We start from the raw sequence: 288,358 nt of genomic DNA, 5'->3' as shown, positions 1-288,358 counted from the left end.
TGTCCATATTTCTTGTATGAGGAGCGCTCATGAAAAAATGGATCCGAATTATTATTATTTTTTTATTCACGTGATTTAAATGGTTTAATTTAAATTATGTAAACAGCTGTTAAGGATTGTTTTTAAAGGTGGTTAACAGATCTGTTTGTTTACTAGTTTAAATTAGGTAAAAGGCTGTTAAGCATTGTTTTTAAAGTAGGTTAACAGATCTGTTTGTTTACTTTCACCTTTCCTTTTCATTATATTTAATAATTCTTTTCAGGATAATGTCTCTTTAGCATCATTGCCAGAATTCCTATCTCCATCCCAGTGCCAGTGAAGAACTCAACAAGTAATGCTCAATCAAAGAGTCAACTTACTTTGGGAGGAAACGGATTTTGGGAGGAAATGGACATATTGATAGATTCCTCTGCTTTGAACTGCTTGCAGAACTTGCCTGGACTATGTAACTATCGTTTGGTGCAGCGAATTGTGGTAATGGTGGCATATCTTTGCTGATGGTGTCACCAGTGATGCAATTTTTCCCAAGGAGCCGTCAATTGGCTTGGTGTCGTGGCATTTCTGTATCCTCCTCCCTTCTGCTAGTGATGGTCTAAAATTTGGGGGCCAATGGCTTATGCTGGACCGGTAGTCAGTGACGGGTATGATCCAATTGCAGTGGTATCAACCTAAGACAGGAGGCTGACGCCTAAAGGTCAGTTTTCCGATGACGGGTAAGAACCATATGTTGAATTGGACAACCTACCAGGCACGGTCCATAAGCCACATTAACCTCACTCCCCCACTGGCACCAAGGCCAAATTTGGGGGCCAACAGAGGTGAGGCAAAGAACCTCACCCCCCCACTGGTGCATAGACCTATCCACAACTATGGCTGTATGCTGGACTGGTAGTCAGTGATGGGTATGATTCAATTGCAGTGGTATCAACCTAAGACAGGAGGCTGACGCCTAAAGGTCAGTTTTTCCCATGACGGGTAAGAACCATATGTTGAATTGGACAACCTACCAGGCACGGTCCTTAAGCCACATTGCTTGTTGTTTAATTAATCAGAAGGGGGGAGATGCTGGGAGCCATTAGCCAAGTAAGTATGACAATTTCCTTGCCAGCGTACCCCATGTTGCAGTGACATTGAATGTACTTAACCTTGCTCAAGGACCAAGGCAGATTAGGGTGTTCCCGGTTTTAAGATAATCTTGTTTAGGGCGTTCCCAGTTTAGGTTCCAGGTTTAAGGTTTAAGATTATTCCTGCTGGGAATAGGGCGTATCCTGCTGCCTGAGTTCCCCTTGAGTTCTCACGGGATTCAGACAGTATATTTTGGAGATAGAAGCCCAGTGGAGGTGGATTTGGGCAGAGAACGTGGATTTGGGCAGAGAACGTGGATTTCCCCAGAACGTGATTGTAGACGGCTGGTGTGAGTTCGGGAATAAAGAGTTGCTGTTTGAATCTACAAGCTGTGTGGTGGCTCGTGATTGTGTGCCCAGCCAGACTGCGGCATTTGTGCCCAGCCAGACTGCGGCATCGCTCTGTTTTGTTGGGTCAGACCTGGGCCAGTTGCTTGAGCCCCCTACCACGCTCTCCTTGATGCCCCTTCTTCCGGCCACCGGCCACAGGGTGCTCTTTCCTTTTCCCTACTCCACCCTTTCCTCCCCTTCCCAATAAGTATTGGCTCAGTCAATGGGCTAGCTTTTGTGCAGTAGTGATATCATTACTGACCAAGAGTTTAAAGATTAAATGGAAGTTACATACTTCCTGTTGCCTTCAGAATTCTGGTATAGTTTAAAGGATGTGCAGGACTTTATGTCTTAATTGGATAAGCTATTTTAGGAAACTCACTTACGTGGTGATGAACTTCTCCGTATTACATTTTTGAGGATTAAACCCACTCCTACTAGAAGGACTGGATTCTCTCCTTATAAGATAATGTACTTGAGGCTCACCTCTTATTAGGGGATCATTGGGCGAGTTAAGAGAGATAGGAGAATTAACCCTTACACAACAGCTTTAATCCTTAGAGAAAAATATGGTTAGAGAATGTATGCCTCTAAGTTGACCCAAGCGCACATTTCTTTAAGCATGGAGATTGAGCCTGGGTCAAATAACGGAATATTCAAACACCTAAACTTTTTTGTAAGAGTTCTTTGTTATTTTATCCACCCCAACTGCAGCAAAGTTTGCTGAAATAGGTCTCTGGATTTACTACAGCAGACTCGAGCCTGCAGCTGGGGACTGGGTGTGCACTCCAGATTCTGCTATGTCTTTGAAGCTGACCATCCCAAAGAAAAAGGAGCACCATAGAAGCTTGAGGATCAGAAGGACAACAGCCCTGCCTCAGTAACTCCGGAAGCTGACTAGTCTACGCATGGCCGAAGCTTGAGGAGACTACAGCCTTGTTTCAGCTATACAGGAGAGACTTGCTGATCAATGCATGGTGAAAGATAAACTTCCCACCAGAACTAATGAACTCTTTCAACCTCTAGGATACTTCTTATAATATAATGCGTCACAACCCCTTGCTTCTAGATATATACCTAGTTCTCTGTTTGGTTTTTGCTACTGGTTGGATAACAAATAAAAAATTTTCATTTATCCTTTTTTTTCTTGCTTATATACATTTTCTAGGACTTGTTTGGTGTTACTAGTTTGGCTTTGTTAATTCATGCTGCTTAACCTATGCTAACCAAAATGTTAGTCTATTATTTAGTTTGGTTTCCTTTGATAACCGTAAGGAGTTCTGTCCTATCCCTATTTCAACCATGGAGATCATGTGAACCATATGTCAGGACAAGCCAGTATAACTAAGAGGTGGTAAAACATATATTTAGGTCCTGTCCTGCCAGAGGAATGCTATAGATGGATGACTGTTTGGAAACACAAAAGATGTCCATTGGGAAGAAACTTGATTCAGGAGGTCACCAATCTTGGGGTGAAGATAAATGGCCCACCCAGAGGATTATTTTCACTTATTGTCCCACTACCTGGGCACAAAATAGCAGTTGGAGTTATACAACCCCTATTTACATGTTAAGCAGAATTATTCACTAACAATCTGTACTAGAAATTATTATTAATCAGACTGCCAGAGCCTTTGACCTCTTAGCCACATAATAGCCTGGATGCAAGTGGCTAACTATCCAAACCACTTGGCATTAGATTACCTAGTGGCTGAGGAAAGATAAATATGTGGAGAGTTCAACAGCTCAGTTTGTTGCATCCAAATGGATGACAATAGACAAACAGGTAAGAATATAGCCAACAACATATGAGAACTAGTATATATGCTAGTTCATACCTAGAAGGGCATTAAAGTTTGAGTCCCAAACACACTTTTAGGAGATGATTGTCAACTCTTGGTAGATTTAAAAGCTTAACTGGTGTAGTGGATATTTTGTTGTTAACCTGTTTATTGCTCTCATATTTGGCTACACTGTGCATGAAAACTATTGGGTCCACTATAGAAGCTACTATTGAAAGGATGACAACAACTAAGGTTGTGACATTGTATAAGGCTTTAAGCTAAGATAATGGTAATGATGCTCTTAAACTTAAAGGCTTAAATTATGGGGAGCATCATTAAAGGGGGAATTGAAGTGGCAACCCCTATCTCCACAGAAAATTGTTAACTGGTCTTCTCCAGAAATCTTCACCATGGCTGATTTTAGAAGTGTCAGCAAAAGAGTCTCTGCAAAAGAGTTCAATTTAGATAAACTTCCTATTTTCGTATTGCTCTGTTTTAGTTTGCCACTGGCCAAGAAGATACTATCCCTCCAGGTGCTGGACACCCCCTTACTAGTTTTTCACAAACATATCCAGTATAGTAGTTTTGAGAAATATGCAAACAACGTCTGGCCTTGAGCTGTGGATTCACAGAGATGTCTAAATTTTTAAGATAATTTACTAACTGGGCTCCATGTTAACAACTGGCAGGGGGAGGAAAGAAAGTGGAGAAGAAGCTCTCCCCTTCTCAGGTATTGTCCTTGAAGGGTTAACTTTCCCAAACAGGGAAAGAAAAAGCTGCTTTTATGTGAATTTTTGCAGACTGTGAACTTCTGAGCCCCTCCCCTTACATGCTGTGTATAAAACTCTGAAACTCCTTGAATTCGGGGTTCAGGATATTAATTGATTACAGCAAAAGCTGTGCCCTCTGAGCCTGGTTGCAGCCAAATAAAACTGTTTTCTGCTATCTTCTATGCCTTGCCTCGTTTATCCCTACAACAGTACTGTGATGTCCTGGAATTGCCTGGACCCTCCCCTCCCCCTGCTTCTCCCTAGCCAGGGCTCCTCAAATAGGTTCTGGCTCCCCACCAACTACCCCCCCCCAATTCCGAACTGAAGGTATCCTCTCATAGTGCCCTCCTTTGGTCCGGGTCTCTATCTGAGGTTCTATTCACCTGGGGAAGAGGAGTGGAATTGGCTGGCCTCTGCACCCTGAAGGCTCCCTATGGGAAACAGCCCTGCCCCTCGCATGGGCCTCCTTTGCCGCCCAAGCCCTGAGATGTGGCAGTGGACGTTGTCCTTGTGCTGACCTTGGCCTGAACAATCCCTACCCTTCCTTCCCCTGCCCTCTAGCCTTGCATGCTGCCCCTACCCCAACCCAGCCCTCCTAACCCTGACCCTTCACGCTCCAATCTCTGGGCCTGGCCACTCACCTGAGCCCCTGAACGCATTCCTGGTGTTTCCTGGCTTCGCATGGTGTCTCTTGGAGTTGGGTCTGACCAGGGATCCCTTTCCTTGAGCCCCCTAGTGCCGCTGGCCGGCTGGCTGGGCAAAATAAGCGGAGGGGGGTGAAGAATAACTTGTGTACGTTGATACAGCAGGAGTAGGAGCCGTTTATTGCAGGACAGGAGCAGTATTTATACATTCCACACAGCTTATCTAATTAGCATAAACTAGATACATCAGTCAACCAATAAGGAATCTCCACACTTAATGGCTCGCTTTTGTTACTTCTCAAACCACTCCCTCTGGCATTTTGCCAGGCACCATCCAGACTTGTTTACGAACTCTAACATTCCCCTGGCAAAATGCCAGGTGTTATTTTGTCTTGTTTACAGACTCTAACACCCCAGATCACTCCCGTCCTCGCCCTTTTGCTGACATCTGTCTGCTCATCCTAGCAGGGTTCCAGGTGCAGTACCAACGCCCGTTTTTCTCCTTCCCCTAGCACTTTCCCCTGGAGCTCTGGTCTCCTGCTCTTTGGGTTTCTAATCCTCTTTTTGTCGAGTGGGTCCCTTGCCTGGGCTAGTACTTCAGTCCTGGTTCTTGTCCCTCTCTTCACCATTCGCAATCCCAAGCCATGCCCTCCCATCGTCGTCCTCCTGGCACTTAAACCTTGGCAGGTCTGCTTGGCACTGCCCCTGGCACTTGATTCTCATTTGAGCCAGGGTTCCATATGGGAAACACAGCCCTACTCCTTCACCTGGGCACCTTGCTCTCCCTGGGCCCTTAGTCCTGCACCCAGAACCCTGACACCTGGCAGTGGCACTGGCACTCGAGTCTGCCTCCCTCCTGCTGGATCCCTGATCCCAACCCTAACCCAACTGGCACCTCCTTTCACCCTCTTCCTGGCCCCCTTCTCTTTCCAGGCCCCATTTGCCTGGTTATTGGTTCTGGATTCTCATTGGAGAAAGGGTGCCTTATGGGAAACAGAGCCCTGCCTTAGCCCCTTGCTCTCTCTGGGCCCTTGGTACTGCACCCGGAATCCTGACACCTGGCAGTGACCCTAGGCCTGGATGCTGCTTCTCCCCTACCAGATTCCCAGATTCCCTCCATGGTTTTAGCCCTTGTTCCCTCCTGACCTGCGGGAGAGATGGGGAGAGCATGCCCCCACCAGGACAAGCCAAGAAAGGAGAGGGCCGACTCACTGCCCACATCCAGCCCTCCCTCGCTGGAGGACAATCAGATGCATCAGGGAGACCAGTCAAAGCAGGAGCTCGTTTACTGAGAAAACACACACAAAGCTAATATAATGTACAGGATCCAATCAGGATAAAGGTCAGCAGGGTGGGGAGAGTTCACCTGTAGACTCATCCTACAGGCAGTAATGGGTGACATGAGCTGTCCACGAGGGCAGAAGGATTCTGAGCCTATCCTAGAGGTGGTCCGATTTTTCATCACAACCCACGGTAATGCCTTCTGGCTGATCACCAGGCGCCACCCTAGCCATGTGGGCCCCAAGAGCGGGAAGTGGGTAGCAGCCAGCAAGTTAGTTTTCTTCTTTTCTGACACAACATGTCCCACATGTTACATCATGCCCTACATGTGTCCACTGTCCTGAGCCCCTTGCCCCAGCACCCGCCCTTGGTTCTCCATTCCTTGGCCTGGTTCCTCATTTGAGCCTCTGGTGACCCTTGTTGCCCAGGGTGTCCCTGGGCATTGACTGCCGGTTCCTTGCTTGGGGCCGCTTCCCTGTTCCCCTTGGTTTCACTGCACTGCAGACCACTAGTGCTGCCCCCCTGCCCGGCCCCAGCCTCTTCTGCTCTTCCATGGCATGGGCCCTCATCTAGGTCCCTGGCCTGGGCTCTTTACTGGGGTCCTGGCCCTCACCCCACTAGCACCCATCCTCTGACCCTTCCTGCTGTGCCCTCCTTTGGCCCTTCTGTTGTCCCTGTCCCTTTCAGGGCCCCTTTCTGCTGGGAGCCATTAGCCAAGTAGGTATGACAATTTCCTTGCCAGCGTACCCCATGTTGCTTAGTGGAAGGACTCGTGGAAATAGGACATTTTGCAGTGACATTGCATGTAGGTGACCTTGCTCAAGGACCAGGGCGGATCCGGATTTAGGGTGTTCCCGGTTTAGGATAATCGGGTTTAGGGCGTTCCAGGTTTAGGGCGTTCCAGGTTTAAGGTTATTCCTGCTGGGAATAGGGCGTATCCTGCTGCCTGAGTTCCCCTTGAGTTCTCACGGGATTCAGACAGTATTTTTGGGGAGACAGAAGCCCAGTGGAGGTGGATTTGGGCAGAGAATGTGGATTTCCCCAGAACGTGATTGTAGGCGGCTGGTGTGAGTTCGGGAATAAAGAGTTGCTGTTTGAATCTACAAGCTGTGTGGTGGCTCGTGATTTGTGCCCAGCCAGACTGCGGCATTTGGCAGCTCGTACGGGGAACCTCTGAAGCTTGGAGGTAAGTGAAATTGCTCGTCCCTGAGGAAGAGCAAAAGAATGGGTGACCATTTCAAAAAAAAACAGTGTGTTCTTGTTTTGATTTATCTTGTTTTTGTTTCAAGCTGCCTATCCCTAGAAATTTCTCAGGCAAACTGGAAAAAATGGTTGACTAAAGGTTTGAAGTTTGTCGGCCCTGAGGAAGAGAAAATTGATACAACGATTTTTTATTCCGTTTTTGTTTCATTCAGTTTCGGTTTTGTTTTGTGTTATCTTATTGGGTTGCGTTATCTTTATAGTAGATTAGAAATTAGTAAAAAACAAACCGAAAAGATGTTAAGTAAATTGTTAGAGGTTCAGACCATGGAGAAAGACATTTTAGATCAAGCAAAAGAGAAGGTCTTTCGAGCTAGTCAGACAGAGGAAGAAAATTTAAAGGAAAAGGGGTTGTTAGGAAAAAGGCCACAACAGGAGGCTGTTACTAACTCCGTTTTATCACAAGAGGGCGTAATTCAACCAACAGCCCCACCGATGGAGACAGCTGAGTGGCCCTCAAACCCCGTAGTTGATAAATGGGATCCTGAGACAGGACCTCAAAGATTAGCATGCCCTGTACTTGAACAGGTAGGAGGGCAGTGAATTCACCGTGCTTTAGATTTTAAAACAGTGAAGCAGTTAAAGGAGGCTGTAACAACCTATGGTCCCCAAGCTCCCTTCACGGTAAGCATGGTCGAGTCCATTACTAACTTGGACATGACGCCAGCAGATTGGGCTAGCATGTGTAAATCTGTACTAAATGGAGGACAATATTTGTTATGGAAGGTTGCCAATGAGGAATTTTGCACGGAGACAGCTAGGCAAAATGCAGCAGCCGGTTACCCTCAAAGAAATCTAGATATGTTGTTAGGAAAAGGACCTTATGAGGGTCAATGGCAACAAATTGAATATGATCCTGCTATATATGCACAAATTGCTGCAGACACAGTTAGGGCATGGAAGACTTTACAAGGACATGGAGATTTACAAGGTCAGCTATCTAAGGTAATACAGAGAGCTAATGAACCTTACGCTGACTTTGTAGATAGGCTAATTCAAACAGCTGCCAAAATTTTGGGGGATACAGAACAAGCAATGCCATTAATAAAACAACTGGCTTATGACCAAGCAAATCGTTGCTGCAGAGAGGTTATTAGACCATGGAGACATGAAGATTTAAACACATATATTAAATTATGTAGAGATATTAATGAACAAGGGCAAGTCTTGGCAGCTGCAGTACAACAGGCTTTAGATGCCAGGCCAAAAACATGCTATGATTGTGAACAAACAGGACATTTTAAAAGGAATTGCCCCATAGGAGGAGGGTTTAACAAAAGTAGGTATCAAAGAAATAGAATACCGGGTATTTGCCCACGATGCCGTAGAGGGAGACATTGGGCTAATGAATGCCGTTCTCAAAGCACCATAGAGGGTACTCCCTTATCAAAAAACGGACAAAGACCAGGTATTTATCCACGATATCGTGGAGAAAGGCATCAGGCTCCATTGCCAAAAAATGGACAGGGGGCCCAATGCTCCGGGGCCCACAACCACAAATATACGGGGCAGTGGAGGAACCCAGCAACACCATCAGGGTAGTGCCCAGGACACATTGTCCATTAAATCCCTCATGAGACAAACCCGAGGGAGCGCAGGGTTGGACATCTGCGCCTCTGCCAGAGCAGTATTAACTCCAGAGATGGGAGTTCAAATCATTCCCACAGGAGTAAAAGGACCTCTTCCCCAAGGAACAGTAGGCTTATTATTGGGATGTAGTTCATCTACATTAAAAGGACTTATGATAAGTCCTGGGGTAATTGATCCCAATTATGTAGGTGAAATAAAAATTATAGCTAGTTCTCCAAGAGGTATATCAGTAATTTCACCTGGAGATAGAATAGCACAGTTGTTAATAATACCCAGCCTACATAATAAATTTCCTAGTCATAGTGTAGAAAGAGGTTCCAGGGGATTAGGCTCCACAGGTGTAGATTGGGCTATGTTGTCTTTAAATTTAGATTCTCGCCCAATGCTAAAACTAAATATTCAAGGTCATGAGTTTAATGGGCTACTGGACACAGGAGCTGACCTTAGCATCATATCTCGTCAAGAATGGCCAAAACATTGGCAATTACAACAAGCCACTCAAACACTTCGAGACCTAGGAGTGGCGACTAATCCCCATAAAAGTTCTATGATATTAGATTGGAAGGATCCTGAAGGATGTGAAGGAACTATACAGCCATATGTATTGGATCATCTTCCTATAAATTTATGGGGATGAGATGTCCTAGATCAATTAGGTTTGACATTAACAAATAACATCAATCCTAATGCGCCCACTACTAGGGCTAGACAAGGCTTTAGGAAAGAAAAAAGATTAGGAAAACAAGGGCAGGGTATAACAGCACCAATACAAATAGATCAAGGAACAGACAGACATGGGTTGGATTTTCAGAAAGGGCCACTGAGACAATCAAAATTACTTGGAAATCAGAAAGACCAGTGTGGGTTCCTCAGTGGCCCCTGAGTAAAGAAAAGATACAAGTAGCCCATGATCTGGTCAAACAACAATTAGTGGAAGGACATATACAACCTTCCATATCTCCCCATAATACTCCCATTTTGTCATCAAAAAGAAATCTGGTAAATGGAGATTATTGCAAGATTTAAGAGCCATTAGTAATGAGATGGTTATTATGGGACCTGCTCAATCAGGGATTCCTCAATTGTCTGCTTTGCCAAAAACCTGGCATGTTTTAGCTATAGATATTAAAGATTGTTTTTTTTTTTCGATTCCAATTCATCCCGAGGATAGTCCACGTTTTGCATTTACTATCCCTGCATTAAATCATGAAGGTCCTGATCAGAGATATGAATGGAAAGTACTCCCTCAAGGGATGGCTAACAGTCCAACTATGTGTCAAATATATGTTAACAAAGCAATCCAGCCACTTAGAAATCAAAATCCTGAACTACAAATATTTCACTATATGGATGATGTATTATTGGCACATAAAGATAAAAACATATTGCTGGAATGTTATACCACACTTACAAACTTATTAAAAAATTATAATCTAGAGATAGCAATAGATAAAGTACAATTAAATTTTCCAATTAATTATTTAGGAGTTCTATTATCCTCAACCATGGTCGTCCACCAAAAATTCAAATACGAGTAGATCAACTCAAATCACTTAACGACTTTCAAAAGTTATTGGGAGACATAAATTGGATAAGGCCTTATCTAGGTATACCAACAGGAGAGTTGGGACCTTTATTTGATATTCTAAAAGGTCCATCAGATCCAAATTCACCCCACATGTTAACTCCTAAAGCAAGAAAGGCATTAAAAATTATTGAAACATATATGGAAAATATACATTTGGATAGAATTGATATAAGTTTGCCTTTATTATTTATTGTACTACCAACAAAAAATATTCCTACAGGAGTATTTTGGCAAGAAGGTCCATTATTGTGGATACATTTATCTTATTCTCCTAACACTATTCTTACTAGGTATCCTGAGGCTGTAGGACAATTAATACTCAAAGGAATAAAAGCAGCGAAGGGAGTGTTTGGAATTTCTCCCAATAAAATTATTACCCCATATACTATGGATCAAATTGATGAGTTAGCTAATGAGTTAAATACTTGGGCAATAATCATGTGTAAATCTAATGTTTCATTTGATAATCATTTACCATCTAATCCTTTGTTGTCTTTTTGGTCTAAGCATCCTGTAGTTTTTCCTAAAATGACAAGAAAAACACCTATCATGAATGCTCCAAATATATTCACTGATGGGTCAAATAATGGTACAGCAGCAGTAGTTACCCCTGATCAAACTTTTACATTTTTAGTACCCAAACAATCAGCTCAAAAGGTAGAGCTTAATGCAGTTTTACAAGCTTTTGTGATGTTTAAAGATTCTGTATTTAATTTATTTTCTGATAGTCAGTATGTAGTTAATGCTATAGTATCTCTTGAAGATGCTGGTAGGATTTCCCCTTCTTCTACTGTTTTCTCTTTGTTTTCCACTATACAAAGTCTAATCTGGGACAGAAAAGATCCATTCTTTATAGGACATATTAGGGCACATACAGGATTGCCTGGAGCCCTTAGTTTAGGCAATGATTTAGCAGATAAAACTACACATGACATACATATTTTCTCTACATTTGAAGAAGCTACAAATTTTCATAAAAGGTTTCATGTTAATGCTAACACTTTACAAAAGCATTTTAAAATAACTAAGAAACAAGCCAGACATATAATAAAACAATGTCAAAATTGTGTGACATTTTTACCACAAGTTAATCTTGGAGTCAATCCTAGAGGACTGATACCTAACCATATTTGGCAGATGGACATCACACACTTGCCAGAATTTGGAAAATTAAAATATTTGCATGTTACAGTGGATACTTCTTCTGGATTTTTGATGGGCTCCCTTCATGCCGGAGAAAAAACTAAAGATGTTATAGCTCATTGCTTACAAAATTTTGCCACTGTGGGCGTTCCTAAACAGTTAAAAACCGATAATGGTCCTGGCTATACCTCTACCTCTTTTAAACAATTTTGCTCATCATTTGGTATTACTCATATAACAGGAATCCCATACAATCCACAGGGACAAGGCATAGTTAAAAGAGCTCATCAAACTATTAAAACATACTTATTAAAGCAAAAAGAGGGAATTGGAAGGGGATATATATCCCCCAAAGATAAACTTAAAATAACGCTTTTTACTCTAAACTTTTAAAATTTGGATTCATCAGGACTTAGTGCTGCAGAAAGACACATGTATCCAGAAAATGTACATAAGCCTAAAGTACTTTGGAAAGATATTCTAACAGGACAATGGAAAGGTCCTGACCCAGTGATTGTCTGGAGTCGGGGGTCTGTTTGTGTTTTTCCACAGGGAGAACAGCAGCCGATTTGGATTCCAGAGAGATTAACTAAAACAATTTCTACAGATCGAAAAGAAGATGATTTGACTCAAATCCATAACAGCTGATATCCAGAGCTCCAGCTTGGCTATTCTTACATCTGCCACAGTGATTAACCAGGATGCTTTTTTCAATAGCTATTTTATTATTGCATTTTCCCACATCATAAAGTTCTATTTTATTTTTTGAGCTCATACAAACCTAGGTTAATGTTTTTCTGATCAGTTTTATTTTTTGACTGTGGAGTTTTTAAACATTGCAATGGAGATTTCACCCAGGTAAAGCTACAAGGCCTTTACTATTTTCTTATGTGTTGTACGTTTGTGTGCACATTTGTGTTTTTTGTTGTATGTCTGTATGTGCGTATGTCTATATTTCTTATATGAGGAGCGCTCATGAAAAAATGGATCCAAATTATTATTATTTTTTTTATTCACGTGATTTAAATGGTTTAATTTAAATTAGGTAAACAGTTGTTAAGGATTGTTATTAAAGTAGGTTAACAGATCTGTTTGTTTACTTTCACCTTTCCTCTTCATTATATTTAATAATTCTTTTCAGGATAATGTCTTTTTAGCATCATTGCCAGAATTCCTATCTTCATCCCAGTGCCAATGAAGACAAAGATAAAACCAAACTACAGCTTCTATGATAGCTATCACAGTAAACTGTATAAACTGATGCATCAATAAATATAACTCAACAAGTAATACTCAATCAAGGAGTCAACTTACTTTGGGAGGAAACGGATTTTGGGAGGAAATGGACATATTGATAGATACCTCTGCTTGAACTGCTTACAGAACTTGCCTGGACTATGTAACTATCGTTTGGTGCAGTGAATTGTGGTAGTGCTGACATATCTTTGCTGGTGGTGTCACCAGTGATGCAATTTTTCCCAAGGAGCCGTCAATTGGCTTGGTGTCGTGGCATTTCTGTATCCTCCTCCCTTCTGCTAGTGATGGTCTAAACTTTGGGGGCCAATGGCTATATGCTGGACCAGTAGTCAGTGACGGGTATGATCCAATTGCAGTGGTATCAACCTAAGACAGGAGGCTGATGCCTAAAGGTCAGTTTTCCGATGACGGGTAAGAACCATATGTTGAATTGGACAACCTACCAGGCACGGTCCTTAAGCCACATTAACCTCACTACCCCACTGGCACCAAGGCCAAATTTGGGGGCCAACAGAGGTGAGGCAAAGAACCTCACCCCCCCCACTGGTGCATAGACCTATCCACAAGTATGGCTGTATGCTGGACCAGTAGTCAGTGACGGGTATGATCCAATTGCAGTGGTATCAACCTAAGACAGGAGGCTGACGCCTAAAGGTCAGTTTTTCCGATGACGGGTAAGAACCATATGTTGAATTGGACAACCTACCAGGCACGGTCCTTAAGCCACATTGCTTGTTGTTTAATTAATCAGAAGAGGGGAGATGCTGGGAGCCATTAGCCAAGTAGGTATGACAATTTCCTTGCCAGCGTACCCCATGTTGCTTAGTGGAAGGACTCGTGGAAATAGGACATTTTGCAGTGACATTGCATGTAGGTGACCTTGCTCAAGGACCAGGGCGGATCCGGATTTAGGGTGTTCCCGGTTTAGGATAATCGGGTTTAGGGCGTTCCAGGTTTAGGGCATTCCAGGTTTAAGGTTATTCCTGCTGGGAATAGGGCGTATCCTGCTGCCTGAGTTCCCCTTGAGTTCTCACGGGATTCAGACAGTATTTTTGGGGAGACAGAAGCCCAGTGGAGGTGGATTTGGGCAGAGAACGTGGATTTCCCCAGAACGTGATTGTAGGCGGCTGGTGTGAGTTCGGGAATAAAGAGTTGCTGTTTGAATCTACAAGCTGTGTGGTGGCTCGTGATTTGTGCCCAGCCAGACTGCGGCACCTTTCCTCATCCCTTTCCCAGGATACTCACCCAGGCCAGGGGAGTGGACCTGGTCTCTTGGCCCTTCTGGCTCCCTAGGGGAAAATGTAGCCCTGCCCCTTGCCTGAGCCCTTTGGCTTCCCTCAGCCTGGGCCCTGCTCCCCCACCCCGGGTACCCTGCAGTGGACCTGGGGCTTGAGCCTGCCTCTCCCTGCACCACACACTCCCCTCTCTCCCCTCCTTCCCATCCCCAGGCCTGCTGGGTTCCTGGCATGTGGCTCTCCATGCCTGGGCCTGGATCTTTGCTTCACCCCCCAGCCGCTCTTCTCCACGACCTAGTCTCTGTCCCTTGATTCCTGGCAACCTCACATGGGTCCCCTCCTGTGCCTCCCCTCTGTTGCCCTTATGCTGTGGTATGGTGGCACTACCTAGAGCCTCTTCTCCCCCTGATTCTCCCTAGCCTGGATTCCTCCAATGGGTCCTGGATCCCCACCTACCCAGACAACCCTGCCCCAGCTTCCAGAGCAGGGTTTCCCCCCCACACAATGCCCTCCTTTGGCCCTCCTTGGGTCCTGGTTCCTCTCTTAGGATCTACTCACCTGGGGCAGAGGAGTGTAATCGGCTGGCCTCTGCACCCTGAAGGCTCCCTATGGGAAACACAGCCCTGCCCCTCACCTGGGCACCCTTGGCTGCAGGAACCCTGACACCTGGCAGTGGACCTGGGCGCTGTGCTGACCTTGGCCTGCGGGATCCCCTCCCTTCCCTCCCCTGCCCTCTTGCCTTGTGTGATGCCCCTACCCCAAGCCAGCCCTCACGAACCCTGACCTCTGGGCTCCAGTCCCCAGGCCTGGCTCCTCAGCTGGCCCGCTGACCTCGTTCCTCCAATCGCGTGGTCACCTGGCATTGTGTGGCTTCTGGTGGCATGTTGTGGCGTTGTTCCATGTAGTTTAGGACATGGGGGCCCCTTGATTGGGCCCCCTACCGTGCTCTCCTCGGTGCCCCTTGCACCGGCTGCCACCTACTCTTTCCTCGGCCTCACGTCACCCCTTCCTTCCTCCCCTTCCCACTTTCCCCTTGCACTCTCTCCCTGCTCCTTGGGTCCCTCATCATTCTAGGTCGGGTGGTTACCTAGCCTGGGCTTCTTGTTGGGATTCTGACTCTCACCCATGTGTGTACTCACCGTGACCCCACGTTGAGCTCTCCTGTCACCTCCTCCTGGCCCCCGTCCCTTGCCAGGTCCCCTTTGCCAGGTCCCTGGCCCAGGAGTCTCCTCTAGGCCAGCGCACCTTATGGGAAACAGAGCCCTGCCCCTCACCTGGGCCCCTTGCTCTCCCTGAGCCCTTGGTCCTGCAACTGGAACCCTGACACCTGGCAGTGGCCCTGGGCCTGGAGCCTGTCTCCCCCTTGCCAGATCCCCAGCCTTCCCTCCCTAGCCCTGTCCACTGTCCTGAGACCCCTGCCCCAATTCCCAACCCTTGGCTCTCGGTTCCCAGGCCTGGCTCCTCACTTGAGCCTCTCGTGCCCCTTGTTGCCCAGAGTGTCCGTGGGCATTGACTGTGGTCCCCTTGCTTCGGGTGCATCCCTGCGCCCCTTGGTTTCCCTGCACTGCAGTCCACTAGTGCCGTCCACTTGCCTGGCCCCGCCCTCCTCTGCTCTCTTCTTGCATGGGCCCTCCTCTAGGTCCCTAGCCTGGGCTCCTTGCTGGGGTTCTGGTTCCCATCCCATCAGGACCCGTCCTCACGCCCTACCCGTTGTGCCCACCTTGGGCCCTCCTGGAGACTCTGTCCCTGCCAGGCCCCGTTTCCCGATGCCTTTCTCAGGATGCTCACAGGGCCAGCGGAGTGGACCTGGCCTCTTGGCCCTCCTGGCTCCCTAGGGGAAAACGTAGCCCTGCCCCTTGCCTGGGCCCTTTGATCTCCCTCAGCTGGGACCCTGCTCCCCCACCCCGGACACCCTGCAGTGGACCTGGGCCTTGAGCCTGCCTCTCCCTGGGCAACCTGCTCCCCTCTCTTCTCTCCCTCCCTCCCCAGGCCTTCCAGGGCCCTGGCACTTGGCTCTCCATTCCTGGACCTGGCTCCTTGCTTGAGCCCCTGGCTGCCCTTCTCCAGGACTCTGTCTGTGTCCCTGTCCCTTGATTCCAGGCCCCTCAGTTGTGCCCCTTCTGTGCCTCCCCTCTGTTCTCCTTGTGCTGTGGTATCCTGGTACTGCTGGGACCCTTGTTCTCTCTGATTCTCCTTAGCCTGGGCTCTTTCAATGGGTCCAGGCTCTCCTCTCACCAAGCCACCCCCGCTCCCGCTTCTGCACATAGGGTTTCCCCACACAGTGCTGGATTTTGACCCTCCTTGGGTCCCCATCCCTCTCTGAGGATCTACTCACCTGTGGCAGAGGGGTGGAATTCGCTGGCTTCTGCCCCCTGAAAGCTCCCTATGGGAAACACAGCCCTACCCCTAGCCTCCTTCGCTGCCTGAAACCTGACACCTGTCAGTGGACCTAGGCCTTGAGCTTCCTCCCCCTGCGTGACTTGCTCCCCTGTTTCCCCTTTCTCCTCTCCCCAGCCCTGCCTGGGGTCTGGCACTTGGCTCTCCATTCCTGGCTTTCTTTAAGGTGAGAACATTTCCTCTGAAGTGCCCTTCTATCATGTTGTTCTGCCTCATCTCAGACTTGAGCAATGGAGTCATCTGACCATGGACTGAGACCTCTGCAACCATGAGCTCAAAATGAGCCCAAATAAACTTTTCCTCACCTAAGATATTCTTATCGGGTATTTTGGCCACATTGGTGAAAAACTGACTAGCACAACTTTATATATGCTTTGAGAGTGCACTCTTCCAGGAATTTGAGATCTAAGAAAGGGGTAAATAAAAATGGGAGTTCATAACCCACTTGAATCAAAGTGTGAAATATGATATATCAAGAACTATGTAATGTTTTGAACAACCAACAATAAAAAATTTTAAAAAAAGAAAGGGGTAGAAATATTTTTGCTTCAGTGGTGGAGGACAGAAGGATATCAATAAAGAAAAAGAAGTAACTAATACAAATAGTAAAGTGATGAATAAAAGGCATGTGGTATTATACAAGTGCATAATAAGGGTTGTTAGTCTATTATGGAGGGAAGGAAAGACATCCCTGAACAAATTGTGATTCAGCTGAAATTTGCTGACATAGTCAGAGTAAGCTAAATAAAGTAAAGATGGATTTCTAGAATGAGGAGGCAATATGTGCTAACTTTCTGTGGATATCATTTGAGAAACTGAATAGCATTCAGAGGATTAGAGAGCAACAAGTGGGAGAGAGGAAAGGCTGACAATGTAGGCTGGGCCTCATAGAGAACAGTTAAGAATGGCAATCATCATTTAAGAACCATGGAGAACTTTTAACCAGACAATAGTAATTAGATAATTTTGGCTGCAGTGAGGAAAATGAATAAAGACAAGGAAATATGAATCAACAGCAAGAGAGAGAATGCACCTATAACAATACAGTTGAGAGGTGATGGTAATTTTGCCAGACATAGTGGTGTTGAAGATGGAAAGAAATAGACATTATTCAGAAATACTTAGGAGATAATATAACAAAAATATACAAGAGCATAAACATATCTGGTCAGAATTTGGACAGAATGGTTTGTTTTTTCTAGTGAAAGATATCATAGAAGCATCATTAAATGTGTACTTCCACACTGAATAGAAGTTTTTCAGGTGGAAGCAAGGGAATGTTATAGAGAATGACAAAAAACACAAGAATAAGGCACATTTAAAGTTACCCCTATAGTGGTCAGCACCCAAAGACAGTTTTAAAGCACAAAAATAACTTGATAAATATTTGTTTTTAGAAAATAAAAAAAAATAACAGAGATGAGGGGGATAGACATAAGGGAATTAGAAAGTTAAGGCAGAAAGACATTTAAGAGGCAACTGTAAAACCCCAGGTGAGAGAGAATGTGATCCAAAGTCAAGGACATTGTTATGGTTTAGATGATGTATTCTCCGAATGCTCATGTATGACACAATGCAAGTAAGGTTAGAGGTGAAATGATTGGATTGTAGAAGCTTTAACATGATCAGTGCATTATTCCATGGATAGGGATTAACTGGTTGTAAGTATAGTTAGGTAAATTGGCTGGAGGAGGTGGGTCACTGGGGGCATGCCTTTGGGGTTTATATGTTTTCATGGTGAGGGGAGCTCTCTCTGTTTCCTGGTTCCATGTCCTGAGCCGCTTTCTTCCACCATATCTTTCCACCATGATATTCTGCCTCATCTCAGGCCCAGTGCAAGGAACTTGGCCATTGGTAGACTGAGATCTTTGAAACCACAAGACCACAAATAAACTTTTCCTTCTCTAATTGTTCTTACCAAGTCTTTTAGTCACATCATAGAAAAAGCCAACTAAAACAGTCACTATGGTAACAAATCCTCAAATAATTTAGAGGTAGAATTGGCTAGACTTACTGATCAACTGAAGCTATACAAGGATGCAAAGTTAGACAGAATCATAAGGGCATACATGAATAAGGTTTTTAGAGAAAATGTCCAAGTGAATGATGATCCTTTTATTTAACATAAATCACAAGAGAAGGTATAGAAATTAATACAAAGTGCAAAAAAAAAAATAGAAATTAATACAAAGTGCAATTTCAGGCTCTAATAATTTTCAAATTTCAGGTGTACATTGAGGATATTCTAAAGATACAGGTAAAATTGCAACAGAAATCAAGTATAGAGGTAAATATTTTGCAACATCTCCAAAGAGTTTCAACTCTCAACATGGGACAATATGCATAAAATGGGTGGACCTAGCAGTACAGAATGGTTGGACTAAGCGTTAGGTCATACAAGAAGTATCTATGTAATTAAGATATCTGATAGATAGTGTGGCTTTGGATTTTTTTCTTTTTTTATTCTTTTTAAATCTTTTTTGCTTATGCCTCCTCCCATGTACTCTGAGCCCCTTCCAGCTCTCTGGGAACTGAGGATATGTTTTGAGTGTGTGGCTGGGAATGGTATAGTGCAAACTTTCCTTAGTCTCCTCTTGATTTTGGGTTCCTGATTCTTCTGATGTATTTCACTTGACACACTATTTCATTATCCCTCTAGTGCCACCCATCCTTGTCAAGAAATGACAAGTAATTTCAAGTATTAGCAATGAAAAAAGTTTATAGACTAAACTTACAGTAGCTACTCATTGCTGAAAGTATTCAGTTACTAGGAAGATGTTAAGGAAATGGTTGTCATTGTTCATTGTAAATACAAAGAATCTTTTGTGATCAAAGTAGTTGGGCAAATAAAAATGATAACATGGTATGATAACTGGGAAACTTTATGAAGAGGAATGGCTAATCAATTTGTGGTTACTTTATTAGGAAATGCTTCATTTTATCTAGTACATCAACACTTTAGTAAGTCTACTATACCTACAAATTCATTGTGTCAGCTTTCTTTGGGAAAATTTGGAGGAAAAAAGTCCATCTTCCACATCTAGGATGATAGTATTCTGTTAGGGATGGATGGTGAAATAATATATAGTGTGAACTGTACCAGAAGGAGTAGTAGGAACTCAAAATCAGAGGTCAACTAGGAAAGGTTAAGCTACCCTATTCCTGCCTCCCTGCCTCATGCAAAACAAATTCTCTGTTTCCAGAGAGATGGTGAAGAATATTGATCAGATCAGGTTCAAGAAAAGAAAAACAGAAAATTCCAAGGAGAAATTATTGTATCAAATATCTTTGCTATACCTTTATGTGTTCTTTTAAAAGTTAAACAATAGCAGATATAATATTTATTTTGGCATAGAATCTACCTTAAGTAAGATAAAACTCAGAGTTTCAAGATAATTTAGTTCTTAGGGTGAAATTTTAAGTTACGCTTCCAGGTCTCCAGGAGACTTAGGTTGTCTTTCCCATGCTTTTGATTTTGCCTTTTCAGTATGCAAAACTACCAAAAGAAAAGATAGAAGATGCAGTGATATTATAAAATCTCCCACAACATATATAAAATAAATAGAACACTGAAGATAGAGTTTCCTATAATTTACATTTAAAGAATGATTTCTCCACTACAGAATGAGAGTAAATTTTTACCTCACACATATCAGATCCACACTAATCTCCATGATATATAAAGAACTCAAAAAACTTAACACCAAAAAGACAAATAACTCAATCAATAAATGGGCTAAGGAACTGAACAGACACTTCTCAGAAGAAGATATACAATCAATCAACAAATATATGAAAAAATGTCCATCATCTTTAGCAATTAGAGAGATGCAAATCAAACTACTCTAAGATTTCATCTCACTCCAGTCAGAATAGCCATTATTAAGAATACAAGTAACAATAAATGTTGGTGAGGATGTGGGGGAAAAGGCATACTGATACGTTGCTGGTGGGACTGCAAATTGGTGCAATCAATCTGGAAAGCAGTAGGGAGATTCTTCAGAAAACTTGGAATGAAACCACTCTTTGACCCAGCTATGCCACTCCTCATTCTATACCCAAAGAACTTTAAAAAAGCATTCTATAGTGATGCATCTACATCAATTACATAGATAATTATAGCAGCACAATTCACAATAGCTAAACTGTAGAACCAATCTAGATGCCCTTCAATAGATAAATGGATAAAGAAACTGAGGCATACATACACAATGGAATATTACTCAGCATTAAAAGAGAATAAAATCATGATATTTGCAGGTAAATGGTTGGAGTTGAAGAATATTGTTCTAAGTGAAGTAAGCCAATGCCAAAACACCAAAGGCTGAATGTTTTCTCTGATAAATGGATGCTAATCCATAATGGGGGTAGTGAGTGGAGCATGGGAGGAATGGAGAAACTTTGGAAAGGGCAAAAGGGACATGGGAGTAGGAAAGATGGTGAAATAAGACAGATGTCATTACCTCTTGGTACACAAATGGTGTGACTCTACTTTTTGTACAACCAGAGAAATGAAAACTTGTGGTCCATTTGTGTAATATGAATCAAAATGCATTTTGTTGTCATGTATAAATAATTAGAACAAATAAATATTTTTTTAAAAAAAATTAAAATAAAATTTAAAAATACAATGACTTTTCCAGAGTTGCTTAAAAATAAACTTTTTTTTTTCCTGAAAGACTGGGAAAGAATCTTGAAAGTCAAGCCACAAAAAAAAATGAGTAAGAGTGCTCCACAGTTTTATGCTGTTGGTGGAATAGTAAGTTAGTATAATTGATATTGGAAATCAGTATGGAGTTTCCTCAAAAGACTAGGCATGGAATCATCATATGACCCAGATTTTACCCTGAAGAATTAAAGTCATCATACTACAGTGATACATGCATGTCCATGTTTATAGCAGCAGAATTCACAATAGTCAAACTATGGAAGAAGTCTACTTCCATCAGCAGATGAATGGATAAATAAAATATAGTACATATACACAATGGAGTTTTATTCGGCCATAAAGATAAGTGAAATCATGTCATTTGTGGGAAAATGGATCTTTGTGACTATTATGTTAAGCCAAATAAGTGAAACTCAGAAGGTCAAAGATTCTATGTTTTCTCTCATATCTGAAAACTAGAAAGGAAAAAGGAAAATAAAGTGTGTAAGTGTGTGCCTGTGTGTGTGTGTGTGTGTGTGTGTGTGTGTATGTGTGTGGAAGGGATGTCTTGAAAACTGAAGAGAGATCAGTAGAGAAAAAGGATCAGGGTTAGGAAGCGGTAAATGTTGGGGAGTAATATTGGACAAATTATATGTTATATTGTGTGCATGTATAAATATATAACAACAAATCTCACCATTATGTACAAGCATAATGCACCAATGAAAAACATGGAAAGTGAAAAAAATCAAAATAAAAAGAGAGAGAGAGAGTTTATATTGCATAGGAGGCCATGGTCAAGAAGTGTCAATCAAACTTGGGTTAATGATCAATAAGAACTATAACATTGACTATAGTTTGGCAAACTGGAGATCACTAGTGGTTTTTATAAGAGGAATTTTTATGGAATCATTGCATTGGGCAGTTGTTTAGGTTGTATATGGAATTTTGTTAATAAAGCAAAAAATGTGGATTACTTTCTTGAGAAGTTTAGCAGTGATGAAGGAAAGAAGAATAGGTAGCCACAGAGAGATAAGAACAAACCAAAAATCCTTCCTTGAATGGCAGAATCCTAGATTCATAGACCAGGGAAGAAAGCACAAATGCAAGGTGAGCAGAATATTGTGGCACAAGTGGCATGGTTGTCAACCAAATGGTGGAAATAGGGAAGGGTGGTCCTGGCCAGGAAAAATATCACACATCTATGCATTCAGAGAGAAGTAGCAAGTAGTAAATGAGGTAAATGGTGAGGCTATGAAGCCTCTGTCTTCTAAAGGAATTTAGACATCAGTCTATCTGCTGAGGGCTGGAGGCACAGTTTGAACTCAGGCACCAACAAATAATACAAGTTTCTTATATAAATGAAAAGAGAGTACAATGGTTAACTTTATGTGTTAAGTTGACTGTGGTAAATGATACCCAGAGAACTGGTAAAACATTTTTCCTGGTGTATCTTTAAGAGTATTTCTTTAAAAGCTTGGCATTTGAATCAGCACACTGATGAAAGAAGATCCACTCTCACCTATGTGGGCAGCATCTTCCAATCCATTGAAGCCCCAAATAGTACAAAAAGAAAAGAAGTGAAATTTACTCTGTTTAACCTACAACACCTATTTTCTTCTGCTCTCAATGTCAGATTCTTTGGCCTTTGAACTCCAAAACTTATGCTAATGGTTCCCCAGGTTCTCAGGCCTTCTGCCTCAAACTGGAAATTGCACCATCTGCTCCACTGGTTCTTGGGTCTTCAGACTGAATTACACTGCAGCTTCCCTGGTTTTCCAGCTTGTCCATGACATATCAAGGAAAGCTTGGGCCCCCACAACTTAATGTGCCAATTCTAACCAAAAAAAAACATCCCCTCATACATCTGTATATATATATCATATTAATTTTGCCTCTCTAGAGAACACTAATAAAGGGCATCAACTAGAGGGAAGTAAAGGAATCAGAGAGCACATTTTAAGTGCATTAAATGCCACTAAATAACTTCAAAATGGCTACAATTTATGTTAAGTGAATTTTATGTCAGGCTATGAGTAAAAATGAGAGAATCAAAGCATGTGATCAGGTTAGCGTGAGAACAGGAATGAAGAAAAGTTGGGATGCTCAACGACAATAAGCATGTGGTATGGTTCTGTTTTGACTTTACTGACATGAAAGAATATTAAGACTGAAATATGAGTTTATCATCAAAATGAGACATGGAGAAAAAGCAGTATTGCAGGCAAAAATATAAAATGCACAAAAGAAAAAAAAATGTAGTTGGATACCAGCCTTTTATGTCAGGGGGAATAAAACAGGTCTGTTAAATGTAAATAATTATATTTTCTTTCTTTGTGACTGAATGGGGTTCATTTTAGTTATTTAAAAGGATGTCAAAGTAATGACAAAACACTCCTTTTATAAGAGTATTTGAAAAATAATGACATGTCCAGGCTGATATAAAAGTTGAGGATTTCCTTTGAGACAATTCTGGCATGATTTGTGGATGTGGGATGTTCTGCGGTAATATGAGTCATATGTTTTGCCTTGGACATGAAATTCCAAGAATAAGAAGAAAAAGAGGATGCATCTTTGCTTGTCAGTATCTTTCTTAACAGAGTAATATGTCTTTAGAGTGCAATGCCTTTTACTCTAAATCATCCTATTGTGGTCTTAAGTATGGATGGGTCATTCTTATTTCTTCACAGACAGAACACAAACATAGAAGCCTTCAAAGTTTTCCTTATCTCCTGCTAATGCTCTGGTATAAGCACTCATCTCCAAAACAATTAATTTTCAAGATTTTTTTCTAGACAAGGTGATAATAAAGCATAGTATAGTTGATCTCGGTATGCTAAAAATGTGCTTACTAAAACTCACATGCCTCATTCTTTTTTACTTTCTTCCACTGATTTTCACTGGTCCCTAATGACTTAAATGAACAAATATTTCCAAGTATTTTGTGCAGTCGTTGGTATTTTAGGAGGCAGAGGGATTATCCAGAGCAAGTGTAGATTTTCAAAGAGTAATAGTAACACTTAAATGTTTGCAACATAGACGGTGAAGAAGTAAAGCAAATACATGCCAATACAATTTATTTCACTTAGTCAACAAATATGTGTTGCTTACTGAATGACAGCATTGGGGGCCAGATAATGCTCATCCTTTCATAAAAATATCCTAATCTATGTGGGTAGACATATTGAAAGTAAACAGCATATATGAAATTATATACAAATGTATTTAAGTGCAACAAAGGAGAATGGGTGAATTGATTTAGGAAATCTGAATAAAGGTAGATAAGGCTGTCTTAGTGGCATGGAAAACATGATAAGCAAAAACTAAACAATGAAAATAAATGGACTAAATGGCACCATAAAAGGGCCACAGAATAGCTATCCTGAGAAGTTAGAGATGATAGATTGGAATAGTAAGTAGGGAAAATGTTATGAAGGACCTTGGAAATCCTTCAGATAGTTTGAATATAAAACAAAGCAATTAATGGCCAGCAAAGTAGTCTGCTTTTAAAAGGGGCTTAACCACAGAATTCATCCATTTTATCTATAATGAGGATTTACTTTTTGTCCTATGACTAAAGCTTTTTTTAAGTAATGGAAAAAAGTAGGAGTTAGGAAAAACAATTGAGGACATGTTGAAGTATCTCAATTTGTTCCTAATTACCATGGGTTTTCTGTATATACTAAACTGTAAGCCTACATGGAGAGAAGGTAGATGCAAAGTGCTACTTGAAAATCTAAAACATTTATTTGTCAAGATTCTCTAGAAACATACCAAAAGAAAGTAAGATAAAAAGATAAGATAGATTGTAGATTAGTGGATGAAGTATAGGGATGGATAGATAGATGAATGCATAGATCAGAGGATTTGAGAAATTGACTCACATGATGATGTAGGCTAGAAAGTCTCACTGTAGGCTATCTATAGGCTGGACGGCCAACCAGGAAGGATACTGAAAACCTAGGGTGTCACTGGTGCAGTTCCTGGAGTCTGAAGGCCAGAAACCTAAAGTTTTGTTATTGAAGGGCGGGAGAAGGGTATTCCAGCTCTAGAAGACAGCAAGTAAATTTGCCTTTCTTCTGTCTTTTTGTTCTATCTGGTCCTTCACACAATTGGATGATATCCACACATAGTGTGACGGCAAATTGTCCTTACTCAGTCCACTGATTCTAAAGGCATTCTCTTCTGGAAATATCCTCACAGACAAACTCAGAAATCCTACTTTTCACCAGTTTTTTGGGTGTCTCTTATTGTGGTTGTGTTGACACCTAAAACATTACAGTCATAAAAACAAAAATGAAAGGTATCTGTTCATTTTAACAAACTGGTACAATTCAAAGTATTTTAAGTTTCTATTCTCATCTCTAACATATAGATATTATTTATCTTATTATTCAATTAATAGAGACAAGTATTTCTCAAACATTAAGTGTCACTGAGTAGTCCCTGAATACAGAGTAATAGAGAATCACTACAATAATAGTGAAGTATATATTCTTTCCTGACTTTATTGTACATGATCATGAGACTACTTTTGTAGGTCTAATGACCTGACACCTTCCAGTTTCTATTCAAATTAATTAAAAACAATAATAAAAATAGATAAAAGATACTTTCAGAAATATCACTTAATTAAACTTGATTTTTTTCTTATTCTATATTTGAGTTATTTAATATATCCCATTCTGTTTTATTCCAAAGAGGACTTATATTTGTTCTTAATAAGAGGGATTAAAATTAAAAAAAAAACAGAATAATGCATTGTACAATAGTTGCCTATAATTTACTAGATTATGGTATAGATTTTTATTTGAATAAATATATGGTCTACAGAGGAAGGCCAACTTGAAAATATAAATTAACATGGTACTTTCCTAAACCACACAATTAGCTATCTGAAAATGAAATAAAATAACCTCAATATATTAATGTTCTAAAGTAATTATTTCAGGAAAAAATGAAGAATTTTTAATGCTTTTGAAGGAAGTACATCTAAATGAATTATGATAGCTAATTATTTCCTAGGTTACATCTCTTCCTCCTCACATAATTTACAAGCAAGTCAGGATCTATTTCTTTTGTTAAATGACCTATTAGAAATGCTAGTTAGCCATGGGTAATTTCTAATACTTCTCCTTCCTTCGTACTATCTCATATATAAGATTAACATAATCCATAGATCAGTTTATCAAGCCAAAAAACATTTTAAGAAAAAACCTGGGATATAATGACTGCATAGTATGTATAAAGATGCCTCCCTATCTAAGTGTCTGTTGATTTGTTCTATATTGTTCCTTTCAAAATCAAAAGTACCCAAAGCCCAGTTTCAGAAAATATTCTGTTATTGATTTAATTAAGGTTCCCCAGAATTCATGTGGCGAAGTCCTTACCTCTAGTACCTCCAAATATGACCTCATCTGGAGAGGAATAATGACCTTTATTTGAGGAATAAGTGGATGAATCAACATTAGGAAATCTGTTCGTATAAGTTAAGTTAGTATATTTTAAGCTGTAAAGCTATACAATATTGATAAGAAATTTAAAATAAATTGATGTTCTACTTTAAAAACAAAAAGGAAATTTCTACTTAATGGTGAAATACTAAAATTAATCCCAATAATTAATAAGACAAGAATAAGACAATGATGACTGTTTTTAAGCAATAACATTTTAGAAGCCATGCCAATAAAAGTAAGAAAAAAATGAGGTATAGTGTGCAAAGAAGGACAATTACTATAATTTTTAATAATGGTAAAAATAGTAGGAAGCCAAAGAAACTAAAAATATTCCAGATGCTTAATATTTATGATACATAAATAACTCCTAAATTTTTTTTCTTTTTTTTAATTGGTTGTTCAAAACATTACAAAGCTCTTGACATATCATATTTCATACATTAGATTCAAGTTGGTTATGAACTCCCAATTTTACCCCAAATACAGATTGCAGAATCACATCGGTTACACATCCACATTTTTACATAATGCCCTATTAGTAACTGTTGTATTCTGCTACCTTTCCTATCCTCTACTATCTCCCCTCCCCTCCCCTCCCATCTTCTCTCTCTACCCCATCTACTGTAATTCATTTCTCTCCTTGTTTATTTTCCCATTCCCCTCACAACCTCTTATATGTAATTTTGTATAACCATGCAGGTCTCCCTCCATTACCATGCAATTTCCCTTTTCTCTCCCTTTCCCTCCCACCTCATGTATCTGTTTAATGTTAATCTTTTCTTCCTGCTCTTCCTCCCTGCTTTGTTCTTAGTTGCTCTCATTATATCAAAGAAGACATTTGGTATTTGTTTTTTAGGGATTGGCTAGCTTCACTAAGCATAATCTGCTCTAGTGCCATCCATTTCCCTGCAAATTCCATGATTTTGTCATTTTTTAGTGCTGCGTAATACTCCATGGTGTATAAATGCCACATTTTTTAATCCATTCATCTATTGAAGGGCATCTGGGTTGGTTCCACAGTCTAGCAATTGTGAATTGTGCTGCTATGAACATCGATGTAGCAGTATCCCTGTAGTACGCTCTTTTAAGGTCTTCAGGGAATAGTCCGAGAAGGGCAATAGCTGGGTCAAATGGTGGTTCCATTCCCAGCTTTCCCAGGAATCTCCATACTGCTTTCCAAATTGGCCGCACCAGTTTGCAGTCCCACCAGCAATGTACAAGAGTACCCTTTTCCCCACATCCTCTCCAGCACTTGTTGTTGTTTGACTTCATAATGGCTGCCAATCTTACTGGAGTGAGATGGTATCTTAGGGTGGTTTTGATTTGCATTTCTCTGACTGCTAGAGATGGTGAGCATTTTTTCATGTACTTGTTGATTGATTGTATGTCCTCCTCTGAGAAGTGTCTGTTCAGGTCTTTGGCCCATTTGTTGATTGGGTTATTTGTTTTCTTATTGTTTAATTTTTTGAGTTCTTTGTATACTCTGGATATTAGGGCTCTATCTGAAGTGTGAGGAGTAAAAATTTGTTCCCATGATGTAGGCTCCCTATTTACCTCTCTTATTGTTTCTCTTGCTGAGAAAAAACTTTTCAGTTTAAGTAAGTCCCATTTGTTGATTCTTGTTATTAACTTTTGTGCTATGGGTGTCCTATTAAGGAATTTGGAGCCCGACCCCAACATATGTAGATCGGAACCAACTTTTTCTTCTATCAGACGCAGAGTCTCTGATTTGATATCTAGCTCCTTGATCCACTTTGATAACTCCTAAATTTTGACAAGAAAGTCTGTTAGTCGACTTTTCATTGCTGTGATCAAAATACCTGACAAGAACAATTTGGAGGAGGAAAAATTTATTTTGGTCTCAGGCTTTCAGAGTTCCAGTACATGGTTTACCAACTTTATTGCTCTCAGCCCAAGTTGAGGCAGAACATCATGACAGAAAGATGTGGTGGGGAGCACTGCTCCACTCATGGCAGATAGGAATTGGGGGTAGAGAGGTATAGGTAAGATGAACACCTGCAGGTCAAGCACCTAGTGACCTCTCTTCTCCAGTCATGACCCATCTATCTACAGTTACCACCCAGATAATCCATTCAACCTAGGAGGGACTGGTTAGTTTATAGCTCTCATAATCTAATAATTCCTAAACTGAATATTCCTGCATTAATATGGGAGCTTTGGCAATGGAGATAACTTATGCAAACCATAACAGAAAGATCAGCCAAATGTACCATAAGCAACCCATTCTTTTGAAAAAACAATTTAAAATTCCAAAACATACATTCAAAGTTGCTCAATCTCATTGGACATCAGTCAAATGAAAATAAAAGCAATAAGATATCCCATTTTTATCCCCAGATTGAAAAAAATTTAAATATTAATAAAAGGTCTGGAGATGTAGCTCAGTAGCCTAGCATATACAACAGTATATCTTGAATTTGTGTGTATCATGCGATTTTTTAAATATTAGATGTATTCTTCTATTAGTCTCAGCCAGTTGACTTATATAGTAGATACCACATTCCTCATAAATCCCATGGAACTAGATACTTAACATTTCAGATAATACCTTTTAAAAACGATGTTTTTGTTCTCTTTAAAATCTCCTCCCTTTCTGTTTCTTTGCTTCCTAGCTTCCATGGGGTGATCAACTTTGTTCCACTATATACTGTCTACCATGATTTTCTACCTCATAAAGCCCAAAAGTAGCGCAGTCAACTAACCGTGGACTGAAACCCCTGAAACTGTGAGCCCAAATAAATCTTTCCTCATTATACTCCTCTTTATCTCAGGTATCTTTTCACAGTAATAAAAACCTGATTAACATATCTATCAAAATATACAAAGAATCATAGAATATACTTTGGCCTTCTGGGTTGGTTCATTGGGGATAGAACCCAGAGGCACTCGAACACTGAGCCACATTCCCAGCCCTTTTTTGTATTTTATTTAAAGACAGGGTGTCACTGAGTTGCTTAGGCCCTCATTAAGTTGTTGAGGCTGGCTTTGAACTCGAAATCCTCTGGCCTCAGCCTCCCAAGCCACCTGGGATTACAGGAGTGCACCACCACGCCCAGTCATGAGCACTTTTTAATATAGCCAAATGCATACTTGTGTTTTGTTCAGTCACGAAGCCCAAATGCCCAGAACTGTAGTGTTTGCCTTATTGTATGTGATTCACAAATAATTGTTGAATAGATTAGTATTGCCTTCCCAATACCTCCACAGTTATTGCAACTACAAGGTTATCTAAATGGGAGAACTGGGATAATTATGAAGCAAGCAAGAATTTAAAACTAACGATTAAACTGAGTTTTCTTCATTGCATATCCAAAAAGTTCAGCCCAAGGAAAGGAAGGTAATGAGAAGTGTTCTCACAAGTCTCCACACATTGAAGTTTGGTTGAATGGTCCCTAACATCATCCCACATAGTTCTTCATGGTCCTATCACCAGAAAGAGTCCATATCATTATGCAAGTAATTTTTCAATATATACCAACTGTCTAATCCCCTCTTTGCATTTGCTTCTTGAAAATCCAAAACTGATGCATCAAAGAGGAAATGGGTTGCTCTGCATCAATCAAGGAGGTCACACGGAGATGATTTCTCTGTATTATAATCTGGTTCCAGGAGAAGAAGAAGGAGAGTGCATGGAGTAAAGAGATATCCATAGAAGATCAATCTGTGGTTTGTAACTCTAGTTTTTCATGAGAATCTTCAGATTTACTTATCTGTGATGGGTTCAGTGAATCTAATAAGAAGCCTGGGTTGAGATCTACTGACTTAATGACAAAACCCCTTGAAAGGGAGGGTTAGTTATTTGTGCTTTACACACAATTGGATAGCAAAGGAGAATTCTGATTTAAAAAATGTGCAGTAAGTTGAGTGAGGGAGATAATCCAAAAGCATTGTGGGAATGGTTGGAAAGAGAAGACTTGAATGCTGAAAAACTACTAGTTTGAAAACTAGTAGAAATTAACTTTGTCTTTTTGGACCTAATTTAAACAACACCTCATCAAGCTTCTTTTTGGAATTCATTTTATCCTCCCCAGAATTTCCTGTAAATGTTTATTTCTCTCTCACAGCTCTTATCAAACTCAGGCTCATATTTGGATTACATATCTGTATTGCCTACTGTTGCCTAGACTTTGATATAGTAACAGTTGGACTGGAACATTTTCTGCATTGTTCTCCAAGATTAGTATCTAGCTCAGAGATGTAATTACATAAGTGAGAATCAGTGTCAGCATCTGCACAATTTAATTAAACAATATCACATTTCTTTTCTATATCATTAAATGATAATATTATCAATGGATTTAATAACAATTATATAGAGTTGGATATAGAATTAGTACTATCCAAAAATTGTTGGATTTGTTGGAATTGTTCACTTCAACAATACCATTTACTAACTGCTGGGAAAACTTGTAAAAAATATAGAAACAGAGTAAAGTTTCAAATTTGGGGCCTGGACTCTTGAGCCAGACATCCTGGCTTTGAATCTCAGTTATACAACTTGAGAGTACACATACAAGGCAAGCTAAGACCATGGTTGTTCATCCACTGTGCCACTCTGTACATGCTGAGTTGGCTCAAGAAGGCACACATAATTGGATGCTTTATCATCAGCTCCAGTCTTCAATATGACTTTATTTAAATTAAATTTTTTATATTTATTGTTTGGGAACTTCCAGATAATAATATAAGATTCTTCCTCTGACGGTTGGCGCACTCTTCCATGTCTTCAAGTAAATGTGAGGAAGGATCTGATGTACCAAGTGGTTTTCCCAACTGAGGACAATGGAAACCTCAGCTATGGAATAAGAGTTCAGATCCCATGGTTTGAAAATTTAGCAGGAAAGATAACTTAGTGGCATTGGCACTAGTAAATTTAAAATTTTATTATACTATTTCTTTTCCATGGAAGTAGGATTATCTTTGGAGAGGGTTTTTTTTGTGGCAAATAGGTTGGTAAGTTCACAGGATATTATTGTTATCTACAAGATAAGCGAGATGCTACAAAATGGCAAGTCCAAAACAGTGAAGAAGTGAACTATGGCTCAGAAAATTCTGCTCAGTCTCATTCATCTGCTACTTGTTCCAAATCTCCCTATGTTCGGTTCCATTTATTTCTGAAAGTCTTAACTTCACATTTTGTTTTAAAATTTCCCACTATGATTTGACTTAGTAATATCTAGTTCTGCATTGTTTATAATAATAGCATCAAAAAAACTTCATAGGATCCTGGCCCAGGTAACTGCCCTTTAGGTTTATACACTGAAAACATGAACATAAGACAGCCAGAGGCTAGCAGAACCTCCATTTATCACTGGATGAGCCCTTAAGCACTGCCTCTTCTATAGGAGAAGATTCAATTTTCAAAAGTTTTCAGAAAGTTTGAAGCAGGTAACCTATGTTAAAGATCACAATCCTTGGGCTGGAGTTATGGTTCAGCGGTAGAATGCTTGCCTAGCGTGTGTGAACAAAATAAAGATCCAAATAAAATAACACCAACTTTGTTAAAAAAAGAGATCATGGTCCTTTATTTCTTAATAAGGAACAACCTATTCTTATATAGGGGCAATGAACAAAAGTTTTATTGCTTCAGTTTTGTAGGTCAAACTGACAAAAGCTGCTTTGTAACTTCAAAGAACAAAAACTTATACATTTCTGAGGGCTGACTTGGGTATTGTCATTTCCTATTCATTAGGGTTTAGCCCTTCAGAACTTCTACTATCTTTTCATAGAGTAGGTGCTTGCTAAATATTTGTTTCTGAGTGAACTAGCATCCCTAGAGAATAGGTCTAGAAGATGGTCCTCTGTTCCAGTTTTACATTAACAGAATATGAGAAATCTAATACAAAATTATTTCAAACACTATAGTCTTCTTCTATATGGGTTCAGCTCCTAGTGACCACAGAGCAGGTCAAGAATTAAGGAAATTCTTTTTGTGGAAAAAAAAAAGAAACAAAACAAAATAAACTTTTTTACACACACAAAAAGTTCTCTCTCTAGTAACACACCAGTTCCATAATCATAAAGGGAAAAGATGATTGGAAATACTTTGGAGAATTGAGCATGGAATTATAATTTCAGATGAGAACTGAAGTGAAAGACTCTCTTCTCACCTATTAACCATTGCTTTTACTGATCCACTATCCTGGCAAACAGTAAGTTCTAAGACTCTGTAACAGTACGTTTTCTGGGGCTGGGGTTGTAGCTCAGTGGTAGAATGCTTGCCTAGCATGTGTGAGGCACTGGGTTCAATTCTCAGCACTGCTGCATGTAAATATATATATATATATATATGTAATATATATATACACACACATACACACACACACACATCGTGGGTTTTCCACTACACAAAACTGAAATTGCACCTTGTATCCATCCCAGTTGACTGCCAAGAAATCACTTTTTTCTACCAAGTATTTAAAAGTGTAAATTTATATTTCTTGGCAATGATCATGATCAATGATCAAATAAAAGATTCTTAGTTGAAGTAGAGCCTCCCTATCTCTAGCCATATGTGAATGCATCTCAAAATAGATGAAATTTGTAAACATTTCTTTGGATCTCCTATGAACATCATTGTATGCAGGAAGTTTTCTGCTTCTGATGTGAAGCAGATATTGAAATTAATCCCTGTAGTTGTACTTGTATGAGCCTTATGAAATGAGAAGCAGAGAACTCTACCAGAGAGGAAATACATTTTTTACTTTCTTCTGCTCTTTTTTCTTTTTCTCATATTTCCCTCAGTTTTTACCCTTCCTTGCTTTTTTATACTAATATAATTATCAATAGTCACTTGTCAATATATCCATCACACATAGTATACAGTGCTAATAGGGAGAAAAAATTCTCCCAGTAAGATCTTGTATAATTTCTGTGATGTCAGACACCCATTGTTACTTTTGCTTTTCTTTCCTTTCTGAGCTCCACAACTAATCATCACTATTCATCAAATATTTGAACTTTACCTGTCATTCAACTAAAGATCTACTGTGCTTCATGAAAAGTTGGATGTATAATGTATAATTTTGTTTTGTTCAAAGAATTTTAGAATAAAGATATTCTTCATGCATATTTTAAAAAATGTACATCAATTTATTATTTTAGGTGATGTAAAATAGTGAAAAACAATTTATTTTCTAAAATGTCAATGAAACATCTGATATACATCCAACACGAATAATAGGTTCAGGAGTGAAAAAAAATTGTTTCTTGAAATGCATTCCCACCAAGTATGTGGCAATCTTACCTTTCCTTCTTTAATTACAAAGATACGATATTTACTATATTGTTCTGTGGTTATCCTTTTGTTAAAAATATGTCCTAGCTTTCATAGGTTTTTTTCCCCTCAACAATCACACTTAAACAAATTATTATGGTAATGAAGAGTTGACCTGAAGAGAAACTATAAATTTCTACATGTATTTATTCTCCTTTTCAAGACTAAATATTTCTGTCTTTTCTAATCTAGAGCTTGTATAACTTATTCAGCCAAATTTAAGGAATGTACCTACCCATCCCAGATTTGCACACCAATTCCAATGTAATCTAATGTGTCATCTTCAGAACCCAGTCCCCAAGAAGGAAGATTCATGTGCTGCTCTCATGAAAATTTGTCCCTCTTGATTTTCAAATCCGTAGATTCTGGTTCAAATGTGAATCCAGGTAAGAGAAAGATGAAGCCACAGCTTCCCCTGAGAAATTATTTTAGAATAAAGTTTGAAGACTTTCCATTTGATTCACACTCAATAAGCCACTATCCCTTCCCTCTTCTTCAAGAAAAAGAAACAAAAAAATATAGTAGCTGCCTATTGTGAATGGTATTTAATCACATGTGTTTTGTTTGAGTTTACTGCTTTGCCTTCTGAGAAAAATGGATATTTAAACACTAGTTCAATGATGATAAAATTGACTTTTACTCTTACAAAAAGTGAAGCAATGTCATGTGTAGCAAAAAATTAAAATTTAAAATTTTTGTCTCATTATTTAATTTCTAGACAGCAACAGAAGAATTTTGTAATGTGACTTACATCACAACAGAATTATTCTTGAAAAAAAGACCTTTTAAAAATTCCAAAAAGGTCAAAGTACCACAAAATAATCAAAAGACTGCACATCATAGATAAAACACGCCAGTTGTTATAGAGACTTAAGTATAATTATACTTGGAAAAGAGATACATTATCAGCAAAGAAAAGATGTTTTAAGAATTCTTCATGTTTTCCAAATTGATGGACATGAGTGAGCTCTAATATCATTATGTTTAGAAATGGCTTCATCCAGATCCAATTCTACACCATTGATTTTCACTTCCATGCAGCCATTATAAAAGGCGTTCACTGGTGTGGCATTGAAAGGTACATCTGTAAAAACAGAATATTCAGCTATTAGTCCAAGACTTTCTATATCTTATTTGCTTACAGTTAGAATAACTATTCATACTTTCCATTTTCAACTAAATTCTAATCCTAAAGGAGAAATTAATAATGATTTTACATGATAATATATATTATTTCATATATATATATATATATATATATATATATAATTACATTTGACATGGAATTCAGCATATCATGAGTTCCTACAATTTTATAAACACAATTAGTTCCATCCAAATATCCAATCTTTTTTACATACCATGATAATCCTTTTTTAAAATTATTGTTGTGACAAAAATAGAATTCTAGCCAGGCACAGTGGTGCATGCTTTTAATCCCAATGTCTTAGGAGGCTGAGGCAGGAGGATCTTAAGTTCAAGGCCAGTCTCAGCAACTCAGTGAGACACTGTCTCAAAATAAAATTTAAAAGAGAGCTGGGGATGTGGCTTAGTGGTTATGTATCCCTGGGTTCAATTGCAGGTACAAAATATGAAAAATAAAAAATAATGCAGATTTTTATATTTTCCAAAGAACTAGTTTCTTAAGCATACAAAAGCAGGTCATAATAGAAGATTCACTTTCATGTAATAATGATATTGTTTTAAGCAGTTTTACTAATTTCTCAATGCATAGTTTAGGTTCACCTCAGGGCCTTTGTATACTTCATTATCTCCATCAAACTAAATACTTAATACTCAAGTAACACCCATGGATTCCCAAGAACTTTAAAAGCATTTCACTCTTTGTTTCCTCTTTTATTTGTCATGTCTTCTTCATGAATTTTAAATATCACTGTGGATATTCAGTATCTCTTATACTTCTTTCTCAATATCTTTCACCAAAAAATTCAAATTTTCTACCTATAATTTGCCATAGTGCATAAAATCCATGCTTTTCTATACATCCACAGGATATTTTAAGAATCCCTTTCAAATCTGGCTCAACATCATTGATTATTCTCTATTTAAAAAAAAACCTCTTACCCCTATAGTACATATAATTATTCTGCACCAATTACAAATAAAACATTATTTTAAAAAATCCTCAGAATTATCATTTTCCACTGAATTTAAATTAACATTCAATTTAATGTCTATTTTGTATATCAATAATTTAGCCATCTCATAGTTTATACTCTTAATATCTTCATTTTCAGTTTTCCTCAATTTTTCTTGTTTCTTTCTTTCAATACTTAATCATTGAAGTGAGTCCTTAGTGTTATTGCAAAGACACTGAAATTGTAGTATTTTTACATCTTTTAAATTTCTTGTTTGTTCAATTTCTTAAAATTATATTCAGCTACTTTGTGAATAAGAGTGCAGGTAGTTTCCTATATAGAATTCATTCATATTATCTGCAATTATGCTTCCTAACAATTAACCATGTTAATTAAACTACATCTAGCTAACTATGGTGGTTAATCTAGATTGTCAATCTGATTAGATTGAGAGATATGTAGAATCAAGAGACATCTAGATGTGCTTCTGAGGATATTTTCAGTACGATTGGCATGTAGGACAGCAAACTGAAGTGGAGAACCCACCCTGAAATAGGTTGGGGGCCAGGTGAAACAAAAGACAAAAGGAAGCCTCAGCAGATGCAAACTGGATTCTTTTTCAGTGGGTGCATCTGTTGCTGTTGTCATCACCCCAGGACATTGGACTCCAGCTCCTTCACTCTTCCAACATGAACTCTCACCAGTGATTCTTCAGGGAGTCTCTAAATTGGGGCTACAATTTTGTCCTTACTGTTCTGAGAATTCAGCTCTTTGGAGTGTGCAGCTACTGGTTCCTCTGGTTCTTCAGAGTGCAGATGGCCATTGTGGGTCTATCCAACTTATGACTATGTAAGCCAATCTAATAAATCCCCTTTTATAATCACATGTACACATATTCTTTTGGTTCTATTCCTCTAGAGAACCCTAATACAATCTTTCTTCCTTCCTGCCTTCCTTCCTTAGAAAACCCTAATACAATCTATCTTTCTTTCTTCCTCCCTCCCTTTCTTCCTTCCTTCCCACCTACCTGTCTGCCTACCTACCTACCTATAAGTTTTGGAGCTCATTTACTTCTGTTCCTTAAAACCTCAGATAAAATTTCATATATGCAAAATTAAGACCCTGAACATGTAAAGCAGTACAAAGAAGGTTACTAGAAGTTCAGACATCAAACTCAGAATTTTCCCATGAAAATAATCTGCAAATAGTACTGAAAAATGCTTCTAAAGAAAGCACCTCTTTTTATCATTTAAAGTAAAACATTAGTACTAATTTTGTTTTTTCTCATATTAAGTCAAAATAAACCCGTTTTTCCAGTTTTGCTAAATGGAGTCACTACCATGCAACTGTTCATTTCAGAAACCTAAGTTATTCTTATACCTGTCTTTCAATCATTCAATCCAATTAATTTTATTTCTTGCTTAAATCTCTATTCACTGTATGCTATCCCCCACTGACATCACTATAGCCCATCAGCTTCCTCAGCTTCCCAATCTGTAAAATAGGGAAACTAGTTCCCACCTCATTGACTATTTTGAAAATTAAGTAAGTCAATACATTTGAAGCACTCTGAACAGTATTTAGAGTGGTTTTTTTTGCACCAGTAAATAGTAGTGTGGTTACTTCTGCAATAATTACTGCTTCTTCATCTGGACTACTCAATAGCCTCCAACTCATCTCAGTTGTAGGCACTTTTGCCTCCCATTTATTCATCTAAAGAGAAATTTTTAAGTCACAATACTGATATATCCCTTCCTTGTCTAAAACATTTTAATGATTCTAATGCATTATATATAAGACCCTGAATAAAGTATGCACAAGCCTTCTACCTGTCTGCCCAGTTCATAGCCTCATCCTGCAATACGATCTCCCTTGCTCAATATGCAATACTTATACAGATCTGTGTATTTCTCAAGATATTAACACCTTCCCACTTTGCCCACACATGGATCCTCATCCCTATCATCTGGATAAATTCATTTAATCCTTCAAATATTCCATTTACATTCAGTGAGTCTCTTATTCAGAGACACTGTTCCTTAATTTCATAACCAAATCAAGACCTCATTTTCAAACTCTAAAAGAAACCCATACTTTTTCTTCAGAGAAGGGATCACAATTTTAATTATATTGGTATGTTCTCAATCAGTTGTTTAATGTCTGTTTCTGCCACTAGATTGCAAAAGCCTTAATATATATTTGTTTTTACTTTATTCCCAGTACCTGGGATACATGTTCTTAATAAATAATGGATAGGGGCTGGGGATGTGGCTCAAGCGGTAGCACGCTCGCCTGGCATGCGTGCGGCCCGGGTTCGATCCTCAGCACCACATACAGACAAAGATGTTGTGTCCGCCAAATACTAAAAAATAAATATTAAAATTCTCTCTCTCTCTCTCTCCCTCTTTCTCCCTCTTTCTCACTCTTTCTTTAAAAAAAAATAAATAATGGATAAATGATGGAAAAACTAAGTATGAGTGAATAAATGTTAGATAAACAATAAATAGAAGAATAATTATTGAACTTACAACACTATTATGTGGATGAAATGAAATGATATATCGTTTCTAGCTATAATAGTCAAATGGAGTAAAAAAATTGTTGAAACTGAAACTGTTCACCATTAAAAAATAATCAAACAAAAATGTATCAATAAAACATTGGTACAAGCAGCCAGGAGAAGAATATTGAATACTGGAATTTTGCTGTCCCTCCCAATGCTTTTTTACTAAAATTCTATACTTAATGTAGCATCAGCTGAAATAAAAATAGAATTTTTAAAACTGACAAAAAAGTAATCAGATACCTGGAATACCACCCACGTAAGTAGCCACTGTTCCTTTCATTGCTTTGTCCAGGATGGCAAGTTGACTTTTAAAGTCTGGAGAGTAGATGATATATGTTTCAAGTGGAGTCCACACCTCCAAATTGTTTCTATTGACTTTGAAATCCAGGCGAGATTGTTGACTAGAACATAGATTTACAGCGTCTATTCGAGATACCACCACATTTTCAATAGATACTATAATATCCTGAAGAACAGAGAAGACACAATATAAGCAAGTACTAATAGTAATGCCACTTATGAGGCTTTTGAGTTTTGAAATTCAAAAACTGAATTTCAGTGGTTAAAAAATAATGTATTCTAAATTTAAGTGAAAATTATTATTATAATAATCATGATTTAAAAATATATATATTAACTTTACAAAATTCAGGCTTAGCTAAGTTGTAAATATACACTAGCTTCTGAAAATTCCACAAACTAACAGAATTGTTTCTACCAATGAAAGGAATCTAAAGTAGTATTTTAAGCAATATCTTTGTGAGCCTTTCTAACTTAAAAACACACATATGAAAAAGAATGAGTTGAAGAGACTAGGAAAATTTTAAGTGCTTTTGTAAGTACATAACAGCAAAACAAAGGGTTGTTTGTGTCATACAAGAAATTATAGATCTGCATGTAAAGTAAGTAAAAAGGCCCTAAGAAGTACATACCCACAGGTAACCTGCAGGAAGTTTCAGAGTACTGACTAGAAGAACTAGAAGATTCTCCAAAAAAGAAATGTATGCATTTTGCTATAAACTTTTCTGTTGCTATAACCAAATCACTCAACTTGTGGAGAGTGATCTATGCAGGTAGCTTAGAGTGGGACAAAAGAAATATAAAAAGTAGGAGAGAGAAAATAAAACTGAAGGAAGACAAATGTTCTCAAGCTTTCCAAGTAGTAAAAGATAAGCCTGAAATGTTTCTTTAGGAAATATTTATTTTAGGTAAAAAATTCTATACTTCACAAATACAGGTCCTTTGAAGAAATCTGTTACAAAAGTCTGTGTTTCAAATGTCCATATCGTTAAATTCATTAAAAGAGACTTTCACTTGAGATAATGCTCCTTATGTGACAGGATAAATAAAAAAAAGGGAATAAAGACGGGGAACATAGGTGAAAACTAATAGAGAGAAGAGAGGAATCCAGAGGGAAGGAAGAAGGGAGCATGGGGGAATGCTAGGGAACAAAAACTACCAAATTAGGCTATGTCCATTACTAATATATGACATAATTATATACATATACATAATAATTATATGCATAATTATATATAATTATAGTGCACTCATTGAAATAATCATAATACTATAAGAGAGTTCATAGAATAGAACAAGTGAGTCAAGGAGGCCAGGAAGAGGAGAGGAGAGGGAAAGGGAAGGTATTAGGAAATAAGTTTGATCAAATTATGTTATGTACATGTATGAATATGGTACAATGAATCCCACAAATATGTATAATTATAATGCACCAATTAAAAATTTTAAAAAAGTAATAATGCTTCAAAATCATTAATGATATGTATAATACTCTTATGAAATATTGCACATAAATCTTGAGAAGGAGGAACCATGGAGACCAATTCAGAATAAAATAAATATAAAAGAAATGGCATGCATTAACATCCTCCATTGCATAAATGTAGTGCTAAAGAATTCTATTTTGTTTACAAAAACAAATAAAGAAGCAAATAAAAAACTAAAACCCTAATGTTCTTTGTAGGCTAGACATTAAAAAAAAAAATCCCAACAAGAACGCTTCAGCTTGCTTAATTTAACCACCAGAAATGCCCTCCAAATCATCTTTCCAGTTGCAACAGAACCACCTTTTTTTCCATTGCTGTAGCATTATTGAATTATGTGTCTTTTTCAAAAGCTACTAATAACATTCAAACCAATTTTATCATAAACGTAAGTTGCCTGCTGAAATTTGTTGGAATCAACAGTGTATGGCACACAGACAGAACTATTAGCCTCTAATAGAAGCTTGAATAGTATAGATCTTCTTCTAACTTTCATGTTTCCTTGTATCCAAGACTTTCCTTTTCTTCCTCCTGATTTCAGATAAGAATTGACAGCAAGTAGTCAAGTGAACCTGTCTTAGTTTTCTCTCATCTTTTCTAATTTACTCATGCGAGAAAAGATTCAGAGTGCAAGAAAGCACAAATCATCATAATTATGCATTGAATATCTAAGAGTGGATTGTTATCAGACTCATTTCTATTTTATTAGTATAGGATAATTCCCACATGCTTCAAGGATTCTGAATAAAGATGGATCTGTACATACTCTGTGATGGCTCTAATCAGCCCATGAGTCTGCCTAATCTTAGCTATAGACATAACAGGCTTTTGAGTCTCCCCTTCTCTTACTTCTCATTTGAGATCTGAGAAATAAGCCAACAAAGAGTGATTATACCAATCACTTTATATGTCATTTAATCTTCAAAATAGCCCTTCAACATAAATATCATTATATTCATTTAAAAGCACACAGACAAAAACAAGGCTCATACTGGTTTAGAGTAAAGTTACCTGAGAATTTCCAGAGCTGGAGTCCACTAAGGACAAGGCAAAGGGCACTGTGTTATCAGAAACTAAGGCAAGCATGACACCAGTGCCTGTGGATGGGCGGATATTCAAGGTCACATTCACTTGCCAGTCTTCAGCATTGGTTATGTTATCTGCTTAAAACAATGAAACAGAAGCCAGATCAATGTACTCCTAAAGTGCACCAGAGAAAATCTATTATAAAATTATTAATATTCAAGGATGGTTTGTGTAATACTACAGGTATAATTTCCTTTCTCAATGAACTATCTAAAATAGGTAAAATAAAAGTTTTTTTAAACACAGATCAGAAACACACCAGTGGAGCCCCATTTTTCTATTTGTCCTAGAAGAAAATCCAGATTGTGGTGTTAAGATCTTTTATGAGTTTTCCCTACTGACTCCTTAGCAGCTCTTCCTTCTTTCTTGCATATTCACCAATGTTCAAATTTCAGAGTGGTCATGTTTTAAAGTGCACATTTAGAAGGATGTTCTGAAGATGCATTGGAATATTTCTGCCAGAAAACTTGGGTCTAGCTGCCATAATCACCAATAGTCCTCCTTCTAGAACACTGGAAAGGACAAATATGACTCTACACACATGGGGGAGGTACATGGTTTGATAGAGAAATACTGTGAAATCAAAAGTTAATGAAATTAGAAGAGAAACTCCTGTTCTCTGATTCCTCTGTTATCATACTTCATCATTTTTTCTTAATTACCAGGTTAATTGTTCATCAGAGTGAAGGGCAAGCTCCAGGAGGTACATAGCTCTATAATTACTTTGTTTTCCAGAGTAGAATATCAATAAATATTTGTTGAGTTAATATGTTTCCAAAGTACAGTAACAATTACATAAGGACAGTTCAGTCAATAACAGGCCACACATAGAATGATGGTCCCATAAAATTATATCAGCTGATGATATAGTAGCCAGTACAGTTTGTGTAAATACATTCTACAATGTTCACACGATGACAAAAGCACATAATAATGCACTTCACAGAAGATATCCCAGCCATTAAGCTCCAGAAATAGCAACCTTAACTAACATTGAGAACTGCAGTTGAATTGCTAAAACAAATTACTTAGTGCCCTTGAAAGGGGGTGAATATGAACAGAAAAATAATTTTCCTTTGTCAAGATGTTCTCCCATTTAGCCACATGCAATGCCACTGTATTTAATGAAATAATCTTATAATTATAAGGCCACTGTATTTAATGAAATAATCTTATAATTTCCATCCAGAAGAGAATACATATATAATTATCATGAAATAAGTAAAATTCAGCAAGGGATAGTAATAACAAACTCAAAATAAAATTAATATTGAAATACACAAAATTTATAATGTAAAATTAAATATTAATTATAAAGTAGGTACTTTCCAAGTTATCCATGAAATAACTAATTTTTTATAAAGGTAATTTTTTTCAGGTATGCCATAACTCTTATTTTCATTTGCTTATCAGGATCCCCCCCCCCCCCATATTCATTCATCAACCCATTCAAAACATTTTTTGAAAATTTTGTACATGCAAAACAAAGCTAAAGTTAAAGGCATTGTCTCAATTTACATTAGGAAAACAAATCATTGGTAAATATTTTTAAGTTACAAATAAACACTCAGATTATATTTTTTAAACAGTGATATTAAGATATTACCTTACTTAATTTATAGTGCAAAGGGATAGTAGCTATAATAATAAACCCTTAACAAAGAAAAAGACAATCAAAAAAATAAAATGTACAAATAGTAATAAACATGGAGAAATATTCATCATCAGTACAAATTAGAAAAACAATATTTAAAATAACACAAAAAAATCATTTTTTGAACGGTTAGATTGGAACAGATTCCAAGTAAAAACTTTCTCCTTATTTTGGTAAACATATTAATTAATATAAAGATTTTTGGAAGAGAATGTAATTAAACCTATGATAATTATATATTTGCATGACCTTTGATGATGATATCTAAGATGCTTTCCTACAGAATTAACCACATAAAGATTATAGGATGTATGCTCATGGATGTTCACAGAAGTTTTATTTGTAAAGGTAAATATGAGTCAGTCTGGGAAACCAACATGCTCCATTTAGGCTATAGAAACTTGAAAGGGCACTATTCCCACTTCAATAATAACAAAAAACAAATTATCTGTATGATCACATTTTTTCTTGAACTAACAAAAAGTTGAAGTTGCAGAGCAACCAAATAATCAAAACATAAAGAAAGATGCATCCAAGGAGAGATGAGAACAAATTCTTACCCAGAAAGACACTGGATACCACACAATTGGGTAAGAATAATTTAAAAAGTTGCAAAATAATAAAGTACATGCATGGAATGATGTGAGAGAATGGAAATTCTAAGAACTGCAGACAAAAGGAAAATTGATACCCCATCCTTAGACTCTTTTCCATGGACCTTACTGGGTCCTCAAAAAAAAGGGGGGGGGCAGGGAAAGAAGCTAAAGAAAGCCTTCCCCTAGCACAACCTTGAGATCAATGTTAACTTCAGGAAAGGTACAAAATCACAATCTAGAGCTTTCTATGTTTCCTCTACACAGGAAGAGTTTTAAAGCACTGGGGAAAAGGAAAAAAAAAAATATTGTCATTAGAATACATATAAAGACCCATAGCACCTACAGATTAGGGAAAAACAAACCAAGGAAACCTACCATGGATATGGAACAGGAAAACATTTTAAGTACTAACCATTAGACACTTATCTTACTGGTAGGGGAAGCAATGAAAAGTCCATACCACTGACACCCTAGGATATAAAGATAATTAAAACTGAATCTGTTTCAGAACAATAGACAATATTCCACTGACTTCCAAGCCCTTTAAACCATGTTAACAAATTTCAAGAAACAAGTACGAACATTCTGCTGGTGGTGAGCAAGACCATGAAGAGATATTTCTTGAAACATATAATAAAGCAAATATCTAAAATTGAGTCACTACTATGAAAAACTTAATAACTGGTCAGTCATGAAAATATTTTTAGCAACCTACCCCCTACCTTTTGCAGAAGCTCAATTGTATTAGCACATTTTCTGTTGCTATTAAAAAATACCTGAAGATAGTTTGTTGGGTACACAGTTTTAGAGGTTGAAAATCCAAATAGGATGATGCCAGCATTGGTGAGGGCTTCAATGCAAATGACATCAAGGAAGCAGAGTGTGTGAGAAGGGGCAAAAGCTCATGAGAAGATATGAGCCCAGAGAAGTGGAGGGCCAGTTTTCCTCTTTTGTTAAAAACCATTCCTTGAGAACTAACTCATCTGATTCTACTCATCACTAGATTCAATCTCTCCATAAAGGGCTTTCAAAAGAAGAGGTGTGCTCATTTCTAGATATATGTAGCATTTACCTCAGTCTCTACAGTGCTCTGTAAAATGCCCACCTTATCTATGCTAAAAAACTACATAATACACCAAGACATGGGAAATGCAACAGTCAATCAAGAGACACAATAGTAAACATGCCAGACTCAGCTATGACATAGATGTTGAAACTATTAGGGAATTTTAAATAATTGTGGTGAATGTGTTGAAAGTTTGGGTGGACAAGCTAGACAATGTGTATGGACAGATTGACAATTTCAGTATTTTAAGGAATTATCAAATGGAAATGTTAGAAATGAAGATGAATCCCTTTGATTAACTAATTGAAGACTCAAAACAACAGAAAAATCTGAACTTTAAGATACATCAATCAAATCTACCCAAAATTAATCAGGGTATATGCCAATAAACTGTAAATAATAATATAAGCATATTCAACTGCCTTTATATATGTATTAATATTCCAGAAAATTAAGTATATAACAGTACAAATAAGTCTATGCCTGACACATAGTACTCAAGAAAGTTTACTGAATAAATTATGGTTGTCTGTCAATGAATAAATTTAGTTACCAATGAGAAAAGAGAAATAAAATGAAAAATCACTTACTATAGTCTATGTTAAATTGAGCAACTCCAGAACCAGGATAGTAGGAACCCTTCTCCACAGTGACAAAGCAATGTTTATTTTGTTTTTCTTGAATGATCTCCTTTACTCCTAAAGCTCCTTGATTCATCAAATTCCAGCCTCTTATACATCCATCTAGACGAGGGTTAATCTAACAAATCAAAATACAGGTCAGAAGTACATTTTAAATTAAAGTCAGACATAAATATATTGATTCAAGGTATAGGTTTCATTTAGATGAAAAACTTTTTCTTGATTTTTAAAGTATTTTAAATATTTTGAATTTAATCTCAATTTTTCTTTTTGAGACATTTTTCACATGAATAGTCTTTGGACCAAATATGTTTTTTTTAAAAAAAAAATTTTTTAATAGCTGAGTATGGACTATTATGATGTTAATAGAGAATTGACATTTGAGGATTTTAAAAAATCTACTTCTCCATGAGTAATTCTGGGGACTTATATGGGCAAAAAAACCCCCCACAACAATCTAAAAACACACCAATCGTTTTCTTATTTCCTTATTCCCTTAATTTCAAGAGTCACTAATATTATTTTTTTCATATTCAATTCAAGTTGTCACACTTAGTTTATTTAATAAAATAACTTCTGTTGACTTTTGGGGAAACAAATCTTCAAACCTATTATAGACAAAAGGAATTCATCCATGGTAAATGACATAAGTTTGGATTATTACCGGTTTAATGAGTGCATTTTCTACTTTCCGAGGTAATCCTGCAAAGTATATTTTGGTTTCCCGAAATCCATTTGTAGGTTTAAAAAGGGACCCTGGCTTATTTATATTCATCACAGCTTCTTTAGCTATTTTAATACTGATGCTGTGTTCTAATTCTTCCACAGACACCTACAATTAAAAACAAAAAAATCATTAAACAAGCAAGCATTGCTACATGTCATTTGAAATACTAGACTTAAAATCTTATTATTCCAAAAAAAATTTTAAGTACTTATTTTAATGTAATTATTAATTTGTTCCAATCCATTTGGAAAGTCGAATCATGATTAATATGACAAAATGTGTTTTAAAGTAATAGTACTTGATCAAAAATTAAATGTACATCTTATTTTCAAGTTAAAAAAATCAATATTACTAAGTTTAAACATTCAGTTATAATATATATTGTTAAAACTAATATGTCATAAAATTAAATTTTTAAAATAAAAGCAAGCCACTGTATTTTAGGAAAATTTTGAATGTTCTCATTTTGCAATTTTAGGATAGTACACATTGAAACAACAATGCAAATAATTTCTTTTTTTCCCCACATCTTCATACATGTATTTTGTATAATGATGAGGGTCTCCTTCCACCATCCATGCTATAGACTAAGAGAGCATACACACACACACACACACACACACACACATACACACACACATACACTAAGAGAATCATTTTTCCAGTAGTGTGTTCAAAACACCCAACATACTTTTTCTCCAAAATTCAGAGGTGACTAAAGTTATAAGAAAGCACATACATAAAATTAAAATGAGATTTTATAATTTTGAAAGTACTTGGGTTTTAAGAAATGGTTGGAAGTGACAGTAAACAATAAAAAATTCTCTTAGGAAGATAATTTGAAGAACAATGATGCAGTTGTCTCATGTAAAACTGTTTAACATTCAGGATGTAAACTGTTCACTTGCTAATCAATAACAGAAGCCAACTGATAGACGTATTAAACACCACTACAGGAAGAGAAATACTACTCTCAAAAGTAAAACTAATTTAGTAACATTACATGCTTAAAGTTGGTCAATATTCTGTCCTTAATATGTCCAAACAGCAGCATTTTCCTCTAATGACTATTCCCTTCTTCAAAGAAGTGCTTGACTCAGGTCCTCAGCCTTTAGGACCTGAGTTTCCTTTCCTTCTCCTACATTCTTGCCATTCCTTCTCAGTCCCCCTGGCTGGATCCCCTTCCTCTTAACTTCTAGTAAAAAGCTCTAGGCTTGAGTCCCCAGACCTTTTCCATCTAATCATGCAAGTAATTTAAATGAGATTCTATGGGACCCAGTCTACAACATTTGGAAAATTTGGGGGATGAGGAGAACTTTTACTTGTCACAACAAGTAGGAGACAAGCTGGCATTACAAGGTTCTAGGCACTATGCAATATACAGAATAATTATGCAAATTAAGTAACAAAATACCCAGAATCTTGTAAATCTTCTGAACATCTCCATTAAATATTCATGTAGGGAATCCTAATGTTTATTATTATCTGAACTAAACACATTTGTTGCAACATGTTAACATTCTTTTTTTAAAGAATGCAATAATCCTGTCAACCAACAATAGTAATGTTTTTTTTTATTTAGATCTTTATCAAGTTTCTCACCATTTTGGAAAATTAGTATTACTGATAACAAAACCATCTATGCACTTATGGTATTCAAGTTGGTAACATAATACCCCAGTATAAATCTTCATTTGTAGCTTTCACACTATTCTATGTATAGAAGCAAGCTTTGAAAACTATTAGCTGTATTTCAGTAGTTACAAAATGTGGCATTTATACACAATGGAGTATTACTCTGCACTAAAAAATGACAAAATCATGGAATTTGCAGGGAAATGGATGGCATTAGAGCAGATTATGCTAAGTGAAGCTAGCCAATCCCTGAAAAACAAATGCCAAATGTCTTCTTTGATATAAGGAGAACAACTAAGAACAGAGCAGGGAGGAAGAGCATGAGAATAAGATTAACATTAAACAGGGACGAGAGGTGGGAGGGAAAGGGAGAGAGAAGGGAAATTGCATGGAAATGGAAGGGACCCTCATTGTTATACAAAATTACATATAAGAGGAAGTGAGGGGAAAGGGAAAAAAAAACAAGGGGGAGAAATGAATTACAGTAGATGGGGTAGAGAGAGAAGATGGGAGGGGAGGGGGGGGTGGATAGTAGAGAATAGGAAAGGCAGCAGAACACATCAGACACTAGTATGGCAATATGTAAAACAGTGGATGTGTAACGGATGTGATTCTGCAATCTGTATACGGGGTAAAAATGGGAGTTCATAACCCACTTGAATCAAATGTATGAAATATAATATGTCAAGAATTATGTAATGTTTTGAACAACCAATAATAAAAATTTAAAAATAAAAAATAAATAAATAAATAAAAACATAAAGATCCCCTTTAAAAAAAAAATCCAGTTGATTAAAGAGATGATCTCAATTATAAAAATAAAGGCCATTCTGGAGATTATATTAAAATGATATCTTTAGGTACTCTGCTTGTATCCACTATTGTATACTGTTTGAACAAATTGATTACATATCTATAAGTTTTTATTTAAGTTGAATTAACTTTTTGATTTTTGTTACAGTGTATTTCTCTTATTTTAAAAATTATCTGTGGCAATTAAGGGTAGCTATTCTTGATTAGTGGTGTCTATGCATAAACTGTTATGCCTGTTAACATAACAGGAGAGACACCACTGTTCACCCAATGACAGCCACTAAAAAGACTAAAAATCAGGTAGTTCAAACAAGTAACTGAAACAATTTTAGTTAGAGGAAACCTTAAGTATATTAAGTGAAAATATAATTTTCAATACATCCTGTTCCAAGGATGTATAGAGTGTAGAAAATAACTCATGTAACACATTTTTTTGCTATCACTATAAATACAAATTATGATTTCATTCAGACTGCATCAAAGTGGAAAGTCTGTAAAACCTACCATATTCCATATACCATTATTAATAATATTGCCTCCAGTTGTGACTTTGGCTGTGTGCTCATTCTTAAATTGGATTTCAATCTTTCCATCACGAAGTGCAATCAGGAGCCAAGCTGAGTGATCGAGAGATTCTGCAAACAGTATCACACCTTCTGCATCATATGTCCGGAAATCAAATTCAGCTGAAAATCTAAACAATGGCCAAAGAGAGATTCTTAATGGTGAGAAATATGGAAGGTTAAAGTATCATCATTTTTATTTTTCCTTGTGCTTGCAAATAGTAACATGCTGTAAGATTCAACTACTTATTTTATTCCCTGGAATTAATTTTTTAATATTTATATTTTAGAAGTAGTTGGATACATACATTTATTTTGTTTATTTATTTTTATGTGGTGCTGAGGATCGAACCCAGGGCCTTGTATGTGCTAGATGAGTGCCCTACCGCTAAGCCACAATCCCAGCCCTGGAATTAATTTTTAAAAAGTCAGAATTAGACAGTTCATATGTTGTGTTTGGCTTCATGTATATAAAATCTGGTTACTACATTTTCTTGCTTATTATTGGAGGTTTTGTCTCAGTGAACAGATAGATGCTTTGGTAATTTTTCTTTTTCTTTTTTGGTATATGTTTTGAAGGCCTCTTTCAAATGCTGTAATGAATATAAAAGTATAGAACTTAGGCATATTGTATCTATCCTGGAGCCTTTTATACACAATACATTCTGAGGTTAAAGGTTGTATGTGTGTGTGTGTGTGTGTGTGTGTGTGTGTTTAAAACTGCATGCGTGCCTGCTTACTATATCCCTAAGTGATTAGTGAAAGATGTTACAATTTTGTGATTGGTGTAATATCGAAAGCATGTTTTGCCTGTGATTTCATATATTTCAAGAAAGAATCACAGAGCTCTACAGGATAGCATCTGGATGACTGCAAATATAATTAAGCCTTTGTGTGTAATAAAGATGGAAAAAAACAAAAAACAAACAAAAACTTCAGACAGCAGCCATTGAAGAAAGGCAGTGGTGGTTCTTCCATACCCCATGGCCATAGCCTCAATAAGGACAAGGTGACCAAGAATGTGAATAAGCTAATACACAGCCACTATCATGGATGCCTCACCAAACACAATAAGTGTCTGTGGGAAATGATCACAGAGGTGTGAGTTCATCAAAAAAAGGATAGGGACTCACATTCTTGCCAAAAGGAAGCAAGAGGAGTTGAGCAATGCCCTGGCAGCAATGGGGAAAGCAGCTCCCAAGACAATCTGGACTCTCCCCAACCCTGCCAGTAATTAATGAGACTTTTACAGAAAACAAAACAAAAACACTTTAAAATGTGTTAGCTTGATTTCAAAATCTCTCAAAAAACCAATGTGTAAATCACTGCAGTAGCTGCAGTAGAACACATGGAAGGAAAGCTTAGCAAATATAGTCTCACCATGTGATGAACGTTCTGAGTTCTGGCAATGCCTATTGCTATTAAGACTTGGGATGTGGATATAGTACAGACATTATAAGGAAAGAAAATCTTAAGAATGCTTGATTTAAAATAAAATGTGTTGATTCAGTGCCCTTGGAACACTTTAATGAGAATTAGCATTAATAATTTCCAAGGAATCAGATAATCAAAATGATTTTAAAAAGACAAACATGGGGAAAGAAAAATAGCTGCATACCTATTAATTATCTAGGATAAAAGAAAAGTAATTTAAATTAAAGAGTCCAGACTTTTGATAATTACTGGATGAACAAGGAATTCTACATCCTCATCCCAACATGTAATAGTAATGGTAATAGAGGTAGTATTTGTAATGGGGCACAGACCTTCCTCAAAGGTAACAATCAAAGAGTGACAAAATAAACTTTTCCATCATTAGAATTCCAAGTAAATACTGTAAAGAGGTAAAATGTGGAGTAAAGTATGTTGGATGGATAATAATGAGTGGGAATTTACTGACATGAGTTCACATTTAAAAAGAACCATTTTACTTGAAACAAGAACTTCAATCCTTTTTCATAATGATCTGAGCATTTTACTGATGTGAAACATGGATTATCTTGTCAAAATCTAAATCTGTGTATGGTTAGGATCTTCCAGAAGTTGATCCTATTATGAAGATAATTTCCTTTTCTTTATAAAATTGTACTAGAATGGTATTTCAAAGAGTTGTGTTCAGAATATTTTGTTTCTGGAATACATCATCAGCATACTGATTCATTACATTGGGGAACAATTCATTCAGTTTCAAAAGTACTATTGAATGGAAAAAAAGTAAATTTGTTAACATTGGGTAAGGCAAATATTTGTCTACATAAAAACAGATGTGAAAAAAAAAACAGTTGTGCAGGAATTTGCTTTTAAAAAGCACTAGCTGTGGGGCTGAGGCTGTGGCTCAGAGGTAAAGCGCTCACCTACCATGAATGAGGCACTGGGTTCGATCCTAAGCACCACATAAAAATAAAATAAAGATATTGCATCCACCTATAGCTAAAAAATAAATATTTAAAAAAAGCACTAGCAGTTCTTTGTGTTAGTTACACAGGTGGCACTTGATAAAAATTCATCAAGCTACACATTTAATATATTTGCACATTTCTACATATATATTAGACTTCAAAAAGTATAAACTAAAAAATAATAAAGAAACAAATAGATACTGGAAAAATAATTAGTTGGCCAGTTCTGGTCCGATGTAAGGGATCATACAAAATTGTAAATTGCCAAAGAGAAATGAATATGCCCATAATTGTCTAAAGATATACTGTAATCAGGAATTTCTCTCTCATTCTCATTATTCTCATAGCAAGGAAGGGTTGTATCTAATCCACCTTATTAAAAGACATTATTTGCATGTGCTAAGAATTTGCTCACATTCCGTAGGCTCTCTATTCACTTCACTGATTGTTTCTTTTGCTGATAAGAAGCTTTTCAGTTTGAATCCATCCCATTTATTAATTCTTGATTTTATTTCTTGTGCTTTAGGAGTCTTCTTAAGGAAGTAAGGGCCTTATCTGACATGATGAAGATTTGGGCCTACTTTTTCTTCTATTAGGCACAGAGTCTCTGGTCTAATTCCTAGGTCTTTGATCCACTTGGCGTTGAGTTTTGTGTATGGTGAGAGATAGAGGCTAAATTTCATTTTGCTGCATATAGATTTCCAGTTTTCCTAGCACCATTTGTTGAAGAGGCTCTCTCTTCTTCAATGTTTATTTTTGGTGCCTTGATAACCACACACACATCTGATAGAGCACTAATCTCCAGGATATATAAAGACTTTAACTCAAAAAACTTTATACCAAAAAAACAAATATCCCAATGAATAAATGGGCTAAGGAACTGAACAGACACTTCTCAGAAGAAGATATACAATCAATCAACAAATATATGAAAAAATGTTCAACATCTCTAGCAATTATAGAAATGCAAATCAAACTACTCTAAGATTTCATCTCACTCAGTTGGAATGGCAGTTATTAAGAATATAAGCAACTATAAGTGTTGGCAAGGATTTTGGGGAAAAGGCACACTGATATATTGCTGGTGGACTGCAAATTGGTATAACCACTATGGAAAGCAGTATGGAGATTCTTTAGAAAACTTGGAATGGAACCACCCTTTGACTCCTCTATTCCTCGGTCTATACCCAAAGGACTTAAAAATGAGCATACTATAGTGACACAGCCACATCAATGTTTATAGCAGCTCAATTCACAATAGCTAAACTGTGGAACCAACCTAGATGACCTTGAATAGATGAATGATAAAGAAACTGTGGTATATGTACACAATGAAATATTACTCAGCAATAAAAGAGAATAAAATCATGGCATTTGCAGGTAAATTAATGGAGTTGGAGAATATCATGCCAAGTGAAGTAAGCCAATCCCCAAAAAACCAAAGGCTGAATGTTTTCCCTGATAAGTGGATGCTGATCCACAATGGGGATCGGGGGAAGCATGGGAAGAATGGAGGAACTTTGGACAGGGCAAAGGGGAGGAAGGGGATGGGAGAGGACAAGGGGTTAGGAAAGAGTGAAATGAGATGGATTTATGTACCCTAGGTACATGTATGATGACACAAATGGCGTGACTCTATTTTGTGTACAACCAGAGAAATGAAAAACTGCTCCATTTGTGTACTATGAATTGAAATCTATTCTGCTGTCATGTATAACAAATTAGAAAAAAGAAATAAGTTAATTTAAAAAGAAGAATATACTACACCTCCCCAAAAGAAAAGAAGATGTTATTTATTTTGAGACTTTCATGAAATGGAACATTAAAGGAACACAATTACATAAATGAATCAGAGAATAATTTTCAGTTTTCTTTAATAACAAGAATTCTGTGAAGTTGAATTATCAAAGGAAGAGATGAAAAAATTCATATAACTAATAAATTCTAAACATGCATTCAACAAAGTGCTGCATATATTGATGTTCTAAAAAATACTTGAGTATGTTCCCTTTATCTAGTTTTCAGAACATGTATAGAGAAAAGTGAAAATTTCACAAGTACATTAAATAAATTCATTATAAAGTGAAGAATGATGGGATAAAGTAAAATAAGTACTGGAAAACAGTTCAAAATAGTTTTAGTGTAAAAGTTACATGTATGAAGGAGCAAATTATTTTTAGGTTTCCCAAATCATCTGATTGATAACACACCTAATTTATCTCATTGACAATATAATTCTATGCATTTCAGACCTTTCCATTTATTATTCTTCTTTCCTTATCTGCATAACTTCTAGAAATTATTGATGGCATTGGTTCCTTACCTGGTGGTTTCTGGCAAACGAAATTTTAAATATAAGACAACCCCTGCAAAATGCTCTGCCAAATAAAGCAATTCATAATTTTTGTCAAGGTTTAGGGGCAGGCAAACTGGAACTGCCTAGAAGAAAAGAAACAAACAAACAACAACAACAACAACAAAAAATGCATAAATCTTCCTTGGAGTTTATGCAGGTTGTGTGTCTTTTCTCAGGTTCCTAATGTTTATGCAGGTTGGAGTTTATGCAGGTTGTGTGTCTTTTCTCAGGTTCCTAATGTATCCTGTTATACACTTAAATTAAAAATACCTTTGGTAATAATAAAGCAGTATCTTTCACTTTCTTCAATATACCCTCCAAGAATCTATGTGATCTTGTTCAAGTTTGAATTATTCAATGTTTGTAACTTTAGATTTCTCTCTTTGATATTTCCTTTGCAAATCTCAGGGTTAAACACAATCTCTTTCTTTAAGTACCAACATGTACCTCTTCAATTAACTGTTAGGTATGATGCCTTCATGAACTAAATCTGAAGATTATTTTTATTTAGAGTTGAACATAGGTGGAACAATGAATGTACCAACAAACAGCATCTCATTCATTCACTCATTAATTTTTTAAGCAAACGCATTCTGAGCAAGAACGTGCTATCTAGACAGTAAAGGGAAATATTGAAAAGCCTGGAGAGAATAAACATGAGGTATCATCTTAGTCCCCAAGGAAGTCACAAGAAAGTGATTTAGAGTTATCACATGTCTTACCAAGTACTTGTTTTCGAAGAATGAAAACAAATGCTAAAATGGAAAATTTCCTTAGGATAAGTTCTTGGACACATATAAAGGATATTTTGAGGAAAACTGCAAACATAGCCCTCTGTTAAATACAGACCAGAAATAACATTTCATTTCCTCTATTTCAAGACAGATGGTGATATGTAACTAAAGCAAATATTGAAATAATAAGCAACTAAGTTACAAAATAAAACATTCACACAGCATGACATTTTAATAAAGTAATACCGAAGTTACTACATTTGGCAACTAGCTTACCTTATTTTTCTTTACCAAGTAGGTAGCATGATATTGAATGTTATGCTTTTCTGGACATATAATCCTTGACTTGGCAATATATAAAGAGGTATATGTATATACTCCTTATTTGGGAATTTAAAATAGTCTGCCATATATATGTATATATAAAACCTTTGCATGTTTAAAAAAATGGTGCTAAGATTGAAAGGATCACTAACATACAATCCTTACTTAGGAAAATAAAAAGAGTTTTGGATGTTGGCCTGTTTATTTCAATAAAGGAAAAACTAAAACCTACCTGAAAATTCAATTCCTGGGTCAATTATGCATTAAATCTGAACGACTAAAAGCAAGTTTGAGAGACACAGATTAACAAAATTAGGCTCTAAAATTTGACGTATGTAAATCCTACTAAATCCTATTCTGAACTGAAAGTTTAAGATCACTCTTACAAGTACTAAGACACCTTAAGCATGATCAAACTTGCCAGAGTAGAACTCAGAAAGGTAGACATTAGAAAATGTTTTCACTAAAATTTTTATGCAGGATATTTCTTCATATAAAAAGTACTAATCTTAGCTTTTCTTAGTTTCTTAAGTATGCATATAGTTTGAATTTTGTAAATGCACAGGCTACACTCTAAGTGCCCCTTTTTTAATGTAGCCACTAATTATTCCCAATTTTTATGACTTACATGATCACATTGAGCTAACAGATTGTGACTTACAGCCTGCTTAGATCTACAATTATTACTGAACATCTGTATTTTGCTGACTTACCTCAGTTATATGGAAACAAGTGCTTGGCTCTCTCATTTTAGTAAAGAGGTAAGAAGTTTAGCATTGTAAATGTTTACCTCACAACTCTTCTGATCTTGGGCAAGTTTGAATCCTTTCTTCCCATCACAATAGCAAGAGTAGCTGCCAGGGTAATTGACACAAAGTTGAGCACACATGTTCTCAGAGCATTCATCTATATCTAGGGTAAAAAAAGAACACAAACCTTACTATTTCCTAAATGACCAATCCAACAGGCAGATTTTAGTTTGAGATAATCAATGACAACAGATCTTTAGAGAAAGAAATTCCTATGACATCAAGTCTTAAAACACTAGGTCTGGAAATTTAAATGAGTTATAAGTGTAAGGTTCACTTGTGCACTTGAAACAACAAATCTAGTAATTAGTAAACTAATAATAGTGTAACAATTATACCAATTTCCTGATTTTGAATTTGAAGAAAAAAATTATTGAGGGTCTCAACTGTCTTATCTGACTATATGAATGATCTTGAGATTAGCTCCCAATTCTTTGCTTTGAAGAAAAGAAAGGAGAAGAAAGGGAATGGAGGTGAAGATAGGGAAGCAAAGGAAAGACAGAAGAGGGAACAGTAAAAAAAGAAAAAATGCCTTTTAACTAACTGCACATTAAAGCAATGGGGATTAAATGACAGTATCAAGAACATTTGACTACTCATAATAATTAATGGGAGCAATACATTTAAGCACATACCTTTATTTCTTCTTATCTTTTTAAAAAATTAACATTGCTATGATATTATCTCACATATTGTGTGGTTTTTGGTCTTGTCCCTAACCTCAGTGACATTTTGGAAAAAATCATTGTTGAAATTTGTAATATTGTGCTGAAACTAAAGTTCACTTCAAGGCTGGCTACATAAAAATCCTTAATATTTTCATTGGGTACAAAATTCTCAAATTCAGTGTATCATTTAAGTTCTCAAAAAAGGCTTCACAGTGGATCCACAAAATAAGTGCTCCCTCTAATTGTGTATTATATGATTAACTTTACATATATGAATAGTTATTTACAAATCATTCCTTTTAAGAAAATGTCTCTCATTCATCGACTAATGCAACTATATAGGTGTTGAAGTAGGCTAAAAATAAACCTTCAAATTCCTAGGGTGTACCATAGTAATTATCATCTGAAGTGAAGCATAAGAATGGTGTATGTAAGGATGGGGGTGTTTTGGTGAGTGAGTACATGAGGAGGTAGGACACTGAAATTTTAAGAGAAGCATATTTGTTGAAAAAAGTCTATTCTAAAATTATTATTTATTTAGGTAACTAATAAGAGGGATCTTTTTGTTCAATATTACAAAATTTATGTTTGAAGTGATAAAAACATTTTGGAAACAGTGGTGACGAGTGCACAACAGTGTGAATGTAACTAATGTCACTGAAATAAAAACTTAAAAATGGTTACAAGGAGCTGGGTACCGTGGTGCATGCCTGTAAATCCCAGCAATTTGAGATACTGAGGCAGAAAGATAACAAGTTTGAGGCCAGCTTTAGCAATTTAAGCAAGGCCTAAGCAATTTAGCCACACTCTATCTCAAAAAAATGTGTGTGGGGGGTGGGGGGATGGGGATGTAGCTCTGTGGTAAAGCACCCCTGGGTTCAATTCCAATCCCCCCATAAAAGTGGTTAAAAAGAAATATTATATATAATATTATATATAAACGTTATATATAATAGTATATATAATATTTCTTTATATATAATAGATATAAATATAATATTATATATAATATTTCTTTTTAACTATATATATATATATATAGAGAGAGAGAGAGAGAGAGAGAGAACTTGCTCCCTCCCCCCAATATACATATGTACATTACACAATTGAAAAATTATTTTTTATTTTATCGGTTTTATCCATGATATTAAATTCATCTTAAAATTTTAAAAATTTTGAAGGAAGGTGTGAAATTATTTGTTTATCATGATAAAATTAAAAAAAAACCTCTAATATATTTAAGCTACCTAAGGCACACATGGCAAGACCTGTACAGACAAGGAAGGAGATGCAACTCGCAGGGGCTAGCTCAAATCCATGGGCAATGACATTACTGATCAATATTTCTCAACTTTCTCGTGCTAGAGCCTCATTTATTTATGATAATAGAACTACATTATGTTCCACTTAGAATTAATGACTTATATATGCCTGAAAGCTTGGAATAAAACCTAAGGTTTTTAACCAGTGTCATTGTTTCAGTCTCATGGAAAAAATCATCCAACTGTTTAAAGGCAGTTTAAACTTCTGTCTCTCTTTTGTATACATGTGTTTTTGCTTTCAGGCTGAAATTTTCTTTTATCTTCAAATATTATTTAAGTGATGTTAAAATATGTTTATCTTGCTTTTATTGTACATGGAGGTCTCCAACTCATATGTAGTTTTAAGAGCCAAATAGAGTACATCATATTAAAACTAAAGACCATGCATCTTAGATAATTTTATTCTGGGAAGAAAGCCAATGATCACCAAATTGACCAAGCTAAATTAAAAAGTAAATAATAGGAGTGCTACTGTCAAATAAAACCAATGCTACTGAATATCAGCTCAGGATTCAAGTCCACCCTCTCCACCAGCAGCCTTGATACCACCACCATTCTACCTTCACAAGATGCTGATTTAGGACTGTATCTGTAACCTTCAGGGCATTCACATTCAAAGTCTCCTGGGAGGTTCTTGCACACAGCTGTGCCACAAACATTTGGCTTCAAGGAACATTCATCCACATCTATAAATTAAAACAATAAATTAAAAATAAGAAACATTTTTCCAATAGCAGAATATGCCGAAAAATCAACCCTCAATTTGTGTTTCCTGAATCTAATTTATACAATGAGATCACAGACTAACTTTGGAACAACAAAATATTAAATCAATCATCACATTTTAATTCACTAAATATGATTTGTTTATATAAATTCATACGAAATTTGATTGATATTTGACATGTTTCTTTATCATTACATAAAAATAAAGAGGGATTTAGTTGGGCTGGGGATGTGGCTCAAGCGGTAACACGCTCACCTGGCATGTGCGGGGCACTGGGTTCAATCCTCAGCACCACATAAAAATAAAATAAAGATGTTGTGTCTACCGAAAACTGAAAAATAAATATTAAAAAAAACACACACACTCTCTCTCTCTCTCTTAAAAAAAAAAAAGAGGGATTTAGTCATTTTCTTACCTACCAGGTTAAGGTATAAAAATAAATAAATCAATAAGAGACTCAACTATTTCTTAATAGTTTTCATGGATACGTCTAAATACAAGTTTCTGAGACATGGTCTTGAAAGTATCTTCATTTCTTAGTATCACAAATATAAAATATGAGACTGCTTATCTGTTTTAGCTTCTTGGGAAATAGACATGTAATCTGTTCACTATAATTGTTGCCTGAAGTATTCAACAATGAATCACATTTAAAATGGGATTGAAAAAAAATAAAAAATAAAATAAAATGGGATTGAAGGAGGTCTCAAAGTATTCATAAAGCTGCTGTTAATCTAATACAAATTTTAGTGTCAAATTAATATTCCAAAAATTTCAGATGCGTTTATTATATTACATGGTAAAGTAAGAGATAAAATATGGACTGTAACTAGTTACTAGATAAGTTTTTACTTAGGAGGAAAATGAAACAAGTAACAGAAAAAGTCTGATGGAGATGAAAGTATTAGTGAAATTTTCTCACCTGTACTCATTGGAGAAAGACAAATTCAAAATTGAAAATGTATTTTATATTCCAAAAATTGTCAGGATTTTTTTTCCAAAGAAGAATAACTAAAACTTCAGACTTTATTTAAAATAATTGCACAAAAATAATGGAATCAATACCTTGTGGTAAGGGAATTTTTCTATATTTGACTGTATCAATATCAATATTCTGAGTGTGACATTGTACTATAATATTTAAAGATGTTACCAATGATAGAAATTGGCTAAAAGATACCTGTGATCTCTATTATTTCTTACAACTTAATGTGAAACTTTAACTACTTTTAAATAAAATTCTAAAGAAGAATAAAATTTCATATCTTTAAAAAAAGCAAAAACATACAAGTTATTTTGTTTGAGTATTACTGAAAGGAAACACACAGATCAATTGAATTTAGGTTATAATACACAGCTTTTATGATTTTACACTGACATCTAATGCCTGTTGAAAAGGTTTATTTTTTCACATTTAGGAAATTACTGGCAACTTGATCCCAAGCATTTCCACATCTTGGCAAATGTTCCACTGAAATAGTTTTATACATATTTTTCTAAAAGCTCAGTACTCTATTATGAATGTATCATGGGATAAGGACTATGTAAGTGAAAAATATAAAAACATATGTTCTGGTCAACAGGGACATTCTTATTTTTTAAAGGAGGTTTTATAAGTATCTGTGTGTTTGTGTGTGTGTGTATGTGTATGTGTGTGTGTGTGTTAATTCAGTGGATACGAATTAAATACATTTTAATTTTAAAAAGTCACAAGTTATTTAAAAGAACAGTCTAGTATTTATAGGTAAAAATAGGAGTGGGTCCTATTTATACAATGAGCATGGTTTCCAGAAATTATGATGGTTTTCTAATGAGACCATTATTCTAATTACCTGAATTTTCTCATCTAGGCAGAAAAGATATATGTTCACAAATTGGATAATGGTCTAGAAGAAATTGTTAGTAAACACAGTTTACTTCAGAGTAATATAACTAGACTTTAAATAATATAGCAAACTGGATAATCTAAATACTATGATGCAGTAATGGACAAATCATTTCTTGAACATGAATCCCATGTAGGAATTTACCAAAATCAATATGAATAGGGGGTTGATCAAGAAAACTTCACATTTTAGTTTACTGAAATTTTTTATTCTAAGAAGGAAGAGTAGGAGGAAGAGGAGAAAAAGAAGAAGAAAGAGAAAGCATAATAAGAAGAGGGAAAAATTGTATTAAATGTTTCTAGTTTCTACAGATAAAATCTGGTTCCAGGCTGGGAAATTTTGGTTTTACTTAATCACATACCTAGCACAAATTAGAGCAGTTTAATGGAAGTTACAGTATACAAGAGAAAAAAGTCAAAATTTGGGGAACAGGGAAAACAAAACAAATATAGTAGTGAAATGTCTTGTTATAAAGCTACACTGAGAGTGATCATGTAAGTCTGAAGGAAAAAAAAAAAAAACTTAGGAACAATAATGTCCTCTTAAGTAGGAAAAGAGAAAGAAAACCAGATCTTCATCATTTCCAAAACCACAAATACAAAATGAGGTGCAAAATAAAGGGTTTATTTTGGAAATCTTTAGAGTTACATTGGTTTATATCTCAGAAATTTGGAAAAGGAATAATAAAATTCAATGAAAGAGGTTATTAAGGATGGTCGTGGAAGTCTTTTTTTTATAGTTTTTATCTTTTTGAAATAAAGGGAGTAATATTAGGTAATATTTGAAAACAAAGGATACAAAATGCTTTTTACAAAGTCTGAAGCATGCAAAGATCTACCTGGAAAGCTCACTTTATAATAAATTTTTTCTATTTTGATTTATAATAAAATTATTGAAATATGCATACATACATGAGCACCCACACAATGAGAAAATGAAAATATTCTTGTTATCAGTATTGTAAACTAAAAGGTAATCCAATAGTATCACCAGGCTTCAAGGTGGATAAAATTGTATATATACTATAAACACAATGAGAGCATTTTCCAAGAATTTCCTGAGGAAATTCCTCTAGTTGAATGTTGTTCTTACACAGTAAATACATTTTTATTCTATTTTCTTATTCTTACCTTTACAGTCTTTTTTATTTGAAAGCAATATAAAACCACTTCTACAGGAACAGTGGTAACTTCCAGGTGTATTATCACAAATCTGGCTGCAACCACCATTTACATTTGAGGCATCTTTGCATTCATTTATATCTACAAAGGAAAAATAAATTATTTTTCAAATAATATGACCTGTAGGGAACTTTTCATGTGTCCAAATCAGATGAGCTAAATTGGAAATTATACATACCAAAATCACACTTTTCTCCTTGCCAGCCTGATTTGCAAATGCAAGTGAATTCAGCTTGGCCATCTTTGCAGCTCTCATATCCTTCTTCATTACAAGGCAGAGGATTGCACTGGTCTGGAATAGCTGAAGGAAATGGAGACCTATTTAATTTTTATTTCATGCTATAGTGAAATAAATTTGCCTTTCAATAGAATTTTTTATATGAAGCTTATAACTAATGAAAAAATATGACTCCTTCCTTCAAATAATGCTTTTTCAAAAAAAGTGAGTCCATTATACAAACATTTGAGTATTTTATGAAAGAACACTACTATCATATTGCAAGTATATATAATATTTTATAACTATAATGTAGATTTTTTTAAAAAACATATTGCCTTTTTTGATTCTAAAAACAATTCCATGACTAAAGCAGACCAAAGAAACCTCTCTCAGTAGCAATGGGAAAAAAGAACTTGGGACTTCCTAATTGGGCCACAATAGAATAAAAGGACTTAGTTTATCTTCATGCCTTCAATAAGTAATCTCATCAAAATATATAAAATAATGGTTTCCAAGAATTGCAGAAATCTGATTCCTAAGGGAAAGTAAATTAAAAAAATAGAACTATATTCCTGTCTGGAGATGTCTGCATGCAACAGTGCAGGAGTCAATTAGAGCACTGGTCTCCCCAGATGGAGAAGACAAATACTAAAGTTTGGGAAGGTCAAAGAAGAACTGAGAGTGGGGATACATGGAGAGAGAAGGGCAGAGACTAACTCTAGAGATCTAGGGTCCTCAGCTGAATAATGACTTGCACAGGACAATTTCCAGAGCTCACATAGGGTTAGATGTGGTTCATTTTAGACTAGCCAGACATTAAAATCTCAAGACATATATATATATATAAGGAATCAGGTAGAAACCTCACAAGGTTGATAATCCTCTTATTAGGGTTAAATTAGCGTTATGTTTAAGGCTTCTTCCAGGATGCCTTAATCAATCTTAAAATCAAGCCACAAAAGATTTTTTTTTAACTTACTCTAAGTTACTTAGCTGAGTGTCAGACCCAAATCAAAGACTATTTGGAACAAGACAACAGAACCCAGAACTAAACAACATGAACTTACTTCTTCTTTCTTGGCAATTACGGTACCTTGCTCCTTGTTGTCCAATGTCTAAAACCTGTTGTTCCACATATTTGACCACTTCTATTAATTTAAGGAAGAAGAGTAAATCTGATCCTATTACTCCATATTAACCCTAACTGGAAGTCCCAAATCCCTTTTCCTATTGCTACTGGGAATAGTATAGTTTGTTCTGTACAATATACAATCAAAAATTACTAGTCATTCAAAGAAACAAGAAAATATACCCTACAATCGAAAGAAAAATTCACTGATGAAAAATATCTAGGAATGAGAGACATTATAAAAAGCAGAAAAATAAGTCAATATAACTATTATAAATGCATGCTATATGCTCTAGTAGTAAACATAAGCATGATAAAGCTATATAATAGAGTCATATAGGACTTAGAGACATGTAAAGTACAATATATGAAATGAGAAATAAATGAGATAGATTAAAAGTAAATTATACTTAGCAGAAGAAAAGAAGAATAAATTTCAAGACACAGATATTATCCAAAATGAAAACAAATAAAAACAAAACAATAAAAACCCAAAACCCAGAGTAGCAGTAACTTGTCAACCAACATCAAGTGATCTACCATATGTGCTGTTAAAGTTCTAGGAGAAAAAGAGAGAGGTACGGAAAAGGAAAAAAAGAGTAAATATTGATAAATAACTTTGGTAAATTAATTTTCCAAATTTGATGAAAAACTATGAACCCAAAGATCGAAGAAGCTCAACAAAGCCCAAGTCAAATAAACTTAAAAATACAATTTCAATTTAAATTACAACCAGTGACAAAAAGAAATCTTAAAAAAGTCAGACTGTTATGTTAAAAGTATAAATGGTCTGTGGTCTAACACTTCCCTAAAAGACAGACTGTCAGATTAGATTAAATAGCAAGAGCCAAAAGACACTCACTTAAAATAGATTTTTACTTTTATCACAATAATAAGTTAAAAGTTACTGAATGGAAAAATAAACCATGAAAAGATTAATCAAAAGATAACCCCAGTGACTATGTTAACATAAGATAATGTTGATTTTAGAATAAGAAATATTAGCAGCGAAAATACATGTTAAAAATTGTAAGACAAAAAATGTATTAAAAAGTATTATAGTGCTGTTTTATATTTTCTTCATAAAATATCATAGCAAATTTTCACTATCTTAAATGACGTGCCCATTTCTTTCTTTACTTATTTGGGGTCTCTTTCTCTCTGCCTTCATTAGACAGTGCAATGATCGCTTGTTTCCTACACATCTGAACACCTGTTTGTCAATTCTTTGTAGTTATTTGTACAAGTTCTTCCCAATACATTCCCCTTAGCCAGAGTGAAATGTCTGTTTATAAATCCATAATTAACCAATCTAACTAAAACCTAATTAATTCCAGAATTTTAAAAAATTCTCATAAAACCAAGGTATTTTGAAAAGTAGTAGTAAATTAGATATTAGTTTAATGATAATAAATAGTTTGTTATCAAACTATTATTTTCCAAGCCTTTAATAAATAGAAAAAAGAAAAAAAGATGAAGTATGAACTAAATACATGTGATCAGGCAAACTGTTCAACCTACGTAATGACAACCACTTTACACTAGAGAAAATGAAAATAAACATCTAGATTAATGCCAATGCTACAAGTAAAATATCCACTGAAAAACTTCCCAATTTACATCTTGCATTTTTTCTCTTGGACTCTCAGTTGGAAAATTGGCAAATGAGAGAAATATTGTCAATTAAAATTATCACTAGGCTTTAAGTAAATTTCAGAGGCTAATTTCATCCACATAACATTTTTCACATTTATAATACTGATGTCCCAAAGTTCATAGAATAAATATGACTACTTTGATCTATCAATCAACTATGACATTTGGTCCATACTACATGATTGTGTATGTAACAACAGCTAAACTAAAGCTGCTAAGAATAAAATTCCTAAAGTCAATGACCTAGCCCTTACTAAACAAGAACTTATTTGAGGGCTCATTTGTTGATTTTTGAACATCAGTTTATATTAACATGATATATTTTACTTGCAGGGTTTATATTTTGCTTTGTTTTGTTTTGGGAATCCATGGTAGAGTGTTTACCATTGATACAGCTCCTTAGGTCAGGGTAAGCATTAGATGATTGACGTGCAGCAGTGAACAATCCAGCTCGGAAGGAGCCAAGACAAGCTGTAGAGAAAAACAAATATAATCTTAGAGCAGCCACACTTAGTTGATTTGCAATCATGGTAGAAATTATTCTGAGAGGTAAGATTTTATGCTTCTATGGATTCACAAGATTTAGTATTCAAAATATCAACCTTAAATGTTTTCATCAATTTTTTTCTGTCAAAGTTGAGTAGAACATACTGATTAAACCAAAAGACTGTTTATAAGATTTAAGTAGTATATTAGCTTTAAGTTTCCACATTTAAACAAGAGGAAAGGCACAGTACATTGTTATGCTGCATGATTCATGTATATCTAAAATATACTTTGATGAACACTGAATATTAAAACATTATAGGATACTATATAAGTTAGTTGAATAAAAACCAACACAAATGCATAACCTCTAAATTGTCAATGGTCTAAGAATATATAAGAACATGTATAATATGGGGAAAAAATATTTGGATGCATTTTTAAATTCAAAGTTCTTCTGGTTGTTCTTCATTGAGGAGTATTAGAGGTGAAAAAGTAATCAAGTTGCCACTGAAGAAAATGGGTCTGGCATATTCTTAATGTCTCTTCTCCACTTGAGGGGATGAACTACTACTGTTTAAGCTGAATCAGGGAGGTAGAATTCTATAACTAGGTTTTAAAAAAATTTTTTTTTGTAATTGTAGATGGACAGAATACCTTTATTTTATCTGTTAATTTTTATGTGGTGCTGAGGATCGAACCCAGTGCCTCACGCATGCTAGGTAAGCGCTCTACCATGAGCTACAGCCCCAACCCTATAGCAAGGCTTTTATTACCAAAGTTTACTGATTGAGAAATTTGTTTTTGCTTCTTGTGGGAGATTATTCTGTGCTGATGCATTTTTTCTCAGCTATTCATCAAAACATTGTATGACGTATGGATGTAATTTAGTTCAATTCCTCCATAACATCTGAAATTTCTCTTTTGTTAGTATTAAATGAATATCATCAAATACCCTATTAACAAGAAGATGCAAACTCATTCTTTCACTTGATAAACAATCCATTTCAAAATTTATGTTATTAACATCATGATTTAATTCAGTTTAAAGTTGAAATCCAGGACACTGAGCATTTCTTTTATGCTGATCTGCTTTCAGGAATATTTGAAAACAAATCTTACTGACATGTTCCCTTTAGGTACTTTGAGGATCAGGATCCACTGACCATGAAATTTTTCTTAAAAGGTTCCTGTCAGTCCAGTCCTAAGACAGCACTGCTGATAAATATAGGTTTTCTAAGTCTTTGAGAAAGATGTTCAGAAGAGATAGAAAGTCTGCAGAATGATTTAAAAGGACTATCAGCTCTCACAAACTCAGCTTCTTTATTATCAACTTCCTTCATTATCACCAAGACTGCTGCTTCTATGTGTTCTTCCTATTCAATTCTTGCTACATTCCTATGCCAGCTGGGTGATTTCTAACTGCATCTTTCCATCATTATCCTATGATATTTTAAACCTGAGATAACATTTTTTCAAAAGACTTTTTTGCTTGTATTACAATTGTTTTTGTCGTGTAGATAAGTTGGGTTTTGCTCAGATTGTTGAATTTCTGGTTTATATCTTCTACCAAAAACTAACCATATCCCCATACCTGTATAGGTTCTCCTTTTGACCTCATTTATATTCATAATCACTTCACTGGTCCTTCAAACTGTTTGAATCCTTCCTTCAAAAGGAGTTTTATTGGACCAATTTGCAAAGCGAATAAAATCTTGGGAAACATCTGGAATGTCCCATTCTAGCTTCCTGTCTTACACAAGGTAGTATGAAATTAATTTCTTAGTTTCTGACTGGAAGATATTTCTGACACTTGGCACATCATGCTGTGGTTGAGATATCCAGCCTTCACTATGTCAAGTGATAGCACTCTTATTGGACAGCCATTTGAATTTTTAATTTCATTATGACTGAAGATGTGTTCATTACAAACCATTAAGGGAATCCAAAAGACATGGTAGTTAATTTATATCTTGCTGCACTGTCCTGCTAGATTAACTTACAAATTTTTGTGCCAAAATTTCCATTGTTGTTTAACTTTTGTTTTCAAAGGGGTCCAGGTGTAACTCTGTCAATAAAGCATCACCATTTCTGGGAATCATGGGTGTTATAATTAAGTCAACAGGAATTAGTGTTTCTGGTTGCTGAAGTTAACGTCTAATGTTACATACAGACTAAAACAATATTTGTATAATTGCTTAATATCACAAAGCAGGCATACTTCATTCCTTTTGTTCTGACTACCACTCTGTGAAGTTAAATATAGCAACCTGACATTTATTGCTAGTAAACTATGAAAAAATAGCTGAGAAAACAAAAATAAAACACTTAGGGACTTTAACTAGGGATTATTTAGTGCCCAAACTATACTTCCTAATAGCCACTGAAGGCATTTTATACATCACGGCATTGTTCAGATAGTCAACAACTTACTACACAAGATGGTGCTTTGGTTATCTTTTGTTGAACAACAAATCATCTCCCAAATGAGGAGCTTAAATAATCAGTATTTTGCTTATGATTTGTGAATCAACTATTTGAAAAGGGGTTTAGAGGCTGTTTTTGGAAGCTCTGCAGCACATGGAGACAGTCAGGGCAGTTGGAACTGGGTGAAAAGCCTTTCCAAGATGGTTATTTACTCGTGTCATAGAACTTGTGCTCCTCAGCACTTTCTCTCCATGTGCTATATCATGTGTCAGGGCCTCTCCTCATTGTTGACTCTCTTTTAGCATGCTGATCTCAAAGTCGCACTTCTTTCATGATGGCTAGCTTTTAAGAAGGAGAATGCAGAAACTGCTAGGTCATTGTACTCACTTGTACTAAGGGGCATTGTACTCACTTGTACTATATTCTATTGATCAAAGCCATCCTAGGGTCCACCCAAGGAGTAAAGAGTGGGGAGATGAAATCTACTTCTTAATAAGGAGGTGGCCAAAGACATTTCAGATGAATGTGTAGAATGGGAGAGATTTTTGCATCATCTTTGAAAAATTCAATTCATCATATATAGATTCAATGGTTTATTTGAAGTCAGTATGCATTTAAGTTTCCTGTTGCTGTTATGAAAAATCATCATGAACTTAATAGCTTTAAGCAATACAAAATTATTTTCTTTCAGTTATGTGTATCAGAAATCTAAAATAACCCTCTCCTCAGTCTATACCTAAAGGACTTAAAAACAGCATACTATACAGGACACAGCCACATCAATCTTTATAGCATCACAATTCACAATAGCTAAACTGTGGAACCAACCTAGATGCCTTTCAACAGATGAATGGATAAAAAAATATGGCATATATACACAATGGAATATTACTTAGCATTAAAAGAGAATAAAATCATGGCATTTGCAGGTAACTGTAGGTAACTCCATCCGGAGTTAGGAAGATGATGCTAAGTGAAGTTAGCCAATTCCAAAAAAACAAATGCTGAATGTTTTCTTTGATATAAGGAGGCTGATTCATAGTGGGATAGGGAGGGGGAGCATGGGAGGAATAGATGAACTCTAGATAGGGCAGAGGGGTTGGAGGGTAAGGGATAGGGCATGGGGTAATTAATGATGGTTGAATGTGATGATCATTACTATTCAAAGTACATGTATGAAGACACGAATTGGTGTGAATATACTATGTATACAACCAAAGATACGAAAAATTGGGCTCTATATATGTATATATTGTTGTCATATATAAATAAAAAATTTACATAAAAAAGTCTAAAAGGAAAGTGTCAGAAGAGGTTCGTTCCTTCTGGAGACTTCAAGGAAATGAATTCCTTGCCTTTTTCAGCATCTAGAGGCCATCAGCATTCCTTCCTCATTGTCTCATCCTTGTATCACTCCCAATTCTAGCTCCATCATCTCATATTCTACTATTGACTCTGACCTCCTATACTTTTTTATAATGATTTGCTGCATTATGGGAATACCCTTCAATAAACCTGGATAAAATACTCAGTTCAAAATCCTTAGTCACATCTGTAAAGTTCCTTTTGCATATAAGGTACCATCATGTGTTCTGAGGATTAGGACATGGATATCTTTGGGGAGTCATTATTCTGTCTACTATGGGGGGTTATAATATTTTCCATTGAAATAATATCTTCCATCAGGTGGTCTGTCTGAGGCCCTAAGAAACCTAAGCAGTTTTAGGTCTTGTAGGTGCTTCCCTTTGGTTCATACATTCCTTCTTTGAATCACCCACTCCCAATCACCAAAGGAAGAAAAAAATAGCTTATTCTAGTGTGGAGATTTTATTAGGATAACTGTGTTTGAGAAAACATAATTTTGAATCTCTGGACAAATCTGACAGTGAACAATAGCCAAAATTTGAAAGCCCTGGAGTAAGAAGTCCAGATGAAATGCTTCATGTGATGATTAGGACCCAAGACCAGACTACAATGTAGCTATGGCCCATAAGGTATCTCATATGTAGGCCTATATTAATGTGTGTGATAATGTTTTTATGAAAAAGTACATGTAGAATTAGTGGGAAAGTCATCTGCATGGCTACTCCAAACCAGTGCAATACAGAACCCTCACCTCCCCATTTCTCTTTCTTACTGTACAACAGGAATGGGGGAAAGTAAGGAGACTAGGAATGTATGAGTTGGAGAAAGGATGTTCCAGTTTTTGTATGCTGAGGAAACTTCCATAAGAAATGGAATTATAAATAGAAATTAAAGCCATCAGGGATAAAAAGGTTAAGAAATAGGTATAAAAGAAGATTCAGTAGTCAAGAAAGAACATCTCAGAGACAGATCTTGGTTCTAGATCATCAGGATTATTACATATATTTTTTCCCAATTAATTTTGTTAAGGACTTAACTATTTGGTTCCCTTTTGCCACCTTCTGTAGTGACTACTGTCCTAGTTAACTTAATTTGCAATTCTAAAAAAATTGGTTAGTCACTGCAACCTAATATAAAGTTGGATTATAACGGAGTCAAAGTCAGATGAATTTTTCTTTTCTCCAAGAATTTACTTTATACCCTCCCCACCTCGCCACTGGGTTTTTTGGGTTTTGTTTTTTGGTACCGTGGATTGAACTCAGGGGTACTCAACCACTGAGCCACATCCCCAGCCCTACTTTGTATTTTATTTAGAGGCAGGGTCTCACTGAGTTGCTTAGTGCCTTGCTGTTGCTGAGGCTGGCTTTGAACTTGTGATCATACTGTCTCAGCCTCCCTACCAACTGGGATTACAGGCATGCACCACCATGCCCGGCCCAGCTGCTGGTTTATAAGTCACAGAAGAAGAAATCATATAGAAATCTGAATGTTTGCTCATTTTGATGTCAGTAAAGTTATTCATACTTCTTTGATGGTAGGCTATTATTATTATTATTGTTTATAAAGCCCATCAGTTGCTTTTTTAAAAATACATACATTCTCCCATTCACTCTTAGGCAAAAATCCAAATGAGTTTATGTGTATTTTTAAAATTTGTATGTGTTCTTATAAAATACATATTTACAGTTTTCAGTCTATAAAGTTTTTTGTTTCTGTAAGTGGTTTTGTATTGCATATCATGTTCTCTAACATTTTTATTCAGTGATGAATGTTTATGATCTATTTATGCTATTACGTATTTGTTGCTTTCAACTACTAAGCATTATTCCCATAGTCCACAATTCTAGTTTTCTAATCCTCTCTACCCATGCTAGATAATCCAGATTGCCTCCAACTTCCCACCTCTGCAATAGTGCCGCAGTGGCATCCTCAGGGATGTCTCCTTGGTAGCTACATAAGAATTTCATGGAAATAGACACACAGGGTAGAATTGTGGTATCACTATATAGGCATGTAATAAATAATTCTTTGGGGTATACTCCCACACAGAGCATGAAGACTTCTATTTGCTGTTTAATGTTTGCCAGACTAATAAGTAATACATGATATCACATTTTTCTGAATTCTAATGAGATGAGACATATATTCACATTTTTTAAAAAATTAGAGTTAATTTAATTACCTCCTCTAAAAACTCTTCATATTTTATAACCATTTCTCTATTGATATTTTTTTGTTGTTCTTCTGGAGTTGCAAAAGTTTAAACACTTGTAAAAATCACCTTTCTGTTACCTCACCTCCACCTCCGTTTGTTTTTTCAGTTTTTACAATGCTAGAGATTGAATACAAGATTGAACTTGTGTATGCTAGGCAAATGTGTTACCATAGGGCTGCCAGACTTCCCATCTATCTTGTAACCTTACCTTTCATGGTTTTCTTGTAATGTTTCTTAATTTTTTTATAACCAAATTTATTAGTCATTTTGCCTTAAGATTTGCGCATATAAAGTTTTTCTTCCATGATATTAATCCCAAAGATATTCACCCACATATTTTCATAAATTAAACATTTTTGTCTATATTCTACCTACAATTCACATTTGTACTTGGTGGTAATTATTTTTATACTAATAGTTGGTTACTTTTCTCAATTCCATCTTCTAAGCAATCCATAGTAATTTGCAGTGTCATTTTTAGCAATTATTAGGTTACTATATATACATGCATCTTTCTATGAACTCTGTTCAGCTCCATTTAGGTCTGGTATTCTGACAATACCAAAGAGTTTTAATTCTACAGTTTTTTTTTAACCATTAATATTAGATCAGATGATTTTCCTTTTTAGCCTTTTGGTATGTGTGGATTTTTTTTCAAATCTTGAACTGAGTTTATTAAACTGCTTTTACAAAATTAAAACATCAGTGCTCTAAATCTGGGGAGAATGGATCTCTTTGTATAGCATCACTCAATTCAAGATCATGAAATGTCTTTCCATTATTTCAGTTCATCTTCAATGGCCTCAATTTGAGTTTTAAAATTTTCTCCATAGAGGTTTTATGTACACTTAAGATACTTCTAGATATTTTATGGAATTTGCTGCTTTTATGAATGGTATTGTCTTTTTAATTTTCTGCTGAACTATTGCTGTGTAAAAAAAGAGCTACTTGGAATTTTTATAGGGTACACTTAGAACTATCTAAATCTTTTTGTTCTAGTATTTTGCCTTTGAATTCTATTTCTTTTCTAGGCATATCTTATCAATTATAAATAATGACAGCTTATATTTTGGTTTATGATCTACATATCCCTTATTTTTTTCACTCTTATTGCATTGGTTGTAACCTCCATTGTTTCTTATTCTCAACCATAAAGAGACTCTACCCAATGTTTATCAATTAGGTATAATGTTTATTGTATGTTTTTGTCTTCTTTCTTTTGTGTGTGTATCATAATGATCATATATGTCACTTTGCCCAAAACATTTATCTGGTGTTTGGAAGATAAATTATATGGTTATTCTATATTTGACCTTTATCAAGCTCAGAAACTTCTCTTATAGCTTGACAGTTTTTTTAATCATAACAAAAGTCGTAATTAACCTGATTTTTCAATATGAGCTAAAGTAACAGTATACTATTTTGTAAAGAATTACACTTCTAGATTTCCTATTGTTAAACTAACTTTGAATTTCTGAAATAAACTCTACCTTTTCTTGTTATATTATTTTTACCATACTTTTGATTAGATTGGATACCATTTTATTTAGGATTAATTCAGAAATGAAAGGAATTATTTTTTTCTTGTATTGTCCATGTCTGGCTATAGAGTCAAGAATATACCAGACTCATGGGTTAGATCTTAGTACAGAACCTTTTTCTATTTTAGGACAATTTTATAAGAAATAAAACAATAATTTCTTTAAACTTGAATGAAATCATCTGTAAAACAATCTGGGTCTGGATTTTGGAGCAGATAAGAGGACATCAAAGTTTTAACTTGTTAGTTCTGGTTTGCATAATCAAATTATTTTTCATTGCTTCTTGTGAAATTGAAAAAATTTACCTATTTTTCTGGGAACACAGCAAGTTTAAATTTCCAAATGAATTTTGGTCATAGATATTTGAAATATTTTGTGATTATCTTCTTAATCTATATGGGTTTAAAACATTTCCTATTTCCATTCTCTACTTGTTGTATTAGCATATCCTCTTTCTCTTTTTGGTTCTTCCTTAATTATTCTTGCCAGAGGTCAGTCTAATTTATGAATCTTTTGTTTTTCATTTATTTTTTATCCCTGTTTGTATTTCTTGTTACTAAGGGCTTGCTCTATTCTACTTTTTTTTTCTTTTTAACTTAAAAGCTTAGGTTATATTTAAAATCCTTAAATCCATCCTTTTACTGCTGCCTTAGGAGTCAGCACCCCACCCCACCCACATTACAGGTCAAGCCAATCTTCAGTCTACCTAGAGGTTTCTTATACTTGTTGTTTTAAAATTTTATTGTGTTATTTTTAATGCCTGGAACCCTACTGTTTTACTTGAGTTGCGCTGAAAGGAGGGAGTCAGCAGCCTGGATTAATTACCTATTTGGCAGAACTAGACACTAGAAATGATTTTCTGATGTTCACATTCTGCTCAGAGTTCAGTACTCTTCCTAGGAAGTTTCTCCCCCATTAACTGGATCACCCACTCTATCAGCTGATATTTTCAAAGATCTATAGAGATGGTGGAGTTATTTTTTTCCTAAGGAAGAAAACAACACTAAACGCTTATGTTTGAGGAATTGTAGGTACAGTTCTGTGGTACAGCACTTGCCTAGTGTGCACCCCGTCCCTCGGTTCAATCCCCAGCATTACAAATGTGCTTGTAAGTTTGTATGATGAAATCCAGGTTATTTCAATTCCAAATCATGTATTTTCCAGGCAAAACATGGAGTATGAGAATCAAATAAAGTACTTTATATGCCCCTGAAACATTAAACGTAAACACTGTTCAAAGAGTATAAGCTATAGTGATCTAATTTCTTGAGTTATGGTAATTAGTAAAATTACTGCTGGGCTTAGCAGAGACAAAATTATAGTATTTACTTTTTTTGTAACTAGGACTGTTATCCCATATAATATGCAATCAAATGATAGAAAATTTAGCTTCAGTAGGGGATTTCATTTTTCTTTTTTTAACAATAGAATTTACCATTTATATCTCAATAAATATATTTTGAAACATATATAAGAAACAAAATTTGAATCAAAAACAAATCATAATCAAAAGTATATTTTTATTTCATATGATGGGTTAATTAAATAAAAAGTTCACATTTGATGAAAGATTGACACAGTAAAACAAATGTGTGTGTATATATTTATTTATTTACTTACTTATTTGATATTCCAAAACCCTAAAATCAGAAAAAATAGTTATAACATACATTTTTAAAAAAACAGAACCTGAAAAGTTAAATGAGTTGCCAAACCTGACACAGCTAGAAATTTTTAGGTCTGGTTGTTTTTTGGCCGGGGGCGGGGGAATATTATGAGTTTTTTTGGTACCAAGAATGGAACCCAGAGGCTCTTAACTACTGAAACACATCCTTAGCCCTTTTTAATTTTTTTTTATTTTGAGGTAGGGTCTCACTAAGTTGCTTAGGGCTTCAATAAGTCACTGAGGCTTGCTTTGAACTTGTGATCTTCCTACCACAACCTCCAGAGATGCTGAGATTACAGGTATGTGTCACAGCATCTTGCCTCCTTTTTTTTTTTTGTGTGTGTGTGTTTTGTTTGTTGGGTTTTTGTTGTTGTTGGTGGGAGTGGTTGTAATAGCAGTTGTGTATGTGTTTGTGTGTGTGTGTGTGTGTGTGTACGTGTGGTGAGGTTTGTTTTTATTTTTTATTTTTTTGAACTTTTGTTTTTTATCATGATACCAAATAAAAGGAAAAGAGAAGAGAAAGTTGGGTGGAGCTAGAAAAGAGGAAGTTGAGAGGGATACATGGAAAAAAGAAAAATATTTATCTAAGGAACTTCCCCAAAACACATTGATGCTGTATTAAAATGCAGTTTGTCTTTATTCAAGTATACTATGTGATCAGAAGAATGTATCTTCTAGAGTGTTGCTTCTGCAGAAACAGTTTTATTATATAGCCCTAAGAAGCAACAATTAATACAATTAATATTTTTAAATACAAGCTTGTAATTTTCTAAATGTGTACATCTTTATGGGGTGCATTATGGTAATTCAATGCCTGTATAAAATGTGGATTAATCAAATCCTGGCAATAAGCATTGTTTTTTAGGTTCACTAAATTTATTTTTAAAATCATAAAATGTTTCTTGCAAAAGACATTACATTCTTTCTGCACAATTCTCTGAACAGATGCCAGGGACATGTGGACTATTGTTATTTTCCTCCCTGTCCCAACTCCCAAAATATTTACAGTGACCACAAACAAAGTAAGGTGCTCACAATAATTACATGGAAGGATTTTTTTTAAAACCATCAACAATGGCAAAAAATAAAATCCATGCAATTTCAGAATTTCAATGTTAATTTTTGCATGCCTCCCCAACCTTACTTGTAAGGAACTAAAACATTATATCTGGTGAACAGCAAAGATTTCTCTACACATCATATGCAGAACACCTGTGAAGCAGAAGAATGTTGGTTTTTAAACAGCAGATATAAATAAATAAATAAATAAAAAGATGCAAGACTCCTTCAGTTCTTCTCTAGTCTTAGAAAATCTTTCCATAACACTGTTTCACACTTTCCTGCAGCAAATACCGTGCATTCTGTATCTGGTCCTGTGTTCCTGTGATGGTAATGATCAGATCTTTGGATCTTTCTAAAGGCTCATCAATTTTGACTCATGACAGATTTGCTTAATCTGCTGACCACATTTACCAATAATAGATCCAGCCAAATCTTTGGGAATAGTTACTAGTGTTGTAATAATAGGTCCACCAAGATTGCCATATAAGCCATATCTCCTGCATAGGAATAATCATATCCAGAGCCAACCTGTGGTTCATAAATCATTTGCCATTCTGATGGGCTCCCTGTATTTATCACAGAGTCCCATTGAAACCAACCATGCCATCATAGCCCTCTCCAGCTCTTCATCTTCTGTCACAGGCCATTAAATCTCCTCCTCTAGTTGGTGGTGGTAGAGGAAGAGGAAGATTCCGAGCTCTGCTACCACTCCAGCCACCTCAACCAGGTCATGTAAAAATAGTCATGTAACAATAGTCCACGTGTTCCAGGATGAGAGGGAGAAGGTCTTCCAGGAAGCCTCATATTATCATAATCTCTTCTAGAGGGAGGCATCAGACACCCACCCCTTCCAGGTGACATTCTGTTGAAACCACCTCTTACCTACATGGGAAATCCCACCTGATGTGCACAGTCATCAAACCTCACTGTAAAACCACCATAATCATATGATTCATCATAAAAATTGGGATCATAAGGCTGTGCACATCCTTTGATGGGAGAATCAGATATAAGATCAAGGATGATCTTTTGTGCTCTCTGCCACTCTATCAGGCTTTTCTCCAATAAGAACAACTCTGTCAGTGGAATGAGGGCAGCATTCCTGGAAAAACTTGGTTGTTGTCTGTTTTCTTGAAGTTCTTTGATTTTAGCACATTTGACCCCAATAATTCTTCCTACAGACTCTGATGAATCAACAGTCTCAACTTTCAGTGAAAGTTGCTTCCTTTATAATGTTGGTAATTTAAGCATTCCACAGCATCAGACTTGAGCAGGAGCTGCCTTGTCACAGTGGGTGATGGTAACTGCAGGTTCTCTTCCAAGTAGAGATGATTTTCTTCAGAATTTTTCCCATAGTTTCAATATTAGCACTGATACTCAATATGCACTTGGGGCCCAGCTGTGGGACTGAAATACTGGCATAGTAGTTCGACTGGAGAGCCTTAATATTTTTGCCTCCTTTCCCGATCACAGCCCCAGCATTCTTGCTCTGAAGCAGAATTGGTAATTCAACCATCTGATCAGTGTGTCTAGATCTTTTAAATGCTTGCTTCTCTTCTATATCTTCTGCAGGGGACTTACCAAATTCACCACTGGTTTTGGTGTTGAGGAAGGTTTCCTTGGCTGTTTAGTTTCCATTTTCTTGTAATAAATGGCTGCAAACAAGTGAAATGCAGGCAAATCGTTGAGTCAGTGCAACAGAGAAACAGAGGATAATGGGGACTGCAGTGCTGTCACCTGGAGCTCCCTCTTTTTTTCTCGTTCACACACTCACTGGCAATAAAAATTTTTGTCTCTTCAGCCATTAATTATTTCTCTGTGTTGGAAACTTCATACTCTTTTGGTCATTTTGAAGTAAATCATATGTTATTTCACCCAATAGTTAAACAATTGTGCTAAAGAAGAATAAGACTGATTCCTCCACTTGGTGTATTTGGTGCCCTTTATGGAATTTCTTTAAGTCCCTCCTCATACCTACCCTTCTTCACCTCTAGTGACCTCTACTCCATTCAGTTCATCTATAAGATGGAATTATTGGTTTCCATAATGTTTATCTTTCTGCATCTGGCTTGTTTCACTTAACATAATGATCTCTAGTTCCATCCTTGTTGATGCAAATAACATGATTCCATTCTTTTTATGGCTGAAAAGTATTCCAATGTGTAAATACACCAGTTTTCTTTATTTACTCATTCACTGAAAGACACCGGGGCTGATTCCATATTCGGACTAGCGTGATGGTGCTGAAATATACATGGAGTGCAAGTTTCTTTTTGATATAAAGATTTCCTCTCCTTTAGGTAAATACCCAGTTGCAGAAATGCTGATCATGATAGTTCATGATAGCTGATCAGGTTAGTTTTTGAGATATCTCCATATTTTTCCATATTATAGTTGTAATAATTTATATTCCCACCAACAGTGTATAACAGTTCCCTTTTCTCCATATCTTTGCCAGCAGTTGTTATCTCTTGTGTTTTTGATGATAGCCATTCTAACTGAAGTGAGATATCTGTGGTTTGATTTCCCTTTCTCTGATGATTAGTGAAATTAAGCATTTTTTGTGTATTTGTTAGCCATATGATTTTTGATAAGTATTGTATCTGTTTAATTCTTTGGCCCATTTTTAAATTGGATTATTTGGATTTTGTTTGGTTTGGGCCTTTTTGTTTGGTTGGTTTTTCTTTTTCTTCATTTTTCTTTTGTGTTGTGTATGTGTGTGTGTGTGTGTGTGTGAGAGAGAGAGAGAGAGAGAGAGAGAGAGAGAGAGAGAGAGAGAGAAAGAGTCTGTGTTTAGCCTTTTGAGTTTCTTATGTATTTGAGATATAATCCTTTGTCAGATATAGAATTTGCAAATATTTTCTCTCATTTCATATATTATCTTAATCCTGTTTGTTTATTTTGCCATTCAGAGTTTCTTATTTTGATGTATTTCCACTTGTCTCTTTTTACTTTTTTTTTTTCTTTTTGTTTGCCTGTGCTATTAGATCCTATCTACAACAAAGTTTAGAAATGTTTCCCCCACTTTTTTTCTGGCAATGATGTCATAGGTTCAGGTTTAAGATTTAGGGATTTCACGTATTTTGAGGGTTTTTGTGTGTGTGTGTGTGTGTGTGTGTGTGTATGATGACAGGAAGAGATCTAGTTTCATTTCTCTGCATACGCATATCCAACTTTGCCAATGACACTTTTTGAAGTGACTGTCTTTTCTCTATTATATGCTCTTGGTCTTTTTGTCAAAAATCAGTTCTCTGTATTAATATCTGGGTTTTCTGTTCTCTTCTATGCCACTACCATGCTGCTGCAGTACTTACAGCTTTGAGGTATGTTTTGAAGTCAGGTATTGTTATGCTTCCAGATTTTTTTTTTAAGTCAGGATCTTTTTAGCTATTTTGGATCTTTTGTAGCCTCATATAAATTTTAGGATTTTTTTTTCCAATTTCTCTGAGGAAAGTTGACATTTTTTGATGGAATTACATTGGTTCTATAGATCACTTTGGGTGGTATGGTCATTTTAACAATGTTAATTCTTCTAATACAAGATCATGGATACATTCTCTTTTCATGTCTGTACTTCATGATTTCTTTCATCAGAGTTATAGTTTTCATTGTAGAGATTTTCACTTCCTTGGTAAAATTTATTCCTAAATTTTTATATCCATTATGTTTTGGATTGTTTTCTTAATTTCTTTTTCAGAATGCTCATTATTTGAGTATAGAAATGCGACTGTTTTTTTGGATGTTGATTTTGTATACTGCTACTTTACTGAATTTGTTTATAAGTTCTATCAGTCTTTATGGAGTATTTATATTTTTCTATATCATATCCAAAAGTGGATAATTTCGCTTCACTGTTTCAATCTGGATGGATTTTATTTCTTTTTCTCTTAAGAGACTTTTTTTGTTTGTTTCTTCAGCCATTAATCATTTCTAAGTATTGGAAACTTCATACTCTTCTAGTCATTTTGAAATAAATCATATGTTGTTTCACTCAATAGTTAAACAATTGTGCTAAAGAAGAATAAGACTAATTCCTCCACTTGGTGTTTTTGGTGCCCTTTATGGAATTTAAGTCTAATTGCCTAATTGCTCTTGCCAAGATTGCCAGTAACGTATTAAATAAGAATATGAAAGTGGACATTCTTGACCTGTTTCTGATTTTAGAGGAAACACTTTGATTTTTTTCCCATTTAGTGTGATATTGTCCTTTATTATTTTGGGGTATGTTCCTTCTATAGCTAATATGTTGAAAGTTTTTATCATGTAGGTTGTTGGATCTCATTAAATGCCTTTTCTGGATCTATTGAAATGATCACTTTTTTGTCCTTAATTCTGTTGATATGCTGTTTCACATAAATTGAGTCATGTATACTGAGCCACCTTCCATCCCTGGGATGAATCCCACCTGATCATGGTACATGGCCTTTTTGATATTCTCTTGAACTTGGTTTGCAATTTCAACATTTTATTGAGAATTTTTTCATCTTTTTTCATAAGAGATATGGATCTGTAGTTATATTTTCTTGTTGTATCCTTTTCTGGTTTTAGAATAAGGGTAATGCTGGCCTTACAAAATGAGTTTGGCAGAGTTCCTTCCATTTCAATATTTTTGGAATAGTTTAAGTAGAGTTTGGAGTAATTCTACCCTAAATGTTTTGTAGAATTCAGTTATAAAGCCATCAGTTTCTGGGCATTTATTTTTATCGAAAGATTTTTTAATTACTGCTTTAATCTCACTACACATTAGATTTTCCATTTGTTTTTAGATTTTTTATTTATTTATTTATTTATTTATTTATTTAAATTTTTTATTGTGGGTTGTTCAAAACATTACAAATTTCTTGACATATCATATTCCACACTTTGATTCAAGTGGGTTATGAACTCCCACCTTCACCCCATACACAGATTGCAGATTCACATCAGTTACACATCCATTGATTTACAAATTGCCATACTAGTGTCTGATTTTAGTTAAGTTGTACATATTTATGAATTTATTTTTTTCTAGTTTATTTTTCAGCTTTGTTTTGTTTTTTGTTTGGTTTGGTTTTTGTTTCTTTGGCACTCCTGGAGGTCTCTGCATATGCTAGGCAAGAGCTTTACCAATGAGTTACATCCTCACACCTAGTTTTCCAGTATTTTGGCATATCAGTGTTTATAGTAGTTTTTAGGATCCTTTGTATTTCTGTGATATCAATAGTTTTTTTTTCGTCTCTGATTTTATTTATTTGGGTCCTCTCTTTTTATTTTGGTTAGTCTAGGTTCAGGTTTGTTGATTTTTTTTTTTTATATTTTCAAAACAACTCTGTTTTGTTGATCATTTGTGTTATTTTTTTAGTCTTGATTTTGTTTATTTCTGCTCTGATCTTTATTATTTCTTTCCTTCTAATAACGTTGGGTTTAAGTCTTTGTGGTGTATTGTTAGATTGTCTATTTGAGATCTTTCTAGCTTTTTGATGTATGTGCTTGAGATTTTTCCCTTAATTTATTCCATTAACCATTGGTCATTAGGAATAAACTGTTAAATTTCCATGTATTCACATATTTTACATTATTTTTATTGTTGTTGATTTGTAGTTTTAATCTATTGTGGTTTGAGAAGATACACGATATGATTTCTTTTTTTTAATTATTAAGACATAATTTGTGACCTAACAAAGTTAGCTTTCCTAGAAGAATATCCAATGTGCTGATGAGAAGAATGCGTATTCTGTTACTATTGGATGAAATGTTTTACAAACATCTATTAGGGGCATTTTCTCCATATTATGATCAATTCAGATGCTTCTTTGTTGAAGTCTGTAAATTTTTATAATCAAATATTGTCTCTTTTTATGATAAAATATTTAAATTCCTATCTAAAATTGAGAAGTTCAAACAGTCTTGATAGTCTTTCTTTTCAATAGCACATATCCTTGGTTTTTGTTTAGAAAGTAAGGAATTTAATATAATTTTCAAGGGAGGAGATCTTTTTCATGGATGCACACCTATATTCCATTATCCTTTTAAGATACAGTAGCAAGGGGCTGAGTTTGTGGCTCAGTGATAGAGCACTTGCCTGGCATGTGTGAGGCATTGGGTTTGAGTCTCAGCCCCACCAGAAATAAATAAATAAATAAATAAAGGTCCATCAACAACTAATAAAATATTTTTTTAAAAAGATACAGTAGCAAAAGGTTTTAGAAAATCTTGTATTTTCATATATATTGACACAAATAACATCACCTCAATTAATTTTTACCATGGCACTTTTCCAAATTTGATGGGAATTGTTGAAGTTTGATATTAGAGAAGGGAAAAGAAGCAAGTCAAAGAAAATTGGAATAGAAAAGTCAGGGGGAAAATGAAGAGTACTAGCATAACAAACATTCTACTAAGTGCTTTGAAAACATTCTCTTTTCATTTTCCTGCAAACCTATTAAGTAAATTGTTTCTAGCTAGCTGACAAATGAGAAAAACTGTATCTCATAGAAGCTAGTTTAAGATCTTTAAGTGTTCAAAGTAAAGATACTACTGCATTGATGTTTTAGTGTTGGTAACAGGGTGAACTAAGATGTAGTATGTTATTGTTGAGTCTTTTGAGCTCAAAATATGCCACAAACATAAGATGCTGACCATCATGTGCACTTCAAAAAATGGAGGAGTAAATATTTCCAGAGCTATGGGAGAATTCCTGGCTCTACTAAAAGGACTTCTATCCAGGGTCTTGGACTCTTAGTTTGTTAATTGTCCTGAAGGACAAATGTAAGTTCTAAACATACTTTCAACATCAGGCTCCCTAGGAAAAGAGGAAAGGTGTAAATGTTCCTCTACCTTGGAATTTTTGCCTGGGTACTCAGAACAAGACAACACAAAAACAAACAAACAAACAAACATAAAGCCCCAAACAATAATTAAATTATTCAATTTCAAGAGAACTATGAGTTTAATAGACATTATTATTTGAAACTTTATATTAAAAATTCTTAACTGGATAGTTATTAATGTGTATCAGAGCCCATTTATATTTTTTTCCAATAATTTACTTTTCATTTCCTATTGGCTGTGACGAGAATGGTGAAAGCGCATACATGAAGAAGATTCTAAGCCTAAAGGGGGAAAGAAAGAATACCTCTGTTCTGGAACCATGAAATCAGCAAGAGATGCAAAAATTATATTCCATTATGATTGGAAATGCTGACAACTACCCTAGTACTATTTATGTAAAATACTTCTATATTTGCTTTAATAAAATTGGAATGTTGTTTTCTTTCATTGGCATTTAGTTAAAATCATTTAATCTATATGAGTATGGAAATATTATCTCATTCCTTGAGAGCCCAGAGTCATAGCCCAAAATAGAACCTAGAAAGGATACTGAAGGAAGGACTGAAATGGTGATACAAAGAGAGAAGATATTAGTAATCTCTACAAATGTCTAAATGGTAATTATTTATTCAATAAAGTCTGAACAATTTAGAGATCTTTCCTTTCATTGAAAGATAACCCATGAAACTCACACCTATAGAGAATTTCTCGGGCATCTATAGAGAATGTCTGGGGCCAGACATGGTGGGGCATGCCTGTAATCCTAGAGGCTCAGGAGGCTGAGGCAGGAGGATCACTGAGTTCAAGCCAGCTTCTGCAATTTAGCAAGGTATTAAGCAACTCAGTGAGACCAAATACAAGGGCTTGGGATGTGGCTCAGTATTTGAGTGTCCCTGATTCAATCCTCAGTACAAAAAAATAAAATAAAATAAAAGAGAATGTCTGGGTACCTAAATACAACTCAGCCCAAAGACTCTATGAGAAAGATACAAGATTGAAAAAGATGAAGTCAGAATGCCCTATGGTAATTCAAGAATCATTCCAAATTTGTTTCCATGTCTTTAAATAAAAGGACAGCAAATATTTTACTTTGAAAGACAATGAAATTATATATGGTGCTATATAGAGGCGGAGAATTAAACATGAATATATTTATGTTCCCTTCTATGCCTAAGATTATAAGATCAAGATTCTTTGAACTTACCTAAGTACTTCGGATAGAAATAATCCTAGAATAAAAGAAAAAAATATGTATATTAGCAAGCCTAAATTTCATTATAGAATTAAAATTTAAATGTCATAATATTTTTCATGTTAAAGACAGAAATAATTTAGATTTAATTTTCACATTTTAAATTTATTTTTGCAGTAAAATATACAAACAGTAGATAATTTAAGCCAACAATATGACTAGAAATAAAGGACCACTGATCAATTAAATCATGTTTCAAAAGTTTCCAGTCTAAAAGCAGGTTCTGTTTAAGATGACAAATATAATCACATATGTCCCCTTTTTGTAAATCTTTTTAATTTTCCATAATGATTAAGTGCCCATTTGATACATTTTATATCATGATGATTACTCACACCAGATTCAATGTTGAATATGGGTGGAATATTTGGAGTGAACTAAAGTAATTACCATATAGCATTTGTTGTGCATGTAATATCTTACATATAAATTGGCTATGTACCAAAACATAGTCTGTAAATCAGTAATTTGGACTAAGGAATGCATATTATGAAAGGGGGAAAAATGTTTAAAATTTCTGATAGTAAATTTCCCACGCTGGTTCAAAAAAGCATTTTCAGGTCATAATATATCAGACAGACAGCATTAACAGCATAAGAATACTTACGCAAAACCAGAATTCTTGCACAAAGACATATTCAGTGTTCCAGCTTAATAAGTACTAAACATATCTTTATGCAGTATAAAGTTCTCACTGCTTCCTCCTCTCAAATATAAATCATATAACACATGTCTACTGGTTTATAAGGAAAGGATTTCATACTGAGTAATTCAAACAACAGTATTGTTTTCTCCAGAAAAGCTTGGAAGTAGCAAGAAATGGGTTCAATGAGTGATGAAATGATGGTGAAAGGAATATGCTAGGGATGGTGAGGAGGCATCAGGGTAAATGTGAACTAAGAGCATTAAGGGTGGCACAGGGCAGGAAATGATAAACAGTAACACATGCTTCCCCCCACCCTTTCATTTCTCCCATTTCTGCCTTACTCCTCTGCCATCACTTTCTCTTCTGTCAATGAAAACAGTTTTAGAATTAGTGAAGATGAAGAAGCACCTAAATGATTGTTCCTTCTGCACCATCTTTCTTCTTCTCCCTGTGATCTTCTACCTCACTTTTGCTACTTAGAGGCTAAGTTCTAAGAATATGTCTACAATGTTATAAATACAAAGTCAAGTATGTATTAATAATATATTTTGGGCATGTTTTAAAGTAGTCCAGAAAAACAAAATAAAAACTAGAGTAGGTGTGATACAGAACAGGAAAATAAAAGTGAAGATTATGGGTAGCTGTTGAAGGGGAGGTGAGTATAATTATGGAGTTCATTTTATTTTTCTTTCTACTTTGCTATATATTTAAAATTTTTAAAATAAAAAAGGATGTGTTTGTTTAAATATACTATATTATTTTTATTATGAAAATTTATAATAATTTAGAGTGTGCACACTTTCCTTTTTTTTGTTATGGAAATATAAACTATGTAATGTAAATGTAAAATTCTACACAATAATGTATTCTACTACATTGCATGGGATAAAATATTTTTTTTCTTGTCAATTCTTTACCCATAAAAGCAACACAACAGAGAGAGAAATATTTGGATTCAATTCCAAAGAGATTAAAAAATAATCTTTGGGAAGTATTCTCTGTGAACTTATTAGAATAGGTGAAGGCAAAAAAAGATTCAAGAGTAACCCAAGAGAACACAAGTTGCTACAGTCTTAGACAGATTCTCTAACTACAGACAAGATTCCTGCTCATTCTTACTCCTCTATTTTCAGGGCACTGAGAGCCACTGCAGAGGTTCCAGAGGTACTTTGTTCATGCTTTCTTTCTCTTTTGCTCTAGGCTGTATCCTTCATCTCAGGAGAAACATCACATGGAGGTTGACCTGAAGGTTATCAGATTGGAGCTCTCTCACTCTGCTTCTTAAAAGCACTATTTACACATGGGTTACCCACAGGACATGCTAAAGAACTTCTTCTCCTAAAAGAATTAGGGACTAACAATAAGGCCTGGGGGTCCTATATGATATTTAAGGGTCTTTCTGGTTTTATTTTTGTGGACTGACATGTAAGGTTTGATATGCTGAAGATTATAACTGATAAGGAGTGGGTTCAGGAAACTTCCCAAGGGCTTGTAGAATAAAGTAAAGTATACTCAGCATATAAAATACTGTGAAAATGCTCTGCATTAAATGGCCTTGTTTCTAGAGCCTGGTTAATATTAAATGGAGAGATTCAATGAAGTGGAGTAATAATAACATACACACAATGTATATGTACTTGAGACATCCTCTCCTCTACCCTGTATACTACCAAATTCTGGTTAGGAGACAATATTTACAAACTAGGAGGTCAATACTATTTGCTGATAATGAGGTATAAGTGAATTCGTCGGAAGATATTGTTATGGCAGTAATGTCTTCCTAACAAGCCCACCTTCCTTTAAATGTACTTTCTCCTGAAATGGAAGTGGTTATGTGTGTGATCTCTTTTCTTTTTCTTTTTCTTTTTCTTTTTGGGACCGGGGATTGAATTCAGGGGCACTGGACCACGGAGCCACATCCCCTGCCCTATTTTGTATTTTATTTAGAGAATAAAATACAAATTTTCTCCCTGAATTGCTTAGCACAACTCTGTGACAAGGTGTGATAGTGGCTATGAATTCTTACTGTTTCCGGATTGTTTTCAAAGACTTCCCTTGCTTCTTCTTTGTTACATAGTTCTTCAATGCATTCTCTTTCAAGATTGCCCTTTTTGGTTTCTTCTAGTAAAGAGTTTGCACGGCGTCTCCGAACCAGGACTTGTGAAGCATGCTGTTTTGACAAAACTGAAGAAAAAAACAAGTTTAGATGAATAAATTTTTCATCTCCCCTCTAAGATATTTTATTAAGGAATTAGAGTTAACATAATTTTCTGCCTATGAATTGTATGAAATTTAAATTGTATAGTGGAGTTAAGAAAAGATGCAGATAAAAAACACTTTGGCTAATATCTCAGAAAGCAAGGTAGGTGCGAAGCTATAGCACTTTTACAATGATCTAAACAAATTATTCAATTCATGCATGAGGCTGAACACACCTGATAATATTCAATGTTTACCTTATGATAGCTGCATTTGAAAAACATCATGCAAAAATGATTATGTCAAAAATTATAGCCATATTGTCTTTAAAGCACGAGAAATAAACTTTCTCAGTTTTAATAGAAAACTTCTGGGACCTCTGTGGATATAGAGCAATGCAGGAGTATAGGCTAAGCAGCTATTTGAAAGGTACCTGATAGTCCTAAACATTTGATTATTTATACATACAGGGAAATAAAAAATCCATGGCAAAGAAAGACCTTATGCAAAATTCAAGAAATAGATGACAAAGAGAAATGATAACTTTGACTACATAAAAAATGTTTAAATAGTCGAACAACAACCAATGTAATACAACAAAGCTCAATGCTAAGCAATAGATTTAAAAAAAATTGTGTGCATTATGTGGAAAAGAAAATAACATTTAGAATTTATAAATAACTTTCACAAATTAAAACATTAGTTAACTCATACTGGAAAGTATTCAAGGTTAAATACAAGGTTATATACAAAATCACTTAAATAATGTAAATAAAATATAAAGAAAATAATATAAAGATTGTTGGCAAAATAAAAGTTCAAACAACCTAAATGTCTGTCAAGAGGGGAATAGAAAAATAAGCTAAAATACACCTGTACTACGGAATAATTTGCAGCATAAAAGTAAATACTCTTCTTCCAAAGATCTGAAAGATATATCTTAAAAATACAAGTTGAAGGATACTATACCCAGAATATATACCCATATACATCAGCCAAAGTTACACATTTATAAATAGTATACACAGAAGAGAGGTTGACACTCAAACTGGTAATAGCAATTATATTTAAAGAAAATGTTAAAAAATGTAAAGTTTTCCATATATTATATTAGTATGTTGACTAGGATGTTGTTTTTTAATGAAAAATTAAAAAGTACCAATCAAACTTACAAAAAAAATTTTATCCAGATTTTAATTGTAAATAGACTTTTTACTAAGATAAAAAAGTGATATAGACAGAATTTATTCTCCTTGCTTTTATTGCCTGTTAATAAGCAATAAATTCTCAAAAAGTGACAAAGAGAAAAAAAGTTCTAATCAATGATTATCATACTTACTAGCTCAATAACTTAAACTATTTCAAGAGTGAAGTAAGTAATATTACTCTATTTCTCTTACTTACCAAAATGGAAGTTTTAAATGTAATGGCCCTGTATAGTATTTATTTCTATCTCTATCTTTATCACTGCTTCTTAAATAAAGATTAAATTGACTTGGGAGAAAAAAAAAATGAAAAAAAAAATAAATAAATTGACTTGGGAGGCTGACAAGAGGACTGCAAGTTGGAAACCAATCTCAGCAACTTAGTGAGACCCTAAACAACTTAGTAAGACCCTGTCTCAACATAAAAAATAAAAGGATTAGGAATGTGGTGCAGTGGTTCAGAACCCCTAGGTTTAATCTCTGCTACTGAAAAAAAATTACATCAAGGCTTAATATGTAATAAAGATAGATGGGAATATGCTGTCAAGTAAATTACTGACTGATAAATTTCAACCCTGTCAACAATAAAAGTGTCTTACATGTGCAATTTTCTCATTTATTTGGAAGAGTTGTAAGCATGTTACTTTGTAATAAATATGTCAAAAATGTGAAGCTACTGAACTTCAGAGCAAACATGATTCTTTCTAGGGAAAACAATAACATTTTCATTGAACAGTAACATTTTCACTGAACAATGAAAACACTGATTCAATAACAAAGAAAAATCAAGGTCAAATACATTTAGGAGAAAAACCTTACAAACATTATTTAGCATTTCTTCCATTAAGAATATTAAGTTGGGGGCCAGGGTTGTGGCTCAGTGGTAGAGCGCTTGCCTAGCATGCATGAGGCACTAGGTTCAATCCCTGGCACCACATAAAAAAATAAAACAAATAAAATAAAGGTTAAAAAAAGAAAGTAAAATTTAGAAAAAAAAAGAATATTAAGTTTGGTAATTAAGAACTTGATATTAATATTTTAAAATCTCTTTTCCTATAAGGGTCCCCACTAAAGGACATAGACCAAGCATATTAACTCACTGTATACATATTTGTGAAAGAGACAGGCAATCACTCAGAACTATGGAGAAGGTTTAAAGGAATGCCCACCTAAATGTCATAAAAAGGAGCGCAATAATCTCCACCATTTTAAATATGATAAAAGTCAGGTGTGTAAGTGCGTTTTTCAGTACTGTGATCAAATTATCTGAAAAGAACAACTTAGAATAGGAAAAATTTATTTTGGCTCACAGTTTCAAAGGATTTAGTTTAGGGTCAACTATCTCCAAGGCAAAAACGTCACGGTGGAAGGGCATAGTGGAAGAAAGCTTCTCAGCGCATGGGAGCCAGGAAACACAGATTGGGGAGTGCTGGGGAAGGGGCTGGGGAGAAAGCAAACCCTTCCAGAGCATGCCTCCAATGATTTGCTTCTTCCAAATAGGTACATCCCTGTAGTCTATCCAGCTTGTCAATGGGTTTGATGGTTTAATACACTATGAGCTCAGAGCCCTCATGACCCAGTCATTGCCTAAAAGTCCCACCTCTGAACTCTGCTGAATTGGAGACTATTCTTTCAACAAATGAGGTTTTGTGGGACATTTCAGAAGCAAACCATTAGCAAAGAATATACAACATATTTGTCCTAAATTATGAATTCAACAAATGACAAAAGCAGAACTAGATCACAAGCATTCCAGTGCTCAGACCTAGAACCCATCCATTACAATTTCTGGTTCTCAGAAAACAGGACAAAAAGTTTTATTGTCTCCCCTGATAAATGCAATATCAAAAATGAAAATCATTACACCTCTGTTCATGTTTTATTTCATCTAGGTTAATCCCAGAAGTGTTTAAATTGGCATGATAGATGATAATTTTCAAATTACATATTATTTGATTTGATTTTCATATAGATAATGAATTGAATGCTGATCTATCATCCCAATTTTCCTATTGAAAAAGTTGAAGCTAAGAAAAGTTATATGACCCAAACTTACAGAAGTAACAAATCTTGCTGATGGAATTCACATAATGCTTCTCAACTAAAAATAGGGTTATGTGCTGATAAATCCATCATAAGTTCAAAATATGGTTAGGCTAAAAATGCATTTAATATACTTAATCTACCCAACATCACAGTGAGCAACATGGTACAATGTAGAGTATTCACTGTTTACCCTCATGATCATTTGGCTTCTTGGAGATGTGGTTCACTGCCACTGCCCAGCATCTGAAGCATCAGACCGATACTGAATATCACTAACCCGGGAAGAGATCAAAATTCAAAGTATGGTTTCCACTGAAAGTTTATTGTTTCCACATCATCACAAAGTCAAAAAATCATAAGTCAGAATCTGTCTATATACCTATCCCTTTACTTCAATGTTCTTCTTTTGTGCATGGTTGGCCCTAGGTATCCATGAGGTTCCACGTCTATGGTTTCCACATCTGTGTATTCAACCAGAAGCTCATTGAAAATATTTTTTTTGGTAAAAAGTTGTTATTGATATGTTCTATGTATTTAGGCTTATGATGGTAACTTTTGTGCCGAACATATAAGACTTATATTCTTTCCCTAAACAATACAGCAAAAAATTATTTATATAGTATTACATTGTATTACTGTAAATCATCTAATATAGAGATGATTTACAGTATAAAGACTGAAGTGCAAAGGTTAAATGCAAATGTTTTAGCATTTTATATCAGGGAATTGAACATCTATGAATTTTGGTATACCAAGAGTCCTGGAAACAATCCCTGTCTCCAGATACCAAGGAACAGCTATATTCAGACACTCAAATGCTCACAAGATACTTCTTAAATGAAATTATATGGTTGTGTAGTGAATCAGACATTTGTTCTTCTTTATAAAATAAATCCATAAACCCATCCATCTAACAGTGTGGTGTTTTTGTTTGTTTGTTTGTGTTATTAGAGTAGGAGACGGGAACTTTATTACCAGTTGGGGGTCCAGATCCACCAGCTGATGGGCTGAGGGACAGGCTGCAAGTCTACACCTTTTGATCCCCCTCCAGGAGTTTGATTACACATTTTATAGTCCAAAACCATATTAATCATAAGTCACTGTTGCTTTGATTCAAAACCATAAACAAACGTCATGAAATCTAAAATCATAAGTAGAAGAGGGAATGGGTCAAAACATCCCTAGTTGAGTAAAAGTTAAAGAATGGTTACTAACATCTAGACAGTCAATCTCTGACAGGGTACATTGTCCAAAGAAAAATGGAAACCAAAGAGAGAACAATTTTACATTGTGTAAGAATTGCCATTTTATGTTGCCAAACATGCTATGCCAAGGAACTATTGATGGGTACAGAGGCAGGGCTTTCACATGGAAGAAGCAGGTTTTTTTTTTTTAAATCTAAACCTGATTTTATTTATTTATTTTTTGTTTATATTTAACAGCAGAATGCATTACAATTCTTATTACACACATACAGCACAATTTTTCATATCTCTGTATACAAAGTATATTCACACCAATAAGTGTCTTCATACATGAACTTTGGATAATAATGTCCATCACATTCCACCATCATTTCTAACCCCATGTCTCCTCCCTTATCCTCCTACCTCTCTGTCCTATCTGAAGTCCATCTATTCTTCCCATACTCCCCCTCCCTACTCCACTATGAATCATCCTCCTTATAACAGAGAAAACATTTGACATTCATTTTGAGGGGGATGGCTAACTTCAGTTAGCATTATCTTCTCTAACTCCATCCATTTACCTGCAAATACCATGATTTTATTCTCTTTTATTGCTGAGTAATATTCCATCGTGTATATATGCCACATTTTTTTTTAAGCCATTCAGCATCTAGAATGGCTCCACAGTTTAGCTATTGTGAATTGTGCTGTTATAAACAGTGATGTGGCTGTGTCCCTGTAGTATGCTGTTTTTAAGTCCTTTGAGTATAGACCAAGGAGAGGGAAGGCTGGGCCAAGTGGTGGTTCCATTCCCAATTTCCCAAGAAATCTCCACACTGCTTTCCATATTGGCTGCACCAATTTGCAGTCCTACCAGCAGTTTATGAGTGTACCTTTTTCCCCCCATCCTTGCCAACCCTTATTGTTGTTTGTCTTCATAATAGCTGCCATTCTGACTAGAGTGAGATGAAATCTTAGTTTTGATTTGCATTTCTCTAATTGCTAGAGATGATGAACATTTTTTCATATATTTGTTGATTGATTGTATATCCTCTTCTGAGAATTGTCTGTTCAGGTCCTTGGCCCATTTATTGATTGGGTTATTTGTTTTTTTGGTGCTTAGCTTCTTGAATTCTTTATATACCCTAGAGATTAGTGCTCTATCTGATGTGTGAGGGGTAAATAACAGTGTGCTTTCAAAGAAGTCTACTGTTCTTTGCCAGCAAAATAAAAATATGACATCATGATGACAAATTAAGAAATACAGGAATGTAGGATGAAATAAGTATATGGTTAGAAGTGCTTGGCCCCCTCCCCCTGCACCGGCAAGGTAGAGGGAACTGTGACCACGCACAGAGCAGGCCCAGCGGCCTGCTGAGGGGCAGAGCTGCCCCCCACCCCCCGCGCCTCCCAGGTAGGGGAACTGTGACCACGGACAGAAAAGGCCCAGTGGCCCGCGGCGGGACAGAGCTTCCAATCACTCCTGCAAGGTAAGCGGGCCTGCGACCCACCGGCAGAAGAGGAGCAGCGACCTGCTGAGAGGCAGAGCCGTCCCCTCCCCTGCACCGGCAAGGTAGAGGGAACTGTGACCACGCACAGAGCAGGCCCAGCGGCCTGCTGAGGGGCAGAGCCACCCCCCACCGCCCCGCGCCTGCCAGGTGACCACCGACAGAAAAGGCCCAGTGGCCCGCGGTGGGACAGAGCTTCCAATCACTCCTGCAAGGTAGGCGGGCCTGCGACCCACCGGCAGAAGAGGAGCAGCGGCCTGCTGAGAGGCTGAGCCGCCCCCTCCCCCTGCACCGGTAAAGTAGAGGGAACTGTGACCACGCACAGAGCAGGCCCAGCGGCCTGCTGAGGGGCAGAGCCGCCCCCCACCCCCCGCGCCTGCCAGGTAGGTGGAACTGTGACCACGGACAGAAAAGGCCCAGGGGCCCGCGGCGGGACAGAGCTTCCAATCACTCCTGCAAGGTAGGCGGGCCTGCGACCCACCGGCAGAAGAGGAGCAGCGGCCTGCTGAGAGGCAGAGCTGCCCCCTCCCCCCCGCGCCTGCAAGGTAGACGGAACTGTGACCACCATCAGAACAGGCCAGACCTGCAACCGAGAGACAGAACAGGCCCAGTGGCCTGAGAAAGGGTAGAGCCACCCCCCCCCCCCGCGCCTGCAAGGTAGGCGGACCTGCGACCCACTGGCAGTACAGCCCCAGAGGCCTGCAGAGGGGCAGTGCCGCTGCCTGCGCCTGCAAAGTAGACAGAACTGTGACCACCGACAGAACAAGCCTAGCGGCCCGCAGAGGGACAGAGCCGCCGCCCGCGCCTGCGAGGGAGACTTTGCAACTATACAAGACCAATATAAATATATAGGGGGAAAATTCAATAGCACAACAGTTTCACCAAGTAGAAAGGAACGCGAACAGTATGAAGAGACAAGGAAAGAAAGGACCACAAGCATTGCAGGTCAACTCAATGTTAGAAGAGGTAATAGCTGCAGCAGATGGAATGTCAGATAAAGAATTCAGGATATACATGCTTCAGATGATCTGGAGTCTCAAGGAAGACATCAGACAGCAAAATCAGACAATGAAAGATCACTTCAACAATGAATTACATAAACAAATCCAAGAAGCAAAAGATCAACTATACAGGGAAATAGAGGTTATAAAAAACAAACAAACAGAAATCCTAGAAATGCAGGAAGCAATAAGCCAACTTACAAACTCAATTGAGAATACTACCAGCAGAGTAGAACACTTAGAAGACAGAACATCAGACAATGAAGATAAAGTATTTCAACTTGAAAAGAACATAGACAGCTCAGCAAGACTGTTAAGAAACCATGAGCAGAACATCCAAGAAATATGGGATAACATCAAGAGACCAAATTTAAGAGTCATTGGGATACAGGAAGGGACAGAGTTTCAAACCAAAGGAATGAGCAATCTATTCAATGAAATAATAGGAGAAAACTTCCCAGACTTGAAGAATGAGACAGAACCCCAAATCCTAGAAGCCTACAGGACGCCGAATGTGCAAAATCATAAGAGACCCACACCTAGACACATTATAATGAAGATGCCCAACATACAGAATAAGGAGAGAATTTTAAAAGCTACAAGAGAAAGGAAGCAGATCACATTTAGGGGTAAGCCAATCAGGATAACAGCTGATCTTTCAACACAGACTCTGAAAGCTAGAAGATCCTGGAATAACATATTTCAAACACTGAAAGAAAATGGGTACCAACCAAGAATTGTGTTTCCAGCGAAATTAAGCTTCAGGATGGAAGATGAAATTAAAACCTTCCACGATAAACAAAAGTTAAAAGAATTTGCAGCTAGAAAACCATCTCTTCAAAACATCCTTGGCAAAACATTACAGGAAGAGGAAATGGAAAATAACAATGAAAACCAACAGTGGGAGGTAGGACAGTAAAGGGGGGAAAAATAATCAAAGAGGAAAACAAACCATGTTTAGTAACAGAAATAAACAAATATGGCTGGAAGAACAACCCATATCTCAATAATAACCCTAAATGTTAATGGCTTAAACTCACCAATCAAGAGACACAGGCTAGTAGAATGGATCACAAAACAAGACCCAACAATATGCTGCCTACAGGAGACGCATTTGATAGGAAAAGACATACATAGGCTGAAGGTGAAAGGTTGGGAAAAATCATATCACTCATATGGACTTCGGAAACAAGCAGGAGTATCCATACTCATATCAAATAAAATAGATTTCAAGCCAAAGTTAATCAAAAGGGATAAAGAGGGACACTACATACTGCTCAAGGGAACCATACACCAACAAGACATAACAATCATAAATATATATGCCCCAAACAATGGTGCAGCTATGTTCATCAAACAAACTCTTCTCAAGTTCAAGAGTCTAATAGACCACCATACAAAAATCATGGGAGACTTCAACACACCTCTATCACCACTGGACAGATCTTCCAAACAAAAGTTGAATAAGGAAACTATAGAACTCAATAACACAATTAATAACCTAGACTTAATTGACATATATAGAATATACCACCCAACATCAAGCAGTTACACTTTTTTCTCACCAGCACATGGATCCTTCTCAAAAATAGATCATATATTATGTCACAGGGAAACTCTTAGACAATATAAAGGAGTAGAGATAATACCATGCATCCTATCTGATCATAATGGAATGGAACTGAAAATCAACATAAAAGAAGGAAGGAAAAAGAATACATCACTTGGAGAATGAACAATAGGTTACTGAATGATCAATGGGTTATAGAAGACATCAAGGAGGAAATTAAAAAATTCTTAGAGATTAATGAAAACACAGACACAACATATCGGAATCTATGGGACACATTGAAAGCAGTTCTAAGAGGAAAATTCATTGCTTGGAGTTCATTCCTTAAAAAAAGAAAAAACCAACAAATAAATGATCTCATACTTCATCTCAAAATCCTAGAAAAAGAAGAGCAAAACAACAGCAAAAGAAGTAGAAGGCAAGAAATAATTAAAATCAGAGCTGAAATTAATGAAATCGAACAAAAGAAACAATTGAAAAAATTGACAAAACTAAAAGTTGGTTCTTTGAAAAAATAAACAAAATCGACAGACCCTTAGCCATGCTAGCGAAGAGAAGAAGAGAGAGAACTCAAATTACTAGCATACGGGATGAAAGAGGCAATATCACAACAGACACTTCAGAAATACAGAAGATAATCAAAAATTATTTTGAATCCTTATACTCCAATAAATTAGAAGATAGTGAAGGCATAGATAAATTTCTTAAGTCATATGATCTGCCCAGATTGAGTCAGGAGGATATAGACAACCTAAACAGACCAATATCAATTGAGGAAATAGAAAAAAACCATCAAAAGACTACCAACTAAGAAAAGCCCAGGACCGGATGGGTATACAGCAGAGTTTTACAAAACCTTTAAAGAGGAACTAATACCAATACTTTTCAAGCTACTTCGGGAAATACAAAAAGAGGGAGAACTTCCAAATTCATTCTACGAGGCCAACATCACCCTGATACCTAAACCAGACAAAGACACTTCAAAGAAAGAAAACTACAGACCAATATCTCTAATGAACCTAGATGCAAAAATCCTCAATAAAATTCTGGCCACTCGGATACAAAAACTTATCAAAAAAATTGTGCACCATGATCAAGTAGGATTCATCCCTGGGATGCAAGGCTGGTTCAATATACGGAAATCAATAAATGTTATTCACCACATCAATAGACTTAAAAATAAGAATCATATGATCATCTCGATAGATGCGGAAAAAGCATTCGACAAAGTACAGCATCCCTTTATGTTCAAAACTCTAGAAAAACTAGGGATAACAGGAACATACCTCAATATTGTAAAAGCAATCTATGCTAAGCCTCAGGCTAGCATCATTCTGAATGGAGAAAAATTGAAGGCATTCCCTCTAAAATCTGGAACAAGACAGGGATGCCCTCTCTCACCACTTCTGTTCAACATAGTTCTCGAAACACTGGCCAGAGCAATTAGACAGACGAAAGAAATTAAAGGCATCAAAATAGGAAAAGAAGAACTTAAATTATCACTATTTGCAGATGACATGATTCTATACCTAGCAGACCCAAAAGGGTCTACAAAGAAACTATTAGAGCTAATAAATGAATTCAGCAAAGTGGCAGGATATAAAATCAACACGCATAAATCAAAGGCATTCCTGTATATCAGCGACAAATCCTCTGAAATGGAAATGAGGACAACCACTCCATTCAAAATATCTTCAAAAAAAATAAAATACTTGGGAATCAACCTAACAAAAGAGGTGAAAGACTTATACAATGAAAACTACAGAACCCTAAAGAGAGAAATAGAAGAAGATCTTAGAAGATGGAAAAATATACCCTGTTCATGGATAGGCAGAACTAACATCATCAAAATGGCGATATTACCAAAAATTCTCTATAGGTTTAATGCAATGCCAATCAAAATCCCAACGGCATTTCTTGTAGAAATAGAGAAAGCAATCATGAAATTCATATGGAAAAACAAAAGACCCAGAATAGCAAAAACAATGCTAAGCAGGAAGTGTGAATCAGGCGGTATAGCGATACCAGACTTCAAACTATACTACAGAGCAATAGTAACAAAAACAGCATGGTACTGGTACCAAAACAGGCGGGTGGACCAATGGTACAGAATAGAGGACACAGAAACCAATCCACAAAACTACAACTACCTTATATTTGATAAAGGGGCTAAAAGCATGCAATGGAGGAAGGATAGCATCTTCAACAAATGGTGCTGGGAAAACTGGAAATCCATATGCAACAAAATGAAACTGAATCCCTTTCTCTCGCCATGCACAAAAGTTAATTCAAAATGGATCAAGGAGCTTGATATCAAATCAGAGACACGCCGTCTGATAGAAGAAAAAGTTGGCTACGATCTACATACTGTGGGGTCGGGCTCCAAATTCCTCAATAGGACACCCATAGCACAAAAGTTAATAACTAGAATCAACAAATGGGACTTACTCAAACTAAAAAGTTTTTTCTCAGCAAAAGATACAATAAGAGAGGTAAATAGAGAGCCTACATCCTGGGAACAAATCTTTACTCCTCACACTTCAGATAGAGCCCTAATATCCAGAGTATACAAAGAACTCAAAAAATTAGACAATAAGAGAACAAACAACCCAATCAACAAATGGGCCAAGGACCTGAACAGACACTTCTCAGAGGAGGACATACAATCAATCAACAAGTACATGAAAAAATGCTCACCATCTCTAGCAGTCAGAGAAATGCAAATCAAAACCACCCTAAGATACCATCTCACTCCAGTTAGATTGGCAGCCATTATGAAGTCAAACAACAACAAGTGCTGGCGAGGATGTGGGGAAAAGGGTACACTTGTACATTGCTGGTGGGACTGCAAATTGGTGCAGCCAATTTGGAAAGCAGTATGGAGATTTCTTGGAAAGCTGGGAATGGAGCCACCATTTGACCCAGCTATTCCCCTTCTCGGTCTATTCCCTAAAGACCTAAAAAGAGCATGCTACAGGGACACTGCTACATCGATGTTCATAGCAGCACAATTCACAATAGCTAGACTGTGGAACCAACCTAGATGCCCTTCAATGGATGAATGGATAAAAAAAATGTGGCATTTATACACAATGGAGTATTACTCTGCATTAAAAAATGACAAAATCATAGAATTTACAGGGAAATGGATGGCATTAGAGCAGATTATGCTAAGTGAAGCTAGCCAATCCCTAAAAAACAAATGCCAAATGTCTTCTTTGATATAAGGAGAGTAACTAAGAACAGAGTAGGGTCGAAGAGCAGGAGAAGAAGATTAACATTAAACAGGGATGAGAGGTGGGAGGGAAAGGGAGAGAGAAGGGAAAATGCATGGAAATGGAAGGAGACCCTCAGAGTTATACAAAAGTACATACAAGAGGAAGTGAGGGGAAAGGGAAAAATAATACAAGGGGGACAAATGAATGTCAGTAGAGGGAGCAGAGAGAGAAGAGGGGAGGGGAGGGGAGGGGAGGGGAGGGGAGGGGGGATAGTAGAGGATAGGAAAGGCAGCAGAATACAACAGACACTAGTATGGCAATATGTAAATCAATGGATGTGTAACTGATGTGATTCTGCAATCTGTATATGGGGTAAAAATGGGAGCTCATAACCCACTTGAATCAAATTGTGAAATATGATATATCAAGAACTATGTAATGTTTTGAACAGCCAACAATAAAAAATTAAAAAAAAAAAAAAAAAAAAGAAGTGCTTTACCAGCAGATTCAAAGTTCTGCCCCAAAATATCTACCATAGTGGCCTGTTTGCATGTCTAAAAAGTTTTATTCTTTATCATCATAAGAATCATGACACATAATTATATGAAAGTTGTTTTTACATCATCTCCTTTTAATTCTAATCACAACTATTCTAAGTAGACCATAATTTTCTATTTTATATACAAATAGGCTAAAACTCAAGGTAGATGAGTTGATTTCCCACATTCATGCAGCTGATAACAGAGGCAAGCCAGCCTCCAAAACCTGTTTGTCCTCTTTTTGCATTACCACACTTGTTTTATTTTTTTCTGAAATAAGAACTATCTGAAGAAAGTCCTTGTTACAACTCAACAGTGTTACTTGCAAAGTGTTACATTCAGATTCAGAATGCTAGGTGATAATGTTGAGTTAATAGTCTTGAGTTATGAGTCTTTCTAGAAAGGAAGTATGACTCAGTTGGATTGATTTTTTTTAAATTTTTTTTTTAAAAAACATCTGATTAGAACATGAAAGTTTTAATCAGATACTAATTAAAACATGTATCTTTGTCTCAAAAAGGAGGGAAAAAAACCTAATTACTTATAGTTTTTTTTTTCTCATGCTACATTCAAAAATCATTCTGTAGTTATCGCTTGATGACAGCTAATTCATTTCTTTAAAATACTGATTACAGCAGATGGAATAAATATGTCAACAATACAACATTGTTCAAACATTAACTAGAATCCTTTTTTAAAATTATATTCACAGCCTTCAGTTCCCTTCACATGGGGATAAATCTTTGTTTTCCAAGTATAAATTGGATTGTAGTGTCTCCAAAAAGTTGATTTATTGTTATTGTTTTCATTATAGCTCCCACAGTGTTTAGTGGGCTTACTACTGTCTCACTGGCAAATTACTCACTGGTCAATTTTAGTTCCATCTCAGTCAAGGGGAAGTCCTTTCCTCAGGTTACTGCCTTTCCCACTTAGTTGTCCAAACTTGCTACCTCTGTTCAGGGAGGGCAAGATGACAGATCTGTCCCAAATAAATCAGTCAGATAGGGATGATGTGGCAGATAGAGGAGGCTCCAAGCTTTAGGATAGCTAAATTCTTCCATTCTGCACCTCTGTCTGGCAAAGATGGTTCTCCAATTCCTCTCTCCAAAAGTCCATTGCTTTTTTTAGTTCTGCCTTCTCTGTCTCTCCTGAGGCCTTTGTTATTTGGCATCCCAAGAATGAAAAACTGCCCCTGAAAGAATGTGTCCAAGAAGAGAATTTCGACTAGTATTTGGGTTGGCAGAGTGTTTTTTCTTTGATTATACTTCACTGTTGGATGAAAATAGCTTTCACTGTACAAACAGAACCACCACATAATACATTGAGATGTAATTGTATCTCACGTCTCAACTATTGAAATGGAATGTTTTCCCTAAACTTAAAAGTCTAAGAAAATTAAGATTACTTTAGTTTAGAAAAAATCTTTAGTTAATAATGACAGATGTTTTTGTCAGTTTTTCTGTGACTATGACCTTAATCCTGTTTGCCTAACACATTACTACCTCTGGCTCTCATAAATCTTTTGAAAGAACTGAGCATAAATGAGCTAGTGAGAAATACTTTAAAAGAGTCAAAGATCATAAGATATAGGTCTAGGTAAGATTTAAATGTAGAAGAAGAAAAGGAGGAAACAATTTGTGAATTATAAATTGCATATATAAAGGTGAACTTTAAAATATTTGGATTAGTAGAAGGAAGGCCTGCATTTATTTACAAGTAGAAAAGCCATTGGCAGTCATTAAAAAATGTGACCACTGACCCCCAATTCTAGGACAGAAGTAAAATGAATATCTACCTACAACAAAATTTAATTATACCTTTAATTTATAGTACTAATTCTTAAAAGAGAGAGAGAGAGAGAGAGAGAGAGAGAGAGAGAATACATCTCTATGCCATTGTCTACACCAGAATAAAATGCAGTACATAATAATTATCTGCCCCGCCTCCCTCAAAAAGAGAGAAATGCTTCTACATGAAAGAGAGAATAGGCTGCTCATTATCCAGAAAAAAAATATATTGGCCATTTCGTTTGTTTGATTTGTTCATTCTCAGTGAATAATAAATAAAGATGCTTCCTGTGAAGGGACTCAGTTCAGAATTTGGCAAAGTATGAGAAATAAATTTTCTATAATTCTCTCTATTCTTCTTTTGACTACTAATATTTTGCAAACTGGTTATATTTTATGAGGCCACAACAAATTTCTTACATGACTGAGCAAGATATTTATGTAGTTAGTGTCTCCCCCCCCCCCTTTTTTTTGTCTCCTAACCTACTGGGTCATCAAAACACCATCTGATTTTGACGTAATGTACCAAAAGATTACTGCACAAGAACTATTTTGTTTTTGTTCTATTTGACCTATTTCGGGGGATGGCATCAATATTATGAGTTCACTGGCCTGTGTCTATATTTATATCTGGAAAAGCAACAGGCAAACTACCCCAGGACATTTTTAAAGACCAACAATGAGTTGGCCTCATTCTGTAATATCCCACTTCATGCAGTCTCCCCCAGATCTCTGAAATAATCAATTCTGAAGCATGCTTAGAGGCTTAAAAGGACTCTAGGTCCTGGGCTGAGGTCTTAGTTCAGTGGTAGAATGTGTGTTTAGCATATTCAAGATCCTGAGATCTCTTTCTGGAATTAAGGAGATATATTTTTTACTTTTTAAAAATGTTTATGTAGAGGTGAGATTGCTTAGAATAGTGGATTATTGTTCAGTAGGTGTTCATAATTCAATACAGTTTTTATAAGTCTCTCAAAATTCCTTGTTTAATAGCCAAAAAGCAAAAAGACACAATCTAAGTAACAATGAAATAAAATTATAATTTATTAGGAAAAGGAGATAAAATGGGAATCAGAGAAAAGAAAGAATATAAAACTAGCAATAAGAAAAGAAGCATTTACTAGAAATTGAGATCCACCTTAAAAAGAAGCAGCCCAAAATGAAAAACATATCTATTTCTCTTCACAGTAAACAAAATATTTTAATAGTCACTTGAGTTCTACTTGATAGGGCATTATAGATCAAATTTTTGTGTCTCTCTCCCTCCTACAAATTCATATGTTGTAACTTGATACCCAGTGTGGCCCTAATTGGAAATAAGTATTTTAAAATAGTAATTAAGATTTAAAAGTGGGCTCAGAAAGAAAAGTAAGTTAGAGAGAAAGTGTTCATCTGCTCAGAGTTTACATAAATAATCATCAGCAGAATGTTGGTAGAAATATGGATTTTAAAGACCTATCTGGCAAGGTATCAGGAAGAAATGAGAAACAGTTATTAGAAATTGGAGTATTGTTGACAAGAACTTGGCTGAATTAAGTTCTAGTATTTTGTAGAAGGTAGAATTGTGAGTGATGAAATTAGATATTTAGTGGAGGAAATTTCTAAGCAAAGTATTGAAGGTGTGGATGGAGTCCTTCTTACTGATTAGAGAAAAGTACAAGAGGAAAGAGATGAATTTAAGAAGGAATCCCTAAGCAAGAAGGAATCAGAACTTAAAGATTTATAAAATTATCTGCTGATCTATATTGTGAAAAATGAGAAAAATTGTTTTGAAGAGAAACTAAGAGTGCGGCTGAACAACAATTGGATAAGGAGATGAGTAATCAGCCATCTCAGCAGAAGTCAAGAATTATAGATGAGACTGTACCAGCAAAAAATGCTGCCAGCTGGGACTAAAGGAAATAGACAACATGGAAGGGAATGAAGGATGGCCTTGAACATGCTTATTTTTCAATAAAAGGGTTGAATGTCCTTGAAGACCATTCAGAGATAGTCAGGGCTGTCACTCCCTCCACAGGCCCAAAACAAGGCTAGGTTCTCCTTGGTTTCAAAGGGTAAATTAAAGCCTGTCTGTGGTTTCAACAGCCTCTTGCTGGCCCTGAGGATAGAGCTACCAGAAACCTTGATGACACAGACCCAAATACTTGGGGGCAGTATCCCAATTCGGCAAGGCAGTCAGTCTAGATGTTAGGACCACCACCCTAATGGCTCCTGAAGGTAGGACCAATAGTCCAGTGGCCTGGAAGGAAGAGCACAGAACTAAAGAGGACAATCCTCAAAACTCAAGATATAATGAAATTAATTTTGTTAAGATTTTGGACTTGCTTGGGACCTGGGACCACTTTTTTTCCTTCAAATTTCTGCCTTTTAGAATTGGAGTTGTCCATTATATGCTTGTTCCATTTTTGCCATTTAGAAGCACATAATTCCCTAATATCACAGATTGACAACTGGAAAGGAAATATGCATCTGAATTAACTACGCCTTGAGTCAAACCATATTTGATTTAGATGATATTTAGATGACAAATTAGACTTTGGAAATCATGCTAGAATGAGTAAAATCATTTGAGCCTATTTAAGATGGAATGTTGTATTTTGCTTGCAAGAATGGATGAGTAGGGTGGGCCAGGAGCAGAATGTTACAGACTGTCTATCAGCTGAAAGTCATATAGTGAAGCCATGACCACCACTGGGGTTGTATTTGAAAATAAGACCTTTAAGGAAGTTGTTAAGGCTAAAGAGAGTCAGATAGGTGGGGGCTTGACCCCCTAGGTTTAGCCCTTAAAAGGGATAGCAGAGAGTTCTCCATGGCTCACTCACTCTCTGTTGAGTGCACACACCAAAGAAAGGCAAAAACTACACAACAAAAAGGCAACAATCTGGAAGATAGGAACAGAACCTACAGCAGAAACAAAACTGGCCAGAACTTTTATCTTGGATTTTCCAGTCCCCAAAACCATTAGGAAACAAATGTCTATGGTTTAATACACACAGTCTGCAGTATTTTATTTATTTTTTAATAGCAATCTGAACAGACTATACACAAGACAAGGAAATTACTGACTATTTATAGCTGCTCTTTAAAAACATAGCAAGTGGTGTTTGTGGTTCATGATGGCACAGAATACTTATGTGTTCTTCCTCCAGGATCATACTAAAATTATAGTAAGAGAAAATTTTAAAAAAGGAATAATCTACCACAGTTGAGAACATAGGAAGGTCACTGTTCAATAAATAATTTCAGTAAATTCTCCAGAGTGGAAACTAATAAAAACTGTTGTGGAATAAATAAAGGAGAAGTAGACTTGAGCCAATATACACACTCAATATTACACTGATCTTGGAAAGCATCAGAAACTAAAACAACAATAGCAAGAGGGTGAGAGAAAAGCAAGCAGAAGCATCTCATTTCAAATTCCATCAGTGACTCAGTCAGCACTGGTTTCCCAGTGTACATGAACAAGTACACACAGAGTGGGTCAAATGTACATTAGTTATATAAATAAACCAACAAGTAAATATATATAAAGCTACCTGCTCTCTCATTTAGATGAAGGATTGGCAAGAAATAAGATCAAAATATACTATAGCAGAACTCCATACCTCCCGCCTAATAAATAACTGAATAAATAACCAAAATCACCAGATATATGAAAGAAAAAAATTAAAACCTTCCAACAGCATGAACTAGAAAGACCAGAACATTGACTTGAGAACATATATTTCAGAGAAGTGAACTTAAAAGAACTTTAAAATTAACCTAATGAATAGCCTCATAATTACTTAAGAAGATAGTGCATTTATGACAGAAGAGAAAACTTAGGCAAATAACAATATAATTGTCAATATGGAAACCTCATAATTACTTAAGAAGATAGTGCATTTATGACAGAAGAGAAAACTTAGGCAAATTACAATATAATTGTCAATATGGAAATGTTGAAAGAAAAACTGAAAAAATCTCCTGACACCTAGAGCAAAATTTCAAAGAGAAAACAAAGGCAAAGTCATACTGGATCAATCCTGAAGGAGTTCTAGAAAGTGAATATGGAGGAAGGAAATTATTAGAGCTCATGAGAAATACTATGCTTCAGACAAAGTGGGCCTACTAAGTGTCAAACCAAATGAGTACATAGAAAGCAAATCTATACATGAAATGATTTCAAAACATATTGTACCAGAAATGTCCTAGAATCAACTGATATTAAGAATAAGCATCAAAGTCAAATGTAGAGGCACACTTCTGTAATCTCAGCTACTTCAGAGGATAAGGCAGGAAAATTGAGAGCTCAGACCAGTGTACTCAACATAGGGAGACACTTCCACTCAAAAAACAACAATAAATAAAACAAAACAATAAGCATCAGATCAATTTTATAACTCCATTCAGAGTAACAAAGTAGTTGGTATCTTACTCTTTTCTTCTATTTCCATATGAAGCAATGATTTTCATTTTCAAAATAATAATAGCCAAATGTAACCAGATATTTGCATAGTTAATAATAGATAAAAGACAAATAAGAATTGACCCTAAATGAAATAGAGATTATTGAAGATAACTTCTGAAAATATGTAATATCCTACATAAATCTGAGAGAATCTGGCATCCATGAAACAAATTTAGACTGCACCGAAAATAGAAACACTGGAAAGCTAAAATATGATTCTAAACTAAAATGTTATTTTGAAACAAAGAAGGCAATAGATGGATTGAAACAGAAAGGACCATACTAAATATCAATTTAGTGACATGGAAGATAAGCCAACAAAATCTTCCATGTAGAAAATGATAAGTAAGTGGAATATTTAAAAGAAATGATGAGGCACAGTAAAAAGGACACAAAAACATTATAATAGAAATTCCAAATATAGAGTAATAGAGGAAAAATAATTTTAAATAATGAATAGGGATGGGGATGTAGCTCAGTGGTACAGCAGTTACCCTGCATACTTGAGTCCAGGGATTCAATTCCAAGCAACACAATAATAAATAAACAAACAAACATTCATAATAATTTAAAAATTCCTAATCAGTAGTAAGATATAAGGCTCGAAAACATAAGAAAAATGAGGCAGAAAAGAGCTATAGATAGACACTTCTTAATAACATTTTAAAACTCCAAAAACAGAGAAAATATTCTACAATCTTACAGAGGAGGAAAAAATATTTTACATACTGTTAAATGAGATGAAGTTTAAGAAAAGAGGATGAGTAAAATTATTTACCTATTATATTGGGAAGTCAACTGATGTCTAAAGTTACTAAATAAAAAGAAAAGAAAAAATTTGGAAAGAGGACCCCATTTGAAATCAATAATACTGTGATTCTGATTAAAGCCCAGCTTCAAATTTAACTTCAATTATATTTAAATTTCTAAGAGTAAAATAATTATAGTAACAAAAACTTGATAAAGACAGTATAGAAAAGGAAATATAGAAGCTGATCTGGTATAGGAGTACAAAGAGAAAATCTTAAATGAAATGTATAATACTTTAATATGAAAATATTTCGAAAAATTTAACATGACCAAGTACCTGTTATTTTAGAAATATAAGAATAATGATTACACCATCAAGTTAGTTGTCTAAAGCTATTAGGAAAAACAAATTCTGATTTAAGAAAAATTAATTAAAAAATAAAGCATTAGGAATCAAGAAAGAGTAGGAAATATTCCTTAACTTGACAAAGAGCATACAGCAGATGCCAACAGTGAAAACAACATTAGCTAATAAAACACTAATAGACACATTAAACTCAGGATCAAGACAAAGAGGCATAAAGACATCACTGCTCCTCACTAATCTAAATTCCCAGGTAATCAATAACTGAATAAAAAATGCTGTAAAAATATTGTATAGGGATACACACTACAACACGGATGATACATGAAAATTTTGGCAAAGTAAAAGAAGCCAGACACAATGACAATTATTATATGATTCCACTTATATGAGGTACCTAGAATAGTTAAAACCAGAGTACAACAGTGGTTTCCAACATTTGTGGAAGTGAACTTTTTGAGAGTTACAGTGTAATGCAAAGTTACTATACAATGGGGTCAGTTTGGGAAGATGAAAATTTCTACAGATGGATGATGGTGCACAACAATGTGAATTACTCAATGGCACTGAACTTTACATTTAAAATGGTTAAAATAATAAATTCTGTTCTGTATATTTTAACACAAAATAATTATAGGCAAAGACAAAGTGCTTATATGGAGATGAAAGTTAATTTACTAATAAAATATAAGAGAATCTTCTAGAAATTCATTAGTGCAAACAAGAAAGTATGGGAAAAGACATAAAAGATAAATTTTTAAAAAATAGTTTTGCTATTACCAGAAAAAAAGAAAAAACTTCTTAAAGTTGTGTTTTGTGACTTCAAACACCTCTATTTCCTTTGGGGTCAATTGTTTTGTATCTTTCATGCAAATATCTGGTAATCTTTGTGACTCATAGCTTTCATATACCAGTCATAAAATATAAAGTGGGGGAGCATCACTGCAGAGATATTATCAAGAAATGCTTAGTAACCAGTAGTAACTCCATATCACTTATAATCACAAAAATGGGAAGTTATACTCCATGTATGTATGATATGTCAAAATATATTCTACTGTCATATATAACTAAAAAAAACAAATAAAAATTTAAACAAAAAGAAAAAACAGTTAGTCATACTCAAGATCAAATGGTAAAAAAAATTACTGAAACACATAAAAAAATTATAATATGTCTCACTCATATCATGATCCTGGACAGGAAAGCCCAATACTTTAAAAATGTAATTTCTCCCAAATTAGCTTATAATTAAAAATTTTTTTTTGATTTTTAAAAAAATAAATGACAGCAGAATGCATTACAATTCTTATTACACATATACAGCACAATTTTTCATATCTCTGGTTGTATATAAAATGTGTTCACACCAATTCATGTCCTTATACATGTACTTTGGATAATGATGTCCATCACATTCCACCATCCTTGCTAACCCCCTGCCCCCACTCTTCCCCTCCCACCCCTCTGCCCTATCTAGAGTTCATCTATTCCTTTCATGCTTCCCTTCCCTAACCCATTATGAATCAGCCTCCTTATATCAGAGAAAACATTTGGCATTTGTTTTTTTGGAATTGGCTAACTTCACTTAGCATTATCTTCTCCAGCATCATCCATTTACCTGCAAATGCCATGATTTTATTCTCTTTTATTGCTGAGTAATATTCCATTGCGTATATATGCCACATTTTTTTTTTTAGCCATTCATCTACTGAAGGGCATCTAGGTTGGTTCCACAGTTTAGCTATTGTGAATTGTGCTGCTATAAACATTGATGTAGCTGTGTTCCTGTAATATACTGTTTTTAAGTCCTTTGAGTACAGACCAAGGAGAGGGATAGCTGGGCCAAATGATGGTTTCATTCCCAGTTTTCCAAGAAATCTCCATACTGCTTTCCATATTGGCTGCATCAATTTGCAGTCCCACCAGCAATGTATGAGTGTACCTTTTCCCCCACATCTTCGCCAACACTTATTGTTGTTTGTATGCATAATAGCTGTCATTCTGACTGGAAAGAGATGAAATCTTAAGAGTAATTTTGATTTGCATTTCTCTAATTGCTAGAGATGATGAACATTTTTTCATATATTTGTTGATTGATTGTATATCCTCTTCTGAGAAGCGTCTGTTCAGGTCCTTGGCCCATTAATTGATTGGGTTATTTGTTTTTTTTTTTTTTTGGTGCTTAGCTTCTTGAGTTCTTTATATACCCTAGAGATTAGTGCTCTATCTGATGTGTAAGGGGTAAAAATTTGCTCCCAAGATGTAGGCTCTCTATTTACCTCACAGATTGTGTCTTTTGCTGAGAAGAATCTTTTAATTTTGAATTTATTCCATTTATTGATTCTTGGTTTTAATTCTTGCGCTATAGGAGTCTTATTAAGGAAGTTGGGGCCTTATTTCACATGATAAAGATTAGGGCCTACTTTTTCTTCTAATTAAACCAGAGTCTCTGGTTTCATTCCTAGGTCTTTGATCCACTTTGAGTTTTGTGCATGGAGAGAGATACGGGTTTAATTTCATTTTGTGGCATATGGATTTCCAGTTTTCCCAGCACCATTTGTTGAAGAGGCTATCTTTTCTCCAATGCATGTTTTTGGCACCTTTGTCTAATATAAGATAATTGTAATTTTGTGGGTTAGTATCTGTGTCCTCTATTCTGTACCATTGGTCTACCAGTCTGTTTTGGTGCCAATACCATGCTGTTTTTGTTACTATTGCTCTGTAGTATAGTTTAAGGTCCGGTATAGTGATGCTACCTAGTGAGCTTTACTCTTCCTGCTAAGAATTGTTTTAGCTATTCTGGGTCTCTTATTTTTCCAGATGAGTTTCATGATTGCTTTTCTATTTCTATGAGGAATGTCATTGGGATTTTGATTGGAATTGCATTAAATCTGTATAGTGCTTTTGGTTGTATAGTCATTTTGATAATATTAATTCTGCCTATCCAAAAGCAAGGTAGATCTTTCCATCTTCTAAGGTCTTCTTTGATTTCTTTCTTTAGGGTTCTGTAGTTTTCATTGTATAGATCTTTCACTTCTTTTGTTAAGTTGATTCCCAAGTTTTTTAATTTTTATTTTTATTTTTTGAGGCTATTATAAATGGGGTAGTTTTCCTCATTTCCCTCTCAGAGGATTTGTCACGGATATACAGAAATGCCTTTGATTTATGGGTATTGGTTTTATATCCTGCTACTTTGCTGAATTCATTTACTAGTTGTAGAAGTTTTCTGGTGGAGCTTTTTGGGTCTTCTAGATATAGAATCATATTGTCAGCAAATAGTGCTAATAGCCTATAATTTTTATATAATTGCACTAAAACCCCTAATTACTATTGTCGAATTTTATAAATTATTTATAAAGTCCATTTGGAAGAATAAACAAAAATAATATACAGACGAAAGAAAATAAGTAGAAATCATATTTAAACATAAAAACTGCATTTTAGTTCTCTAATTTTTCTTTCTTTATGACAGTGTATTTTTTATGGATGCCAGATCTGCTCAGATTTATTTATGATATTCTTGTAAACTTCTTAAAGTTTTCTTTTGTGACCTCTGCTTCCTTTGGGGTCAATTGTTTTTGTATCTTTCATGCAAATATCTGGTAATCTTTGGCTGTGACTCACAGCTTTCATATATTAAAAAGAGCCAGAGACATGAAAACATTGCAAGTACAGCACAGTAACAGAATGATTTTCAAAAGGCTCCAGTATTCTCAGTGACCAGTGTCTCTAAATTGAACCCACTAAACTGACTGATGTCCTTAAATTCTAGTGAGTGCTAAGAACAAGAATTATGACAACCAATATTAAAGTTGAGCAGAGAACTATACTATGCAGTTCCATGCATACTGCAGCAGGAACATATTTGGATCTTGCAGTCACACCTGAAACCGGCCAATTAGCTACACAGGTTGACTCCTATTATTTTTTGTGAACTGGCAATCATTGCAACCTATTTATATAAAATTGAATATTTTGTACTTCACTTACCACATTTGGCAAACTTTTACTCTTATGTATTATTGAAATAGAAGAGTCAATGCTTTGCATCATACTAAAGTCCAAATTAGAAACAAAGAATAGGAAAGCAGTTTCGGCTCATAAATAGCAAAAATATTTGTTTGTCCATCCCAAAACACAATTTATACCTGTAAAAATCAAGGGGCAAGTAGAAAAAAAGATGCAAACTTTATAAAAAATGTTTAATATTTTAACACATAGACGACTTAAAAATCCACACACACAAAAAATCCCTACTAGAAAAACAGACCAAAATCATTTATAGACATTTCTTACAACAAAATATAATACTAATAAGCACATGAAATACAAACATGATTAGAATTCCTTCAAGCCTCCCCGGACAGTGGATAGACATAAAGTTACATTAACATCTGTAGCTGAATTTCAGTCTTCTGACTCTCCCTTACTTTGTGATTCAGAAACTCTAGTCTTGCCAAGGTTTTCTTAAGCATTTTTGAGAAGTCTCATGTCCAGCTAAGACATCTACTCATCCCAGTCCCCTAAAAGGTCATCCCTTCTTTTATTACTACTGCATTGATAAAAAAGACTTTCTTTGAAGTTAATGTCCAATGTTGACAAGGATGACAGGAGCTAGGCCTCCTCAAAATCTACTCTTAAAAGCAGATTTCCAGAGGGATAATTAATAATATATACCTAAGACTTTAAAAAAGAACACTATTTAGATATTCAGTTGACATTTCTGTTTCTAGGAAATTAATTAATGAAAATACATATATATATAAAGGAATATATATGGATATGTTCATCACCATGATATAAGCAAAACACTGGAATTAATATATTTAACTAATTATAATATATTTAATTAATATATATTTAATAATATATTTAACTAATATTTAATTAATATATTTAACTAATTAAATATATTATGATGAACACGCATAATGGGAAATTATGAAAATTATTTAAATCCTGACAGCTTTTAGTCTATTGATATAAAATCATTATTGAAAATGTAATATATCAGGTTACAAATGATGTGTAAAGCAGAATTCCATTCCTGTACTAATATATTTTACTCTGTAATGTATATATGCAGACCAAGAAGCTTAGCAGAATATAAAGCAAAATTGTATATTGGTCTCTGATTATTGATAATACAAAATGATTTTTTAAAAATGCATAATTGTATTTTCAAATTAGATTGCATAATGTGAGGAAATTAGTAGGATAGAGCTAGTAGTTTAAACTGGTGAAAGATGTTCAATGAGCCCAGAATAGCTACATGAAATTCTGGGTTAATGCCGCAATCTGGCTGGGCTCAAATCACCGAGCCACTGAAGCAGGAACAAACTTTATTTTTGAACTCCACCAGCAACTCATCCCCAACGCCATGTGGCTCGTCCAGGAACCACCCACCGGAAATATCTCCTCCGGAAAATCCCTCCTCCTGCACTTCTCCAACCAATGGGAACTCCCAGGGAAATCCCCGTGAGTCCCCAAGAGAACTCCAAAGAGGCTCGAGAACTCCAAAGAAGCAGCCCAGACGGATAGTAATGCCTCGTCTGTCAATCAATACTGTTCGCAAAATGCCAGGGGCCATACAGACTCGGCCATGGCTCTCAGCAGGTTAATAATAATATTCTACATAAATATATATGTGTGTGTATATGCATGTACGTGTGTGTGTGTGTGTGTGTGTGTGTGTGTGTGTGTGTATCCCTCCTCTGACCCCCATAGTACTAGAGATTGAACCCAAGAGTGTTCTACCACTTAGCTACATTCCCAGGCCATTTTAATTTCAATTTTGAGAAGGTTTTGCTAAGTTGCAGAGGCTCCTCTCATACTTGCAATTCTCCCTCCTCTGCTTCCCAAGTATCTGGAATTATAGGTGTGTGCCCTGGTGCCTGGCTATATGTATATTTCAAAACAGATATAAAGGTAATTTCATTTATTCTCACCGTAAAAAATGATAAGTATTTGAGGATATATTAATTACCCTGATTTGATCAATTCACTATATATGTATCAAAATACCATACTACTCTGTAAATATATATAACTATTTATAAATTAAAAATAAAATAAACTCCAGAAAACTCTAATATTTAAGGGAAAGTAAAGATCATTAAAACAAAAGCAGGTCAGGTATGTTGGCACATGGCTTGGGAGGCTGAGGCAGGAGGATCTCCAGTTCAAAGCCAGTGTCAGCAACTTAACAGGGCCCTAAGCAACTTAGCGAGACCCTGTCTGAACTTAGCAAGATCCTGTATATATATATATATAGGTTGGGATGTGGCTCAGTGGTTAAGCACTCGTGGGTTTAATCCCTGGTGCAATAAATAAATAAATAAATAAATAAATAAATAAATAAATAAAAGAAAGAAAAAATAAAAGAAAGAAAAAAGTAGAAAGAAAATGAAAATATTTGTAGATATAAAAGGAAGTGAATTTCAAAAAGAAAATAGAACTTTAACATTCTCAATTACCAATCCAGTTGGAGAGTGAGAGGAAGGGTAATAGAGACCTTCAGAATAATTTATTTCTTCCTAAGTTCAAATGAGAATAAGCTGAGAAAGACAGAATAATAACTTCAGAGAAAGGCAGGGTAAAGGAAACATTTTCCGATAGCTAGGGAGGTATATCCCAGAATAGCTGTGAAACTCATTGAGAAAATGTCAAATGTGCCATTTTGAAAATAGAAAATATCACATAATGCAGAAAGTCACAATTCATTGTGTTCATGAAAATTTAAAGTCATTGTTCTTGAAGGTATCTTTTTAAAGTCCATTTCAAAAAACATACAAGATGACTAAGAAGAAATACACTGATGAACTAGAACTAGTGATAGCTAGTTCCTATTGCTTTACTCATCTGTAGAAAGGCTTAGCATCTATTCTATAATTTTATTACATTACTTCCCTTTAAGCCTGGAGAATCCAATCTCTATATTTAGAACAGTGTAATAAACATACCAAGGCGGGGATATTCCTCCACAATAGAGTTAATATGCTTAACCTATTATATTTAGAAAAATCAAAAAGTAAAGAAGGGATAAAAGCCTCTAAACCCACCTTCAAAATAGACCCATTACTAATATGCTATCTGTTTCCTTCTAATCTTTTTTCAGAATATTGGTGTTGTTTATTCTTGAATTATTCAAGGATTCTTGCTCAACACCCCAAAATTATTATAATTTTTTCTCATATGTATTTCCCAGACTCATGTAGCATAAAACCTAATAAAACAAATATTTAGGTAAAAGGATATGCAGCATTGAATAGAACAAGTCAAGGCATATTAGGCTTTTTTCCCCCTCATCATCAAGATTTGTTTTTCTTTTAGCATTAACAAATTCTACCCAAGCAAATCTTACTAATGCAAAGATAATTTGAATTTTCCTAATGTCAAGACAAGTGTAATCCTGCCCTTTCTGATTCATTGAATGATGACACTAAACCAAATCCCACATCTGATAAACATTTTAATGTCTCCCAATACCTCTGCATTATTTCCAGCTTAGATTCTTCATTGTTGGTTTTGTGTGTTTGCTTTTGCTAAACTTTTCATCTCATTTGCATCTTTTGGAACTCTCCTCTTATTGATCTTAGTCAACTTAGATGTGGAAACTGATCCCTTTTAAAGAACTGATTGGAGGCAGCGGGAGGGGAGGTGGTGAGAAGATCTGCAGTTATTTACATTCAAGCAAGGTTTTCAACTTAAAGTGGAACTTCAAAATGCCAGTTCCTAAAATTCTTTCTCTGCTTCCCTTCTAGTCATAGGCTGCCATGTTGCTCAGCTTCTTTTCTCCTTTCTCTAACATCACACCTTCTCTCTCCTTGATTGCCCTCTACTATGGTTTAAATAGGGTAGTGTCCCCCAAAGGTCCATATGTTAAAGGCTTAGTCCCCCAGTAGTACTACTGAGAAATGCTATGGATATTTAGGAGATGGGGGTGTTATGAGATTTCCTCCGGGCACTGGGCCCATACCTGCAATGAAACTGTGGGTTGTGGTCCATTCACTCTCTTCTGCTTCCAGAACAATAAAGTAAGCAGTCTGCTATGTGCTGCTGCTACAATGTGCTAACCTTACTAGAGATTCAAAACAATAGGGTCACTTGAACTTGGACTGGAAGCTCCAAATCTATGAACCCCAATAAACCTTTTATCTATATAAATTAATTGCCACAGATATTTCATCATAGTAATGGAAAGTTAATCAACATCTTCTACTGCCAACCCTCTAACATTATGTTCATTTCTTAATACAGATCATTTCTCTATCTTCCCTGCTATCTCCTTATAAATTGGAATGTCTTCAAATTTAAATGTGCATAGAAATTATCTGACAATTTTATTAAATCCTGTATTCTGTGTCAATACATCTGGGGTGGGTCCAGAGATACTTCATTTCTAAGATGTTCTAAGGTAAAGCAGTCCATGAGCCACACTTTAACAACAGAGTTATGACCATTTTTCAGGACTTCACGTTCCAAATCTAAAGGAGTTTTTCCATGTATTTATTTATAAGTTAATAATTGTTGTTATCACAGAAATACTTTCAATATCAGCTATTCCCATTTATTTTTCATTCTGCTATATTAAAGTCCAACTCAGTGTAATAAAATGGATTCTGCAGCTGGTGTGTTGGTAAGCATAGTTAATTATGCTATCACAAATCTTATTCAGATCATTAAATATATCAACAAAAGTTAAATATGCAATGAGTATTTATACTCCCTTAGAGGAAGAAACAATTTTAACTTTAGAGGAGACAGAGGCAAATGCTAACAAACCATTCCAAGTGTTTCCTTGGGGTAGAATGATTTGAGCAAAAAACACAAGTGAGTTTTGCTATTTCCAAACAAGGCAGTTAAGTACACCTCCTCCATTGTTCTCTTTATTGCAGGGGCACTGCATGCCATGTGCACCATATTGTATAACTAAGATGGAAAGCATGTTGGACTTACACGATTAATAAATATATTCTAATTGTTATGGTTTAAATATAAGGTGTCCCCCAAAAGCTTATCTGTGAGACAATGCAAGAAAGTTTAGAGGTGAAATGATTAGGTTATAGGAGTCTAAACCTAGTGAGTGCATTAATCCCCTGATAGAAATTAACTGGGTGATAACTGCAGGCAGGTAGGGTGTGGCTAAAGGAGGTGGCTAATTAGGGGTATATATTTTATCCCTGGTGATCACAGCTGTCCCTCTCTTTTTTCTTGTTGCCTTCATGTGCCATCCCCTTTCCACCATGATGTTCTGCCTCACCTCTGGCCCACAGCAATAAAGCTGGCCTTCTCTGGACTGAGACCTCTGAAACCGTAAGCCCCCAGAAAGCTTTTATTCCTCTAAAATTGTTCCTGTCAGGTCTTTTGGTCATAGCAGCAAAAAAGCTGACTGAAACACTAATATTGCTAAATCACTGAGATATGAAAATTTGGAGATTAAGTTGGAGTTTGGGGAATTCAAATATTATTATTCCATAGTCTATTTTATCCTAACTAGTACAAGATTATGAAAAAATAAACTAATGCCTGTAACAGAGATTATTCAATAATGTATTAATCTGCTTTTTTGTTAATTCTAAAAATCAAAGGACTCCAATAAAAGCAATAAAAGAGTACTTCACATTTATCCTTTGTATAAAATTAAAGCAAAAGAGTATGAAAAGTAAAACCATGCCAAATAATATTTTAAATACTAGAGAATAATAATTGAGAAAATGACATTTTCTAAATCATTCTTTAATATAAATGGGGGAATGATTCTATAAAGCTCCAATCATGATTTTTAAAATAATGGACAAAATCTTATGAAGTATTCTAAAGTTTGAGTGGACTTTGGACAGACCACCTGAGAAAGCAGCTAGGGTGTGATGAAAAAAAAAGAAAAGTCATCTAAACAGAAGAACCAGAATGTGAAAAAAAAAAAAAAAAAAAAAACATAGGAAGAATAACTCTTTTTGAGAAGAAGGGCAGGTTATATAGAAAGAGGTAAGAATAGAAGCCTCTAGATCATGAGCCTTGCATACCATGTTCAAATTTGAAAAATACAGGTAAGAGACAAGAAGCAGCAGCAAACACTTTCCTGCTGAGCTTATCTAAGTAAATTGCCATGTTTTAGAGAGGTTCACAAGATGGAAATGGTAGAAAAGTCAGAGAGCTAAGGGCCTCAGTCCTGTAGCTGAAAGAAACTGAACTCTAGGTTGGAACCAAGCTTCAGAAGAGATCTCAGCAAGGGATGACCCTTTGATTTTAGTCTTGTGACCCTAAGTAGTCTCTCTGAACTTGTGCCTGGACTTTCTGTCCTTCAAAACTATGAGATACACTCTGTTACTTTAGGTTGCTAAATTTGTGCTAATCTGTCACACAATAATAGAAAAACTTTTTAAAAGGCAAAAACCATGATTTTGAATCAGGACTAATGTATTAATATCATTACTCTCATTCCATGTGCAAACTAAGGCTGCCAGCTTCAGTTCTAACAATTGGCTTGATTGGCTAATGCCATCCTAGACCAAACTTTGGCACACAATAAATAACACTGAAAAGCCAGACATTCCTTGGTGTAATGGAACAGAAAGAATTCACAAAGACGAGGAGACAAAATTCTGGCTTGAATCTTTCATGTGGTTTCTATCTATTCACTCTCCACCCATCCATCTGATCTCTGAATATATAAGGAAAATAGTTTCATAATTATGATGAAAAATTGATTATTGGGGAATCAGTTATTGGCAGCTCAGTCATTGTCCTTTGGGACACAACATTATCTTCCAAAATGTGGTAAAAAAAAAAAAAAGTGGTATATTTTCTGTGCCAGCAATCAATAATACATAGTGTTTATTTGTGTGTGTGTGGGAGAGTGTTACTGAGGACCACCCAGGGGTGGTCTACCACTGAGCTACATCTATCCCTCTTTATTTTGAGACATGGTCTTGCTAAATTGCCTAGGTTGCCCTAGAACTTGCAAACCTCCTATCTCAGCTTACTGATTAGCTGGGATTACAGTTGTGTTCGACTAAGCCCAGCTTGTGCTGTTTTTTGAACCAAAATGCACAGGTCAGAAATGAACAAAAACAGGAATGAATTGCTTATCATAATTTGACATTTAGTGATTATTATGGTTGAACTATATCCTCTAAAAAGACACAGAAGTCTTAATTCACTCAATACTATCGAATTCGTGACCTTATTTGGAAATAGTGTCTTGGCAGGTAATAAATTCAACTTAAAATCATTAAAGTAGACCTTATCTGAGTAAGCAGTGTCCTTACCAAACAAGGAAATTTGGACATAGAGAAAGATATGTACAGAGGAAAGACAATTTTAAAACATAGGGAGTATGCATCTAATGCAACCAGACACTGGGAGAAAGGCATAGAAAAAAATGCTCCCTCATACATTGCAGAAAGAATCAATACTGCTGATGCCTTGAACTCAGACTGCAAGTCTCCAGAATCATGAGAGCACAAATTTCTGTTATTTAAGCCATCCAGTATGTGGTGCTTTGTTATGGCATGCTAGGAAAGTAATACAGTCACCTCGTCTCAGTTTTTTGCATTCTTTTCTCATCATCTGGGTTCTCCAGAACCAAGAAGGAATGCATTCTCTATGGGACTTAATATACTTCCACTGAGGTTAGAAGCTGAGACTGTTATATAGCCATTTGAAGTTCTTTACAACTCTTGGGGGAAAAAAAGGAAAGTATTATGCTGAAATGTCAATAATAATATGACAATAATCAATACAAAATAGTATTTTTGCCACTATAAACCAGGGTTAGGAAGAGTAGAACTCCTCCAGAATAACTCTTATTCACAATAGAAATGGTGAAAGAGGCAATGGGTATATCATCCCCAGGGAGGAACAACAAGGGCTCAGGTTCTTCTTAAATAAGGGTGTGGTTAATCTCATTGACAAGAAACAAAAATGAGGAGTTTTCTGAGGACAAGAGAGATAGGAGGGTTAGGAATGTAGCTCAGTGGTAAAGTGTTCACTAGCATGCATAAGGCCCTGAGTTTAATCCTCCAGAACTGCTCAGGGATGGGTGGGAGTTAGAAAATGAACAGTGATGGAATTACTACCAAGATCTAGCTTATAACCAAAAGAGAGATGATTAAGTACTAAAGCCACTACCTGTATTCCCTTTCTTGTCTTTTATTTTGGAAGGAGCACATATAAGATGCGCTGGTACACTAAAACATCATTTCATCCATGAAGTACAGAACAAAACCAGTGGAAATATGGCCATCACCTATTGATAGTAAATTAGGAAATGGTACCCTCAGGTCCTCCTTGCTGAATGTGGCGATTGGAACCTATTGAAGAGGGGTTCTTTCTGATATATAATAGTTACTTGAATTATGAGAAATATTTTCAAATGGTATTTGTGGAAAGAAGTGTGTATATTATGAGTCAATAATTAGAATGTGTAGACTTTTCTTGTATCTGTTTTCTTCCAAGAATGCATTCCTTTGTGGCAATTGTCCTTCTGGTACTTCATGTGATTCTAGTAAGCTGTTAATCACAAGACTTCAGAGCCAAAAGCAAAGATAAGTCAAAATGATCAGGCCTCCTAGGAGTCATGAACAGAGACATAGAGGACTAGAAGGCAGGTAGAATGGAGTCATATGATGGCAGTTCCTAAAGTACAATATGTGAGTTCATACTATATAGATCACCTAAATGCAAGTCTCGGGCTTTCCTAGGTCTGGTTGTCCATTATGCCACTCGATAGATTTTATTTTATTTATTTTTTGGTACCAGGGATTGAACTCAGGGGCACTTAACCACTGAGCCACATCCACAGCCCCTTTAAAAAATATTTTATTTAGAGACAAGATCTCCCTGTGTTGCTTTAGGCCTTGCTAAGTTGCTGAGGCTGGCTTTGAACAAATGACCCTCCTGCCTTAGCCTCCCAAGCCACTAGGATTATAGGCATGTGCCACTGCACCTGGCACTCAACAGACTTCTAATAAATCCACTTAACTCTTCCTTTATTCCTTCCTTCTTTCCTTTTTTCTGATGGCAAGAATAGTGTTGTTGCTCATAGGTAATAAATGCTGATCTATGTATTATTAGGTTTCTTATAATATTTTCAAGATTTAAATCATTTAAACAGATCATTTAAGCTACAAAAAGAATATTAAAGTTGGTGGACAGTGTGTATTATAGAAAACATTACTAGGTTTCCTAGTATAGGATGGTAGGAGAATATGGCATAGATTATTGTTCTTATTGCTGTATCAGAAGCTGTCCTCAAATTTTACTGCACAAACCCTAACTGTAACATAACCTTGATAAAATCTCTCCAGCAGTGCAATATTTTGGACTTTGAAATAAAGAGAATTTAAGAAAACATAAGGAATAACTCAAGGGACAATTATAGAAGAAGAGAGTACAAAAGGAGAAGGAAAATATGTCCAGTGTAGACTGCAACCACCCAAAAGTGGAAGTCTAGATAAGGCCAAATTAGCCTAGCCAAAATAGATATCCTCTTCCTCCTATTTCCCTGTATCACAAGTCCTTAGAGAGGAAAAAAAAAAAAAATATGTAGACAGTATGTATTTTAAATACATAGATTCTCCTCTCACATAAAAATATGTCATCTAATTATATATATATATATATATATATATATATACATATATGTACACACACATACCTATAATATCTGAAAACTCAATTAATATCTCTGAGTAATTTATTATTAAAATGAGCTTGAACTACGTGATTTATATCAATTCTCTCAAAAAATATACCTGTAATTTGTTAACTTTTCCTTAAATAGGAACTACATTTCTAAGGGTGATACTTGAATTATAAATAAAATATTTAGAGTTCAAATCATATCTCAAAATTTAAATCTTTGGGTGGTAAAGGACAGGGGACACAGCTCAGTGATAGAGCACTTGCTTAGCATGGGCAAAGCCCAGAGTTAAATTCCCAGCACCACAAACAAACAAAAAACAGAAACAAAAATCCCAATATCTGTTTCCTTATCAGTAAACCAGACATGGTTTTAATTCAATTGAGCAACCACAATTTTAAATGACCATTATAGGGCCAATTATTCCTTATGTGATATATTTGTAGAATTAATTTACCTAGTTTTTCAGTGTCTATGTACAAGTGTTATTGTCCATACATGGATATGTAATATACACACATATATAATTTTTACCTCTGCCTAGATTCAGTCAAAATTTAACAATCTCTACAAAAATAAAGGACCTAGCAAATTCCTGTGATGATAAGCAGAAGTGTGGCAAGCCACTTTTGCCTTTCTCTTCTCTAAAACACGGGTCTTCAGCAAATATTTGGTTGTCCTAATGAACCATATAGATGAGGTTGTACACACAGTCACATACAGCCATAACTAATTATAGGAGTTTGTTGAAGTTTTGCAGTTGTAGCTCTTTAATATAATGTCAACAAGTAATGTTTTAGCCTTTAAATTAGAATTTTAAAAATACATCATTCATCCTTATGATTAATTAATAAAAACAAGTGTAATTTTAGTAATATTCTAATAAATGGCCATCTTTGAAAAGTTTACTTTGGAGCTGTAGGTACACTAAATGTTATTTTTAAGTCAGAGTTACTTCTCTTGTGCCAATTCCTGAGAATAAAACAGCACAAGAAAGCACTTTAAATCGTGAATGTACTTAAACTTTAGAAAATAAATTAGCTGACAAATAAAATGTACCAAAAGCCTTGATACTCTTTATTCATTTTTCAGAGCATACTCAATACACTGCCTTGAACCTGGGTATGGGAACATAAGGAACTGTATATACAAAGATAAAGTGCAAGGAATTCACGCCACCACCTCAGATCCGTGGCACACACTGTCAGAAATCCTGAGTACAAAATGATCTGAGAAATGTAATATTTAACAGTCTCTTTTATTTGAAGATTAGAAATTTTATTTGAAGATTAGACATCTTCCTATTGCTATGCAAAACCTTGGTTATCCTGAAACAGTTCATTTGTCAATGCAGGACAAGCTCAAAGTCCAGAAGTTGCAAAAGGATAGTTTCACTAGGGGTGGGGAGTGCAGGGTGGGGACAGGCTTTAGTACCGGGGGAGGACAGTGCGTTGACTTTTCTTCCTACTCTTACTGCAATGTGCTCATCCTTGTCCTTTAGGATCCTAGGCTGTTGGGGCTGGAGGGAGGGGGTGAGTGAGTACACGTTCTAAATCCTTCATTGATATTTAGCGTCACCCAGGTTCTTGCATCAGTCCTGTAAGCAACACATGATTCTCACGGCAGAGCAAATATTGATCCTCCCCACCATTACTCAGCTTGCTAGTCCACAGCTGCTTCCATACAGTGGGTGGTTTTTCAGGACTTAAGGGAAACTTTCTAGGAGGCTGCAATCCTAGAGAAAAATGTCCTACCAACCAGGGCACATTGTTCAGTTGCCAATGCTGGGGAAGGCAGAAAACAAGACACTATTGATTTACTCACAGTTTGCCTCTGAGACTGGAAGCACTAGGGCGAGGCACGCCAGGAGCGCCCGGCAGCGCCCACCCAAGACCCTCATTTCGAAGACGGCAGAGGCGCGGGCGAGCACAGTAGCGCGTTGCTGAGGGTGCCTGAGCGCGGGGCGCTTGGCGGAGCTGCTAGCCCGGGCACTGCTCTTTGAGCACTGCAGCGCGGCGGCGCCTGAGAGCCTGCGAGAGCCGGCGGAACAGCGGGGGCGGGGGGTGGGGAGGAGGGGACAGCCCGCTCCCAGCCCCCAGCCCGAGAGGGGAAGTGATAACAAGGACATTTCCAGGAAGCTTTTCGGAGCTGGGGGGAGGGGAAGGGCTCCGGGAGAGTGTTGGAGGCCTAGCAAATACTGCCAGATGTCCTGTCATTCCTCACCAGTTCCCAAGGTCCAGCTTTTCCATTTCTCCAGAAAGCGAAGTTTACAAAGGGGAAGAGGTAGAAGAAGGGAACTCAATAAAAATCTTTAAGGGAGGCTGAGTGGCTAGGAGAACTTTGAGGACTTAGAAGAGAGGATCCCCAGGCTCAGGAAGAGAAATCGTAAGAGAATGGATTGCCCAGAAGGATGTTATCCAAACCTAGATGTCAGGGAGAACATTAGGAAGACTGCAGAGAATATAAATAATGGAAGAAATCGGATGGCTTTGATCATACACATTTTTGTTTGGGTCTTGTATTTGTGGTGTAAGAAAAAATATTTTCTTTTTCTTTCTTTTTTTTTTTAAGAAAAAAAAAATGTATCAAATTCCATCACCTTCCAACTGTTTGTTTTGTTCTCTGCATATTTACCTTTAGTTTTTGTCCTTAGACATCCGCATGTGAAACAGGTTTAGGGCTGCATCTGGAGCTAAACTTCCTGATCTCAAATCTCATATTCTACCACTTACTAATTGTAGCTTTCAGTAAATTGCTTCATCTTTTTAAGTTTCACTCAGTCTTATCATCTGTAAAATAGGGATACTTATAGATTTTCATACAGCTGATAATTTCAGTAGACAACATACAAAGCAATAAGTGTGTATCCAATAGTAGTATTCAATGCATACTTATTATTCATTTTCTGCCCAAATGAAATATCAACTGTTTTCTTATGTGTATGAGTGAAATTTGATAGGGTTCCATATTTTAAAGGTATCTTCCAGCTCTAGCTTTTTACAGTTCTGTGATGCAGCTGGGTGGAATTTGATTAATACTAGAGTCACTTTTTCTCATAAGAGCATGGGCTGAGGAATTTTCATTCACTCTGTAAGGGAGGAAAATTCTTCCTACTATATCCCTTGTATGTTCTGGGCCTTGTCTTAAAATTAAATTGACATAAGATAGACTAATAGGAGAAAACAATAAATAATTACATATGCATGCAGGGAGTTTCACTAAAATATGAAACCAAAGGCGGTGGCCGAATGATTGACACATATAACATCCTAAGCTATGGAATGGTATAGAAGTTGGAGGGACAGGAGGCAAATTAAAGGAAGATAGGCAGAGGAAATGTATTGTCAAGAAGGGTTGCTTTGTTGTACAGGTAAGAGTTTTTCAGGCAATAAAAATTGTCTTCAGAAGTAGCTCTCTTCCTGGCACAAGTAAATACCTTTACTAATGGAAATTTAATTGAAAAATGTAAGTTTGCTATAGTTTAGAACTACCATGTCCTCCAAAGACTTGATCATAAGCCTGTGGTGATGGAACCATTAAAAGGTAGGGCTTAGTGGAAGATCACTGGGGACACGCCCTTGAAGGGAATATTGGGAATCCCATACCTTAGTCTCTCTTTTTGCTTCCAGGTGCCATGAGGTAAGCAGCTTTCTTTTGCCAACTGCTCTTCTGCCAAAATGTATTGCAACCAGGCCAAGCAAACATGAATTGAAACCTCTAAAATCCAGAGGCAAAATAAACTTTTCCTCTCTTTAAGATTATTTTCTCTGGTATTTTGTAATAGCAATAAAAAACTAACACAATTTCCTTTACTAATGAAGAAATTAATTATTTTTAGGCAGTTGAGGGGAAAGTAAAGAGGTTTCTTGACTTCTGTTGGTTCTTGATTGCCTTTGACTCAAAATAATACATATGCCAAAATGGCATATTTGGGGATGGTATGTTATAAACCTCTTCAACTCATTGCAAAAAAGCATTATTGAAAGACAGGTGTGGTAGTGCATGACTATAATTCCAGCTACTTGGGAGGCTGAGGCTGGTGGATTTAAATTTCAAGTCATCCTGAGCAACTTAGACCCAGGCTCAAAGTAAAAAATAAAAATGACTCAGGATATAGTTCAGTGGTAGGACACTTGACTAGCATGCATCAGGCCTTGGGTTAGATCCCTAGTACTACAGGAAAAGGAAAAAAAAAAAGGCAAATAGATAAAAAGAATGACTGAGTATATCTATGACTCTTTTAAATTGTCTTCTTTCTTGGTTCCTTTGACTTCATCCCGTCTATCAGTCTATTTGTTACTTTATTCTCAGTCCCAAATGATTTAAATATAAATACACTTCAAAAATATAAATACACTTCAAAACTCTGTAGAATTGTTTGGGTTATATTAAACAAAATAATTGATAAGTATTATATTTAATTAATAAATATTTAAATACCTGTAAGCTATGAGACTGCAAATAAAATCCCCATTTGGGAATCTCCTTACCTTGTGAGGACAAATTGAGAAGAGAATATAAACTATGAGATCTCAAATTTCTCAAGGAGGGAAAAATCTCCAAGGCTATGAATCAACAACATTCAAAATAATCATCTCAAATACAAACATAAAAATATGAAAAGTATGAAGAAGGGAATGTTAGAGAAACATAAGTTGACAAAAAGAAAAAAAATCTTCCTCTTTCAAAGATTATGATTGAATGTGATTATCTTTTTAGTCCTGCAAATGTCCAGCACAGTGCCAGCAATAGTTATCAGTGCTAACAGAAAAACAAAACTGTGTCCTACATTGTAGTATCAAAATTTGAAAAATCATCTGAAATTCTTAAAAATAAAATTTAATAATACATCTTTGGATAAAATATTCAGGCTTTTAATTTACCTCAGAAGTTCACTCTGTGATGATGATATCTAACTTTAGCTCAATATTGATTAACACATGATGAATCTTATTCAACTGAAATGTATTTTGAATATACTTCTAAATATACAATATACAAAGTGTTCAAAATTTAACTCTTAATCTAATACCATTCCTAACTCTAACCCCATCCCCTCATTTAATTTTATATTTTCCCAATATCATTTTTCTGCTAATAATTTACCTAATATACTTAATTATGCTTGATATCTGCCTTATCATCCCTCCCATCAGTAGAATTGATGAGGTGAGAATTCTCTTATGTTTTGTTCACAACTATACTCTTAGTGCCTAAAACAGTGATTCATAAATATTTAACTCAATTTAATAGTTTGAGCCTGGGAATATTTATGGCAAAAAGAATGATAGTGGCAAGATTATTTTCATCATTCAGAATAAAATAGATGACATTGTGTAAAACAGTCATAAAATTACAGTGGTTAAGATAACAAGTGTTATTTCTTGGCCATGGGAAATCTATTCTAGATCTACACAAATTTTAGGTAGTTGTCTTCCAGTGTTGGCTTAGCATTCCATGCTGCCTTGATTTTATGGTACCTCTAATCAACATACTCTCTCATGACTGCCATTGCAAAGGATGAGAGAACATGGAGAATTGCTCTTAAATGCTTTCACTAAAAAGTGATGTACCACTCACACTTCAGCGATCAAAACAAAATACATGGCATGCTGGATTCCATATGGGAATAACTATTTCATGCCTCTAAGTAAAAGATAACTAGAAATGATGAGCAGCTCTTGTGGCTGCAAAAACTTAAGTTAATATATTGAAAAACAAAGAGTTGGCTTTGTTAGCTTTGTGACCGACTGCATGTTAGTACAAGAAATATATCATATAGGGCTGTGGATGTGGCTCAAGCGGTAGCGCGCTTGCCTGGCGTGCGTGCAGCCTGGGTTCGATTCTCAGCACCACATACAAACAAAGATGTTGTGGCCACCGATAACTAAAAAATAAATATCAAAAATTCTGTCTCTTAAAAAAAAAAAGGAGAAATATATCACTACCAGAACTGGGAAAGTTATGAAATAGAGTTAGTGTGAGTACATGTTTTGGAAAAAAGTTTCAAGCTTAGTTCCTGAAATGCTCAAGAAACAGTCACACAGTAACAGCCTATGGGCACAGAAGTAATGATCGAATTCTCCAAGACAACATATTTTTTAGAGAATATATATAGGAAGCCAGAGGAAGAATGGCTAGGGAGATAAGAAGAGAACAAGAATAGTGTATATTTGTGAAAGTTCAAGGAGAAAATTTTAGAAAAGTGTTAACTCCACTAAACATATTAAAAGATTCAAAAAGAAAAAAGAACTGATTTGATAATCAGGAAGACAAAAGTTATATCTAAAATGTATGTTTTGATGGGACTTAAGCCCAATCATAGTTAATGGATAAGAATTAACATCAACAATAGAGCTATTTGAAGTTTTGAACCACTAGTTTTAGGAAGTGTGTCAACAGAAACAGTACTTATATCTGGCTTATAGTAAATGGCTAATTTTTGGCCTTATTTTGCCGTGTCCTCTCATCCCCGACCCTGGAGGATATGACATGCCATAAATGTTTGTGAGACAGAAACACCAATTTCAAAATCTGCTATCAGAAATAGCACTATATATATATATATATATATATATATATATATATATATATATATATATATATATATATATTTCTTTTTCATTACATATCAGTAATACTGCAGGGTAGATATTTTCATTCCAATTTATAGATGGAGCACAGAAGTTCACAGTAAGCTCATGAGATGAGTTAGTAAAAATCAGAGAATAATTTAAAACCTAAATATTAGTTCCAAACCACTATTTTTCCTTGAATACACAGGGATTCCCAGGGCTTTCTTTTCTTTTATTAGAATTTGATGGTATATGTTTATGGAAACTGAATGAACAAACATGTCTCTACTTACCTAACATGCATGCATTTTTCAAAATGTACTTATCATTTTCTCTCAAAGAATATAACAGAAATCCCTATATTGCATAACTATGAAAATGAAACATTACAAAATAGTCAGTAGATCACATTGTCAAAACTGCTGAAATTAAATAGCCAGCAATCATGTATCTGAAAATCTAGGAAAAAACATACATCAAAGTGCTGACACTGGTTATCTTTGGGTGGTGAGTGATAAATATTATTTTCTTTCTTGTTCCTTTCAGTGTTTTTCACATATTAACTAATGAACATAAAATTCTTTTGTAATCATAACAGCAAATATCAAATGATTACATTTCACATTTTACATAGCAAATACACATAAACATAGAGATTAAAACATCACAGCCATTTGAACTATTGAGACAATTTAACAAACGAGTTTCTGGCTTATCCTTAATTTATAATAATTGCCTCAGTGATTTGTTCCTGTAGTTATGCAGTCTGAGTTGACCAGGACCCTAGAGGATTCCCATCGCTACTGCACTAACAAAACAAATCCACGCACAAGACCCAAGATCTCTGGATCTCAGGGATTTTCGAGACAGAACAGAAGCAGCCACACTGGGCAAGTAATACATTTTGGATATAAGGATAGGCCTTGCCTGAATTCTATCCCCTCACTCGGTATATCTCCGGACGCTCCGGTTGCCTAGTTACGAGAGCCATCTTCCCCGAGCTCCACCTTCTCCTTCTAGACCACGCCCACCTCCCCTTCCCATCGCTCTGGAGAGGGCGGAGGGTCCGGCCCCTTCAGCCACTCAGAGTCCCCCATTGCAGATCCTTTATCGCTGATTGGAGAGACGAAATGTGGGCGGTGCTTGAGGAGGGTCTTCCGCGCCTGGGAGGAACGTCAGCACGTAGACGCGGGGTTTTGTCTGGTCAGGTCCAGCTAACCCGGCTCCGGTGTGCCTCTGGTACCGTTGTCCCTTGGGGAGAAGGGTTGTCGTTACCCGCTCGCGGGCGGACCCAGTTAGCGGGACTTGGTGCTCTCACCGGTTGCCTCCCACCCAGTTTGTCCTCGGGGCCTATCCGTCTCCGGAGACTCCCCGTTGAGGCGAGGGCCCCTGGTATCGGTCCGCGAAAGCTAGGGGCCCATCCTCTCTAGGAGTTCGGATGGGAGGTGGCTGGAGGAGCTACCTGGGATGTTCTGTCTGATGGCCAATTGCTGCAGTTGGTTCAAGCGGTGGCGGGAGCCTGTCAGGTAAACTGGAGTCAATTGTCCTGGCGCTGCCCTAGGGGATGGGAATAGATGAGCCCCAAGGGCCCGGGCGGGCGCCGCCTCTTCTCTGTGCGCCAGGCCGTGGGGTTTGCTTTATTTGCCCGTTTGACTTGTCCTAGGAGAACAGATTGAAGGATGTGGCCTTTTTTGCTTTCTGCCTTTAAGTTCTGGTCAATACTGTTAATGGACATTATATTTTATATAGGCTTGAATTTCTTAAAAAGATGTTGGTGGGAGGAGAGCAAGAGTGCGCAGGAGATATTGTAACAGACTATCCGTTGTGTGTTTTTCTTCAGAATTTTTTGTATTTTTTTTTTTAATTTAACAGAGATGCATGAAATATAATTTTAGTAATGTGCACACGTCCCATTTAAAATCTCTATCCTTCCTCAACTTTCATATGTGCTCTACCCGCCCCCCGCCCCCCCCCCCCTCCGCCGCAGTTTTGTTTGAGGACTTGGCTTGAAATCTGGCTCTACTACTTAATAATTAGATGACTCAACCACTTTTGACCCCACCTTCCTCATACATTAAATAAGGGTAATAATATCTGTTCCTCAAAAGTGTTCAATGGAAATAAGTGATGGATAGTATTTTATTTAATTTAGCTCCAGTTTTCATCTGGACTCCATTAAAACCTTTCAATTGAAAATTACCACTAAACATTTCATTTTGTAATGCTAGCTGTGTTAGTATTCGATGCCTGTTATTTTGTTGTTCATTCAACAAATATTTATTAAGAAACAATATATGCCAGGCACTGTGTTAGGAAGAAATCATTGAAAATGATCCTTTTAAAACATGAGAGTCCCAGATTATAAAAAGATCTTCAGTTTCTTACTCTGTATAAATAATATTGACTTTCCATAGTTCTACTTTGGAATTAGGCCAAAGATAAAACATAGCAAAAATTTTTTTTTAAATTAACATTTCAAATATCATATTTCCCACAAGGAAGAAATATTCTTTAAGGAATGAATTGGAGGTCTGGGGATGTGGCTCAAGCAGTAACGCGCTTGCCTGGCATGCCTGGGGCGCTGGGTTCCATCCTCAGCACCACATAAAAATAAAATAAAGATGTGTGTCCACCTAAAAAACTGAAAAATAAATATTAGAAAATTCTCTCTCTCTCTCTTAAAAAAAAGAATGAATTGGAAAAGCTGTATTTATACATTATAAGGAAAATACATATGTATGAAAAAGAAATTTGCTTTAAATGAAACTTTTGGAGAGCTTTTAACTGGATTTGAATGTTTTAAATGTAAATGATATGATTGATTCTTAAGACTTAAAGAAGTATCTTTGGATGTGTAGCTTTCAATTTATTCATATTTTGGTCTGATTTCAGAGTATCAAGACTTGAAAATTATTTATAATAGATGCCCCTGTATGTTTTTGTCTTTTTAAAAATGTATTTGATTTTTATGAGAGCATTTAGTATATATCCTTTTTAATTAAAAACACTCAAACTTATAATTTGAAGAAGTCATTACTTCTTATAGCAGCTCTAGTGTATTCTCTAGAATTTGTTTAAAGAAAAGACGAGAGCTCAGAAAAAGAATTTATTGATTTACAAGTGTAAAGGTAATTGAATTTTATTAGTAAAATAGAATTAAAGTTCAACCCTACAACATAGAGGGTATTTTCTCTTTATTAAGCAGCAGGTTGATCTGTGCTATCCAGTAGGATAGCAACTAGCTATATATGACCATTGAGCATTTGAAATGTAGCTAGTCATTATTGAAATGCTGTTAAGTGTAGATTACATAGTGAATTTTGAAGGTTTATTATGCAAAAATAATATCAATTTTTAAAAAGATGATTACATGTTGAAATTAATTTTACCTTTTTGTTTTTCTTTACTTTTTTTTAATGTGTTTTTTTTGAAAATTTAAACTTATGTGTAGCATGCATTTTATTTCTACTGGACCTGGCGTTAAATCATAGCTTACTATTAACTAAGGCTATTGGTAAACATCTCTCCATGATGGATAATATTAAATATAAAAGGATTTTAAACAAGTTGGATTACTCCTATCAAAAGTACTCTTGTCCAATACCTGGTTCATTAGTAGTGGCTGAATAAATATTTGCTATTATATTTAATTTGAGTACCCTTTGCCAATATTCATCATCATAAATAATATTAGCAAATAGTTCTATTTATTTTACTAGGGTAAATGAGAGGCAAGCAAAGTGATTTTAAAAATGTTTTATGATATTTTTACTTTCCCAAGAAAATTGCCTTTGAGTATTATGTTTTTATGGAATTTTTAAGTTTTAGACTATTGTACTGAGATTCTTCTTTACATTTTCTGAAGATGTGTTTTAAAATGTGATAATTAACAGAAGATAATGATTATTAAAAGCATAATGTGTTCTGAAATCGCTAACTTATCCAGTATATTCTGTACCCTTTGCGTTTAACCAGCTACCTTCACTTAGATGCTTTCCCATTAGTATATCAATCAAAGATTGGGTCAGGGTTTTGATTTGTTTAATACCAAAAAGGTAGGAGCCAAGAAATTCAGTGTTAAGTTTCCAGTCTAGCTCAGGAGTCAAGATCAGGGTACCAGGTGATTTAGGAACTCAGCCTGTGTTCAAACCATAACTGCTATTACTACAAGCCAGAGCATGAACTTAGACTTTGAAGCTATGTAAATTATTCTGGAAAAGACTACAAAAGGTAGACCCACAGGCAAGTGGTTTGCCCTAAAGGAGGCAGTGCAGTATAGTGTTGTTTTTGGAGACCATAATACAGTACTCAAAACTAAAAACTAAACTTTGGTATAATACTATCAACTAAACTGCACACTTTATTCTGACTTCACCAGTTTTTCAATTACCATTCTTTTTGTTTCTCTCCAGGATGCATTCTAGGATCTGACACTGCATTTTTCATGTGTTGTTAGTCTTCCTCAGTCTGTGACAGTCCCCCATTTTTTTCTTGTATTTCATATCCTGGAGCTTCAAATAGAACTGATCAATTTCTTTTTGAAGAATCATCAATTTTTTTTTGTGTGTGTGTGTGTATGTGTGTGTGTGATTTGACTAAGATGTTGTGTTATTGGGAAGAATTCCATAGAGGTAATGTGTTCTTCATAGTACATCATATCAAAGGTGCGTGATGGCAGGGTCTTATTACTGGTGATGTTGACCTTGACCACTTGATTGATTAATGTGTTATCTACCACATTTCTCAATATCATGTTTGAGTCAAATAGATTGGGGTCTGAATCCTACTATTTGTAGCACCTGTCCTCTGTCAAGTGTTGATAATTTCTGTGTTGCAGCATTTTGAGAGAGAGTGTTTTCATTCAGGTATTTGACATATAAAGTATAGGAGTCACTCAGTAAACCATACCTCTGATCCTGGGAAATAGTATGGATTAGTGATTCACTTTCCGCAATTCATATTTTATATTTATCTGTAGTACACCTTTCTTTCTTTCTTTCCTATTTTAGTAAAAGAAGGAGTCATTATTCTTCCTGAGGATAATTCTTATGCCTATACTCTATTCCATTTTCTCCCTTAATTTGTTCAGCAGTCATTAACTCCGAGTGCATAAAAATCAATATATAATTGAAGCCAAAGATCACAGAAAGAGCTTATGTGATATAACAATAAACTTAAACTTTTATTTGAAAATGTTATTATTCAGTTTTACTATCAAAAGTACAAAATCACTCTCCTTCAAGCTCTAGGGGGAGAATTCATTTTCAGCTTCAGGTAGCTGCCTGCATACCTTAGCTCAAGGCCCCTTTCCTCCTCCTTCAAAACCAACAGCATGAAGAGTTTCCTCTTTGATTTTCTGCCTTTTTCTTATAAGGACCTTTGTGATTACTTTGTGCCAATTTGGGTAATCCAAGATACGCTCCTTATCTTAAAATCCTTAATCACTTCTATAAAATTCCCTTTGCCATACAAGGTTACATATACACAAGTTCTGATTAGGTTGTGGACATCTTTGAAAGGCCATTATTCCATCCACTGTACTAAACAACACAGATTTTCTCCTTCCCTTTACCCTGGGATTTTCAGTTGCCAGTGGATTACTGGCACTGTATCAACTTCCTCCTCTCTCATGCATTCCTTAATTCCCTACATCAGAAGACTTCTGCCCTGACCTTTTGGTTATTGTCCTTGCTGTGCTATATGTTGCCTGGTTATTAAATCCAATGCATTCTTTTCAGTCCTTTCTTTTGTGACCTTTTGGTATCATTTGATGCTTGAAATGCTCTGATTTCTTTTTTTTGAAATTTTTTTTTCTTTTTCTTATTGCCTTCTTCCTTTCACTTCTCTTTTTGTCAGCTAGGGTTTCTTCATCTGTCTTTTAATTCTGTGTTTAATTCTCTTCTTCCACGTATCCTTCCTGTTTGTAAATCTGTGTTAGCATTTTAACTACCACCTCAATATGGTTTCAGTACTAAGACTGATCTACTAAGATTTATGTATCGAATTTCCAGAGAATCCTCAGTTTCAACACATCCAAAATTATGTCCCACCTCATTTCCATTCTACACATTCACATTGCTTTTCTTGGGTTTCATATTAATGAATTTGTTTTGCCTCCCTGTTACCCAAATCAGAAGTCAGGAGTAATTATGAAAACCATTTGTATTTTATTCTCCTGCATTGCCAGGTTTATTGGTTCTACCTGTTTAATACAGAAGTTTTCCCTTATCTGTAAGGTGTCTAAGACCCACAGTAGTTGCCTGAAATTGTGGATGATACCAAATAGTATCTATATACTATATTTTTTGCTTTACGTATATACCAATGATAAGGTTTAATATATAGTTACAACAAGACATTAGCAACTATAACTAATAATTATGGACCAGTTATAACAGTCCTATAATAAAATGGCCAGCATCCATATCCTTGCATTTGAATACAAGCACTGTGATGCAACTGAGGCTACTAAATGACTAATGGGTGGGTAACATATATAGTATGGATACTCTGGATAAAAAGGGATAATTCACAGCCAAGTAGGACAGTATCATGGCACAAAATTTCATCATACTTCTCAAAACAATATAATTTAAAATTTCTAAACTGATTCTAGAATTTTATATTTTTGCATCACAATAAGCTGCATGCTACAGTTTCACTGGGTGTCCCCCAATGTCCATGGGTTAAAAGCTTGCTTCCTTGATGCTATTGATAGGTGGTGAAACTTTTAGGAAGTAGGGCCCATACTGGTAGGAGATCACTGAGGGTATGGTCTCAAACTGGGTGTGGTAGCCTAGCCCCTTCCTCTTTCTCTCTTCCTGGCTTATGGTGTAAATACTTTTGCTACACCATGTGCTTCCACTGTGATGTGTTGCCTCACCATAGACCCACAACTGGAGCCAATTGATTATTGATTGCAACCTCCAAAATTATGAGCCAAAATGAACCTCTTCTCTTTATAATTTAATTATATATTATTTTATAGTGATGGAAAGTTAATACACCCCAGGCAACTGAAACTACAGAAAGAGGGGATTACTATATCTCTTAAACTTCTTTGACTATTTCCACATTCCCTGTACATTGCTCTGTTTTAGTTCAGATTTCTGTTCTTTCTCTCCCATATTTCTTTTACAGACTTTCTACTCTTCGATTCCAATTTATTATCTACACTGCTGTCTTTCATTTTTTTCAATATGCAAATGATTCTAAATCTTCAATATTTCCTAGTTGCTTTTGGGATGTTATCTGAATTTCTTACAGGTTGTGATTTGACCTGAGCCTGGCTATATGGACTCTTCACAGGCCATTCTTTCATGACATCTGGTCATGACAGATTTGGGGTACTTAAATTGTTTAATTCCTCTTGAGATGTCCTTATTTTGACTATGCTGGGGTTACAGGTGTGTGCCACCATACTGACGCCCAGTAAATAGTTAATGGGCATCAATGAATGATTAAATTAAAATTTTAATGTGCCTAAAGTTTGTCTTTTAACAATAGTTATTGCCAAACTGCTCTTCAGAAATGATTTATTTTCAACCAATTTCTACACTGATTTTCTTTACAGTTTTTCCACTAGGGAAGGTACATTTTTTACTGAGTTTTTAAAAAGTCTAAGTGTTTACAGTAGTAACTTTTCTTTGTTATACATGTTGCAGGGATTTCCTTCCACTGTTAGATTTTTGAATTCTTTGGTTGTCTATGAAACAAAGCTGCTTAAATTTTTTTTTATTCAGATATAACATTCTTTCAATATCATGTTTAGGGAGTTCACCAGTATTCCAAGATTATATTCACCTATGCTTTTTTCAAAAATACTTTTATACTTTGTTTTTAAACATTTACTATGATTTTGTATAGGAAGCAGCCTTAATCCTGAGTACAGAATCTTTCCAGCCATAATGTTCTGTAAATATCTGGACATTATAGCTAGCCTCACCTTTATCATATTATCATTTATATACTTGAGTTATTGAGATTTATACCAAGTAACATCTAGGTGCCTAGATGTTTTATATGTATAATATATAATATTATAAAATATGATTGTAAATATGAAAGCATTGAATGATGATTCACAAGATGTTTAGAGAGAATCAGAAGAGTTTAGAAGAAACTATGTAATTTTATCTGGGTCTGGGAGAAATTTATGCATTCTAATCTATCTAAGAACATATTTTTAGGCATGTTCCACTTAAGAGAAGTAGAAAATTAAGACCAATTTAAGTGAATACATTTTAGCAACAAAAGTCAGCATTAAAAAGTTTTTCAATTAATTAAAGAAAAGAAAAATATAAGTACCTATGTGCTTGCCACCCAGGTTTTACAAATATTAGCTTTTAATATCACATTTCAGTTTTATTTTTAAAGAAATGGGTAACAAGTCCCTGAGGCTTTCTGCACCACATTCATCCCCACTATCCTTCCCAGTGATAATCACTATCTGGAACTAATTTTTTTTTTTTCCCTTCTGTGTTTTTCAGCCTCACAATTCAGCCTTTCAAACTTTACTTCAAATTTGTTGGTAAATGATTACTCACTGTGATCAAGTCTAAAAGAAGAGACTTAGCAATCACACTTAGCAATATGTATCATTGCTTTCTATACATAGATGTGGAGTCTTATAAAGAATACTGTGATATAGTACATCATCTCTGCTACATTTTTTCCCTCCATAGGGGATGTAAGCTGTCCAATATCACTTTTTGGGCCTAAATAAATATAACTAAATCTAGACCATTTATAGACTTTGCTGAGTTCTTATTATCCTAATTAAGCTGTACATACAGATTAGCAAGGATTACCTAATGTACTATATGCTGAACTGGAATGACTTGCATTTCTTTTTTATCTCTTTAATGCTTGTTTATGAATAGTGAGAATTGTAGAATTGAAGGATAGAAAAGGAGCTAGAGATACTCCTATTTGACTTCAATATTTTACATATAATATAACTTTTTTGTGGTACTGGAGATTAAACCTAGGGCTTCATGCATGTTAAGCCCAAGCTCTGTCATTGAGCTATGCCCTCCAGTCCCCTACCCCTTTTATATTAAAGATGAAAAAACTGACACTAAGAATTTGACTTGATCAAAGCTTAAAAGCTAAGATATGATCCCAGATTTGGTGCTCTCACCACTTATTAGTGCTCAGTAAATATAGTTAATAGTTTTGATGTAATTTTATGCAGAGATCTGCAATTTGAATTAAAATGTCAGAAAGTAGTATACCTTCACAATAGAATAATACCATGAATCTTTTTTGGTGATTTTTTTCCAATCCATGTTTGTGTGTTTTTCTCACTTTCTCATTGTGTCATGAAACAGTATTTCTAAGTCCCTTTTTAGATATGTTTATATTACTTTTAGAATTTATGTATATGCTCATGCTTAAGTTTAGAACTTGAACCATATAGTTTTAAGTATTTTAGGTAGTAGAGTTTTCATGTGTCAGGCTTTGCTTTTTAGTGCTTTCAGTAAAGTATTCCTTGACTTAAATAATATTTTTGAAGTTAAAAATACCTTTTCTCAGATGAAGTATTATCTTTTTTACTTGACTTATGAGAAAGTTTAACCTTCAAAATATTAAAAATATTGTAATATTTCCATTCAAACAAGATTCAGAATATAAATGGTTTCTACATTTAGTAATCTCCAATATTATGCTGCTTATATTTCTGATATCTCAATATATATATATGTTATGTTGAAAGGAACCCTGAGATAAGATATCCTTGTGAACTTAATTTTGGAGTCTGTTAGCCACTATGTAGACTTGAACAACATCAAATATTAGCCCCTCAAGTATAGAAGTCTTTACTTGGTGAGACAAATAGCTAAAATATTATAAAACAGAACTTTTGATCTCTTATTTCCTCTCTAAGAATTATTTCAGTTTTAAAAATCTTTCTTTTATTATCTTGAATCCATGTGCTTGTAAGGTATTTCAGAAAACTGTAGCCAATGTAATAAAGATACATGATTTTAATTACATTATCACATTGAACTGTTTTTTTGATGTGAAGTTATAAAAATCTAATTAATTACAGTGCTTTCTCAATTTAAAATTGTATACTTTAATTTTATATAATATTTACTCAACAAGTGGGGGATCAGAAAATATATTTATGTTGTATTTTTTAATAAAGGAAAATTCTGGTGGAAGAGACTGTGAAAAGTTGTGTGTAATGGTTTTGAAGGGCTGAGGAATGTTAGTCATTATAGGCCTGCTGGGAAGCAGCAGGAGGAGACTGCTGAGCTGATTTACTTGAATTCTATAATTTTAAGCAGAAAAAATTCCATTGTCAGATTTGTATAAACATGTTGTTAGGTTTTATTAATAACATGCAATTCATGACTTTAGTTAAAGGTAATCTTTTTGTTAGATGCAGAAACTAAATTATGATTGTAGTAGGCCTAAATGTGGGGGCATTCCAGGATGCCTTGCTGAATGAGCCAGATTACCTGGCTACCTGATTTAGTGTGTGTGTGTGTGTGTATATATGTATATATGTGTGTGTGTGTGTGTGTGTGTGTATATATATATATATATATATATATATATATATATATAAATGTGAGTAAACTTTAGGATAAACAAAACGGCTCAAGTTACTCTTTGGAATAATAGTAATTATTTTTACAAAAGTTTGTATTTAAACTTTCCATGGAAACTGTTATAGACTACTTCTTATTTATACTGAAACCTTGAGTAACTTAAACATGATAGAATAAAATAGTTTTGAAATATCAAATGCAATAAAAATTGAAAGCTTTGCTTATTGCAGGGTTGAGAAAAACTGAGAGCACTTAATTCTGAGCTACTTCATTTGAGGTAGTTACTGAAAAGATTATTTTATAAAATTTTATTTTATTTTGTAAAATTTTATTTTATTTTATAAAATTTTATTTTATAAAATTTCACAGTGTTTGATATTATTTATATCTTAACCCTGTTGGAAACTTTCCCCAGTGATGTCATTTGGTCTCCTCATTATTTCTTTCTTTCTTTTTTTCCTGATTATACTCTTCATGTTTTTTGTGGGGAGGATGGGGATTGAACTCAAGATTGAACTCAGGGGCACTTGACCACAGAGCCACATCCCCAGCCCTGTTTGTATTTTATTTAAAGACATGGTCTCACTGAGTTGCTTAGTGCCTCACCATTGCTGAGGCTAGCTTTGAACTTGAGATTTTCCTGCCTCAGCCTTCTGAGCGCTGGGATTACAGGTGTGCGTCACTCACTGTGCCCAGCATACTCTTCATGTTTACTTAAAAGATTCTTGAAGTTTCATTCTTCCTTTTCCCCTGGCTCTTCTCCCTCCTATGTGTGACATACCTGAGCTGTATTCCTAGTTGCAAAATGCTACAATATTCATCTTTTCTGGATAGCCATTCACTATATTGTGTTTAGGAAATGTTTTTGTACTTTTATCTCATTCTTGACATTTATTAATAGTTCAACTAATAATTTAGTTCTTCAAACAAAATAATAAAATTACGTTCTAAATATTTCCTAGCTTCCTTAGAAAGCAAATTCATAGTTGGAAAACTTGATAATGCAGGTGAAATTTCTACATGGATACAGGTATATGTACCTTACATACTACCTCATCTCCATAAGTTCAGTATCTGCTAAATTCTCTTTGGCATTCCCACTGGCCTCACCATCAGCTTGTTGGGAATGGACTCTGAATGCTGCTTATTGTGATTTATCTTATTCTTACACTGATTCAAGAGTAGACATTCTGTTATTCCCTGATGTGAGTATGCGATGTTGAAATATTTAGATAAGACTAAGGTTTCTGGATAACAAAGGAAGTGAACATGCAGAATAAATTCATTTCTTCATAGTGAAAGTCAGAGTCCTTACTGTAGCCTGTAAAAGTTATCTGAGGTGTGTCTGATCTCTTTTCCTTCTAGTCTACCTTTACCTCACTTGGTTTCACTACAGTGGCCTCCTTGTGGATACTTGGATGTTATCACATGTCCTGACCTTTATGTCTACACCATCTGTTCTCTCTTTCCCCTCAGGTACATGTGTAACTAAATCCCTACTTCAAGTTCTTGCTATATTTCACCTTCTGTGTGAGACCTGTCTTGATCTCCCTATATAGCTGCCCCCACTTCCTACCCCACTGGTGGTCCCCCTTATCTTGCTCTATACTCTGTTCTTTATTCCAATGAACATAATTTTCTAACATACTCTATCACATATTCTTGATGTATTTACTTTATCATTCTTTTTTTCTCTTGCCTCTAAAATGTAAACTTAATAAAGAAGAAGTTTTGTGTGTGTTTGTGTTTTGTTTTGGTAGTAGTTGCTTTAATTAGCAGATTTCCCTTAGTACTTAACAACATTGGTATTTGGTGTATAGGAGTTGTCAGTGATTATCTAATAGGTAACAAATTTGGTTTTTGTAAGACTTGAGTTTTTCTACCTTAGTAAGTGATCAATTCCTGGTCAGCCTCATATCTTTACTTTGTCCTTCTCTTTTTATGTGGATCATTTGAATACATCTAGAATTTGAGAAAAAAAGAAGTCCACATCCAAGAAAACAATGCCTAGAAAAATTAGAAAACACTCTTTACTGCCATCTGAGTTCTGTTTTTACTCTCCTTGGGATAATTGCCAGTGAGAACAGAGTATACTTGTATTTATCCTGTAAAAATGTAGCATTTCCCTATGGTCCTAACATGGCAGCTGTGTTAACCTTTGTCTTTGTCTCTGTATCCCCAGAGCAATTTTAATTCCCATATCCATGGTGATAATGAACTGTCTCACCTTTTACATTGTAGAAATATTCAGTCTGGAACAAACATAAGTTTTAATTGATGGACAGAATCACCAAGTTAATAAGACCAGTGTAATCAGTTTGTTCCTTTGTAACCTTTCTCAGGCTTAAGAAGGTCCTAAAAGGTGAATTCGGTTCATCCAGATTCTGTAACTGATGAATTGTGTAACCTTTGACAAATTATTTAACTTACCTGTCTTCAGTAGATTGAATTTGTTGTTGTATTGTTGTTTGCTGGTTTGTTTTTAACTCTGGATTTTATATCATCAGAAATGTTTTAAACTTTATGTTCTGGGAAGACTTTCAAAATATTTTAGCAATTAAGTTAATAATCATATTATTGTACTTCATTTAAGACTTAAATTTGTAAGGTACTACATATCTAGAAACAAAGTTGAGCCTACAACCTAGCAAGAATTCTTTTCTTATGTACTTTCATAAGATAAGCAGATTTGTAATAATCCCTGGAATTCATTTAACTAGAAAATTAAGTCTTTAGCTGTGATAAGCAATTTAGGGTTAGTCTGTATATCCTTACCTTCCTTTATGTTTTCGTTCCCTTTTTTCTTCTTTAGCTCTTAGGTTATCTATTGCACAATTTTATTTGCTTAGAGAACAAAAGGATGATACTTTGTACTTTATTTGACTTTTAAATTTAAATTTACATTTTATTTATCATCTCTCCTGTCCTTCAACAAATTGACTTGTATTTTGTAGATGCTTCTTAAATGCTGCTTGAGTAAATGAAGCTGCATTTATTTCTTTGCTTTTGTTTTCCTAATACTAAGTTAACAAAGAAAGTGATTTTAAACTTTTCTTCTTTTAAGAAAGGTGACTCTTGTGATGGTGGGACTTGATAATGCTGGCAAAACAGCAACAGCAAAAGGAATCCAAGGAGGTAAGCTGAAAATTATTCCAAAATCTAATAAATTATCCTGAATTTACATATTTATGCTAAATTGTTTTGTCACATAATAATTGGGTTTATATAGTATGCACTCAGTTACTTTATATTCTTAATATACTTGAGACTTTCATGACTGGGTTCTAGCTTGTTAGTACCAGCCTAATATTAGGGTTCAAATTTCAATAGATGCAGAGAAACAGAGGCTCCTTGAGGTCTCTTTTTAGCTAGGAGGTTGGTGTCTGTGTTCTAAAATGTAAGGACGGTAAATGCAAAAAAACAATGGCATATCCTTGTCTTTAACAATATCCATTTTCTACATGTATGTTCTTGGTCAGAATTTGGTCATATAGCTAGGTGATGTAGAAGTAAAAATGTAGTTAGCATACCTCTGCATTTCTTGAGGACATCATAGACAATATTTTGTAATACACAATACACATGGAATTTACATTATAGAATTTGTGGTGGCAAAATGTTTTCTTACAATAGTAAGTTTTGCAGGGTATTAAGAAGTAAAAGTCCTCTGATTACGTGGTATACAAGCTATCTTGTTGCATTCAGTTTTCAGGAATAACTACTAAGGGCTTTTCTCCCAATTCACACCCTTTAAGATACCTAGGTGGTGATATATCTTCAGGACCCAAGAAACTCACTATCACACCACAGCTACACTGTAGGATAAAGCATTAAATTAAAACTAACCAACTAAATATAGCCAATGAGATATAGCATACATGATAAAAAGTCCTTTAATGACAGATAAACTGTGGTTAATGTAACTATAAAAATTACATTTTACATTGAAAAATAGCATCAAGAAATGCAGTTCATCTATAATAAGTCCTTAATAATGATTGCATGGGTAGATGGATACATATATTGAAGGGCAAGAACAGCAGCATCAGCTATTTTATTTTATTTTTACTTTTTATTTTTGCTAACACAGATTGAACCTAGGTGCACTCAACCCCTGAGCCATATTCCCAGCCCTTTTTAATATTATATTTAGAGACAGGGCCTTGCTAAGTTGCTGAGGCTGGCTTTGAACTCAAGATCCCCCTGCCTCCACCTCCCAGGCCACTGGAATTTTCAGCGTACACTACTGCACCTGGAAACATTAGTTATTTTAGCAGTATTGTGTTATAGTTTGAAGCACTATGTATGTTGTGGTGAGTGCTAAGGATACAAAGACTTAGTCCCACATGATGGGAAGATGTAGGCTCATATGAAGGTCATTTAGAAGATAGGATATTATGGTAGAGGGTAAAGGTGATAATAGAAGTGAAAAGGAATCAACAGAAAAGGATTTATGGGGAAAGTTGCATTTGAATTTACGCTTAAGTCTTGAAATGCAAATCCTGTATAGGAATCAGTAGAGAGTAGAGGGCATTCCATATTCTGGCTTTTGTAGTCCTAAAGACCTCTATTTCAATTGCAGAGGCTTTTGAGAGGACTTGTATTTGTATCCTATCTCTACCTAGAAGTAAACTTGAAAAAACATTCTTAGTGTGTATCAGTTGTTTGGGAATATTGCTCTCATTTTATCTGTGCTTACATTGCTCCCTCTGCCTAGAATGTTGTTCTCCCTCTGTTAGAATTATGTAGCTTTATGACTTCACTCACATTTCACTTCTCTGAAGCCTCTCTAGACTATAATTCATCCCTTCCTTCTTGAATTCCCTCACACTATCCTAAGTCTTTTTCATAGAACATAAAAATTCTGTTATCCTCAGTAATATTCTCTCTGTTTTGGCATTCAGTGTTCTGTGAGGATATCAACCATATTTTTATTGCTCTTTGTACCATGATTCCTAGAAAATTTCTGTTATTGAATAGACATTTAGTACACATTAGTTTCCTATCTCTGCTCCATAGTAGTGGATTTGTTTTCATTTGTGATTTCCTCTGACTTGACTTAATTCATTCTCAAAGACAACTGCCTAGGGCTGGGGATATAGCTCAGATGGTAGAGTGTTCGCCTCATATGCACAAAGCCCTTGGTTCAATCTCCAGCACCACAAAAAAAAAAAAAAAAAAAAAAAAAAGACAACTGCTTATTTGCTTATTTTGTCTGTGAAAACCAATTCTGGCCAATACTAGCTCCATATTTTTAATGATGTACTGTGATACTGTTTCTTGAAAATCAGGCTGCTTATATTAGGTCTAATCTTGCTTTTTGCTTTTCTAGAAAATGAAGATATAGCAAAAATGTGACTTTAAATATCTCTAATAACTTTCTCAGGCATTGTGTGAACTCTGCAGAGGTACTTGTTAAAAGAAAGTCGTGCAGTGCAGATGTGTTTCTCAGTTATACCTAAGCCCAGAAAGTGCCTTTTACATTTATCTTCTTATGTTTTGCTCAATGTGGGAATCTTACTCTCTAAGGTTGGTCAGTATTATTTTCTGCAGTGGTGGGAATGGTCTGTATTTACTCTGTCCAGTAGGGTGGACCTGAAAAATCCATGTAGTTTTTGAACACTTGAAATATAGCTTGTACAACTGAGAAAAAAAATTTTTAATTTTATTTTATTTTAATTAATTTTAAGAGCCTCATGTAGTTTTTGCTACTGTTTTAATCATACAGTGCTACACAAAGTCCTAGAGTAGTAGTTATAGTAGATTGTAGTGATGTAGAGGGAATGGAAGAGACAAACATGAAACTTGAACCTATTAGCAGGTTCTACTAATCTTTCAAGGGTTATATCTTTTCCATTCCTTTGTTTTTATGTTCATACCTTTCTGAAAAGTATGTGTCATTCACTTTCATTGTAGAGATTTTTGCAAAATGAATTTTAATAAAGCATTTCTTCAGTCACCTTTAATAGTCTTCCAAATACCTTCATTGATTCTCTGTTCTCTGACTTTGGACCCCTCTTCAGTCTGGCTTCAGTCTGCATTTACAGTCTTAAGGATTAGCTTCAGTTTGTGGCTATTTTCTTGATTCTCATTTCCCTTGCTTACATTATGCTTCTGCCTACCTAATTTTTAGGTCTAATTCCCATCTCCCCATTTTTTTTTAATGACCTTCAGAGGGGCTGGGGATGTGGCTCAAGCTGTAGCGCGTTCACCTGGCATGTGTGCAGCCCGGGTTTGATCCTCAGCACCACATACAAAGATGTTGTGTCCGCTGAAAACTAAAAAATAAATATTAAAATATTCTCTCTCTCTCTCTCTCCCTCCTCTCTCTCTTTAAAAAAAAAAAATGACCTTCAGAGATCTCTTGTTAATCCTTTTCTGTCATTACCACTCATTGACTGATATAATCATGTGCACCCTAGACTTTTTTTTTGCTGTCATATACAGAAGCGCTTCCCCTAAAAACAGAAAACCTTCAATTATACATTATTTGGAGCATCTAGTACATATATCTGTAGAAATAATGTAGTCTCTTTATTTTATTTGCAAGCTGTTATCAAAAATCTTTACTTAGTTGTAGCTCTAACTTATCTAGTTTAAAAGAGGTTTTTTTTTTTTTTTTTTTTTTTTTGTAGTTTCTCCTATGTTATGATTCTTCTAAACCATTTTATTCTTTAAATGTTTATCATTTTCTTTTTAACTCCACAGAGTTTATCCCTAGGGTTGACTATGGCATTGAAAGGTTGACACTTATTGTTTTTAAGTTGGAGAGGAAATAGCATTAACGACAAGAATTTATTCATTCATTTAACATATACTTACTGAATACCTATTAGGTGCTGGGATTATAGCATCTTAAAAAATACAGAAATTTCTATCTGCATGGAATAAAAAATATAGTTGGATATTTTGTATTATCTAGCCTCTTATCAAACCAGTATGTTTAGATGTAGTGTCTGTTGCATAAACAAGTGGTAAATATTCCATTTAGTATTTAAATGACATTAAAATACTAGAGTTAATGTTATTTAAAGTCTAAAGATTGTTCCTTTTGTGTCATTTTAAACAGAACACCCTGAAGATGTAGCTCCTACTGTTGGATTTTCTAAAATTGACCTTAGACAAGGAAAGTTTGAAGTCACCATCTTTGACTTGGGAGGTGGCAAAAGAATTCGGGGAATTTGGAAGAATTACTATGCTGAATCCTATGGGGTAATATTCGTTGTGGATTCCAGTGATGAAGAGAGAATGGAAGAGACAAAAGAGACAATGTCAGAAGTGTTAAGACATCCTAGGATATCTGGAAAGCCTGTATTGGTGTAAGTAACAGTGTCATTGTAAATTAGGGGCAGTGGCCTTAACCGATAAAGAAGTTATCTGTTACAAAGTATTGTATTAACTAAAATAGTTGTGCCCTAGTACAATAAAATGTATGTAATTAACTGAGAATTACTGATTATTGAGGGCTTCTTATAAAATAGGGATAAAGAATTAAGATTGTGTTATGGAACAAGTCTTATAATTAGATCTCCTGGGTATTAAAATATAAACTCATGTTTTAGTTGACAATTTTCTTTCTATAAAATTTAGTTTGAAATTGTCTATTAACAAGATTCTAGAATAATTTAAATTTTTTTCTCTTTTAATAACATATTTTACCATTGTCCTTGTTTTTTGTTTTTTTTTGAGAAGATTCTTGTTTGCAAATTATTTAAATGGTTTATTTTTCTAATGCCACATTGATTTTGTAATATTTATTTCTTATTTTTCCATCTTACACATATGATCTGTGTCATTACCATCTTAGTCATACAGTTATATCATTTTGTCCGACTGCCTGAACATTTTTTAAGAACAAAGTGACAAACATCTTTTGTCGTCATAGCATTTATGTGTGGTAAACACCAGATGGTGCTATAGCTATGGTAGGTAGTAAAGTGAAAGTTCCTTAGTTTAAATTTCTCTTTAACTTGAAGCTAACTAAATATTGTCCTTGCCTTCTTATTTCTTTTCCCTCATTCTTGTGATTCACTATTAAGGATTAAAAAAAAATCAACTTATCATGTGGATAAATGAAAAAGTCTTAGTTCTCATTGTTCCTCAGGAGAATGAAGATTTTTTTAAGTGAGGCAGTTTGGAAGCTTTGATTACAAACGTTAAAAATCTAATTGTATCATTTATTGTTAAGTTTATACTTTAAAATTTTTATGGATTTAACTAATTAGGGAAGGTATGTGGTTTATATAATCAATACTGAATCAATACTGAATACTGAAGTAAAACTATATTAGAGATATATATGAAAAGTTAGGTTGAATTGGTCTCTACAGTGTTTAAGCAGAGAATCAGTGATTTCTAAAGTCAATGATATTAATGACTATTAAAAAAAGATAGTAATGACTGTTGATCATTCATAAAATAGTTATATGTTTATACTTCAATAGTCATTTATTTTTCTTTTGTTCTTTTGTACATTTATTCATGCACGTACATATTAATTCATCAAGTTATTTATTGAGTATCTATTCTGTGCCAGGCACTGTTCTGGTGAGGGGAATTTGTTTGGGAACAAAAACAGTGAAACTACATGTCTGACTTCTGGTGCTTGCTTATGTTTTAGTGGGTATAGTAATAAATAAAATTAACAAATTCTGTCATATTAAGTGATACATATATTGAAACAATGAAGTAGGTGAAGGAAGATCAGGATGCCTATAGTGGTGGTGACAACAAGGGCATTTTGCCCTTATAATTAAGGAATATTACACTTAAGGTGATGGAGACAGTCTTACAGATTTCTGTGGAAAAGCACCAGGGCAGGAGCTTGCAATTATTAAGTGACTGGAGTGATTTCTGAATAATTAGATAACTATAAGTAAAATATCTGCTTTCAGTTCTGTCATCTCTCTCAGCCAGGGAATTTCCTGAGTAGAAGAAAAAAGTACACAGCTTGGATGATTACTTCATCATTATAATTTTATAATCAGTGAGAACTTAAAAAGATATGAGGATTAATTATGGATCAATAGTATGTTTATGAAATATAATATGTCTTATTATTTTATCAACTTTTTTCAGAGGAGTTTTTTTTCCCCAAAAATGTATTTTAATTTTAATTGACACATAGAAATTGTACATGTTTGTGGGGTACAGTGGGATATTTCAATATTTGTATATAAAGTGTACTTTGATTCAGATCAGGGTAATTGACATTGTTATTCCAAGATTTGTGTTTGTGGTGTGAACATTCAGTCCTATTAGCTGGAGGAAGTAAGTCACTGAAGATGCCTTTGGAGTATATGTTTTATATCTGGCAAGTGGAGTCTCTCTACCTCTCTGCTTCCTGATATGATGTATTCAGCCACTTTCCTTTGCCACACTTTTCTGCCATGATGTTTTCTCATTTTGATCTCTAAAGAATGGAGCTAGCTGTCTATGGATTGAGACCTTTGAAACTCTGAGCCCACAGATAAATTTTGTCTTCTCTAAAATTGTTTTTGTCAGGTTCTTTGGTCACAGTAGTGAAAAACCTGACTAAAATAACATAGGCTTATTTCTGAATTCAGTATTCTATTCCTTTTGTCTATGTGTTTGTTTTTGTGCCAGTATCATGCTGTTCTAGTTACTAAATCTTTGAACTAATGTTTTGAAGTCAAGTGTGGTAATGCCCTCCAGCTTTGTTATTTTTGCTCAGGATTGCTTTGCTCTTTGGGGTCTTTTGTGTTTCCATAAAAAATTTTAGGGAGTTTTTTCCCAATATCTGTGAAAGAATATCAATGGTATTTTAATAGGAATTTCATAAAATCCATAAATCACTTTGCATAGTATGGACATTTTAACCATATGAATTCTTCTAATGCATAAGCATGGGATGTCTTTCAGTTTTTTTGTGTCCTGCTCAGTTGATTTCATGACTGTTTTGACATTTTCATTGTAAGGATTAATCACTGTCTTGATTGTATTTATTCCTAAATAGTTCATTTATTTATGTTTTAAGCTAATGTGAGTGGATTCCTTTCTTGACTTCTTTCTCAACAGTTTTCTTTTTGATGTATATAGTAAAGGTACAGATTTTTTTATGTTCATTTTGTGTCTTGCACCTTACTGATTTTTTTTTTTAAGTCCATTGCTTTTTTTTTTTTTTGGTACCAGGGATTGAATTCAGGGGCACTCAACCACTGAGCCACATCCCAGCCCTGTTTTGTATTTTATTTAGATACAGGGTCTCACTGAGTTGCTAAGAGCCTTGCCATTACTGAGGCTGGCTTTGAACTCGCCATCCTTGTGTCTCAACTTCGTGAGCCACTGGGATTACAGGCATGCGCCACTACACCCAGCCCCTACTGTATTTGTTTATCAATTCTACCAGTTTTTTGGTAGAGTCTTAAGGTTTTAAATCATGTCATTTTCTAACAGGGATAATTTAGCTTCTTCCTTTTTAAATTTGAGTGTCATTAATTTCTTTCTCTTGCCAAATTGCTTTGGCCAAAACCTTCAATACCATCTTGTATAAGGTTGATGAAAGTGGACGTCCTTGTCTTGTTTCTGGTCTTAGAGGAAATGATTCTGGCTTTTCCCATTCACTCTGATGTTATCTGTAGGTGTTTTTGTTTGTTTGTTTGTTTGTTGCTGTTCTAATTAGTTATCCATGACAGCAGAATATGCACTTCAATTCATTGTATACAAATGGAGTACAATTTTTCATTTCTCTAGTTGTACACAATGCAGTCACACCGTTCATGCAATCATACACTTACATAGGGTAATAATGTCCATTTCATTCCACCATCTTCCAACCCCATACCCCTTTCCCTGTCCTCTCTCCCCTTTGCTCAATCCAATGTTTCTCCATTCTTTCCTTGCCGCTCCCCCCTATTATGGATCATCATTCTCTTATCACAGAAAACATTTGGCCTGATTGACTTCCTTCGCTTATCATGATACTCTCCAGTTCCATCCATTTGCCTGCAAATACCATAATTATATTCTTCTTTAAGGCTGAGTAGTATTTCATTTTGTATATATACCAGAGTTTCTTTTTCCATTCATCTATTGAAGGGCATCTAGGTTGGTTCCATAGTTTAGCTATTTTTTAATTGAGCTGCTATAAACATTGATGTGGCTGCATCACTGTAGTATGTTGATTTTAAGTCCTTTGAGTATAGATTGAGCAGTGGGATAGCTGGGTCAAATGGTGGTTCCATTCCAAGTTTTCTAGGGAATCTCCATACTTCTTTCCATAGTGATTACACCAATTTGCAATCCCACCAGTAGTAAATGAGTGTACCTTTTCCCCCACATCCTCGCCAACACTTACAGTTGCTTGTATTCTTGATAATTGCCATTCTGACTGGAATGAGATGAAATCTTAGTTTTTATTTGCATTTCTTTAATTGCCAGAGATGTTGAACAGTTTTTCATGTTTGTTGATCGATTTTATATCTTATTTTGTGAAGTGGTTGCTCAGTTCCTTAGCACATTTATTGATTGGGTTATTTGTGTTTTTTTGGTGTTAAGTTTTTTGAGTTCTTTGTATATCCTGGAGATTAGTGCTCTTATCTGATGGGTGTGTGATAAAGATTTTCTCCTATTCTGTAGTCTCTTTCTTCACATTACTGATTGTTTCCTTTGCTGAGAAAAAGCTTTTTAGTTTGAATCCATCCCATTTATTGATTCTTGATTTAATTTCTTGCACTTTAGGAGTCTTGTTAAGGAAGTCAGGTCTTAGCCAACATGATGAAGATTTGGGCCTACTTTTTTTTTCTATTAGGTGCAGGGTCTTTGGTCTAATTCCTAGGCCCTTGATCCACTTTGAGTTGAGTCTTGTGCAGGGTGAGAGATAGAAATTTAATTTCATTTTTGCTGCATGTAGATTTCCAGTTTTTCCAGTACCATTTGTTGAAAGACAATTTTTTCTCTAATGTATGTTTTTGGCACTTTTGTCTAGTATTAGATAACTGTATTTATGTGGGTTTGTTTCTGTGTCATCTATTCTGTACCGTTGTTCTACAGGTCTATTTTGGTGCCAATACTATGCCGTTTTTGTTACTGTAGCTCTGTAGTATAGGTTCAGTTCTGGTATTGTGATGCCTTCTGCTTTATTCTTCTTGCTAAGGATTGCTTTAGCTATTCTGGGTTTCTTATTTTTCCAAATGAATTTCATGATTGCCTTTTCTATTTTTATGAGGAACATCATTGGGCTTTTAATTGGAATTGCTTTAAATTTGTATAATGCTTTTGGTAGTCTGGCCATTTTGACAATAATAATTTTGCCTATCTAAGAACAAAGGGGATTTTTTCATCTAAAATTTCTTTCTTTAGTATTCTGTAGTTTTCATTGTCGAGGTCTTTTCATCTTTTTTTTTTTTTAGGCTATTGTGAATGGTGTAGTTTTTTCAAATTTCTCTTTCATGGGATTCATCACTGATGTACAGAAATGCATTTGATTTATAGGTAATGATTTTATATCCTGCTACTTTGCTGAATTCATTTATTACATCTAGAAGTTTTCTGGTTGAATTTTTTTGATCCTCTAAGTATAGAATCATGTCGTCTGCAAAGAGTAATAGTTTGAGTTTTCTTTTCCTATGCTTTTTTTCTTTTCCTTTAATTTCTTTTTTCTAGTTGCTCTGGCTAAAGTTTCAAGGACTATGTTATTGAATAAAGTGGTGAGAGAGGGCATCCCTGACTTGTCCCAATTTTAGAGGAAATGTTTTCCATTTTTCTCCATTTGGAATGATGTTTGCTTTGGGCTTAGCATAGATAGCTTTTACAATGTTAAAGTATGTTCCTATTATCCCTAGTTTTCTAGTGTTTTGAACATGGAGATGTGCTGTATTTTGTCAAATGCCCTTTCTGCATCTATTGAGATGATCATGTGGTTCTTATCTGTTTATATGATGAATTATGTTTGTTGATTTCTATATGTTGAACCAACCTTGTATCCCCTGAATGAGCCCAACTCAATCATGGTACAGTATCTTTTTAATATGTTTTTGTGTGTGATTCGCCAGAATTTTATTGAATTTTTGCCTCTTGATGTGTCTTTGTCTGGTTTTGTTATCAGGGTGATACTAGCCTCATAGAATGAGTTTGGAAGGGTTCCCTCCTTTTGTTTTCATGGAGTAATTTGAGGAATATTGGTATTAGTTCTTCTTTGAAGGTCTTGTAGAACTCAGCTGAGAATTCATCTGGTCCTGGGTTTTTCTTAGTTGGTAAGCTTTTGAAGGCATCTTTTATTTCATTGTGTGAAACTGACCTCTTTAAATTATGTATGTCTTCCTGATTCAGTTTGGGTAGATCATGTCTCTAGACATGTCTGTGTCTTCAAGATTTTCTATTTTATTGGAGTATAAATTTTCAAAATAGTTTCTAATTATTTTTTGTATTTTAGTAGTGACCATTGTGACATTTCCTTTTTCATCATAAATTTTAGTAATTTGAGTTTTCTCTCTCCTTCTCTTCGTTAACATGGTGAAGGGTTTGTCAATTTTATTTAATTTTTCAAAGAACTAACTTTTCAGTTTAAGATTTTTTTTTCAATTTTTTTGTTTCAATTTCATTGATGTCTGCTCTGATTTTAATTATTTCCTGTTTTCTACTGTTTTTGATGTTGATTTGTTCTTCTTTTTCTAGGGCTTTGAGATGTATGAATGAGCTTAATGCAGTGAACTTTCCTCTTAGTATTGCCTTCACAGTGTCCCAGAGATTTTGATATGTATTATTGGTATTCTCATTTACCTCTAAGAATTTTTTTTTATCTCCTCCCTTATGTCTTCTGCTGTCCATTGTTCATTCAATAGTTTATTATTTCATTTCCAGGTATTGGAGTAACTTCTATTTTTTATTTTATCATTGATTTCTAATTTCATCCTATCAGATTATGATCTCATAGAATGCAGGGTAATATCTCTATTTTTTTTTAGTTTGCTAAGAGTTGCTTTGTGGCATAATATATTGTCTATTTTAGAGAAGGATCCATGTGTTGCTGAAAAAGTGTATTTGCTCATTGATGGATGAAATATTCTATATATGTCTGTTAAGTCTAAGTTATTGATTTTATTATTGATTTCTGTAGTTTCTTTGTTTAGTTTTTGTTTGGAACATCTATCCAATGGTGAGAAAATGTGTTAAAGTCACCCAGTATTGTGTTGTAGTGTATTTGATTCTTGAAATTGAGAAGAGTTTGTTTGATGAATGTAGAAGAGCCATTGTTTGGGGCATATATATTTATGATTGTTATGTCTTATTGATATATGATTCCTTTAAGCAGTATGAAACATCCTTCTTTATCCCTTTTGATTAACTTTGGCTTGAAGTTCACTTTATCTGATATGAGGATGGAAACCCCTGCTTGTTTATGCAGTCCATGTGAGTGGTATGTTTTTTCCTAACCTTTCACCTTCAGCCTGTGGATGTCTTTTCCTATGAGATGAGTCTCTTGAAGGTAGCATTTTGTTGGGTCTTTTTTTAAATCCAGTCTTCCAGTCTGTCTTTTGATTGATGAGTTTAGGACATTAGCAATTGAGGTATGATTTGTATTCATGGTCATTTTGGTTTAATTTTGATTTTCAACTTGACTTGGTTTCTCCTTTGATTGGCTTTTTTATTAGTATAGTATAATAAGGTGATCACACCTGAACAGGGTAGATTTCTCGTCAGAAGGTGTGAGCTACCTAGTACAGTAAAAGTCTGAAATGATCAGAAATAAAGATAAAGCCAGAAATTAGATAGAAAGAGGAGCATCTGATGGGTTTTCCAGTCCTGATAGGAGCTGGAAGTGAACAACTGAAAAATGGCTCCGATTCTTTCTTAAAGGGGTAGAACAAGCAAGGCAGGGATAAGGTTTCAGTAGAAGTCTTGGTTTTGTGCTTGCTTCTCAATGTGGCGGGGGTCTTGCAGTAAACAGGTTGGTTGGCATTTTGGCAAGCCAAACCCATCTCCATGTGGCCATAGTGGATCGTTTCCATCTCTGGAACTGTGCCTGAACTTGAGTGGTGAGCTAGAACAAGGTTCCAATTTGAAGTAGGCATTCTCAAACCAGGGGGTTCTACCTGGGAGTTCCTACATCTGGGGTTCCCTGACTAATGACTTCCACATCACTCATTTTACTCATAGCTCTCCACAGTGTAGTTCCTACCTTTGCTGATTTTCATTGTTGTTTTTCGTTTCCTCCTCATGGAATATTTTTCTGAGGATGTTCTGTAGTGCAGGTTTTCTAGTTGTAAATTCTTTAAACTTTTGTTTATCATGGAAGGTTTTTATTTCATCATCAAATCTGAAGCTTAATATTGCTGGACATAAAATTCTTAGTTGGCATCCATTTTCTTTCATAGCTTGGTATATGTTGTTCTGGGACCTCCCAGCTTTGAGGGTCAGGGTTGAGATCTCGTGAGATCGAAATTGATTTCTTCCTATATATAATCTGATACTTTTCTCTTGTGGTCTTTAAAATTCTGTCCTTATTCTGTATGCTAGGCATTTTCTTTATAATGTGCCTTGGTGTGGATCTGTTGTCATTTAGTACATTTGGTGTCCTGTAAGCCTCTTGTATTTGATTTTCCATTTCATTCTTCAGATTTTGGAACTTTTCTGATATTATTTTATTCATAAGATTGTTCATTCCTTTGGTTTGTATCTCTGTGCCTTCCTCTATCCTGATAATTCTTAAATTTGGTCTTTTCATGTTATTCCATAATTCTTAGACGTTCTGTTCATGTTTTCTTATCTTCACTGTATGGTCAACTTTATTTTCAAGATTATATATTTTGTCTTCATTGCCTGAGTTTCTGCCTTCCAAGTAATCTAGTCTGTTGGTGATGTTTTCTATTAAGTTTTTAATTTGGTTTATTGTTTCCTTCATTTCAAAGATTGCTGTCTGTTTTTGTCCCCCCCCCCCAAAATCTCTCTTTATTGAAGTAATCTTATGCTGCCTGTGTTTGCTCTCTTATATCATCCTTTACTTTGCAGATCATTTTAATTATGTATATTCTGAACTCCTTCTCTGACATTTCCTTTACGGTGTTATCAATGGATTCTATTATTATAGCATCTTGGTTTATTTGGGTCACTTTCTTCCCTTGTTTTTTCATGTTGTTCTTGTGTCTTCCCCTCTAAGTAGAGCAGATCCAAGGTATTACAGTTTCTACCCTATAGACTTAGAGTATCCCTGCAGGTTTCCAATACCTTGACTTTAAGGGGCAGATCAATATTAACAGAACCCAGTGAAAACAATATGCAGCTTTTAACCACATAGTTCCTTTAAGACGTTTATAGTTTTGCCACAATAAACAGAAATGATGTGTTCGATTATTATCTACAATATAAACAGTAGGTTTGAGAAAGGGTCTACATTTTTTAATGATGGACAAAGAGAGAACCAGGGATAGGGTTGGATGTTGAGGATGTTACTGAGGATGAGATATTATTGAAGTAGGAGGTGAGAATGTAGAGGTATTAAATCATAGGAAGCATGAAAGAGGAATCAAAGGAAGTTGTCTGTTAGCAGGAAAAAAGAAAGACACTCCAGGGAGACAGATATATGGAAGGAAAATATAGAGAAAGAGATGAAAATAAAATAAGATAGAATAAGATTAAATAAAATAAGAAAAACTGTAGAAATTTTAAAAAAATACAACAAAACTGTAATATACTATTCAGACATCCCAGTCCTCAGTAGCCTGATGCATGAAAAGTACTTGGTTTCACAAATGTTAGGGATGTGAGGGTGGGACAAGAAAGAAAAAAAAATCTCAAAGGAAAATTGAATGATTGTTTCTGTTTGAGTTCCCTGCTTCCCTTCTCATCTGATAGGTGGTGTTGTCTGGATTTTGTTGGTATCTCCACCCTCTGGATGGTGAATATTACTAGGGTGTGAGGGTTAGTCTTGAAAATGGAAATCCTAGAGGCAAGGTGTAGCAGTTGCCGGTCCCTGTTGGAAGAACGCACCCCAGGAATCTCCTTGGGTCTACTCATGTGATGTGGGAGCCTGGTCTTGCCTGAGGATTCTACAATTCCTGGTCTCTAATTTAGTCTTTAAATTGTCTCTCTCTTGCCCCTGACCTTTTGACTACCCAATCAGGAACTTCTCTCTCCAGAGGTCCTGAGGGCTGTGTCCCTGTTGTGGAAAGCTGTTCTGTATCTGGAACATCAGGACCAGGCATTGAGAGCTGCAGGCCAGCCACATAGCTGCAAGTGTTGAGATGGGTTGGTGGCTAGGGGGTGATGTTGGAAGACTGGGGATTGGGGAGCCGAAAGTCCCTGTTGATTGCCAAACTGGCAGGACTAGTGATCATTAGATGATGGTATATGGAGGGAGTTGGGGACCGGACTGTTGTCACGTCTCAGCAAGTGCTGCCTGAGTTGGCCCAGGGAATCTGGTTGGCACTGAGCCTTCATACCTTCTTCTAACCTACTGACTCCATGCAAAGCTCTCTCCTGCCTCTACAGGAAGCAGGTAGCTATCAGTACACCTAGCAGGGAGACTTCAAGTGTAACCAAGCCTATAGGGACCTTGGTGATGGTCTATGAGGCCCTGGTTGTTGTCCCTGGGTGGAAGAAACCATGGTCCTAGTTGGTGGTGATGGTGGAGGTGACTAACCTGCAGGTACCTTGATGTTGGGCTTCCAGGCTCTTGCTAGTGTCCAAAGATGGAAGCTGCCCCAACTAACGATGGCAATGGTGGCAGTGGAGGTAACCCAAGATGGTGGTGGTGTACCAAGATGGAGGCGACTGCTTTCAGAGATGGGACAGCGATGGTGGGCTTGTGCCACGGCATTGGGCAGACTGTTTGGAGATGCAGCAATGCGGCTGGTGGTGCTGTGGCAGGCTGCTGCCTTCAGGCCCTTCCAGTGTCCCAAGATGGAGGCTACCAGGTTGAGGGGCCTAATGCAGCAGTTGCAGTGTCCCAGGTTAGAGGTGGCCAGAGGAGCCATGCGTTGGTAGATGGGGAGCTGAGCATCAGGGATCCACACAGGTGCAGCATCGGGTACAGCCAGAACAGAGGTCTATAAGTTTTTAATATATAGCCTTTATTGTGTTGAGATATATTCCTACCATGCCTAATTTTTTTTGTTTTGTTTTGTTTTTTTGTACCAGGTATTGAACTGAGGAGCATTTAACAACCAAGCCCTTTTTTAATTTTTAATTTTGAAACAGGGTCTTACTAAGTTGCTTAGGGCTTCACTAAGTTGCTGAGGCTGGCCTTGAACTTATGATCCTCCTGCCTCGGCCTCCCAATGACTGGATTACAGGCATGCACCACCACACCTGGCCCATGCTTAATTTTTTGAGAGGTTTATGAAGTTTATTGAATCTTATTGAATGCTTTTTGTGCATCTATTGAGATCATCATATGACTTTTGTCCTTCATTAGTGAATGTGATATGTTAAGTTTATTGATTTGCATATATCCAACCATCTTTGTATCTCTCAAATAAATTCCACTAAATTGTGGTGTAGAATTTTTTGTGTAATTTTGGATTTGTATTACTAGTATTTTATTGAGAATGTCTACATCTGGCTTTATCAGGGATATTGGTCTATACTTTTCTTTTTCTCTTATTTATGTTGTGAATTTTTCCTCATCTGGTATCAGGTTAATGTTGGACTTGTACAATGAGTTTAGAAAAATTTCCTCCCTTTCAATACTTTAGAATGGTTTGAGAAGAAATGATGTTAGTACCTTTAAAAATGTCATAAAATTAAGCAGTGAAGCCATTTGATCCTTGTTTTTTTTCTTTATGGGAAGATGTTAATTACAGATTTCACTGTTTTATTTGTTAATGCCTGTTCAGATTTCCATGTCTTTATGGTTCAATTTTGGTAAGTTATATGTGTCTGGAAATTTATTCACTTCTTTAAAGTTTTCCAGTTTGTTAGTGGATGGTGGTTCATAATAGTCCCTAATGATCTTCTGTTTGTGGTATCAGTTGTAATCGCTTCTTTTTCATCTCTGATTTTACTTATTTGGGTCACGTTTTCTTAGTCTAGAAGTTTGTTACTTTTGTTTTTCTTTTCAAAAGCCAACTTTTTGTCTTTTTTTTTTTTTTTGGTTTGTATTTTGTTTATCTTTGCTCTGATCTTTTTTGTTTCTTTCCTTCTACTGACTATGGGTTTGGGTTGTTCTTGCTTTTCTAATTCTTTAAATTGCATCATTACATTGTTCTTACTATCTTCACTGTGTGATCAACTTTAATTTCCACATTGTATGCTTTGTCTTCATTATCTGACATTCTTTCTTCCAAGTGATCTAGTCTGTTGGTTATGCTTTATTGAGTTTTTAAAAATATTTTTATTAGTTATTGATGGACCTTTATTTATTTATGTATTTGTATGTGGTGCTGAGATTGTATCCTTTATTTCAAGGATTTCTGTTTTATTTATTTATTTTTTTTCAGTCTCTCTCTTTCTTGAAGTAATCTTTTGCTATCTGTATTTTCTCTCTTATCTCTTTGTTGGAGTGATCAATTTTTGCCTGTATTTGCTCATTTAGGTCTTAGGTCATTCTTTAATTCACAGATCATTTTAATTATGAACCTTCTGAACTTCTTCTCTGACATTTCATCAACTTCACTGTCCATGGATTCTGTTATTATAGTATCCTGGTTTGTTTGGGGCACCTTCCTCCCTTGTTTTTTCATGTTGTCTGTGTGTGGCCTTAGAATATCACTGGAAGTAGGGGGAGGACATTACAGGTTTTTAGCTTTTTCCAGTCTTTGATCAGGTTAAGGAGCAAAATCAGCCTGTCTGCATGCACGCTGTAGTTCCTTTTAAGACTCTCTAAAGGAGCTCAAAAGCACTTGCTGTGAAAGAAAGACATTTATATGTCTTTCTTTCTTGCAGTGTGGATCTGAGATATTACAGTTTCTTCCCTGTATTCTTGTAGTACCCATGCAGATTGTCTGTCCCTCACCTTGATGTTGGGCTTCAAGAGAGAGCTGTTTTTAAAATGTTATATGAATTTAAGCTACACAAAACTTATGATCACAGAAAATGGCATAGTTTAGTGATTATGAATATAAGTCCTATGATCATAACAATTTTTATTAATTATTTTGATCTTCCCATACTTACAGAACCAATAGATTCCTAACATTGTGCCTTCAACCCCTTCAAGGAATTTTATCCCTTTCAGATAGTTACATTAAGAAAAAAACTACTACTTGTAGTGCCTATTAAGTATAAAAATAAAATATACAAAATGTTTGACAACTAATTAAGTATCATTGTTTCTGTTGCTTAGGTTAGGATAATAGTAATAGTTTTAAAATACAGAAGGAAAAACTGTATATGACACATTGCTTTGTGATGAAAATTGCTGTATTTAACTCTTGCTTTAAAGGCACTGTGTTCAAATATACAGTGCTAACAGAAAAAAAAAACATTTGTGAATCTGTCTAATACTGTTGAATATTAAATAGTACTAAATATTCTCGATTTTTATGATAAACAGTTTAGAAATAATTATTTTTGTTTGTGTGTGTGTATATCAGTTATCAATGGACCTTTATTTATTTATTTTCATGTGGTGCTGAGAATCAAACCCAGTGCCTCACAGTTGCTAGGCAAGCGCTCATCTCTGAGCCACAACCCTAGCCCAGGAATAATTAGAAACAAATATCATGAAAGCTCTGAATGCAAGTTTAACAGGAGCAGAAGATATATTAGTTTTAACTATTACCTGTGGAGTTTGTTACCTGTTTTAAATTATTCCTTTTATAATATTTCTTAAACATTTGAGCTGAGATATGAAACATCTTTCTACAATGATGCTTGACATTTGACATAGTAGAAAGTGCTTCAATTTCTTTATTCATAATTTTAAAATGATTTATGATATTTATGATAAATGTATAAATTTTGCCTTTTCAAGTACCTTAAGCTACCATAACACATTTTCCCTCCATTATACACATCTGGAAAAGCTGCCATATTAAATAGATCCATTATCTTTACATTCTATGATGGTACCCAAGCAGCTAAAACATCAATAGGTTAAAAACATGACTGCACTGGGTGATATCACATTAAAGTTGTGACCATACATTTAGTTGAGCCCTAAATGCTGCCTGGTTATTCTGCTACCTTTTATAAAATGATTGTTATCCTCCCATCCCAAATGACTATTTTATTCCTTATCGCTTTCTTTCTGTTACTCCTTAAACCTACTGAGCTTTCATTTGACAATTTTGCCTTATAGTTCTTTAAGGAAACGGAAAATGTCACACAAGAATTCTCTCATTTTTTTCTACCACCAAATTTGAAGTGAAATCTACTTGATTTTGCTTTATTATCGCATCCTCTGATGTCATGTTTTATGTAATTCTCAATTACCAAATAGTCTCAAATAGCCAAGTGTATTGCTTACATAGTCATCACTTAATTGAACATTCATCTTGTTAAAGCATTAGAAGTTAGGAAAAATGTGTAATAGAATTTAGTACCTGATCAGAAACTTCAATTTATTCATCTGATTTTTTTTTTGTTAACCTGTGAGTTGAAGGTATTCATACTGTTTTCAGATGATTAAAATTTAAAGATTTATGTCACTGACTTCAGGAATCTCTGTAATACTAGTGGGTGTTGAAGGGGAAAATTATGACTTAACAGTGATAAAGTGTGGATCCATGAAACAATGAAAAACAGACACTGAAATACATCCTTCAGCTTAAATATGGAAAATTTTTAAAAATAGTTTCTTTATTTTGAGCCACGGCATGGACAGCACCAACAGCACAGTATCCTGCATGGATTTCTTTTTTTGTATTTTACTGCTAGTCCAAATTTCTCTTTAGTATTGTTAACATAATCTTTGGTACTATTTACTATCATTTCAATATTATTGATGCTCTCTCCTTGTTCCTCTACTAAAAGAGATATCTGAATGAAAAGATCCCGTAAATCCTTTACTTGGTTTTCCAAATTAACAAGTTCCTTATGTCTTTGTTCAATCTCTGAGAGTTGTGCTTTAGTGATATTGATTTCTGTGAGTAAGCTTTCATTAAAAACTTCCCATTTTCCTTGGTGAAGCATATCATTTACTTCTTCTTCAGGTACCTCTTTACCAGCAACTTCAAGTTGACAAAAAATAAATGCCTTGCACTTCTCTTGCTTTGCAGCTATTGTGTCATTGTATATAAACATAGTTTGTTGAAAATGGCGGAACATTGCAGCATACTGAGATTTAAGTATCCTTGTGATGACTGACGATGGACCATTTTCAACCTCTGACTTTTTAACTTCTTTAACTAAATCATCCAAACCTCTGTTAATGTGTTCTGCTTGGGTTTTTATCTCCTTTGTAATGCTAGACTCTCTCTTAAGGAGGCTAAACCTTCTCATTGAAGCCATCAGACTTTTCTGTTGCTGTCCAAATCTTTGCACATCATCTGCCAAATTGTTAATATTCTCCTGTAGTTTTTGGATCTCATGTAGGTGTCTCTCAGCTACAGGCTCTCTCTCATAAATAACAGCTTGCTGCACAAACACCCCTTTTTCCTCTGTTTCCGTACTCAACACATGACTGTCTCTGTAAAGTTCAATTTCCTTTGTTTTTTGCTTTAGTTCTTGAAGTCGGTCTTTCATCTTCCCTTTCCTGCTAAGAAGCAAGAATGATTATGTTAAAATGAAATTTGACTTGACATAGCTGTCTATCTCCCAGCAAGAATTATCCTAGTTTTCTAAAAATTAATTTAAAAATTAGAAAAATTAATAAGAATTTTCACATAAATATCACTGAAATTGGAAAAATAACATGAAATAATTTATGAATTATTTTGCCTAATGTGTGGCTTCTGTGAATCTCATTTAGTTGAGTTTAGTATCTGAGAAAGCAGTGATGGAGACACAATTATCCCCAAATTAGTACTTCAGTGTCAAGATTCTAATATGTGATATCATTTTTCTTAATAAAGGGTGCTTTTGCTCTACTTTCAAGTTTTAGGATTAACCTTTAGACTTTCAAAGTGCCCATACTACTTATGATATTTTAAACAGTTAAGCTGGTCTATGTAATGTTAAAAATATACTCATTTTGATAAAATAGGCATAATTAAGTTAAAAACAGTGTTAAAAACAGGACAGTTTCTACATTCGAGTTTTAGGTAGGTAGATTATGGTGAATTCAAGTTTTCTGAGGCCTTTAGGTTAACACATGATATAACTTTGTTTTCTTATCCATTGCATATTTATGAAATTATTTTCTTGGTTTGATTATGGTGATTTTTCTTTGTTTTGTTTTGTTTTTGGGGTACTGGGGATGGAACCCGAGGTACTTAGCCATATCCTCAGCCTTTTTTTATATTTTTTATTTTGAAACAGGGTCTCACTAAATTGCTTAGGGCCTTGCTAAGTTGCTGAGGCTAGCTTTGAATTTGCTATCCTCCTGCCTCAGCCTCCTGAGCCACTGGGATTACAGGTATGCGCCACCACATCCAGCCTGATTTCTTATTAACATTCCTTTGCAAAAGATTATCTATAATATCTTATAATAAAATATCTGTCATTTTCTTTTAATTGATACTTTTTAAAGTATATACTTATATATAATTTTGAGTATGACATTTATCACATCCTGTACTGATAGTTATCCATTGAAATCAAATTGATGCACATGTATAACATGATATAACTACATATAAAGCGACTAAAAAAAACCAGTCTTCATTTATAAAAAAAACTTTATTTTCACAGAGCATCTTCATTTTAGAATGGCATTTAATGTCTTTCATTATATTTTTGAAGATAATAAATGCCATGTGATAATATAAATGCTTCATTGGACCATGCATAATATTAGTATCAACCAGAGAAGAAGTTCTCTGATGGTACCCTTGGGTTCAAAATGGTGACTATGAAAAAATATTAGAAATTTTAGTTAATTTCAAGCTTTTTATCAGAACTAAGAGAATAGTTATATTTTTATAAATAATAGTATAATGTCTACATAGACTAAGAAAGATATCTGTTCCAATGACTTTATACATATTGGGGAGTGGGGCTTTATTAAGTTCTGAGCAGATATTTTAAGGTAAAAACTCATAAATTGGAAATTTCCAAACTAGTGTGAAAAGGATGAGATTAGCAAAATCATACCAAATGAAGAATCATTGAAAGAAATTCCCTGTGAAAGAAAAGATGTAAGGAGTATTTGTAACTATCTTCTAAAGTATAAAAGTCTCTGTCTACAAAAGAGATTAGATTTACTTGGCATAATTCCAAAGGGCTGTGTGTGGAAACTGCATGGAAGGAGGTTTGATTCAGTATATACTAAGAAGACTTTTGAAGGGTGTAGAGCTACTTGTTCCGAGTTGAAATCCAGACATGTCTTCCCATCTCCCTGAGCCAAGCCAGCCTTATTGCTCACTTGGATTACTGGAGCAGTCTTGTAAGTGCTACTCAGTGTTTTGTCAAATATTTGGTGGTTATGCTGGTACAGATATTATAGGACACCTAAAAATGTTCTGAAGTAATTATGGAAACTTTTTCTTTTGAGGCAGCTTTGGAAAGCAAAATTAACACCCATGATTTATTATATACTCTGAAAAACAATAGTATGAAGAAATTTGATGTTAAAGTTCCATGTTAAAGTTGGTTGGCTTACTGATTTATGTGTTGTTGTTGTTTGGTACTGGGGATTGAACACAGGGGGGCTTTACAACTGAGCTACTTACCTACCCTTTTTTATTTTTAATTTTGAGATGGGTCTTGCTAAGTTGTTTAAGGCTTTGCTAAGTTGCTGAGGCTGGCCTTGAAGTTGGGTTCCTCTAGCCTCAGCCTCCTGAATCACTGGTATTGTAGGCATGAGCCTCTGCATCTGGCTTAGTGATTTATCTTGAATAGCTTTCAACTATTGTTCATTTGTTTTAGTGTTACTTATCACTTTCTTATCTAGATGCTCTTTCTGCTAATTATTGTATTGAATGTTGAAAATAAATTCCTTCTGAAAGTTTTTAAGATATCGTGTTGTAAAATGTGATATTTATTTTTTCCAAATTAATGCATGGACAAAATTTAAAAAGTCAAAGCACTTTAAATTTAGAAAGATACGTATCTGACACCCAGTTGCTCTACCATACCCTATTTCTAGTCCCTACTTCCAAAGGCAGTCATTTTCATTTACTTATCTGTATGTTTTTTTAAATTATTTATTTTTTAATTATAAGTGGTCACAGTATCTTTATTTTATGTGGTGCTGAGGATCGACCCTAGTGCCTCACGCATGCTAGGCGAGTGCTCTACCTGTGAGCCACAACCTCAGCCCTGTATGTTGTTTTTAAACTCCCTCTTTTTAGGTAATTTGCCTATATAGGCATTTCTACTTTTTAAATTTTAGATGTTATATTGAGTTTCTGCTACAAAAAAAATGTAGATCTAACTTTCTTTTAAACTCTCATTCTTCAGTTTCCCCCTCTTAATATAGTTGTTCCACAATTTTGGGTTAATCAAATAATGTTTACATTATTATAAACACCCAAATAATATTTATATATCAATCACATAAAGAATCATGGTTACAGTGCCTTTCTCAACTGTTTTTTTTTTTTTTTTTTTAGTTGTTTTTAGGCCTGAATCACTGGGAAAAAAATAGAAAATGGGTATTTTTGTTTTAAGAAAATTTGCTATTGAACTATTTAGACATATTCAGAAAGGGCCCGGAACATAAATGGATAGTTTGATGATTTTTCACAAAGTCAATACATCCATGTAAACATCACACAGATCAATAAATACATAACTTTTGTATTTTCCTTCAAGTTTTTAAGTTTTTCAGTTGCTTCCTGTTTTATATATGTATCACTAATTCATTATAAGCTGAACTGACCTGAAAAATCTACTTGATATCTTAAATATAGCAAATATTCTTTTTATTTTATTATTTTGTTTTTTGAAGATTGTTTTCTGGAATATTCTAACGTAAACTGGCTGTGTTGGAATTTTCCTTTCTTCTCCTTCAACAATTACTGGTTTCTTATCTTTATTCTTGGTTGATTCCTTTATTTGGGGATATCCATAGCTTCTTTTCAAAACATAAATGTTATTATAACTTACATTTCTGAAAATTTGAAAAAAAATCTATCTTTACACCTGAGCAAAACATTTCCTGTGAATTTAACTCTCACAAAGAATATTCTTCTCAAGTTTTGAAGCCAGTATCATCCAAAACCAAACAGACACATCAAGAAAGAAAACTTCATATTAATAACCTTGATTAACATAAGTGCAAAAATTCTTAATAAACTATTCACAAACCACATATAAAAGCATATTGAAAAAGATAGTGCACCAAGATCAAGTAAGTTTCATCCCATGAATTCAAGGTTTGTTCAGCACACAGAAATCAATAAGTGAAGTTCATCACATAAAAGAGTATTAGGACAAGCATCATATGATTATCTCAATAGATTATCAAACTAAAAAGCATTTTACAAAGTACAGTGCACATTTATGTTTAAAACACCAGAGAAACTGGGGAGAGAAGGGATATACCTCAACATTGTAAAGGGAATATCTGACAAACCCAAGGCCAATATCATACTGAATGAAGAAAAACTGAAAGTATTTTCTCTAAAAACTGAAACAAGACAAGGATGCCCAATCTCACCACTCCTATTCAACATAGTCCTTGAAACTTTAACTAGAGCAATCAGTCAAGAGAAGGAAATTAAACTGATAAAATAGGAAAAGAAAAAGGCAAGTTATCTCTATTTGCTGATGACATACTTCTATATTTTTAAGAAGATCACAAAGATTTCACCAGAAGACTTCTAGAGTTGATAAATTTAGCAATGTAGCAGAATATAAGATGGACATACGTAAATAACTTTCCTATACTCTAATAATTAATCTGTTGAAAAGAAAACTAAAAGCGTTCACAGTAACCTCAAAAAGTACTTGTGAATTAATCTAATGAAGGAGGTGAAGGACTTCTGCAATGGAAACTACAGAACACTGAAAAAAGACATTGAAGGATACCTTAGAAGATGGAGATACCTCCCTTTTTCTTGGATAGGCAGAATTAATATTGTCAAAATGGCCGTACTACCAAAAGTGTTTCACAGACTCAGTGCAGTCCCCTTCAAAATACTAATGACATTCTTCACAGAACTAGAAAAAACAGTTATAAATTTATGTGGAAAAATAAGGATCCAAAAGAGCCAAAGCAATCATGAGCAAAAAGAGTGATGCTGGAGGGAGGCATCATAGTACCTGACCTCAAATTATACTGCAGAGTTCTAATAACAAATACCACATGGTATTGGCACCAAAACAGACTTGAAGACCAATGGAATAGAATAGAAGACACAGAGACAAACCCACATAAATACAATTACCTGATGTTAGACAAAGTTGCCAAAAACATACATTGTAGAAGAGATAGCAATATTAACAAATGGAGCTTGGAAAATTCTGGATATCCATATGTAGAAGAATGAAACTTGACACTTATCTTTCACCCTGCACAAAGGTCAACTCAGAGTGAATCACTGACCAGAAACTCTGCAATTGCTAGAAAATGTAGGCCCAACATTCCAACATGTTGGCACAGGAAACAACTTCATTAATAAGACTCCTAAAATGCAAGAAATAAAACCAAATATAAATATCAAACTAGAAAGCATCTGCACAGCAAAAGAAACAATTAAGAACATGAAGAGAGCTTACAGAATAGAAGATTTTTGCCACCTTCATTTCAGACAGGACATTAATATCCAGAATTTATAAAGAACTCAAAAACTTAGCACCGAAAAACAAAATAAACAAACAACCCCCCCCCCCACAAAACCCAGTTAAAAATGAGCAAAAGAACTAAACAGACACTTCTCAAAAGAAGAAATACAGATGGCCCACAAATATATGAAAAATTTTTCAATATCTCTGTCAATTAGGAAAATGCACATCAAAACTTATACTGAGGGCTGGGATTGTGGCTCAGCGGTAGAGCGCTTGCCTCATGCAGGCGGGACCCAGGTTCGATCCTCAGCACCACATAAAAATAAAGGCATTGTGTTGTGTCCATCTACACCTAAAAATATATATATATATATTTCTAAAAAAAAAAAACTTTTATTGAGATTTCATCTTACTCTATCAGGATGACAATTATTAAGAAGAAAAATAACAATAATTGGTGATGAGGATATGAGTAAAACGTACACTTACACATTGTTGGTGAGACTGAAAATTAATGCATCGATTGTGGAGAGCAGTATGTTGATTCCTCAAAAACTAGGAATGGAACCAACCATATGACCCTACTATCCCACTTCTTAGTAGAAACCCAAAAGATCTAAAATCACCTTGATGTTTATTTCAACACAATTCACAATAGCTAAGCTGTGGAACCAACCTAGGTACATCTCAACAGAAGAATGAATTAAAAAATGTGGTATGTATACACAATGGAGTATTACTCAGCCATAAAATAGAATAGAATTATAGTATTTGTAGGTAAATGGATGGAACTCTGGAGACTGTCATGCTAAGTGAAATACTGAAATATGCCCAGACCCAGGAAGTCAAAGGTGGAATGTTTTCTCTGAATTTCAGAAGGTAGTTCGAAATAAGAGGGAGTGGGGAGAAAGGAAAAGAGGAAGGCGCACTAATTTCTTTTTCAAAATAGAAGTTGAGTGGAATAGAGGAAGGGGATGCAGGGGGAGAGAAGAGGAATGGTATAAGGGAAGAATAGTAGAATGAATATTACCTAACTTTACATATATGAATATGTCACAGTGAATCTCACCATCATGTACATCCACAAGACACTAATTAGGAAAAAAAGAAAAGAAAACTACAAGAGGAGAAAGATCAGTAAAGGGAAGGGAACAAGGAGAGGGAAGAGGGAAAGGAATGGGGAAGTTAAGTGGGGATTGAATTAGAGCAAATTATATTCCATGCCTTTATAATTATGTTAGAATGAACAACTAAATGTTATGTGCAACTATAAAGAACCAATAATAAAAAGAAAATTTTGCTATGTCCTATTCTAGCTTTCTCTTTTGCCCTTAAGAATCTGCCACCTGATTCCTTTACAATTATCTGCTAAATATTTAATGGGTATTTTTAATTTAGAAACTCACATATTTAGAATTTTTTTGTTTATTTTGCTTTGTAGTTTTTATAGTGTAGTTGGTTTTAATTACTACCCTTTAATTTCGTCATTAGTGTGTTTCCTATTTATTTTTGGTACTGAAAGTTTCCTTTCTTACTTTAAAATTTAATGATGTAGTTTTTAAATTTCTTTCTTTCTTTCTTTCTTTTCCTTAGGGTTATATCAATGCTTTCTGTATGTTTAGAACACAAGGGAATTATTTCAATGTCTGTGTGTCTCGACTAAGTCATAGTTGATTATTTTTGTAGGTTAACACTTCAGAAAATTTTTCCAGTTTTGTTCATTTGTGCAGAAATTGACTTCATGTAGGTACTTAGGTGCACTTACATGCTGTATATAAATTGTATTTTCTAGTAATTGTATACTTTTAACTATATATGCATAATTATTTTCAATTTGATTGATCCTTATGCCTTTATAAATCAGAATATTAGGCAAAGTGAGATATCCAGATATGTTAGAATTTGAAAGTTGGAGGAGATGGAGTTCATATAGTTTCAAAATATGAAGCTCATTGTTGTGAAATTATTTAATTGCTGAAGCTAATTTTGTGCAATCTTTTCTGTACTTTAAATTTTCTTTCTTAATGGTAGAAGTATTGTATCCAAATATGAAATATCTTTCAGAATGTTTAGCTTAGTACATAGATATACATTTTGGAATTTTACTAGTGGTAATGGACTTTGATTTTAAACATGTTTGAAAATAGAGCAATGATTAGTACATATGGTAACCAACTTTGACAATTTATTGTGGGAAATAGAAAAGTAAACTTGTGTGATTCAAGTAAAACTTTTTTCATCCTATTACAGATAGTACAAATTCTTAAAGACAGAAACACAAATACAAATTACCTAGTGCTTTAAAAAAATATGCCCTGGGATAGATACTTAATATATTTAAAGTAAGCCATTTCTTTCTAAAGTTACTATGGTGGTTAAATAAAATACTTTAAGAAATACATCCAGTGCCTAGTCCAAGGTAAATAGAGTATCCTTTTCCTTTTTTATGTGCAACTTGCAACATTTCTCTAGTTCAAGATTAAAGCAATAGATCTTATAGGAATATTAACCTCTTTGGCTACTTAAATAAGAGCTAGATGACAGTTTCTAAAAATAAACTGAAACTTTTCTAAAATAAAAGCAAATTGCATATATTCTCTAAGCTTGAATTATCTGACTTTTTTTGCAATGCAGTCTTTCAGTGCTTTCTACTTTTGCTTAGTGTAGATAAATTGTAAACTTGTTTAACAATATTAGGACCCTTTGTTTATTAAAGCTTTTAATTTTTAAACTTTCACTTACTGATTTAATTAACTTATATGCATATAAAAATGGTTTTTATATTAAACTTAAAACTCCACAGCCTTGAAGATAACTTGCTTTAGATATTACATGGCCAATTCTTAAATCTTCCCATAAAGTACTTACAAAAGTCATTATTATTTTTACTTGGGATATTTACTTGGAAATAGGATATTTAAAAAATTCTAATGTCAACAATTGTGAAAACATAGAAAGTATCTTACCTCTTGATATAGCTTGCATTCAATTAATGCTGACTTTAACAACCTTTGTGATTTAAATATTTGCAGTATCCTAGCTAAAACATTAAAATTTGACTAATTTTATATTTCACTGTGATCTTTATACAATAATTTAATATTCTCATTACCTCAAATTAATTTCAGAATGTTCTAGGAAACAACAATGAAAAAAATAATTAAAACTATAGAAAATAATGTCAAACTTTAAAGGTTATACATATGTGTCCAATTTGTGCGCAGTTTTCTTTTGAATGTTAATGTGAAAATATTCTCTAAAGCACAGCATGATTAGTTTATAGTCTATAAAAGAATTTTAGATTTGTTTTTATAGAATCTGGCTTTCCAATGTTTTCAAAATGAGAGGTCAATTGTTAAAGAATTTTTAAAAACTCTTTCCTCTAAAGTTGATTAACAAAGAGCTCTACACTCAAATCACATTCAATTTTTCAGTAGTATACATGAACAGATCAGCTATCTTTAGCCCTGTCCGAATCTGAGCAAAACAGCAGTTTTAACTATGTGCTGAGCTAATTTTGAATGTCAAAGTATAACTAGATTTTAGTCACTGGATTTCTCACATCAAAAAAGTACAAAAAACGCAATTTATTTACCTTTCTGTCTTGTTCCTTTTGTTGCTTTTCCACCTTCCTTGTTGTGAGTTCTGCCTTTGAAAGGAAATCTGAGTATCACATGATGTAATGTTTGATCAAATTACTGAAATCTCTGTCTTATAGGTCACAGACTAATTTCTATATGTTTCTCATATAGTTAATTAAAAGCCAAATAATGAAATCAAATAAGTTGGAGATAAAGTTGTACTTTTGCTGTTAATATGAAATGAGAAGAACAAATTGCTTACTTCACACCCGGAGAATCTGGTTCTGCCAGTTAGACGCCTATTCTTTAGATTAAAGGAAGATTTTCATTGGAGCTAGCTTGTAACAGGAAGTCCTTGTTTTACTGCCTACATAGAGTATTTTGCACAGTCTCTGAAACTCAAGTCCTACATTATCTATACAATATATTACTCAAAAAAAAAAAAAAAGCAAGGAGTTTACTTTTTTTTCTTTAGATATAAAAGCCTATTAAAAAATAAGGAATTAAGTAGGAATAAATAAGAGTGTAAAGAAACTTGGTATAAAACCTTTTTGTTCCATTTACTTTAAAATTATTGAATTATATCCTATTTTAGGAAATCCCATGAGGGCACATAGCTCATAGAATCATAGAATTTCAGGAGAACAGCCACAAAAAAAGCTCATGTCTTTAAACCGCTCACACTACTTTTCATTTTACTATATTGCTATTTTTACTTTACAAGATGTTTCTTTTAACATGGAAGAGCTAAAACTGTATAGTAATATTAAGCCATTTATTTGTTATACAAATATAACAACTCCAAACTAATACCAGGAGGAAGTAGTTATAGGAAAACTTAGAAATGAAAATTTTTCTGACACTACCAAATTCCCAAACCTTTCCTGTTTTTCCCTCCTACATTAGTTGTTTGAGGGCAAGAGGAAGAACATTCATATAACAGTTATCAAAATAACATTTATCTTTATTCTTTGACTTAGAAGTCCTACCTCTTGGAATCTTGTTTCTCATTAAGAAATGACTCTGAAACTACCTAATTTTTACAGTACTCTGTAAAAATGAAATGGTGAAACACAAATATCCTTCAGTGCAGAATGAACTGAATAAATGACAGAATATTTATGTAGTGGTGCATTTTGCAACTATACAAAATAATTTTTTTTTTTATTTCTCAGAGCAGATTTAGAATTTAATATTGAGTTAAAACAAAAAGCACAGTGCAAAAGAAGTGTATGCAGTATACTAGCTTTAAGAAAGAGACGGTGAATATAATATTATACACACAGACAAAAATCAGTCAATGACAATGAATATCCATCATGTCCAAATTGTGCTCTTTAAAATACCATTTCTCCCATATACTTATTTATATTTTCAGAATGAAAGTATGTGAGGATGAACTAAAAACTAATGAAAATAGTTACATATAAGAGAAAGAAAGGAATAGAGAAAGAGAAGGTATAGATATGGATGATATTTCTTTCTGATTGAAACTTGTTTATGTAACTTTGAATTTTGAACCATATAAATGCATTAACAATTAATTTAAAAAAAAACAAATTATCTTTATAAAGTAAAACTACTCTGAAACAAATGAACCTACCTCTATAACTAAGTGATGGCATAGCCACACAGAAAAGGTTTATTTCAAGTATTTAAAACTCAATATTTGTGGCATCTGTAGTGGGATATATCTTAGAGACAGAAATAACCACGAAGATATCTTAACCTTCATTTAGTAATCTTTATTTTTAGTAATAATATTAAAGTTATTAAGTTTATTTATTTTTATATGATTCTAAGAATTACACCCAGTGCCTCACATGTGCTACGCAAGCGCTCTACCACCAAGCTACTGCCCCTGAAATTATTAAGTTTAAACTCATATACGATGAAGCAAATAGTTAATGTCAATGTCATTAGAACTTGTAGTTGTCAGCATATATAAAAAGAGATACAAGATCTAAGAAGCTAAGTGAAAACTCGGTAATATTTGATTTGAAGTTAAACAGAATCAGTATGAACTGATTGTACCACCAGGTACAATCCATTTTTATTAAAATTAGGAAATAAAGGCAAAAGATCAGATGTTGATCTTAATTTTTTTCTATGAATTGAATTTAAGTGAGTCACAAGTAGTTTTTGAAAGCTAATTTTTTTATAGAAAATTCTGGTATTAATTATAGGAAGAATATAGAACTAAATAAGTCGTCTTTTTATAAACTAGTATAAAATAATAGAATCAAGCAAAGATCATTAGTAAAATTTGAAATGAAAGGCCAATGCGGAACTTTATTTTAAATGGATCAGACTGTAAATCTACTGATCAATTTAAATATCATAAAAATATGGTAGCATATAAAAAGTAAAAGTAATACTGTATGGCTCCTGTGCTTGCCAAAAGAGTTGTAATGTTTTGAACCACCAATAAAAAAAAAAAAAAAGTGTTTAGCCTCTACATCTAACTACCAAATATGGGGAGTACAGAGTATATGTGTTAAATGGTCTCATGAGGAAGTATTACTTAAATCCAAAACATGGGAACGCCTAAAAAGAAATGATTTGTTTTATTTTGTAAGGAAATAACATAGTAGGAAAAGAGGAGTTATGCAATATACTAGCTTTAAGAAAGGGAGGGTTAATATAATATTAAAAAAACACTTAAGACTGATAAGTTATGTGTATGGATTGTATCTGATTTTGAACTTAACATTTACAAAATGATACTGGGGAATGTTGAATGCATTGAGGTAATATTAAAGATTTACTATCAATTTGTTAGGTATAACAAAGATATTATGGTAATATATTGTAATTTTAAAATGAACAGGGAAAAGTGGAAGGTATTTAGATGAACAAGGTTGGTTCAGTATTGATAATTTTTTAAAATTGATCATAGAGTTTCATTAGATATATTGTTCAGTGTATTTATTAAAAACTACATTTTGCCCTCCCCGAAAAAAAAACCCTGTCATATGCATTACATTGTCTTTTAGTATTGGAAGGAAATTGGTTCCAGGACTGCCCTATAATACCAGAACTAAAGATGCTCAAGTCCCTTGTAGAAAATAACGTATTATTTGCATATAATTTGTGTATAGCCTCCGATATACTTAAACGGCCTCTAGATTGCTTATAATGCTTAGTGCAGCATAAATGCAGTGTAAATAGTTGTAACACTATTGTTTAGGAAATAATGACAAGAAAAATATATGTAGACAAATAGTATCTCAGTGTGATTCCCATTTTTCTTAAGAACTTATTTCTTCCCCAGTTGTCCCTAATTTAATGTGTTTGTTGTGTATATTTATCCCCAGTGCTGGTCCAAGTAACTAGAAGTATAAGTCTCCAGTAAATTGCACATTTATATGGACATATTCACACATCAGAAATATAGATGAACTCAAATATTATTATTATTTTTTTAAATTTGTTGGTTTTTGATATACGTGACAAACTGATCAATGAGCACAAGTGCCTTTGTTAGATAGTAAGTAAGATAGAGTGCATTTTGACATGTTTTACATATATGGAGTATAACCCACTCCAATTAAAATCCCATTCTTATGGTTGTACATACTGTGGAATTACACTGGTTGTATATTAATTTATGAGCAAAGGAAAGTTATGTCCATTTCTTTCTGCTGTCTTTCCTGTTCCCATCCCCTTACCCTTCTCTTCATTTGCCTTTGTCTAATCCATTGAACTTCTATTCTTCCTCTCCCAACCCTCCCTTGTTGTGGGTTAGCATCCACATATCAGAGAGAACATTTGACCTTTGGCTTTTTGGGACTGGCTTATTTCACTTAGCATAATATTTTCCAGCTTCATCCATTTATTAGCAATGCCATGATTTTATTATTCTTTATGGCTGAGTAATATTCCATAGTGTATATATACCTTTTTCTTTATCCATTCATCTGTTGAAGAGCACTTAGGTTGGTTCCAGAGCTTGGCTATTTTGAATTGAGCCGCTATTAACATTGATGTGGCTCTTTCACTGTAGTGTGCTGATTTTAAGTTCTTTGGGTATATACCAAGGAGTGGCATAACTGGGTCAAATTGTGGTTCCATTCTAAGTTTTCTAAGGAATTTCCATACTGCTTTCCAGATTGGTTGCATCAGTTTGAAGTCCTACCAGCAATGTATGAGTGAACCTTTTTCTTCACATCCTCATTAACATTTATTATTACTTGTATTCTTAATAATTGCCATTCTAACTGGAGTGAGATGGAATCTCAGTGTAGTTTTACTTTTCATTTCTCTAATTGCTAGAGATGTTGAACATTTTTTTCTTTTATTTTTGGCCTTTTGTATTTCTTCTCATATGAAGCACCTGTTCAGAACTCAAATATTATAAGCACAGCTTGAGTATTTGTCATTTAAAACATGGTTGTTTTTATTTTTAAATTGTAGGAACATGAGACAAGTGTACTTACATCATGATATAATTCATTTTAAGAGGATGAGGACATAGTTTTGACTGAGGGATATGGAAAGTAGCCCACTTCTTTCTCCTTTTGTAACTTTCTTGTTGGCCTGTTAATTTATTGCTTTTGATATGTGAACACTTTTCTTTATCTGATTTTCCTCTCTTAGGCCAGTCCCTACAGACTTCTTTTCATCAATAATAAGCAAAAATGTTGAAATTAATATTACCATACTTTCTAAAATCAGGTTATTCATTATTCAGTAGATTAAAACTTTGGAATTGAAGGAAATGGTCAAAATATTTTAAGTCACCCTCTGATTATATATGCTATAAAATCATTTCATTTGTCATTCTTAGGTTGGCAAATAAACAAGACAAGGAAGGGGCTTTAGGAGAAGCTGATGTGATTGAATGTCTCTCTCTGGAAAAACTGGTCAATGAGCACAAATGCCTTTGTCAGATAGTAAGTTTTTTTTCCCCCCTTCGGTTTAAATTTTGTTCAGTGCAACTTAGTTTTGTATAGGTGATAGATTAAAATTAGAGAGTAACTTTAAGAGTTCCCCTGCCTCAAGGAAATCATGCTCTCACTGTTCTAATGATATTAGCTCATATTATAAAATTTGTAGTCTATTTACTTGTTACTGACTTCTATAGATTATCCTTCATAATTTCAAAGATTTTTTACTTTTGCCTTTTGTTTTAAGATATTGTTAGCTGGGCATGGCGGCACATTCCTATAATATCAGGGGCTTGGGAGACTGAGGCAAGGGAATTGCAAGTTCAAAGCCAGCCTAGCAAGGCCCTAAGGAACTTAGCAATACCCTGTCCCAAAATAAAAAGATAAAAAGGGCTGTGGATGTGGCTCAGTGGTTAAGCACCCCTCAGCTCAATCTCTGGTACCACCACCACCCCACCAAAAAAAAAAAGGACAGGACCTGTAGACTTTACCAATATATTGTGCTACAAATATTGAGAAAGGGGAAGGAAAAAGTATAAATATAAAGCTTATTTAAATATAAGAGATTAATAATAAATTTTGAAAATGACATCAGGAGTTTTGTAGCCTACAAATATTATCTATAATGTCTTTCAACTTCTATGTAATATGAAAGTTACTGACCATTGAAAAAGTAGTTATTTTAAGTTAGCAGGTGTTTCATATCAGTAATTTAAATGTCTTAATTTTGATATGCCAGTAATTATACGTCATGGTTTATGAATAGATTTATGTGGAGAACTTTTAATTTTAATCTTTGAATCAAATAATTTCTGTTTTAGGAACCTTGTTCAGCAGTCTTGGGATATGGAAAGAAAATTGACAAGTCCATTAAAAAAGGCCTTTATTGGCTACTACATAACATTGCAAGAGACTTTGATACCTTAAATGAACGCATCCAAAAAGACACAACAGAACAACGAGCTCTTGAGGAACAAGAGAAACGAGAAAGGGCTGAGCGAGTGCGAAAATTACGAGAAGAAAGGTAAATAATTTAACACTGTGGTATATTTGAAGATATAATACCATGGCACTTTTTAAAATAATTTGTGAGTTTGTCTATTCTAGTTTCATCTGTTTTGTGTGAAAGAAAATACTAAGTTAATTGCCTATTTCTATGGATCTTTGCACAAGTTTGGATGATAGATTTTTAATTTTCCTGTTGGTTTTATACTAGTTGTAAATGTACTTTTTATGTAGTCATTATTTCTCAGACTTTAAAATTTATCTCTTATTTTTTTATTGGTACTTTTAAATCTGTGCTTTTCATTAGGTAGAGAAATTTTGCCTCTCAGAGAACTTGTGGCACAGTCTGGAGACATTTTTAGTTGCCAGAGCTGGGGAGTAGGGGGAAGTGCTGCTGAAATGTAATGGATAGAGGCCAGGGGTGCTGCTAAATGTCTTGTAACGCACAGGACAGTTTCCCACAATAAAGAATTGTCAGGCTCACTATGTCATCATGTATCGAGATTAAGAAAACTTTAGACTCAGCAAAGATGGAAAGAGACAGCTTGAGGGGCTGAGGCAGGATGATTGCAAATTCAAAGCCCGCCTCAACAAAAGTGAGGCGCTAAGCAATCTCAGTGAGACACTATCTCTAGGTAAAATGCAAAAAAGGGTTGGGATTTGGCTCAGTGGTTGAGTGTCCCTAGTTTCAATGCCCAGTACAAAAAATAAAATAAAATTTAAAAAGAGATGGAAGGTGAACTAATAGAGTATTGTTCAGCCCAAGCAAAAGCTGATCTTCAGCAGTAATATTGTCAGAAAAATAAGTTATCTCAGGTTTTTAAAATATATTTAAAAATTATTTTTAAAATATGCCATCTGAAGGAAAACATTTAAACTAAATCCACCAAATTCTATTAAAAAAAAGATTGTATAAATTCTACTTCAGAATAGTGATTTTAATGCTATAAGAAAGTGCTAATATTTGAATAGAAGTTGTATTGTTACATGGTAGAGAAGGGGACAAAAGAGGAAAATGAAAAATATTTTTAAGTGAACTATAAGATTCAAATTTGCCTTCCATCAACTTAAGTAATATTGGCTTTCCACATGGTTTAACATAGTTGCAGCGTAGTAGACAAGAAGCCACTACCTTTGTGAGGTGCTTCCTTACATTGTAAAAGATATCATCTGATGATATCTGTCTTTTAATGTAAAGATAGCACTTAAAGGAACAAAATATCTGTAGAAATAACTCTGTCCCCAAGTGTTCAGTAGTATTAGTTCATCTGTTAGCCTCTTGACATCAAAGAATGAATGGGATGAGAGATCTTGGCAACTGCCCGTATGAAGTTGTACTCACTGTGAGAATCTTTGTATTTTCTTATCCTAGTGTATATTTTCATGAAATAAAGCTATTACATCAATTATGTATATATTTATAAAAATAAAATATTCAGTCACATTTTTCTAAAATATCTGTTGCCTTTCCTCCACTGAGTGGAGCTCACTGGTGGAGAATGTGCATAGCATATGGGATGCCCTGTGTATTCAAACCCCAGTAGCAAAAAAGAAAAGGAAATGAAGATGAAAACAACAATAAAAAGTTGAATTAATATAATAAATCTAATGTAAAACGTTTTTCTAAAATTTTTACCTTTTCTGTAATGATATTTTATGTAAGTTATGACAGGCATTTTTGATAGTCATTCCCCTTTCCTGCTTTCTCCATAGCCATGCCTGTTGTGATCTTAGACCTCAACTGTTAAGCTGAGACTTCATAGTTAAAAGTAAACTGGCCTTTAGAGAGGAATGAATAAAACAATCTTTTTTACTTTTTATTTCACCAATTTCAGTCTAATTGGTTCACACTGTGATTTCTAATGTTTCTGAAAAATATGCTGTTTTGGGTATGAAAATCGTATATTAATACTATATATCTGTTACTAGTAATCAGTAACATTAATAATAATGACTGTCCTATAAGTGTGTTCATTTACAGAATATTTTTACATATATGAGTTTATCTGATCCTCTTTACATCCTTATGAGGTATTTTTGTCCACAATGGTGGGAAAACTGAGGCTCAAAGAGCCAGTCCAAGGTCACAAAAGAAGCAAATTACAAATCTCCAAATCTTTTTTCCTAGATTCAGATTGAAAGATGTATATTTCCATAATAGAACACAGTTGATGAATTTTGTAGTAATGAACATTCAAATTGCTATACTATATGATAGTCTGGTTGAAGATCCACAATTCTAACTTTTCTGCCTTTGGCTACTTCTTTTAGTAACTTATTACTCTTCAAGTACTGGGCAACATGAATGATAAATTTCAGAGATAGTAATATTTCATTGGTACCTAATATGGAATTATTTAATCTGATTATTGAAGGACAACTTATTTTTATAGCCTCATACTATTATGCAGACCAATAGTTGTTTTCTAGTTCAAATATGATGTACAACTTAACAAAATTTATCATTTAATGTTACTTTTTTGTCATGTACTTCTATAGAATCAATTTGCGGTGTGCTACTTTTTTTTTTTGTCTTGTAAGAAACATGTTTCTACATAAATAAAAACATAGATTGTGTTGGTGTTTTCCCAGTACTTTTAACAAGAGAAGACATAGCCCTTAAGAAGAAGGTTATCAAAGACTTAAGCTATTGATCAATAAAAAGACAGTAATTATTTTAGAGGATAATTAATGAATCAACAAATAAACTCCCTTTGCACATGGAAAAATAATTAAATTGTACTTCAGCATTGAGAAATCAGACATACAATGTCATTTTTGTCAGAATTTCTTTTAAAATTCAAATGATAAATTTTTACATGAGGATAGAGGCCTATTACCTCCATGAGGAATTTTTAAATGTTCTTAGTAATTAAAAGACAAAACTCGATGTTTAAATTACTAAATTTAAATAATCTTTAACCTATCTCGAATAGGTTTCTTAAACATGGCTCAGTGCTTTTTCAAAATGAATTTTATTATTTTTTTTCCCTTCAAATAATAGAGAACAAAGAGAACGAGAGCAATCTGATGGAACCAGTGGTCTGGCTGAGTTGGAACCAGAACCAGTTACTGTTAACCCTTTCCAGCCAATAGCATCTGTAATTATTGAGGTATGAGTGATGGCAAGTGTTAATTTTTATATCCTAAATTATAAGTTGGAAGTTGGGACAGGAGGCAAGGAGGTAGAAGAATTTCTCCAGAGAGATTTTTTTGTAACAAAACTAAAGGCGAGATACAATTAGAAGGTTTACTAGTTTTTCTTTCTCTTCAAATTTACTTTTTGAGATTATGGATATAGCTCAGTGGCAAAATGCTTGCCTAGCATTCATCCAAAATATTTTGAAAATTTAAAAAATTACTTTTCTTTTTATTAGTTGCTCATGACAATACAATGATCTTGACATATTATACATTTGAATCAAATGGGGTATAATATCTCATTTTTTCAAGTGTACAGGTTGCAGAATCACCTTGGTTATACATACAGCAATACTAGTGTCTAATTTATTCTGCTGCCTTTCCTATCCCCCCTTTTCCTCCCCTCCCCTCCCATCGCCTCTCTCTACCCAATCTAACGTGACACATTTCTTTTTTTTTTCCCCCTCACATCATCATACATATATTTTGTATAACGATGAGATTCTCCTTCCATCTTCCGTGAAATTCCCCTTCTCCCTCCCATTCTCTCCCACCTTACTTTTTTGAAGCCAGGTGTGGTGGTGTATGCCTATAAATCCCAGCAGCTCAGAAGTCCAAGACAGGAGGATTCCAAGTTTGATACTATCCTCAACAACTTAGCAAGACTCTGAACAACTTAGCAAGACCCTGTCTCAAAATAATAAATAGAAAGGACTGAAGATGTGGCTTGGTGGTTGAGCACGTCTGGATTCAATCCCCACTACCTCCTCCCTCCCAAATGATTACTTTTGATGTAGCACAGAAAGGGAAATATTTGATTGTAAAATTACATGAGAATGAAAATAATGTTTGAATATGGCCATTATTAAAGTTACTATTTTTATTTATTTATTGATACCAGGAATTGAACTCAGGGGTACTCGACCACTGAGCCACATCCCCAGTCCTATTTCATGTTTTTGTTTAGAGACAGGGTCTCACTGAGTTGCTTAGCGCCTCACTGTTTCTGAGGCTGGCTTTGAACTCCAGATCTCTTGTCTCAGCCTCCACAGCCACTGAGATTACAGGTGTGCACCACTGTGCCCAGCTTAAAGTTACTATTGTTGATAAATTTATTTTTGTCATTTATTTCATACAGTAGCAATGTATTTATTCTTATTTATAGTATTTTATTCCCAGTTTTCATCTATGATAATACTTGGATGCTCATAATGTGTTAGACTACAGACAACTTTGTTTTCCCAGAAAACAAACAATATTCAAAACTGCAACAGATTCTCCTATATCTGTATACCATTTATTTTAGTTTTAATTATCGCAAGTTTTTCAAACATTAACTTGTAGATTTTATATTAAGAAGTTAAGGGGTTGTGTGTGTGTGTGTGTGTGTGTGTGTGTGTCTGTGTCTTTGTTTTCATCTTCTGCTGAGGTCCAGAGTTTACATTGGCTCCACTTTAATCACTCTCATCAGCCACCTCCTCCTAATCCTATGGCATTCACTCAGAACTTAATGTGGAAGCAGGATTGCTGATTCTGCCAATGTGTTTGCCATTCCTCTTCCCCTATCACAGCCTCTTCCACACAGGTGTTCATCTGGAGAGGTGGATGATTGTTTCCTCCTTGGGGCTGCTGCTTAGGAGCGAGGCAGCTCCACAGGTAAGATGATTGGATAGTTTTGATACTGCCTTATTTTGTAAAATAGTAGGTATCATAACATATTTGGTTCTAACTCATTATGTCCTATCCTCCTATGTAGAATTGAAAACTTGGGGGAATTAATGGATTAAGTTGTTTAGATATTTGAAAGTTAGTTAAATCTTTTATTAACCCTGTTGCATTTACCCTAAACATGTTATTCTTAGTAAATATATATTAAGAATATAAAGTATTATTTTGTCTCCCTTCTATCAGATATTGTGTTTGTCAAGTTTCGTTTTATGTTCTTTTAAAAATATTGGTAAAGAACCAGGTGTGGTGGTGCATGCCTATAATTCCAGCAGCTCAGAAGGCTGAGGCAGGAGGATCTTAAGTTTGAGACCAGTCTCAGCAATGTGGCAAGCAAGGCCCTAAGCAACTTAGCAAGACTGTCTCTCAAAATTAAAAGTAAAAAGGGTTGGGGATATGCTTGAATGGTTAAACACCCCTGGATTCAATTCTTAGTAACTATATCTATATCTATATTTGTATCTATATATATATGCATATATATGTAGAGAAGAAGGATATCAAGATTTGCATTTCACTTTGAAACATTAATTTACACTGTAGTAAAGCTCACCGTATAAAATAAAGACCAATTATTTTATACTACCATGGGGAAAAATTACCTAGAAGGCTCTAATACTTATCTCAACCTTATAGTTTTCAAATTATCTTTACTGTGAAAATACCAGTGTTGTATCACACTGGTGTATTGCATAAAATACCACATATATATAGCAAGTCTGTAAATTAATTAGTGTATGGGGAAAGTATAGTTATTCTGCTTTTAAGTTATAATTTTAAGAAGATGTTCAGTGAATTAATGAAAACAAAGGTACTTATAATCTCCTTTTTATTATGTACATTTCTTTATTTTTTCTTTAGTAGGTTTGCATTGTACAGAAGCACTAGTATAATTTTACCACAGTTTTGATTTTACCACAGATCAGTGGAACAAATAGTAATGAACCTAATTGTATATAAGCTAAATATAAGATAAATGATAACACTTCAAATCTGAGAGAATATGGGAAAAACCGAACAATCATTTGGAAAAAAATTGAAATTACTAAACCATATTAAATTCCAGAAATATAAAAAACTTAAATGTGTATTTTAATATTTATAAATGCTTGGAGGATGAAAAACTTTCAAAGCAAGATAATCAAGCCACAAATAAATTTTACATAAAGTATAAAATGGATAGGTCTTATATTCAATTTTGTAATAATTGATATAGAAAGTTAAAAGGCATAAATGAAAACAAACAACCCTAATGAAAATATGGCAAAGAGGACATATAGTCCTGTGTAACTATGTGATTAGTCCTAGTGACAGATAAGACAAGGGGGAAAAAAAGGAATTCTTATAAAATACTATAAAATTAATAGAAAGTCAGTATTGGATTACCATAAAGGAAAAAAAAATGGTAATAGGAGCATTTAATAGTTCATCTTGCCTAGTAATGAAAAGTTTTAAATTAAAATCAAACCAAACTCAATTAAATCAAAATCAAACAACCCTAAAATATCTATTGATTAGTTTTTCAGAGATATAAAAGGTTGATGATGATATGCAGCATTTAAAATGTTTTAGAGAAATACTCTCCTATCCTTTTGCCTTGTGTATAAATTGATTCAGTTTTTCAGAAGAGAAGTTTGTGATTGTATGTGAAATTTTAAAATGTTAAAGACCTTCTGATTCAGCAGTCCCTCTTATCTAGCAGCTCTGTTAGTAATTTAACTTAAAAGGTGAATAGGACAGTTTACTTATGATAATGACACTTAGAAATACTTTCTTTATCCATTGAAACGGAATTGGAAAAATAAATTTATCATATCATATAACTCATACGGTTAATGGTTATACATCATAATGGTTATATCACATAGTTATTTAACTTATACAATGATTTCTATGATATAACCATTTTGAATATTAATGTAATTGATGAAAATAATAGCAGCTAACACATAGCATTTATAATGTGAGGCACTATTCTAAGCACTTCATTGACATCGAAAGACATGTATACTGTTTTTTAAATTAATTTTTATTGGTGCATTATAACTACACATAACAATGTATTCATTATGACATATTTGTATATGCCCACAATTTGGTTAATTTCATTCCCCAATATCTTCCCTTTCCTTTCATCCTCCCTTCCTCCTCCTTCTAATCCCCTTTCTCTTCTCTATTAGTTTCTTTTCTATAGAAATATTCTTAAATAAAAGAATTTTTTGTTGTTGGTTAAACAACAAATAAATATGTATATATAGAGAGATAATCACACATTTATATGTTTGTGGAGGGTGTATGTCTGTATGTGTGGGAATAGTCAGAGGAAAATGCCTCTTAATGATTATACGCTAAATAGTGCTATCTGCAGATTGTGAAATCACTGATATAAGTTAAATAACTTATGTGATGTAAACATTTATTTTCTTTCATTATACCTTTTTATTTAGCATTTTTTAATTTAGCATTTATTTAGTATTTAGCAGTTATCATCTTTTAATATACTTAACAAATAATTATAATGAAAGTATCAAAAAACTGTTGAAATTATAAAATACTTTTAATCAATTTGATCTTTAAAATTGTTTTAAGATAAAATATAACCATTATAATAAAGATAATATATTTCATTTTTGTTAGAATGAAAAAAAACTTGAAAAAGAGAAAAAGAAGCAAACGATGGAGAAAGAGAGTGATGGTTGCCCCCTGAAACATAAAATGGAGCATGAGCAAATACAAACAGAAAACCAGACTGGTGACAGTAGCCAAAAACACAGTGAACTTGAAATAGTAGAAAATTATAAGGAGGCATTAACACAGCAATTGGAGAATGAAGATGAGACAGATCATCGATCATCAGAATCAGGTATATCTAGTTATGTAAAGTAATTTTCATACATTTAAATATAGCTTATTTATACTTTACTTCCTGTATCATTTATTTTCACAAAAAAATGTAGTTTACTTTTTGTCTCCAAATGCAGTAGTATGATACTTTCCAGGTTTTTAGTTAATCATTAACCACTTTTTTCTTCTCCTAACATGTTGTTTTCATGCTGAGTTTAAAATGTAATCTTAAAGTTTAAAGCGTAAAATGAATTCAGCAGAAAATTCAGTTTTCAATTTTACTTTCATAAGTTTGTGATACAGTATAGTTGCCAGGAATCCATAGAATTTATTTAACTTTTTTAAGGCTTTTTTGTTTTGTTTCTTAAGCCTTGTAATGATTCAATCAACATAACTTCCTTTATAGTCTGACTATTTCTATAGGATACAAACATAATTGGTAGAATGTCTTTAAAAACTCTTGTCAGGGGCTATGGATACAGGTCAGCGGTAGAGCTCATACTTAGTATGAGTAAGGCCCTGAGCTCAATCCCTAGTATAAAAGAAAAAAAAGATTTGTCACTATTTTAATGTTATACAAAATCTTTAACTTATAATTACTTTGCTTTTTCTAATTGGTGATGTGATTGAACAGAAAGTTCATGTCTCTCATTGTCATAGAGAAAGAGCCTGTATTTGGAATCAAGCAACCTGAGAGGGAACCCTGACTTTCCCATCTATTAGGTATATGTTAGGTTATGTAATATTCTCCAGACTTAATTTCTTCTTTTCTAATATGGGAATGAGTATCATTTTTATTGACAAGGCTTTTATAGTTACTTATAAAATAACTATAATGTTCTTCCACAATGTCTGCCAATTGGGAGATACCCAATAGTTACTACTGTTCCCTTGCTATTCCTAGTTACAGGTCTGGTTTTATTATATGTAAGAATTTTTGTTTTCACTTTTTTCTTTTTGTTTTTTATTTATATATGACAGAGGAATGCATTCCAAATCTTACACATCTAGGGAATAATTTTTCATATCTCTGGTTGAATAAAAGTATATTCACACCAATTCATGTCTTCATACAAGTACTTTGGATAATAATGATCCTCACATTCCACCATCATTTCTAACCCCATGCCCCCTCCCTTTCTTTCAATCCCTCTGTCCTATCTAGAGTTTGTCTATTCCTCCCATGCTCCCGCTCCGTATTCCACTATGAATCAGCCTCCTTATATCAAAGAAAACATTCAGCATTTGGTTTTTTGGGATTGTCTAACTTCATTTAGGATTATCTTCTCTAACTCCATCCATTTACCTCCAAATGCCATGATTTTATTCTTTCATTGCTGAGTAATATTCCATTGTGTATATATGCCACATTTTTTAATCCATTTATCTATTATTGAAGGGCATCTAGGTTGGTTCCACAGTTTAGCTATTGTGAATTGTGTTGCTATAAACATTGATGTGGCTGTGTTCCTCTATTATGCTGATTTTAAGTTCTTTGGGTATAGACCGAGGAGATGGATAGCTGGGTCAAATGGTGGTTCCATTCCCAGTTTTCCAAGAAATCTCCATACTGCTTTCCATATTGTCTGTACCAATTTGCAGTCCCACCAGCAGTGTATGAGTGTACCTTTTCCCCCACATCCTTGCCAATACTCATTGTTGTTTGTCTTCATAATAGCTGCCATTCTGACAAGAGTGAGATGAAATCTTAGTTTTGATTTGCATTTCTCTAATTGCTAGTGATGATGAATATTTTTTCATATATTTAGTTTTCAAAGAACTACAAAGTTCTGCTGAATTGAAATGGTTACCAATTCCTGTGGTTGCTAAATATCTACATGTTATTACATCATTGGGGCCTTCTAACAGTCAAGGTTCAACCTGAGACAAACCAGCAAGAAACTTACAAATTCCCATCTCTCACCATGCACAAAACTCAACTCAAAATGGATCAAGGACTTAGGAATAAAACCAGAGACGCTGAGTCTAATAGAAGAAAAAGTAGACCCTAATCTCCATCATGTGGGATTAGGCCCCCCAACTTCCTTAATAAGACTCTTTTAGCTTAAGAATTAAAATCAAGAATCAATAAATGATATGGACTCAAACTAAAAAATTTCTTCTCAGCAAAAGAAATGATCTGTGAGGTGAATAGAGAGCCTACATCTTGGGAGCAAATCTTTACCCCTCACACATCGGATAGAGCACTAATCTCTAGGGTATATAAAGATATCAAAAAGCTAAGCACCAAAAAACCCACAAATAACCCAATCAATAAATGGGCCAAGGATCTGAACAGACACTTCTTAGAAGATGATATATGTAAGAATTTTTAAAAGTATATAGGGTTTATCAAAATAAATTCTCAGTTCTTGAAGTGCAGAGTAACTAACATGCATGTTTTCTTTGATTAAAAATGTTAGATTTAAGTTGTACTTTTTGTCATCACTTGGGAGATTAGTCATCTTCATATCCATATAACTCTATCAGCACAGTATTAAATGAAGGTAGACTTATTACAGTGGTCTCAGTTTTTTAAAAGGACGCTAACACTGATAACATTGAAGAAAAGTGATTTAGCAAATGACTTTATAGTTTAGGAAGATCTGAGATAATAAATCATAACCATAATAATAATTCACATTTTATGCTTTCAAAGTATGACTTCAGATTATTTGAGTTAACACAGCCCTATGTTATTTATCATAATAATACTGGGGTATGAAACTCCCACTATGTAAGTAGGAAACTAGGGACTTGGAGAGGTTGAAAAACTTCATATGTCATATTGGTGGCTGGGCTGAGACCCCAGTCCAAATCATATTTTCACATTCTATCCTCTTCCATCACCTGAACTACTGCCCATCCTAAAGTACCATATGTTTTTAGAGCTCTCATTCCATTTGCCCATCTGTTAAGCCTATAACTTTAATAGTAAAAAGATTACTTTATTTCTATCTGGAGTAAAATGTCACAAAGGACACTAACATTAATAAAAAGTTTCCTTTTAAATATGATGTTCTTCTTTCTGTTTTGTAACCTTAAAGATTTTGACTATTTCTCATGTTCAGATAATTCCCATTTTATAAAATGTGTGTAATTTCGCAGTTAGGAATTGTTATTTAAAATATTTCAGTAACTTTGATGGTCAGAATTTTTAATTACTATGCCACTCTGGTTTTACATTGTTAAAATTTAAGCGTCAATATATCATATCCTTAAGGTGTTTTTATGTGTTTATGAGTCTGTAATTTGTTTGTTTGTTTATTGTAGAAAGAACAGAAATTTAATTCGGCCTGGTCTACTGATTTTGGTTACATATATTTATTCTTTAGGTGTTAAAGAGTAATGTATTTAGATTGGGTTCGGATTTTTTTCCTCATATTTCAAAGCATTATTTTTGGACTATTTATACCTATAGTCATTCTACTTATTCCTCTGAGAAAAGTCAACATCTTTCCTCTTTCCACTAGCCATTCTGAGTTTTATGGAATTCCTACAACTAGACAATCATATGTGTTTAATATGACATTTGGAAGAAATATAAATTGCTTTTGGAAATGAGAAGGTATTTTTATATTCTAAAAACCTCTCTTAGTATTTAAAGTAGACTTTTGGATATTTTGTCATATTTGTTCCATAAGCTATTACTTTAAATATTTATTTTTACTAAATGCAAGTTCATATTTTGTTATTGATAACAATTTCTGTGAAGTTGAATATGAGGTTTCTATTGTAATATCAATATTCTCCTTTTATTCATTGTTTTCTATTATAGAAGTTTACTTTTTCCCAAAGGGTTTAATGTTTTTCAATGATAGAAGTTCACTTTTCCCCAATAGTATAAATAAAATTCCATGTTTATATTCTTATAGATAACAGTAAAAAGAGAACTAAGAAACTGAGAATGAAAAGGAGTCACCGGGTAGAACCAGTTAATACCGATGACTGTGCTCCTAAGAGTCCAACACCACCTCCCCCTCCCCCTCCTGGTGAGTAAATTGATACTGATACTGAATTTAGAAATATTGTTTTAAACAATGGAGGAGAGGGGGAAGGAGGAAAGAAAGAAAAAGAAATTATATAGTTTTTCATTATTTTGTGAATTTGTGAGAAAGGACTCTACTCTCATGGTACAAAAATCTGTCAATTAATTATTCATTTTCATAAAAGAAAAAAGGTAAAAACTATCAAGAAAATCTTAATAATTCCTAGAGTGTGTTCAAGCTGTATTAAAAATATCAGTTACCCAGATTGTAAGAGGAATTTAAGTTTAATGAATAGATGGCTAATGAAATCTTTAAAAAAATTGGACCTTTCTTCCTGAAAGTTACCTAGATGTATGAGTTTTCCTAGTTTGAATCCAACATATACACAGGATTAATTTATATTATATTCACATAAAGAAGCACTGGAACATAACTGCACAATAATTGTTAGCAACTTTTTAGCACTAAATACATAGTACCTCATCTACTATATGTGCTCAATAAATACCTGATGACTAACTAAATGTTTGCAGTGTCCTTGCAGCCATGCCACAAGGCTTGTTATGGTAACATTTTTCTTTAAGAATTTGTTTAAAATTCATTTTTAGTATTCAATTTAACAAGAAAACATTTATTTTAGCCTCTGCTAGGTATTCAAATGGTAGTCTAAAGCTTATCGAAGTTGGTTAAGAGGTTTGTTTTTAATGAAAGGTGAATAAAAACTTAAAGCAGATGTTAGCAGACTTTAATTACATTTTGAAATAGAAGCCATTTAAAATGGGTTTATAGATATTCAGTATTGTGTCATTTAGTACATTTGAATTGATATTGAATGGTATTTATACTTCCTGTGGAAGGAGAGATCCTCTTATCAGACCCCCCAAAATTTGTTTAACAGTGTTTTTAAATGTGTTTCTTTTTCTTTAGTTGGCTGGGGAACCCCCAAAGTCACTAGACTTCCAAAACTTGAGCCTCTTGGTGAAACACGTCATAATGGTAATGCAAAAGGATCAGTTTTCAGATATCATCTGTTCATATTGCATTCACTTTTCTTTACCTCATAACTTCAACAAGCTTAATATTTTATTTTTGGAAACCTTTCAAACAAACTGCCATACTTTTTTATTATACTTTTCCCCTTTTTTTTTTTAATTCACTCTGCATCTATGTAATTTGATTTTTGTTTACCTTGGAATACAAAGGTAAAAGGAATCATACTTCTGTTTATTCATGATATACCAATAGTTATGGAAAGGAAAATTTTTTAAAACAACTTTAATGTGACACAGTACAATTAAACTCATGGTGTTTAAAAAAAAAAAAAAGCCGTACTGTTCTATAAATATACAGTAGGCTCTTTGATAATGCCATATAATTTTTTTTCTTTGTTTTCTGAATAAGACACCTCGCTGCTGAATATTAAAATTTTGAAGAGAGATCAACACAGTCTATAAAATCAGAAATCAAGTCAGTAAACCAAATAAAGTTCAGCTAAATGAAGAGAAAGTCACCAAAGGCTTTATTGGAAAAAATAATTTTCTTCAATGAGATTAACATTAACTAATAGTCTTTATAGCATTAGAATTCCTGGAAGCAAAAACTAGAGAAAGGACCAGTAGAGAACCTAGGGAGAGGAAGTTGCAGATCATCAGCTAGATTTTTTTCAATAAGATATTTTTAGAATGCAAAAGAATATTTATACATAATTGTAGCTCACTAAATTTGTTCAATCAGAATATCCAGTTCCCTTTCTGATAACTCTGTTTGATGATTCTTGATGACTCTCTGACCCACTATAAAACTGTATTTCATAAGGAGAGTACATACCAGAAGAAATTGTAAGTTCAGTTGTCAGAAAAGCATTACCATAAAATTTGATATTATATCAAAATATATTAAATATTTTATTCAAAATATATGAATATAATGTGCTATTTGCTTTCTCTTTCAGAATACTATATAGGTCAATAATTAAATATTTCCTAATAATAAAAATTGGAAGGTTCAGTTTTACATTTTTAAAAACAGAAATTGTTTTAGATTATTTGAAAAGTATTGTTGTTTCAGTGGAATCACATATGTCTGTTTGGTTTACTAATTTTAATATCATGATGTTTTCAGTGATTAAATCAGGTTAATTACTGCTATTATACAATTCTTTATGTACATTAGAATATGTGATCAGTTTAAATATTAATATTAGAAAAACTGTAATATCAATGTTTATATATACACACACACACACACATACACACACACACACATACACACACACACACACAATTCTCGTAAGATAGATATTTGTTCCCATACTGAATTCATCATTCAACAAAAACCTGTTTTGTATTTGACACCAGCCAACATGTTTGTAATACCAATGAATAAGAAACATATACTGCCTTTATGGAGATCTCTGTGTAAGAGAGAAGATACTTCAGCATTCTTAGTATATGACAATATGTTCTGTGGTTCAGCATTATTATGCACAGACTGCATCAGAAGTTAGGGAAAGTGGCATTAGAACTGGGTCTTCAGAGCGATAAGATTAAGAAGCAGAAGAAAGAGACTGTCAAGAGATGGAGAGCCAGGATTGTGGCTCAGTAGTAGAACACTTGCCTAGCATGAGTGAGGCTCTGGGTTCGATCCCCAGTACCACATAAAAATAAACAAATAAAATAAAGGTGTTGTGTCCATCTACAACTAAAAAAAAAAAATAGAGATGGAGGAAAGAACATGGTTTATTTGGAAAATAGTTTGTGACTGGAGCTTAAGTTTATGCATAGAATAGGTAAAAAAGAGAAAATGTTAAAATTACAGAGAACATTCAAAATGGAATTCTGGCTTAAGACTAGATGATGAAGATCTTATATGTTAAGATACCTGGACTTGCTTTAATTTTTAAGAGATAATATTCATTTTTAGCATGGGAATAGTAATTTTAGATTTGATACTTGTTTTTCTAACAATTTTTGTCACAGTGTATGGAATACAGAAACAATTTCTATTAATATGTATCAAGTATAAACTTGATTATCACTACTTGAATCTCAGGAGGTTGTTACAGTGATCAAAGTAATAAATAAGGAATGGAAATTGAAATGAAGAATAAAAGGTGTATTTGTAAAGAATACTTTAATAATTATAAGAAGTAATATTTGATGAATGGAGGTATGGGTTGAGGGCAAGAGAATAGAGTATAATTTGACTCAAGGGGATATAAGGTTGGTGATATGGCTGACATTAAAAATATATCAAGAGAAAGGAAATCTTTTTTTAGAGAGACATATAGAGATAGACAAATACAGACATAGGCTTATCTGTCCGGACATGTCTAAAGGCCAGTATAAAGTAAGATTATGGAGTTTAGGAGAAAAGTGATTCATATGGGGGAGTTGGGGAGAATATGTAGGTAGGTTTTTTCCCCCCAGCTGTCTTTATACAATAGGAGTACTTTGTACTTAACAGATACTCTGTAATTGTTTCTGAATGAATGTGATTGAGGGAATGATGGTTTGCTATTTGTGAGAAAAAGAATGTCTAATGAGAGACTAAAAATTGATAGTGGTATTCAGAGTAAGCAATACAATTAAGAAAAACTGGAGAAAGAGATTGAAAACGGGCTAAGAAGGGTCTCCCTCCTGCCCCTCACTTAAATCAGAACTACTTGGAAAGAATTATAGTGAGTTAGTTAAGTTTAAGGCCACTATATTCTAATAGTTTTAGTTAGTTTTCAGTTTGTCAAATGTTTGCTTCCCAGTGGAGAAGATATTTTATATCTTCACGTGTTAAGTTTAGATACATTTCTGTGCCTTTATATCTAGAAGTATTTTGACAAAAGGTTTATGACAAGTAGACAAAAAGTGCATAATCAACTAGAGTAGATAGTAAAATAATTAATAATTGATCCCAGCAGCTTAGGAGGGTGAGGCATGAATTCAAAGCAAGCCTCAGCAAAAGCAAAGGCACTAAGCAACTCAATGAGACCCTGCCTCTAAATAAAATACAAAATAGGGCTAATGATGTGGCTCAGTGATTGAGTGCCCCTAAGTTCAATCCCTTGTACCAAAAAAAAAAAAATAATAATTGAGCATCTATGATACTGTTTTAATTATAGAAAAAATGACAAAACTATGTATACCATGTACGTACCATTGTACTTAAGAAAATTTAATTCCCCCCAAGTAAACTTTTAAGATGGGCAACAGTATCCCAGTTTTTAGCATGAGGAATATTACGTAGCTAATAACTGGCAGAACCAGGATTTGAACTTAGGAGTGACCAGCCTTGAAACTCATACGTTTAACTCATAACCTAAGTTATACTGTTATATAATATTTGCTAAAGCATGCTTTCAGTTTAATATTTTGCTTTGAAATCATGTTTTTTTAAAAATTTTTTTGGTAATGGAGATTGAACCCAGGAGCACTTAAACACTGAGCCACATCCCTACCCGCCAACTCCTGCCTTTTTTTTTTTTTTTTTGAGACATGGTCTCACTAAGTTTTTTAGGGCCTCACTAAGTTGCTGAGACTGACCTCGAACTTGCAATCCTCCTGTCTCAGTCTCCTGAGATGCTGAGATTGTAAGTGTATGCTAACACACCCAGCTGAATTTATACTTGATTTAAAAAATTCTGTGTATGTGTATGTGTAATGATCTTAATCACGTATGCTTCTAGAAAAAAAAAAAAGTTAATAGGCCAGAAAGAACTTAACTGAGAGTTATATATGCCATTAAATTTATAAGCCAATTATTATAATTAAGGAATTGAAATTTATGAAGGGCACATTTTTTTGTGTAAAATATGCACCAAATCACTGAATTGTATTGAAGTATTATTATAAAAGAGTTCAATTTGATTCTCCTAAATTACATAGAAATAACAGTCTCTGGATAAGAACATGTGTACAGATGCTAATTTACCAGGCTCTTACTAGCAGGTTCTATAGATTTTGAATTTTTTATGTTTGTTCTGTTCTTATGTGGATGTGTAATTGGAAAGAAAAATAATAATAAATGTAACCATTTAGTGCAGGTTTTTACTAAGTCTATTAGAAGTTACCCTGGTTGTTATGTTTTGAATTTATTCTGTTTTTTTATACATTCTGGGTTTTGTTTTGTTTTGCTTTTTTTTTTCTCTGCCTTCCCATCTATCACCTCACTTGACAAGTCAGTGTGTCTTGTTTTTTAAAATGAATTCATTGAAAAATGATGAACTGTGTCAAAAACTGATGATTATAACTGTTTTGTGTCCGTGGTTACCCTTCTTTATGTAGATTTCTATGGGAAGCCGCTGCCTCCGTTAACTGTGCGACAGAGACCTAACGGTGATGCTCATGATGTGATCTCATAACCATGTCATATGGATTGGTACTCTTACTCTCAGCAAAGTGAAATGGACCTCTTCTCAGAAGAAAAAAAAAATCCTTTGAGCATTGATGACTGGGGCAATAAAATCATAATGATTTTAGTGAGGAGATTAATAGCCCAAGGACCTGATCTGATAATTAACTTCTCCATATTCTTCATGCAAAATGACCAGTGGATGGGATGAACAACATTTGGAGCATGTTAACAAGATTTAGTGTTGACTCCTTGGGTTTTATATCCTCACTCATGGGCAAATTCCTGAAGGAAAACTTCTTCAGAAATAGAGCCAATGGACTCTACATACTTTATTATTTGTTTAATAGTCCGTATTTCTATATATTAAACATTTTTGTAAGATACATGGGCATGGAAGGGAAACTCCTGGGAATTTATAAACTAAATTTTTAACTTTTTGTATTTTTCTAAAATTTTTGTTTAATTACTATTATCTTGATTGTGCACTTTTCTACAGATTTTTAAAATTTGTTTGTGGAAGATAAAAGTTAAATTACTTGACAGACATGAACTATACAAACAATATATTTATATGACTTAAATTTTTGTAATAGCATTTTTCTAGCCTATAAATCCTAATTTGACTTTATTTTAAAATAATACCTACCTTTTTAAAAAGCAGATATCAAATCTTTATTCTACCAAATTATGTGATTTGAAAGCATTATTCAACGAAAGTGTTCTATTTTATTGTTTTTGTGTTCTTTGATGATAATCTCAATAAATGAGACATAAAATATCTTTATTAACCTATTTTTTTAAGTAATAAAAATGTTCTATGAGATATTATTAAAAGTCCCAAGAAAACCCTGTTTTAAAGGTCAGGACACTTTCAGAGATCAAGGTGTGATCCCTGTTAGGACTGTTCTGTCAGAAGCCACATGAATCTTTTAGGGTATTACAATTCTTTCATCCCTTGAAATTAGAGGCAAAAAACTGAAAGAAGCTACTGTAGTTACAGAGACTTATATTTAACAACAAATAACTTGGGTGTTAAAGCAATACAAATTAAAATGTTGGCTCAAATACTATTGTAAAGAAATGATTCCAAAATATTTCTCAATTTAAAATTTACTTCTCTTGCACTCATAGGATTCTGTCTGTCATTTAGACAAACTGTTAGATATGTATTTTCAGTAAAGGAGTCCTAATTTTCACTTAACTGAAAGCATGCCTTTATATTAAGGTGAAAATAACATAAATAATAATTTCAATACAACCTAGTTAAGACTATTGGGTTTGGTACCTGTACTGACAACAGACATATACTGGTATCTAATAACAACATAAATAAGTATGCCTAAGTCAGTTTAATATAACTATTTACTTTAAGAATTTTGCTTTGAAGCATCACATTTTATTCACATTTTTAACTTCACTGAACTTTTATTATGGTCACTTATTAATCAGAATGCATCAGCATGGCACAGATTCTTGGAGTTGGTACATGGATCTACCTAGCACCTGAATAAGAAAAAAGCATTCTACTTCAGATATAAAATTCATAACAATCTGAATTTGATAGGTGACTAAAATATGAGGAAAAGCATCACAGTAAGACAGCATGTAAATTTTGAAATTAATTTTATAGGAAAAAATTGCTTACATTTTTGTTCCTTTTGTAACATTTACTTTTATTCATTTTTAAAGCTAAACTCAAACTTTTGCTATATTTTTAATATTCATTTATTTGAGAGTAAAGATAGATTTTTAAAATTTTTATCCTACCAATGTTTACTGGTAGAATACAGTAATTGCTGACTCCATTTTGTAAAACTAAAAATGATTTTAAGATTAAAGTAGCATAAAATGGAATTAATATTTCATATAGCTCCTTCAAAAGTTAGTTTTCTTAAAGCATTCTAAAATACTTTAAAAGATGTTTTGTAAATCCAGGTGGATTTTAATAATTAAATGCTATTTTGTTATATGCTGCATTTTTATTCTTAAATCACCATTAATTATGACATTTTCACCCAATAAAATTAATTTATATTCTGTTTTCTCTTGATTTTGGTGAATATAAGTGATTTTTTTGGATAATAAAATAAGTAAATGTTTTTCAAATATGATTATTGAAAAAGTTTAAATCAGTAGATTAAAATAATGGACTTTGTTATTTTACACGAAAACATTTTTCTCTACAAGTTTTTATATATTTGAGATCTAATGTTATTTTTAAAAGCAGCTAAATAAAGAATCAAAGCACCGTATGATTCTAGATTATTCAGTGTCTTTGGTTCCAGCTACTAGCCCACAGATATAATTTTACTTATTTAAAATAATTCCATGTGCTTTTCTTGGAAATTCCATATGTATATGGAATATTTTATATTACATATAATTGATGCCAAGTGTCAAGCTATGGATAGAAACTGCATTAGAGAAACAATGTTGCTAAAACAAAGTAGTGAAGTAATTTTTTAGAGTTATTGGTAGAATGTTTTCCTTAAACTTTTTAATGATTTTGGTAATTTTATTTTTATAATGGAAGCAAATTTATAATTTTGTATAAATTATTTAACTGCCATGTTTTCTTCTAGTTGAAAATCAAATGCTCTTTTAAACAACAAATGAAATTCCAGAATTTACTTAATATGTTAAATTCCTTGCACATAGCCTAGAAAAGATCACCTGTTTAAAACACCTTTATATTTGCAGCTGCTTTTACTAAATGTTCCCTTACTATGACAACATTTTGATTTGGTACTATTTGATATGCCACGCTACTCATGGTATACTCATTCCAATTAAATCCATGATTCCAGGTGGCAAAATCTTTTCAAAAGTAAAACTGCTTTTATAAATAAATATGTACATTATAAATTTTATCACTCTTGTCTTAATATTGATTATTTAAGTTTTTGGGAAATACAGTCCAGCTGATCCAAAGAACAAATTCTGATATCTCAAAACCTAGATTAGAATATGGCATAGGTTATTAAAACAGCAATTATTCTTTAATTTTTTAGAAACCAAATAATAAAATCTCATTTAAAACATAGGAAGTAAAAAAATGAATTTCCTTTAAATAAACAGATCTGATTTTATTTAAAGAAAAAATTGGAAAAATAATCATTTGCTTCCTTATGGCTTAGATTGTAAATTCCTTTTGTTCACTGATGAGGAAACAGAATTTAAGAAGTGAATCAGTGGTCTTAAAACTTATATAATAGCATCCTATACATTTTTAATGTGCCTTTATGTTTCAGTCATATTAGTTTGCTAGGGCTGCCAGAAGTACCACACACAGTGTGACCTCTTAAACAAAATAAATTTATTTTCTTACTGTTCTGGAGTAGGGAGATCAAGGTCCATGTTGTGGACAAGTTTCCTTTTTCCTAAGGCCTCTTGCCTGCCTTTAAGGTAACAGCCAACTTGCTGTGTCCTCACATGGCCTTTTCTCAGTACTCTTGCCCCTAGTGTCTCTCAGTTTGTCCAATTTTTCTCTTTTTGTAACACCAGTAAGATGGAATTAGGATTCAGCCTTCCAACCTCATTTTCACTTAATCATCTTTTAAAAGGCCTCATCTCCAAATACAGTTACATTCCAAAATATCAGGGATTAGAGCTTCAACATAAATTTTGAGGATACATATTCCAACCTTTATCAGTTACATACATTTCTGATGCACTATTTAAAAATGCATTTTATTTATATACTATATACCCCTCAAAAAGGAAATTAGAAATATTAGATAAAACTTAATAAAAAGAGAAGTCATTATATTTACACTCCAGTTGCAGTGGATTGCCTGCTAGAGTTTATACACACCACTTTGGAGTCCTAAACTAATAAGAATCTTCAGTAGACATGGAAGATTCCTATAATTATGCTCTTTAGCATTGGTCACAGGCATCTCTGTGTTTTTCTGCCTTACATTTTAAGTAGCTAAGGGTTTTCTTAATGTCAGATTGTTTTACTATAGTGCCTGTCCTCACCTCTATATTAATAGGAAGGATTGAGACATGTTTTATGTAAACATGAAAATTCATAAAGCAGCCAGTAGGAGATAGTCCAAAAAGTGTACTTATTCAGAAATTGACTTAATGATAAAAAATGCTTAGTTAGATAAAAGTTATTTTCCTGCCTAGAGTTAAGTCCTTACAAATAATATGGATTAGTTATCTAACAGTATCATTAATTTAAAAAAAATGTAATTTCTGGTATTTTTTCAGCTCAATTTCCTCGTGTGTTTTTAGTGACTTAAAACAAGTCTTTTTCTAGTAGTTTCTATTAGTCAATGTGGAATTTTGTTTATTATTCAATAGCTATTTGAAGTGGAAGGTAAATGAATTAACATTTCATTTACCATACATAATATTGGGTCTTGGAAAGGGACTTTAATATTAAAGATCAAACTATAAATAGAGGGTGGATGAAACAGAATTGGCTTCCTTCTCTGGGAAGAAATTTATATCTTTGTAATTGAATCAATAACAAACAATGGCTACTGCATAAAAATTTAAAGTTATTTCATATTTAAATTATTGTAGGGTGTACTGGGGGTTGAACTCAGGGGCATTCAACCACTGAGCCACATCCCCAGTCATATTTTTTGTAGAGACAGAGTCTCACTTAGTTGTTTAGCACCTTGCTTTCTGCTGAGGCTCTCTTTGAACTCTTGATTCTCCTGTCTTAATCTTCTGAGCCACAGGGATTACAGGCATGGACCACTGCGCCCGGCTAAAGTTAAATACTTTTAAGAAAAATTAGAAAAGTACTTACTTAGAAGTTGAAGATTCCTACAACTTGCTCATTTCTCTAGCACTGGTCACAGGTGACATGGTTAACATCACTAATATAAATGTAATATTAAAACAGATAAATGAGCATGAGCAGGTAATTTTAAAAAATAGCTAATAAGATTTGAAAACATATCCAAACTAAATACACACTTATAAATTGGATTATCAGAAGTGCAGAAAAAAAATTAAGAGAAAAAAAATGTTCATTTTAAACTCAGAAAATAGAACCATGCTGTCACAAAATGATAGAATGTCCTCTTTCCAGGTATATCAATGTTTCCCTAATAGATATACAGCATATTCAATTCTTATTATCTTAAATCTTTTATATTTCTACATTTCAAATATAATACTCATGTATTAATTCATTAGTTGTAACATTCTGAAAGAATATAGAAAAATAATGTGAAATCTCTGCAAGTAGACTGAAAGGTAGATGTGACTCCCCCAAACATCCAATAAAGGGTATTAACTTCTGAAAACCATGTTTTACCAAACCTAAATTCTAATAGATGTATTTTTAGATTGCTGGGAAACTTGTTTAAATATATTATTTAATATATGTAATATAAATTTAAATATATTAAGCTTCAAATTGCATTAGTTGTACTAACGGACTTACTGCTTATACTCAAAATAATAATTCTTATTAAATATCAGAGACCACACTATTTTCTCCCTGATAAATTGCTGATTGTTGCTACAAGAGAATAATGAAAGTGTACACCAATGGAGTAAATAAACTGCTATTTCTATCAGAATGGGTGTAATAACACCTTACTTGTAAACTCCATTCTTGTAAAAATGAGTGGGGAGTCTTGCATGGAGGATCACTTTGCCCTCAGGCATTTGATATCAGAACAAGATAACCACAATGATCATGATAGTGGTACTAATACAGAACAGCACCGAACACGTGGGCATTTATGTCGACCAGTCTCTGTGCTAAGCGCCTTATACGCGTATTTCAATTTAATCTTTTTACATGTTCTTTTCTAAAATGGAGAGATTATTCGCATAGGTCATCCTGGGAAAAAACTATTTCACGACTTAAAGGAGTCATCAAATTTAATTCAGTAGCTAGCTTCGCCCCTAAGGATAAAAGTGTTTACAAAACATAACCCAATAGTGACAGAGATTCAGCCTTTATGGAGCCCACCCACAAAGACAGTTTAGCAGGATGAACTACTTCCTAAACACCAGTCGCCCAACGTCTCTCCCACGACCGGGTCACGCCCCTGGGCGTCAGTGCAGAACTCTTCCCCGCCCCAGCCAACCAAGCGCAGAGCGATTTCAGGTATGCCTCTCGCGGGAGCTAACATTGTTGCGAGATTTTGAAAGTGCAGGCGATCTGTGTAATATCGCGAGAATTTAAACGGGAAACGTGAGGACATTAAGGGTTTTGGCTAACCGGAAATCCGGCTGTTTTTTCAGTTGGCTGGAAGCTTTTTCATGTGGAGTGTTGCTGACTCTTTTCTGTAAACTCCCTGCAGGATAATGCTGACTCGGGTGAGGCCCTTGAGCCCTGCTGGGCGCCTCTGGCTGAACCAGACTGTACACTACCAAGGAGGCGAGGGAGGGGGCCGGGATGTGGGAACTTCACCTTTGGCTGTCCCTTGGCGATATTCGGGTTTTTTGGTTCCTTGTCTAGAATCCTGGTAATGTTCAGTGCGTGACTTTTGCACTTACACATTCCTGTTCGCTCCCAAGGTCCTCGGAGAGGACGTCCCTTCCGAGTAATCTGCAGACTTTTAATACTTGCTCACGTCAAGTTCCCAGCATAATGTAAGCTCCTATAGTGCTGAAACTGTCTTCTATGTTACTGCTGTATCCGGACGCCTAGACAGTGTTACATTTTACTTGGCCCTCTACGAATAAACGAAACAACTGCTGAGTTTCCAGAAAAAAACAAAAGGGACATTTTCTTATTTTGGATTAATTCTAAGTGTACGGGAAAATTGCAATGAGTACAGAGTTTTTATGTACCTTTCACGAAGTTCCCCTTGATGCTAACATCTGTGATGGCTTTTAAAAACTAATTTTGTCCTTTAGACATAATTTGTTTAGCACAATTAGATTCTGCTTTAACATTTGCTTCATGATTGGATTACAATTACTTGGGGAAACACTCCTTTAGCATAAATAGGTAAATTTATCAGTAACACGGTTTACAACTCATATATTGTTATAACTCATATATTGCTCCCCCTACAAGAACTAATAATTATCTAAAGATAAAGTGTTCTTATTTTTAGACAGTAAAAAAGATTGTGTTAATATCGAGGTTTAATAAATTTGTAGTATCTTTAATATGTGTCAGCACCTTTTTCTTGTCGTAGTTGAAAGGAAAATCAGAGGGGAAGCTTGCAAAACAGATTTGCAAAGTTGTGTTGGATCATTTTGAAAAGCAGTATTCCAAAGAACTTGAAGATTCCTGGAATACAGTGAGGTTAGTATAATTCATCTCTTGATACTTTATGATTGAGCAGTGGAAGTAAAATATGCAGTATACCTTTTTGGGTGAGGGATGCAGTGAGAATAAAAGATAAAGAAATTTAAACCTGGTTGCACTCTCCTACTGGGACATAGAAAGGAAGAACCAAGAGGAAATAGATAATGAAAAGCAGTGAAAAAAAAATTTTGTAGCAATAGTAAAAATTAATATGCCTATATCTTGAACAATTGAATTGATCCAGGAAATAGGACTACCTACAAAATTAGTTATACTGTAACATAAGAACGTTAAAACTTTGAAGTCAACACTGCTTTATCTCAGGAAAAGTCAATTTATTCAGTAGTTTTATTTCTTCCCTGTTACGTCTATGGTTAGCTCTGTTTTGAACATACATACACATGTGCATATATAAATAAAAATTCTTTAAATGTATTATAAAAGCAAACATTTAATGCATAAAAGGAAATGAGAAAAATTGGTTTATATCTTTGGTGAGCTTTGCTGTTGACCAGGATGTTGTTCTATGGGTTGATTCTGAGTGCCTCATACTGTATATTTAATGCCCCAGGAATACGAAGAGTAAGATAGTCATTATGTTCCATTTGCATGTAACCTAGTGTTCTTAGGGGGAATGAGGTGAGAGGCATGGTTATAGCTATGTACACTGCTAATTGGTAAGTATCATAATAAAAATAGACAGGAGTACCCTGTTTTACCTTTCAAAGCCTGAGAGTGCCAGTGAAAGCCTGAGAAAATGCCAAGTCTTGGTATCTTGGACGAATTACTTTGGATTAAGGAACCAGACATTTTCAGCTGAGGGGAAAAAGGCAAAAATATTATTATTCAAGACTGTGGATAGTATCTGGAACTTGATTCAGGCAGTGATTTCTCATGTTGTCTTATTTCACCTTTTCTTGAATTAATAAGTATATCTTCTTTACAAAGGACAGCTTTAATCATTTTTTTTAAACAAAGATTAAGTCATGGCTAATGAGATAATAATCTGGCATTCTAATATAAGTTTTAAACAAATTAAGCTATTTAGGAATCAGTATAATATGAAAATGTATATATTTGTTTTTATTTCAAAACTGGATTTCAAAATGTGTATTTCCGAGATTAAAAAATGACCAGTGACGATTATAATCAATTCATTAGGCTTCTGGTATACAAAGGTAATCACATGGAATATGCAGACATCTTGCATGCTTATTATATGCCAGACAATACTGACGTAAGTGATCCTTAAACCTATGAGATTTGTTTTTCATTCTTCATCTGATGGTACTGCAGAGTTTAAATAACATGTTCCAATTCATTCAGTTTAAGTAGCAGAATTGGGATTTGTGCTGAGGTTCTCGGACTCAAGACTTCCCCCTGCTAACCTTTAGTCTGCATTTCATACCTGGGATGTAATAGGCATACTTAGATGATTAAAAAAAAAAAAAAAGATTTTTAGAAGTCTTCTGTTGGCCGACTTTTAGTAATCTGGCTACTCGTTCCTTATAATGAGTTATTTTTCTCTTTAGTGTGTTCAGACAGACTTATAAATTATTATTTGACCCTAAACAACATGAGCAATGAACCACAAACACATTTAATTAGCTGTGCCTTCTGCTTCATCTACCTTTTTGTTCAGTTTTCATGGTAAGTTAAGTTTTGCATAAACGTGCTAAATTTGCAGTAGACAAAATAAAGGTTTTCTCAGAAAGTAGTTTGAACATGGAAGATAGCACAGGGAATAAGAAGAGAATCACATATTTTTGTTTAATTGTTTATTTGCAAGAAATAATATTGTTCTTGTAGTCTATTTATATCCAGGGGGAAGTGGAATGCTTTTTTTTCCTATCTAGAAAGTAATTTACACAATATCTTTAGTTTCCTATAATAGTGGTAAAGATTTAGTATTTAATTTTACTGGTTTGTAATGACCTTTCCTGCCAAGTCCCTCTGAGAAGTTCTTTAAATCTGAAGTTTACCCTGGTTCAGTTTTTGCTCTCTATGTTGCCTGCATATTCTCTTTCAAGGAAGTCTATTCGGGACATGAGTGTAGATTTTAATCAATGTGGTATCATCTCAAACTATGCAATTCTTTCCAAGATTTAGCCTCATTCTTCTAAGTGTTTTCTAGCAACTAAGTTGTCATATTCAGCAAACTCAAAAGCATGTTATTTTTCTCTTCTAAACCTGTGTTATCTTTGTTACTTGCATATTCTATCTCAGTTGAAGACATTACTTTCAGTCCAGGTACCTCCTTTTTCCTCTACACCTTCAGTACCTTTGTAGTAAATAGTGAACCTTACTCAAAAGCAAGTCTGGCATTTCCACAGCTCTGGGGAGATAATCTCTAAGTTCTCGAAATGTATCTGTGAAGAATATCTTTGTTTAGCTAGAATCTTTGGCCATACTTAATAGTCTTAACAATGTAATTTATAGGAGTACAGACCACAGTGTAAGCTCAGCCTCCAGAGGAGCTGGAGACTGAAAGCAGTATGAGCAGTCAGCTATGCTTTAATTAAAACTGAACACCAGGGCTGGGGATGTGGCTTAGTGGTAGAGTGCTTACCTGGCATGCGTAAGACCCTGAGTTCTATCCCCAGCACCATTCACTCACTCACTCACACACACACACACACACACACACAAATTTAATAGGCAGTAGAAAACAAAACAACATCAGAAATTGATATAAGGGCTTAGATGAGCATCTCTGTTTGGAAGTATTTCTGTGCATATTGTTACACATTGTTGCCAGGAAAAAAGTTAGCCTTTTCATTGTTTCCAGTGCAGAGGATAACTAGAAGTTTCATGCTTTGAACTTTTGTGGACTCTGTACCATCAATCTTTTCCTATAACTGATTTTAATCTATATACTTTTTCAGTAAAAGATGGTAACTATGAGTTTAAAAGCTTCCATTGAGTTCTATATGCTCTTCTAATGAATAAACAAACTTGAGAATGGTCTTGGGGATCCCTGAAATTACAGTTTGTGTCAGAAATGAGAGTGGTCTTGGTGACTCCGTAACTATGTACTGCCAAACACCATTACCCTTCTCTGTCAAAATCTAAAATAGTTACCAAAGGTTGCTGCTTCCTCCTGAGAAATTTCTTAATTTGGACATCCTTTTCAACTCTACAGCTTCTATTTAATCAGGCCTTCATCAGATTTTTTACCTGGCATATTATAGCTGAGTCTCCCACCTTCTTATTTTAGCAACCACTTTTATGGCACTTTAGAAATAATTTCACTCTTAAGGTAGTTCTTTCCATTTTACAATCTTAAGGTAGTTCTTTCCATTTATAGATAGGAAAGATGAGGCATACAGAAGTTAAATAACTTGCTGAAGAATACACGATTCAGAGTTTTTCACTCTGCCATGCTGCTTCTCAGTATTGCCATATTATATTTTATCACTCCCAAGGTACACACCTTTGCTTCCTCTCTCGCTGTAATGTTACATTTGAACCAAAAATTTTTTCACATCCAAGGAGCATAAGGAGACTCCTTCATGATTTTGGTACTGGTTCCTTCTAGTAGGAATGCCCTTCCTTTTCCCTCTGGTTAAGAATGTGTATTCACATCCCATTTCAGCATCTTGTAGCACTTGACCTCAGGTAAGTTATAAAACATCTCTATATTTCACTGTTTTCTTTTGGAAAACATGAAAAAACAGTATCTATTTCATATAGTCACTTGAGACAGGAAATTTATGCACACACATGAACAAAATTCTCAGAATATTGAATGACATCTAATAAGCTCTCAATATATATTAGCATTATTTTATTTTATTAACAATTTCATCAATCTTTCCCCTTTGTGTTTTCATTGCATTTAACTTGATATTTTTTAACTGACAATACTTTATATTGTTAAAAGTTTTCTAATTTGTATATTTTTTCCATGACAAGGAAAAAACAATATCTTGGACAAGCAGTCACTTATTCACAATTTAGTGAGGATTTATTTATGCCCCAAGCACTGCTGTGCAGTTATGATACATAAATGCACTGTATATATATTCTGCCCCCAAATAGACTTATGAGGGAAGGATTAATTGGAAATCTTTATGAACTTTGAAAGTTTTATGTGCATTTTATTGAAAATTTAAAAAAGCCCAAACATTTCACTCTGGTATCAGTGACTCATAGTTCACATATAAAAGGAAGGGGAAATTATATACCTAGTTAATATCACCAGAATTTGTGAAGAGGTTATAGAGGGTGGATGGTTAAGGAAGAGAGAAAACAACTATTATTCAGATTTCTATTTTGTTCTAGCTTAGTTTTACATCTACTTTCAACCTTAATTTTTTCAAATCCTTACAGTAATTTTTAGCCCCTTTTAAATTCAGAAGTTAAAACAATTCATTGCTGGATGTTTCACACTTAGGACAGATCCAGACCTGTGACTTAATAATCCCATGTTTTTTCTTCTACCATTTGTGCTACGATGAAGGGTTTGGGGTCTCATCCTTGGAAATGTATGCATTTCAGTTATATGGGGGACTCGTTATAGCCAGTATTTTTAGACTTTTGTCATCTTCACTGGAAATACAAATCCTCACCCATAATTTCCTTTCTGAGGTACTATGGATAACAAAAGTGCCATAAATTTCCCTTGTATGAGAAATAAGGAAGAAACCTCACCAAATAAAAATAGCGTCATCAATTCATTATTAGAATTTCTTTTTTTTAAAATATTTTTTTAGCTATACATGGACACAATAGCTTTATTTTGTTTATTTGTTTTTAATGTGGTGCTAGGATCAAACCTAGTGCCTCACATGTGCAAGGCAAGCGCTCTGCCACTGAGTCACCACCCCAGCCCTCATTATTAGAATTTCTGTAGAATAAAAATTAAATATACTTTGATGCATTTCCATAAATTAATTTATTTTCTGACCACACATTTAAAATGATCTGGAGCACCCTCTAGTGGATAATAATAGCACTGAAATGAGGAATTTCTATTTTTTAACAATGGAAATTTAAATTTTTTTCTGAAATCTATAGGGTTATGCCAATTGTTCTTAGCCATTTCTAGATAAAATTCTTGTTCTCATTTTAAATTAGAAAGTTTGAGTGGAGAATAAAAGAAAAGTATAATGTCACAGAAAAGTTAAATGAAAAATCATACTATCAAATACTAAGCATTGTCCAAATATACAATTTTCAAGATTTTAACCTAACAGATTTAATTTTTTAAATGTTTGACTTTTGTTAAAATAAAAATTATGCTTCATGTGTAGATAGAGCACATACTTCACATCCATGAGGCCCTATGTAAAATTCCCAACACCAGTAATAACAAAAGCAATTAGTTGAGTGGTCCATGTATAAAATTCTAATTCTGTAAATTGACTCAGGGGTTAGGCACTGGACATTTAGTCAGGGAGACAGAGAAAATAATGTTGTGGTCCCCATATAAACCAGCTGGGGAAGTAGTTAATCAGGCAGTGTGACTTGGGCTAAAAGGCCTTAGTATAATTTCATTGTCTTTCTCAAAGATCAGTAACTCTTGTGCCATAGTTTTACTTATAATATTTGTCTTTTAGTTATCTTTACTTAACATTTTCTTTTGTTCCTTAGAAATTCAAACATAAGCTAATTTTATATCATCATCAGTAAACAGATGTGCCTAGCATATCATTGATGCACACTGTGTATTTAGAAAATTAATGTTTGTTAGCAAGAAGAAAATACTGACTTACCACATTGGAGGTAAAACTAGCAGTGAAGCCTGATCCAGACTTTTGCAAGGGTCTGCAGGAATGAGCAAGTTGTAGCAGACAGCTTCCAAATTGCCAGTTTCCATGTGTATCCTTTCAGAAAATTGCTCACCTCCCCTCTTTACTTAAGCAGGTATTCTCCTTTGTCAGCTTGCCTTTCTACAATTCTCCTTTCCTCATTTTCACAAAGAAAAACACACTTTCACCATTCTGACTTTTATATTGCATTTCTCCAGGACACCAAACCTCCATGATGGGACTGGGGATGTTGCTCAATGGTAGTATGTTTGCCTACCATGTGCAAGATCTTGGGTTCCATCTCCAGCATCACAAAAAATAAACAACAAAAGACACCTCCATGTCATGTTTTTAGAAAGTTAGTGGCAAATTTTTCGACAAATCAGGTAGTTTCAAAGTTTTGCTTTCAACAAAAGTAAAGGAGTCCCAGTTCAGTTGTCAGCTAATGATTCATATAAAATATTTTTGATGATGGATCACTAAGTGATTTGGGGATATAACTCAGGAAGAATTCAAAGTGGGAGACATTGCTATAGCAAAATATTTAATTCTCATGTACTTATATAAGTGAAGGTTTTTCTCAACTCTTATAAGAATACAAAATAAGAATAAAATTAATATTGAACTCTGACTTATCCTAGCAAGAAGTAATATTCGTCTATAGGTATATGAAAACAAAAGCTCATTTCATTATAGTTCCTATTAATTTTTACTTCTTATGTTTAATAAGTATCAAAATTATAAGTTATTTTTGGCCGATTTTATACTAATAATATTTTTGACAGCTGAATCCCAAAGTTATTTGAATACCACAGAGAAATTTAATATATATGTGTCTGTGTGTTCCAAAAAAGTATGATAAGATGATTTAAGACAAAAAAAAATGTTTTCATGCATAAAAATATATTAGGATAAAGTTACATGGAGAAGTAGAATGTAAATAAAAGGAAAAATAAGAATATAAAACTTGTGCCTGTTAAAGAAGAGTTAGTGTATGAATTTTAAATGAACACAACCTGTATAACTTACTCAGTTTTCCCAAATGTGGGCTATGAAGGGATTAAAAATAAGAAATACAAGAAATAAAGAAAAGACTCAATTATAAGTAGATAGCGGGACTCAGTGGGCAAGTCAGTTATGGTAGGTTCTGACCTCTAACAATGATTGAGAGCCTCTGTGCTTTATTTTATAGGCAAGAACATCAAAGGGATTTATTGTGAGAAAAAACTTCAAGGTAAACAAGTATAGCTGTGGGGAAAATAGCCTAATTGGAGGCTTATCAACTTGCTCAGTATTTCTTCCTCCTCCCCGCATTTAGTGCTTCAAGGCTATTTATTCACACTGATATCTTTTCCACCTCCAAACAGCTGCATTTGAACCTGGGGCTGTTTGAACCAATAAATTAATTCCATGGAACATAGACTCCTCTTTGAGCATGGTGTCAGCAGGTTACTGAGCTATCAGTCTGTGAGTGAATTTTAAATCATCTTTGGATCTGAATCTTCTGAGCCACTCATCACCTCATTAACTCCATTCCTGTAGAGTTCACTGTAATTAGCTTTTCACATCTTTTATCCTAATCATATAAAACTTTAATACTAATTTCTTCAAACATATTTTTATGATGGTACCTTTCCCTTCAATATTAACAGTCTTGTTTTAAATTTTGTCTCTAAGTGAAACACTTTCTTGTGCACGTAGTGATAGTCAAAAATCTATTTTGACTAAAGGCAAATTAGAATTTTGACTATCATTGCCTGTAAAGGCAGGCCATATTTTTTGGCAAGTTATTCTGTAGGGAAAGTTAAAACTATACTTCCCTTGTGTAGAACTTAAGGGGGGGGGGGGCACAGAAAACTCAGTATTGTATTTTAATGGTCAAAATTAATTTAAAAAAAAAAGCTACAGTAAAAATAAAAACTTTAAATAAAGATAGGTTCATAACATGAGCTGATGGAATCATATCAGGTCTTTATGAGGCAAAAGGAAAAGTCAGACTGATCCTGTCTCTGAAAATCAGAGATAAGTATAAACTTAGAACAATGGTCACCCCATTGATAATATAAAATGGTATTAATGTGTTTCTTTTGTTTTCTGTTTCTAGGGATGTATTGATATCTCCATCATTGTGGCAATATGCTGTCCTCCTCAACCGATTCAATTATCCTTTTGAACTGGAAATGGATTTATATTTGAAGGGCTATCACCAACTCTTTCAAGGATCTTTACCCTACTGTCCTAAATCACTAAAGTGTTACCTCAGCAGAACTACAGACCGTTTGCCTTCAGAAAGACACCAGTTTGGTAACCTGAAAAAATACTATCTCCTGAATGCTGCTTCTCTTCTCCCAGTACTAGCTCTGGAATTACGGAATGGGGAGAAGGCTCTAGATCTATGTGCTGCTCCTGGAGGCAAATCATTAGCACTGCTACAATGTGCTTGGCCAGGTAGTGTGCTTTTATTTCCTCGATTAACAATTGTTTCATATCTGTATGTTAAAAATTCTTTGAAAGTATATGGGAAGAAATGTAAGATTGAGTTTGCAAACTTAAGAAACTTGAAAAGCACTGTGGACAAGACTGGAAACATTAGCTGAATGATGCAGTGTAAATAACACTTTTTCCAGCTTCCTAACCCTAACAGATAATTGGAAACAAAATTTTAACATTTTTTGAACACAAATCTACCAGATATGAATATGAGTGCTATTAGCCAGTGACACAGGCTTTTTAAAATTTTGTTGTTTACTTTTTCTTTTTTTGTGTGTGTGCTAAGTAGGTGCTCTACTACTGTACTTGAAAATCTTGTATTAAAATCACTTCATACATTTCTGCAACAAAACATGTACATTTAAAATTATTTTACTGTACCTGTCCAACAGAAATATAATATTTTTTTTTAGTCAGCTTTTTTACTGCTATGACCAAAAGATCTGACAAGAACACTTTTAGAGAGGGAAAAGTTTATTTGGTGCACACAGTTTCAGAGGTCTCAGTTCATGGACTTCCAATTTTATTGCTCTGTGACCAAGATGAGGCAGAATATCAAGGTAAAAGGATGTAAAGGAGAAAAACAGTTTAGGGCATAATAATCCAGAAGCAGAGAGAGCTCCACTCACCAGGAACCAAATATATACCCTGAAGGCATACCCCCAGTGGTCTACATCCTCTAGCCATACCCTACATGTATATAGTCACCACCCAGTTAAATCCTCCCAAGTGGATTCATGCACTGATTAAAGGTTCTCATAACTACTCATTTCACATCTGAATTTTCTTCTATTTATACAAGAGTTTAGGGGGAATACCACATATCCAAACCATAACAATTATGGAATACATATTAAAATATTTGAATAGTCATCAGGAAAATATAGAAACAGGTGAAATTAATTGAATGTTATTCAAAGTTGTATATCAACATATGATCAAAATAAAAATGTTTACTGAGGCATTTTGCATTCTTATTTTTTACAAGTCTTTGAAATTGGTTATTTTACAGAGAGCACATTTCTGTTTGAACTAACTACATTTCAAGTGCTCATAGCCACATGTGGCAAGTATGGGCCAAATCAATAAGTTCTTTTGAAATGACTTCATCATTACTATTATTACTAGTGCAAAAGTGATACACAGTTTATAAATACTGATCAGCAAGTCCACATTTATTATCTTCTTCTTCCTTTTTTTTTTTTTCTTTTTTTTCCTTTTGTGATGCTGGGGATTGAACCCAGAGCCTCACACATGCTAGGCAAACTCTCTACCACTGAGCCAGATCTCCATCAGTTAATATTTTCTTAATGAAATAGATGATACTTTAAAAAAAATGAATTCAGATTCCCTGGATAAATATTACTTATTGCTGGATAAGATAGAGTTCAGCATCAGTTCTGTTTGAGTTTTATTTGAAGATTTTATTTTTATACATGTAAATATTGTAGTTCACACAGAAATGGTGGGAATGTATTATAGTGTTTTCATTGGTACTTTAAATTCCTGAATTATGGTCCCAAATCACATACAGGTCTCTCATTAAGCATTATTTTGATGATATATTGAATGAGCACTGTTTAAATCCATTTTTCATTTTGTAAAAGGTGACGTATTGAAGCCAGTTTGATTGTATATACACACACACATACATATATATAATATATATGTATACTATATATAAGTATATTTTATATATATATATTTTTCATTCATATTTTCTGGAGGTATCTAAACCCTAGTGCAATTTGCTTTATGATTCTGGATGATTGGGAACCTTACTTTTTCATTTGTAAAATTGGTGAATTGCCATGTGAAAGGAGAGTCCCCACTGGAGGATTTTTTTTCTCCTTTAGGAAGTTGATCTGAAAACTGATTCTTTGGAAATTATTCTAGTCTCCTTATCCCTTAGAAAACTGGCATGTATACCCCAGGGCATGCATATTCCAATTTGAAGACTGCAGTGTATTTTTTCCTTTGAGATCACTCCCTGTTAAAATATATTTTAAAAAATTTTGTGAGAAATAAGGATCCAGCTGTACTTGGCATTGGTTCAAATCTATCTTGTCACAGCAGAAGTGATATCTCTGGAAGTGGGTCCAAGGGTTTCTCAGAGATATGGAGGAACTTGACTCAGGGCCAGAAGGATCCTTGTCTTATGTGTTGGAGAAGAACTGCAGCACATGCCAGTCAATATAGACAGATATTTATTTAGGAAAGCAAAGAATACACATTTAAGAGAGAAATCAGGCCATCTTTGAAAGTGAGAAGTATACTTTCGGGTTCCCAACTCTCCACTTAAAAGAAAATTGGTGAGGTGTGGTTATGGGGAAGTCTGTAAGGATAGTATCTTTTTAGTTATCTTAAGGTGGTTTGTAGTAATTTGGTCATTCTCAGAATTGTTAGACTGACATGACCTTCATTATCTGATCAATGGATAACACTGTAAAGCCTCCTAAATTTCAGGTTCCTCAAAATGCATCTCTCTCTCTCTCTCTCTCTCTCTCTTTTTCTCTGCCTTAACTATTTATTGGTCATTAGTTAACAACGCACAAGGTAGATTTAAGACTTCCTAGAAATGTGGCGGTGACAGACCTGGAAAAGCATATGAAAATTTAAGATTATATTTACTTATACTTTCTTTATGTTTGCTTTCTACCTTTTTTTAAAATTCTTTTATCTCATATTAGCTGTATATTTAACAGAAAATACTGTGTGTTTTAGAGTTCTGGTTAAAGTTCTGTTACTGAAACTTGCTATATTTTAGTGTAAGAAATCACAATAGACAAGATTGTTTTATACATTACCTTATTTTTATGATTTGGAACAAAATTTTATGGAATTGTTACTGGTGGTATTCTGGGGAATCCAGGAGATTACATTTTGATTTTAGACTACTATGTTCTTATGAGAAGATTTTAAGCAAGACATGAAATGTATTACAACAGCAAATTTTATTAGGAAAGAAAGGAAAAAACCCTCAAGGGAAAGGGTGAGTCATCTCAAAGAGGAGAGCAAGATTGCTCTCCCTTTATTCCCTAGTCTACTTGGGGTCTTAGGGAAATTTCTAGAGAGTTCCACCCAGGTGCCACCTCTTAACTTTTGATTGACAGATTGCATCAGATTATTGAGTCCTTTGCCGGGTTTCAGTTCTCGCAACTAAAAGGCTCAGGGGTCACTCCAGATAAACTGGGCTAACTGGGCTGCATGAAATAACCACACAAGAGACACAAATATCTTTTTCTTTGGGGTCGCTGTGACGGCTCCTCTGACCTTAAGGGTCTACAGAAAGAGAGAGAGCGAGAGCACATGCTGACCCCTTTTATCTAGGAGAAGTTATTTAAATGAGGCAAGTGGTCAGGTTTCAGGGGACTGAGTATCTTCATGATGTTCACTGTCAGCACGTTGACTGACATCTGAGTAGGCCACACCCAAGGGCACAGTAAGAGAATGGGACACACACAAGGCACTTCCATGGAAGATTCTATCCTAAACAGGGCAAAGGTTTATATTACAAAGGAACAGGTGAGCGTAGCTTCATCCATGGCGCTGTAGCAAGACACCCATGCACGAGACACCGACCCTCGCACCCAAGAAGGGTGAGAAAAGTTCTGCCACATTTCTTTTTTTTTTTTTTTAATTTTTTTATTGTGGGTGGTTCAAAACATTACAAATTTCTTGACGTATCATATTCCACACTTTGATTCAAGTGGGTTATGAACTCCCACCTTCACCCCATACACAGATTGCAGAATCACATCAGTTACACATCCATTGATTTACATATTGCCATACTAGTGTCTGTTGTGCTCCGCTGCCTTTCCCATCCTCCACCCTCCCCCCTCCCCACCTCTCCCCTCCCCTCCCGTCCTCTCTCTCTACCCCCTCCACTGTATAACCCTGAGGGTCTCCTTCCATTTCCATGCAATTTCCCTTCTCTCTCCCTTTCCCTCCCACCTCTCATCCCTGTTAAATGTTAATCTTCTTCTCCTGCTCTTCGTCCCTACTCTGATCTTAGTTACTCTCCTTATATCAAAGAAGACATTTGGCATTTGTTTTTTAGGGATTGGCTAGCTTCACTTAGCATAATCTGCTCTAATGCCATCCATTTCCCTGTAAATTCTATGATTTTGTCATTTTTTAATGCAGAGTAATACTCCATTGTGTATAAATGCCACATTTTTTTTATCCATTCGTCTACTGAAGGGCATCTAGATTGGTTCCACAGTCTTGCTATTGTGAACTGTGCTGCTATGAACATCGATGTAGCAGTGTCCCTGTAGCATGCTCTTTTTAGGTCTTTAGGGAATAGACCAAGAAGGGGAATAGCTGGGTCAAATGGTGGCTCCATTCCCAGCTTTCCAAGAAATCTCCATACTGCTTTCCAAATTGGCTGCACCAATCTGCAGTCCCACCAGCAATGTACAAGTGTACTCTTTTCCCCACATCCTCGCCAGCACTTGTTGTTGTTTGACTTCATAATGGCTGCCAATCTAACTGGAGTGAGATGGTATCTTAGGGTGGTTTTGATTTGCATTTCTCTGACTGCTAGAGATGGTGAGCATTTTTTCATGTACTTGTTGATTGATTGTATGTCCTCCTCTGAGAAGTGTCTGTTCAGGTCCTTGGCCCATTTGTTGATTGGGTTCTTTGTTCTCTTATTGTCTAATTTTTTGAGTTCTTTGTATACTCTGGATATTAGGGCTCTATCTGAAGTGTGAGGAGTAAAGATTTGTTCCCAGGGTGTAGGCTCCCTATTTACCTCTCTTATTGTTTCTTTTACTGAGAAAAAACCTTTTAGTTTGAGTAAGTCCCATTTGTTGATTCTAGTTATTAACTTTTGTGCTATGGGTGTCCTATTGAGGAATTTGGAGCCCGACCCCACAGTATGTAGATCGTAGCCAACTTTTTCTTCTATCAGACGCTGTGTCTCTGATTTGATATCAAGCTCCTTGATCCATTTTGAATTAACTTTTGTGCATGGCGAGAGAAAGGGATTCAGTTTCATTTTGTTGCATATGGATTTCCAGTTTTCCCAGCACCATTTGTTGAAGATGCTATCCTTCCTCCATTGCATGCTTTTAGCCCCTTTATCAAATATAAGATAGTTGTAGTTTTGTGGATTGGTTTCTGTGTCCTCTATTCTGTACCATTGGTCCACCCGCCTGTTTTGGTACCAGTACCATGCTGTTTTTGTTACTATTGCTCTGTAGTATAGTTTGAAGTCTGGTATCGCTATACCGCCTGATTCACACTTCCTGCTTAGCATTGTTTTTGCTACTCTGGGTCTTTTATTTTTCCATATGAATTTCATGATTGCTTTCTCTATTTCTACAAGAAATGCCGTTGGGATTTTGATTGGCATTGCATTAAACCTATAGAGAACTTTTGGTAATATCGCCATTTTGATGATGTTAGTTCTGCCTATCCATGGACAGGGTATATTTTTCCATCTTCTAAGATCTTCTTCTATTTCTCTCTTTAGGGTTCTGTAGTTTTCATTGTAGAAGTCTTTTACCTCTTTTGTTAGGTTGATTCCCAAGTATTTTATTTTTTTTGAAGATATTTTGAATGGAGTGGTTGTCCTCATTTCCATTTCAGAGGATTTGTCGCTGATATACAGGAATGCCTTTGATTTATGCGTGTTGATTTTATATCCTGCCACTTTGCTGAATTCATTTATTAGCTCTAATAGTTTCTTTGTAGAGCCTTTTGGGTCTGCTAGGTATAGAATCATATCATCTGCAAATAGTGATAATTTAAGTTCTTCTTTTCCTATTTTTATGCCTTTAATTTCTTTCGTCTGTCTAATTGCTCTGGCCAGTGTTTCGAGAACTATGTTGAACAGAAGTGGAGAGAGAGGGCATCCCTGTCTTGTTCCAGATTTTAGAGGGAATGCCTTCAATTTTTCTCCATTCAGAATGATGCTAGCCTGAGGCTTAGCATAGATTGCTTTTACAATATTGAGGTATGTTCCTGTTATCCCTAGTTTTTCTAGAGTTTTGAACATAAAGGGATGCTGTACTTTGTCGAATGCTTTTTCCGCATCTATCGAGATGATCATATGGTTCTTATTTTTAAGTCTATTGATGTGGTGAATAACATTTATTGATTTCCGTATATTGAACCAGCCTTGCATCCCAGGGATGAATCCTACTTGATCATGGTGTACAATTTTTTTGATATGTTTTTGTATCCGATTCGCCAGAATTTTGTTGAGGATTTTTGCATCTAGGTTCATTAGAGATATTGGTCTGTAGTTTTCTTTCTTTGAAGTGTCTTTGTCTGGTTTAGGTATCAGGGTGATGTTGGCCTCATAGAATGAATTTGGAAGTTCTCCCTCTTTTTCTATTTCCTGAAGTAGCTTGAAAAGTATTGGTATTAGTTCTTCTTTAAAGGTTTTGTAAAATTCTGCTGTATACCCATCCGGTCCTGGGCTTTTCTTAGTTGGTAATCTTTTGATGGTTTCTTCTATTTCCTCAATTGATATTGGTCTGTTTAGGTTGTCTATATCCTCCTGACTCAATCTGGGCAGATCATATGACTTAAGAAATTTATCTATGCCTTCACTATCTTCTAATTTATTGGAGTATAAGGATTCAAAATAGTTTTTGATTATCTTCTGTATTTCTGAAGTGTCTGTTGTGATATTGCCTTTTTCATCCCGTATGCTAGTAATTTGAGTTCTCTCGCTTCTTCTCTTCGCTAGCATGGCTAAGGGTCTGTCGATTTTGTTTATTTTTTCAAAGAACCAACTTTTAGTTTTGTCAATTTTTTCAATTGTTTCTTTTGTTTCGATTTCATTAATTTCAGCTCTGATTTTCATTATTTCTTGCCTTCTACTTCTTTTGCTGTTGTTTTGCTCTTCTTTTTCTAGGATTTTGAGATGAAGTATGAGATCATTTATTTGTTGTTTTTTTTCTTTTTTTAAGGATTGAACTCCAAGCAATGAATTTTCCTCTTAGAACTGCTTTCAATGTGTCCCATAGATTCCGATATGTTGTGTCTGTGTTTTCATTAACCTCCAAGAATTTTTTAATTTCCTCCTTGATGTCTTCTATAACCCATTGATCATTCACTAACCTATTGTTCATTCTCCAAGTGATGTATGCTTTTTCCTTCCTTCTTTTATCGTTGATTTTCAGTTTCATTCCATTATGATCAGATAAGATGCATGGTATTATCTCTACTCCTTTATATTGTCTAAGAGTTGCCCTGTGACATAATATATGATCTATTTTTGAGAAGGATCCATGTGCTGCTGAGAAAAAAGTGTAACTGCTTGATGTTGGGTGGTATACTCTATATATGTCAATTAGGTCTAGGTTATTAATAGTGTTATTGAGTTCTATAGTTTCCTTATTCAACTTTTGTTTGGAAGATCTGTCCAGTGGTGAGAGAGGTGTGTTGAAGTCTCCCATGATTATGGTATGGTGGTCTATTAGACTCTTGAACTTGAGAAGAGTTTGTTTGACGAACATAGCTGCACCATTGTTTGGGGCATAAATATTTTTGATTGTTATGTCTTGTTGGTGTATGGTTCCCTTAAGCAGTATGTAGTGTCCCTCTTTATCCCTTTTGATTAACTTTGGCTTGAAATCTATTTTATTTGATATGAGTATGGACACTCCTGCTTGTTTGCGAAGTCCATATGAGTGATATGATTTTTCCCAACCTTTCACCTTCAGCCTATGTATGTCTTTTCCTATCAAATTCGTCTTCTGTAGGCAGCATATTGTTGGGTCCTGTTTTGTGATCCATTCTACTAGCCTGTGTCTCTTAATTGGTGAGTTTAAGCCATTAACATTTAGGGTTATTATTGAGATATGGGTTGTTCTTCCAGCCATATTTGTTTATTTCTGTTACTAAACATGGTTTCTTTTCCTCTTTGATTATTTTCCCCCCCTTTACTGTCCTACCTCCCACTGTTGGTTTTCATTGTTATTTTCCGTTTCCTCTTCCTGTAATGTTTTGCCGAGGATGTTTTGAAGAGATGGTTTTCTGGCTGCGAATTCTTTAAACTTTTGTTTATCGTGGAAGGTTTTAATTTCATCTTCCATCCTGAAGCTTAATTTCGCTGGATGCACAATTCTTGGTTGGAACCCATTTTCTTTCAGTGTTTGAAATATGTTATTCCAGGATCTTCTAGGTTTCAGAGTCTGTGTTGAAAGATCAGCTGTTATCCTGATTGGCGTACCCCTAAATGTAATCTGCTTCCTTTCTCTTGTAGCTTTTAAAATTCTCTCCTTATTCTCTATGTTGGGCATCTTCATTATAATGTGTCTAGGTGTGGATCTCTTATGATTTTGCACATTCGGCGTCCTGTAGGCTTCTAGGATTTGGGATTCTGTCTCATTCTTCAAGTCTGGGAAGTTTTCTCGTATTATTTCATTGAATAGACTGCTCATTCCTTTGGTTTGGAGCTCTGTACCTTCCTGTATCCCAATGACTCTTTAAGTTTGGTCTCTTAATGTTATCCCATATTTCTTGGATGTTCTGCTTATGGTTTCTTAACAGTCTTGCTGAGCTGTCTATGTTCTTTTCCAGTTGAAATACTTTGTCTTCATTGTCTGATGTTCTATCTTCTAAGTGTTCTACTCTGCTGGTAGTATTCTCCATTGAGTTTTTAAGTTGGTTTATTGCTTCCTGCATTTCTAGGATTTCTGTTTGTTTGTTTTTTATAACCTCTATCTCCCTGTATAGTTGATCCTTTGCTTCCTGGATTTGTTTGCGTAATTCATTGTCGAAGTGATCTTTCATTGTCTGATTTTGCTGTTTAATGTCTTCCTTGATACTCCAGATCATCTGAAGCATGTATATCCTGAATTCTTTATCTGACATTCCATCTGCTGCAGCTGTTACCTCTTCTAAAGTTGCGTTGACCTGCATTGCTTGTGGTCCTTTCTTTCCTTGTCTTTTCATACTGCTTGCGTATCTTTCCTGCAGGCGCGGGCGGCGGCTCTGCTCTCTCCTTATTCCAATTGGGGTGTCGTGGCTACCACGCCGGCAGGTCACTGGGCCTGTTCTGGGCGCTGGTGGCGGCTCTGTTCTGCCCCTACTCCAATTGGGGTGACGAGTGTACCATGCCGGCAGGCCACCGGGCCTGATCCGCCGGTCGGTTGCAGGTTTGCCTACCCTGCAGTCGTGGGCAGCAGCTCTACTCTGCCCCTACTCCAAATGGGGTGACGTGTCTGTCGTACCGGCAGGCCACTGGGCCTGTCCCGCTGGTCGGTCGCAGATCTGCCCACCTTTCGGGCACGGGTGGTGGCTCTGCTCTGCCCCTACTCCAATTGGGGTGTCGTGACTACCCCGCCTGCAGGTCGCTGGGCCTGTTCCTGGCACGGGCGGCGACTCTGCTCTGCCCCTACTCCAATTAGGGTGGTGTGTGTACCACGCCAGCAGGCTCCTGGGCCTGATCCGCCGATCTGTCGCAGGTCTGCCTACCTTGGAGGCGCGGGCGGCGGATCTGCCCTGCCCCTCCTACCACGCCTGCGGACCCCTGGGCCTGATCTGCAGGTTGGTCACAGGTCTGCTCACCCTGCGGGCACGGGTGGCGGTTCCGCTCCGTCCCCATTCCAATTGGGGTCACGTGGCCACCACACCGGCAGGGCCTGATCCGGGCGTGGGAGAAGGATCTGCTCTGCCCCTACTCCAGTTGGGGTGACGTGTGTACCACACTGGCAGGCCACTGGGCCTGACCCGCCAGGCTGTCACAGGTCTGTTTACCTTGCAAGCGCGGGCGGCGGCTCTGCCCTGCCCCTCCTACCACGCCCATGTACCACTGGGTCGCGGGTCTGCCCACCTTGCGGGTGCGGGTGGCGGCTCCGCTCCGCCCCCTCTCCAATTGGGGTCACGCGGCCACCATGCTGGCGAGCCGCTGGGCCTGCTCCGGGTGCTGGCGGCGGCCCGGCTCCTCCCCTCTGGCTCGACGAAAAATTGAGGAGACTCGGGTGTCTGTGCCTCACCCCCCCTACCAGGAGACCAACTGTTTCTGTCGCCGCTGGTATTGATGAAGTTCTCTCCTCCGCCGCTTTCTGATGACATCAGATCTCTGCCATGTTGGTATCCTATGCGAATGGCAGCATTTCGTTCCCCTTGCCGGGCAACCAAAGCAAGGGGTGAGTCCTGACCTGCCCTCAGCAGGACCCGGACCGAGAAGCAGTTTCCGCGGGCTCCTAGCCCTGGGCCAGGGCAGTTCCGGGAGCCGGAACTCGGCCGCCCCGCGCTCGGTGTTCGCTCCGATAAGATCAGGTTCTAAGAAGCACCCAGGCACTGAACCCTAGCAATCTGTCTGCAAGCCGCAGGCGAATGGCAGCCTGAAATTACCTGTTCTATGGCTGAATGAGCTGCGGTCAGTCGAAAACTGGGATGGTGACGTCAGCTTTCCAACATGGTGGCTGCTGGCCTCCTCTGTGGTCTGACCGGTGTGGAGAACCGAGATGGACCGCTTCCTTCCCCCGTCTCGAACCCAGAATTCAACCCTGAGTACGGTGCTTGCACGGCTGGCAGAAACTGCAGCGCTGTATCCCTGCGTCGCTATCTCCTCGTTTCCCAGCGCGCGCTGCAGACTCTAGCCGCGGGGCGATTTGCTGAATAAGCAGTGTTACCCTCCATGCGACAAACCTCTCGCGTTTGAGTCCCCGTAGCCGATCCTTGTGCGATGGAAATCCTTCCTCCAGGTTCTGGAGCACCCCACTATTGCTGGAAATTCCTAACAAGATAGCCTTTAGCCGTCCTGACTTGTCATACTCCCACACAGTGAAGCAGCACACGGGGGCAATGCACTCCCCTCGCCGCCATCTTCCCAGTTCTGCCACATTTCTGCAACTGAGCACCTCAGCACCCAGCCAGGGAGTGTAACTCAGTCATGTGTAATGTTGGCTTCCCACAGTCCTTACTGCACATGATTTTACCCACAGGTCCCCAAGAGAAACCCAGGGGGATGGGTAATTTTACTATTATAATGAAATTAAAATACCATGTTAAAGATCTAAAGGCAGCTCTTAATCACTTTGACCAAGTGTTATTGGAACTTGTTTGTACAGATTTTATGGTTGTTGGGCTTTGTTTTTAAGTATCTTATCTTCCTAAGTCTTGGAATCTTTGTTCTATGTAAAGATCACAATAGTTCACTTTCAAGGTAAATTGTGTTTTTCTTATGGAAAGAATCTTTGGATGATCATTCCTCTACCCAGAGAGAAAAGCAATGAGGATAAGGGTTGTTTGCAGGTAAGGTAACATATCCTACTGACTTAATCCAGAGCAGGGCCAGAATGACCTTAAGTGAATTGCTTTATAAAAGAAAGCATAGGCTTAGTCTATGGAATTGTCCCCTTAACTTCAAGTTTCTACTACTCATGTCCTTCTGCTACCTATAAGAATCACATATTATATGGAGTATTTGTATTTACTTCCATTCTATGTTCTTTGGCAATATTTTTATATTGACTGTTATAAGGTTATCCTTATGAATTCTGAATACAGAATTTTTAATATTATAAAAGAGGGAAGAGAAACTTGAAATTTGGAAACCATTTTGAAGAGAGAGTATTTTAATTTTGAATTTTCCTCATTAGTAGGATATAAATATTTTACATATTTGTGGTAGTGAAGTTGATTTGATTAGGAACCCAAAGGCAAACTGGTATATTCTAGGAGTTTGAAGTGGGGAAGAATCTTCCTGTTTTTATACCAAGTGAACTGTAGGCAGTGTTCCAAGTAAAGAAGCTTTTCATGTAAGTTCACTAATGATAGTGGTTCACTAAAAAGTACAGATGTCTTCATGCTGATGCTTAAAGCCCAAATTAGGTTAACCACAGTGCTGGAATTTGGAATGCAGAAGCAATGCTAATCAAAGCTTTCATATGCAAAACTTTAAATGTTGGCTGTACTAGGTGTGCAGTTTATACACCAAAGTTTTTTAGATTAGTACTGGTCATTATTCTTGAAAAAGAGGCTTACAACTTTGAACAATTAAAAAGCTCATATTTTACTCCAGTTGAAAAAAAGAGTCCACTTTTCTGTTGGGTCAGCTGCTCCAACCTGTTAGTACAGTGATGAACTGACGATTGTTTTGTTTTGTGATCCCAGCCTCTGTAGTGCCTTGCTTTTTTAATAGAAAAGAGGTAACCAGCTATGATTCTAAACAGGAAAGCATTAACATATGAACTATCTTTGGTGGAATAGGATGGTCAGCTTTCTTGCTGAGGGCTGTGTCCTTCCTGGAGTGAAATTCTCCTCACTGTCAGTGATATCTGACCTCTGGTTAGCCTTTCCTAGTAGAAAAAATCAGAAGGACTCCTTTCTTTGTTGAATTTCTTTTGCTGTCCTTCCTGCTCCTTCATATCTCTAGTTTTTTTTTTTTTTTTGCACATTCTACTGGTACCACTTTGCACTTCTTCCTCTGCTAACTCCTTTTCTTCAAGTTTTACCTCAGGAATCAACTTCCCCAAAAAGCCTTCTTTGTGTTCCCTTTATTAGGTGTATCCTCTTTGGAGTAGTAATAAAAAGAATGACCATTTTAGTCATTGTGCCATGAACTATGTTATTCACATTTCATAAATCTATGCTTTTCAAATATGCTTTGATAAGCAAACAACTTATATCTCTGTATAAACATCTTCTAAAGTCTTAGGGCTTAGAACAACAATGTGACTGTGTCCGATATACTATCTCACAATTCTACAATGCTGTGAGTTGGTGATTATGAGCCCTATTTTATAGATGAAACAGAGACAAAAGTTAACTGTTAATTGTCTAAGGTAATTGGCAAAGCCCAGGTCTGAATCGAAGGTTTCACCATTGTGGTATTGACTATTTCAGGGTTTCCCAGTGACATTCCACTGCTGACTGTAATTAAGTGTAGGAAGGGGTTCTTATTTATCTTTATGTCTGCAGCAACTAACTCTGTACCTAGTTCGTAATAAGTACTTGGTAAATCAGAACCTTAAAGTGGTTGTACTCTCAAAAGTATTCTAATCTAATATCAAGAAGTTAATAAATGTAATGTTGCCATTTGTTCTTTTATGAATTTATACTATTGTTTCCATGTACAGAGAAAGTTATCACTAGCCTTTTTAGCACTTTTAATATTCCAGTTTTTACACTGAGAGGAAAATGGGAATCAGTCATAATTACTAGAGCATAATTGACAGAACTAGAAATAAGGCAGGATTTTTTTTTCTCTTAAGTTAGATATACAAAAATAAATGAATGAAGCTACCCATTTCACTTCCTTTGTGTGATCCAAAGGCTGCCATGTACAGAAACTAAAGCCTCAGTAGTGTTTTCAGGAATTTTTTACTTTCCTTCCTGGTTAAATGAAATTTTGACATAAATTGAAATTGTCTCAATGTAATTAATATATATTAATATATATACATGTGGAAACATGCCACTTGACACTTTATGTTTTTAGAAATTCAACCAACCTAAGACCATTTAAAATAAAATATACATTTAAGCAAAATAATAATGTAGCATTAAGCTATATTTCAGCTGGGAACTATTTTAAAATGCTGAATTGAGAATCTTAACTAAAGCTAAAGTTATTACTTATGTTCTGGTTTTTTACTTGTGATTAAAATATTTTTTACTATAATTCCATGTTTCAAAAATTAGGTCAGTTATATATCGTGTGCATGTACTATGTGTAAAGCATTGGATGGTAGATGGAAAGGTAAGGGATGTAGCAATGATTAGGGCTTCTGTTTCCCTTGGTATGACAGACTAGCAACCCTAATCAGCCCTCCCTCAGAAAGCAACTTTATAAGTATAGAATACATCAACTATGTATTTTGAAATAACCTGTTTCCTAGCCTACTGATTATTTTTCTTCTGTTCTGCTAGTGATACCTTCCATCACAGGATTTCTGTTTAATTTCTTTAAAATTCAATTTGTTAAGATTCTTTATTACAGCACTGAATGATTTTATTGTTTTATTGAAGTTCATTGAATTCTAAGAGTTCACAGATACTGATTAATATATGGTCAGTCTCTGGTGCTTTATTTTATCAGAAAATGAGATCATGATTCTCTGAAAGTTCTTGACATTTGTTAGCATATAATGAAGTCTCTGTGTTAGAGGATTAGGTGTTTATTCTAGTTTTCATAATCTGGCTTTCTTTGGGCCTGCCCCCCTAAAAATTAAAAGCAGTCTGCTTATTTTCTCTAAGCCTGTGGACCTTTCTGCAGTTTCATCACTAGATGGCATTCTAAGTCCAGGTTTGCTAGAAATATACTGTTGTTATTTCAAGGCTAGAGGGGTCCCCAAGCCTACTTTTGCCCCACATCTACAGTAGGTATTTGGCTAAATGAACTGGAAGAGTGACTAAATAGGAAAGTCTGCAAGCCTCCATCTGGGACTGGAGTAGACCCAGATGCTTCATCTAGTCACAAGCCTGAGATCAGATACTGCAGGATTCTTCTGGGTTCTGGCATCATCACAGAAGGACTGGCTCTAGGATCTTATGCAACAACTTGAATGCCTGCCTCTCTCTTCTTGCCCAAAGTGGACAGTTGCTCTTTGTGTTATACTGTCAGGGAGGAATGGAGTGGGAAGTCCCATGGCATCAACACTGAAACACTGAGTCATACTCTGAGCCCACCAAGACCAGTACAGCACAGGTACCTACACTAGTATAGTCTGTCTGCCCAGACTTTACCCCCAGCCATGGATAATGCTGACTGAAATAGAAGTATCATAAACTATTGTTATGCTCAAATTCGGGACCCCCAAAAGATCACCAGAGACCAAGATTGATGTAAGCAACAAAGAGGTGTTTATTGCTAGCTAGCTCGGTCCTCTTCGCGCACACAGCAACTGGTGATGCTGAGAGACCCCGAGCCCAAGGTTTGCAGCAGTTTTATATGCTCTTTGGAGAAGGCAGGGACCCCCACATACATCATAGCATCTCTTAGCAAATCATCACACACCGCGGGAAAATCAAATAACAACTCTAAAACATGATTAGCACATTTACTGGCAGCAACATGTTGGGTAGGGGTGATTGGTTACTACAAGAGGGGGATTCATTTGAACTGATTAGTTTAAGCCAAAAGGGGTGTTCGTGCTGAGCTACATGGTTTCCCAACACCATAAACTACTGGGAGGGTCATCTGGCATCCCAGGTATTTCCCTGTCTCATGCTGATTGGTGGCTGCTAGGGGGTTGCTATGGGTCCCCACCTAGCCTGACTGAGTCAGGGACACCTGGCACAGGAGATCTCTCCTGTATTTGTAGATAAACAACTTAGCATGGTGGGAATGTGCCTAGGAGTGCTCTGTGGGTCTTTTCAAGGACAAAGGTCATGTCCCTTCCTTGGAGAGGCTTTGCTTTGAGGTAGAGGCTGGTTTTTCATTATGGTACCAGGACAGGTACAGATACTCCATTCTAAGGCACTGCTTGAGAACAGGGACCATTAGAATCTACCCAGTGTTAGGCATCATCGACCTGGCACTGAATTCCAAGGCAGTCCTGTGCTCACTTTCCTGTTTTACTCACCAATGGAATGAGTGTTGCTCCTTGCTGTGCTGCCCAAGTTTGGGGGAAGGGTGGTAAAGATAATTTCCTTACTTGCCCAGGCTGTGCTAAGCTGTTCACACCTAAGTCTCGCAGCTGTAAAGACCAGTACTGACTCAAGGATGTACACCAGACCTATACAGAATTTGGCAGTGATGCATGCTGAAATACAAGTCTGTCCTACCAGAGTATAGGTCTTTACTTGATGTCAGGCAGGTATAGAAGCTTCATCTACAAGTTGTAGACTGAGAACATGGACTTCGGGCTCCATCATGGTAGTCTTGGCTCTGGGCTCCAGTGCAAGTCTAAGCTCACTTTCCTGCCCAGTTCCCTAGTTGGCAGAGTATTGCTTCTCACTCTGCTGCCTCATGTTGGCAGAAAAATAGTGGAGGCAATCAGCTACCTTGCTAAGGAATATCTAGAGGCTTAGTCTGTAAGTACTGCCTGTGGACAGGAACTATGGGACTCTATGAGGCACTGGATTTCAGTATAGTGGTCCTGGTTTCAAGTCTAAGGTCTTGCTTAATTCCTTCTCACTCCCCCAAGTGGGCAGTGTCTCTTTCTATGCCATACTGCTTGGTGTTGTGGGAGTGGTGACATGAGTTATTCTTTCCTGACTTCTTATTTGCAATTTTTATTCTTATTTTTATACTAAAACCAGACATTGTATTCTCTCACCTGCCTTCCTTAGTTCTTGTGAGGTAGTTTGATCTGTGGATAGCTGTAGTGTCTCAGAGAGGAGAGGATCAATGAGCATCTTAGCCACCATCTTGTTCTCAATGTCTATTGTACTTAATCATAACAGCCACTCTATAAGATACCTAGATAATCCCCATTCTCAAAGAAACCGAAACTCTTAAAGAGCTAAGTAACTTCCCTAAAATTTCCCAACTCAAAATAACTTGTCTTCCTCGTTATAGAGTCTATAACGTTTTTCCCACATACTATATTATTTTCCTGCATTTAAAATTAATAGCTTGTACCATGGATGAATGCCGCAGTCTGGCTGGGCACAAATCACGAGCCAATAAAGCAGGAACAAACTTTATTTCTGAACTCCACCAGCACACTCCACACACGCTCCCCGGGAACTTTCCCGAAAGCCATGCGGCTCCTCCAGGAACCACCAACCGGAACTCCCTCTTCCGGTACTTCCCCAACCAATGCAAACTCTCCAGGAATCCCCACGAGAACTCTAAAGTAGCGCGAGAACTCCAAAGTAGCACGAGAACTCCGAAGTAGCGGGCTCAGGCGGATAGTAATGGCTCGCCTCTCAACCAATACTGTTGGCAGAATGCCAGGGGCCATTACGACTCAGCTGTGGCTCTCAGCATCTCTCCCTTTCTGTTTAATTAAACAACAAGCAATGTGGCTTAGGAACCGTGTCTGTTAGGTTGTCCAATACTACATATGGTCCTTTTCCTAACAACATATCTAGATTTCTTTGAGGGTAACCGGCTGTTGCATTTCGCCTAGCTGTCTCCGTGCAAAATTTCTCATTGGTAACCTTCCATAACAAATATTGCCCTCCTTTTAGCACAGCTTTACACATGCTAGCCCAGTCTGCTGGCGTCATGTCCAAGTTGGTAATGGATTCAACCATGCTTACAGTGAAGGGTGCTTGAGGACCATAGGTTGTTACAGCCTCCTTTAACTGCTTCACTGTTTTGAAATCTAAAGCACGGTGAATTCGCTGCCCTCCTGTCTGCTCAAGTACAGGGCATGCTAATCTTTGAGGTCCTGTCTCAGGCTCCCATCTATCAACTACAGGGGTTGAGGGCCACTCAGCTGTCTCCATAGGTGGAGCTGTTGGTTGAATTATGCCCTCTGGTGATAGAACAGAGTTAGTAGCAGCCTCCTGTTGTAGCTTCCCCCCTGATAGCTGTTTCTCCTTTAAGCTTTCTTCCTTTAAATTTTCTTCCTCTGTCTGACTAGCTCGAGAGACCTTCTCTTTTGCTTGATCTAACATGTTTTCTACCATAGTCTGGACCTCTAACAATTTGCTTAACACTCTTTCAGTTTGTTTTTTACTAATTTCTAATCTACTATAAAGATAACGCAACCCAACAAGATAACACAAAACAAAACCGAAACAGAATGAAACAAAAACGGAACAAAAAATCAAGAACATATTGTTTTTTGAAATGGTCACCCATTCTCTCACCTTCCCTCAGGGGCGAGCAATTTCACTTACCTTTGAGCTTCAGGCGTTCCCCGCACGGGCCGCCAAATGCCGCAGTCTGGCTGGGCGCAAATCATGAGCCACTGAAACAGGAACAAACTTTATTTCTGAACTCCACCAGCACACTCCACACACGCTCCCCGGGAACTCTCCCGAACGCCACGCGGCTCCTCCAGGAACCACCAACTGGAACTCCCTCTTCGGGCACTTCCCCAACCAATGCGAACTCTCCAGGAATCCCCACGAAAACTCCAAAGTAGCGGGCCCAGGCGAATAGTAATGGCTCGCCTCTCAACCGATACTGTTGACAAAATGCCAGGGGCCATTCCGACTCAGCTGTAGCTCTCAGCAGATGAATACATATCTATCCAATATAAAAATATGTTGTTTGTTCTTGACAGTTAGTGCTTTGCTGTAAGAACGGTGTCTGAGGTATTGTTATATAGCTCATCTTTAGGAATTCATAATTCTCTAGATTTTCACCCTACCCCAAAATTAGACTTGATTGAATAAATATTAGAACTTCTGAAAGGGTATATAGGTATGACTATTATAGTGTACATGTATGTATTTCTGTTTTTAAAGTATAAGATAATTATAATTTTTACCTCTGAGCCCAGTTTCTATATAATTATGATAAAGTTATTGTTCTGAAATTTATTTACTGAAAAGAATTTAACAATTACATTGTCTTCATGTGAAACTTTTTAATCTTTTATATTTAGGGTATCTTCATTGTAATGAATACGATAGACTGAGACTGAGGTGGCTGAGGCAGACATTAGAATCTTTCATCCCACAACCTTTGATAAATGTAATTAAAGTGTCTGAATCAGATGGCAGAGAAATAGGAGATGCTCAGCCTGAAACATTTGACAAGGTACTTTTATTACATTATGACAAACTGATAGACTCCCAATACCAAAATTTAGTTGCTTTGTTATTGTGATTTTCCTTCTGTTCCCAGATATAGCCCAGTACATTTTCTCAGCACTCTGGGAAATTTTGATAAAGTGAACATGGGTGCACTTTTAATTTGATGGTCAACAAAGTTCACAGGAAACAGAAACATTGGGTTTGGGGATTATAGGATGTTTTATATTTCCAGGTACCTGAAGAATATGCAGGAAAAGATCAGATATTATTTGGATTAATCCATAGACATGTCTACTGGACAGCTTTAATATAATAGTAACATATCAGAGTATGAGAATTGAAGAAAAAAGGTTATTTCAGTAAACTGAAATTGAAATGTTCTTAAAAATAAGTGCAGAGAATTCAGAAATACAGCAGTGTCTGTTTAAAATGAGTATCTATTTTAAGTTTTTGCTGTGGTCATCAAGAATATTAAATGTCATTAATAGACATTAGTAGACTTTAAGAAGACTCCCATCTTGCATTTCCCCCAACAAAACAAACAAAACCCAAATACTGAAACCACATAGGAAAAATTTTTGAAACATATTAATGAGAAAAGATTATAAAGAACTTATCACATATATTTTTTATTCCAAAGAAATTTTTTTTTTTTTACTTACTGTTTGTTATGTAGCTTTTCTAAAAACTTCTTGCCTGACAGCATATTTGCATTGTTTGCCTTTCTCTGTTGTAGGTGTTGGTTGATGCTCCATGTTCAAATGATCGAAGTTGGTTATTCTCTTCTGATCCTCAAAAGGCAACCTGTAGGATACATCAAAGGAGGAATTTGCCTGTTCTACAGATGGAACTCTTAAGGTGAGCACTGTTAATACAAAAGTGTATTTGAGTTTCTAGCATAATGTACATGGGCGTGACAAAGCATGTCAAGCTGTCAAATGAAATACTTTCTATGTAGGTATCCATGATTAATGCCTTTGAATTCCCAACCTCTTCCTTTTTTGCTCTCATGCTATGACTTCTAACTCCTAGTGAAATGCAATTATCATATACATTGTCCATTAAAGGGTACAGATGATTTTCCGTGGTTCAAAGTTGTTTACTGGGACTGTCCCAAGCCTAAGGTTCATCATCCTTTTATCAGAATCTGATCAGTCCTCTTACAGGAGTAACTTTGGACCAGGATGCAAATTTTGGTAATCTTCTAGGTGAGTCAGCTAGTGCAGAGAATTCAGAAATACAGCAGTGTCTGTTTAAAATGAGTAACTATTTTAAGTTTTTGCTGTGGTCATCAAGAATATTAAATGTCTAATATTTAATATTATATTCCTAAAGAATATTATCTTCTTTAGGAAATTATAACTAGTTTTCACACATCTGCCTTCTAAGATGTTTTCCAGAAGTAACTGGCCACCAAGAGGTAGGGGGGCATGGGGTTATTAATGATGGTGGAATGTGATGATCCTTATTGTCCAAAGTAAAGGTATGAAGACACGAATTGGTGTGAATATACTGTGTATACAGCCAGAGATATGAATAATTGTGCTCTATATGTGTAATAAGAATTATAATGCATTCTGTTGTCATATATAAATAAAAAATTTTAAAAAAGAGGTATTTGGTTTCCTGCATTGATCAGAGGCATTAGGGACATCCTTAATGCCATCCATCTAGTTCCAAAGAGACTTTTTTTTTTTTTTTTTTTTGGTATCAGGGATTGAATCCAAGGGCACTTAACCACTGAGCCACATTCCCAAGCCTTTTTTATATTTTTTATTTAGATACTGAGAGTTTAACTTGCTTAAGGCCTTGCCAAGTTGCTAAGGCTGGCTTTGAACTTGTAATTCTCCTGTCTCAGCCTTCTAAGCCACTGGGATGCCAAGAGATTTTTACTTATACACTTTTCCCAATTAATGCCAATTTTTTAATGCTTGTATTAGTCCATTGTTCTATTGCCATAACAAATTACCCAAGGATGGTAATTTTATAAAGAAAAGCTTTTATAGCTCTCAGTTCAAGAGCATGATGCCATATCTGTTCAGCTCTGGTTGAGTGCCTTTTGGCTGTATTATATCATGTAGCAAATTGTCTCATGGTGGCAGTATATACAAAAGGGATAGATCACAGAGTAAGATTAGAAGTCAGAGGGATTTAGGGGGCAGGAATTTTTATTTTTTATTTATTTTTTAATAAAACTCACTCTTTCAGGAACTAACCAGGATTCTGAAATAACTACATTAATCCCTTCTGAGGATGGGATGTAAAAACTTTTCACAATGTCCCATTTCAGAAAGGTTCCACTACCTCCCTGCCACTACACTAGCTTTCAGCATATAGACCTTTGGAGAACACAAACAATATCCAAACTATGATAATGCTTGAAAAAAAAATCTAGAATATTTAAAATAAAACTGTGCCCTATCACTCATTACCACTTACATGTAGAATTTCAGTGAGTCACGGTATGAACTTCTGATAGTGTGCTTAATTTCCAACAATGAATATATACCCTTATCTTAAACATCATGACCAACACTAATGCATACTTTTGTTCTTGCTCATATTATGCACTGGCTCAGAATTATATAGTAGTACTTACCAGAAAGAAGGTTTTTCTGAATATTTTTAATCTGGCAGTTAGATCATTGTAAAGAAATCAAAAGGAGACAGAAGCAAGGTACAAAGGCAGAATGGCTCCTCATCCAACCTGCCAACTTTATTTATACTAATAGGTTACATTCGGTCACTGTACATTATTGTTTATTATATCGTCAAGTAGGTTACGGCAGGTTATAATGTAAGATTTTTTGTTTATGGTTAGATATGTGTTCTGGCTAAGCATGCATTGGTTATCCTAAGAGTGCCTGGGAAAAACTGCAGAATATTCCAGCCATCGGAAACAGGGCACCTTTTACTCCCTGGAAATATACTGGAAACACTATCCTATATATTCCCACGATCAGAACCCCCCACTATCAGAACCCTTGCAGACCATTTGTTTGAATGCTTCCAATGTCTGTCATTTATATACTATGACTCTTAAGACATTTTGAAAACTCTTTATTCTCTTTCCTTTTTACTGACTGGGTTATTAGCTTTAAAATATTGTTTAGATCTTTCTCATATAATTTTCTAGTTCAATTTATTAATTAAATATTCCTGCTCCTCAGGCCTTGCCCTTGATGTCCCTTAAACTTTATGACAGATAACAAATTTTGTGGTGCCACATTAATACCATGACTATGTTATTAAGAGTTTTGTGGCTGTGACCCAAATACCTGACAGGAAAACTTAAAAGAAGAAAAGTTTATTTTGGGTTCAGAGTTTCAGAATTGAATTTGTGGTCAGCTCACTCCATTGCTGTGAACCTGAGGTGAGACAGAACATCATGATGGAAGAGCCTGATTGATGATAGTTGCTCAGCTCATGAGAGCCAGGATACAGAGATAAATCAGGGTGCCAGGAACAAAATATAATCCCCAAGAACACACCCCCAGTGACTTACTTCATCCAACCATGCACCACCTATCTACAGTTACCACCTAGCAGTGCATTGAAATTATCAATTCATCAAATGGATTAACTCACTTCTGAGGTTACAATTCGCTGAACCTTGTTGTATTGGGGACTGTACTTCTAAAACATGAGTTTTTCAGGGAATATTTCTAGACACAAACCATAACATTTTACCCCTGGTCTGCAAAAGCTCTTTTCCATCTCACAGTGCAAAATGCTTTCAGTTGATCTCTAAGAGTTCTTATAACAATTCCAACATTGTTCAAAGCCTAAATCCAAAGGCCCCTCCAGTACCAAAGGCAAATAACTTTTAATTGTTTCTGTAAAAATCAAAGGCAAATTACATATGTCCAATATATAATAACACAGAATGAACATTTTCATTTTAAAAGGGAGGAATGTTGGCATAGAAAGAAGGAATGGGACCAAACCAACACCAGACAGCCAGGAAAACATTAGATACTGCAGCTCTGCATTTGGGATCTGGGGCATCACTTGTACTAGTGTGATATGGGCCCCAAAGGAATTGGACAGCTCTACCCCTTTGACCTTACTGATTGAGCCCATGTGGACTCTTTCTTTGTCTGGTTCTGCTCACTTCCTGTCGTTTTTCTCAGCAGATGTTCCACATTCCTGGCATCTCTTAATCCTGGGGTCTCCATGCAGCTTTGGCATTACTTTCCCTGCTTCAGACATCGCCCTCTCAGGTGCTGCCTACAGGGATTCGGCCCTGACACACTTTGCTTGACATCATAGGTTTTCTGTTGGAATCTCAGTGGAAACTTTGTGACTCCCTAACTTCAGCATCTTGCATTCCTGTAAAACCAGCATCACATGATAGATGTCAAAGTCTATCACTAGTTGGCACAGTAGCCAGGCCCATTTGGACCATGGCTGCTGCAGCATCCAAGCACTTGAATGGCCAAGCACTGTGAAAGGAATCCTGAGGAAACTTCCTAGGTATTCTGTGTAAAAACTTCCTAGGTATTCCTGTATAAATAGGGTACCCCTGGGGTCTTGTTAAACAGTTTACATTTTAACACCCTTGAACCTGCAATGGGTGTGATCTTGTTGATTCCTGAGATGCCATCAAGACATCTTTTCTATTGTCCATACAAAGTAGTTAGCTTCTGTTCAGTAGTGGCAAGCTTCAGCAATCACATGTACAGGCCAAACTGCAAGTTTAAAAAATCTTTCCTCTATGCCTTTTGCTCCTGATTATCACACTAAAGCTGGCTAAAAGCTGCAAGCAATACTCATGCCATTGCCAGAATGCTGCTGTTCTACCTTGAAATTTTCCTCTACCGGATTAATTTGTCCATTTCCTTTAAATTTAGCCTTACAGAAAAATCTCAGGATGTGGGCAAAATGTTCTTTGCCAGGATGCTGCACAAATGGCCTCTAGTGTAATTCACAGTAGAATCATTATTCCCGTCTGAAACCTCCTGAGCACAGTCTTTACTGTTCATATACCATTTGGCATTCTGGTCCTCTGAGCTCCTACCAGAAACGCCATTTGAGCTCTGTTTATAATATTCTAAGGCTTCTCTATTCTGCATCTCCAAACTCTTCCAAAGTCCTTAAACCACTACCAAAGGCATATGAGCTACATGGTCAGGTTAGTCACAGAAATAGGACCCCATTTCTTGGTACCAATTTCTGTGTTAGTCAGCTTTTCATTGCTGTGACCAAAATACTGACAAGAAGAACTTAGAGGAGAAAAAGTTTATTTGCGATCATAGTTTTAGAGTCTTAATTCATGGTTGGCCAACTCCATTGCTCTGGGCTTGAAGTGAGGCCAAATATGGCAGAATAGGAAATCTGCTCAGCTTATGGCAGCCAGGAAGCAAAAAGAAAAAAAAGAAGGGGCCAGGGATAGATAAAGATCCCAAGGGCATACCCCCAGTGACCTACTTTATCCAGCCATGCTCCACCTGCCTAAAGTTACCACCTGGTAGTCTATTCAAATTATTAATCCATTAAATGGGTTAATCCACTGATAATGTTACCACTGTCATTATTGTCTGAAAGCCTGCCTCTGAACCTTTTTGTAATGGGGACCATGATTCCAAAACATGAGGGATATTTCTAATTATCCAATCTATAACACTGACCTTTAATTTTTTTTTAATAAAACATGAGTAAGCAACCAGATGTCCTGAGAATATTTTTATCTTTTTTCTATCATGAAAAACTACCCATTGGTTTCTTTTTTTTTTTTTTTTCTTTACCAGGCAATTTTTGTGTTTATATTCATATATGGCTTTTTTTCCTATATATAATCAATTCCATATATTTTATTTTTGTTTCCCTCATTTTTCCCTATCTATTCTTTGTAAACATATTAAAGACCTATTAATTTTAAATGGATACTTTTCTATCAATTTTATTTAATCTTTTTTTTCGGGGATGGGTACTGGGGATTGAACTCGGGGGCACTCAACCACTGAGCCACATCCCCAGGCCTATTTTGTATTTTATTTAGAAACAGGGTCTCACTGAGTTGCTTAGCACCTGGCTTCTGCTGAGGCTAGCTTTGAACTGGTGATCCTCCTGTCTCAGCCTCCCAAGCCTCTGGGATTACAGGCGTGCCCCACTGGGTTTGGCCTTATTTGATCTATTTAAAAATATATTTGATAATTTTTAAAATGTGCTTTTAATTATACAAATATACATAGAATCATTCAATTGTTTGGAGAAAAAAAATGAGTAATATAGATCAAGTAAAAGGCCTCCTTGATCACATACCCAACTGAATACTTTTTTATATAACTATTATATATAAGTATGGATTATACTCTTGTAAATTTTTTCTCTATATTATAGCTAAACATATAGAGAAGTACATTTAAAAATAACTGCTTGTCATTATGTGTATAGTGTTCTATTATGTGCACTTTTATACTTAATATTTCTTCATCTTTTTCTTTTTTTTTTTTTTTTTTTATGGTGCTTGGGATTGAACCCCAGGGCCTTGTGAATGCTAGGCAAGCACTCTACCAACTGAACTATATCATCTTTTCTATATAGATCTACTTTGTTCTTTTAACTTCTTTGAAATATTCAAGAGGACTAATCTGTCATATTCTATTCCTTCCTCCCTTCTTTTTTACTTTTATATACTGCCTGTTAATTTTTCTCTCTGGAAAGGCAAACCAGCATTTTTCATGATTAAATATCAAGAAGTACAATTGAGGATTAAATTTTAACAGTTACAGTGAATTATTTTTTTAAAATACTGTACATGTTTACACTGTTACATTTGACTTTGTTGAGTGGTCTCTTAAAATGTTCTCTTTGTGTCATGCTTATATGTTGTCTTGGTTTTCTGCCTACTTGTTCAGTTATGTCTTATCTATATTTTTCTTAATCTTTGCTTAATCAGCTCATATCACAAATTTTGGATTTCTTGTTTATCCTCTTTTCCATTTGATAACTCCATTTGACATAACATGTTATATTTCAATTATGTGCCTTAGTGGATATCTTTCTCCTTAGCCTTAGACCTGTATATTCAATTACCTACCTAAGGTCTTCAGAAACAGAAAACAAGATAAAACTAATAGTTTCTAATGTTCTCCTAGTGCCCCCTGCCGGAAATCAACAGAATGAAAAATTAAAACTGGAATCCTACTAATATGCTTCTTTTTTTCTCTTAGTAAATACCATAGCACCTTGCATTTTCCTAAGTCAGAAAGCCATCTCCAACTCCTCTATCCCTCCTGTATCCTGTTAATCACTAATAATTCACTAAGTTTTATGTGTTACATATTTCTCAATTCTATCTAGTTCTCTCTAAACTTTGTAGTGTAACTAAGCTACCAGCATATGTCACATAAATGATTTCATCTGGCTCCTAATATGTAGTTGTTTCCATATTACAAGCAAGATTCCCAACTCTTTAGTTTAATATTCTGGAACTCTTTTGGACTCACTCACTCTTACTTCAGTAACCTCATTGTCTCAGGATTCTTCTTGAATTGTTTTCCAGTTAATCAGTCCTTTAAATTTTCCATAGTATCTCAGTTCTGAGGCTAGTATATTTACTGTTTCTTTTGCTTTTAAGTCCTAATTCTTCATTCCCTTTCTTCTGGATAACTGCTGCTTCTTTAAGAATCATTTCTAACATTTACTTATTGAAGCCTTAGCTGACTGTAGGTCTGAGATCGATTATCTTATATATTTATTTTCATTTAAAAAGAGAGAAGAGAGTGGGTATGTTGTGCCCTCAGTTTCTTTGCTAGACATTTGTCTATACTTGTTTTCCTAATTGGCAAGATTGTAAGCCTCATGGAAACAGGGATTGCTTTATTGTTTTTATTCCCACTATATAATTTGGTGCCTAGAAAATACAAGGAACTAAGTGAATATTAAAAAAAAAAGTAAATTACAAGAGCTGAATATTTAGATTTATAGCTATAATTAAAAATTTATAGCAAAGTTAATCTGACAAAATAGTGACATAATCATTATTGTGCTACAAGGCCATTCGGCATAAATGTAAAACAATTTATTTTGATTACTATTACTTTTTCATACCAAAACATGGTTTTGGTTTTAGTTTAGTCCTTTCCCCCATTTAATGAATTTCCCTACCATTCTCTAGAATTTCAGTCATTATCACAAAGATCGTGCACATACTTAAACCTCTTATAACCTTAACAACTAAAACTGTTCCTTAGTAGCTATTTCACTGTCCAGTCTTCTTATTTTGCAAAAGGAATGGCTTAGTAGCAAATTGACAGCACAAATTTGATATCTGGATATTCCATTTCACATAATCCTGTATGATTGGGTAAGGCATCACACTAGCTATTATCCATTCTTTATCATGAGCAGCAGCTCTGTATTCATTACCTCTGCTGCCTGGTCTGTGTGGGAGGTTTTAGGGTGACTCAAAGCAGATGAAAGTCAGTCTTTTGGCTTCGTGGTTATGATGATTTGGGGCCAAACTATAGTCAAAGAAATAGTTTGATTTCCTTACATCTTCAAAACCTGGAGTTAAAAACATAAAGGAAAAAATGATAGTACCATGCACAATCTTTTATTTCCTTTTATTTCATTTCAAAAAATGAAAAAAAAATTTTCATCACAGATAGCTCTATATTATTTACAAAGGACTTTTCCTTGCCTGTCTTCCAAATCTTCCTAACCTATTTATTCTTTTAACAAAAAGCAATCTTTTATCCCATAATAAAAGATAAAAGGATTTAAATGCAAATATACAAGATGGCATCTTGATATGTGTAGGTTTTAATCAAACTATAAGTGATTGTTAGATAGATCCTTACTTGCATTTGCACAGAAAAATTAGAAAGCAAGCAAGCAAATATTGCCTGGCTTCATGCCATGTACAGAAAGTAGTAGTACCCAAAAGAGGAAAAAAAAAGAGAAGAGAAGGGTAGTTAAAAAGTAAATAAATAAAAATTTTTAATGAACTACTTCATGGAAATTTTTAATTGAAGTATTTTATTGGCTTGTATCTTCATTTATCTGTTGATGGATATGTTCAAAGGTATTATGTGGCTGTATATTCATTGCCTTTTGATAATTTTTTTTAAAGTTTCTATTACTGGGTAGTCTTTACAGTGGTTAGAATTTTAGCTTTTGAAAAGATAATATTCTGCAATCTGATATTTTACAGTCAAAGACTAATGTTGTACATATTTTTAATGAATGTGATACATAAATGTAAATTGATGTTTTATTTATTTAGTAGTTTTTTATGTTAAATTTTTAAATAGGTATCAACATATATATTTTTTTATTTTTTAAATTTATGTATAGAATTATACATGATCATAAAATAGTAATTTAACCCCCCCCCCCCTTTTTTTTAGCATGAAAGGCATACTGGTGACAAGAGAAAGATGATCATAAAAGCATACAACTTCATTGAACACTTAATAGGAAGTCTCTTTGATTTACCCATACAGAAGTGGAAAAGCTAGAATATTCTATTGCATATATAAAATGTGAAGATATGTTACATCAAATTCTTTCACACAATAACCCCAAAATAATTTTCAGGAGATAAGAATGAGGGACAAGGATAAAAGGAATAGTTGAATACAAGCCAGTTTTATTCATAGAATCCCCTGTAACAGTATACCTTTATTATCATTTAATTTCTTAGCCAGACATTTCATGTATCTACTATACATACTATGTAATGAAATTATTTTGCTTCATTTGTACTTACATATATTAAGGAAAATAGAGTGGTAAAATATACCGAAAATTATATACATGTAGTCTTTTTAGAAAATGGCTGTGATATTTGTGCAAAAGAAGTTTACATGATTTTTAGGTGAGAAAACGCTGAGGATTATGATTTATAACAAAAATGTGGGTATCTTATTGCAGTAATGTATCATGTCATCCATTTCCTAGAAGGAAATCAATCATATATAAAGTACTGACCCCTTCTGATTTTCTTTTCTCACTACTTGACAAGTAAAATCCAATTTGTGAACTCATTGAAAAAGGAAGTTTAGATTATTGGATAAGGTTCTGAAAATTTGTATAAATCATCCAGATAACAATCCTTAAAAAGTGGTGCTCTGACAGTAAGAATTGTGCTCTAAAAGAAGCATTAAAAAATCATAACATCTGTGTCTGATGTTTTCGAACTGGGATGAGGGATACCTAGACTGGAATGTAGGCCTTTATTATTTATCAACACAGCGATCACAAAAGTAATGTATTTATATTGGAAATATAATCTTTGGATATATGATTCTATCAGAGTGGAAGACTTTCACCACTGTTTCAACTACATATATATTTTATTTTTAAAGTTCAAATAATTCACTTAACTTTGCATACTGTCATCATATGCTTAGTCATATATTTGAAATCCAAAGTTACTATTACTACTACTAATTTTAATATTAATTTGCTTCTTTCTCTTGCTTCTTCTTTAAATTTGGAGACAGAACAAAGATTCTGAGATTATAAAACTATGATTGACTTTGGTAAAGTACATGTTTCACTTTTCTCTTTTTCCTTTTTCTTAGGGGGGCAGGTGCCATGCATGAAATCCAGGGTCTCTCATATATGTTAAGGACATATTCCAGCTTTATGTTACCCATCCCCTACAAACTTCTTTTTAATAAGAATCAGCTGATTAAAATATTCTACATTAAATGAGATTGTAAATGTTTCAGGAGATATTTAAACCTATAATTTTAGCTATTGTATTTTCATTCGTAAAATGTCTCAACTATGTAGACTGACAATATGAAATACAATCTTGAACACTAGATTTTATCAACATTAATTTATCCAACATTTATTAAATATCTACTCTGTGTGGGATACTATTAAGTACTGCAGATACTAAAAGTATAGTAAATTATCTGTGATATCAGTGTCCTCAGGACAATTATCATAAAATGTGGTAAAGACTTTAATAGGATACAGAGAAGGCAAGCAGAGGGACATCTGAATTTGCTCAGGTTAAGAATAGGGTGCAAGAATATTTAAACTGAAGGAATTTTTCTAATAATTTCAGGTTTAGGTGCTGGAGCTGGAGCTCAGTGGCAGAGCACTGGCTTAGCATGTGTGGCACTAGGTTCACAAATAAAGGAATGCTGTCCATCTACAACTCCAAAAAATTTTTTTAAATAATAATAATTTGAGGTTTAACTGGGTTACCTGCCTCTTTCTTGCTCTGGGAGTGTCCCCTAGAAATCAAAAAGAAATGGATCACAAGCTAGCCTCTCCTTTCCCAAAGAGTTATAAAGCTCTTTTCTTAATCATTTAGAAAGTTAATGTATTAACCTTTTTATTATCACATTTTAAGCAGCATTTTTTTAAAAAAAAAAATTTGTTCTTTTTAGATATACATGACATTAGAGTGTATTTTGACATATATCCATAGCATATAATTTTCCATTCTTGTATTTGTACATAATGTAGAGTTACATTGATCATGTATTCATTTATGAACAAAAGAAAAAATTATGTCTAATTTATTCTACTATCTTTTCTATTCCCATCCCTCACTCCCTTCCCTTCATACCCCTTTGTCTAATCCAATGAATTTCTATTCTTCCATCCTCACTCCCTTACTGTGTGTTAGCATCTGCATATCAGAGATATATTTGGCCTTTGGTTTGGGGAGATTGGCTTATTTCAATTCATAATAGTCTCCAGTTCCATTTATTTACTGGCAAATGCCATAATTTCATTCTTATTTTAATCTTCATTAGGAGAAATTTTGAAACTATTAATTATGTTAATTATATGCTGAGAAAAAAGGATGTTAGATGCATTTGACAACATGAATAAGCAAATAAATTGTTTTAGTCACCTTTTACATCTCTATGACTAAAATACCCAACTAGAACAATTTCGGAGAGGAAAAGTTTATATGTACTTGAGAAGAATGAATTTTACATTTATTAGTTAAGTATTCTGTGTAAGTCCTTTAGGCGATAATTGTTAATTCTATTATTTAAATCTATGGTATTACATTTTCTAACTGATTCTCTACTCAATTATTGAAAGAGGTATATTAAAATTTTCAAAGAATGACTTGAATTTGTTCATTTTTCTTTAGAGTTGCCAAGTTTTGCTTTGAATATTTTAAATTTATATTATCAGAATCATATACATTTTGTCTTGTCATTGATTTTCATATTACCCCCAAAACCTAGGGAATACCTGCCCTATTTTGAATGCTAAAAAATGGGATTCTACTCTCTGTATTTCCTCTTGAGCCAGACAGTACTGCTTCTATTTTGTTTGTTTGTTTGTTTTGTCGTACAAGGATTGAACCCAGGGACTTGTGCATGCCAAGCAAGAGTTCTACCACTGAGTAACATCCCTAGCCTTCTATATATTTTAATTATGCATTGACTACTACTCAATTTGAATAGATTATTCCATAATTCAAAACAACTCATACACTCAGTGGGTAGCTACTTGAGTATTTTTAATAATGCAGTGACATCATTACATTTATTTTAGAAAGATTGCTTTATTCCACACACAGAATGGGTACAAGGGAGCAAATATAGAAAGAAACTATAGAAAGTTATGAAAATTTTCTAGGGGAGTGATGGTTATCAAAAAGATAAAGTTAGAACACAAAGGTCTTCCAAATAGGATGATATTTAAGCACTTCATTAATTCACCATAATTTACTCAATTTGTTAAATATTGTTGACAAATTGTTTTAATTACTTTCCATTAATAACTTGAAAAGCCTTTAATGGATATTAAATCAAATAAAATTGACCAAATAAGTATAATAATAACTATAATAATAATATTTGTAATCTGGGAGCACATACATTCTTCTACTTTAAAATATATGAACTTTTTAAAAGATTTCTAAGTAGTGATCATTAAGTGTGGCAAAGGGCAACCTGACTATTTTTGACTTTAGAAGAAATGCTTCTTTGTCATTTAAGCAGTCTTAATTGTCACTTGATGCCCTATGTTCTTTTACTTCTCTTGAATCTTCTTTCTCCTAGGATCAACCAATTTTATGCCCAACAGATTTGATTCAAAGCTGAAAACCAAGTTCAGTCCAGCCAATGCATCAGAAATCTCTGTAATTCTTTCATTAGAAAAGTTTACCTGACACTCACCCTTTTTCTGCTACTCGCCACAAGTATCTGAACTCAAATGGAGTCACTGAAATGCCTTTACTAAACTTTACAGGCACTTATTCATCTTATAATCTGGCTGCTACAGGAGTCAAATGACTTCTTTCTTTATGAGGAGATAGTTGTTTTTCTCTGAATTATTATTTGGTCAGTCATGGGGCTTTATAAAGTTATAGGGATTTTATAGCATTGTTTCATCTTGAACCATCTTAAAGGAACAAATAAGGATAACCAGAAGATCTGCTTTATTCACCTCACCAAATCCAAATAGAAGTGTGATTTCTTTATCTGTTTAGACATACAGGAAGAATGTCAACTGAGGATAGTTTTTTTATTTCTAAAAAAGAAAAAGTTTGAAAACCCCTTTTAAAATCATTTAAACCATTGATAAATAGTTCTGTATGCATAAGCACATTTGTCATGGGTCAAAATCTGGTCAATTATGGTAGATTTCTTGAAGACTTTTTTTTCCCCTTTGTGTGTGTAAAGAAACTATACTTGAGAATATATACTTGGGAAAGGCAGCGGAGCACAACAGACTCTAGTATGGCAATATGTAAATCAATGGATGTGTAACTGATGTGATTCTGCAATCTGTGTATGGGGTGAAGGTGGGAGTTCATAACCCATTTGAATGAAAGTGTGGATTTTGTATGTCAAGAAATTTGTAATGTTTTGAACAACCAACAATAAAAAATTAAAAAAAAAAATAACTCAAGCCATATAGATTTTAAAGAGCTAATTTTAAAAAATTGAAAGGAATAAGAGAAAATTCTACAAATTAAAATTATTTCATGATCAAAGCATGTTCCAAAGCACTTTAAGATGAGATTGCCATTTTGGTAGTCTCAATTCACTCCTCCCTTTAAACATTCAGAAAAGAATCCAGATCACTTGTTTTATTTAGGCACTGGGATGGGTAATGATGTTTCAGGGGTGACTTTATTACATATAGTTCCCCTTACTATGTGCAAAAATCTATTTTATTGTCTGCTATGTTACTGAACATAGTGTTGTGATTTAGGTATTAAGTGTCTCTCCAAAGCTCATGTTGAGTCAATGCAAGAAGGTATAGAAGTGAAATGATTGGGTTATGAGACCCTTAACCAAAAAAAAGAGAATATATCAAAGACCCTATCTTGAAGTTAGGCAGACTTGATATGATCTGTTATCAATGTTTTCTAATTTAAGCAACATGAAACTGGAATCCTTAAGTTCAGTTTTATCAGAGAACTTTTATCCTTACCCCCTTCAGATGACCATTTAATGTAATTTATTCAGAAGATGTACTAAACTTGAGATCCTCCGGTGAAAACCTATAATAAATAAGTTAAAACTTGTCATTTATAATCTATCTCAGGAATATGTGTTCTACTGGTACTGTGTAAAATATACCCCTTCTTCAATGAAAAAAACTTCTCTGCCAACAGAGGAAAGATAATTATCAGTGTGGTTATTGTTTGTTGGGCTAACAAAAGAATAGCTGCTGGGTATGATATCTCTGAAAATAGCAAGCTGAATCATGTTTATCTTAAATTCACAATTTCTTTGATAATAAATAGTCTGATATCTAGAAATCTGATTACTTATTGTGAGCACAGTGAAGGGTACCCTCAAGGCTTGTAAAATAATACTTTTAAAACTCATGATAGCACTGGCTAGCTATCCAACTAGAAATATCTGTTTTAGATGCTTGGAGTACCTGAAACTTAATTTTAAATCTGCATTTATTTGATATATTGTACATGAGATGCAACTTTTCACCTTAATGTTTCTTTGGTCATAGTACATAATAGTGGTAGGGATTTTTTATTTGCTTTCTTGCCCAGATTGCTATTTTCCAGCAAAAATAGTAAACTGATACAGAGTTAAGATGATGAGAAACAGGCAGGCAAACAGGCAAAAATGAAAGAAATGGGAACTACTGAAAAGGAACAAGAACAGAAAAACTGAAAAGGACTACTAGAAGCTAATAGTATAACATAAAAAAAAAAAAGATATGGGATGGAAAGGAAAAGTAAATGAAAGAAAAATCCCCTAAATGTGTATAGAAAGATAAGAAACGAAATGTAGAGAAATTAGATATTTAGAGTATGGGTATGTTTAAAAAAAAAAAAAAGTTAGAAACAAAGATTTATAGAACTCATAAAAGTTAAAGTATGATTTTACAATATGTTAAATATAGTGTAGTTATTTATATTTTATAAAATAATTTTTTAAAGGCTAGCTTTATTTATTTATTTTTCCTTTTAAAGCAGATTGTCTGCCTCGTCTCCCTCCCCACATTAACTTCTTCTTTTAGGTTTCCCTTATATTAATAAAAATGCAGTGTCAGGGATAATCAGCATTTTAAAATATCTTAATGCCATTTGGAGTACATATCTCAACCTTAAAATAGTAGCCATGATTTTCTGGAGAATCAAGTTTACTTATAAAAGTTTTCAAACTATATTACTTAACCAGAAATGAGACCAAAATTGCTTAAGTAATAGCCCTCATTAACTAAGATATTACTTTATGCAGGAATTTACTACCTATGACAAATGTTGGCAAAGAGAAAATCCTATCTGTTTTTGTAAAATATTGGTTAGCAAAACTTTATTTTTTCTAACAAAACTTCAGCTTGTCATGTAGCCCAGACTTGTTGAGTTTAATCCCCAGCACTGCAAAAACAAATGAATGAACAACAATGGCCAAATAAAGCCTCTGGCTTCTATCATTTTCATCTGTTCTAAAACATAAAAGTTGAAGTTGCTTGAGCTGTTTCTTACTTGGAAATTTTGCATGTTAGTTGCAATTAAATATATTCCTTTGTTTTCCACTGCAAATTCTCTTCCTGACCTGCTACTTAGTTCATTCATTCAATAAATGTAAGTAAAGAACATACTTCCCAGTTCTTTTATGTCCAAAAAAAAAAATCCAAAATGAATATAACAACCCCTATTTGGAAGGAGCTGAAATTTTATTACTTGGGAAAAACAGAGTAGGGAGAAATTCCAAGAAGAATCAGTCAAGGTTTCAGAAACTACGTGAGCTTTAAAGTGGGTCTTGAAGGATGAATTGCAGTTCACCTGATCAGAAAGAAACATCATGGTCTTTGTAAAAAATAATATATGTTAAGCTTTGGAACTTGCTCAGAAAGAATAGGCAAAGAATGAATTTTAACTCCTTGACTTGGTGGTTTATTACACAGCAGGATTTATCTGGCTTCATATGAACAAAGGTATTCCTAAATGTATATCAGAGTTTGGACAGAAAATAATACCACAAGTTATATAAGGGATTTATTATTGGAATAATTCAATTATGGGAGCTGGTTATGTAGACTATCTAAGTCTTATATAATTGTGTCCCTTCTTTTGGTGATGGGCTTGACCTGAGCAAGGCTGGTCATCAGCACATAAGGTGTAAGAAAACCCACAAGGACAAGAAGGAAACCCATGTTTCTATCAACAGAACCTGCCTGCATAGATCTCTTACCATACCTAAGCATCTAATATCTAACACTATTGCGTTCCTCCGAGAAGCTAGATGAACAGAAACTTGCTGCAGAATTTGAAGCTGAATGAAGAGCCCATGATTCCTGCAGGCATGTGGGCACAGCTGCTGCTCTCCATCTGCAAGTTGAAGTAGTAGATCTGTAATGTGTGTATACACTAAACTGTACATTGTAAGGAGTTTTATCAATGACATAGGCAACTCTGTCAAGATAGAAAACATTTCCATAAGCGCAAAAAATTCCCAATTCTCCTTCCCAGTCCATTCATTCCCCATATGAAAGGCAACCATTATTCTGATCTTTTTTACCATAGATTAGTTTTGCCTTTTCTTGAAAGTCATAAAAATGTAAACAAGCAACATGTATCCTTTATCTGTAGTTTTTGTCTCAGCATAGTGTTATTTTAAGTTTATTCATGTTACATTTATTACAAGTTTGCTCTTTTTTATTGGATGAAGTGTGAAAGCAACATCTTCACTTTGGGGATGACTCTCATTGTCTAGACAAGAGCATTTACTCAGAAGTGCTTCAGTAAGGTAAGCCTTGAAGACAGTGCTTTATCTCTGGAAGAACTGCTTCTTCAAAGATGCCTTTTTGCTACTATAACACTTTAGCACAGTTATTTTTTAACCTTATGAAATCCAAATAACCAAATTATCAGTTGGTTTAGATTATAATCCACAGGAAGAGGATTTTCCTAAGCTTTCATTAATATACACTACTATTTTTAAATTTTCTTCTAGACATCTAGAGTTACATAAACTTTGTTTAGTGTGTGGTCTGTCTTCCAAGTTATCATAAATGGTGCCATATTAAATATTTTGTTATGGCATAGTAAAGGTCATTGGTTATTTTAGGGTCCTCCAGAGAAACTTAACAGCATGTGTGTGGTGTGTGTATGTGCGTATGTATGTGTACATGTACATGTACACACGTGCGCAGTGAGAGAAAGAATGAGATTTGAGGAATGGTTCAGTCGATTATAGAAGCTGGTGAATTCAAATATTTCAGGGCAGGCCAGCAGACTAGAGACCTAGGGGAGATCCCATGTTACAGTTGAAGTGTATAGTCTATTCACTGGAGAATTTTTTCTTCTTTGAATGAGGTCAGTATTTTGTTCTATTCGCTGGTTGAATGAGGCCAACCCATATTATGGAATGCAATCTGCTTTACTTAATCTACCAATTCAAGTGTTAATTTCATCCTAAATCACCCTCACAGACACACCCAAAATGATGTTTGATAAAAAGTCTCTCAGCACCATGGACCAGCAAAGTTGAACATAAAATTAGTTACCACTAGCTTTCTAACCTGTAGTTTTTGTGACCTTGCTCATTTCCTGCTTACTAAGGAACTTCTACATTTTATATTCTACTAAAGTAACCCGACATGTGGTACCAACTTTGATATTAGTTATTTTTCTTCTAATATAACAGAGAAAAAGAGATTTAAAATAATAGGGACTTAAATAAATAAAAGCAAACATATGTACTCTTCCCAGGGTTGTCCTCATAATCAGTAGATTTCCACACTCTACAAGCATCAGGGTGACATAGTTCACCTCACAGTCCAATGTAGCTATTTCAGTTTTTGCTGTTTAATTCACATTACAACTAGTAGGAATGTGGGGAAAAGCATCACTCACATAATTTCCACATCTCATGGATCAGACTAAGATATATGAATATTTTTATCACAAAGCAATTTAAGAAACTGGCCTTAGGTATATAACCAATTAAAAATTCCATCACTACCTAAGGAAGTGAGAACAGATATTGAAGTATAATCAGCAGTGTCTGCCACAAATTGGAATAAACAAGAGAACATCTATTAGCAAGAAAACCAATTTGAGAGATTTTATAATAATCAAGAAGTAGATCACAGAGTCTTAACTGAGTGAATGGGAGGGGAATAGTGATGCAGTCAGTTTTGAAAGACATTTTCAGTGGAGAAAAAAATAGAATTTGGGCCGGGTGCGGTGTCGCACATCTGTAATCCCTGGGGCTCAGGAGGCGAACTTAGGCTGAGACTGGAGGATTGCAAATTCAGAGCCAGCCTTGGCAATTTAGAGAGGCACTAAGCAACTCACTGAGAAGCTGTCTCTAATAAAATACAAAATAGGACTAGGGATGTGGCTCAGTGGTCAAGTGCCCCAGAGTTCAGTACCTGATACCCACCCACCCCTCCCCACCCCCCAAAAGATAAGAATTTGGTGATTGATTCTGAAGTGGGAAGGAGAAAATGATGTATATATAGACTGTAAAGCTACATGCCTGAATTTGAATCCTGGTTTGGATAACCTCTTAAGTGATTCTATACAATTTACTTAATTCTCTTGCCTTAATTTTCTTGTCTACAAAGTGAAAAGAATAATTTATATCTCAGAAATTAATTGAAGAATTGAATTAGATGACACATAAAACACCTGTCAAGGTAAACTAAGAATAAAAGTTGTAGGGAGGACTGATATTTAAAAGAGGAAGAAGAGGGTTGTTTATAACAAGGCTGAATGGGAACTTCAGAGAAGTGGATGAATGAAGTAAGAGTAGAGTCAGAAAGCTAATGTGGGAGAAAGTTTCATGAGGTTGAGGACGAATGGCAGAAACAAACAATATGGTAAGATGGAGACTAATAATAAGTCTTTTATTATAGACTGGGTCTGCACTTATCAGTAAGCTTCTGAGGAAGATTAATATTTCCATCAACATTTTATAGTTATGGAAACAAAATATGGTTAAATGAATTACCAAATCATGGAATTTGGAATAATTATTAACAACAATTACCAAATCACTCCGATCTACTTGGAATTTTAATAAAGGGCTACTTTTTGAGTTTCTAACTATTGAATTGATTACTTAAAATTCTTCAAAACTATCATTTAGATGTCAGTCTGTGATAAACAGGCACAAATTATGCCTTAGCATAGGACATTTGCTTTAATTTACCTCATTATAATGCTTTGTGGTAGCACTTTATTGGTGGGAATTTTATGCTGTATAAAAAGACAGGTAACCAGGATTTCAGGTCATTGCTTCAGACCTATTAGTTTTCTTTATGTTAAAAGAGCCAGCAAGTATGTAGTGATTCTTTACCTTCCATGAGTATTTGGGGCAATTTGGATGATAAAATATATGCATGCAGCTTCCTAGGTCTTATTGTCCCAGATTTCATACTTATTTTAGCAGTTATAACGTTTGCTTCAGGGAAAATAGCAGTGGTAAGTAAAGCTTGTAGTCCTTTTTCTGGTATTAGATTAGGGTGGCAGGGCAGTCTTTGTGCTACATTAATTAGCTGTGTAACTTCCAGCAAGTCAAGAGTTTGTGACCCTTAGTCTGATAAATTGGGTCATACTATTTACCTTGTACATTTAACCTCATAAGGTTTTAATAAGAATATATGTGAAGTACTCCTTAAGAACAAATAAAATAAGGTAGTGGTATTAATTAGGCTGGTCACATTTCCTTCACTCAGTTAACATAGGAATCAGCGTCTTTTCATTCCTGGGCCAAATCCCCATCCCCTTTCATTCAGAAACATTCTATTGTATTCTAAACAGAGTAAGATCTCCACATGGGGGGGCCAGGGTTGTGGCTCAGTGGTAGAGTGCTTGCCTAGCATGCATGAGGCACTGGGTTCAATCCCTGGCACCACATAAAAATAAAAATAAAAAAAACAAGGTATAAAATAAATTCTGGGTCTGTAATTTAAAAAAAAAAAAGCAAAGATCTCCTCATGGAAGAGTATGTACAGTGCTGGGAGCCATTAGCCAAGTAGGTATGACAATTTCCTTGCCAGCGTACCCCATGTTGCTGACATGTTGCAGTGACATTGAATGTAAGTGACCTTGCTCAAGGACCAAGGCAGATTAGGGTGTTCCCGGTTTTAAGATAATCGTGTTTAGGGCGTTCCCGGTTTAGGTTCCAGGTTTAAGGTTTAAGATTATTCCTGCTGGGAATAGGGCGTATCCTGCTGCCTGAGTTCCCCTTGAGTTCTCACGGGATTTAGACAGTATATTTTGGAGATAGAAGCCCAGTGGAGGTGGATTTGGGCAGAGAACGTGGATTTCCCCAGAACGTGATTGTAGACGGCTGGTGTGAGTTCGGGAATAAAGAGTTGCTGTTTGAATCTACAAGCTGTGTGGTGGCTCGTGATTGTGTGCCCAGCCAGACTGCGGCATTTGTGCCCAGCCAGACTGCGGCAGTACAGTGTATCCAGTGTCCTCTGGAGGGAAGAATTTCACCTTTTTGGTTTTGAACTTGGCTTAACCACCATTTGAACACCAAGATAAAAATAGTACTGGTAGTTTTCATACATTTTTTTATATTACTAATATTAACACTTTAATACTTTTTTCAGCGTAAGTTTCAAGTTGCCTTATAAAATAGCCTTTTATAGGATCTCTGAAATACTAATTGAAATACTAATTGAATATTAGATGGCTAAAATGAACCAACTGCAGGATTGAACTTCTATGCTCATTTTAAATTTTTATTAATACAATCTTACTTTTTTAAAAAAAAATGTATTTTTAAAAAAATGTTCAAGTGACTAAGATGAGGGGGAAAAGCTTGCTAATGATATTAAAGGAATCCTTAAGTCTTTCTCATTTGATTTCTTCCCTTTTTCCATATATATATCCAGCAGTATGGTACTGTGTCCTTGATACTGTAATGTCAATAGAAGGATATGAATAAAGATGAGGAGTAAATATATTAACAATAGTATTATTTAACTATAATTTTAAGTTTTCACAAGGACAGACATCTATGATTCCTTTACTTGTGCACCAGAAATTGTAGGCAAGACAGGGACTGTAGCTTCAAATATGTTACAAGGTTGATGTAAAAAGCAGTTGTTTATCTCCAGATGATAAGTCATGAGGAATTAATCATTGGGGGGTCCACTTTCTGCTTTGATCAAAAGATGGCACTGTTGCTATGCTAATAATTCTTTGCCCTACAGTTGAGGTTTAGTACTTTTTCAATGCAGAAAACAGTTAAATTTAGTGATCTAATTAACACTGACCCTCCCAACATAATGCCAAATTTTCTAATCAAGCACCAGAAGAATAGATCAGAAAAGGGGGAATTAATAGTTTTTAAATGTGTTGGGTAGATTTAATTGCTATTTATAAAAACAACATTTTTAAGGACTCAAGAGATTTACCATAGGTAAAATAGGACATCTGCATCGCCTTTTAAATTTTGGTTCAATTTTGAATTATACTCCCTTTGGAACTTTGACAGCTGTCAGGGTTCCAAGACATTTTAGTTCATCTGTTTGTTTTGCTTCAGCTTTTCAAGGTCATTGAACTAACACTGTCATTAAAATAATACTCTTTTCCTTCTAAGGTATTAAATTCAAGCAGTTGTTTTTCTTTATTCCCCTATTCACTACATCAGTTGTTCTATGGACTAATCTGGAAATGTAAAGATGGTCTTTCTTCTTGTGCTGAGAAAGAAGCACATTCTCACCTTGTTCCTAAGCCAGTATTTTAAATGGTTCTTAGAAATTGATTCTCTGGCTTTAAGTAGATCTTTCAAAGATGGAAAATTTCATTAAAAAGCAAAGCTTTTAATTTGGGGAAAGATAAGATAAATACCTTGAAAATTGGCTTTACTGTTGAAACACAAAATGGGTTTGTTTTGTCCCTGTTTTTGTTTTCAGTGGTGGGAATTGATTCCAGAGCCTCATGAATGCTAGGGAAGCAAGTGCTCTACCTTTGAACTAATAACTCCAGCCCTTTCTGGTATTTTAAAAAGTTAACATTTATATAGTTTGCTTGTTAAAAGTAATTAAATAAAGCATTCATTGAACAATTACATGGCTAATTTTACTTGCAGATGTATTACAGAAGTGACTTTATGCAACTCTGTAGTAAAACTCATTTGAATCTAAACCAGAAGTCTAAAATAGTGTTCAAAACCTTTGAGGCCAGATTTTTTCAGTTATATAGCCCCCTTACCTCATTAGGGTCTAGAGCAACACCCTACAATCAAACTTATTAATACTTTTCCAGCAAAACCTGTGAATAGTTATATGACAAGGCAAATGAATCTACCATAAACTTTAAAACAAACAAAAAATTGTGGATTTGAAAGCTTTTTGGATTTCATAGAGACATATAAGAGATACTAGATCTGAGGTAGACCTGAAGCATCATTCAAAGTATACTTTGTGAACTTCCCAAAAATCTATTAAGGATTCTCTATTTCTAAATGAGGAAAATTTAACATTATATTTGGGGGAGGAGGGCAACTGGAGATTGAACTCAGGGGCACTTGATCACTGAGCCACATACACAGCCCTATTTTGTGTTTTATTTAGGGACAGGTTCTCACTAAGTTATTTAGCACCTCACTTTTGCTGAGGCTGGCTTTAAACTCACAATTCTCTTGTCTCAGCCTCCTGAGCCATTGGGATTACAGGTATGCACCACTGTGCCTAGCCTTAACATTATATTCTATTTAATGGTTTCCTTTGTAGGAATATGCTTTGGTTTTGTTGTTGTTATTGTTGTTTTTGTTAGCTGCTTTGTTAACTAGATGGTCCAAACACAAAATGCATTTCAGCTTAATTCCAAAATATAATGAAAGACAACCAAAGATTTGGGGAAAGGTATATAACCCATCAAGCAGCTGGGTTTCTGGATGATATTCTGTGACTAGAATGCTATCATTCTTTCTCTGTTAGTTGTACTTGGTGTTAAAAGCATTTCGCACTATAATGTATACTATATTCTTAATCAAAATCAGCTTTGTTTACTACAGCAGTGTTATGAGATAGAATCTTATATTTTAAGTAGGGGTTGGACCTGATCAGCACTTGTGTGGGAGGCTTCTGAGGAGAACATATATATTTTATATATATAAATAGTTTACATATTTATAAACTATCAAGCAAAGCTTGGGGAAGCACTTTTAAAGAAAACAGAATTGCCACACAATATTGTCACCCACAACCTGCACGGGGATAGAATAGGTAACCCTTGGAGGTACGGATCAGCTGGAATTAAAAAGTAATATCAGGAAATAAAGCAAAAGACACAGAAAATATTTTTGAAGCGGGGGGAATGATGGATGGAAGAGACCTAATGGGTCTGATCCTAACAAAGGGAAAAAGCCCCCTAACGCCAAAGGAATTTATTATGACGAGGGATTCTTCAAGGTAAACAAGAAGCCAGAAGCTGTGGGAAAGTTGGCCTGGTTGTGGACTGATCACTTTTGCAGTAATTCTTCCTCCTCCAGGCAGTTGGCGCCACAAGGCTAGTTGGGCCACTGGTGTCTCTCTACCTCCACAAAGTTATGTTTGAGCCTAGGACTGCCTGAGCCAGTAAATTATGGGGTATCATAGAATTCTCTTTGAGCAGGACCTCTGCCAAAGCAAGGAAGCAGTCTGAGATCTGTGAGATTACAAGGGCCTACCTCTGCTTTAGAGATGGCTCAGACACACCCACAGTTCATTTGCAGATTTCAACACAATTTAACACCTGTATCACTTCCCTTTACTATATGTATAGGGAACTTCCTTTAGTATTGCTTCTGCAAGCTTTGCTCAATCGTTGCATATATAAAATCTTCAGATATATCCCAGGATAATGTTTACCAGTTCTCATTAGGGATTTCAAAATGAAGACTAGTAATTGGAATTTAGAGTATTAGGTTAGCAACCCACCTATTCTGATCAAACAGTACTTTTGCTTCTGCTACAGTTAATCACGAGATCCTTTCCTAACTTCTGCTTTTAAGTATGGTTAGGAAGTTCCTGTTATCAAGATTAGAAAATTCCAATAATTAAGCTGCTATTTACTTGTGAATAATATCAGTCTTCATACAACTTGGTTTTTTGTAATCTCATGGAATATGATTAGTGGGTATGGCACAGGTAAATGATATCACAATTTCAGGATCTTGTTAAACCATGAAACTTTGAGTCATTGAGAAAAAGCAAAGGGATGCTGGTCATTTGGAGAAGGTTAGCAGAGGGTACTAATATACCAAAATGGGTGTTGCTTAGTTAGTTGTTTCCTCTTATTGAAAAAGAAAACAATAACTGCATAGCATATAAATTTATACAAGATAGAGAATCCCTTTGCCTTCCACCAGACCCCAAACTAGCATATCTTTTTTTTCTTCTCTTGCTTTGTCTTTTTATGTGGTAATATCACTGCTTTGCCAGAATTTATTATTCAAATATTTTTTATTTCTAAATGCCTTTCCCCTCTCCAGAATTTTAAGTTTCTTAGTTGGTTTGTTAAGATCTACTAATTAGTGTCTTTATTTTGCATTGACTGAATCATTTTTCTCCCTAAACAACTAGCCATCCCTCTAACTGCCCTACAATAGTCCTTTGTTGATAATTTGGATGATGCTTATTATAATGGTTATTCATTTCTTGTTTATGATTTTGCTGCATGTGTAAATTAGTAAATTGTGGTGAAAGCTAATGATTTGTTCTCCTGGCAGGATCCTGCATATTTAGGTAGTTGTATTTTAGGAGTGTGTTTTCATTTAGTATATTATAAAACACATCTTTTAATTTTTATTGGAAACAAAGACCAGATCTTTAAATCATTGAACTGATAATTATTAAACATTCTAGCCTTAAATTAAGTTTCTGTTGTCATTTTTGTATTAAAAGTGAGGAAACTACTGTGTGTGTTGATAAATTCTAATTCTAAAGATAGTTTTATACTTGCTGCAAAACTGGTGGTGGAACTCAATATGCATTTGTTCAATTCATAAGAAAAATGCAGACGATAATTCTTGGTAGAAGAAGCTTAGCTATGAACTCTGGAATTGTTTTTCCAGGTTGTCTGCTATTCTTGATCTTTAAATACAAACGTATAGTACTTCTGAAATCCATAACTATTAGATGCAAAAAGATAAAATAGTATTTAAACAACCACCAGCTATAATAAATAGCAATAATCATTTGATAGGAATTATTATCATTTTACCTTAGGATTTTGAGATTATCCCAATTTGTTTAAAAAAAAAAAAAGAAGGGAAAAAAAAGAAAGCCTTTGTATTTCTACACATAATTTTGTTGCTTAGAAATTAAAGTGAGCAGTTAAGTTATACCAACCTAATTTTAGAAAGATAAATTACGAATGTTGGAATGAAAACAAAGCAGAAGAATCAGCCAACACTGGCAACATTATAGAAATTAATTTAAATTTGCATCAAGCCAGGAACATATTGTTTGTAAATGATGAAGCTTTTATGTACTTCTATGCAACTTTAATGAGAAGAAAAAAAATCATACTTACTTGATTAAGCACTGGCTTTGCTAACCATGGAACTAAGACCAAAATAAATCCTTTTAATGGTAGTTTAAAGATACCTGCCTTCAAATAAAATATAGATCTCTTGTACAGCAGAGTAAAATTTTTTAAAAAATCTCAGACCCATTGCTGTTAGTCAGTAGAAAATATTCAAAATGAGTATATTTCTAACTAACACAATTTTAGCAAAGTCCACATATGCCTTACTATAATACAAACAAAAAAGTAGCCATCACCAGGTGTATTTTTGTTTCCTGTTGCTGATGTAACAAATACCACATATTTAGTGGCTTAAAAATGCAGATTTATTGCCTTTACACTTCTAGAGTTCAGAATTTTAAAATGGGTATTTGTGGACTAAGATCCAGGTGCTTTCAGAGCTTAATTCCTCCTGGAAGTTCTAGGGAAGATCCCTTTGGGGGAGGGGGGTGGTTATTTTGTTTGTTTAACTGTCAGCTTTTAGAAATAGCTCATATACCTTCACTCTTTCTCTTTGGCCCGAAATCTTGTAGCTCCATCCTTAACTTCCATCATCACATCTCTTTTGAACCCTTCTCTCTTTCACTTATAAGTGTTATGCTCGAATTCAGGACCCCCGAAGACTACCAGTTTCCTCAGTTGGGGGCCTATTTGGGCAGGCTCTACATCTTAGTAAACTGTAATCCTCAGGGGACAGTCTTCAACTTCCCAAACTCACTTAAAATTGGCCTTCTAGATCCAACCTGACTTGATTTACCTATCTACACTGCCTATCCATTTCTGGCTTTATTTCCCCTAATTTTAGAAACTTTATTGCTGTAAGGAGAAGGGGTAAGAAGGGGCGACGGCTTGTTCTGGCTGCTTCAGGCTGAAAAGGGGTGTCGAACATGAGGGGGCTCGATGACATGGGGGACGATGGACGATGTGGGAGACGACGACATGGGGGACATGAGTTCCCTTTTAGAAGTCAGTCCCATTTGAGGTCTGGTTGGGGAAAAACAGGTTGTCATCTGGGGATGGGTGCTTCTATGAGAGAAACAAAAACCATGAGTACTGAATAAGTGTTGCAGCAGCTGGAATATGTCACTGTACATAAGTTCCCTCACCAGGCTTTAACATACCCAGTTACCAGGACTGTAAACATAACATTTAACTTTTAGGGTTACAGATGTCCTTCCCCTTAAGATACAGTTTAATAATTTAATGTCATCTGATCTTGCAAAGTCCTTTTACTAGTATGACCTGTGTCTAATAGAGAAATCTTTAATTCTGTTACTTACGGCCGGATACTCATACTAGCAAACACCAAGCCTACCTGTGTAGGTTAAGAATATCTGTGGGCCTTAAACTAAAACTACTCTGGCAGTTTCTTTTGATAGTTATCAGGCATTCCTACCTAAGAATCTCTTTTGCAGCCTCCAGTTTACTTATTCATGGAAGTTACATTTAACTATTATTATTATTTAAAATGTCCAGGAATAGCTGTGTTTTGGCTTTGACTGTCTTTGCTAAGTGTTTAAGATGAAGCAAGTCGAACTGACTTTTGTTTCTATCTATTGTTAAGAGTCAGCTGAGTTTCCCTGGGAGTCCTGGGGGAACTTACAGCAGCTTCTCAGTTCTGCTAGTGCCATTTGCGCTAGGATGGGTCCAGGCCTTGCTTGACCATGTGGCTTCCCTTGGAAGCACCAGGGATATCTTCCTTTTCTGATGACCCTCCTCTTCACAGCAAATGCACTGATTGGCTTTCTGTCTTCCAGCGGTCTCATTAATCTCCCTGATCAGGAGGTTATGTGGCCCAGAGTTGCAAAGCTCTTGGAGAAGTCCCCTGTTCCCTGGATTCAGACTGACTCAGAGGGCAAGAGCCAAATATTGGTTTTCTTGGCCCTTTTCATTTAACTTTAATTTTAAAACTTAATCTTAAACATCCAGCAAATAAGTTTCAACAGCCTTATATTAAGAGTACTGGGCTTTAATGTCTATCTCTCTATCCTGTAGGTGATAACTCCTTATCTTAAATTAACCCAGGTTGTGTGTTCTTAAATCAGTACCTCTGCAAAACATTAACAGGCAATCTTTAGATCATTTATAAGAAAACTACAAAATAAAATTAACAAGAGTAAAAACATATTTAGTTCATGTAATAGCTACCTAGAATTTTGGCAGAGTTATACATTATAATCCCTTGTTTGAGATCCTGGTAATCGTGACAAAAAACCAACTTTTGGACACAACTTTAACTGTACTGAAATCTGGCCTACTTCTTTCATAGTTGTGAGATGGGACACAGAGCCTTATCTCAGATAAGGTGGGGTTCTTCATAAATCCTAAGTACTGTAGTTCTGAAGCTGATCTTTGCTTTTTAGACATCATTTTACAAAGCCTACATAAATTGTTGCTCAAGTTCACATGAATATTAGCTAACACAATATAATATCACATCTAAAACATGAATTAAAGAAAGGCTTAAAGCTTTTAACCTTTTGTAGAAAAGAAGTAATGTACTTTTGTGTTTTGCAATAAAACCTTCATGCAGATTAAGCTCTCATTAACTTAAAAATACATTTAAATTGTATCTCAGTGTAAAAAGTAACATAGAACTTTACATATCTTATTGATAACAAGTCCAGTTAGAGAACACAAATGATATAAATAAATCTCCAACATGTTTTTCTTTTTAAGCCTAAAATTACCATACAACTTTAGAACACCAGCTTGATATAATGCTCTTTTGAAGCTTCTACCTTACAGACTTGTATACCTGGAAGATATGAACACATTAATAGCACCATAATTACATTGATGATTTTATATTAACCAAGTTTAGCTTTTAAACAAATAACATTACAATATTGAATGTTGTTTAACCATAGTTGTATAATTTTTAATTTCTTTTAAGATTACTTGCTCAAAAACTTACACATATAACCAACTTACACACCTTCTTTATCACTTACTTAAACCCTCTTAATTACTTAATCACATAGACTCTCTTATCCAGAAACACATTTTCCCTCTATTAAATCCATACCTAGAACCTTCTAGTTTCTCTTTCATCTGTTAACCTCCTTCTGTTCACATTTTGAAACAATACTTGTAAATTTTTGAATTTAGGCAGATTATTTCATAGACATCAACATTTTATTAGGTTTTTTTTGAGCACCTAGAAAAACTTATAAGCTTAATTTTAAAGACATCTTTACTTTTATCTGTTTACCCAATTTAAATTGAACCATTTGAATCACGTGAATCAAAGATATTTGGATCCATTTTTAAAATTTTTCATGAGCGCTCCTCATCTGTCAGTTGTCATATCACTGCACGATATATGGACATACACACATACAGACATACCGACATACAACACGTAACACAAGTGTAACACAACACAATAGTAAAGGCCTTGTAGCTTTCTCAGGTGAAATTTCATTGCAATGTTTAAAAAAAAACTCCAGTTGATCAAAAATAGAACTTATCAGAGAAACATTAACTTGTCTGTAGGATCAAAATCATGAGCTCAAAAAAAAAATACAGAATCTAAGAAAAAAGCAAAAGTCCTAGAAAAAATTGACCAGCCAGTAATTAGTAAATGCCATACAATATACTCTTTGGTTTAATCTAGTTTGAGTTCCCATAAAAAGACACTTTTACTCTTTTTTTTTTTTTTTTTCTTGGGCCTCAGATCTGTCTCCAGAGCTCCAGGCTTCTTCTATTTGCATATCAACTTAAGTCCTGGCTGAGGTCTGGAAGGAACTGGGAAAACTGGAATTCTGAGCAGAAACCTCATGCCTAAGGCATTTTAACTGTAAGTCACAATTTTCAGGTTTGGATGTTGAAAATTATGATACAAGTTTAAGATACGATTTACAAAATTTTATACTTTTACATTTTTCTACACTAGAAAAACTTGCTCACACAAAACTGAAAATAGGATCTTTCTTGATAATATAAAAGCCACCATCAGAAGAAGTTCCTTCAGGATCATTAAGCTACTTTCTTTGTTCTGAAGTTCCTAAAGTAGTATTAAGTTACATTAAATCACCTGAAAAAATTTTAAAAGAGAACCACACACTACCATGTATATCCAAAATTAAGCTTTGAAAATTCCCAAGACTGTTGCTAATTAATGTCATTTCAATAAGCCAGACCAACGTTTTAATTTAACACTTTTTTTTTCCTGAATCTTACACACTGAGGGGAACAGATATCATAATCTATTATCCTTGCCCAAGTTAATGTACTGGTATACCTAGTGATATCTTTTCAGGCTACCCAGTTCAAAAATTGATGAAAAAATAAAACTAAATGATTGGGAGTTACTTGTCAACTTGGAAGTAGAGTTTTTTTAATTTTTTATCCTAAGTATTTAAGTTTTCTAGCATGGACTATCTGAAATCTCAAACTAAACAATTACTTAAACCCAATTTTTAACTGCAAGATTATGCAATGCTTCAAACTCATTTAGATACCAAATTGTTACAATAAAAATCAAAACAGACAGACCAGATAAGAGAAAAATCTCTCCAGGTTTTTAACTCTCATTTAATTATGACTCCTATCAGTGGCACCATAGATTTCCCCATGAGTGGACCAGATGTTCTCACATAGGGGCAACTATAGGTGTAAAATCAAGGGTCTCAGTGTGACTGATTTTACTGCATTCAGGTGGAGTAATCCTTACAGTGCAGGGAAAGAATGAGGAAATTCCCCAAATCGAAAATGGCTTTGGCAGCTGCTGGGAATTCCTCAGTCTCACCTTTTACTTACAGGATTAGCCCCTTTGGATAGATCCAATCCCAGGCAATCTGGCATATCTCCTAACTTTCCAGTAGAGTCAGTTTTTATCTGCCTTAGGTCTTGAAGGGGGAAGGGGGTATATACTTTGATCGGCCCAAATTTTTCTCTTGATTCTTTTTTTTTTTTTTTTCTTTCTAAAAATGCCTCTCTTAGCAGCTTAAGGAACACAGCACATTTTAAACATTGGGGCGGTAATACAGACTATTGAAAGTTACCTATGCACCTTAGAGAACCTGGGCAGATTTTACTAATTATCTTATGTCTTTCTCAGTCCTACAACCTGAATTGCTAACATTTCTGACCTGAGAAGGAAGGGAAGCATCCAGGAGGAATGGATGCGGGGTTGGGAGTGTTGCGTAGCTCATATGGAGGCAAATGTGATTGGGGCTTTCCCTCAGTGCCATTCATCTACCAATCACCCTAGATACCCCTGAGGGCTGTCGGGAGGGGGCTCAAGAGAAAGGACCTTAGGAATACGTCTGAGTGGAGCCCAGACCGGAATTCCGCAGTTGTTCCAAACTCGTTCATCCACCTCCACGCATCCGAGGCAGATCGGGATTCGGGACACTGTGTACTCACGCCAATTGCTCTCCGGGCCCAGACAGAAAAGTTGGAAGCGGCTTTGGCAGAACCCAACATGCCTGCTCTGTATAGAACAGGTGATTGAGAGCTGCCTAGGCCGGGAAACCTCTCACACAGCAAATGGTGATGCTGAGAGGCCCCGAGCCCAGGGTTTGCAGCAGTTTTATACATTCTTTGGAGAGGGCAGGGACTTCACATACATCATAGCAAATCATCACATACCGCGGGAAAATCAAATAACAACTCTAAAACATGATTAGCACATTCACTGGCGGGAACAAGTTGGATAGGGGTGATTGGTCAGTACAAAAGGGGTATTCGTTTGAACTGATTGGTTTAAGCCAAGAGGGGTGTACGTGCTGAACTACATGGTTTCCCAACAGGTTATCAACTACCATAAACTACTGGGAGGGTCATCTGGCATCCCAGGTATTTTCCTGTCTCATGCTGATTGGTGACTGCTAGGGGGTTGCTATGGATCTCCACCTAGCCTGACTGAGTCAGGGACACCTGGTGCAGCAGATGTCTCCTGTTATTTGTAGATAAACAACTTAGCAGGGTGGGAATGTGCCTAGGAGTGCTCTGTGGGTTTTTCCAAGGACAAAGGTCATGTCCCTTCCTTGGACAGGCTTTGCTCTGAGGTAGAGGCTGATTTTTCAATAAGAACCTTTGTGATTATATTGGGTCCACTCAGATAATCCAGAATAATTTCCCCAACATAGGATTCCTCATTTAGTCATATCTGCAAATGCCTTCTTTTCATGTAACGTGACATTTTTATAGGTTCTGGGATTGAGGTTTGACATATTTACAAATTCAGATGATTATGATATGGACATTATTCTTACTACAGGGTGTTATCTTATTGAGAGTTCACATCCTTAAGGTATAAATAAGAGCCTTTTTTGTTTCCATGAGGTATATTTAGAGGATAGTAAGAAATAAGAAGATACATATTAAAATTTATTTTTAGAGACCAACAACAAACACTGAAAGGTAAGCTTTCCATGGCAGTACTTCCCACATATTTTAATCAATAAGTGAATACATGGAAATTCTGGATACCATAAAATTTTGATTATATGAAACCTTAGGGAATATGTTCTTCAGAGAGGTTATCCCTAACAGTGAAAATTACAACAAAATAAAATAACTGACCTCTGTGGGAAAAGGCTGATATTTATCCTACTATCAGATCTCCCCTTCCATTTTTATTATTATAGAAATAAATCCCACGGGTAAAAATATAAAAATATAAATGAACACCTGGTTAAAGAGGATTTTTCCCTGCACTCCCTCTTTTCCTATAGTCTTACTACTCAAAACAACTACTTCTAATTATTTCTGATCTTAATTTTATTCTCTAGGTCATGCTAAATCTGTAAATAACATGTTTATCCTTTATCAACTGTAGATGTTGACTGCAGACCTCTTGCTAGGAATTATTTTACATATACCACCCTGTATTGTGTATTCTCATGCTATAATCCATTTCTCCCTCAGTCAGCTCTATATATTTAGAACTACATTTCTAGTTCTATCGTAGTGGAAAGTTTATCTTAAGTACACTTGAACCTTTATTCTCTTTTTTAAAACAATAGAGGCATTGTCTTTTGGCTTCTGTTTTTGTAAAGTAAGAATATTTACATGCCCCCCCCCTTTCATATTTCTCTACCTTGCACTTTTCAGTACCTTACGGTGTTACTTTTATTTTCATGTTGTCAACATTGCTAGTATTCTTTCTGTGACTTTATAATCTGTATTGAATTATGAGTATCATTCTATAGAGTGACTCTAAATATGGTATATATGTTGTCTAATTCTACAAACTGTTCACTATAGGATGGAGTAGTGTCTTCAAACTGTTTCCTTCTCTATTCATTTAAAATTATTATTGGAGTACCACTGAAAGGAGAATTTTTCTAGAACAAAATTAGATGAGAAAATCAGTCAATCTCTTTCTACAGATTTGTGTACCAAATCTTCAATTTTTTATATTCTCAGTCATTTCATCTGTTTTCTTCTGCTCCTCTCCTTTCTTTCTAGAAAACTCTGTTCCTTCCCTTCTGGAGTAGTTGCCTTCCAGCCCTCTCACACAGCTCTTTTAGATATTTCATTTCCTTCCTTTCTATCCTATGTTGGGTTCTTTTTTTTTTTTTTTCTGGATCACATTCCTCCTCTTTGATTTACCTCCTCATTTTGCTGTAGGTAAAATTTCTTTTTTTTTTTTTTTTAATTTTTTATTGTGGGTTGTTCAAAACATTACAAATTTCTTGACATATCATATTCCACACTTTGATTCAAGTGGGTTATGAACTCCCACCTTCACCCCATACACAGATTGCAGAATCACATCAGTTACACATCCATTGATTTACAAATTGCCATACTAGTGTCTGTTGTGCTCCGCTGCCTTTCCCATCCTCCTCACCTCTCCCCTCCCCTCCCCTCCTCTCTCTCTACCTCCTCCACTGTATAACCCTGAGGGTCTCCTTCCATTTCCATGCAATTTCCCTTCTCTCTCCCTTTCCCTCCCACCTCTCATCCCTGTTAAATGTTAATCTTCTTCTCCTGCTCTTCGTCCCTACTCTGTTCTTAGTTACTCTCCTTATATCAAAGAAGACATTTGGCATTTGTTTTTTAGGGATTGGCTAGCTTCACTTAGCATAATCTGCTCTAATGCCATCCATTTCCCTGTAAATTCTATGATTTTGTCATTTTTTAATGCAGAGTAATACTCCATTGTGTATAAATGCCACATTTTTTTTATCCATTCGTCTATTGAAGGGCATCTAGGTTGGTTCCACAGTCTTGCTATTGTGAACTGTGCTGCTATGAACATCGATGTAGCAGTGTCCCTGTAGCATGCTCTTTTTAGGTCTTTAGGGAATAGACCAAGAAGGGGAATAGCTGGGTCAAATGGTGGCTCCATTCCCAGCTTTCCAAGAAATCTCCATACTGCTTTCCAAATTGGCTGCACCAATCTGCAGTCCCACCAGCAATGTACAAGTGTACCCTTTTCCCCACATCCTCGCCAGCACTTGTTGTTGTTTGACTTCCTAATGGCTGCCAATCTTACTGGAGTGAGATGGTATCTTAGGGTGGTTTTGATTTGCATTTCTCTGACAGCTAGAGATGTTGAGCATTTTTTCATGTACTTGTTGATTGATTGTATGTCTTCCTCTGAGAAGTGTCTGTTCAGGTCCTTGGCCCATTTGTTGATTGGGTTGTTTGTTCTCTTATTGTCTAATTTTTTGAGTTCTTTGTATACTCTGGATATTAGGGCTCTATCTGAAGTGTGAGGAGTAAAGATTTGTTCCCAGGGTGTAGGCTCCCTATTTACCTCTCTTATTGTTTCTTTTACTGAGAAAAAACTTTTTAGTTTGAGTAAGTCCCATTTGTTGATTCTAGTTATTAACTTTTGTGCTATGGGTGTCCTATTGAGGAATTTGGAGCCCGACCCCACCGACTGTAGATCGTAGCCAACTTTTTCTTCTATCAGACGGCGCGTCTCTGATTTGATATCAAGCTCCTTGATCCATTTTGAATTAACTTTTGTGCATGGCGAGAGAAAGGGATTCAGTTTCATTTTGTTGCATATGGATTTCCAGTTTTCCCAGCACCATTTGTTGAAGATGCTATCCTTCCTCCATTGCATGCTTTTAGCCCCTTTATCAAATATAAGATAGTTGTAGTTTTGTGGATCGGTTTCTGTGTCCTCTATTCTGTACCATTGGTCCACCCGCCTGTTTTGGTACCAGTACCATGCTGTTTTTGTTACTATTGCTCTGTAGTATAGTTTGAAGTCTGGTATCGCTATACCGCCTGATTCACACTTCTTGCTTAGCATTGTTTTTGGTATTCTGGGTCTTTTATTTTTCCATATGAATTTCATGATTGCTTTCTCTATTTCTACAAGAAATGTCTTTGGGATTTTGATTGGCATTGCATTAAACCTATAGAGAACTTTTGGTAATATCGCCATTTTGATGATGTTAGTTCTGCCTATCCATGAACAGGCTATATTTTTCCATCTTCTAAGATCTTCTTCTATTTCTCTCTTTAGGGTTCTGTAGTTTTCATTGTATAAGTCTTTCACCTCTTTTGTTAGGTTGATTCCCAAGTATTTTATTTTTTTTGAAGATATTTTGAATGGAGTGGTTGTCCTCATTTCCATTTCAGAGGATTTGTCGCTGATATACAGGAATGCCTTTGATTTATGCGTGTTGATTTTATATCCTGCCACTTTGCTGAATTCATTTATTAGCTCTAATAGTTTCTTTGTAGACCCTTTTGGGTCTGCTAGGTATAGAATCATATCATCTGCAAATAGTGATAATTTAAGTTCTTCTTTTCCTATTTTTATGCCTTTAATTTCTTTCGTCTGTCTAATTGCTCTGGCCAGTGTTTCGAGAACTATGTTGAAGAGAAGTGGAGAGAGAGGGCATCCCTGTCTTGTTCCAGACTTTAGAGGGAATGCCTTCAGTTTTTCTCCATTCAGAATGATGCTAGCCTGAGGCTTAGCATAGATTGCTTTTACAATATTGAGGTATGTTCCTGTTATCCCTAGTTTTTCTAGAGTTTTGAACATAAAGGGATGCTGTACTTTGTTGAATGCTTTTTCCGCATCTATCGAGATGATCATATGGTTCTTATTTTTAAGTCTATTGATGTGGTGAATAACATTTATTGATTTCCGTATATTGAACCAGCCTTGCATCCCAGGGATGAATCCTACTTGATCATGGTGTACAATTTTTTTGATATGTTTTTGTATCCGATTCGCCAGAATTTTATTGAGGATTTTTGCACCTAGGTTCATTAGAGATATTGGTCTGTAGTTTTCTTTCTTTGAAGTGTCTTTGTCTGGTTTAGGTATCAGGGTGATGTTGGCCTCATAGAATGAATTTGGAAGTTCTCCCTCCTTTTCTATTTCCTGAAGTACCTTGAAAAGTATTGGTATTAGTTCTTCTTTAAAGGCTTTGTAAAATTCTGCTGTATACCCATCCGGACCTGGGTTTTTCTTAGTTGGTAGTCTTTTTATGGTTTCTTCTATTTCCTCAATTGATATTGGTCTGTTTAGGTTTTCTATATCCTCCTGACTCAATCTGGGCAGATCATATGACTTAAGAAATTTATCTATGCCTTCACTATCTTCTAATTTATTGGAGTATAAGGATTCAAAATAGTTTTTGATTATCTTCTGTATTTCTGAAGTGTCTGTTGTGATATTGCCTTTTTCATCCCGTATGCTAGTAATTTGAGTTCTCTCTCTTCTTCTCTTCGCTAGCATGGCTAAGGGTCTGTCGATTTTGTTTATTTTTTCAAAGAACCAACTTTTAGTTTTGTCAATTTTTTCAATTGTTTCTTTTGTTTCGATTTCATTAATTTCAGCTCTGATTTTAATTATTTCTTGCCTTCTACTTCTTTTGCCGTTGTTTTGCTCTTCTTTTTCAAGGATTTTGAGATGAAGTATGAGATCATTTATTTGTTTTTTTTTTTTTCTTTTTTTAAGGAATGAACTCCAAGCAATGAATTTTCCTCTTAGAACTGCTTTCAATGTGTCCCATAGATTCCGATATGTTGTGTCTGTGTTTTCATTTATCTCTAAGAATTTTTTAATTTCCTTCTTGATGTCTTCTATAACCCATTGATCATTCAGTAACCTATTGTTCATTCTCCAAGTGATGTATGCTTTTTCCTTCCTTCTTTTATCGTTGATTTTCAGTTTCATTCCATTATGATCAGATAAGATGCATGGTATTATCTCTACTCCTTTCTATTGTCTAAGAGTTTCCCTGTGACATAATATATGATCTATTTTTGAGAAGGATCCATGTGCTGCTGAGAAAAAAGTGTAACTGCTTAATGTTGGGTGGTATACTCTATATATGTCAATTAGGTCTAGGTTATTAATAGTGTTATTGAGTTCTATAGTTTCCTTATTCAACTTTTGTTTGGAAGATCTGTCCAGTGGCGAGAGAGGTGTGTTGAAGTCTCCCATGATTATGGTGTGGTGGTCTATTAGACTCTTGAACTTGAGAAGAGTTTGTTTAACGAACATAGCTGGACCATTGTTTGGGGCATAAATATTTATGATTGTTATGTCTTGTTGGTGTATGGTTCCCTTAAGCAGTATGTAGTGTCCCTCTTTATCTCTTTTGATTAACTTTGGCTTGAAATCTATTTTATTTGATATGAGTATGGACACTCCTGCTTGTTTCCAAAGTCCATATGAGTGATATGATTTTTCCCAATGTAGGTAAAATTTCTGAGTTAGCAGATATCCCTGTATTCTTCATATTTATTTGATGAGTTGGCTGCAAATGGAATTCACTTTAAATTACTTTTTCTCTGGATTTGAAACGTACTCTTCCAGTGATACCAGTCTTATTCCTGGACCCCTAAATCATCCATTTTAATGAGGATCCATTTTTCTTCCAGAAGCATTTAATATCCTCTTTTTATTCTTGAAGTTTTGAAATGTAAGAATGATATATCAGGGGCTGGGGTTGTGGCTCAGCAGTAGAGTGCTCGCCTAGCACATGTGAGGCCCTAGGTTCGATCCTCAGCACCACATATAAATAAATAAATAAATAAATAAAATAAAGGTATTGTGTCAACTACAACTAAAAAATATTTAAAAAAAAAAGAATGATATATCATAAATGTGGTTGCTTTTTGTTCATTACATAGTTAAAGTTTTTGCAGTATTCCACAGGACCCTCTACGCCCTCTCTTCACTCTGATCTTATCTCACACCACTTCCTAGCTCATCCTGCCCCAGCCACAGATGGCTTCCTCTTTTCATAACCATATTTATTCCTTATTTCTCTGGTGTACAGTGGTCTTCCCTTTTGATATCTGCTTGATCCACTTCCTTACCTCCCAGGTCTTTGTTCAAATGTCACATTCTGAAGGGACATCCTATCTGACCGTCCTCTTTAAAATTGCAATCCCCTCACTATCCAGGCACCCCTAATCCTTTTATCCTGTTTTAATTGTTTACATAATGCCTATTGCTCAGTTGCATACTAAATAAAATATAAGATACATATATTTTTGTGTTTGTATATTTATGTATGTATAAACTTTGTATAAAGTTTGCTTTTATTGCCTTAACGAAGTACTACATTGAGTGACTTAAACAATCACAGTTCTGTAGGCTAGAAGTTTACATAAAGATGTTAGCAGAATTAGTTTCTTTTGAGTTCTTTCTCCATAGCTTCTAGATAGCTTCTTTTCCCTGTGTTTCTACATTTTTCCTCTTGTAACTCTGTGTCCAAATTTCCATTTTCTTGTAAGAACACCAGACATATTTGAGTAGAGCCCACCTTAATAACTTGACTTTAACTTAATTAACTCTGTACAGAACCTGTCTCCAAATACAGTCAAATTCTCAGGTAGAGGGTGTTCGGAATTCAGCCGCCTGACATTGTTATATTGTCTCCCTGACATAATCACCAGAATATAATTTTCATGAAGGTAAGGCTATTTTTGTTGTTGTTGAAGTTGTTCTATTTTATTCATTCATCCACACATATTTGACATCCTAGAGCAATAACAGCATATAATTGATGCTCAATAAATAATAATGAATGTCCCAGCCTCTTGATAAGTTCTTTCAATCTGAAGAGTTATTTCCTCCTTTTTATCTCTGAGAAATTCTCTTATAATTTCATGAACTTTACACCCCTACCCCATATTTCTTATATTGTCTTTCTGGTTCTGTCAGTTTGAATTTATGACCCACTTGATTGATCCTCTCTATTTTCAGTCTGTTTTTGTTCTAATGGAGCATTTCAACCTTGACTTCCCAACACTTCCACAGAATATTCTATATTTTAGCAAACATGCATTTAATTTCCAAGGTCTGTCGTCTTGGTCTTTTCTCGTGGCATTCTGTTTTTATTTAATAGGTGCTATACATTTATTGATCTTTCTGTATATATTAGGTCTTATTTCTCTTTTGTCCCTGAATTTTCTGCTTCTTCCTAGGTAACATTTTGTGGTTGTTGTTCTTGTGCTTGCATTCTTTTACTCATTGGTAAGCATTTCTCATCCTTAATTATCTGGAAACCCTTGGTTATACATTTTTATTTGTAAGGAAACACTGAAAGTATTAGAGGCTTATTTTAATGATGGGACCTTTTTCCTGCTGATAGGCTTTATGGTGAGTTGGCTATTACTCTAGAGGCTCCTTCAAAGTAGAATAAATTCATAGTTCTTTGGTTTGGGAGTCAGTACCCCCCAGTGGCTGCCTTAGGTTTTTCCAAATAGTTTATTTCATTTTATGAGATAAAAACTCTCCAACTTTTTGCGTGATTGCCCATCTTCGAATAAGTGGAGTTTGGAATCAATGATTTTTTTATGTACACTTTCAATTAATATCTGTTTTTACTTCCATCTACTCAAAGATAAATCAGTTTTTCCATGCTTTACCCCTTTCTTCCTACCCCTAAAAGAACAAAACCACCAACTAGTCAGATATACTCCTTTGTCCTTTCCATTTTGATTGATCTGATTGCCATTTCAAAGAAGCAGATATATTGCCAGAAAACATCTCAAGTTATTACATTCTGAGTCAGAGTATGGTTAGTTCCAAGTATATAATCTTCCCCTAGTTTCCTTTCAATATACCTAACTTATTTTCTCATTTTTCTCTGCATGTAGGTCTGCAATTAAAGCCTTACGTCCTGGAGGGGTACTTGTGTACTCGACATGCACACTTTCCAAGGCAGAAAATCAAGATGTGATCAATGAAACTTTAAATTCCTACAGTAATGTCATGCCTGTGGACATTAGGGAAATAGCAAGGACTTGCTCCCAAGACTTCACATTTGCTCCCACTGGCCAGGAATGTGGACTTTTGGTGATCCCAGATAAAGGCAAAGCCTGGGGCCCAATGTATGTAGCCAAATTGAAAAAATCATAGAGTACAGGAAAACGGTGACATGAATTTTGTAAACAATTTTGATGTATACTTATGTTTATGTTTCCACGCTCTCCACATGCTAATATTTAAATGATGATATAACAATTTTCCTTTAGTCTGTTTGGAATCCTATTTATTTAATATTTTAGCATTTAGAATCTAGCCTTGAGAATTTTTCAGGTGTATTTTCTTTTCCTAGAAATATATCTGTAGGAACAATTTAAGGTGATGAAGATGGTGTTTATTCTCTATAATAAATCTGCTGTCTTCTACTTGGCATTTTATATTTAAATTAGAATACATGGTTTTATGAATAAAATGTTTAGAACTACATTCTACCCATGATGTTGGTGCTTTGGACCTTTAAAAATGCATATTTGCCAGCACTCTTACTGTTTCCTCCTTATGAAATGTACAGATTCTTTTTTTCTAAGAACTGATTGGTATTCTGAGACTAACTTCTTAAGCAGTACAATTTTGAGTTCTGAAAAAATAGGTTTCTTATTTGCAAAATTGTTTTCTGTTAAGGACTATCTTCTGTTTACTACAAAGGTCAGTGACTCAATTGACACCAGCTTTAGCCCTCCCTCCTTTTTTTTCTTTCGTTTTTTTTTTTTTTTTTGTATTCACAAATACAAATTGAAAGGGTAAATTATGTTGAAAGGCCTTTAGGACAGCAGATTCACATGCACACGTTTGACTTTCGACATTCAGCTTCTAGAATAATGGAGTCTATCCAGCAGGCTATAAGCAAGTACTTGAAACAAAACCAGGATGATTAATAACTGCAATAACTGAACTATATTTGGAGAGTTTTGTTACATAATTGCAGTCATAATGAGCACTACAGAATCTGATTATCTTACAGTTCCAATCTGGAGGGGCTTTTTATTTCACTCTGTTATAAAATGTTATAGGAGAAAATGATGTCACTTATTAATGCATGAGAGGGAGATGCCTAATGAGAGTGGATTGTACTATTACCAAAACCCAATACCATTTACTAAGTGGCTCTCTCTGTTTACATATATCCTGGGAATATTGTGTATGTTTCTTTTTGTGTACTTAAGGTTTTAACTTCAATTTTTGCATCATGTGTTTTCTCCAAAAATTACTTCAATGAGTCCAAACATATTTTACCAATTATTAAGAAAAATTATGAAGCATACTTCTTTTTTTTTTAAGAGAGAGAGAGAGAGAATTTTTTTTTTTAATATTTATTTTTTAGTTTTCAATGGACACAACATCTTTGTTTGTATGTGGTGCTGAGGATCGAACCCGGGCCGCACACATGCCAGGTGAGCGCGCTACCGCTTGAGCCACATCCCCAGCCCAATGAAGCATACTTCTAAAGATATCTGTTTGGAAATTAGGGTTTTTAAATAAAAAAGAAAAAACTTTGTGGTTGTAGAAATATGAAATTCTGCTGAAGCGGAGTACTCTTATATTGTTCATTGTATTCTGAATATTTAAACTAGAGACTATCTGCTCACTACCTACTTTTTATTTTGTAAGCATATGTAGGCAGATTTAAAGAACTGGGAATTCCTATGAGGACTTTTTCTGTATCTTCATTTTATTAACACCTTTTAAAAAATCTAACCAATGTGTTTATAAAATAAAACTAGGTCTCTGAGACCCAATCAAGTACATTGAATCAGTACCAAAGACTAATGATAATGGAAAAGTTTTTGTGCTTCTTTTGTTTTGTATTATTTGTGCCTCTTTTTTTTCTTCTTCTTTTTTCTATTTTAAATCCTGTCTTAAGATCCTATAGATTTAGGCTCTGGGGTTGTAGCTCAGCAGTAGAGCACTCGCCTAGCATATGTTAGGCCTTGGGTTCGATCCTCAGCACCACAGAAAAATAAATGAATTAAGTAAAGGTATTGTGTCCAACTACACCTAAAAAATTTTAAATACAAAAAAAAAAGATCCTATGGGTTTAAAAAGTGCATTTCTTTTGTATAGTTTAATTACAAAGTAAATTTTCACAGTACACTTTGTTGAGTATCATTATTTTCCTAGTATAATGCCATGAAAGTTAATTTGAATAGTTGTTGTGACATTGGATTAGACTCTTCCATGATTACTTTAAAATGCATCTGTATATTTATACACTACATAAATATATATTGCTTTATTTATAATAATTATAATGAAGCAGCATTTATTGAGCATTGGTTGATTAAATTCTTTATATATATTGTCTTTTTTGGTCTTTAAAACGCCGATAGTGAGTATTTTATCCTCATTTTTGTAAATGAGAAAACTAAAACTCAGTGCTGTTTGTATTTTGCTAAAGTTATGCTGGTAAGAAAAGAGTAGAGCCAAGGCTGGGTGTGGTGGAAGTTTGGGAGGCTGAGGCAGGAGGAACACGAGTTCAAAACCAGACTCATGAATTCAGCGAGACCCTGTCTCTAAATAAAATATAAAAAATGGCTGAGGATGTGTCTCAATGGTTAAGTGTCCCTGGGTTCAATATCTGTACAAAAAAATAAAAAGAATAAAGCCATATTAAAACTGTGTCTGTTGCCCAGCCCCTCCTCCCAGCACTGTGCTGTCTCCCAGAATATGGAATATAGCAAATCTCAGTGTTATCACTTGGCTTTACAAGGATTCCCCATTGTTCAGTTTTCTATTTTTATGCAATTACCCATTCCCAGGGCATTATAGGACTTATCAATACTTGGGGGAAAAACCTACCATTGAAATATCTCAGGGTATGTTCTTAAGAAGAGTATCTTGTGATTGTAATACCCAGAAATTTCCCATGGGGATATTTTATGCCCTCCTTTTCTTTGCAGATACCAAATTGAAGAATGGAAATTTGGAGCAACCTTTCAATGTCAGTTGAAAAGCCAGGAGTAACTGATATACCTTCTGTGGCTTTAAGTTACTTTCAAAATAGTTTTAAAAATTTAGGTTATTTACCAACATGTTAAGTTCTTTCTTCCATTAGTGCACTAAACAGCCACTAGTTTCAGAAATAGATATGAATAAATATAATGCATTCACATGTTTTGTACTGAATTTTTGAAGGATCAGATGTTATCTGTGGATTGGAATCTAAATGGCCTATAGTTCTTTATCCTATTATCTGTATCCATGTAGGTTTATATTTAAGGTTACATATTAAACTTCCTTAATATTGTGAAAAATATCTTTCATACAGTGTAAGTAGATAGAAAATAATAGCTACCAGAATACTTCCTCCATAACTGAATAATCACAAATCTGATGGATCCTTATAGAAAATCTGCATAGACTAACATAACACATCTGGAATAAAAAGAAAATTAGAACCAATAGCAACAATTTTGATTGATGCCAAGAAGTCCTTTGATGCAATTGAATGGTACTATTTGCATTACATGTTTAGGTAAATTTGACTTTGGGGACAAATAGAGCAAATAGCACAATTTATTTTCAATCCATTTATATGGTTCAGATCAATAGTTTACAATCTCCCTTTGTCTGCCTTATTGCTGCACTGCATGGGGGAAGTAAGCATGAAGCCCATTACTATTGGAGCTATAATCTCACCCAGATCCCATGGGCATCTGAGGAATATTCAGATGAAGGTTCACAAGTTAACTAATGTATGATGATAATTTACTACTTGTGCTGAAAGCTCTAGTAGCATCTGTCCTGAAAACATTAAAAGTAATGTCAGAATTTGGAATGGCTTTAGGCTGCAAAGTCAGTAGGAGAAAATCAGAAATACTATATTAACAAAAGAGTTTCTATTAATATTACTTATTATGTGACATAATAAATTTTAAACTTAAAGAGAATTGATTTGGGATTCTCATTGGGGAATTATTAAGCAAGAGAGTAAACAAAACATTTAAAAGTTGACCTGTAATTCAGTGCCAAGGCTTTTAAAAAATAAGTTTTACTAAATTTGAGGAGGAAAAAAGCTTGATAGATAATAAAACTGTTTTGAAATTTAATTTTCTAACTCATATTAACTCCATACCTCTCTTTTTACAAATGAAGATAATAATTTTTCTAGTCATGTTGAAGCCAGATTTAAAATTAGGTAGTCAGTGTAGTTAGGTAAATCGGGTCTAATATCATATCAAGTGAAATCTAAAATGGAGGCCATGCTGATAATGATTCCGGAAATGCAGGACAACTCATGGAATGTTAATGAATTCCCAGAAAGGTCCTAGGCCAAAGTCCACCCCAAAGAAATGTTAATGGAACCCAGGAAACAGCCCCCAACAGATTTCGAGATAGCCCATCCCAAAGAAGTGATAATGAAGTCCTTCCTGCCCAGATTACTTGTTTGGCCCACCTGTGTCCCACCCCTTGGGCCTTCCAACCTACATTCCATCACCAAAACTATAAAAAGGGGAGACAACCGCACTTCCACGGGTCCCCTTCTTCCTCCAGGAGAAGTCTTTTCTGCTGTCCTTTAATAAACTTATAATTTCTACTCTGACCTTGCCTCGGCGTGCTTTTCTGGTGTTATTCTTCAACATTGGGGAAGCAAGGACTCGTCACCGGCCAACAGCGGTAACAATGTGAGGCCATATAGTCTGGGTGAAACCCTGCAAAAGCATGTGCCACCTTAGGGAAAGAACTGTTTGCTTCATTGGAAATTATTTAATGGTATATATCATGACTCAATTAAGCTTGCTATGGCTTGTCAAAAGGAATTTTTCCAATGCATATTGTTATGGAAGAGATTATTACATATAAATAACTGCTACCTAGCAGAATCAACAGAGACTAAAATTGTTCTATTGAGAAAGACCTCAGTGTACAACTTTGCCCTAGATTTTAAAAACAAGTGGGAATAAAATTGCAGATAATAATAAGAATGGAGAAAGTTCAGAGGTCTTAGCAATGGTAAAAGAAAAACAGAAGAAATTAATTTATATGAGCTTAAGATCATTAAATTATCAAGAGAGTCTTATTCATCCAAACAAGGCATTAACAATCTTTCCAAAATGGTATACCTTTTCCTGTCTGGTATTAACAATAATCACTGTGGGAAGGGCAAAGAGGAATGAAAGGACTGATTTGGGCTGATCCAGGAGTTGATGTTCCTAGGCAAGATTTTCTGTGGGCTTGTAACTTCTAATTCTCAAGAAGAGGAAAGTGGGGCTGGATGTGGTGGAGACAACTAGCTCTATTGTCCCTGAAAATGGCTCTGTTTGCTATCTTCAGCAATGAGTAACTAGTATAACTAGCTATATCACATTTTATGTGACAGACATTCCTTTTGGATTGATCATACAAAAGTTAAGTCCAAGATATAACAAATGTGTTTAATAACAGATGCACAAATCTAACTACCCATGTTCTTTAATAAAAGATTGCTTTGTCAACAGGACAATGGCACATAACTACAGGCCATCCATTCTGCTCTGAAGGTTGAGGTTGGGAGGATCACTTGAGCCCAGGAGGTTGAGACCAGCCTGGGCAACACAGTAAGACCTGATCTCAAGATAGGTGATAGATAGATAGATAGATAGATCGATGGATCCATGATCTCAAGATAGATGATAGATAGATAGACTCATACACAACATACAAACACATACCCACATTTATATGTCATCTTTTTTCTTAGTCATATTTTGCTTAGTCATCTTTTTCATAAATCCTAGGAACAGCTAATATGTGTTATGTCCTCCATATGAAGCCTGTGATGTGTTATTTTGAGCCACCTGGTTAACCTGGCTTGTACAGTTAACTCAGTAGGTTCCTTTTCCATCCCGTGGTATTGAGTTGGCAAAATCAATTTTATGTAATTTTAATAAAGGAGATTATTGAAATAGGAGAAGTTCAAGTGAGATCTAGGAGCTTGTTATTTGGTCAGTCAAGTTGACCAAATTTTCAGGAGCAAGTGACACTAAGGACAGTAAGGCATGGAGGGTTGTAATGCACTACTATAACAGTGGTCCTCTTTACCTTTTGACTATAGCTCTGAGGTTTATTTTTAAAAAGGGACGTGATTTCCTTTTCCTTTTCCTCTTCTCCCTCTCCCCCTCCCTAACCTGGGGGCGGGGAACAAGGTTTCCTGGAGTTATCTATTCTCCACAGGAAGGAGATGTCTGTCAGGGGATCTAGGAAGTGAATATCTCCCAAATTAACAAGTGAATCCTAACACACCATCTGGGCACACTGGGACCCCCTGTCAGGGCACACCTGGAATGTTGTCTTTGAATAGCTCCTTCAAAATCCCCCTATTTCTCCTGATGGGCAGAATCACAGCCTCTGGGACAGGAGTCCCTCTGTTTCTTCTTTGCTAGCAAAGCAATAATTTTTTTTTTCCTTTTTTTAAAACAATGTCCTCATTATTAAGTTGGTATTAATTGGCATTGGGGACAAGGACCAAGCTTTTGGTTACAGTGAGCACATTACAACTCCCAGTGAAGTTTAGGTGTTAGACTATCTGTTCATATTCCTGCATTCACTGCTGTCTACCTCATCTTCTCCACAGAAGTTCTGCTCCCCTGCGGGCAGAATTTAACATCTCTGTGGAAAGCCAAGCCAATATCCTACCTTCCTAGTTCTTTGATTGTATCTCCTTCAGGAGCTTTTTTCTCTGTTAAATCACACTCCTGGGCATTCCTGAGAACTTGCCATATCTTGAACCATACTCTGCATGGACCTTTGTGTAAGATCACATGGACTATTAAATTTTCTTTTCCACTCATCTTCCTACCTGTTGCTTCACATCTCACAATCTGTGCTTTCTATTATTGCTGCCCAGGTGCTCTTCCTACAACAAAATCCTATTTTATCTTTAGCTTGCTGCTGTAGCTTTGATCTGTTCCCCGAAGGCCTATGTGCTAAAGACTTGGTCACCAACCAGTGTTGTTATTGGAAGGTGGTAGAGTATTTAAAAGGCAGGACATGGTGAGGGGTTTTAGGTCATAGGGTAGGGGGCATCCCATTGGAGGGGACATTGAGACTCCTGTCTTTTCCTCTCTTACTTCCCCACCATAGGTAAATGGTTTTGATATGCACTGTGCATTCCCACCTTGATATCCTGCCTGCCCGCTACTAGAGGCTTTTAAAAACAGTGGGTCTACCCAATCATGGACTGAAACCCCTCAAAACTGGACCAAAATAAATCTTTATAAGTTGATTATCTTAGGTATTTTTTTATAATACAAGGTGAGTAACAAACCTGCTTTAAAATTCTTCAGTGACTCTCCATTATACTTCCAGGATGAAACCCAAGCCCCCTTAGCATTTCCACTGAGGCCTCTTATTTTTGAAATGTAGATCTCTCTCTCTCTCTCTCTCTCTCTCTCTCTCTCTCTCTCTCTCTCACACACACACACACACACACACACACACACACGTGCCCATGTGTAAGTTACAATTTTTGTTTTTTAACTTTATCAATATTTGAATAATCCACTGAGGAAACCTAATTATCACAATGGTTAATGAAAGGACACTTGCAAAGTCCTCATAAAGTCCAAGGTCCATACCACACATTGGAATCTCACCCAAGAGATTTATTGTCAGTAGTATGAAACAAAACAACATGGCTGTTCCTCTGAGGAGAGAAGCAGCATGTCAGTGCTCACAGAGCAGCTTTATACCCTGCGAAAGGAATTTTACAAGCATGCTTAGAGGTTGTGTCATGGGCTTGGGTGGGGTTAGCCTTTTAGCAGGAACATTCAGAATGTTCCTAGATAAAATTATTCCCAACCTAAAATGGTAGATCTGATGCCAATATTCCTCCCTTTTTGTTTTTATAGATACCAAGGGTAGGGACAATTGTCTTCTGTAGCTCCTTCCACTAGTTAGGGGTGAAGAATCTCATTCCTGTAAAAATGGTCAGGGAGGATTTTGGGTGGGGGCAGAATCTCTCTGGAGTTGGAGAATTTGGCCATGAGTCATAGGTCTCAGGGGCTGGTAGTCTTGAAGAAGTGATTGATTGACCAACTGGTGAATTTATGTATCTGATCTTGCAGGAAACTTCATTTAACAGGCATGGTCCTATTAGGAGATACATAAAGAGGACTAATAGGGGTCCTGTGCGGTGGAGAAACCAAGGTCATACTTGACTGAACATTCCCCATGGGGACTGTTTGCCTAGTTGCTGTTTCTTCTTTTCCACCTGCTCATGTAGTTGTTTGATTTTGTCCTTCCTACCCCTGACTGGTTGACATAAAAACAATATTCCACCTGTAGGTATAGGCAGAGGCCTCCTTTCTCTACGGTTAAAAGGTCCAGTCCACGGTGGCTTTATAGGACCACAGCAGCTAAGGAGTCCAGTTAATTTGGAGGATTATGATTAGTATAGGCTGGGCTACCTATTGTATATCCCCTATCAGCTGACTGGAGAGCTGATGAAAATCGGTAATGGATGTGGTTATTCTTGCCATTCCTGTGGTTAGGTCTGCCTTATCCTCCAGGGCAGCTAGTAGGGGAACAAATTGAATAGCCCATTTATATCAAGGGCTCAATGAGTAGGGACTTCCTCATCTCCTGAGATGAGGTCTATAGATGGAAATAAGAGAACTAAACCATATATGCCCTTTCATACAATATATAGTTGTCCCACACAGGAAGGAGGCCTTGGGGACCATGATCAGTGAATTTTGAGACACTGTGTATGGGATGATCCGTCTACATTGACCCCCCTCCAAGTCTCTGACTGATGTATTCCCTGATGAATTAAAACATACTGAAGCAAATAGGAAGAGGGGTACTCCTGAAAGCTTAGGTGAAATGTCAGCAGAGTCTGGGGAGGTCTCATTGAGTACCACTTAGCTGTTTAGGCCTAGAAGATCTGCTATTAAATCAGAGAAGCCAATAATCTCTCCCCATAACAAGGTTGGAGAGGATAAGGCCTTTATTTGGAAATATAAATCTTTAATGTAGCCAGAGTTATCAGAAATGTAAATATAACATTTAACTTTTAATGTCACAGATGTCCATCCTCTTAAAATGTAGTTAAGCTATTTAATGTCATCTGATTTTGTAAAATATCTATTTTTGTTACTTAGGGCTGGATAATCATACTAGCAGACATCAAGCCTACCTGAGTAAGTTAGAAATATCTGTAGACCTTAAACTAACTAAAATCTTCTCTTGATAGTTGATAGTTACAAGACGTTCCTGCCTAAGATTCTCTTTTATTGTAGCCTCCAGTCTTACATATTTGGGGGGGATAACACAGGTGTATATTTTAAGTTACATTTAACTATTATTTTCTTTTTCTTTTCTTTTTTTTTTAATGCTCAAGAATGGAGGAATGGCTGTGTTTTGTTTTTTGCTTGGTGTTTAAGGTCAAGCTAGTAAAAATTGACTTTGTTTCTACTGTTAAGAGTCAGCTAAGTTTCCATGGGAGTCACTCTCAGGGAACTTTAGAGCAGCTTCTTAGCTTTGCTAGTGCCATTTGTGCTAGGATGGGTCCAGGTTTTGCTGACCATGTGGCTTCCCTAGGAAGCATCAGAGATGTCTCCCTTCTCCAATGACCCTCCTCTTCATAGCAAGGGCACTGATTGGCTTTTATTTCTTCAGTGGATTCATTAATCTCTCTAATAAGGAGGTTATGTGGCCCAAAGTTGCAAAGTTCTTTAGAAGTTTCCTTGTTCCCTGGATTCAGACTCACTTGGAGGACAAGAGCCAAATATTTATTTTCTTGGCCTTTTTAATTTAAGTTTAATATTTGAGTATTGATCTTAAACATCTAGCCAGTCAGTTTCATCAACCTTAAATTAATAGTACTAGGCTTTGACTTTAATGTCTATAATCTTACAGTCATTTAATCTTTTTTATTAATTGGGTTCTATATTATCCTATCTGTCCTGTAGGTGATGGCTTTATTATCTTAAATTAACCCAGGTTGTATGTTCTTGAAGCAATACCTCTGCAAAACATTAATAGGCAACAGTTATACAAATTATCTTTATTTTATTTTTATGTGATGCTGAGGATTGAACCCAGTACCTCACGCATGCTAAGCAAGCACTCTACCACTGAGCCACAATCCCAGCCCAGTTATACAGTTTATAAGGAAAATACAAAATGAAATTAACAATAGCAAAAACATGTTTAGTTTGTGTAATAGCTATCTTGAATTTTGGATGAGTTATACCTTATATCTCCTGTTTGAGATCACAGTAATTCTTATGATAAAAATCAATCTTTGAATATAACTTTAAATGAACTGAAGTCTGGCTTACTTTGGAGTCATTTAACATGTCCTAAGGTGGGACAGAGCCTTATCTCAGGTAAGGCAGGCTTCCTCACAAATCTTAGGTGAAATATTCTTATTCTGAAGCTGATCTTTACTTCTCTCTTAAATATCATTTTACAAAGTTTATATATATGGCCTTTTTTGAGTCCATATGAGTGTTAAGTAACACAATATGATATTACATTTAAAACACAAATTAAAGAAAGGCTGAGAGCTTTTAACCTTTTGTGGAAAAGTAGCAAAATGCTTTTGTGTTTTACAGTATTAAGCTTTACATAGATTATGCTCTCATTAACTTAAAAATACATTTAAATTGTACCTCAGGGTAAAAAGTAACATAAAACTTTATTTATCTTATTGATAACAGGTTAATTTATAGTACATTAAATAATATAAATAAATATTCAATAAAATTTGTTATCCTTAAGTCTAAAATTACCATACAACTTTAGTTTGGAGAACACCAGCTTGATATAATGCTGTTTTAAAGCTTCTACCTTAAAGACTTGTATACCTGGAAGATATAAACACATTTAATGTACAAAGAAGAGTAATAGCACCACAATTACATTGATGTTTTTATATTAATCAAGTTTAGCTCTTAAAGAAATAACATATTACAATACTCCAAAATAATAGTGTTTGTTTAACCACAGTTGTATAATCCTTAATTTCATCAAGATTACTTGCTCAAAAAAAAAAAAAAAAAAAAAACCCTTAATAAACACAATGTTATAGGTAAATAATTAATGTTTTAAGAAATCCTTGACTAAACTTCAGTTTATATCAGTACATTAGTATTTGACCTTAGGAAAAGACCTTAAATAGCTTTGACTGATTGTTTCTCTCTCTCACACACACACAAACACACACATACACACACACACACATATAACCAATTTATACCACAGACTATTTTTTTAATATCTATTTTTTAGTTATAGGTGGACACAATATCTTTGTTTTATTTTATTTTTTATGTGGTGCTGAGGATCTGAATCCAGTGCCTCAGGCATGCTAGGCTAGTGCTCTACCTTGGAGCCACAACCTCAGCCCCCAGACCTTCATTAGAACTTACTTAAACCCTCTTATTTACTTCATCACATAAAGACTTTCTTATCTAGAAACACTTTATTTTCCTTCTATTAAACATGGTTTCCATTCTTAGAACCTTCTAATTTCTCTTTTCTATTAATCCCTTTTTTGTTTACATTCTGAAACAATCCTTGTAAATTTCTGAATGTAGGCAAATTACTCCATTTTAATGGGAAGAAATATTTCATGTTATTTACAGTACTCTAATTGAAACACAGTTGAAACTTTTGGACCTCTGTATATAGAACCTTTGTATATAGAATCACATTTGTTTACTATTTCATAAAAACACAATTTTCAAGATTATAGAATTATATCTTTTGGGACTTTAAATTTTTAGTAATCTTGTTTTTAGTGATTACAAAGCACCTTTACAACTTTTTTTTTATTTACCTATTTATGAAAATAGCAATAATATTACCCAATGGAATTTAAGGAGTTAGGAGTACTTAATCTGATATTTAACAGTTAGCATTTTAATCTTATAAATTAATCAGATATCTAACAAACATTTATGAGTAATCCCATGTCAAACCTAATTTACTTATTTTTACCAAGATATCAGACAAGTGCATTGAACAGTGTTAGCCATTTCTTCCTTATTGAAGAAAAGTCCTAGAACCAAGAGATATTAGACAATTTATAGACAAACATTTTATTTATTTGACCACCTAGAGAGACTTGTGAGTTAAGTATTTTAAAGACACCTATACATTTGTTTACCCAATCTAAATTGAACCTTTTAAATCATGTGAATCAAAGGTGTTTGGATCCCTTTCTATTAATTTATGAGTGTTTATTATATATCTGCCAATTTTGATATCATGTCCATATATATATGGACATATACACATATAGACATCAGCACATAACACAAGTGTGCACACATAACACAATAGCAAAGGCCTTGTAGATTTTTATAGATGAATCTCCATTGCAATGTTAAAGATGTTTAAAAACTCTACAGTTGAATAAAAATAGGACTGATCAGAAAGTCATTAACCTAGGTGTGTAGGATCAAAATCATGAGCTCAAAAATTATGGAATTTAAGAAAAAAAAAAAAGTCCTAGAAAAAAATGACCCATCGGTAATAAGTAAAGTATCATACAATTTACTTTTTAGTTTAGTATACTATGAGTTCAGGTAAAAGACACTTTTCCTTTTTGCCTTGGGCCACAGATCAGTCTCCTGCTGAGACTGCAGGCTTCTTCCATTTACATTTCTATGTAAGTCCTGCTGAGGTCTGGAAGAAACTGGGGAAAACTGCTGTTCTGAGCAGAAACCTAATGCCTAAGGCATTTTAACCATTTTTTCTTCTAGTTGATAATTGGGCAGGTTTGGAAGAAAATTATGAGATAAAACTACTGGCTGTTGAGTGTGAACATCCCTAGGGTTATTATTCCTTTCTCAGTGACAAACAGGTTAAATTTGCTCTGTAGGTAAACTGAGGGCAGGGGCTTCAAGTAAGGCCCCATTTTAATGTCTTAAAACTTTTAGTATGTTTTGCTTCCTATATCAGGGCAGTTGTTCCTTTGTGTAGAGTTTCTCATAGTTAATAGTCTTATGGGTTGATTTTCTTAGTCCCTCCATGAGGCAGGTAGTAACTTGGTTCCTACTAGTGATCCCTCCAGCTGAATTATAATCCCAGTTGGTGTCACAATCAGGGACTGCCTCAGTGCCAATTGGGTGAGTGGGGGAGGTTTGGTAGATCTTGTCAGCATAGTTTCTGGCTTGCTCCCAAACTTGCCTGCATTCCTTAGGTAGGATCAAGGAAAATTAAACTGCATGATTGGGTTAGATATTGGAATTTCTTAATGTACCCTGAAGGATTGGAAGTGAAGGACCCTAGCCTCCTTTTGATTTGAGAGAGGTCACTAAGGGAGAAAGGGACATGTATGTGGAAAACTCCCTTTGACCCTGTTACTTCACCAAAGGGAAGCAGAGGTGTGGGCTGGGTAGAGGGGGCCATGCGAGAGTGAGTAACGGATGGACTGAAAGTAAGTGAGAGAGGTCCCAGAGGAGTTGGAGCAGAAGGTGGAGAATGGTAGCGAGGGGCTTTATCAGTGTTTCGGGTGGGTCCTGAGGTAGAGAAGAGAGGGTTTAAAAGTCAGCAGAACCTGGGCCAGAGAACAGGAAGAGCAGAGGGATGGTTTGGAAGGAAGGAAAGAGAAGGTCTGGACATAGGGGGATCTCTTTCCATTTCCCAGAGTGCATGTAAGTGTTACCGCTGTTGACCGGTGACGAGTCCTTGCTTCCCCAGTGTTGAAGAATAACACCAAAGAAGCACGCCGTGGCAAGGTCAGAGTAGAAATTAGAAGTTTATTAAAGGACAGCAGAAAAGACTTCTCCCGGAGGAAGAAGGGGACCCAAGAGGTGGAATCCGTGGAAGGGATGTTGTCTCCCCTTTTTATAGTTCTTTCAGTGATGGAATGTAGGTGGGAAGGCCCGAGGGGTGGGACACAGGTGGGCCAAAGAAGTAATCTGGTCAGGAAGGACTTCTGAGTCAGCACCTTTTTGCTGGGGGCTGTTCATTAACATTTCTTTGAGGTGGACTTTGGCCTAGGGCCTTTTCGGGACTTCATTAACATTCCATGAGTTGTCCTGTGTTTTCCCTGAGTCATTCTCCGCATGGTCTCCATTTTAGATTTCACTCAATATTAGACCCGATTTATCTAACTACACTGACTACCTAACTTTAAATCTGTCTTCATAAGGGTCCCGCGAAACGTCAGAGAAAGAGACCACCAAGTGACCACTCATGCAATTGGCAGAAGGGGGATTTATTGAACCAGCATGCTGGGGCTCCGTGCCCACTCAAGAAGGGAAAGCAGCCCAGAGCCCCGAGCAGGGGCTGAGCACTGCTTAAGTACACTTTTTGGGGAGGGCGGAGGGCTTTGTATACATCAGAACAAATCATCATGAGGTGCGGGAAAATTGAACAACAACTCCTAAACATGATTAGTTCATTCACTGGCGGGAACAGGTCAGGCTGGAGTGATAGGTCATTCCTAAGGAGGGGGTTACATTTAAACTGATTGGTCCAGGCCCTGCAATGCCTACGTGCGACCACACAGAGCCCTTATTAAACAACCAAATAGTCAGGGGAAATATTTACTGGGCAGTTCCAAGCATTGTCTTAACAGCTACAGAAATTTCAGGTTTTGCAGGTAGCATAGAAACCTAACAATACCTAATCCTTTACATTTTAACTCAGACCTTGCAGCTTAGAAACTTTACAACACCCGGTCTTTTACCCTTTAACTTTTACGCTTTAACTTCAATTTCTTTTACCCTTACATGCTCATAAAAGTTAAAAAGCTCCCTCAAAAATGTTGGGCTCTGGAGAGCTGTTAAGCAGCCATTTGGAATGATTGTTTAAGGTTTAGAGGGGCCAAATTTGGTTGCAGTTGTTACCACTGTTTACCGGTGACAAGTCCTTGCTTCCCCAATGTTGAAGTATAACACAAGAGAAGCACGCCAAGGCAAGTTTAGAGTAGAAAGTAGAAGCTTTATTAAAGGACAGCAGAAAAGCCTTCTCCCCGGAGGAAGAAGGGGACCCAAGAGATGGAATCTGTGGAAGGGGGGGAGGTCTTCCCTCTTTTATAGCTAAGGTCTTCTTTTAGCTTTCCTGCATTCCTGTCTTCTGTTCTGTTATCTATCAGTGATGGAATGTAGGTAGGAAGGCCCAAAGGGTGGGGCACAGGTGAGCCAAAGAAGTAATCTGGGCAGGAAGGACTTTTTGGTTAGCAGCTCCAGGTTTGCTGGGAGCTGTTTCATTAACATTTCTTTGGGATGGGCTCTGGGCCTTGGGGACATTAACATTCCAAGTGCTGTTCTGCTTTTCCCAGACTCCATTCTCAACATGGCCTTCATTTTCGATTTTACTGGATATTAGACCTGATTTACCTAACTACACTGACTACTTATCTTTAAATCTGGCTTCACAATGACGAATTAGTTTCTGCACCTTTAAATCAAGAGTAAGGCGGAGTGAGTCTAAATTTACTAAAAGGCAACCCAAGGGGTATACAAGGGGATGGCAGAGGTGGCTGCACCCATGGAGAGAGAGAGAGTCAGGGAGAAGCAGAGACATCCCTCTGTGTTCTCTTATATTCAATGAAGAAGAGCTGACCGCTCTAGGAGTCCTCACTACCTCAAGACAGTAGCTGGGACTAAGGCTCTCAGGGGTTCTCGGTGCCTGGCAGCAGGACGTTGAGCTGAAAGAGTAACTGAGACCCAGAGAGAGAGATCTTTTGCCAGGGGTGAGACCTTCCAAGCCTGTGGATTTGGCTGACAGTAGAGACCAACCATAGCTCTGAAAGCCATAATTGGGGAAGCCAAACAGGAACCCTGGGAGTGCTGGACATTCCACGGTCACTTCCTGGGACCCATAGGTCATTTGAGTTGACCAAAGGCAGGGGAATTTACCTGAATCAGCTGGTGGTGGATGAGAAGTCAAGCACTTGGTGAAAGGGAAGGTGGGTGCATGGTGAGGACGGCCTAGGACAGAGTGTAGGATCCCAAAACAGTTCAGATCCCCAAAGGGAGAGCAAGGTCAATGGGAGAGCCCATCCAAGTCACAGGACCACTGAAAGAACACTCGCAAAGTCCACGCATAGTCCAAGGACCATACCACACACCACAATCCCACACAATAGATTTATTGTCAGTAGTTTAGAGCAAAATGAGAAGGCTGTCCCTCTGAGGAGAGCAGCAGCATGTTGGCACTCAGAGCAGCTTTATAGCCCACAAGAGGAATTTTATAAGCATGCTTAGGGGTTGTGTCATGAGCTGGGGTAGGATTAACCTTTTAGCAGGCACATTCAGAATCAAAGCTTGGGAATCCCTAGAAAAATAGTCCTAAATTGAAACTTAGGAATTCCTAGATAAAAATGACTCCTGATCTAAAATGACAAATCTGTAAGGTCAGGCACCGGTGACCAAAAGGAGACAGCTTTTAATCTGCTGAACAGGCTTTATTGAGATTCACTCCCAGGTAGGCAAAACCCTCCAATCCAACAAAGCAGGTCTGGGGGAATCACACCCAGGCTCAGCGAGATTAGAATTTTATTGAATTTAGGGCAGGAAGGGAGGGCTTGGGACAGATAAGGGAAGTTTTTAGAGTCCCTTGTCCTTCTGGGGTTGGATGGGGATCTTGCTGAGATCTGTGTCCTTCTAGGATTGGTCAGGAGACCCTGCTGATTGACAGGTGATGCAGGTTGTCTGGTGCCTGTTCCCTGAGCCACTTCAAACCGACCTAACAGAATCTGATGCCAAAATTGATCTGGTGCCAATAGTTAGAATGTCCCAATTCATTTGCTGAGATGCTATTTAAATTACTTGCCATATTTATGCCTCTATAATTAGAATTGAACTAGGAAATCTGGTATTGTCTTTGCAAAGTGATCTGGATATTCTAAAATACAGGGGTTTTGTTTGTTTATTTTACTCCTGATACCACTGGTTTTCAATGATGAGTTCTGCTTCCTCACATGTTTAAATATAGCATTAGAGAAGCACACTGAGGCAAGCATATAAAGCAGGGTTTATTTAAAAATGGGTAACAGACTTCTCCCAGGAGGGAGAAGGGGGCCATAGATCATATCCTGGTATCCCAAGAAGTGAAGGTATTCTTTTTTTTTTTTTTAATGTCTTAGGCTTCCTTTGTTCTCCTGCTCATTTCCCCTTATCTCTCTCCTTCATGTGTACATGACTAGGCCCAGGAGATGCTTGATGGAATGGCCAAAGATGAGAAGCAGATGGGGTATGGGGCATATGGAGCAGTCCAGTATACATTAATTAACAACTTTTAAAACTCCCTGTAAGGAGGGAAAATTCCTGAGACAAGTTACCTTAGCAACAGGTTGGAGCAGGGGCAGGTTATCTTGATAAGAGTGGAAGAAGGGCTCTGAGGCATTTATGTCTCTCAGGGGGCAGTTTCTAACTTCCTGGACTCACTCAAATTATCCTCCTTGATGCGCATCTATCTAAACTGACTACCTGTTTAATTCTAGCTTCAATATTATGTGGCAACCATATATTTTAAGCTGTAATACTTTGTTTCCACAGTGAATTGAAAGAATAGGCAGACCACTTTCAAAACTTTGTGCTTTGGACTGAGAGATGTAAATTAAATAGACAATCTACTATATTACCTACATACTTAGGCATGCATACAGTGTGGAAAAATTTGAAAATGAAATAGGTGCAATAATAAGGTTGGAATGCCAATGGATAAATCCATAATTGTCTTCTGGAGGATACTTCAAACCTACAAGGAATATCCAAGGGCAGAAAAGCAGATGAGAATGTCTTAAAATAGAAAAAGAAAGTGTACTTCATCACGTCAAGGACAGTCAAAAAATAGATTTTTAAAGTAGCACTAGTAGAAGCTATAGAACATTCTTATTCTTCACAGATTAATCAGTTACCCTAGAAAAATTTTTTAACATGAAAATTAATGTGATCTTGAAAAACCAGCCTCTACTTCAGAGCAAAGCCTGTCCAAGGAAGGGGGCATGACCCTTCTCCTAGGAAAGACCCACAGAGCACTCCTAGGCACATACCCACCCTGCTGAGTTGTTTATCTACAAATAAAGGAGAGATCTGCTGCACCAGGTGTCTCTGACTCAGTCAGGCTAGGTGGGGACCCATACCAACCCCCTAGCAGAAACCAATCAGCATGAGACAGGGAAAATACCAGGGATGCCAGATGACCCTCCCAGTAGTTTATGGTGGTTGATAACATGTTGGGAAACCACGTAGTTCAGCACGTACTCCCCTCCTGGCTTAAACCAATCAGTTCAAATGAATTCCCCCTCTTGTACTAACCAATCACCCCTACCCAACTTGTTCCTGCCAGTGAATGTGCTAATCATGTTTTAGAGTTGTTTTATGATTTTCCCGCGGTGTGTGATGATTTGCTAAGAGATGCTATGATGTATGTGAAGTCCCTGCCTTCCCCAAAGAATGTATAAAACTTCTGCAAGCCCTGGGCTTGGGGCCTTTCAGCGGTGACCAGTTGCTGTGTGTGGAGGACAGAGCTAGCTCCAAATAAACACCTCTTTGCTGCTTACATCAATCTTGGTCTCTGGTGGTCTTTTGGGGATCCTGAATTCAAGCATAACAATCTGGAACAATACTTCTGCTTTTAATTTTGATAAGTGACAGTAACTAGGTCTCAAATTTTCTAAAACTTGGTAGCCTAATCTTTAAAGTAAAGTAAATGACTTTAAAGTGAATGTATTTTGAGCCCTGACTATATTTCAGACATTTTTATAGATATTTGCATGCTTGATATTTTATTTAATCCAGCCTGTTCTCTTGTAAAAGTTTTCTGACCTGTAACTGAGGTTGAGGCCAAGGGCCAAAATTGTGTACAAAAGTGAAAGCAGAAAAATAGGAAGAGAATGGTTAGAGCCAAAATAGGTCTGAGTTGACAAAAGAGTCTGTCTGTTCAAGGTCTGAATAGACAAAGAAGAGAAGCAGGGGGAAGAACGTACTGAAAGAGGACAATGAGTACTTTAGTTTACTTCTTGGCAAGTACATTAATTGTGCTAAGCATATTTCTGTTAGCCAATGTGCCAGAAAGCCTGGTTGCTTCTGTTTCTCTGTAGCAGTGAACACTCTTTATTTCCAACCACGATGTCTTTCACATATTTCAAACTTTGATAATGTAAGTACCACTGTTAAAAAAAAAAAAAGAACATTCTCTAGGAGTCCATATTTTATTAAAATATTTATTTTTAAAATGAACAAACAGTTGTGTATAATATACTGCATGCACACAGTTCTATACAACTCTAAAATCCACAAAATTATGTAAAACTTTCAAGAATTAAAAATAAAATAGAAACAAATAGCATTAACTTAACATCTCAGGTAATGCTGTTGTATTGAAGCCATATTACTATTTAAATCTAAGCATGTTCATAACTATTAAGCTATAGGACCTTGAACACATGGAGTCCTCTAACAACATTTAGTTTCCAACTTCCCATAAATGAAGAATTTATATATTAAGCATAGCTTTGGTGTTTTTATGTTAATTCATAATTCTTAAAATAGTATGGCTTAGTTTTAACTTGATGGTAACAGAAGTACCTTAGGCACTGAAATCTCTAGTGGCCATTTAGGTGATACAGAGTATATATAAGTTATATTACAAAAATTTTAGAATAGCTTCAAATAAACTACAAAAGTACTCAAATTCTCATTGGGAGCTTAGCTGAGAATTATCTGAAAACTCTCAAATCCTTGTACCTCAGTCTAAATGAAACCGAAATCTCAGTCCCTGTCTCTGATGCCAATCAATGCTAATTTAATAATGAGGGCATGGTTTTGAGAAAAAGGAAGAAGGTTTATTACTTTGCTAGCAAAGGAGAAACACAGGGGACTGCTGTCCCAAAGGCACTGTCTAGATCAGGAGGGATAGAGCAGTTTTAAAGGTACTCTTCAAGGGTTACATTCCAGGTGTGCTCTGGTAGGGGGTCCCAGGGCTCCCTGATGGCTTGTTAGGATTCACTTGTTAATTTGAAAGATATTCACTTCCCAGATCCTCAGCTGGAAACTCCTTCCTGTAGTGGGTGTGTTCAAGGGCAATTAACTAGGGAAGAAAAGATAACACTGTCTTCATAATGTTGTTAGGGAGGGGGAAAGGGGAGAAGAGAGAAAACATTTTTTTTTAATGATCCATAGAGCAATGAGGAATATATTCAGAAGGTGAAGGGAACACTGTTACATGAGAAGCACTATACTAGTCTTTATTAATGCTCTTAAATAGGAAAACAGAATTTTCCCTAAAAATTATCCCAAAGAGTGCCAGAGGAATGAGAAGCACAGGAAGTCATGTTTGAACAAAGGTATAACAGCTAAATATATATATATATATATATATATATATATATATATATATATATATATATATATATATATATATATATATTTTTTTTTTTTTTTTTTTCCCTAGGCCAGGGATATTTTTATTTTCTTGCTATGGAAAGAGTAGTCATGTGATTTATCCTCCAACAGGACATTTTTGAGAGTGGAAGGTCAAGCTATTAATTACAACAAAGAGACAACTATGTAGCCAGACTGCCACAGACCGGCTGCAGTAAAATAAGGGGGGGGGGGAGGGGGGGGGTGACGAACAACTTGTGTACATTGATACAGCAGGAGTGGGAGCCGTTTATTGTAGGACAGGAGGAGTATATATACATTCCACACAGCTTACCTAATTAACATAAACTAGATACAGCAGTCAACCAATAAGGAATCTCCACACTTAATGGCTCGCTGGCATTACTTCACAAACCACTCCCCCTGGCAAAATACCAGGCGCCATCCTGACTTGTTTACAGACTCTAACACCAGACCATCCAGGCTTCATGGTCACTCATCCAAAATGTGGTGCATGGAGCAAAGAGTATGTGTGTATTGTTGTTTGTTTGTTTGGGGGGAAGGAACACATGGATTTGAATAGATTAAACAACTGAGTGTTCCATAAAAAATGCTTTTATTCCTCCTGCACACTTTCCTGCTGTCTCCTCTGCAGAAATGAGACACTTCTCTTCCCAAATAAATGCTTCTTTAATTTCAGAAGGACTTCCTTTCCACTTACCTGCCTGAAATCTAAAGTGTGAGGGTCTCCTTGTAATCAACAGCTCAAAATGCACTTCAAGTGTTCAATAATGACTACAGCCTGATGATATTTGGGTTGGAGCTTTTGACAAGATCCAAGATCAGATAACTGATAGCCAAGATGAATAGTCAACGCAAAGGCAGTGGCTTTCCAACTTAAAAAAAAAAATGTGAGCTGGGCTTGTGGAGCATGCCTGTAATCCTGGTGACTTAGGAGGTTGAGACAGAAGGATCACAAGTTTGAGGCTAACTTCAGCAATTTAGTGAGGCTCTAAGCAACTTAGCAAGACTCTGCCTCAAGATAAAAAATAAAAAAGGCTGGGAATGGGGCTGGGGTTGTGGCTCAGTGGTAGAGAACTTACCTAGCACATTCAAGGCCCTGGGTTCAATCCTCAGTATAACATTAAAGTAAATAAATAAACAAAGGTATTGTGTTCATGTGCAACTAAAAAAAAATTAAAAAAAAAGGGGGGGGGGGCTGGGAATGTAGCTCAGTGGTAAAGTGCCTCTGGGTTCAATCCCGAGTATCCCTCCTCAAAAAAAAAAAAAAAAAAAAGAAACTGTGACTCACATTCATAATATACATGTCAACCCATATATGTACAAAAAGTTTTATTATGTAATATTTATCCCTAAACTTAAGATGCACACCCACATATGTATGTACATATGTGTATATAATTTTATCCACTCAATTGATTTTATGACTCACTAGTAGTTTATAATATACAATTTAAAAACCACCAGCCATTCCCTTCTAGGACTGATTAGGAAAAATGTATGTGAATGTATTATATTCATTCATTTCCACATGTCTTTGCAAAACTTCAGTTTGTCATTTTGTTCTTGGTTTAAGAGTTAGTTTCAGCATATTTTCAATAATCTTAGTGAGGTATTGTATATTATGTCATTCAAAGTCCCTGATTTTAAGGAGTGGAATTATTAATTTTGGATTTCAATGAATATTTTCAGATGACATAGCCTATGTATATTGCATTATTTCTCAATTTGCCTTGGGTGAAAAAAAATACCTAAATTCTATGATCAATTGCAGAAGTTGTCTCAGTTTATCTTCTTTAACTTTCCCCATTCTCTACATGGCTTTTGTTCCTTCTTTATCTTCCCTCTTTAATGAAATCTCATGTCTTGAAGTTGTCCTGGTTAAGCATGTATGTTCCAGAGTCATACTGCCTAAATTTGAATTCTATGTCACTTTCTATTTGTGTATTTTGGGCAAGTTACTAAACCTCTGTTGTGGTTTGAGTGTGACATGCCCCCCAAAAGGTCATGTGTGAGACTGAAAAACCAGCCTCTATCTCAGAGCAAAGCCTGTCCAAGGAAGGGACATGGCCTTTGTCCTTGGAAAAACCCACAGAGCACTCCTAAGCACATTCCCACCCTGCTAAGTTATTTATCTACAAATAACAGAGAGATCTGCTGTGCCAGGTGTCCCTGACTCAGTCAGGCTAGGTGGGGACCTATAGCAGCCCCCTAGCAGCCACCAATCAGCATGAGTCAGGGAAATACCTGGGATGCCAGATGACCCTCCCAGTAGTTTATGGTGGCTGATAACATATTGGGAAACCATGTAGTTCAGCACGTACACACCTCTTGGCTTAAACCAATCAGTTCAAATGAATACCCCTTTTGTACTGACCAATCACCCCTACCTAACTTGTTCCCGCCAGTGGATGTGCTAATCATGTTTTAGAGTTGTTGATTGATTTTCCCCGCAGCATAAGGTGATTTGTTATGCTGTATGTGAAGTCCCTGCCCTTTTCAAAGAATGTATATAAGCTCTGCTCAAGCTGTTCTCCGGGCTCTTTGCTCTTTGCTCCTCCGAAGTGAGCTCTGAGCCCCAGCATGCTGGACCCCCAATAAACCCTTTGCTGTTTCATGAGACAGTCTCTTGGTGGTCTTTTCCTCCGATGTTCGCCCAACCTTTACAAGACAATGCAAGAAGGTTTAGAGAGAAAAAGATTGGGTTATGAGAGCCTTAATTCAAAAAGTGAATTAACCCCCTAAAGGTGATTTATTGAGTGGTAACTGAAGGCAGGAAGGGTGTGGCTAAAGAAAGTGGGCACTGGGGGCATGCATTTGGGTTATATATTTTGTATCTGGCAAGTGGAATCTCTCTGCTATCTGATCATCATGTGATCTGCTTCCTTCTGTCACACTCTTCCACAATGATGTTCAGCCTCACCTTGATCCCCTAGGAATGGAGCCAGCTATCTATGGATTGAGACCTCTGAAACCATGAGCCCTCAAATAAACTTTTCCCCTTTACAATTGTTCTGGTCAAGTCTTTTAGTCACAGCAGCAGAAAAAAAAACTGACTAAAACAACCTCTTTGTTATCTTAGTTTCCTCATAATGTAAATTAAAATAACAATAATAAAAACATTGACCCTAATATCTATATTCAAGTTTTTTAGTTAGAGCTAAATGA

At 35.4% G+C, this 288,358-nt stretch overlaps 4 protein-coding genes and 2 pseudogenes across 10 annotated transcripts; 3 read left to right on the top strand and 3 right to left on the bottom strand.

Annotated features, from left to right (window-relative positions):
• Positions 1-34,417: 34,417 nt before the first annotated feature.
• Positions 34,418-121,545, bottom strand: Pros1 (protein S). Its single transcript, XM_046455322.2, has 15 exons — positions 121,212-121,545; positions 85,942-86,099; positions 83,222-83,246; positions 64,830-64,916; positions 61,619-61,741; positions 61,390-61,521; positions 58,207-58,332; positions 55,638-55,759; positions 53,757-53,872; positions 48,976-49,165; positions 45,961-46,128; positions 45,246-45,414; positions 41,265-41,413; positions 38,710-38,935; positions 34,418-34,888 (listed from the first exon to the last, which is right to left on the bottom strand). Exons 1-15 carry the CDS (start codon positions 121,513-121,515, stop codon positions 34,740-34,742), a joined length of 2,244 nt encoding a protein of 747 aa, XP_046311278.1. The 5' UTR covers positions 121,516-121,545; the 3' UTR covers positions 34,418-34,739.
• LOC124100004 (large ribosomal subunit protein eL36-like) lies at positions 49,173-50,272 on the top strand (annotated as a pseudogene).
• On the bottom strand, positions 74,105-77,012 carry LOC124100003 (heterogeneous nuclear ribonucleoprotein K-like; annotated as a pseudogene).
• Positions 121,546-127,130: 5,585 nt separating the features above from the next.
• Arl13b (ADP ribosylation factor like GTPase 13B) lies at positions 127,131-193,586 on the top strand. 3 transcript variants are annotated; one of them, XM_046455357.2, is made up of 10 exons: positions 127,131-127,488; positions 139,593-139,659; positions 143,594-143,843; positions 172,567-172,672; positions 173,488-173,690; positions 176,676-176,784; positions 181,175-181,400; positions 185,257-185,373; positions 186,298-186,366; positions 190,647-193,586. In XM_046455357.2, exons 2-10 carry the CDS (start codon positions 139,605-139,607, stop codon positions 190,721-190,723), a joined length of 1,212 nt encoding a protein of 403 aa, XP_046311313.1. In that variant the 5' UTR covers positions 127,131-127,488; positions 139,593-139,604; the 3' UTR covers positions 190,724-193,586. The 3 variants fall into 3 exon arrangements, with proteins under 3 accessions (XP_046311313.1, XP_046311310.1, XP_046311312.1); XM_046455354.2 differs by having other exon boundaries at positions 139,589-139,659; XM_046455356.2 differs by lacking the exon at positions 186,298-186,366 and having other exon boundaries at positions 127,132-127,488; positions 139,589-139,659.
• Positions 157,294-168,060, bottom strand: Stx19 (syntaxin 19). 2 transcript variants are annotated; one of them, XM_046455359.2, is made up of 2 exons: positions 167,792-168,060; positions 157,294-159,118 (listed from the first exon to the last, which is right to left on the bottom strand). In XM_046455359.2, exon 2 carries the CDS (start codon positions 159,106-159,108, stop codon positions 158,224-158,226), a length of 885 nt encoding a protein of 294 aa, XP_046311315.1. In that variant the 5' UTR covers positions 159,109-159,118; positions 167,792-168,060; the 3' UTR covers positions 157,294-158,223. The 2 variants fall into 2 exon arrangements, with proteins under 2 accessions (XP_046311315.1, XP_046311314.1); XM_046455358.2 differs by having other exon boundaries at positions 157,297-159,121.
• Positions 193,587-196,527: 2,941 nt separating the features above from the next.
• On the top strand, positions 196,528-267,515 carry Nsun3 (NOP2/Sun RNA methyltransferase 3). 4 transcript variants are annotated; one of them, XM_058582917.1, is made up of 8 exons: positions 196,528-197,013; positions 197,215-197,289; positions 197,844-197,953; positions 205,077-205,176; positions 205,814-206,157; positions 224,628-224,782; positions 225,515-225,636; positions 264,731-267,515. In XM_058582917.1, exons 5-8 carry the CDS (start codon positions 205,890-205,892, stop codon positions 264,990-264,992), a joined length of 807 nt encoding a protein of 268 aa, XP_058438900.1. In that variant the 5' UTR covers positions 196,528-197,013; positions 197,215-197,289; positions 197,844-197,953; positions 205,077-205,176; positions 205,814-205,889; the 3' UTR covers positions 264,993-267,515. The 4 variants fall into 4 exon arrangements, with proteins under 4 accessions (XP_058438900.1, XP_046311328.1, XP_046311331.1 ...); XM_046455372.2 differs by lacking the exons at positions 197,215-197,289; positions 205,077-205,176; XM_058582916.1 differs by lacking the exons at positions 196,528-197,013; positions 205,077-205,176 and having other exon boundaries at positions 197,049-197,289.
• Positions 267,516-288,358: the final 20,843 nt, after the last annotated feature.

This window comes from Marmota monax, unplaced genomic scaffold (genome assembly GCF_021218885.2).
Source record: "Marmota monax isolate L192 unplaced genomic scaffold, Marmota_monax_Labrador192_F-V1.1 WCK01_AAM20220418_F8-fsc00053, whole genome shotgun sequence".
Classification (NCBI taxonomy): Eukaryota; Metazoa; Chordata; class Mammalia; order Rodentia; family Sciuridae; genus Marmota; species Marmota monax.
This window is presented reverse-complemented; position numbering and strand designations above follow the sequence as displayed.

What these genes read in the sequence shown, in the direction of transcription:
- Pros1 (XM_046455322.2), bottom strand. Translation starts at nt 121,515, where the DNA reads ATGTCCTTGTTATCACTTCCCCTCTCGGGCTGGGGGCTGGGAGCGGGC. An exon ending in TTTCTATCCGAAGTACTTAG is followed by an intron (nt 64,917 to 83,221) that starts GTAAGTTCAAAG and finishes TTTTCTCTACAG; the next exon opens with CTTGTCTTGGCTCCTTCCGA. An exon ending in ATAATGGTATATGGAATATG is followed by an intron (nt 46,129 to 48,975) that starts GTAGGTTTTACA and finishes TTTTAATTGTAG; the next exon opens with GTGTCTGTGGAAGAATTAGA.
- Arl13b (XM_046455354.2), top strand. Translation starts at nt 127,430, where the DNA reads ATGTTCTGTCTGATGGCCAATTGCTGCAGTTGGTTCAAGCGGTGGCGG. An exon ending in CGGTGGCGGGAGCCTGTCAG is followed by an intron (nt 127,489 to 139,588) that starts GTAAACTGGAGT and finishes TCTTCTTTTAAG; the next exon opens with AAAGGTGACTCTTGTGATGG. An exon ending in CGAAAATTACGAGAAGAAAG is followed by an intron (nt 173,691 to 176,675) that starts GTAAATAATTTA and finishes TTCAAATAATAG; the next exon opens with AGAACAAAGAGAACGAGAGC.
- Stx19 (XM_046455359.2), bottom strand. Translation starts at nt 159,108, where the DNA reads ATGAAAGACCGACTTCAAGAACTAAAGCAAAAAACAAAGGAAATTGAA.
- Nsun3 (XM_046455372.2), top strand. An exon ending in GCTACAATGTGCTTGGCCAG is followed by an intron (nt 206,158 to 224,627) that starts GTAGTGTGCTTT and finishes TTTTATATTTAG; the next exon opens with GGTATCTTCATTGTAATGAA. An exon ending in AGCCTGAAACATTTGACAAG is followed by an intron (nt 224,783 to 225,514) that starts GTACTTTTATTA and finishes TCTCTGTTGTAG; the next exon opens with GTGTTGGTTGATGCTCCATG.